This window comes from Aptenodytes patagonicus, chromosome 1, assembly GCF_965638725.1.
Source record: "Aptenodytes patagonicus chromosome 1, bAptPat1.pri.cur, whole genome shotgun sequence".
Classification (NCBI taxonomy): domain Eukaryota; kingdom Metazoa; phylum Chordata; class Aves; order Sphenisciformes; family Spheniscidae; genus Aptenodytes; species Aptenodytes patagonicus.
In genome coordinates, this window is record NC_134949.1 from 197470830 (window position 1) to 197733134 (window position 262305).

General features: G+C 42.7%; 6 protein-coding genes and 1 long non-coding RNA gene across 15 annotated transcripts; 4 read left to right on the forward strand and 3 right to left on the reverse strand.

The window, feature by feature from the left end:
• Positions 1–289: 289 nt before the first annotated feature.
• Positions 290–21509, forward strand: SERPINE3 (serpin family E member 3). The gene is made up of 8 exons (XM_076350603.1): positions 290–548; positions 4906–5139; positions 6440–6637; positions 11843–12041; positions 13113–13213; positions 16393–16479; positions 18918–19001; positions 21469–21509. Exons 1-8 carry the CDS (start codon positions 290–292, stop codon positions 21507–21509), a joined length of 1203 nt encoding a protein of 400 aa, XP_076206718.1.
• Positions 21510–22918: 1409 nt separating this feature from the next.
• INTS6 (integrator complex subunit 6) lies at positions 22919–69340 on the reverse strand. 2 transcript variants are annotated; one of them, XM_076364116.1, is made up of 19 exons: positions 69300–69340; positions 68823–68983; positions 68492–68569; positions 67560–67709; positions 48767–48856; positions 40463–40646; positions 39326–39451; positions 38300–38454; positions 35261–35413; positions 34989–35121; positions 34375–34469; positions 33842–33952; positions 32008–32223; positions 31773–31899; positions 30346–30488; positions 29431–29665; positions 28303–28674; positions 27730–27823; positions 22919–23504 (listed from the first exon to the last, which is right to left on the reverse strand). In XM_076364116.1, exons 2-19 carry the CDS (start codon positions 68931–68933, stop codon positions 23411–23413), a joined length of 2667 nt encoding a protein of 888 aa, XP_076220231.1. In that variant the 5' UTR covers positions 68934–68983; positions 69300–69340; the 3' UTR covers positions 22919–23410. The 2 variants fall into 2 exon arrangements, with proteins under 2 accessions (XP_076220231.1, XP_076220239.1); XM_076364124.1 differs by lacking the exon at positions 32008–32223.
• Positions 69341–89760: 20420 nt separating this feature from the next.
• On the forward strand, positions 89761–164204 carry WDFY2 (WD repeat and FYVE domain containing 2). Of its 3 annotated transcripts, XR_012997891.1 has the most exons (15): positions 89761–89955; positions 127617–127684; positions 132827–132900; positions 138861–138915; positions 146341–146491; positions 148137–148249; positions 149190–149316; positions 151351–151456; positions 154761–154862; positions 156359–156489; positions 156834–156942; positions 157582–157820; positions 159610–159923; positions 163207–163357; positions 163505–164204. XR_012997891.1 is itself a non-coding variant. In XM_076364129.1 (12 exons), exons 1-12 carry the CDS (start codon positions 89819–89821, stop codon positions 157609–157611), a joined length of 1203 nt encoding a protein of 400 aa, XP_076220244.1. In that variant the 5' UTR covers positions 89761–89818; the 3' UTR covers positions 157612–158762. The 3 variants fall into 3 exon arrangements, 2 of the variants coding, with proteins under 2 accessions (XP_076220244.1, XP_076220246.1); XM_076364129.1 differs by lacking the exons at positions 159610–159923; positions 163207–163357; positions 163505–164204 and having other exon boundaries at positions 157582–158762; XM_076364131.1 differs by lacking the exons at positions 156359–156489; positions 156834–156942; positions 157582–157820; ... (1 more) ...; positions 163207–163357; positions 163505–164204 and adding an exon at positions 156256–156346.
• A 1188-nt stretch (positions 164205–165392) lies between these two features.
• On the reverse strand, positions 165393–199374 carry DHRS12 (dehydrogenase/reductase 12). 4 transcript variants are annotated; one of them, XM_076364145.1, is made up of 10 exons: positions 199293–199374; positions 198642–198775; positions 194790–194872; positions 187327–187419; positions 185843–185924; positions 175137–175198; positions 174278–174382; positions 173642–173732; positions 170977–171114; positions 165393–167901 (listed from the first exon to the last, which is right to left on the reverse strand). In XM_076364145.1, the coding sequence occupies exons 1-10, from the start codon at positions 199346–199348 to the stop codon at positions 167774–167776; spliced, it is 972 nt and encodes a 323-aa protein (XP_076220260.1). In that variant the 5' UTR covers positions 199349–199374; the 3' UTR covers positions 165393–167773. The 4 variants fall into 4 exon arrangements, with proteins under 4 accessions (XP_076220260.1, XP_076220255.1, XP_076220266.1 ...); XM_076364140.1 differs by lacking the exon at positions 165393–167901 and adding an exon at positions 168189–168453; XM_076364151.1 differs by lacking the exons at positions 165393–167901; positions 170977–171114 and adding an exon at positions 168189–168453.
• LOC143174075 (uncharacterized) lies at positions 199347–206293 on the forward strand. Its single transcript, XR_012997907.1, has 4 exons — positions 199347–199432; positions 200754–200922; positions 201635–201791; positions 205516–206293. It is a non-coding gene; the product is annotated as an uncharacterized LOC143174075 (long non-coding RNA).
• Positions 206294–206362: 69 nt separating this feature from the next.
• Positions 206363–235193, reverse strand: TMEM272 (transmembrane protein 272). Of its 3 annotated transcripts, XM_076364160.1 has the most exons (5): positions 234926–235193; positions 230663–230742; positions 223218–223277; positions 214553–214635; positions 206363–210503 (listed from the first exon to the last, which is right to left on the reverse strand). In XM_076364160.1, the coding sequence occupies exons 2-5, from the start codon at positions 230718–230720 to the stop codon at positions 210141–210143; spliced, it is 564 nt and encodes a 187-aa protein (XP_076220275.1). In that variant the 5' UTR covers positions 230721–230742; positions 234926–235193; the 3' UTR covers positions 206363–210140. The 3 variants fall into 3 exon arrangements, with proteins under 3 accessions (XP_076220275.1, XP_076220276.1, XP_076220278.1); XM_076364161.1 differs by lacking the exons at positions 230663–230742; positions 234926–235193 and adding an exon at positions 225178–225232; XM_076364163.1 differs by lacking the exons at positions 223218–223277; positions 234926–235193 and having other exon boundaries at positions 230663–230667.
• A 16458-nt stretch (positions 235194–251651) lies between these two features.
• CCDC70 (coiled-coil domain containing 70) lies at positions 251652–252236 on the forward strand. Its single transcript, XM_076351901.1, is given in 4 exon segments — positions 251652–252049; positions 252051–252129; positions 252131–252202; positions 252204–252236. Coding segments are annotated over 4 exon segments (582 nt in total).
• Positions 252237–262305: the final 10069 nt, after the last annotated feature.

Consider the following 262305-nt stretch of genomic DNA (forward strand, 5'->3'; position numbering starts at 1 on the left):
CTGTAATGGCCAATCATCCTACATGGGTACAGCATTAGGGAAAACTCGGTTCTTGTTAGTCAACAGAGTCATCAACATGTCCCTACATCTTTTTTTTTTGTATGACAATAGTTACTGGGTAGACCTGGACAAGTATTTTAACAGTGATCATTACTATTGCAAGTGATACCTTAACACTGATGGAAAGAGAAAGTTCCTCTGTCAGCTCAGCCTATTGCTTTTCTGAATTTATCTGTATTATTAATTGCAGGTATGATTATCTGGTGGAGAGTGTTCCCAGCTCACCTTCATGTTGCCCATTTTCTTCTCTGCATTTATCCTGTCTGCTTGCTGCTTAACCAAAGCAAACTGCATCTCCTATGATGAGCTGAAAGAGCTGAAGACTGAATTTGCCATCAATCTCTACCGGCATGTATCGGAAGCAGAGAACAGAACCAATCTGGTAGTCTCTCCAGCAAGCGTGGCTGTTTCTTTGGAGCTGCTGCAGTTTGGAGCTCAAGGAAATACCTTTACGGAGCTGCAGGATGCCCTAGGATACAACATTCATGGTAATGTACTGCTTAAAAAAAATACTTCTTGTCTTACATTTTGCAATAAATTCACAGCTTTACTAAGGAGACGGCAATTGCACATATCATACTGAACTTCTGTCTTTTGTCTCACTGCAAGACGTAGCTTAAGAGTGTTTTCTCCATCTTTGATAGCCAGGTATCAGCTGGACAAAGGAAACTCAAGGGAGCATTTCATACACATGTTATTATTCCTCTTTTTTCTTGATCAGTGCTTACTCTTTTACTGCACCGAAATACAACTACATCTAGAAAAGCTACTTCCATGAATGGCAGAATTGCTCCTGGTTTCCCAGAGGTTCATCGTGTCCGTTGTGTCCTGGCCTCCCCTGCGTCCTCTGCGAGGAGGTGCCAGGCAGAGGACAGTCGTTTTCTCTCCTATCCCATTAACAAATTTTATGAAACCCACAGAAATTGAATTATCTTTAAGACTTTGCACCTTTTTCTAATGTTATTACAACTGGCCAAAAAGATGAAAAGTTATTAGAAGGAGACTGGCAGAGAGAGGTATACATTGACAGATGGATGGTGCAATTGCATCTTTCCCTGAAAGCAGGCTAAAATAAAACTCACCGGGAATCTGGAAGGGATATGGAAAAGGCAGATGTCTTAAAATTCAGCATTAAGTCAGCTGAATTTAAGGATGCTGTTTTCATTTTAGCTCTGGATTATCCTACCATCTCACATCACACATCAAAAACTATTTTACATTATGGGCACAATGTTTATGAAAAGCAGATGACTGCCTCAAGCTTCAAAATTTGCAGCTTACATACAAGACTTATGTATAGACATGACACCGCTATTTCTCAGCATAAAATTTACTTTCAGTGTATGAATACTAAAGATAAAACCTACAGCAATTTCACCATCCTGTGCCGTAGCTTGCCTTAGTCACCATTATCATTCTGTATAGCATTGATATTCAAAACCAACACAGCAGTAAGAGCTAACTCTGGCTGATATATACAGATACAGCTGCGTGTACTGACACAAGGACAGTGCATCTATGTTATGAGCAGCTGATATAACGAAGTCTTGCCTATAAGACTCCTGTTTCTGAAAATTCAGTAGGGTAATTTTAAACAACATGAATTCATACACGGATTATACCTTGCTTGACACTTCTCGTCATTAGGGGCTCACTTATTAAGAAAAAAACTTAAGAATAATATTGCGCAGTGAAATTCAGGCACAGATCTCCACACAAAATGTAACAAAGTGCAGAGGTTGTTAATGACCTGCTGGCTCTTTTGCGCTGCCTTACTTCTTCTCATGTGGCGCATCATAACAAGCAGACATTTTATCTCCATTTCAGTTGTCTGTGGCACAAGCCACATGAGCTTGAATACCACATGAGCTATGCATGCATGTGAAAATAAAGTAGGATGGGATCTATTGCTATTGGTTATAATAGCACATTTCCAGTGACAGAGAAGGAAACCACTTCCTCAAATGGTTTAAATCAAATAAATCAATCAAATACTTAGATCAAATTTCCTATCAGATGAGTAAAAGCAAATCACGTATATATGCATATCTGATAAAATTCCTTTCTTCCATTAGATGTTTGCATTAATGTTTCTGTTGGCCTGTCTTAAACAATAACGAAGGATGTGGTTAAAACCTTAGCAGGCTGAAAACAATGAAAACATTGATGGTTCATTCACTATTCATGGAGAATCCGCTCTTACATGCACTTGTAATCTTCTTTTAATGTTTGGAAGATTTGTTCACCTTCATTCTAGTACTAAGAAAAACAATGTATAAAGGGATGCCTCTCTAGACAGCACAGACAAAATGACATGCTTTAAAATGCTTTCTCCTTTCTGTTTTATTTTATTCATGGTAGAGTATTTTAAAGCAATTTTGAACTGTTTTCTGAGTAAGAATTCAGGACTTTGGTTAGCTAAGTGCTTTGATATGACTGAAGTTATGAGCTCAGGATACCACACCTCACGTTAACATCTGCTTCCAATTTACCATCTTTGATTTCTCACATCCTCCAGAGAGCTTGCCAAATGCTCCCACACTAATGCAAAACACACAAGAAAAGCACTTTACACCTCAGACCGTGTGAGTTTCCTTGACATCTGTTCAAGGAGTTCAATATTTTATCCTTTAAAGACTACTAGATCTAAATTTTAATGCCAAACTTCCTGTAGGTGATTAGTCTTCCTGCAGGTTATTAAAGGAACACTATTAGGTCAGAAAACATGCACTGGACTTTCAGGTGGTAGAAATCGGTAGATGTGAAACTCTCCCTTTACCCCATCAAGAATCTGAACCAGTGCAGTAAAAGTCTCCTGATGATCTGGCTGGCAGCTGGAGGTTCATGGAGATCCTGCCCTTGACCTGACGCTCAGCCTGGGACAGGTCGGTCCAGGCAGGATGGACTTCCCCAGTTAGCCACCCCAAACCACCCATGTCCCAGGTGGCAGCCCAGCCTGACTTCCCTCCAGCACTGCCTACACCTGCAGGCATCTGGAGAAACCGGATGATTCCTCCCTTTGCCTAAGGTCTCCCTTGAGTCAAAACAAAGATTTCCAGCCAGCCCATAACGGCGAGCCCAGCCATGCCCATGGGGAGCCAGACACCTGGAGTTGCCCAGGGCACCCCGGCGTTTCAGACCAAGGCAGAGGAGCACCTGAGCCAAGTACAGCAACCTGGAGAAGCAAGGGGCACAATACTGACCCCGCCTTGGAGACAGTGGCCAGCAATTTGTATACAACAGTGAGCTGCTGAAATTTCACACAGGAATTGGGACACTTGGTGGGGAAATCAGAAAGGTCCTGGTGGTCCCTCAGAGCCAAGAGGCACTGACGTCTTGCTGAATAAGAGCAGTGCTCCAGACATTTCCCAGTCCTCATGGAATATTTATTTATAGAAGGAAGAACCTGCTGAAAATGTCTTAAAGGCAAGTAGCAATCTCAATGAGACTTTTATTGGCTGGGCGTAGGCAATCTTCTCCAAAGCACGACAAGGGATATGGGAAAGGGGATGAACCGCGAACACGGGAAGTTTGAGGAGAGTTGACACAGAGCCCAAGAACATCATTCAGGCTGGGTGCAAGTCCAGGCCTCAGGAGGTCACCTCAGCATAAACCATCCCATCACAAACCATTAGAGCAAGCAAAACAAAGACAGCCAGAAAATCACTAAAGATTGCTAAATCACTAAGACTGCTAAATCACCCTCCAGGGGAGCCTGCTAGAAACTTTGTAATTTTAAAAACACAAGATCCTCTAAGTTTGCAGGACTCATGTTCCTGTTGGGCCCACACCTCGACCCTGTATCCATCACAGAAGCCACCACTGTTGAACTACCATGAGCTCCCCAGGAACAGGAGACCAGGGCACTATTCAACTATTTTCATTAGTAGACAACAAACTAGAGAATACATTACTGAATTTTTGAATGACACTGAGCTCATAATTGCTACAAGCGTTTTGGAAGATCAGAATAGAATTTAAAAGGATCCTGGAAAATCGGAGAAATGTGTGAAGTGAATAGGACACAATTCAATAAGGACAAGTGCAAAACTCAACATTTAGAAGGAATAATCGGCCGTTCAAATTGGGGAACAATGAGCCAAAGAGTAGTGTTTTTAAGAAAGGATCTGAGGGTTCTTAGGAATTAAAAAATGAATATTGAATGGGAAATAAAATTGTACTTCAAAAAAAAGCAGACACTGTTGTGGATTGTATAAAAAGAAGAGTGTCTTGTAACACACATGAAGCAACCTATCAGCCCTATTTAGCTTTGCCAGGGCTCATCTGCAATACTGGGCCAGTTCGGGGCACCATCCTTCAAGAAAGAAGACAACACATAAGGGCCAAGGGTAGCAGAGACAGACCTGGGGCAGTCAGGGAGATGCCTTTCCTGGGATGGGTGGCATCGATAATGGCAGGAGAAGGAGACGGAGGTACTGCAGCATCGGCAGCTCAGCCAGTCACAGCCAGAGGTGCTAGATCTCACTAATGGGAACTTGGAGAGCGCCCAAGAAAAAATAATGTACCTTATGAACTGTAAGAGCTGTGTTTGCACAGAGGTGTGAGCCTGATGTGAAATCAGCTGCTTGACGTATCTGCGCTAGAGTGATTTCTACAGCAACACGAAGAGTGCTTTCCTGTGCCCAGTGTGTCACCGTCCTTGACAGTAGTGCTTGACAGTAATACCCCGTAAAGTCAAGGGTGCTTCAGTTGTTATAGTGCTTTAACTTTCAGAGGACACCACTGTCAGCACTGGAGTTAAGAGCTGCAGAGCCCTGGTGCAATCTCTGCTACCCTTAGCCTCAACACAATAATTGCGGTTTTTCCCTTTCTCTTGCCTGGCAGATCAAAGTGCGCAGGACTTCTTGCACATGGTGTATGAAGGAGCAACAGACTCCAGCCAAGGCACTCTGTTTCAGCTGGCATGTTCCTTCTTCGTGGACGCTGGCGTGCAGCTGTCGCCCCACTTCACTGCACGTGCTGCACGCTGGGCAAACAGCAGCCTGCAGCAAACCAACTTCACTGACCCCAACAAAACCGCAGCCCAAATACAGGAATGGATCACCAGTAACCTTGGAGGTAACGTAACAACCCATGAGAATGACTGCACATGAATAAAATGTAAAATAAGAGTAATGAGTGAAACTGCATTTAACCAAGTATGAAGCTTCTTGCTACACTCCGTGTTGTCCAAACCAAGGCTGAGAGCTAGGGAATCTAATTCTTGTGCTGATAGTCATTTTTAATGTGAGGAAAGAGCTGGAATAGGTCTGAATCTGTGAGTATAAGTTTGCAGCATCAAGCTGGCAACCACTTGGCCTTGTTCCTCTAATTTTTAAAATGGCAACCCTTTGCAGTGTTTCCAGTTTTAATGAGGAGCAGCCAAATTCCCCAGGGACCGAGTTCACTGCATTGAATGCTTTCATGCTGCTGTGGGGAACACACAGGGCCGTAAGCTCAGCAGTCAGACTCTCAGTTTAAAAAGTCAAAAGGGGATATAAAAAGAAGTTACCTTCCACACAAGCAAGAAAAATAATGAAATTAAGTTCTGTGTTAATGAAAAAATAATTGAAAAAGCAAGTCCTTAGAAGCAGCAGAGCAAATCAATCTCTGATTCGTCCCATCAACTTAAGTTACTTGAGTGTTAATTTGGCCGTCAACATGTAAGGTGATGTTAAACACACACATTAAAGCTGCTATTGAAAAAAAATTCTATCCTTCTCAAATGAAGTGTAATAAGTGATCCAGCTTCATGATAGAAAAGTATTGCTCTAGAAGCAGGTACTAAAATGGGAGTTCATATTGTGGTGCTCACATGCATATCGATGAATTAAAAGTGGATCACACTTTCAAAAATCTGAGATACCCAAAGCAGGATCAGTTGAACTGCCAAGTAAATAGGAGAGGGGGAGAATTAGAATATAAGCTTCAGTTGACTTAGTTACTTCATAAAACAGTCTGTAATCATGAATCCATTTCATGAGGGATTTCTGGTGCTAATGATGAACCACTACAAGATACTTGTGGGCACATTTAAGGTAGAAAACCAGTTAGGGCCAGGGCATGGTGCTGAGCACTGGGCTGCTGTCATCCATGCTGTTCAGTGAGTAGCATAGTCCTGGCACAACTTTGGCCCTCAACATTGATCAACTCGAGCTCAGTTCTGGGGAGAGCATGGATCAACAGGCAACCCCGATGCGGTCCATGTACAAGTGGGGAGGGGAAGGTAGAGGGTTTAACAGTGCCTTGTGAGTTGTGCCTCTTGCTCTTAGGGCCGGAGAGCAGTCCCGACTTGCTTTATTTACTCACACAGACCTGGCCTTTAGGCCTGGGCAAGTAGGATGGCACATGTCCCCCTCCCCGCCTCTTTTTCTTGCAGATGGGGATGTGCGTGGCATGCCATTAGAGAGCGCTGGGTCACCACTCAGCCAGGTCTCCCTGGTGAGCACCATGTACTTCAAAAGCACGTGGCAAAAGAAGTTTTCCATTATGGATACCCAGATGTTGCCTTTTACCACGGCGGAGGGCTCAACCATGAAAGTGCCCACAATGCATCACACAGCCGAAGTTAACTACGGTAACTGTCCTTGATCCAGATGTGCTCTATTGTACAACATGGAACAGTTTTATTTATTTAATTTCCGCAGCTACTGCACTAAGATGTGTTATTTTCCCAGCTTGGAGAAGTCTCAGAAGAAATCCCATCAAATGAAGAGACCACCTGGGTGACCAAATTGACTCCTTATAATCCCAGGCAATCACGAAACAGATCCTGGGTTCAAAATGGTTCCTAAAATATCTACTGTCCATGCCCATCCCTCACAGACCAACATCTCCCAGGACTCCATAACAAACTTGCCAGCTGTAGCAAACAACTGAAAGGCACCAAGATAACGTGCCAGGAGAAGGGAACAGGAGAGACTGAGGGTAGCGCAGTATACAAAGTCCTTTGCAATGGCATGGAGCTTGTCAAATAAAGCTGCCTAGGAAGGGAGGACCGTAGGAAACACATCTGACCCCATGACAGAGGGGCAGTTGAGACTAAAACAATATCAAGCTCCTACCAATTTGATTTGTGGGGTGGCTAAGAAATTTCCTGGCCCCTCAGCCTAATCACTGTTGGTCCCTTGAGTATGTGAGCACCAGAGAGAGGATAGTATCACCGGGAGCACCAGCACTGCACACCCATCCCTCCTGTCTCTGGCCACAGCCTTTCTCCAAGGCTTTAGGGTAAAACTGCAAATCTTCAGGGCCCAATTCTGGAACAAAGAGGAGAGAAATTTTCATGGCCCTTATACCCAATCAGTGGATGATCTCAGCACGGGCTTAAAACAGTATAAATATAGGTCAAACTTTTATTTGTATAATATATGAATACACTGTATGCTCCTTTCAAAGGCTTGGAATATGTGGGTTGCTGACAGAAGGGCTCACACTGTAGGCTTAATTTTCTACCACCAGGAATTCTGCCATTTAGCTCTACAATCTCTTTCAAAATATAAAAAGCTCCTTTCCCTTCTACCCTAAATGTCAAAACTGCACTCGGGTAAAAACCTTCCTAATTCCAAGTCTAAATTTTTTCAAGACCAATTTATATCTCTTAGCATCATGCCAGCTTTATCCTTTAAGTTAAATAGTTTCTCTTCAGCTTTGATATTTACTCCCAAATATATTTGTGAGTCACCAAGCTGCTTCTCAATTTCCTGTTAGCTAAGCTGAAGATGCCAGGCTCTTCTAAACTATTCAAAAAACAGATACTCCAATTCTCTGCTAGTCCTTTTCTGCACTTTTCCAATTTAAATTAATCTTTCTTGAAAATAAATGACGAGGAATGTACATAATACTTTTAATGAGGCCACGTACATGCTCAATAAAATGTTCTAAGTATTTCTACGACTTGCTAAAAATACCTTGCCTAGTGCACCGCAGAATCAGCTCAGGGTGGTTACTCAAGGTTGACCCCACCTGGGCGTTTTTTCTTTCTCCATTTTTTTCCAGCTGATGAGTCCTAGGTAAATCAAGGGGAGGGAAATCTCCACAGGTACATACCTTTTTTTGTGTTTTTGAACCATCATTTGATTTCCACCACTCCAGTCATCATGGTAACCTCACTGTTTGTCTTTGATGAAAGTCTTGAGTGTTGGCAATACTTTGGAAAGCTGCTGGTAACCTCTTTTCAACCGGGGACCCCCTCTTTTAACTTAGCTCGCTGTAGTTTCCCCTTCAAGTGGCTGCTTGTTGCCTTTCATTTCTTGCTCTAATTGCCATCACTTCTACCTGTAAATAGGGCCACAGTGAAACTATGTTTAACGTTTTACTTAAAACTAGATGGCTGGATCTATGCCTTTTTATCAAATTACTTATCAAGTCAAAAACGCTTATAGTTTTGTTTGCTAGGGTCTACCTGATACTGCAATTTATCTCACTTTCTATTTCCCCTCTGTGATTTGATTATTCTTTTCTCCAGAGTATGTTCTAAAACTTTTCAAAGACCTAAAATTTCCCAGACTACTTTCTTTTTCTTTATAAATGTACTCCTGTTTTCCAGTCACGGGAAACAACTGAATCTACAGTCTATTAAAAATCTTTGCTGACCCATTTACAATTCCACATCCAAGCTCTTTTCATATTCTGGGGTGGTGATCATCCAGGCCCCAGATTATTATTTGTCTCTCTCAAGTAGTGTAAACTTTGTTTCTGTCTCTGGTGTTGTAATACCTCCTGTTCTTTCCTCATTTCCATCAGGAACCTCACCATTATCCTTTGCTATATCATCAGATTATTTCTTTCCCATCAGTTCCAGCTAATAATTGGGATGAATCTAAAAAAAAAATTAATTCACAGTGTTCAGCAGCACCATTCTTTCTTCCTTTTTCTCTTGTTTTTATGGCTGTAACATTTTCCTTTTCTGTGCAACAGTCACATCAAGCAGGCAGTTGGCAGCTCGTTATTTCTATGCCTTTTTATCTCTGAACCGTAATTCAGCTGGCTAAGGAATCACATTTTCTGCTCTTTGCAAGTTTGTCCTTACTGTTACGTCTTTCTTTGCGGTGTTTCTTCTTCCAGGACATACGTGGTGCGTCCACCACACTTCTTCCTCCTGCTGGGACTGCCAGCTCCTGAGTGCACTCACACCTCTGACTCGGAGCACTCCCATCTTCTTTACATTTGAATCTTGTATAAGTTAATTGATTTTACTGAGGAGTGCAGAGTTTTCCTTTCCAAAACCCTACACCTTATCATCCTCATTGTTGAGTGACATAAACTACTCCATGAATTCGTGATCTTTCAGCCCTAGGTGATTTTGTATCACCAGCTCACTGCAGGGACTTTGCTACTCATGATGTCTGGAATAGCCTCATCCTCCGTTGCTTTGCAAGCTATTCAGGTAAACAAACAGGTTTCTTGGGACTAACACACATCTATTAGCTCAGGAACAGACCTTTTCTCTGAACTTCCTTTTTTAGTAGAGTGAGATAAAGAAATGAGGGGTCTAAAATGACGGAAGGCAGGGGGCTGCCAGTGCTTATACAAGTGGAGATCTTGGGTAAAGACCAGCGATCAGAAATTCAGCAGCTGAGCTGCATTGACTGACCATATATTTGCTCCTGAGCCCTTGCAAACTTAATGTGAAAACGTTAGTCATGCTTGTCTGACCATTTGCCTAAACACAAGAACACCATCCTATCGTCCTTAAGTAGGTAGCTGGGGTGTTAAATATTTGCCCAGAAAAGGAAAGTTAACCAAAATACCGGGATTACCTTTTCATCCAGTCTGAAATGTGTGAGGTCTCTGCAGCTGGAAGAAAGTCGAAATGGTAGGGATCATTTAAAATTTGCTGATTGTCAGATTTGATAGGGACAATTCAGTCTTTGTCACTAGAAATGATAGAAACATTTCTAACAAATCAGTTTGAAATTAATGCAAAAGGCAGGTTTACTACAGAAAAACAGAGGCAGGAGATAACTTTCCTTCATTATTAAATGATAGCAGCTGTCTACCTTCAGGATACAAAACACAGAGCAAGAAAGATTAGCTGTGGCCTGCTATCGATCTCAGCATTTACAACACTGTTTATCCTTTTAACATGGCCATGCAGAACAAATCAACCTGCGGACAGTTAACACTGCTCTAAGAAAATGTCAACATTACTGTTTACACGTGCCTTTTAAACACTGCAGCTATTCTACATATATTCATTTTTCCATGCAATTTGTTAACTATATTTGAATACTGATTTAGCATATATAATGTTTATGGGATGCTCAAAATCAGTTCAAGTTAGGAACGCTAAATGTTCTGACTCAATAATCTCAAGTCTTTGATTTTCTTTCTAATTAACAAATAAGGACTGTATAACCTTTGTGCACAACGTGTTGACTTCAACATATCAGCATGCCCACAAATTAAACCACTCATGACCAGCGCACCACAAACGTAAATCTTCCCTTCTTGCATGTTACAAACCAGAAGGTCTTTTCTTGGCAAAGCGATCCATGTGCTGGGAGGTGGTTTTAACAGCGCAATTCCCTCTCTGCATTGCATGGCAGGAGGGCTAATCCAAGAGCCTAAAATGTAATCTAGCAGAATAATCAACACTTAATGAATCCTATCTAATCCAGATCTGCAAAACTAACAAATGTTGTATACTAAACATTTGGGACATCCCATAGCTACTTATTTATTGGCAAATATTTAGGTATTATGAACATGAGTTACCTACATTCTGTTATTTACAACCCCTGACTCAATAAGCGTATCTACCCCTGAAGATACAACTACTACAGCTGGGTGAAGAGGGAGTATTTTGGATGGCCTGCGGCAATGGCAACGATAAGTCATTTGCTTGCAACTTGTATTTAACTCCTGGCCTGCTGACTATTGCTGAGTGATTCTGAAATGCTACTTATTGGATTAACAGATGAAAAAATAAGAAAGTAAAATTGTGATAACCGAATCTCTTCTACTGTATAACAGAGTCCGTTGGACTAATTGTTCATTGAAATATGGAATTAAAATGCAACTTTTAAATGGCTGTTACAAATTCTTGTATAACTAATCACAAGTTCAGAAGCCCACCAGCTTTTACTTTTGAGACTAGTTTTTATAACCTTCATCTGATTTTGATATGTTTTAGGCCTAGATTTTCAAAAATAAGAAATTTGGTGCTTAAATAAGCGTAAGCCTAACTACTTTATTGTTTAACGTAACTATTTGTTTCTTGAAATAAGCTTAAAACTGATTTTTAAATGTAGTAAAGATGGAAACAGGAGGCAAAGTAGATTTCAGTTAATTTAATAGGACACTTCATTTTGTTTTTGTAATTTCTATCAGTAGTGAATTTTTAGTGAAAGATATTAGAAAATTGTAAGTTTATTCAAAGAACAAGCATTGCAGGGACAGTCACCATAAAGTTACTGTCCTTGCCTCGGTAATGTTTTTTAAACTCTGAGCAAGGAGGACAGCTACTATATGAGAAAGTAATAAAATATCCATGCTCTGTTGAGACGGTGCTTCAGGTACTATTACCGTCATTGGCATTTTTCTGCAAAGATATATATACACACACATATCACATAATCGGCTCTGTTCAGATGAGCCACTGTTGTGAGTTAAGAGCAACCTGAGCTGGCTGCCAGAGCCCATGCGCTAGAGACAACCCCTTACATCCCATCGCTGCTGTTCTGAACAGTCTGCTGACCCAGGCTTGGGTTGTGGATTTTGGGTTTTTTTTTTTCCCCACTTGAATGATGAAATAAGATCTATGTTTCCCCACCTGCAGGACAATTCCAGACTGCAGCTCTGGAGGCTTTCAGCGTGGTCGAGTTACCCTACCTGGGGGAGAAACTCAGCATGTTCCTAGTGCTTCCCAGCCACAAAAGAACACCTTTGTCCCAGATTGAGTCTCACCTTTCTGCCAAAACCATAACCCTCTGGGCCAACAGCTTAAAGAGAACGAAGATGGACATTTTTCTACCTAGGTAAGCAATATTAATACTGCAAAACCGCTTCACTACTTCAGTTGTTAGAATTTTGTGTGATAGTGCTGATCACAAGCAATGTGTGAGACAAAATCAAATGAGGTACTTTCAGTTTTGTTATTCGTCACATGATCAGAAAAGCTCTGACCCTTTCTTAAGCCATGAAGAGGTGAGCTGGGAATGCCAAAACTTTCTGGTATGCTCTATACTGTTTTAAAAACTAAGTATTTCAGTTGATCCTACAGCTTTTACTTAAAATTTGTTTGGGATATAACAATCCTTTAAAGATCTAAAAAGAGATAAATGTTCCTGGCCCTTTCCCACACTCCGTTTTTCTCTTTGCTTAAGGAAGAGTAAATATATAACCTTTAAAAAAAATGCAATAGCTTATTTTTACAACTTGCTAGTATACTACGGAAGTACTCTACAAAGAACTTGGGGCCCCCCACCAGTCATACCCATCTTTCTGTGCACAAAGCAACTTTCAGGCATCCGTTTTCCACATCAGTCATTCGCTGTTGCTAGCAAATGCACACATCCTGGAGGTAGTTTCTGTCATCTATTCAAATGAAATTGCATAGCAGGAGGAATCGATTAGGTGCAGGAGGGCCTTTTGTGGCTGCACCTATTGTATGGATCAGCATGGAAGGGCTTCATTACACATCTCTTACAATACATTCCCCACCTTAACGAAGCGCTGGAAAACAATTTGTACGTTAATATTCTTTTTCTCCAAGCTAATCTTTTGCAAATGTTTCAAAGGGCCCTTTGCTACAGCCAAAAAGATTGTTAAAAGAGGACACTTGGGGAAATACAGAGTTCATGTGTCAAGAAGACTGAGAGGCGGTATGATTGCAATAGGTGGAGGTGAGGGATTCCTTCCGTTAACGTCTTCAGGTGAAAATGAGTCGCTTTTCTGCAAAGTACACTTAATCAGACGGAAGGCATGGGCTCATACAGAAATAGATGGATGAAATGCAAAGGCTTGAAATAAATTGCATCTGTTCCACCTTTTAGCTCTATGAAACTATGAATGCCACATTTAAATAAAATCTATCATATCAATTTCAGGTTCAGTATTCAAAGCCTTTTTGACCTAAAGACAGTTTTTTCTGCCTTGGGAATTAGAGATGCATTTGATCCCATCACTGCTAATTTTAAAGGTATTTCAGGTAAGAGGCTTGACTGAAAAAAAATGACCACTGACCCAATAGTTGTAGACTCTTAACATTTGAATGATTCCATAGACCCGGGCCTTCTGAATTGATTGTACTTCTTCCTCTGTGAAACTCTAAAATACAATTCACACTCAACTGTTCTACTTTATTATTGGCAATTGTATTTTGAGCTGTTGTTTTTTGTCTGTCTTGATTATTTTTTCTCCCCCCCCCCCCCCCCCTTTTCTTTAAGATTAAAACTGTGAAGACAGCGTAGGCCTGGAAAATGGTTATTTATTCAGAAATTTAGGATACTTTAGTAAAACTTGCATTCCTATTTGTGTTTTTAAATAGTCATTTAACAGTTAGGGATGCTGGTCCAACAAGTCGGTATTCCAACTCCTGACACTGCAAAAAATATTGGTGCAAACAATATTGGCATATGCCCGTGTTATGTTGTCTTGCTAATCCTGTCACCAGTGGACTATATTATACTTTCCCTTTGCTAAAATACTAGTGTTGTGATTGTAAACTGTCTTGGTTTTGGAAGTCTGAAATTATCCCGCTCCTTGGAAAATTTTTATCCCTATTTAATATTAAGTGCTAAAATAATCCAAATTACCTTTTTTTTTTTTTTTACTACTTTCAGCAATAAAAATTATTTCAACTTAGTAATTTCTCCTCATAGCAAAGACTCAGAGTGGTAGCTGCTCCTAGAGATGCAGAGAGTTCATGCAATTCTTGTGCGTGTCAGTAAATAAATGGAGGTATGACAACAAGAAATTCCTCCAATTTAGACAAACCTGCTTTTACAGAAAAGTTGCTTTTCTGGGATGAACCTCAGAAGGCACATTACTTATGAGGTTTTTTTATACCCCTTTTAAAATGGAACATAGCATTTTTTTATTGCAGTACATCTCTCAGACTGCAGAGATGCACGTTAAAAATAATTTGTTACTGTCCACTTATTTCTTAAAACCTGCTGCTTTGTTTATTGCAAACAAATGTTAATATAGTGATAAAGTGCACAAGGATGCATTTTATAAAGTTAACATCTATTTAAATAACATAAATACTTTGAGGAAATTAACTCCATCATAAACGATCTCATTTAGCAGCTTCTTTCCTATGCAACTTGGTGGCTTTCTGCTTCACATCATAAGGCTTGTAGAAGTGTTGGATCCTGCCTGTGGTGGGGTTATGGATTAAAGGATATGTTGAGGCCCTTTGCAGTTCTACTCTTACGCTACTCAGCTATGTATCGTAATAGTAGGGTTATAGCTATGATGGTCTAAGAGTTACATGAGGCAGAGTTTATAAGGAAGGTTTATCTTTTATTTAACCAATAGATACAGTTGGAAAATGAACAGGTAAGTTTTCAGTTCCACTTCCATATGAAGCAGAAGCCGTAATCTTCAGAATATTTACTCTCAGATCACATTTAGCAAACAAATGTGTTACTTCATTTCAGACCTCAAATAGCTTTTTTTATGCCTGAAAGCTTCTATTTTTTTTTTCCTCCAAAATATGTTAGATTTATCTAATTAAAAAAATTCTGCCTCTCCCCAGTTTTGTCTTGCTTGTTTCCATCCCAGACTTTTGACTGGACAAAATTCAGATAGAAACAGATAAAATGCTCTTTTAGTATTTCCCTGTTTTCACCCATATGTCAGACTCGATCCTTATATTCAGACAAGAAGAAAAACTTCACAACCTTTCCCGCTTTCTGCCCTCCGCAGTCAGCTGGGGAGAAGCAGACTTGTAACACTCTCCCTGGTATCCTTCTGAAATTAATTTTTTTCCAAGCTCCATTTTATGTCACAGTCCCATCGCTTCTTCCTGAAGAGCGGTTTTTCTGCAGTTTCCCTTCCACCAGTTCCTCGATCCAGCATTCTTTCACTGTTCGAATTAGTTTCTACTCTTACCATGTAACGTTGCTTTCCACCACAACCTGGGAGACCTCTCAAACTGGTAATTCGCATTCAGCAGTCTACTGTCGTTCATATAGCGGGAAAACAGTCATAAAGATGAAAGAAGAGGTAAACATGGGTAGAAATGAGGGAGAAGAGGGTATTCACAATGGTGACTTAAGGCTCCCTGAAAAGTCCCTCTGTAGTCAAGGCAGTCAAATGTGTGCATTCCTACCCACGCTGGCAAGGGAACTGCCTCCCTCTGTCAGCAGTACAGAGATCCGAGACATGCTGTCTTCCCTAGACTGAAGTAACCTAATGTCGCCTTCCTGATGTGTTATCTCACTTTAAAGATGTTCCTATGTTGTGTCAAAGCAATGCTCTTCTGTAGCCTGAGCCCAACTCCCACCACTGGACATCAGTGGAAATGGGCCAGATTGCATCTGGCTCCATCAGCAGAAATGCGAGGACACCTCACAGCTCTTCCAGGTTTACACCGATACAAACACAGTCAAAATCTTGTCATTCCCCCTCCCCCAGATTAGAAAGCAAATCTGAATTATGAGAAGTCAATAGCAGAAATGCCTTTAAGCAGAAAAATATTCCAACTTTGCGTTCACAGTAGTGATTCTTTCCTAAGAACTTCACTGCTTGTCTGAAAGCAGGATCCACGTTTCACGTAGAAGTCAGAGGCACCTGGGCCATCAAGCAGGCTGCACTCTGACAAAGGACATGTTCAGGCAGATAGATTCAAGATGCACATGAACGTTTTAGCTTATTCTCCAAGTTGCCTGCATATAAGGTCACGCTGGCCCAAAAGCCAGTATGTAGTTGTACTATCTCAGCTACGTGCTGAGCTAAAAAGTCCTTAATATTAAGCTAGCTTAGATGTTCAGACTGTCTATGCTCATCCATATTAGGCACACGCATGAAAAATCAGGAGCTGAGTCAAAATTAGAACTGAGGATCTTCTAACGTGGAAGCCAGATACAGAAAAAGCAATTGAAAGGCAGGTTTATACTGTGCTGTCTTTCTGAACATGATGTGGTGAAGGAACCAACGGAAGGAACTTGCAACAGAAGAAGAGCTAATAAGGTGACATGTATTGTATTCAGTATGCTGTCATTTAATTAGTTGCCCAGGTGAAATACCTAACCATTATTGTCATCCTTAGATGCTGCAGAAAAAAGGTAAAAGCATTCTGAATTAAGAAAAAAAAAAAATTGTGTTTGCAATGGAATTCAGAAAATAACTATTAATATTAGTTTCTGGGGTTTTTTGCAGAGCAAGGTAGTCTTTATATTTCAGAAGCTATTCACAAAGCAGAGATTGAAGTAACAGAAGATGGTACAAAGGCATCAGGAGCTACAGGTAAATCAAATATACAAACTTTACTTTTCAATTCTTAAGATTATCACTACAGAAACAACTAGTAGTCTTTTATTTAAAAAAAAAAAAGCATGGTAGCATTTAAATGTATGCCTAACCTAAATTTAAACTTCTACATTTAACACACTTCCATTTTACCTTTGTAATTGTTCATAAGAACTCTCAAAACTCTTCCCTTTCCATGTTTGGTCTTAGACTAACATATAAAGACTCAAGTGAAAACCAGCTTTACCAGCCCAGGGAAAGTCCAGTTTAAGAAAATAAACTGCTGCTTTTTCTGTTGGTCAAATCTGTTTGCTCAGATCATAAAAGCAAAGAACAAAAAAAGGTTACTAATGTTTTGTCCATAGCTCCTGAACCATTATGGGGTTTGTTTTTTGAAGATGATCTCTTTGGTAGCGTTAAAGGTCATGATGGGAAAGTTTTGTCTTCATGAAGATGAAGACAGGCTTGTTTCTTACATACTTTGAGGTGTGACCTTCATCTGCAATAGTTTCTGCTAACAGATCATTTCCAAGTAAGAAGCTGGGGCTGGCTGAGTGGGGAGATTCAGAGTAAAATCTCAGCTATGGACTAGAGAGTCAACAAATGACCTTCATAAGCTGAATGACATCTCAATAGAAATCCTGCATCACAGCTTACGTAAAACAAGGGAACTAAAATTAACCGAGCTGTGCAATCCCCATTTTTCTTTTTATTTTTGCCACATAAGCTTTATCAAAGGCAGCCTGTGCTTTTTTGTTTCGCTTTCGGAAGCCTCAGATGCTCCAGAGATGCTACAAGTCAGTGTGAAAGGCAGCGGCAGCCCTCGACCCCTGCGTGGATTACGTAGGCATTACTGCCACTTGCTTCTCTTCAGAAGCTGAACATGTCCTCAAGCTGTTCAAACATCAGCACAGCAGAAGGGTGATGGGTAACCACATCTCGCCTTGCCGCTTCCCTGGCCTGTGCTGACTGTAGATGTGCTCCACGCACACACTGCAAACGCCGGTGGTCCTTGACTGCAGGTCAGGGCAAGATCTGGGTCTCTCCCATTTCTCCTGCCTGCCCTCCTTTCTTTCAGAAAGAAACCTGAGAGGCATGTAGGGCGAGCACCGCAGTGCGTCTCACTGCGGCGCCCAGGATGTTGGGCTGCCCTGTGAAGTGCACTGCAGACATCCCAGGGTCACGATGCTAAAAGGAACCTGAGCACTCCTGGTTTGGTGTAGTATTCCGCTAGCAACAACTCGGAATGAGACACATGCTGTACATATGTGGATGTACAGTGAAAATTTGACATGACTAAGTTAACGCTTCTGCAGAGCTGTACAATTTTAAATTTTATGACAATTTTCATCTCTACTGGGGCATTAATATTCTTAGTAATTTTTCTGGTAATTCCCATACAAAATAAAAGCTTTTAGGTGGCTTCAATTACATACCAAAGACTAAGGGTAATAGCAATCAGACATCAGACCTTTATCCCACCGAAACCAATGCCAAGAATTCCCTTAACTCCAGTCAGACCAAGCCAAGAAGCTGATTTAAAAAGGTATAGTTATGTTTATTGTTTACTTTTAAAGCTCTGGATCTAGTCACACGGTGGCTTGAAAGCTAAAGTAGGCACTTTCTTTAGGAGCACTGAAATAGTGCCGCTCAAACTAGTTTTACTGAATCTTACTTGAATTTTCAATTTAATTCCATTTAGTTGCTTATTAAAAAATAATCCAAATCTGGGGTTTTTAGTTGTTTGTTGGTTTGTTTTTTTTGACAATGTATTCTTAATACTATATAGCTACAAGGAAGAATTTATTTAAACAAGATTGTATTTTAAGAATAGCTGAGCCATCATAATTCTTAAGGACTCTTTAATCTAATAGATTATTAGATTAAATAATAATTTAATTATTATTTAATAATTCCCCTCCTCACAACCAGAGAGGGGAAGGACAGTCAAAAATTGAGATTGAGGATACTTAGGTTTTGTTGAGAGCTCTGACAGAGAAATTCCAAGATGACGTAGATATTTCTCTGCTGTTTGTCTCCCATTTAGAAAAGGGACTACATTTGTGCCTTGCTTAGCTTTTTTACCAGAACAGCATAGCTAGGAATTGGCTAACGGGTTAGGCAATAGCACGGTATGACTTCAGCAGAGTTAGGGCTGTGATAACAACAAAAATCATATTACCTTTGAAATCCAAAGCCAGACAGACTCACTTCAGCAACGAAATACACACGGATCACCTGCACGTAGTCTCTCAACACTTGACTTTTTCATTCACCCAGACCGGTTTCACTGTTGGATAAAATTGTTGTTTTATTCTTAAAGCAGAGGAGCAACTCAAAACTCAAGGTACTAAACACCAGAGCTTGAGGGCACTGTACAGAAGATGGAATGAAAATGGACACATTTTACTAATGTTTTCTTCGTTGCATTACAGCAATGGTATTACTAAAAAGATCTCGAACGCCTATTTTCAAAGCAGACAGGCCTTTCACATTTTTCCTGAGACAAGCTAACACAGGTACGCATGCTCTCCGTTTCAGTAGCAGAATCCTTCACAAGTAGCACTGAAATCAGTAACAAGTTCTTTGTAAATAACGTGCCGTTCTTCAGTCCAGGAAATTCCAACAACCATGGAAACAGCGGGTTTAGGGTTTTTAAAGCATAAAGAATACAGTTTAATTTCTTTAAAAAGAATGCATGATAGTCACAGAAGTCAGGGAAGCCAGATTAGCCTCTTCTATATATACGAAGAATGTGCTCAAAAAGATTTCTACCATAATTATAGGCACTACAAAGATCTTATAGATCTTAAGTGCCCCAGGATTAGGGACCGACCTCCACAAGGCAATTCAAGTTAAAAATGGGCTGGATCAGCTGGATTAACATCTGAAGAAGTTAAAATATAAGTCTTTCCCTATAAATGAAACTTATTCATGCCTACGCAGGTGGCACACAGCAGACTTCTCCCTGTAGGCACCAGGACTCCAGGGCCTGAAATTCCCTGTATTACTCCCACCTCAGCAGTTTCTAGGGGGATATCTCAGAAATTCTGAAGACCAACAAGCTTTTGCCCAGCTACAGCTCAGAATATGCGGAAGCAAGTTTCTCTTCCCTCGTGTCTTGAATAGCAAGCAACACCTTCGAGGAGATAGTTTTACACATCTGGACCCTTCACTACTTAGTATCCTGATAAGACATTCAGGTTATCAAAAGCTGTGGATATTCCCTGTATGTAATCAGGTAACTTAGCTCTGCAAAAAGCCTAACTTGTATCTTCACTTTTGCAAGGAACTGCCAAAAAATGCATGTTTCTTTTGCAACTGATAACTCTTTTTCTTGCAAATGAACTCCCCCAGCCCCCCAAACAAACAAACAAAACTGCAGAGCAGGTCTGAAAGAGTGAAGCATCCCAGTGCTCAGTTTGGCTTTGGTATTAGACTATATGTCTCATTTCAGATGTCCAATCACGTAAGTTACTCCAGAATCTCTGCCAAAGGAAAACACCATATAGCTCGTTGGCAATAATAAAGAAGAATTGCATTATGCACCATTTAGCAGGTGTTTGCTCCTCCGAAGCATCAGGCCATCTCCAACAACTCTTACCATTCTTAGCAATGTGGTAAATTTGCACATTAAGTATTTTCCTAAAAATCCTTCAAACCACCAAGTTTCTCTCATAACTGGGGTCACGTGCATTTAGATTTCAAGGGAACATATAGCCATTTATAGGGTTCAGTAAAACACTGGGGCCTGGCAACAAGACCGAAGAGAATCATTTTCCTTACCTGCTTCCAAGCAACACACTCCGTTCTCTTAGTCGGTGAATACCTGTGTATGTAACACTCCGCTTGAAAAACCTGTATCTCATGTTTTGACCAAAATGCAGACATATCTTTTTAAAGAAAAAAGCACTACCTTGGTGGGGGTTTTGTTTTAAATACGCTTTGGCAATCATTACCATTCAGTGAATAAAAGTATGTTTACTTGGCAAATGCAGAACTAAAAAAAAAAAAGGCACTAAAAGATGATCTATGAAACCCAAGCCACAGACTCTTCAGTATTAAGAACAAATGGGTTTCGGTGAATAAAATTGCTCAGTTTACAGTATATGATAAGTTATATAAATAGGAAGGAAATCAGATTGTAAAACAGGATTTTTATACGAGGCATAACAAAATACATACCTTCCAATCAACTCAAAATCAGAAGTACATTTCTGTAATTTAAGCTTTTTAATGCAAAAAGTGAAAACCGTGAAAACATTCAGTCATTTTATTTGTTCAAACTTAGTGATTGAAGTTGTTCAGGTATGAAAAGGGGAAAGGGTAAACAAGATCTGCTTTTAATACATTTTGTTAACCTAACTAGAGGTACTTAAAACTTGCTATCCCCATCAAGTCACAATGAATCTTTATGTAGACCAAAAGTCTTTGCATCAGTCTTCTAGTAATAACAGAAATGTATTTTCCAAGACTTAAAATGGCATAGTTCTGCCTGAAATAATGGAAAAAGTTTGGGTTTTTTTAATCTGAATTTCAGGTTTGAACTCATTCCCTTTGAAGGACAGGCAAGCTAACAGCAATACAAACAACTGAACCACAAATTCAATGTATCTGAGGCAGTGATTTCATTCAAGGGGTTGTAATAATCTCTTCTGTTACTACAATATCAACACAAAGGAATGAATTTAGGCTCTGTTTTGCTCTGTTCAAAAGTGATTCTTTAGCCAATGGTTTGGCTAAGGTTCAGGTTTTGGCAAATTTCTGGTTTGGGTTACCAACTATCTGGAAAGGCCTTTTTGCTTCTAATACAAAAATATTCGAATTATTCTAAGGCAAGCATGCAATTGCAGTCAATTTTTCCATACAAGCAATGAATGATCACAAACCTGCTAGTTCCGTGCTTAATTGATGTATTTAAACTGTACTACACTTTGAAAATGTGGTCCCAAACTGAAATAATGTTAATACTGTTTTCATTTACAGGTTCAGTACTCTTTATAGGAAGAGTTACAAATCCTTCCTAATAAACACTAGACAAATATACTGTCTTCTGTTCCTCCTGTGATGAACTTTCCTTCAATGAAATTAAAGGCTACATTATATGTATTTATTGAAACACTGTTTTAAACAATATCACTTTTGCAAAAGTAAGAGTGAGCAAGTCATCCACTACCTTATTACTTTGTACACACTATTGGAAACTTACAGCTATCTAGGAATCATCAGCACCACAACTACAGCCAAGATAGTAAGCATATAACCATTTGAGGAAAAACTGAACAGATTTTGCCACCAAAATGTTTAAGAATATGAGCCAACAGCTTCTGCTTAACTTTATCATGGCTAAAGTCAGCTTGACTGTTGCCAAGTATGTGGGTCATCTGAAAGAAAGCATCCCGCAAGAAAACTTTGTGATATATGTTATTTTTCAAGCACAACTTTATTTCCCCGTCCTGAAGTCAAAAACTTAAGAACAAAATTGAAGTTCAGTCTGGTCCTAGACTTAGATATAATTCAGCCGAGATAGTAAGGTAACAAGCAAGCAGCAAAACGCTGTGAAAAGGAAATCAAGTTGAGAGACTGTTTCAAAACTCACAGAACAGGTAGGAAGCAGAAATACCCACTCAATCAGTGACCAAACAAATATTATTGCCAAAAAAGGCAGCAGTACTACCTTTACTACCTTTTACTTTTTTTTTTTAAATGAACACAGCATAGAATGGACATTCCTGAAGAAGACTGAATGAGAGGCTAAAAGCATTTAGAAAAATGCTTTTTTCAGCATCCTGACAAAAGTTGGGATACAGTGAGTGTTTTAGTACAAGATTTAGCAACTAACGGCACAAGCATCAGAAACCCAGGCCCATAAAGATTTTGGGTGAAGACTGTGAACCACTGACACCTAGGAAAAGCATCAGAGGGGAGCTGCTCCCACCAAATCAAACAAAGCTTTCCAGAAGTTAGGAGCATCTAGCACAGATGAAAGACATGGCCAATAAAGCATTCAGTGATATTTTGTGTCCAAGCAGAAGCACCTTCTGGCTGTTCCTGCATTTGTAAACATGTAAAAGCTTCCGACACAGAAAAACCCTGTGCAGCATTCCTCAAAGGCTACTGACCCCTGCTTTACTACATTGTATCCTCATAAAACTGTGGGTTTTGTCATTGCTGTGGATGTGCATACAGTACACCAGTTTGTTAAGCTAGTCGCCAGATAGTGAAGCGCAAAGTACACAAGGCCACAGGGTATCATCCTACCGTAGCTGCAATTCAGCATGAGCTTCCTTCACTCGTTCGCTGATTAAGAGCAGAATATCCAGTGATACAAAACTGCTCCTCAGTCTTTAACACTGATACTAGAACATGGAAGCTCTGGAAAGGAAAGGCAAAATGAACCATTCCAATAAAAACTGTACTCAATCCTACACAATGATTAAAATAGAGTTTTTATTGATGGAATAACAAAAGTGCTTTTCTTAAATATTTTTCAAAATACATTTATACAACTTACAATAATATATCCAAAATAACTGTATATACAAAACATTACCTTGTTTAATGTATGTGCTTTTTTCTTTTGAAAATTACAAAGCAACTTTTTGGCAAAGTTCAACCTTTAGAGGTGATAGGTTTGAAGATTGGATTAAGAAAAATAGAACCTGAGGGAAAGTGACACTTAAGTCCATGACAAGCAAGAAGTTCTCCATTTAGTTAAATAAAAATGTTTTTGTGATATTTTTCACATTACAAAAATAACAGAAGTGAAAGGAAAAAAAAAAGATGATGGATACTTTTCTCATCATTTTATAGAGCAGCTTCTCATTCTTTCAGGTATAGGAACTTGAGATAAGAGTGCATGTCAAAAATGAATGCAAGTAAGGACAGCAGTGCCCTGCTGTGGCTTTCTCTTGTGTGCAGTGTTATCTTAGCTGCTGTTGATATGGTTGACCTGATTGGATCTGCGATGGATTTCTTCTAGAAAACTCTCAAGTTGTTCTATCAGCATTCGTTTTTTAAACCTGTGTTTAAAAGAAAGCATAATAATGGATGCACACAGTAACATACGAAACATTGTTCACAAAAATTTTACTGAACCCTGGAAACTTCAGTTATGATTTTAGGTCCAGTGGATGATGAGGTTATAGATACCTCATTATGTATATACGCTGTCTCCTAAAATTCTGGTAAAACTACTAACTTGCTTTTGCATTTAATGAGAGAATACAAAACTATGCTTACTACAGTCTATTCTAGCACATTCCTGAACATCACTCAGCCCTCAGAAAGCCAGGAAAAAGAGTTGAGTGTTTGCTCTTTCCAGAAGTTTCTGAAGTACAGAAATAAAATGTATGCCAAAAGAACTATAATCCTAAAGCTGGCAACAGCTTTTAGGGATTATTTGCATGCCTTCATGGTGCATTCACAAAAGTTAAGTCAAGTTGGTAGTGGTGAAGGAATAGCATTACACAGTGCAGAGCAGATTTGCTGACAAGAAAATACAAATTAAAAGTTTGAGAAAGAAATTAAAGAAAATACAGATGTAATCCATACCTGGAGTGTCTGCAGTTCTATTCCATATTAATTACATAAATTTGAACAGCAGACCATTTTGTCACCTTTGCTTACAGCCCTGCCTCGGCGCACACACAGCTCCTTGCTGTTTCCAGCTAGCCCTCCCCTTGAGACATTTCTGCATCTGAGAAGCCACTTCTGACCAATGCTTTGACAGCCGTATGCATGCTCAAAGATAAGCAGCAATGAAAACATCACCCACTTTCTCCAGTCAGTACTATTCTGAACTATACACTCAGTTCAGTCCCATGACATTATAAAACCCTGGCAAAAGCCTTTAGTCCCGGCCAGGCCTCCCAGTCCATGTTCTTGGCTCACAGAAACATAGCACCTGCCCTAATTCCCAAACTACAGACTTCCCCACGACCCCAGCTTGACTATGGGGAAACAAGCTCCCATTCCCAACCACTTACTATCTCATTGAATACCCATGGCTCTGGGCCCTTACCCATCCTCCTCATCACAGTTCTCCTCAGTAACCCCACAGAAACCCCACACTTCAAGTACTGCTTCCCCTCCATTCTTCCTCACTGCTTTCACAACTGCTCCCTGCTTGTTGAAAAATATTAACCTGGGAAATAGATGATTATTCCTTCTCCTTCCCTCTAGTAAAAGTCAAATCGTTTAAGCTAATAGCAAAGTACTTTACTATAATATATCCTAGTGAAAATTTAACATGCTCATATTCTGTGCAAGTGACTGGGCAATGTTACTTTCCAGAATACCTTCAAGCCCCTCTGAAGCAGCTGTACAAGTTAACAGCAGACGTTTCCTAGAAACTTAAAACCTGGTGGAAGGTGGGGAAAAAACCACATTGCTAACTATTCTCACATTACTGTTGGCACAAGAATTCAGGTTTACAGTGCACTATGTCCAGTCCCTCAGTATATCTCACTGAAAGCTCTTTTCCAAACACTGAACCCTACAGCAAGCAATTTTTTTTCAAGGCAACAGAAAATTTACCATGTTGACCAATATTGTAATTAACAGAATTAAGCATTGACTCTAATTCAACTGTTCACTCTGCTAGGAAAGTTAGTACCCTTAAGAATAAAACTTCCTTGAGTAGCTCTAGCTATTGAGCATAAAGCTTTGTTATTATTTTGAAACTGGCTGTATTAATTCTTGCCAGCACTTTTATCACAAGTGGGTACTGCTCAGCATTTTGTCTAGGTACACACTTTGGGCTTTACTATGTGTATTAGTAGCTTAGTTAGTATTAGTAGCTCTTAGTTTGGAGAATAAATAAAAGGGAATTTAATTTCGCATACTGAGAAGTTGGTTGATTTGGAGAATTTGATCCATGTTTTGTCAGCTTTTGCTTGAGACTATTTAGCAGAGAATAAAAAAATCCCACTTATCCTTAGTGCTAGGACCATAAATGGATTGCTATGCCCATTCCAGAAATACTGAAGACCTCTCCACTACATCGGCTAATTTCTTTTAGCTCTTTCCTAAATAACTCCTCATTTTGTGCATCCAAAGTTATAGCCATCTATCAGGAAGTCACGTCTCGTGTTCAATAAGGACTCCTTGTAAGCACCAATGCTACATGCCCAGGCTGAGCCAAATGTGTATCACTAAGCATAAGAAAAGTCTTTGTCAGAATAGAAATAGCCAAGAATTTGAAATGGAGACGTGGTATCTCCTCATCCTTAATATTTCTACGATCAACTGGAAGAAAAAAAAAATCCATTGTCTACCCCACCTTGATTTCTGCCTCTCAAAAGTGATAGCTTTTCTGCTATCAGAAGAGGAACTGTAAGGCAGTCGGTTTCCAAAGGAAGCTGAAAACTGTGGATTGTTTTAGAAATCTTCTTCCCTCACAACTCTCTAGTGGATTAACCTCCAGAATTGAATGGGGACTGTTTTTAAACACACACTTTGTTGCTGAAATGCTCAAGAACTTTCTGAAGTCTGTGTTCAGAGTCAGAGCTCCTTGGAGCAGGGAAAGAGAGCAGGCATCCCAAATTTGAATTGCATTCTGTGGCACTGCAAAGACCAGCTATCAGTTAACAAAACAAGACTATCTTGACAACTCTGGAGAGCCTAGAGATGTTTCCTGCAGGGAGCAGGGAACCTTGATTAAATGTCATAGCTTGCCTGGATAAGGAAAGAAGCAGAGAACTGCATAGGGATTGTAGGCAGTGTTATCCAGGTGGATAGAATGACCACACTATAAAAATCTAACCTAGAAGAGAAGAGGAAGAAGAGAGATTAAGTTGTTCCTACACTCAAACCAATAAAAATTAAAGTTTAACAACAGTCGAGAAAAACAGAATTGCCAACTTTTTCCACCAGTAGATGCAGAAAACTGTTGGCTATGGTGAGAGACAGGATTTAATTCTGATGCATCCAACAGTAACACTCAACCACTGCCAAATTTCATAGGGAAAGAGTCAATTCAATATAACTGGAATAGAGAGGCTGCGCAACAGAACAGAGAATTACAGATGACCTAAAGAGCAATATTTTAGATGCACAAATATTCCAACCCCGCTAAGGGCTGCCACAGACTCCAGGAGCAACAGTATTGTTTTGGTGTACTGAGACAGTGAGGAAGCAAGTATAATCTACAGGCTACGGAACAGCTCTGACAGGTGATATAATAATAAAGACAAATCAAGCAAAAGCATGATGAAGTAATTGTTGCTATAGGAAGAGCATGATCTATATAAACCTATATGCCCCACTGTATTAGCAGTAGGAGGTTAGAGGAGCTGTATGAATGTCCAACGTTCAGCGTACCTTAAACTTTCAGCATGGTTTTATCCAAAAATTACTTTGATTTTTATTTAATCATAAAATTTGTTCAATAATGCCACAGGGAAAAAAGCTGACTACTACAAAAGCAGATTAGAGCAAAAAAATCAACTATTCTTTGAGGCTTCTGAAATAAACCTCAAAGTTAGATATATTTATGATCCAAGCAAGATGCTGGAATTATTAGTTCACTTCAAACACTATTGGTTCCAATCGTAATTACATGTTTCTGCTTTCTTTCCTCTTAGTAAACATGTAGAAGGCTAAGCAAGTACGGTCAGTCTAAGGATGCTGTAAGGAACAGTTTCTACCTGGATTAACAACACTGGGTTTAAATCCTCAGCACGTCTCTCTACTCCAGTGACAAACTACCTCCCATCTCCACAGCCTCAGACAGGACTACAATATCTCTGAAGGAAATAAATCTGAAGAGCAGAGACATATCTTTATGGAGCATACCTGGATCTCAAAACTATTTTTAGGACAAGATTTTGAGTTGATGCAGAACAATGAATTTCAACTGTTTCCGAAAGCCTCATCCACAGTAATATGCAGTTCCGTCAGTTTTTCAAATTAGCATGCTGTACGCTCACACTTGACCTTTGGAACTTGAGTGATTTTTCTAAAGTTACCTTCTCTTTCTATATCATTGTCCATCTACATTTATGGTGATCTGGCAGTTATAGCTGCTAACATTTTTAAGACAAAATCTGAGGCAAAAAGGTAAGCTTGTGCAAACAACACACATCAGGAAGTTTATGTGTTTCTATTTTTTTCTAGGGAATTATCTCCTTGCAGTGCAAAGCATTATGTAGCAAGTTTCAAACAAAGAACTGCATGGTTGTCAAGCAGTTACGTATGGCAGTACATGGTGCAGTTTTATAAGATTAATACAATTCAGTTACCTACCTTGAAGCTTCTTTAATAACATTTTGTAAAAATATCAGTCGGGTTTGTAAGCTTCCTTGTACATGCTTCAGTAAAAAGAAGATTCTTTCATACTCTTAAAGATAAAGAGAAGAGCAAAATCACAGTCACTTAAGAAATGCCTACACAGAGATCTGTTGTAATAGATCTGAGTGAAACCTGAGTGAAATGCAACAGATTTCATTAAGCTTTTGTAAGCTTTTAGGATATATCACCTATCAACCAGGCTTGTAGAAATGACATGCTGTTTAATGGAACACTAACATTAAAAAACACAGGATACTGCAGTTTAGGATATTACTGGAACACCTAACAAGCTAATTCTAATACTGATAATATAAAAAACATTATTTTCATGGACATTGATAGGTATAGCAATGTTTTAATCACTTATCTGGGAAATTTTTAGCAGAGGTTTTAAAACAAATCTTTCCAGCTTTAAATTTATTTTGCTTCAGTCTCATGGTTCAGTATTTTTCTAAAATAGTGATCTAATATGAATTCTTTGTCTAGCTCTTATGCCAATCATCTGAAAGAGAGATTTGGTATACTTACTCCTTCCTGGTTTTCGGATCTCTTTCATAATTTGTGCTCTTAGCTCTATATTAATTTCTCTGGAACTTCTGCAATGCACTGTTTTTTTCCCTTTGCTTGGTGAAGACATTGGCAAGTTCTCTTCGGTACTTTGTTCTTTACTACCTGATTCCTCATGATTCTCCAAAAACCCATCAACATTCAAGTTATTCCCTAAATGTTCATGGCCTACATCCTCTGTATGAGCTGCCGGTCGATCCAATGAATTGAATGGAGAAGAGGACATTGAAAACTCTGAATCTGCAGTATTCGGGAAAACATCTGACGAAAGTGGGTCTGTAACATGATTCTCAACCACATCATCCATTGTAACCTCATTATTTGTTTCTGATGCTGAGGAAAAAAAAAAAAAAAAAAAGACTGCACTTGCCACTTTCACATTCTTTATCATCTGATAGAAGTCAATGAGTCAGTTCAGTATTAAGCTCTTGTAAAGCTATGCTCCAGCCTGTATAGTCTGCTGTACAGGCTAGGCATTAGAAAACACGTTTGTGGGTTGCAACACTGAGCACATTACCGTATCTCCTGGCAATTAATGGCTTAAAAAAACCACAGGTATATTCTTTATATGGAAAGGGAAATTGCTATATGGACTACCATCAAAAGAAAAAGCACCTCTAAAATGTGCTTTTATGACATGCTTGTCTTTCCCCATTAAATTGATCTGACAAAGTTTACTTTAGTGCTGAACAATGAGCAAGACTTACACAGCACCTCAGCTCCAAGCTAAGGGAAGTGAATTCACTGCACTACAGCAAAATTCAAATTAACTTCACATTGTGATACTTTTGGAGCATCTGAATTCCCAGGCAAAGGAAGAACATCCTTCTGACTGTTTACGTTGTCTCCTCATTTAATACAGGAAATACATTGTTTATACTGGGAAGTTCATATGAAAGACTTCTGTCTGCAGGACTATATTAACTGTTTCTGTAATTAACCCCAGATGCACACTTAAATACTTCATTTTCAAAAAATGAGGGATAAAATTGCCATACTTGGGAAATCAGCCAATGGTATTTCTACATAAACAAGTTTTTTGCATAAATTAAAAAACAAACACTCTGAGGAAGATGAAGATTCACTTACTTTTGTGAATAGGAATAGGTTTAACAAGGTCAGGCTGTGCTTGTGTGATTGGTGTTGGTGGCCCTTTTCCTCCAATGTGGTTATTCACAACCGGAGGAGTTTGCGGTCGACCTCTGAGCAGGGGGGACATACAACGACGTCTTTTCGGAATCCCTTGCATATTTGGTTCTCCAGGTCTTTTATGTTTATTTTGAGGTCCTGATACAAATTCATCTGCTTCATCTATCATCATTCCCTGTAATTAATTTAACGGGGAAAATTCTTAAACTTTAAGCCAAAAACACAAAATACAAAATATAACGAATGCTTTGATGCTCTGATGATGTTTACCGCATATACAGCAACTATGTACTACATGCCATCATGCACTGAATTCTCAACCGTCAACCAAAGTAATACAGGAAAACCATACCAAATCCTTCCTAGACTAAACCAATATGCTTAAGGCCCTTACCCAACAGTCTGCCAAGTGAGGCAACTGAGTGGGCTGTCAAACTTCCTTTTCAGTAATTGCAAAATGACTCAAACATTTAAAAGAATAACTCTAAATGATATTGGTAACTTGGTCAAGTCCAAGACCGATTTGGACAAAAGGGAGAGTCCATGCTCTCAATGTTACCGGAAGCTTTTTATGGGGGAAGTTTGGTAAAGGAAGCATGATTAGGTATTAGCTACACTACAGTGACAAACGTATTTCATTTATAATACAATTCAGAGGCATAACACTGGTTTCCAATAAAGACTGCCCTCCATAGGATACTATTGATGGAAAAACATCCGAGGGACTTTCTTGTAAGCAGTGCTTTTCCAAATAATTCAAAGTGTTTCTCCGATACATTGCTCTTTGAATGGTCTAATCAGCAGCGCACACACTCACAACAGCACATTTTAAAAAAAGTGTTACAGAAAAGTCACCTTTTTGTCCAATTTGAATGGATTGCCAAATGTATGGAGCCTTCGTGGCTGATCAGGATCAAGCTCTCGGAGCGGAGAAGGTATTTGTTTCAGATACTCCTGGTAGTTTCCCATTTGTGCTATAGGTACACTGTGAACTTGATCTATCATAACAGAAGGGTTTATAAATATACGATACTGCTCACCTTATGAGAATTTAGTCTATATCCACCTCACACCTCCAGTTTTCAGTCTCTTATCAAATGCATTAACAAAATAGATGTGCAAAACTCACCATTATTCTTGCCTAACTAGTATTTATAATATCGTGTTTTGAGTGCAGAAGACTTGCTTAAATGAATCAGTATGTCTTGTGTATTTATCATTATGACACGGAAATAAGCAATAGTTGTCATGCATGGATGTTAGTTTTCCAGTGTGTCCCATAACTTTTCAACAGGGTAGATGGGTGAAAAAAATTGAGACTGGGAACAAATAACTAAAACATTACTACAAACAAAAGCTACATTAATGCAAAGTAGTAATGCCCTGCTGCATACAGCTTTGACGTAACTCTACCCAATTTTAGCTACCCAAAATTTAATTGTTGAGACTAGCATTTCCCCAAAGCAACGGTGATTTTTGACCATGGGAATCAAATAATTCTTAAAATCCATAGGACCCGATTCTAAACTTCTTATGGATTTAGTTAAAGTTGCCAAGCCTTTGATCAAGCAAAACATACAGTAGCAGAAATAGCAGGGAAAAAACCTAACATTAGTTTTCATGTGGTTTAACCCCCTCCCCAAAGAGCAACTTCTCTGCATTTCACATTACGTTATCACTTGATCACAGATGTTAATCTGACCTAAGTAGTGGCAGGACTAACGTAACATACACGTTCGCTTGCATTGCCCTTCTCATTTTCTCCACTTATTTCATCATCTTCTGTTTGTTAAGATGCCATAAAGCAGTGCCAGAAGACACAGTAGAAAGGTAAAGGAATAAATTAGCAGACTACTAAACTATTTGCTGTTGGCCTAAAGGGCAAAAGAATCACACTGGCAGCACCCAGTGAGCAAGCTTACTTTTCCACTTCTCACAATCCACTTATATGGAGAGAGATCACAATGTTCAGAACTGCCCTGTGATTTTTTTCTCAGATATATCATGAAAGTTGGGAAAAAACAGTGAACAAAAATCTTATGTAAAAGCCCAAGTCTCCTCATACGGACTAAAGGACAGAGCAGTGAATCTGCATCTTCTCTATCCTCACCATTTTTTCTTCCAGTAAGTTATTTAAGGAAAAACAAATCTAAAAGAACATGCAGTTTAATGGCAGCATCAGACATCCACTAAGTTTTAAAGAACTCCGCTATTTGTTACAGTCTTCATTTTTTTAGTACCAATCATACCATGGTTAGGCACAAAATAAACTGTAATCTAACCTTCATCTTGTCCTTTGAGGAACTTGCGAGTACTCTTCAGTAAATTAGATCTCATTCGCGTTAATTGATCCAAAAGATTTCTTCTGGGTATGTCATAAGCATTTCTAAAAGTCTGAGGTTTCAAATCCTATGGTTCCAGTAAATATAGTTCCAATTAATACCATGTATGAAACAATATCTAGCATTTCAATGGAAGTATATTGAAAATAACAACATTACACACAGTGGTGCTTACCTTATTCAGCAAAGCTATTTGGAACCCAGCATACTCCTTCATATTGAGGTCTAGAGGTCTATGAGGAATTTCCCCAGTAATCCCCTGTAGCAGATGTTGAAAATCGTTCCTATGTGCCATAGACAGGTTGTGTGATCTGCTTCTGACCTTAATTCCAGTCTCTTGCGCTACCTTTTTGCCTACAGAGCCAATGACTCTATCGGACTCTATTTTGGCCTTAATTTGAAATAAATAAATAAATAAAATTGACAATATGCTCTTAAAAGGATTAGTCAGACTTATTCATTTTAAATTCCTACCTAGAAGATTCAACAATGTGCTAATACACTATGACGACCATAACCAGGATGAGTGCTTAAGGAGTGCTTAATACATAACCACTTAATGCTTACTACAATTTTAAATATAGTGAACAGTTTGTGCCTAGGTCTTCTGCATATTTCTCCTCTGCTGCCCATTATGGTATCTAAGCACCAATATGCATGCAATGCTTTTATTTTCATAAAATGCCATAATTTAACTAGCAATTCTCTGCAAATCTATCTGTACTCACACAGACTGTTTTCTACAATAACAGCTAAACACTGTAACTCTCAAAAGACCGATTCTCTCACAACTATAGTTGCGATCAGTCACACAATGGTATCAACTTTTTAGAAGCTCAATACGAATAGTCATAACATCATGTATTTTATATTTATTAATAATACCGAATTCTGTTTGACTAGACAGACCTAACCCCCAATATTATGTTAGATTTGTACCAAAATTAAACATGCTCATAAACACCAGCTTTTTGGCAGAATACAGTTGAACAAAGAGCCAAAAGTAATTCAGTAATACACCTGACAATGTTGGTTTTGCAGTTTCACGTAAATTTGTAGGCTACTCAGAATTTGAATATGTACTTATTAAGAATACCAAGTCTCTACTGGCAGAGCCTTTCAGAAGTTAGAAAAGCTTTAAGTACAATTTGCATTTTAGGAGTCTAAGATGTCTAGGTTGAGAGATTAGTTCACTTCACAGAATACTCAGCAATATGACTGATTTAACAGGATATACTGTAAACTTCAAGAGGTTTGCTTCTTCAAACAATCATTTATATTAATTTTAAGAAAAAGCTGGTCCATAAGAACTCATTAGCTAAGTTACAAGTACTTGCACTACTGTTTCTTGAAGTTTCAAGCCTACTGCATTATTTAATATCTCGAACAAGAAAGCTTAACATGCACAGTTCAACAAAATAAGAGTGGAGGTAGCAGGGCAGAAATGCTTTAGGCTGGTGCAGGAGACTAGTCAAAGTTACGGGCACTATTCTGAACACAGACAACAATTTCAAAAGGTCACTTGCCACTTCTGTCTGTATCCTTATTTGAGATTCTGAATTATGTCAGTTTACTTTATATTTACTGAACACCTTCCATTTCATTTCACAAGCCAAAGAAAGGACACTTTCTGATTCAGATGTACAAAGTACAAATCTCTCTTTCCTGAAAAAATGCTAGAACATCTTTAATATCTAAGGTAAGACAACATGTTTTCTTTTGGACAAAAGTATGTTACTGTGCGTACAAGTAAAAATGCTCCTTAAATACAAAAAAATCTCAATTTGTACCTCCATATCTATCTTTATAGTCCAGTCTATAAAGTCTATATTTAAATGCCAAGTTTTCCTTCAATTAAGAAAACCAAAATGCTTTTTTGCTAATTGCTTATGGAAAGGTATTAACTTGATCTTTCTGCTCTTTTTTCCTTCAAAGCCATTGAACTTGAGTATTTTAAGATTATCCTGATATTAGAATAAGTTTTTACTGCTCTTTTGCTTCAACATTACCTGCTGACTCAACTTTTTGAGATATGAAATGACACTGTAACTAAGTCCATATTCCACATTGTCAGCTATAAGGTTTGGTGCTCCCATCATTCTCACAGCTTTCTTCAAAGGCTGAAACATGGAATATATTGTATAGTCATATTTAACTTTATAAGTGTTGTATACATACTTCAACTAACTGTATCCATTTCAAATAGACCCTGAGGTCCTCAAAGTTAGAAAAGAAAAACAAAGACTTTCAGGGCAGCATTTTTTTGTTGTTGTTTTAAAGCATTGTTCCATTCATACAGAATCAATTATTAACAGAAATATCATTTATATACGAGTCACAGCTGATGAAATTTTCATAACACTCAGGTCTCAAGCCTTCCCCAGGACTCCAGTGAAAACAGTAAGTATCATTATGCATGAAGTTTAGCTATTCTCTCTTAAATTAATACATATTCTACTTGAAATAGGGAATACACGCATAGTAGAAAGATAACTATAGTTACATAATAAAATAGAAATTTTAACACAGTAAGTCATCTTACCCCAAGATAATAAGGAGGCATTGTCTTCAAATAGCTTTCAAATGACTGTCGCCATTTCAACGTAGGTTTTGCCTTGTGTACTTTAAACAAGTCATCTGATGGTTATAAAAAGAAAAGACACAAAATGAAAGGCGTGTTTAGACAGCATTGCATCTTTTTTTCTAATAAAAGAAACTCTCAAAGAAATGCCAATTCCTCAATGCTTAAATTAATACATGTATTTTAAAATATATATAACTAAACTAAATATACACACACACAAGATTAATGCTGCAGCCAAAAGATGGAACCTGATAAATAATGTATCAAATTGAATTGGTAATTGAGACAACAGATTGGGAAAAATGGCTCCTAAAATAATGAAAGAAGTGAGACCAAAACATATCTGAAAGAATGATGATTAAGTAAATCATCTTACAGATTGAGTCTGAGTCATGAAGGTCAGCCAATTGGTGACAAGTGAAACAAGTTACTGATGACAAATACATTGCTCAACATGCTACCTTTCTACAGGTGTGTAATTAATAGCAGCACTAATTGCAGTAATCTATTTAGATGAGATCAATTTTTCAATTGCCTACCACCTAAGAAAATTTTTATGAAGTGGTATTTACCTAGCAGTGGAAGAAGGACTGGATAATTGTAAGGCATCACAAATAAATTCACACAATTCAGCGCTGTACTAGCTTTCAAGTAACCAAAAGGATGACCAAGTTCACTGTATTTTGCACTATTGCTCACATATACCTGCAATAAAACACATTATATTGTATGTAAATCCAAAATATTGTGTGCTAAAATTTTACATCCTATTTTGATTATAAAATAAAGTCTATGAAAAACAGCATTCTATAAATAACTTCAATTCAGCATGCACTCTACTTGCCTGCCAGCAGGTCTGGGGGGATTTTCTTTCCAGGATAAACTGGGTCAGTGGTGAAGGTTCTAACTCGTACTTATCAAAAGGCAGTTTGTCAATGACCATCGGTTCACAGTCAGTACAGGAAAATTTCACCACAGGATGAGATGTGCGAGGTGGCTAGACATAAGCATTCCACCGTTAATAAGTCTGCACAACGATTCAAATGCAATTGTGCTATGACAACTAAAGCAATACAGGTTCTTTGAAAACAGACATAATTAAGGAGCCTATTCAATACAGGATATTTATCATTAATGAGTCCTAAGCAATTACTTTATGATGTTAGCACTGTCTTAAAATCTGAAGGAATCTTATTTTCTAAATAAATGCCAATTATTTTACCTAGTAAGTCTAGAACAGTATGCAAGTAAAACTTCTTGCACATACACAAAAACTTTGCAAATGGAAGTAAATCCCAGTGGGGACAAAAAGAATCTTCAATGCTACTCTGGGGCACGCCCATTTTTATTCCCCACAGAAGCAGGCGCTGTACTTTTGCATTTGCTGACTTCCTCCAGCACTTTTCCTTCTTGGCAAATTTAACAGTTACAAAACTCAAACTGAATTATAATGACCAAGAGCAGCATGAATTCAGAAAAAAAACAAGCTTTAGAAGAACTCGCATGTTAACTAGGCCTGTGAAAAACTATTTCAATTCAAGCAATTTAAGTGTTTGGATTTTAATCTTTTTATTAATCACAGGGAAAAGGCCTTTGTGCCTCGAGTTTCAAGTATAAGTTAAGAACATATTTGAAATTTCTTTTGCTGAAAGGGAAAGCTGATTTTTTGTGTGTGATGAAAATAGGAGCTGTACACCTTCCACTGAAAGGTTTTCAGGAGAAGAATGTAAGCTCTTATACTTACCCTGAGCCTCCTCCAAGGCCACTAGAATCTGGGGAAGAGCTCAATTGGGAAGCCTCCTTCCATTTACTCTCTTTACAAGAAGGTAACTAATAAATACACAAGATGAACTAGGGAAACACAGGGTTTCTTGAACCTTCCTACCACCTCACCTTGAAAGTAATTTTTCTATGTCTATAAGCTCTAGCCTCTTCCTTTTAGGATGAGCCACCCAAATGTTATCTGCCCACAGAGCTGGTCTTGCCTTGAGCGTCTCCACTCTGAGGAAGGTCTACTGCCCAAGTGCACACAAAACAGGAGGCCCAATCAACTGAAGGAACTGCAATTCTCTTCAAAGATGATGCCTCCAATAAATAGTTGTGGTGGAGTTTTTGACCAAGCCATGAAGCAGTTATACTAGGAATAAAAAGGCTGCAAAAGAAGTTGAATGCTAAGACTTGAGAAGTCCAATAACTCTTGGCTGGACAGCAGAACTATTTTTACCTCAAAGCAGTGGGAAGGAGCAGCAATTTACATGTTGATCTGCCAATATAATTATCAGCAGACTTTCATATACATTTAAGAAAGCCTTGATAGTATCATTACCTACAGTACACGAAACAGTTGTTGGGGTAGGACTGCTTGAGACAACTCCATTGTGGATCAGGTAACAGGGAGGAAAAGAAAAATATCTAACTATGGACTCTTAAGTAGACAAGAGTTACAACATATGCTAAGTTTTAACACTGTATTTTCAGAACAGTAAGGAAACACAAGTCTTCAAACACTATCAGCAAACTCAGCTCCCCAACATTGCATAAAGAAGATTCAATGTGGAATTCCAATTGATGTCAACAGGAATTTAGCTGCAGATGCAATAATCCAGTGCTTTATGCAGTTATGAGAGCTATACATGCTACAACTGAGAGAAGAATTTTTTCTCATCTTCTCGCCATATCGGTAAGTCAACCTCATGTTTTTAGCAGATTTAGTTCAACAACTCTTCACTTGGCAAGATCTATTTTAGCAATCTCAATCAAGATGTGCAGTAGCAGACAAACTGTACTGACTCTATACAGTGAATGGAGGCAGATATGCTATTGATAGTGATTTTACAAGGAGTACACAGAACAGTTTTCCTACAGAGCAGCTTTTTAATATCCAGTACACAATGATATTTTGTTTTTTAAATGACTATAGAAGATTTACTTTTATTCATATATGCTAGCTTGCTTTGTAGTTCAGAAGGGCATCCACGTCCTTCAATGAGTGTGGCCACAGACGCCAGCAATATCAAACCTGTAAATATGACTAAAATTTCATACTTGTATCACTCCTCAGCAACCTGTATTTCAAAGGACTTTACATATTTTTCAAAGGAGATATAAATTTATGAAAAGTTAAATGAGTTTGCTAGTCAGTACACTAGTTTCAGATGAAAAAACCCCACAAAAATCATCATGAAATGTAGGGAACAATTACACAACTGCATTATTTCTACTTTAATGATTTTCAAGGATTAGCAGAAATACAAAAATACATTATGCTATACTAGTGATTAGTTCTCAGACCAAACAAAAGGCAGTGGCATACATTCTTTTATGAAAAAGAACAAATAAAATTAATTCTGTGGGTAGTATTTAAAAAAAACGAAGTGAGTTTCCCTACTTGGGATAAATTGAAGGTATGGCTACACTGAGCAACAGCAGATGAAATTACATTCACCTGCTAGAATGAAGACAGAACTATCACAAAGATTCAAAATTGGGAAGATCATACTATCTTCTATTAATACCATCTGCGAGGCAACAGAATTTCATAGTCTATTATCAAAGTGCTACCTTATTTCTGGTTTGATATTTTAACATTGTTCAAACAGAAACACTACATGCATGTACTAGGTCAACAAATAAATCTGTTACAGGCAGTTTCTTAAAGCTTCAAAGTTACTAAAAAGCAAACCCCATAGTATTATTTGCTCATCAGTAATTTATCTGAGATAACTGCAACACAGGCTTACATGTGTCATTCCTTCTTGGGTCACACTGCTTTACGGTTGCTACAATGAAGTACATATCTCAAGATTTAAAAAATCAGTGAATAGGAAATCCTGGAAATTCCCCCATGCACAAACCCTTTGCTTTATCTAACTTCAGTACGTACCAGCGTTGGAGAATTTTGATCTGGCCAAAAGGATTCAGGAACAGGCCAATGACCTATAGGAACCCCAGTTTTAGGGTTCGGTCTGACATAAATAAGTTTGTGACAGCTGTGCCAAGGTTGGGGTCCAAAGGGTCTAGATATATCCACCTGCCCATCTACAGAAGAAAAAGGCTTTATCAGTCAAAACACTGTTGAAACTCAAAAACAGTATTACACAACTTCTGTGAAGAGTTTAAGAACTATACCCGCAGGGAAGCTCTTCCTGCAGTTAATATTATTTCTAAGAATAGCAGATAATTGTCAGTAAGCATTTCTGCAAAAACCCAGAAACTATGAGAAACCAAATAAGCATTGAATGTTTACAGGATCAGAGCTGAGAAAGCCAATTATCTGGAGCCCTTCACAATAATCAGTTTCTTTCTCCTCCCATTGTTATTACCAGATAACCCTCAAATCTCCATGCACAAAAAAAAAAAGAGATATACACGACTAGCACTGCTGGACTAACTTTTTATTGCAGCAAAGCAGGATTAAAAAAATCCCACAAACGCTTCCCAGTAACATCCTAAGAGGGACCTAGCTAAGCCATTTAGAACAAGAAGTTAAGGCTGCACAGTCATATTTGCTATTTTAACTCTTAATGCAGCCACTTTACTACAGTAAACAAAAAAGAATAAGCGTATAAACCCACAGTATTTCCATATCAAGCTATTTACATTTCTAGCTGGTTGAAAACTACTGCTTAAAACTCATGAACCCATTTAACTATGCTTGACGTGAATAACTGCATTTAAGATTACCTGAGTAATATGACCAAATGTAAAGGTTTTACATACTGTCTAGCAGCTATAGCCAGTATTTTTAAAAAGTACAACAGAATTTCAGATGTAGCAGGTCCTTTTTGTAGTAATGACTTAAATTGCAACAGTTTTCCTTTTGTTTTGGCAACTATTACATTAAGTTCACTAAATTACATTGATAGTCATCCCTGCCATTTGATATCACAGTGTAAAAAATTTCAAGTACCATCAATTGGTGAGGGATCCGGTCCAGCTTTTTCAAAATTTATTACCACTCCACTTTGCACTTTTTGCACCAATGACTCAAGACACTGATTCAGCATTCTTGGAGAGCAGACACAATATGATCGACCTAGAACAAAACAGTCAAGATTGAGGTTTTTCAGTGTTTCTGCCCTTATTTCGACTTGGATCATTCAAAACTGTTCACCCACCACACACATTGATTTATGTATGGATCACTGACTTGAAGCTTCTCCCGAACACTCCTTCTTTGTTTAAGCAGCAAGGCAGCCTAGTGAAGCAGTGACAGTATTACATGCACCTCATTGGAAATGTTTGGGTTTTAGCCCCTTAATGACTTTAACTCAAATTCTTGGTTGCTTTCATGGAAAATGGGCTCCCCCTTGTGACAGACATCAACACTTAACTGTCCGAGAATTTCAGTCAAAGCGCTGTTAGTATAGCCTACATCACAGTCAGAAAGCAGTGGAATCAAATCCTTTTGGAATGCTTTTTAAATCCCTTTGTTTGCTTTCTATCACATCCTCTCTGATGCGTCAGAAGAATCATTATGTTTTTAATATGTAATAAAAAAACTTTTACAAACAAATTATAAAATTAATGCCTGAGTGATCTGCAATATAATTTCTAAGAGATTAAGAATATGAGTAATGATGGAGAGAAAAGTATCAGTTTTGCAGAATTATTATGCATTCTGCATTGCAGAAGTTCTGCATGCTCTGGAGGGAAAAAAACCAAACCAACCCATTTCCTTCACTTTTGGCTTCTTTAGATCAGAGCATGACAGGAATTTAGCAAAACTGTACTGCAGAACAGACTCAGTTCTTACAATTTCTAATTGCGATACCAAGATGCATTAGAAAAAAGTAAGTTTTCTCTTCTAAAAAAACTGCTAAAGAAAGTAGATTCACGCTCTTCCAAGATAGGTTACATTAAACTGTCTGTAGCTTTAATGCAATAAGTGTCTTTAGTTTTATTGTATCGGAGTTCTGAGTTTTTACAAGCAATATAAGACCTTAGAAATACTTATTCCACGACATGTACATGATTAATAGAGCTAAATTGAATTCATTTACATTTTCAAAAGTATTGACTTGTCAAAGGAAACCAGGGCACTCACCTCCCGTGACTTCACACATAGGTGTGATTGCAGAGTCATCCACCGGTACCCCTGTCATCTGCTCTGATTCTGGTGCTGTAATACCAGGCAAACGGAGAACCAAAGCAAATAACCTCTGATCCCATCGAAAGGGTTCCTTAGTCAATTCACTTCCAGGTAGAGGGGAATTGAGAGGTAAATGGAGCTGAAAATGAATTTAAATCTGTGAATATACTGCTTTAAAAAAAAAATATTCAGGTTACATAGTGATGGCAATTCACTCTATATAAACACACTTATAACCTCTCCACAGATATTTATAATTTGATTCAGGTACTGTACATTACAAGCAAAATACCCATCATTTAATCAACACTTCAAACATTTCAAGGCAACATGATGCATGAAGTTGAGAGTTACAAACCAAGTGGGAACAACCACTTTCTAAAACTGATCTAAACTTCAGAATCAATAGAATATTTTCTTTAGAATTTCAGCACTAAGAACTGCTTCACTGCAGCGTTCTTTTGTTCAAACAATTTTCTGCAGAGCAGGCCCATTCACAGCTCAGTCTTTTCCTCAATTCTTCAAGATAAAAAGCACAACTGAATGAAAAGGTAATGTTAATATAAGACTCCTGCAGAAGAAATATAGCTTGGGTATAGTTGTTCAAAAGTATCTAGCCGCCAGGACCACCTACTCCAAATAACTCAGCTTCAACAAGCGAACTAATGCGGTAGTTATGTTATAGAATCAGAAGGCAGAGATTTTACATAACTTGGCTATATCCCACAACTAAACTCATGCCTGTGCTTTAAGTGAAAAGAAGAGATTAAGATTAAAATCAACACTGAAATGCAAAGTGAGTTGTCACTTTTATCTAACAGATAACAATAGCCACAGCTCCACATACAAGGAAGAACTGCTTGCCATGTGCCATTGTGTTGCCTCTGTCTGGGAAGAACTAAACAGAAGTTTTAGTTCAAAATATTGAAGACACCATCCAGGGACATACAATACATGGGAGCATTTATTTTTGCTTTAATTCCCAGAAGAGACAGTAAAGAGATTCAAGTTTTAGGCTTCAAGCATGCTGCACTAAAGATACAGCAATGCTCAGGATATTATTTATTAACCACTACAGCAACAGCCAGAGAGACTAACAGAGTATCTAAAATTCCCAGGGTTCGCGGTAGTTTTATAACTAGTTAACTGAAACAAGAAGGGGGAAAAAAAAAAAAAAATCAATGCTTTAGCTTCTAAGGGACAGCACAAGGCATTCAGAACACTCTATCCTCTCTTTTTGCACCCAGATACCTCACACAGAGATTAGTGGGAAAAAGAAAGCTTATCAAAACTTTCAACTACAGAAGCCCTGAACAGATAGACTAGACTTTAACAAGTAATTACAAGTTTCAGAAAAATTTGATAGATCCCTGGCTGATGATACCACTGTCAGTACAAGCAAAATTCTCATTTCATCTGCAGCATTGCAGCCATAACACAGAAAAAAAAAAAAAATCCCCAAAGCAATGACTCAAGTGGCTAAACAGTTCCATTACCTAGCCAAATACAAGGTTTAAGCCCAAAAGCTGAAGCAAACTCAACAGTTTCTCAAACACTTCCCTTCTCATGCAGCATTCAAAAAAATCCCAATTCTCAAACTCAACTCTATGTCAGCAAAGGAAAATACTAGTCTGTTCCAAAACTTGATGCAAGTCCACAAAAGCACCCACGACAAATTGGCTTCATTTTTAGTTCATAGTGGTTAGTTAAGGAGTTTGCAACAAGCCGTTGAAAAAGTTTTTTTGTTTGCTTGTTTTTAAGAGATGATCTTCAAAGCATTAAACCTAACTTCCAAACCAGAAACCTCAGCTATTTCTATTTACATAATTGCAAGCATCTCATATTGGGAAAAATACCTGTCTTCGTGTTTGAAAAATAATCAATTTATGGATACAATCTCAAAGCCAGGAACAAACACGACAAACCCACTCTCATAACATGTGAGCAAGAATCAGAACACTTTGGACTTTTCAGCACACCTGATGCTTCCTCCTGAATTTCTGCTTTTGCTGATGCAAGCAGAGAGCACATGTGAGAAGAGCACTGTTTTCCCCAAACATTTCACGTGAAATTGGTCAGAGGGCACTCAGCTATGTACCTGGTTTATTACTGATTCACATGCATGTCTTTCCCCTTTTCACACAAAAAGCCAGCAATGCCTGCCTGGCAAAGGAAACTCAGTTAAAAGAACAGCCACATCCTTAGTAAACAGCCTAGAATCTTGACTGTAAGAGGACTCAATTGCAAGCACTACACCGTGCTCACTTGAGGCTATTATTAAGGAATGCCATTCACCAAACCTTCCTACTTAGATCTGACTGAATAGAAGATTTACTAGCTCTGAAGGGTAAATTTCATCTGCAAAATACACCTATGTAACAGCACTGTTTTTCTTCAGGCAGTGTATATATATAAAAATATATGTATCAAAAAAAAGTGTAAGTATCCCATTCGACCCTGCACCAACACTATCCTGAGTTCAGTTTATCTCAAACTACAACCTTTCTTTGGCTCAGCTAGTTATATTGAGAGAACCCCAAAACCTAACAGCACTCTGGAGCAGGCCATTGCATTATGTACATATTACTCTCAGAAATATATTCAAACTGTAAGATGACATGCAAAGCCATCAGCAGCAAGTCACATGTCCTCACTTTCTTCTTCACAGTTTAATTCCAGTTAAATTTAACATCCATGTTACTGGAGAAGTTATAGATTCAAACGAGGCCTCATTCACCACAGATATTAGTAACTTGGTCTTCTCACCTCCAGTTACTTTTTTTTTAAACTGGTATTGTATTACCATAGCAACTGCATACCTAGCAGAAAATAAGATGGGCCTAGAAATGTACATCCTGCATTTCATTTCTCTTTCCCCACGCATATTTCATTACGAAGGCATGCACATCTTTTTCTCTTTGTCCTTCATATTGGTTGTTGAGAAGAAGATAGACTGAACAATTTAAAGGGAGATTATTTACCAGCAATGGTCTTCAACATGCTGTCTATATATAATCACACACAAGTGTCCTCCCAGCTTAGTACTAAAAAACAGCTGTTTTGTCTCAACACTAGTTTGTAGGAGCACACACAAACCCTGCCACTCCCAAGTGCCATAATGCTACAATAAGATTGCAGTGTGTGCCTTATGCCCCTCTTCCCTGCTTTTAAATCCACTAAAATGTTCAAGAACTGAGAGGGGGTGGAGGACAACCTGTTACTGAAGAGATCTTAAAGAACCCTGTTATTGGTGAGTAGGTCTTTTGTTAATTCTGAGTATTTGTTTCTACATACATTTATGCAATCGTAAGAAGCAGCACAGTCTGAAATCCTTAAAAAACATCAGAGGATCCTAGAGACGCTGGGCTGAATACAAGCTAGATCAGCATTAGAGAATTCTGCAGTGGCATGGTAGTTGGTGAAAGAGTGCAATGCTCTTCTGGCAATGACTGCACATACAGGCTCATACATTACAATGGGCAGCACTAGCACTGCTTAAGCTTTAGTACCCAGGTAATTACAGGCAGCTCCATGTTGGGAAATCTCATAAAAGGTTGTTACACGATTAGGTACTCAATAAAAATACTCATACAGAGACAGTCAACTTCTTTGTCTTTTTGTATCTAAAAAAAATCTTAGGGAAAAAAAAAGATTCTATCTGCAAGTAACCTTCCTTGCAGGCTTTTCTGGTACCCATAAAAAGACCAGACACATCTAACACTCCAAGCAAATGCAGCATTTCATCCTTAGAGGACTGAAGGACTAAGGATGGGCAAGAAGATTCAAGCCCACCTGAGCAAACAAGCCCCTGATAGACTGAGAAAGTCAACTTAGAGTTAACAACAGGTTTACGTTTTCCTATCTTTTTCCATCCAATCGTATGCAGTTATAACACAGAGATAGAAAGCCACTAATTGTTCTTCCACAGGAAATAACTTAAGATCACAGAGAGACAGCAGGTCAACTGACACACCATCTCAACGACATGATATACTTGGCCACTCTGACGTTAGCATTAACCATGAGCAAGTGCACTCTGAGCTGATAGTTACACAGAATTCACACATCAAGAGCTTCTGGGGCTCAGTGCCAAATACTGTGATCCTGGCAACTGCTGCTAACAGGAATAACATGGATAAGGGAGGATGGGAACATCTATCTAATGAGATCTGCCCCATATTTCTTACAGAATTTTTTCAGAAATCAAGATTTTTAGCTGGAGGAACTACGATTAAAAATATTATGGAGCATTTACAGTTCCTGATTACTCTTGAAAGTAAGCAGGACCTTGCCACTTGTTACAGTTATTACAGCAGGGATGCAAGATGATCAACCCTGGGAAAGATCAATGTGACAATGTCAAACAGTTCTGGGATGAGGAGTGGAAAAAAAAAAAATAAAAATCATTGATTCCTCCTGTAAGAGTCTCTTATAACTGGAAGATCAGAAGAATGACAACATACAGAAGCCAAGCAGCATTGCTCATGCTTTTTGTTTGCATAATCATTCATCAGAACATATCAATTGGTCAATAACCCAGTTTCAGTCTTGCGAACAGGAGTTTAATGCTTCCTCTTAAAACAGAGGGTATGTAGAAGGCAGACAAGGGAAGGTAGCCCAGCAGCTGCAAAACTGGAGGGCTATGACATTTTATTTCATAATATAAAGAGGAATAAGAAATCCCCTCAAGCAATTAAACACTTGTTAAAGGAAAGATCAGGAAAGGGCTAAGACCAAATTTGAGGGATCAGGCCAGAAGTGAAAGCCACCCCAAGAGGAATCCATAGCATGAGACCAATAATTAATGATGGTATTCCAGCAGTATGAGCCCATCCCCTCCTCAAATTATGACTGGGACAAGTGAATCCAGGGAAGAATCTGGTCAACAAGCCATGCTGGACTTAGAACTGACGCTGGCACTCTTCAGTACATCGGCACTGGTGCATTACAAGTCAGTGCCAGAAGGGACAGCACTGAAAATCCTATTAACTTGTGCTGGTGGAGATTATAATTGCATAGACTGCATCATTTCTGTCTTCAGTCTGAGGAACCACATCCGTCAGAGACGAGGTAGTGCTGAATGGGTAAGGCTCTTTATCTGCAAAACCCATATTAAATTCCACAAAGGAACAGGACATCTGAAGAATTCAGCAAGAGCTCTGAAACAGGGTTTAAGCTTGACTGCTTCACACTAGGGCAAATGACAGTGTTCCCATAGTGATAAAGCTGATTTCATTGGCAAGAATGCAAATGTTCATCTGAATGACAAAGCTTTGAGAAAACTTGCCTTCAGGTTCCATGCTGGCTTCACAGGCTTTCCAAAACCAACGTTCTGTCGGTTCTCTTGTACCCTTGGTTTTAAAAGAACCAAAAATATACTGCCTTAGTCCATGATAAGGACTTTACACAGGAAGTAAAACACTGTTGTCATAGCCAGTGGGATATGATCACTTCCAACACCAACTCTGAAAAGCCTCTCCAAAGTCAAACCCAAAGAACAGAAAAGACATTTGAAAGTGACCAAAAAGCTTTGTTATTGAACAGAAGAGCAACAACAGACTTCCATATCTCCAGGGTGCTGTTGCTGTATTAATTCTGCTTCATTTCTGCATGTCCAACTTGAGACGTAACTGTAAAGGATGCTGCTCAAGCTACACTAAGAAAAATTCTGATCAATAGGACACATGTTGACAAAAGCAAAAGATCATCCCTGAAAGACAGAAGCACCCTTGGAGGCTTTGTTCCCCTGCTCTTTGATAGTGTTAAGGATGTTCCTACTGGTACAGCTATGGCAAAAGAGAGGAAAAAAAAAATCACATCCATTGCTAGGTATGAAATATATACCCTGTAAATACATATGGAAGAGCACTCAAAGAAACTTGCATTTTGTCTTGAAGGAAGTAAGAGCAGTGGTCACTTTCAGTTCCTCCAGAAGGCAATGACTTTAAATTTGCTCATTTACCAAGAAATCATTAGTTCACTATCATTAGTAGAGCAGATTCTGCATCTCTATAATGTAGTTTAACAATCATCAAATCATGTGTCAAATTTGGCCCAACGTCACAATCATGACACTAAAACTCTGGACTTACTGCACACTTATCAGTCGGCACCGCCCATGAGCCAAGCCTAAATTTAGTTGATTAAAGCAGCCACCAGAAAACCCATTTCCTCAACATAAGTTACAACAGTTTAAAGATGTGAATGTGTGACCAAATGGTTGCCTGACCGTAAGATGATGTCTTCTTGTGAAGACTAAGGTGAAAAAGTTGTACACACATTTGAAGGAAAAGGAACACAAAAAACTTGCTGGCTATAAAAAATCCTGGCTCCTGCCATAAGAAAAAGATCTCATGACAGCCAATAGAGCTTTCTTATCTAAATCATTTTGGATAAATGGACAAGATGAAAGGAAATGTCATGTAGAATCACAGAACTGCATACATTAGAAAGGACATGTAAAGGTTATACAGTCCAGAGCCTTCCGATTGCTCAGGGCCTTGTCCAACTCAGTTTTGAGCATCTCAGATAATGGAGATCTCAACCACTGAACAACCTATGCCAGTGTTCAATCACCCACACAGTTAAAATTTTTCTTGATATCCGATCAGAATTTTCCAAGGTACAATTTGCAGCTGTTGCCTCTCACCTCATCCCTGTGCACCTCTAAGAAAAGCCAGGTTCCCTCGTCCATTAAGTTGTTGCAGATGGTGGTAAGACACCCCCCCACCCTCACAGGTTTCTCTTCTAAAGGCTGAACAAACCCAGTTCTCAGCCGCTACCCATATGTCATTTGCTTCACCCCCTGAGCAACTTGGTGTCCCTCACTCCAGAATGTCAATGTCACACTTTACAAGTTAGTCATCTGTCAGCAGAGAAGTTGCTTCTCCTCAAGATAAGACTTACACAGCTAAGTGATTACGCAATTAGCTCTTAAAAAGCCCCCAACAAAACAGTATTCTGCCAACAGCACTAAATGTTGTAGAAGGCTCTAAAAGTGTCACACTATCCTCTGTTTAATTAACACTTGCTCACTGACAATCACTGTAAATATGAGGCTGGTATTCTATTCAGTATTTTGGACCACACCCAATCAATCACTAGATTAAGCTGAAAAATAGCTTATTGGGTAAAAAAATATGATGAAAGTGAGGTTTTATAGAGACAACCTACTTGGTATCACGGATCCAGGCATTCCCTTTCAGTTACTGGCTATGGCTATTTGTTAGTAGTCCACATAGAATTATGAGGTCATTCAACTTTCTTCCTCTAAGTCAGATACATTACAAAAACACTCAAATACCACTTTCCATACAAAAAACTTCTGTAAGTGCTGTAAGAATGTGATATAATAGAGTATTAGGAGAAATTGGAGTAACTAATGAACAGCGATGTATGACAAGTTAATCTGCATAGTCAAATGTGGTGTACCACATGGAAAAGTCTGAATCCTTCCCTTAAGCTTTAGAATAGACCTTTGGATATTAACCTTTTCCCTGAAAAGGGAATGAACTTAGGGATTTCTTTTTGTTATTGTTTGGGTTTTTTTACTACTGCATGGAATGGGCATTGAGCTGGTCAGACCAACCCTATCCCTAGTGACCTCTTCCATCTTTTTGAGGAAAGAATTCAAAATGGCCAGTAAGTTAAAACAGTTCAGTGCCTCAGCATTTGCTATAGCTCTGAGTCTGCCAGATGTCTGAGCAGGTACTCCAGTATATTAAGATCTGGTGTTTTAAACTGCTCTACAGATTTAATTTGAAATACATTTCTTCAGCCCTTATCTTGGATTATAAGGACACTACTGATTTGATTATAATCACTGTAAGAGCCCAGTGTGAAAGAAGTACGTATTTCACATACTCCCTAGTGGCCACATCCCTTGGGAAATCACTACGTTAATTTGGGTCTATGCATAAAGAATTTATATCTAGACCAGTTAAACACATACACGCTTTACAGAAACCAATTTCTTCTGCTGACATATTTGAAAAGCCATGAACTCCCTGGATAGAAATAGCGAACTAAGTCTACTAAACAGACCAACAGTTGTACTATATGCTTCTGTCATGTGTGACAAGGAAGGAGAGCTATTCAGATTTTTGTAGTACTATTACATAAAATTACCTCAAATTAAAACACATGCAAGTTTAAGCTATTAATGAGCATACTTTAGAGGAGTCATTTATGCTCCTACTGTAAACAGTATTCTAACACAACATTTAGTACACATCATTGTAAACAGAGGTCAGATCTTACCTCCTCCTGTATCCCACTGGTAGTTGTCAATTTACTTCCATCAGTAACTGTTATAATTATTGCTGGCTCCAGAAAAAAGGGGTTTCGTCCCTAAGGGGAAAAAAGCAATTTCATTTAAAATGCTGTAACAAATTCGCAGGCTTCTGTTCAGTCATTAAACGGCCACTGATAACCTACCGACAAAACAATGATGCCTGAGGTATTTATTCTCATGTACTATATAGTACAGTGCTATGGGTTTTTGAGTCTTTTTGCAGTTAGGCCATGTAAAGCTACACACTTAATATATCTGTATTCAATAAATGCATACAAAAATATGGCAAAAATGGTTAACATAGGACTTCAAGAACAATGTGTACTGCAGTATTCTGACAAACTAGCAGCTGTTTAGAGGAGCAACTGCCTCTTCAAACCAGACAATTCCAATTCCCCCTATTCCAGGGTTGATTTTATGTGTGATTTAATTACTGTGTGACCAACTAAAGCATTTGCATAATACCTCGTGATCATGATCCCCAGGTTAAGAACTAATACTCTATGTATTAAGGAAAACTCTGACATGAATAGTACCAGTTATGTTTTGACCAAGGTGGTTCAACCATGCATGCAAGACTTACTTCAGAAACAAATACTTGAAAAAAAGATAAACTTTCTATATGAATCATTTAAGATAGAAACATATACAAGGTAAGAAATTCTGTGATGGCACCAAGACATTCAACTAGTTCAGCTGTAACAAAAAACTTGGTTTGCTATTGGCACTTCCTTTTCCTACTGCCAGTATGCTAGGAGCCTTCTGTCCCTCCTGAAAAAGAGGATCCCAAAGTAATCCATGCACATGGCAACTCCAAGCCCAGGTAGCACATTCCACTCTAGCTGGGGTTAAAGACGGACTGGATAAAAGCCACCACAAGCTTTGGTTTAGTGGGTCCCACTCTCCTTCTATAGCCAAGCGTAAGGCCTCATTTTTCTTCTTCAGAAAACAATAAAGAAAAATACAACTAGACCCACAGCCTAGTTCTGCTTATAAAGACAAACTATCTCATGAAGGCTGATAATTTACTCTTAAAAATATGGACAGAGAACTAATAGGTTTTAAGACGACCACCTTTTAAGTCCATTTTTTAGAACGCATTTAATATAAAGGATCATCTACTGATTGTGTGCTTAGAACAGAAATACCACCTAACAATTTGAAATATATTTGGTGAGGGGTGTCAAGTTTGAAGTGGCAACACCACATTTACAGTGATCAATTTGCTATATGCCAACAGAAAAATTAAAAAGTTATTTGCTCAGTATTTTCTCAAACCTTAGTGAAAATCCTAAAGTTTTCTTTTAAAACAGCATACCACTACTACAGACAAAAAATATGCAAAAATAAAATTAAACAGTGAAGATCAATCTCTCTCACGAAAGCTAAGCTAGTTCATAATCCAATTTAAAGAATTAGTCAAAAGAATTTAAGGACTCTCAAATTACAATCAATTTTAATTAAAATAATTTCCTAAGAATATTTAGCCTTATTTAACTCTGGAGAACAGTTATGGTATGTTATTCTGCCAACTAGTAGTTCACCACAACTGCAAAACATCAGCTGGAAGCTAATTATGTTGCACTGAAATAATATTGAAAGCAGGTTTCTAACTAGAGGAAAAGGATATTGTTCTCATGAATACTGAACACAAAAATATTTTAATCCTATTGCTAATAAATGATTGTAAAAATAAATTGACAATTGATAAAAATAACAAGATTTTAGATTTAGAATGTCATAACCAATACACTTTAGGTCAATATTATGGTCCAATTTGAAATGTAAGTATTAAAAATTTAGTCTCTGACAACCCCATTATCCAGATATCCTCATTATCTTACACACTTTTGTGTACCTCAACTATAAATTTTACCCATCTAAAATTTAAGCCTTAAATTTAAACACTGTGGGCTCAGAATGATTACGAAATTATAAGGAAGGAAACAAGAGATTCTAAGCTTGAGCCCCCTAGGAAAAACGCCTGAGGGAGAAATGACTTCTCAGTCTATCTTTTATAATTTCACAAGCATTTCACCTGTACAATGCATGATCACTGACATGCTAAGTCAAGAATCAACTCATATAGCAACATATTTACAAAAGCAAGAATCTCTTTTTACCAGAACATTCATTTGTAGCCAGAGTAACAACTCATTTGAGAATCTCTGACCCCAAAGACAAAGTAACTCTTATTTCCACATGTATCATCTACAGGATAACAGGAAACACTAGCAGTGCACTGTTGCAGAATACTTCACACCTGTAAGTAATAAGGGAAAGTTTCTCCTTGAAATCTCTTCTTCACTAACTAGATGTGAAAATACAGTAATCTTGAGTTCATCAGCTCATCAATACAGCTATAAATATTATTCTTTCTAGAAAGAATTTATGAAATCAAGTCACAGAGTACACAATTCACCACTGAATTATTTAAAGACAAGTGAACAGAGCTGAGTTCACTTAGCTGCACTTAGGTTCACAGCTCCATGCAATTTAGAAACATGAAATGAGTATCTACATTCCACCTAAAGGAGCAGAAACATAATTAGAATATATCAAGGAAGAATTTCAGATAAAGTGTCTGTTATTGAGGTTTACTATTTTTGACTAAAAATTTCCATGTCATTAATTCTTGAAGAACACCACTGACTCTTCTGACCCTACTCCTCGCCTTAGCTATATGAAGGCATACAAAACCAGTATTAAGTCAGGTATTCCTAACAAAAAAAAAAAAAAAAAAAAAACACCACCTCTTATATAAATAAGCTCTCAAAACTCAGAAATGTTTTAGTAAATTTGGCAAAATGAAATTCCAGAAGACTTACACTTACCAATTTTCTAAAATAAATTGCAGCAGCTTTGTCAATTACCATTTCAGAACTTTATTTCAATCTAATCAATTATTTTCTATTGCTCTTCCTTTAGAAATATACTATTAAAATAAAACACTATGAGTTTATACATATTAGAAATATCATATTCTTCAGAATACATAGCAACACCATTGACTGTGAATGCACATGAAATCAATTCGGCACAGCTCAATTATTTTAGTTATGCAGTCAAACAGTGAGTGACAGAGCATACATTACCAGCTCTTTGGCAGCTTACAGGTATGCTGAAATGCACTGGAAATCAGCTCAGCATACCAAGGTGTAAATAATAAGCCTGTTTACAACTTACTCTGACAACTAACTAATCACCATGAGGTTTTGTTCATTTCAAAAGGAAAATAATCCAGCAGCTAATTTTAGTATCATCTTACATTCCCACACAGGAAAGTCAAAGACAGAAAGCGTGAAACCCTGAATTCTTAAAGTAAGTAGGGTAAAGATCAACTCTGCCTCAGTACCAATACCTTGGGAAACATAAGGGCATCTCTCACAATTTAAGCTAGCATTATATAGGCCTATTCTAACAAGCATACAAGCAAAGATACTTCTGTACTTGTGTTATCTGTTTTCAGGCAGATTATAACCACAGATAGTGGATAAACATTTTAGAGTCTAGAAACTCAACTGCTATATTTAAACTGTGGCAGTCTGAATCCCTATTACTACTCAGGCTACCGTAAATTGAAAAGTATTTTCAAGTTTTATTTTAAACTCTTATTTTTAAATAGATTTGCTTATTAAAAAGTATTTTGGAAAAACTAAATATTACTTATTTTTCTAGCTGAAAATTCAGTGGCAACTAGCTCCTACAGGGACTTCAGCTAATTGCATCATGTAGGCAAATTGGCTCATTTGGTATCCTTTTCAGTCCAAATAGCTGCTAGAGTCATCTGACTGCAAATTCTTTTCCATAATACACTTTTCCTTCTGAAGGTCCCTAGCAGTGGAAAAAAAAAGTACCAAGGAAGAAGCACCTAAGGTTTTAATGGCTGATCATCCTTTTCAACTACAAAGTATTGCAACGTGGTACAAGAGGGTTTTTTCATTCACCTACAAACTGCATTTTCAAGGGCAGATATGCACCAAGGAGACAAAAAAACCCACACACCTCTTTTTGGAAGAAAGTTATTTAAAAATCAGCATCAATGCCAGGGCAATCTTGCAAGCTTGCTAGGCTAAAATGGAATAAGCAAGAGATTCAAAGCCTTAAAACTAACTTATCTGTTACACAACACACATTCTTTTGAACAATTTGACAGCTTCACGACTAGTTGTTCCAAATCACAAAGCAACTCGTTACATTGGTTGCCATTTCTTCAGTCTCCAGCTGAAGTAATTCTGTGCTCAGATAATACAGAACAAATACAGAGCTGTGAGCACCACTGAGCTCCGCACCACTCACACAGGGTCACAAGTAAGAGGCACAGCCAGCCCACCCCAGCTTGCGTGATGTTCTCAGAGGGAGCCTCAGATCGAGCCAGAAGTGTATCAAATTATCAAGACACATTATTGTCTGGTTAAGACTCTCAAAACTAAGAATTCACTTTCATAGGCAAGTAAGCTTAGCAACCAGTTTCAGCATGACTGATTAATACATTCATGGATTTTTTTTTTCTTCTTCAAAGTGTACAAGTAAAGCAATTCAAGAGCTATTGTGACCTTTAGATGTGCAAGTATACAATATTACACATGCAGTAAGAGAAAATTGATTTAAGACTACTGTTATCTCAATGCACACATTTAAATATTAATTTCAGTCTCAGAAGTGTTGAGAAACTTAAATAGCTGAGGTAGAAACATGACCAAAAAAAGGCCAAGTCAGAGACTAAAAAAGACATGTTCAACAAGCAACTACTATAAAAAGAAGTAAGTATTTAGTAGCATGAAAGCTTCATGCCCAAGAAAGGCTGGAAGTTGAAAATAAATGTAAACTGAAATAAAGTGCATATTTTTAACAGAACACATTACTAATCACTGGACGAAAACTCATTTTCAGATCACAATCAAATGTCGAAAAGGTACGCTTTCATTTCAGTAAATCACAAAATTTAACAGAAGTTGTACCACACAGCCATCATACATTATGTTATCTCAGCAGAGCCTTTTTATTTTCAGAAGTATCAGCCCTAACTGCCAGTAAATTTAGTCATCTGACCAGGAAATACAAAAGTGCACTATCAGTTTTTTCGATTCAATCAGTTTTTTTAGAATTTAAAAGGTCAAGATTCTCATAAATGCTCATAAGAATCTGTGAACAACCATTGTTCAAAAACAATAGTTTAAAATTAAATCTAGAAGTCAGAATGATGGCAAAATTATTAGCTTTAAAGCTGCTTTTTTTAAACTGATAACAGATTAAAAAATACCAAAACACTGAGCTTGAATTTCAATAAACTAAAACAGATGGTCCAAATCCATCATAGTTTTCACTTTTTATATCTTAGGAGCTTCAGTTACGCTTTAGCAAAATCATGAAATGTCTAAAACATTAATTTAACATTAATTAGAGACTTTCCCCTTCATTGCTCAAGGCAGAACACTATCAGTCAAGTACACAGAGGTATTCAACAGCTGCTTTACGCTCTGATAGTCAGCTACATAGGAACTGTAGCATCTTGTGCAACTTCTTACTTGTCCCACTCACGTTTTCAGCAACTTTGACTATTTTCTATTATCCCTGCAGAACCAATCAATATAGTTGTGAAGACCTATAGAATCAACTGTGTTTTATGCATTCACACAATTGTTTCCCAAGTCACAAACATAGTTGAATACACTGACATCATAGTAGTATTTTAGTGAATTCATAACTGGCAATATAACTCTCCACAAAAACTACTTTGCCCTTAAGATTTTTTCAAATGTATGTAGACATGCACCATAACCATGCATATATACGTACACACTATAGTACTCAGGAATGAATAAGCTTTCTGCTTCAGTAGATTAGTAAATTCTTTCCTACTACTTGATAAGAAGCAAAATGGCTTTAAATGGAAGCTTTTCCAGATGAAGCTATACTGCATATCACCTAACTAATACTTAGCACAAACACATTATGAAAGTCCATGATCTATCAGAACGCAAGGAATAATATGCTGGGGGGAAAAATGAGCAAGAAGGGCAGTCGGGTTCTACCATAACATTAGCTTTGATAAATCTGACTTCTCACAGGATATGCCACAAGAGCTCCAAGATTCTGTGGCCAGACTGAAAAGCACAGCACCTCTGAACTGCATCATGGTGTTACCTAAGTGACTGAGCCTGCATGATAAAAACAGCTTTGAAACCATATTTAAGTTTGTTATGGCTGTTTTAGAATAGAAACTGACCCCACAAACAGGAACCACTTAAGTGTCAGAGAGACTTCTGTGATTTCAGGCTGAATGAGGAAGAGCTGAAGAACATACTGGAATTCTGTACGGGATTAAGATCTCTGACAAGCCAGGCTTCGTGCACAAAGAAAGTTGCTAACTCGTCTCTGTTTTGCTGTCTAAGATTTTGATATATTCCCTTGGTGCTGTTGATTATTCAATAGATAATGCAGTTTTGCAGCGGTAGCAATTCTGTCTTACTAGTAGATGATCTGATATTTGTACAGCGGATGTATTTCAAGATCACTTTCAGAAGCCTCAGAAGAAAGTTCAATGAAAGCTACACTAACCACTGAGTTTTACACAGGATATAAGTGTTTTGAAGTCTGTTATGAAGTTTTACAAGTGATAAAAGAAATTTTAATATAAAACAGAAATCTCCCTTGATGCTTGGTTAATGGCAAAGACAGACGCCAGATCGGTATATCATGAAACAACCTTATGAAACACTATTCCAGGAATTACATGACCACCAAGAAAAAATGCCCAGTGTTTTTCTGAAAGGGCTGCAGGACAGCAGGAGGATTCTTACCATTAGCTCTAGTCCACAAACATCTGCAGCACGGACATACATTCTCTGTCATAACACTGAAACCTTTTAGCTCTCCCTGCAGTATCCAAGATGGGAGGACTTATGCTCTACCTCCCCTTCACGCTAGGCAGCTGGGAATACTACCTCACCCTCAAAGACAGGTTTTAGGAAGAACACAAGTAAATTAATCACCCGCTAAAGGTAATTTGAGAGAGCCCCTTACTACACCCAAAAGAAGAGAGCTCCATATCTTGAAGGGAAAGTGACTACTATCAGAAATGCAGATGATAGTAGCAGGTTTTAGAAGCTTAAAGTGTAGTCCTCCATAGTCCCAAGAACCATAAAGATCTAGTTACTCTGTATATGAAACAATATACACACACGGGATAGGTAAAAACACCAAATCTCTTTGACTGAGGGATGAGGGAAAGAAACAGGTTTGACAAATGCTGAAGGAGTCTTGACTGAGCCCATGACAATAACTATGCACTATGAAAACACCAACTCTCAACACCACCACTGACTCTCATAAATCAGGACTCACATGGTTTTCATTGTCGTTTTACCCCCATAAAAGGGACTTTTATAAATTGACGTTTGGCCAAAATAGCGTATCAGAGAGTACCTCACCTACATAAACTTGTATTTTCACTTTGTAATTGGAAAACTAGCCAGCAGAGGGGGCACAAGTTAATAACATCTATCCTTGTATGAGGTGGAGTAACAAGATAAACATGAGGCACACTCTGTTTGAATACTATCTCAGAATACATACAAATAGGTAAACACTTCTTTTCTAAAACTGTGTACACCTAAAAAACCCTAAATGATTGTATAAGTACAAATAAGAAGTAATCAGTCACTGAGCCTTAATCTCTTGATCTAACTCCATATTTAATCCAACAGTTAGTTCATGGTTTCTGACATCAGGGACAGCACATACTATCATCCCACTTCTCCCCTTTTTTGCTGCTGATTGCCCATCTTTTGGAAGGCTCAGCCACAAACATTCAACTGTATTCCACACACACTCACTCCCTTTCCTTTTGAAGCTAAAAGATAGAATACTATCTCAAATGATTTTACCTTTTGGAAAAGACCTTAAAAACAGTTTTAAGAAAGTCTACTAGAATTTATCAAGGTCTGAACTCATGCTTCCATTACCTCACCCCAAGGAAATGGAAAATGCTGTTCAAGCAGTCATGATTTCTCCTGCACTCATTCACACTCTGAAAGTCAGGATATCAATGGCAACGATTTTGCAGTAAGGATGGCTACCACAAAAGACCTTTCCTCCATGAGGTGACGAGCTTCCAAAACCTAAATTCAGCCATGTACAGCTGTCCTTCGCTATAGGCTACAGCAAGGTTATTATAGGCAAAGCAATTTTTCATGTCCTAGACAATTCTTTAGTTAACTACATTACAAATACTTAAGAGTTACTCCGATGCCCAAGACATGCACTAATCACAGTTTCTTATTTGGAATGTCTATGGAGAATTACAAGGCAGTTACATGGCTTTTGCTTCATCCCTTACTGGCGCTACAGATTAGCAGTAGATAAAATGATTTTTGCACACACAGTTACGACATTGATTCGGTGGTACGACTGAAGCTTTCTGTATTTCGGGTGACTGGAACAAATAAGTTGCAGGTTCAAAAAAAAAAAAAAAAAAAGAAACAGTTAGCAAAAGGTTTTCAAAGCAGAACACAAATGCAAAAGCAGACTTTTCCTAAAGTCAGGCCAGAAATTAAACTCCTCAGCACACCAGTTACAGAATATATGAACGAAGGGAGCATTCTTGAAACAACTGCTATGTCCATAACATAGGCTACAAAAGTTCCACTTAAGAAAAGGAAATTTAAGGTATCTAGGAAAATAAATGGGATGAAAAAGTCATTTGTTCTTTGGTATTTGCTCCTAAGCATTTTTTAAAAAAATCTTTTTAAAAAATAACCATTTATGGCTTCAATTAACTACTGAAGCTCCAAACATATGTCTTCTCATACTTTTCCTTCCCAGCCTGGAGTCCCTACAACAAAAATCAAAGATCCAGTCAGATATCACTTACTATAATTAAAAATACTAGAGACAAAACAGCTACTGAATTGCTGAAGAAAAGAGACACCAAACCCTTTGTCCAAAAAAAAAACCAAACCAAAACCACAGAAATATATTTAAGCATATCAGCTGCTTGCTTTGCCTGAGCTTGCAAGTTTGAGTTCTATAGGCAATGATTTCATTGCATATCCATCTTCAAACGTGCAACAAAAAAATTCTCTGTGCTTAATATCATTTTTATAGATGTTCATAACTTTACACGTTCTGAGTTCCCATGTCTGGCACTAAATGTACTGCTTAAAGACTATTTAATTGTGCAACTTCAGTCATTTTGGAATTCTACTCAAAAAGTTTGTGTTAAGAACAAAACCAAAACTGACAGCAAGAAAACCAAAAAAGCAACCCAAAGCATCCTGAAAAGGAGATTCAATGCAAGAGATGATCATTTTGGAATATAAAATCTCCATATTGATTAGTGCACATGTGAAAACAGAAGGGATGTTTGTCAAGGAAGCATTTTTAGACTATGTTCATATTGAACAATAAAGGAATGATGAATACATGGTAGGATTTACTAAGACATCAAACTTAAAATCCCAAGATACACTGATGTCTTCATGTGCCTAAATCACAGAATTCCCAACATTACTAAGTTACAGAGTTTCAAAAATGCCAGTTTAGTATAAAGGTTTGTCCTGTTTCTTTCATGTAAGACCAAATTTAATTGAGTTCTAAATAACATATTATATAAGTGATAACTTCTTGATTAACTTCTAAGTGCTCCAATTTAGATGAGGTCCTTGGTAAGTTTCAAAAACAATTCAGTCCTTGAATGTTTCACAATTTATGACAATTACTTATTATGTGACATTCTCAAAAAAAAACCCAACCCATAGAATGGACTTCATATATTGTGAATTCCAGCAACTGAACAGTGAAGAACAGCATTGAAATGAAGAAGAACAAAAAGCCACTAACATTTGAAACATGTAAGCACTGATGTGACAGATATATGATAATCCCAAAAAAGGAAGAATTTTCACTTTTCTTTACATTAAATTAATTGAAATATATAAGCAGCAAAGCAACTGTGATCACAACTTGTACCTTATTTTTAAGGTAATGGAAACTGTCCCTTAAAAAAAGATGCATCTTATCAGTTAGTTACAGATTAGTAAATGAATCACTACTGGAATCATCTGAAATTGGATAAATCAACCAACAAATCCCAGTAGTTTCCAAAGTTATTTGACTGAATATAGTAAATGCAAGCTGCTAAAAATAGGTTATATTTGAGCTTTTATAAACTTAAAAAAAAAGCTAAAATAATGATCCATACCAAACATAACTTTAAAGTCAGCCCCAAAGAATCCAGGTTTAAAGATGATTTTGGTCATATTTCCTAAAAATATTTCTGAATGTTTTATTCCAAAAATAATTGACCTTGTCAAGCCCTGGATCAAGTCCCTAATTACTGCAGCCTTTCTGCTTCACAGTAATGACTTTACATAGCTGGCCCTGGCTCAGTCAGTGCAACTCACAGTGCTAAGCCAGGCCTCTGTCCTCCATATACTGGAGAAGGGTAATGAATTTCACAGTTGCCAGCACACTGAGTAGGGAAAACACCAAAAAAAAACCACCAAAACCACAAGGGGAAAAAGCCAAAGAGAGAGTTGTATACAAATTCTCCCTACCTTTTTGGGGGTTATCAATCCAGAGTACTGACAAGCTGACTGAAAGTAGCTTATTGATTTATGAACATAAGGCAATTCTTCTGAATAACTGCCCCAAGACTCCCCCACAACTCTCTCCCAGAGTTTATCACCACTACAGCAGGAGCAACTTAGCTGTTTTAAAACAGATTCTGGACCACTATAGTTCACGGTCCAGCTTATTAAGGATCTGAATCAATCACTGATTTATTTTACTACACGAAGTCACACTCACAACTTGCTTCAAGTTTGGCACAACTATGAGCACGAGAGGCCATAAATCCAGGAGTAGAGCAGGCAGCTAGGCTGGATATGTCTTACATATAGTGATGCATACAATCAAGTCAGCATTCTGGGATTCAAAGCCCCAGGGCGGGGCATGCTGATGGAAGAAAGAGATGACCACTTGTCGCTCATATTCTGTATGCTAAGCATTAAAAAAGAATGTCAGTGCCCTAAATTGATTCCAACGACAAATATTCTGGATTTGTTCAATGTAACTTTGTGGTTCAAGGAGACATTGACAAAATGCACAGTGTATTCAGGTAATTTATCCTCAAACGTGATTATTGGATGAAATCAGGTTAATACCCTGCTCTCCACAAGCAGCAGCAGTTACATGTAGATAGAAAAAAACCCCTATAAATTAAAGGAAAAGGGAGTGGCCACACTGAGCAGACACCAAATGTCATTATTCACATTAAAGTTTCCTGGCCAAGTCAATAACAGGACATTAAGCATTATTTTCAATACGTACATCCCTGAATCACTGTCAAAACCCCATACGAGAGACCTCATCTGCACTGCAGTTCCTGCTACATCAGTCTTCTAAAAGACCTCCGATGTTAAAGCCATGGAACCATGTTAGATACAATCAACACTTATTTATCTGCTATTCTAGTTATCTACCACTGCAGTGCTGCAAGATCCACACTTACCACCCATATTAGAATAACTAGAGTAGGATCAGATTTTGATAACTCCTCTTGTCCTCTCATAAAACCGTAAGTCTTATCTATTCAGTGTCCCAATCAATCATAGTCATTCAAGGTTCCTGACTAAGGTTATCATATCTTGCAGCCAGCAACTTCTTACCTGTCTATTTTAATTCAGCTGTAGGCACTAACCTAGTTTCCCCACTGGAAAAATTTAGGCTTAAATCTATAGTGGAGTGTAGATTTATGTATGCTAGGGCAAATCAATTAACTAAGGTAGAGACACTATCTCTAGAATGAAAACAACAGGTGCTTAGATAACAGATACTTGATTTCTCATTAATGTAAGACTGAAATTGCCTATACAATACATTTTTTTTAAATCTAGTCCATTAGGGGCCAAGGATCTTTTAATACATATAAAAGTTTTCTCCTAAATACACATATAACCATTATCTCCTATCTGCAGTATTAGTTTCTCTTTAAATGAGACTGGTCTACACTTTGGACAAGTAAAATTAGCACCATAATCACGCAATGCAAACTGTATGTTTGATAAGAGTTCTGTATTAGCTAGATACTAACACTCACAAATTATATGAAATTCCAATCCGCTGTATAAACAACAGGTGAAAACAACTTGAAAAAAGGGCCAGACAATATGATGCTAAAAATCACAACATGAAGTGGAAACATTAATATGTTCAAGTGCGAGATGCAGATACGGCAATATTCTATGAACTAAAAGACTCACTATGTTGTTAAAAGATACAGAATGTACTACAAGAAAAAAGCAACAGCAAGCAAGACTCAAACAACACAAGCCTCAGTTAAATTAAAATTCAGACACACACACAAATAACAGCTCTTCCCTTCAAGCTTCAGAGATATGGACTGTCTACAACAGAAATCCAAGACTGAATGTAACTAGTCAATAAGAAAAGTGAAAACAAGCTTAAAGAGAATAAACATAACGATGGAGACACTGGGGAAAAAAATAAATACCTGTGCTTCACAAGATAACCAAACTCCTGGCTCTATATCTACATGTATTTGCTTTGCCTCCTGACAACTGGCTGTGATGAAGTGCAAATACATTTCAAAAAGACAAGAATACTTCCAACTAAGGGACATGTACCTTTAAGCACCCAAATAAGAAAGCTAGTATATCCAAGGAGTCTATAATGACTTGTTCAAATAAACTGTTCCAGATAGAAAGTTAGGCCAAGAGATAAAATTTTGGTACTCCTAACTGTTCTCAGACTTTGATGACTTTTTAGTGAATCCAAAAATATCAGCCAGAGACAGACATCTGTATCATCTGCTCAAGCTTTGGCAGCACGACTGTGCTCACCTGACTTCTAAAAATCAAAGCCACAACGAACATGTTATGGCACTGCCCACTGCCCCTTCCAAATCAAATTTCTTGAAATACTGAGCACTTAAAGATTCAAAGTGGTCAAAGCATATTTGATATTCAGAACACAAGGAAGTATCTCGCATCTTTCTGCTAGTGAAACAGATTGATGAGATCATTTTCATCAGAAAAAATACTTTGTGTAAGCTTGTTTTAACTTTTAAATTCTTCTTTAAAAATATACTGGATTAGAACTTGACAAGTGATTTTAAGAATACTTAAGTCTGATGTGATTATTATTATTATTGAGACTTGCAGTGAACTTTGTTGCTCTGGGAAGGCTGAAAGGCATGCAGTTCCACCTCACAATGTGAAAAAACACCTGCAACAATGCCTGCCGTAGCTCTCATTAAAGGATACTATAAAACAAAACTAACTAAAAACTACAAACGTTTCCAGAGCGGACAAGATGGCATGCTTAAAGGTTACAGCCTAAAAACTATAAATTGGAAGCAATATGCTTAATTTCATCATGTAGGAGGTGAGAAAGATTGACTTTCACCAGCGCTTCACATACAGATCTCTGACATTAACAGGCATATAGGTTTACGTTAAAACCATTTCTATTCCACAGAAAACAGGAGACTACAAGAAATCCTCTCTTACATGTATTTCTGCCATTACCATGCTTAAGCTTGCTATGCTGTTTTCTACTTTCTGAAATTCTCTTGTTTGGTTTTGTCGGGGAAGGGGGGAAAAAAGAGAATGGGAGAGCCGCTCTAGAAGTGCAAACCTCTGCCTCTACCAACATGAGAAGCAAACTGCCTGTGCAACCGTGCCAGCAGGACAAAGCAGGAAATGCTAACCTAAACTTTGGTTCCAAATTTGGATGCACGCTCAACACAGGCCATTCCAGTGCAGTGTTTATGACCCCAGAATGCCAAGACAAAAGTCATGCTTGAACGATTTTGACTTCTGAAAGCAAGGAAACGCAGTAACAATCCTCAAAAAACAATTGGAAAATAAAACTGCTCAACAATTTAAAGAAAACAGAACGTATCACTGCAAAAGCATAATGTATGCCATGTTAGGGGACAATATTTCATATGTGTGATTGTTGCGGGTTTTTTTAAGCTCAGCAGATCTTAGGCACAGATAAGCACATAAGTAAAGAGTCAGTCTACAATGTGTGACTTAAAAACAAAGCCGACTTGTACCTACAAGCACAATTAGACTTGATCTCCTAGGTAAGCTATTTACATGTATTTGGAATACTATAGTATTTAAGCCATTATGGCAAAACATGTTGATCTCTAGAGACCAACAATAAGTTTTACTGTGTGAACACATCAGCAATACCGCTACTGTAGCTACAAATGGGTCTAACCATACATTTAGAAAGAACTATAAAGTAGCAGTTAACCTAAGATTGGATTGTTTGATGGTCATAGATGGTATGAATAAAACCCTTGGAAAAAAAACTGTGGTGTTTAAAAACAATGCCATTCCATGCAGGACACCTTCTAACTTCCAGAGCAGAAATAGGTCTTTCCAGCCCCTAGCACATTTTTAAGTTCCCAAAATTTTCTTAATCAGTTGAATTCCATTTGGATTTTAGTTTGATTTAAAATTTCTTAGTTATGCTTTTCTACACAAGTGAAATGCACTGCAGAAAAAAGGCTTTCACCAAGACTGCGCACAGCCTGGTAAGTCATCAAAATAGTGTTTCTTGTATCAGTCTAAATCCAGACAGCACCTTATTCATCACTGTGAATGAAAAATACCTATCCCAAGTCCACTTGGATTATAGAAGCATTATAGTTGGCTTTTCTGTTTCAAAACAACTAAGTTAGCATGTGCTTTTGTTATATCGAATTTGTTTAAAAGTCAAACTCATCTCTAAGCCAGTTTCACCACATCAGTAATAATTATGATGCTGAAGAATACGTGTGAGATACTCTAGTGAGATAAAAAGATCATAAAAAGCTTATGTTATTAAAAAGCACTATTTCTAGCCGCAATATTAAAATGAAATTTCACCCTGAAAAATTTGGAAAAATACCTTGTGATACATCAACTCAACCACTTAGAAATCCACTCAGATAAGTACATTTTATCCTCTCAAACCTCATTCTGTGCAATACTGCTGAAGAAAATACTAAGAGACCTTCATTACACAAATAACAATAGGCAAGGTGAAACACATCGGGTATCAGAGAATCAGAGCTCTGGCAATTTCAGACATCCATCAGATTCAAATTTTGGTAGTGCTGTTGTTGGTCTTTTGCATGTGAGTATCAAAACACCATTGGTACACATTTTACCTACCTTAGATTCAGAAATCAGTCTTAGAAACTTCACTACAAACTGCAAATAATTTAAGCACATAAATGGTTCAATTCAACCATTTGTTTACATTTTTGCTGTATTATAATAGCTACATTTTTCATATTTTCTGTTTCCACATTTTTCTTATCTTCTGTTTCCACAGAAAGAGAAACACATCTATTAGTATTTAACCCTTCCATCAACTGTAAACAAGCTGCATGTTTGCCTCACTCATAACTATCCCATTAAATTGTGACTACACATGTACTGCTGAACAAGCCACGGCTGTAAGATTTAGGAGCGTATTCCAAGAGGACAGAAAAACTGCTAGTAAAAGGCTTGGTATTTCAGACTATCTGAAACAATGGAGAAGCCCAACTGGGGAAAATACGACAAAGAGAAGTCAATTAGCTAAGTGCAAACTGGGCTAATGAAGTACAATGTTTCCCATGATATGACAGTGAGCCCTTACTGAACTTAATGTGTTTAAATTGCTTTCTACCTGAAGACATCCAAATCCTGTATTTTTTCCTAAGCATTCTATAAAAATGCAGAACGTGAAGAGGACCACTATTTTTAGTGAACACTAAAAGCTGACACCCTATTTGAAGGTTCATCCTTGTGCTATCATAATCAGCACAAAGCATACTAGGGAGGGAAAAACTGTAACTATTATTGGACTCAAGCAACGTAACACAGAATTTATCAATCTGAAAGTGCTTTAAAAATTAAAGAAACAGTAAACTTAACTGTGTACTTTCCAAAACCTTTTGTTGTTGACAAAAACCTTCACAAAAATGTGGATCTAACAACCCTAGGTAAGACAAAGGGTTTATAAAGCCATACTATAGCATTAATATCAGAAACAGCTTATGAAAAATTCTTCCAGGTTCTTGATAAACTGTGTTGTCAGTGTCCCTTTAAGATCTGAATGTGAGATACTGTGATCAGCTAATACAGCTGTACACTTGGTAACTCAATCTTCACGAGCAACTGAGTCAGTAGTTATTTACTGAAAAAGTAATATGATAAATACTCATTAAAAATCCGAACATTAACGTTGCAAGAAAATATGAAGCAGGAGATTTTCCTCAATTTCAGAATGACCGTTCAGCCATCACTCTTGTTCAGGAAGTCAGCTGATGGAGAACTCTGGTCTACTTTGAAAGAAATCAAGTATAGTGAGTCACACTGCCGTTTAAACAATCAGTTCATACTCAGCCAGGGGACAAGATATTACGCCGTTGGATGACACAACCAGACAGTCCCATCAAGCTTGTATCATGTCTTGTCATTTGTACGTATAGTAAAAATCTGTTTTGCAATTCATACATGTGAAACAAGTGGATCTTCGCAAATATCTTAGAAGCTTGTCAATACACCAAAAAAACGAAGTGTGATAGTCAAAAGATATTAAGCCAGAGAAATTTTCCAGAGAAAAGCTTAATAAGTTTAGATTTATTACTTCACGTAATACCACACCTAAGGTCATCTAAATGCTGCATTTTCATAAAATTATCTTCTCCTCCCACTCTAAGATAATCACTCTTCATACATCTGTCTGCTATATATAAGTAAACTACTCAAATATTTTATGGTCTTAATATTTGTAACTGCTTTGAAAAAAAGTGAATCAGCACTTTATATTCTGAGTGAAAACTATTTCAAATGCAACTGAGCATTCTGATCACTTTTATTATCCTGAATTTGTAAGTTTCTCATACCGTGTACATTTAAATACCCATTTATCTTGAGCAAATTTTAGGTAGTAGACATGAATAGGAAGTTGACAGGCTAACATGACGTAGTGCTCAAAGGCCAATGTGAAGTTGAGGAAAGTAACTGCCCTGGATCTCATCCTGTGAGCGCTGAAGGACCAGGTAAGCGCTCCAGAATTTGATCTATGAAAAAACGCTACTTTGATTAGTAGAGCCAAAATGGGAACTCGTGACTTCAGCAGCAGATGACCCAGCACTTGCAATATATTCATCTATTTTTGCAGACACTAAAAAGAGTTAGAATTTCTATTTAGTCACCAGACTGTACATGTGAACACCTCTTCAACAGCCAGCTCCACGTGTGGAACAGAGAAAAAAACATGCATAAGCAAGGATGGGTTCAAGCCCAGATAGACACTTGTAATCAAAACAGATCAAAGAAAAAGTCATTGCTCCACAGACAAAGAGCAGCTATTTGCAGTAATGAACGCAACTAGTGAGTCAAAACAGTCATAACTCAACTGCCCACTTCATTGAGTAGTTGAGCACAGCTGGTTCACTTACAGCAAATTATTTGACATGGGTTTAATTAGAGTGTTATAATTATCAGTAGCAATGGGAAAGAGCAAGTATTTTATGTGTGTGCCTACAGTGGTAAGTGTTCAACAAAGCTTCGTATAGCTCATGTAACTAAACAAAAACATCAGAAAATGGGAACAATTAGCCCACAGATGTATAAGAGGACAGCAGATGGTAATAGACAAAAAAATAACCACGTGTGGAACTAGCACTTTTTGTTTGTTTGTTTGATCACTAAACTGGTATTTTAAAAACGTTTAGGCTCACTTGATCACCTAGTGGTAAAGCCATACAATGCAACATGAGAGAGAAATTTCCTTCCCAGACAAACATGGCATGTTATCACATAGACTCTGCTTAGACTGGAAAGGGGAGGGAGAGAAAGGAGACTTACTTTCACAACCACATTCCCATGTTAAATACCAAGAGCAGTAACTAATCCTCAGATAGTAGAGGGAGCATTACATGAGAACAACAAACGAAAAGGGGAGAATCAATTTAGTACATCCCAAGTGAAAAATACACGATATACTTTGCCCAATACTAGAAATGTCCTTTATGCGAAACAAATCCAGGATTTGATCCAGTGCCAGAAAGAACTGGGTACGCTTCCTAAAGCACGTTTAACCTAGAGTTACTGTCTTTCAGCAACTCATACTACTGAGCAAGAGAATGCTGGCCCATCCCAAAAAGACCTGCTTTAAAGGGACAGCTGCAATACAGACATTAGAAAAGCACAGCTTCTCAAGGCTCTGATACAACAGACAGGTTTATAAAAATACAGGTATGCAGAGAAAAGTTGTAGTAAACTCATTGGAAAGAAGGGGATTTGGAGAAGTTGTGCTCCATTCAGTACTTTTGGACATGCAGTGTTGTTAGAAAAATGGCTCATCTCCCAAACTGTACTTAATTGATTATACAGCACTGTATAGAGAAAGCAAAGTTTTCATGACCCCACCAGGCTCCCCAGCTAAGGTTCTGAAACATAGACGATACAAAAAAAAGACAAAGTTTAACTGAGAAGGTCAGCTTGGAGGCTACATCAGAGTTTAAAAACTGAGGAATAACTGAAGTTAAAAAAAAAAAGTTGGGTACCAAACTATAGTCAGCAACTGCATTTCTTCAAACTACCTGAGCTCTGCTTACTTTTGAAGAAGGCCCCATATTGAGTATTTCATGAAGATGCCACTTTGGACAACTAGCTAATTGTTATCTCTGGGAAGTTTGTGTTTTACAATTTTTCCGCCTATTAATAGTCAACCTACCTGCCCATAGTTGTCTATGCCAGTTACTAATCTATTTAAGTTTAATAAATCAAAAGCTGTCCTTAGGGACTGGCCAAGAGTCGTAAGTCCTTCAGCTTGAAGGTTTTTCAGTTCATTCATAAACGTTGCATGGTTTTCCTTCCAGCCAGCCTGAAAAGAGAAACGTGAGAAGACTTATTCTCCGGATACGAGCTTTGCTTTCCTGTTAAGCTACAGAGTGTCTTCCTTGCTGCATGCAGCTCACTACAAATGCTAACAAAACACCTTGGAAGTTACTAATATCTAGTGTCGTTCCATAAAGCCCAAAAATATGTACTCCTCTTAAACCTCAGAGCTCCCCATCTATTAAATGAAGATTTTTGATTTGTTCCACAGGACGAATTTCTGTGAAGTCACCGATGCACAAGCCTCACAGCTATTGACACTGCTCTCCCACAGCCCTTTCCAGATGGAAGCCGACTGCACTCTGAAGCAACCTCCAACAGGTTCACCGTCCTGTGTCATGTGGACCCACCGCCCCCTTGCCCCGCGGTACGCCTCCCCCCGCGCCGGCGGGGGTGAGGGAAGTCCCGTCCCTTTCCGAGTCCGGACTCTCCGGGCTGAAGTCGGTCCTTCCCCCGCTCGCCCCTTCCAAGCTGAACTCTCCTTGGAGTTGCTGTCACTTCTCCCAACTTGAATAAATATCCCCCACAGTTCATTGCTGCTCACACACACCACACAGGGAAAAAATGTCGGCCATGTTGATGTCAGCGCTGCTGCCGCCGCCGCCGCCGCCGGAGCCCGTGTGTGCCGAGCTCCCCCGGACCGCCGGCAGCCCGGGCGAGGCGGGCGGGGGGGCGGCCGCCGGCAGCGGCCCGCGGCGGCGCGGTGGGGCCGGAAGGAGGCCGGGGGGGGGAGCGGCGGGAGGGGGGGGGGTGGTGAGCGGGGGTTACCTTGATAGCGTAGGGAGGCTCCTCGAAAGTGACCAGCATGTACCTGTCTCCCCTGCTGGCCGGGTCCCGGGCTCGGAGCTGCGGCGCGGGGGACAAAGCAGAGGGTGAGCCGAGAGGCGGCGGCGCCGCCGGAGCCCCCCGGCTCGGCTCGGCACGGCCCGGCGCGGCCCTCCCCTCCCCTCCCTGCCCGCACACACACACGCACTCCCTGCCGCCCGCCCTCGCCCCGCGCCCCCGGCCCAGGCAGCCCCCCGCGCCCTGCCTCCCCCTCCCCTCCCCGCGCAGTCACTCTCGCTCTCTCTCGCCTCCTCTCGCAAGGCAGAGCCGGTACCTTCATGAAAGTCTCTACAGCGCCTTTGGCTATGTCCAGATAGGTGGTGCCCAGATGGGTGCGCTGGTTCATGGAGGCGGACGTGTCTATCAGGAAGAGTAAGATGGGCATAGTGCGGAGGGGCCGGCGGCCGGGCGGCTACATGGACAGCGGGCGGGGGGCTGAGGGGAGAACCGCGGGGCGGGGTGGGAAGGGGTGGGGGGGGTAGAAGAGAAGAAGACGGGGGACAGGAGAGGAGTAAGTGGCTGTGAGTGCTCTGCACGGGGAAGGGCGCCTCCCCGCTGCCCCTCTGCCGAGGCGGGGGGGAAGGGGGGGCAGCCCTGCCTGCCCTGCCCTCCTTTGTGTGAGGGGCCTGCTCAGCCCAACACAGGCTGGTTTATGAGGGAGAGGCGGATAGGGCTGCGCTGCTGCTAACCTTCCCCCCACCACCACCTTCCTCCACCGCCGCCCGCCCTCCCCTCCCCCTGTTGATGTTACTCAGAAGTTTCAGGCGGAGCAGCCGCAGCTCCGCCACCCCGGCACTTTCTCTCTCTGACTGAGGCGCTTCCTCGCTCGCCGCCCGCTTTTAAGGCAGCCTGGGCAGGTCGGGGCCCGCCTCTGAAGGACACGTCCCCGCCCCACGTGACCGCCTCCCGGCCCCTCCATAGGGCTCCCGGTAACCGCTTCATTAGCATATTCAAATCGCCGGGGGAGGGCGGAGGGGGGCGGCTGGAGCCGCTGAGGGAGAGGGCGGCGGGGGAGCGGGTGGTGGAGCGGTGCCGCCGCGCACGCGCAGTGGGGCGGGGGGTGGCAGGGGGACACGGGCCGGGCCGGGCCGGGCCGGGCCGGGGGGCGCCGTTCTTCGGATGAACGTTCTCGGGGCAGGAGCGATGGGGAGGGGTCGAGGGGGAGTGGGGCGGTGCGGGCGGGGAGAGACCTGCCGCCGCCCCCGCTGGGCTATTTCGAGCGCTCTGGGGTGACGCCTCCCGCGGGGGCAGCGCCCTGCCCGACCCGCCCGCTTTGGGGCGCGGCGGCGGGCGGGAGCTGGCCGCTCGGGGTGGGGGGGTGGGGTGTGCGGTGAGGGTGGCGGGGGAGGCCCCGGGGGAGCGCGGGCCGCCGCAGGCTCCGCCGGGGCGGTGACTCCGGCGCTGGCCGTTTGTCCCCGCCGGGAGCGGGTGGGTGAGTCACGGGGGGGAGGGGGCGGGCGCCGCGGCTCTCCTTGAGGCTGCGGGAAGGTCCCCGGGCCGCGGCGCGGCTGGGGCGGGCCGGGCCGCGGGGAGTCCCCACCTGCCCCGGCGGGTCCTTCCCCCTCACCCGGAGGAAGGGAACCCTTTTGGGGGGCGGCCTGTACGGCGTTCAGATGCCAACGCAGCCCCTTAGGCTAGGGGGGCAGCCGGGGAGCCCGAGGTCAGCCTGAAACCCGCCGGCCCTGGTGCCGGGGGAGCGGGGGGGCTCGCTGGTCAAGGGAACTTCGGCTCCTGGCGGGCAGTACTTGCGTCGTCTGTCATATCCACTGGGTTTAGGATGTGGAAAAGAGTGTTCAGTACCATTCTGATGGTGAATTCCCAGCGACATGGTCGGGCCTTTCACTCGATGCTTAGGGGAAAAAAAAAAAAAAAAAAAAAAAATTGGCTAGCCCTAGCTGTGACCTTTTCCCCTACATACAGGCAGAGATTAACACTAATGTTTCTTTGATCCACGCTAAGGCACTCCAAATTTACTTCCTATAAATCATATAATTGTGGAGTGTTTCCAACCAATTAATGACAAAGATCTCTGTTCTCAGTTGTTGTTTGTTTGGTGGTTTGTTTTTTTTTCCCCAGCAGTTGAGTCTGCTGTTTCTGCTGTCATAGCCTTGGAGCAGTAACTCCGGAGCCATTTCTTAGCATAATCTGTTCAGGAGATTGCTCTGCTTCCTATCTGACTGATATTTTTTTCCCCGATCCAGCTGATGTGCTCCCACAGCCACTGCTCTAGAAGGTATGAAGCCGCTGTGCTCCTTCCTTCTCTCAAGATAAAATTGGCAGTGTCCTGGTTTGATTCATCTTGCTCTTCCGGGCAAGATTTCTGTCTTGTTAGGCAAGAGCTGGTTTGGGCTTTTTTTTTTGGTGTGTTTTTTTTTTTTTTTTTTAAGACTAATGAAAGATTAGCATTTAGTTTCTAGGAAGAGAGAGGGATAGAATCATATTTCCATTACAGATAGGTATGCATTCTTAGGCCTGCGAGCAGCTTATTTTGGCTTTCCTGTTGGGGCTTCATCTGTGACCTGTGCCATCCCTTCTCAGGCATTGGGGTGAAGTCAGGGATGCTTCCTTGCAGCCTAGTTCACCATTCAAGGCTATTAAGGAATCTCCAATCTCAAGGACCCTGTGAGAACTGGGAAGGAATCTTTGGAGTCGGTGCAGACCAAAATACGGTGACTGGGTTTCTTTGGAAGCAACATCTTTTACTATGAGTATTTCTCCGTGTGGATCCTGCTGGTGGTGATAAGAGCGGCCAAGCTCGTGTGTACCCGGTGGCTCTTGAGCTGCTTGTATCTTCCCAGCAATCCAGTGTTAGAGCTCCAGCAGTGGTGCTGTGTCTCGTGACCGGCAGCAAGGCTGTTGTGGTCCAGGTTCTACTGGTTAATCTGAATCCCTGCTGTCAGAGGAAGCAAACCAGCAGGTGCCGCAGAGGCTGCATTGCCGGGTTGCCCTGGAATCCAGCTGCATGCCAGCCCCTGTTACACAGTAAAACATTTGGACTATTGGAGAGACTTGGTTCACAGCCATTTTCTCCCTACAGAGGTGTTTTGGGACACCTTTCTTCCCCTCAGCTCCCCACAGAAAGCTGCAGGTATCTTCTGCAGCTCCTAAGGTCAGCAAGACTGGCTGCTGCTAGAGTAGTACTTGTCTCCCTAAGGTGGTGGGATCCAAGTTGTTAAGTAAAGGCTGCAGTGCTGCTTTAACAAATCGTGCCTTGGGATTAGTAAGTTCATTTGGGAGTAATGTTGAGCGAGTCTGTGGTGTCGGCCTCTAATTGGCTTCCTTTTAAATCTGTGAGATAGGCACATTCTTCAGACATGCCATCTTCTCTCCTATTTGTATGTTGCTGATGTTTCATTGACCGCCCTAATAAAAACAGCGTCACTTTTATGTGTCAAGCATCATGTATCTTTTTGGAGAGCATCCTAAAAATGGGAAACTTCTGGAATGGTTCCTTCTCCAAAGTGCAGGGAAAAAAGGCATTTTGGAGTCCTTGCCATACCAGGAAAATGTCATGGTGAAAGACAGCCTGGGCCATGGAGACTCAGCATAAATCCTGGAGGGTCATTTGGAATTTTTAAGTTTTGTTGCCAGTAAGTGAAGAGAGAGAGGAAAAAAGCCATGTTAGCTCTTAGTGGTAGAATTGGTCATAAACCAGCATGAATTCTGAATCAACTTTGAAAATTGCAAGCTGTAGGCACGCTGTAATTTTTTTACCAACACAAGAGGAAGGTGGGACTGAGGCAGCTGGGCCCACTCTACCCTTAGTCCCCTCAGCCCTGGTGATTATTACCAATAGAAGAATCCCACGGGCAAAACTTATATGCAGTTCCAATGGGATTTACACAAGCAAAACCACTTTACCGTACTTCTCTGTACATACTTGCTTTTTGCTGTTATCTTTGAAGCCATTTGGAACATTCAGTTCTTCCCGCTCCTGTGCATCTTACATTAGATACGTATTAGATCCCCTATAGGGCAGAATCAAGGCTGGGTGTGTGTTGTCTGTGGTAGGCATTAGTACTTTTCTGCTGGGAGTGGGCCAATTTGATTAATATTGAGAAAGATTCTTTCAAAGATAATCAACCCGAGCCTTAAGTGTGTATCAGCCTCTTGATGTGAGAGTTGTAATGGCTAGTACTGCCATCAAAGTCACATTTATAAATCTGTACGAGAGATTTGCTGCAAAGGAACAAACCCCAGTGATATTAGTGCTTATGCTTATTACTGGTAGAGCTGACACGGCTGAGCAGGGAGAGAGCTTGAGACTCTTGTCACCGAAAACAGATGCATCTTTCTTTAGTTTCAACTTTTTTACATGGTGGGCAAAGTCATACCCCATGCGTAGTCTAAATGAGACAGTTCTACCTTTTCTCCTAAATCTAGATGAATGATTTCAGCACGGTTCTGTCTGGAGGAATACTCTTGCTGTCCTGATAATGCAAAAGATTCCAGCTACTTTCATACAGTTTTTGTTTGTTATTTGTCATGCATCCACGAGGAAGCATGAACATATATGTATGTCTAAGAATACTCATTTTCTGATCTTCAGAATGGGCGTTGTCCATTTGGGGACAAATAAGACAGTATTAAAAATGCAAATTTCACTTGAAATTTAAATGCTAAGTTAATAAATCAAAACTTGTATTTGAGTATGAAAATATAACTGAAAAAAATAATTTGAAAAAATTGATACTAAAAATGCTTTGGTATCATTTGCTGTCATTGTGTTTTTTCCTTAAACAGCTGCTTCTCCCAGTTGATATTTGTCAGTTTTGTTGTACTATCACATAACCTTAGCCTTATTTTGTCCTAAACTGCAGGCTTGAATGGGAGATGTTATGCTAAAGACCTTCAGGCAGGTCTGAGAACTAAAATTGACAGTATAACTTTTTTTTTTTTTTAATTGGCTTTCTCTTCTTCAATAGAGACTTGTTTCACAAAGAATGTTTCAAGATCTTGGTCAGTCCAGATCTTAATGACACAGGTGAATTTTTCAGAGCTTCCTATAGAATACCATTCCATAGCCTTGTAGATTGTCACCATTAAACTTTTTCTTCCTGTTTAAAAGTCTTATATTTTCCATTGCCTAATTTTATGTTACTGCTTATCATTAAAATATATATCTTTACTCAGCATTCTGAGTTTCAATGTATTATCTTTTAATACTTATGTGCTATTCCTTTTAGTCTCCCTTTAGCCAAGTCCTGTGCATTCAACTTACTTGCTTGTTTTTATAAATAAAATTTTATTTTTCACTTGTCTTGCAAATATGGCAGCTTATATTGTTGGTTTTTTGGTTGTTTTCACTAGTTTCAATTCAGTGGGGTTTGACCCTACTTTTTTTTCTCTTCCTGAAATTGTTACCAAAGAGAAACTGATTTAATCTTATAATTCAGGTAGCTTAGGTAAACATATAAAACTCACCCTAGACTGAGTAATTACTGAGAAGGCTGGGATCAGATAAGATGTAACCCCAAAAATTTTTCAGAAAAGTGACATTCAGACAACTGGATCTCAGGTTTTTTATGTATATTCTAGGGCTTGGACTGAGGATGCCTATTTTTCTAAAATTTGCAGAGGCAGCTGCCTTCCTTTGAAACTGTCTAGCACCTTTTAGAAGTCTGTACTTTGGCTTCCCCAGCACCAGAACACAGTGAAACTACATCCCTTTGCAGAATGATGACCTCTAAAAGAAGTTGCATTCTGGCTTCTCTTGGCCCATCTTCAAACACAGCCTCATTTTCATTGTCCGCCCATCGGGAAACCCAGAGGATAGCCTTTGAAGCTTCCCAGGGATTTTTGTATTCCCCACCACCCCTTCAGTCATCCAAATCCCTTGCTGTTTCCTGGCTCAGGAGTTGGAACCACAGTGAACAGCAGCGTACCATCCAGGGGAAGAATAGTTAATGTGGAATTGCAAGGAAATGGGTATTATAGTAGTTTGATATTGTTTGTTTTCTAACTGTACAGACTGAATGTGGGTACTGGGAGACTAAGTTCATGAATATTTGTGAAGTACTTAGGTTCTTCCAAAGAAAGTTGCCATAGAAGTGCACAGTAAGATTATTTTCAGAGGAAAAACTGGTCTCTTCGAGGACCATCTGTGCTGTGACAGCAGAAGTGAGTCAATTAATGATGGAGAGGTTGCAAGACACCTGAATAGAAGATAAGGAGGCTTTTGTCATTAAAATCAAATTAAACTGTATATTTGATACACGCTTTTCCTTTAGTATTACTGGCCTTAGATTGAAAGGTCTTCTAGGCAATGAGTTGCCTTCATATGTATTTAACAGTGTTTAACAGAGCAGGACCTCTCCTATTTGGTACCATGGGGGAATATTAAATCTAACATGGAGAAAGCAGCTTAAAACAAAAGTTTCAAATTTACAGTTGTAATAAGGTAGTACATATGAGAATTCGAACAGATTTACGGTTCTTATATATCCTTCCTGATGTGCTACGTTGCTCCTTTCACTTAAGGTAGGATTCTGGTCAAAACCAAAAACTTGTCTCAGCTCCAGGCCTTTAAATTTATTCCGTCTCTTGGGTATCTCAGCTGGCATGTCAAGACCCAAAGAGCACAGAAAACACCCTCTAGCATACAAAAGCTAAGGTATTTTACCTTTTTTTTTTCTTTCTTTCTTTCTTCTTGAACTTATTTTCCATCCTTGAGATGCTGGTAGCAGCAGGCAGCAGCAGACCGCTTGATTCCTGATAACACCAGAGTGCCCAGGGAAATTCTAGTACAGACTTCTCAGCTTCTCTCCAGCCCCCCAGGCCGTGAAGACAGGAGGAGTCTTCTGCATTCGCTAAAACAACAGGTCTGAGGAGGCCTTTGCTTATTATGCCAGGGGAAAAAAATAATCCTCTCTTGTCAGGATGGCCAGAGATAATGGTTATATCTATCAGATAGTTTGAGAGAGATCGTTTGTAGCAGTCCACCCTGGTTTTGTTTAGCTTTCTGTTCTTGTAGCCCTGGTTAAAAGATCCTGCCTGTGTGGTAAGGGGTTAATGCAGTCCTCAACACAAATACCTGTAACACACAATGTTGCCATGCAGGCTGTCCTCAGGATGACAGGAACAGAACTAGGATGTTCTTCCCCCACACTACCACTTTTAAACAAGCTTTCAGATGGTTGTTACATCCCTCCCAGGGAAGCTTTCCTGGGGTGGCGGTGCCCTGCCCATATCCGCTGACCTGAGCGATCCCCCGTCACCGTTCCAGCAACTGCTTTTGTTTGTTCCTCCAAGCATTCCTTCTTGCCTACACTACCAAGTTCCAGTAGCCCCGGAAATCATATCCTTCCCAAAGCGCTGGACCCTCCCGCACATTTCATAGCATAGCAACGTAACTCCATTACCATGGATCCCAGACACAGGCGTGCAGAATTTATCTAACTAATCGAGCGGCTAAGGGACACCGATTCCAGCTATAGTCAGCTTGGAGTATAAAGCAGTTACAGCTAAAAGATACTCTACAAGCACTTCCCAGGGAGGCAAAACAACGAGGTGTATTTTTTTTTTTTCCTTTTTTAATGGCCAATGTAATGGGTATAGTCTTGGTAAACAAGAGGACAGAATTATTCATTCATCCCTAAATTGCTTCCCACTGAGGTATCACACCTGCATGTGGTATTTGAGAGCTGGGAGCTCTTTCTTTAAAATATTGCCACGCTGTAGAAGTTTATTACCCAGCTTTTACTCTAAATGCGGTTATTATGCATTGCCATTTTTTGCTCAAAATCAAAATACACTCTAAAAGAAAGATGCACTTGGTTGCTCTCTGCAAAGCAGCTGGCATGACTGGTGTCAAATGGAATACAGAGCAGCTGGTCTGTCTTTTGCCACTTAGCAGTTAATGAAAACTTACCAAATCTCAACTAGTAGCTAACTGGAAATTTCTACAAAAGCCATCTATAAAGCACACACGTAGGTCTTCTAGAGTAAAACAAACCTGATAAAACCTGTTCTTATCCAGGGAAGAAATCTGTTCATCTGTATTCCCTGACTTCACGCACCTTTGGCAAGGTGTTTGGGACTGTTTGCTGAGTGTGTTATTTAAAAGATACAGTTAAAATGAAGTGAGAGGGGTTTTTTCTCATTTTAGGCACACATTGAAGCCCTGATATAAGGCCTATTTGTTACAGAAAAATTGAATGGATGCCACAGTGGGCAAATCTGTCTTGCACCAACTTGCAGAAAAATAGTGTCTTGTTTTAGAAATATTTCAAACGGGGAGGAAGGACACTTAAAACATGGCTTTGAAAAGCACAGAAGGATAATTCTTGCCGAGTTGTGATTACAAAAGCATTTCCCATTAGGAAGATTTTAGAACTGACTTGAGACGAGCTTATAACGAACCTTGAATTACAAGTGTAGCCTTTTTTCAAAAGAACAGTCTTCACCAAGCAGTGCTGTTTGGGTCAGCGATGAGTTCTTTTGTTGTTGGAGATGGCTTTCGATTTCATGATGTTGCAATCGGAAAGCCTCGAACATTTCAGGATCAGTTCTAATATTTTCCTGTTGGTAAGCCATTTTTAAGGCAATATAAGGTTTATGGTTATTTTCCAAACATGGGTCCAAAATAAAAAGTCCAAGAAAGCCCATCCCATAATTCGGGCTGACACTAAGTGTACACTTCTCCAGGTTTGGCAGAGTGTGTTGTGTACAGTGGTTGTGTGATGAATGTAACATTTTCTGTGAGATTCTCCTGCTCCTTCCCTCCTTTGAGGTATTTCTATTTTCCGTTATTTCTCTTTTCCTAGGGCCTTGACACTGTTATATGCATTCGTGTTGGCCGGTTTATGTGAGTTGTGAATACACAGCTAACAGTGATTTATATAACTGGGGTCTTGAAGGAAGATGAAACTTAACAAAGGAGAGAAAAATCAGGCTTTTAACTATTACATCCATTCCATTTACTTTCAAGGTATTGAAGGGGGTTTTTTGTATTTTATTTTCCTTGATCAATTCTTATTTTTCTTCATGTCTTCCATTTCAGGTCCTCTTTATCTTGTCTTTTCCTTCAGACAAAGTTACAATATGTTTTTCTTGACATTTCTACTTAGATATTCAGTATGGGTCTCCTCAGCTGGCTGAGGGAAAAAAGCCAAAACTATTCATTTGCCCTGACAAGTGTTTTCACTCTCCATGTTTTCGATGATTGGTTGTGCTGTGTGCTTGACTTTTGCAGCAGCTAATAAGTAACTCCTGATCCAGCAAAAGCTTCCAAAGGTTGACAGATATCACTTGAGTTCGCCTTTCGGAGGTAAGTGACAGCCCTTTAACCCAATTACAGTCTAGTGCAGCAGAATTGGACTCACATGTGAACCTCTACTAAGTGGCTACTACAGTTAACTTATGGGGAATGGGACAGTATTCCTTTTTCAAGGGGAATTAAGGTCTGTTGTGCTTTAATTTATATATTGTTTGGAATGCTCCAGCCTGTTTCCACCATAGCACCAATTTTTCCATTGCTGCATCTGCTCATTGTTTCCTAACTCTGTTTTTTAATACTGAAATCTATTACTCGTGTGTTAACATATTTTACGGTAGTTTTCACTGAGACATTTGGAGTTTTACTTTTGTCTAGTTAGCTGGACACTTTTGTCACAGTGTCCCTCTAATTAATATGGCCAATTTTGCCATGTCAGTTACTTTGTGGAGTATGTAACTGTAATTGTGACCATCATATAAATCTGTTCTTTATTGCACTGGTAGCAATCCAGCAGACCACTGCCACTAGCACCAAACTTCCCTGTAATTCTGACATCGTAGCGAATTCCTCCCCAACTGGCAATAAGAAGGTCTTACATGGCTTTTTCTCTGCTTGAATTCTCTGTTTTCTGGATTGTGAAATTATCCTCTGCATAATTCAAGAACCGTTTCATGATCTATGTTTAGCAGAATTTGTTACCCAACAGATGTCTGCACAGTTAATGACCTCTGTAAGTACAGCCCTGTGATTTCTTGCTACTGATGGTCGAAGAATTTTTAATCTATTCTGCTACAAGACAGCACTCGGGCAGCATGTCACCTTTTATTAAAAAACAAAAGCATAAAATGTGTATAAATTTTCCCTTCAGAACTGTTATGCCTAGTCAGAAGTGGTATTTCTCCCTCATTCTCTTTTGAATCTTTATGTTCATGAATGTGTGCATACATAAATGCGCATAGTTCCATATTTTTCTGGCCAAAACCAAAGGACATGAATAAAACCCCCTGAAATTAATCAAAATATAATTTCAAAGAAAAAGTACTTCCATAAATACAAGTCAGAACTGACACTGCCAGCTTTCAAGTTGGGGAAAGAGTAAATGCCTAGAAAAGTCCATGGTAGGAAAGTGTCTTTGACTGTCACTTTTACGCTAATGGCAAATGTAGGCTTACCAGAGGATTTGGAGGCACTGGAGCCAGATTATTAGCCCCAGCTAGTGATGTGTTCACAGTATAAAATCATGCTGCAGCTGCACAACCATTCCCTTTTTCCTCCTCCCCATTCAGATCAGGATTGAGCCCATCCCTGCATAGGAAAGTTGCCCTAGTTTCTCTTCTGTTTTTTTCTCTCTTTTCAGTTATTGGCACTTGGGAGAAGAAAAGTATCAGGCAGGATTGTATCAAAGAGAAGTTAAGAGAGTCACTAACATCTGGCACTCCTCTCGCAGGAGCGGGAGTCGAGGAACTGAATGCTGATTGATACAGGTCCAGTCAGACATTCCTATGGAGGGGTTCTGCAAGCCAGATGCCGAAGTCCCTAATACATAAATCTGCACAGTGAAGTGCTTGAGAGGATGGCTCATAATTTGCCACTGTGAAGGAGAGAAACTGGACTGCCTGCACACAAGTGCTCCTGTAGCAGTCGGGCTCTTGGCAGCTGCCTGGGACCCCCACCACCTAGCTCCTGAATGCCAAGAAGTTTGCTAGATATCTTGTTGGTACCTGCTCCTACAGTGGAAGGGTCATTGTGGCCAAACTGCTGGATTGGAAGGTACCAAAACCCTGGAGAAGATTCATCAGCTGGACCTACCCTGATAAGGTTCGGAGGCCAATGCTCAGGCATTGCTATGCAGAGCTCTTACAATTGAATTGTAAGCACGTTGCCTGGCAATTTTGGCACGCAACTTTTAGTAACCTCTCACATGGTACCTGGACATGACTTGGAGGACAGCATGGAGCAGGGACCATTTCCCCAAAGGCAGTTTTACATCATCACTCTTTCTTGGGGGAAGAAGAAAATGTAGTTCTGTGATGCAAGCTGGGACACGCTGTTTGGCCTCAGAACCCAAAGAATAATCTCTGGTCTGTTTTATGAGCTAATAGAGCTGGACCCATCCTGGAGCAGGTACCAGAATTTCTTGCTACAGTTTTGACCTCGGGCTCTCTAGCTTTAGGGAAAGGTCTCTTTTTTAGTTTGGTTTTGTGGTTTTTTGGTTGTTTCTTTTTTGATGTGTTTAAGTATGTGCATACATGCATACCTACACATGTGACTTTTCAGATGGAGAAACCTATTTCCAACACTCATTCATTTAATTTGAGGGTCTTCACATGTCCTTAATTACTACCTGTCCCTTCTCCAATGTCTTCTCACTTGAACACTTTGGGAGCACTGACATGGCCAATTCTTACAGTGTTTCTTGTCGTGGTTCAGTGAAAAATAACTGTTGCCCTAGTTCCCTCCTATTACTGGGAACTGATCTAACACACCAGACAAGTTCTTTTGACTTCAAGAGCATCACTTGGCCTCATATGGAGCCTTTTTGAGCACCTTTATTTTTGACACTGATACCTGATTTAGAGCCTCTGTGTGAAAATTGTCCTGTGCTGATATTAAGCATACAATACAGAGGCTATTCTGGGGCCAGTTAGCCTGAACATCAGGGGCTAATCAAAACTACTGAGAATGTCAGTTTTGTTTTGTTTTGTTTTTTATCAGTCAGTCCCAGATGGGCTGAGTTGGGGGTTTTCCTTGTTTTCCCATTTGGAGTTCCCTCATCCACTTTCAGAGGTACAAGATGTACATTCACCAGTTCCTCAGCCTTCACAGAGGTATTTCTACTATCTTGTCAGATGATATTTTTACACAAGGAGGTCACCAAGTTACAGATGAGGACATGACTGAGTATTTGGTTTTCCCCTCCAAACACGTGTGGCCTCTTGTCTCTAGAGCATTTACTATTTCACAAATAAAGGGTATTTCTCCCACTTTCATGAATTTTCTCATTTGGTGGCTGTCCTGGAATGGGCCAGTGCTTCCACACCCACTCTTGTCCCAAAGGATGTCTCCCCAAAGCAGCTAAACCTGACTCAGATATGGTTCCCTCTTCAAAATCAAAGGGCACTCTGTAGATTCTGACTATAGACATATGGGCCTACTGCGGTGCAAGATGTTCAAAGCAATCAGACATTCTGGCTGTAATCTATCTAAAATAAAAATGATACTTATCAGGAACGGCCATGAGGTAATCAGGGAACCAAATGCTCCACAACACCATCTGCGATAGTGCCCATCTAAATGTGGCATCACTGGGACGTATATGTGTGCTCACAGGCTGAGGAACCCCTTCCTGCAGTGATGGCCAGAAATCCTGACTTACCTGCTAAAGTGAAGGTGACTCATAACATTTGCACAGAATAAGACATGAAAAAGTTTGATTAGACAATCTGGGATTCTTTTTTAAATTCCTCGAACAGCCCTATGGTACTGAGTCATAAGTCCCTGTATACGCTGAAACTTCTGCAATTTTGCTCTCAAGCTGCTTCTCGGGACTTCTTTGCAGGAATCATTTTCCACAGAGAGGATGAGTTCAGCCATCTACTTGGAACTACAGGAACTACATGCTTTTAAATCAATCTTTTGTCACTGGTTTGAGCCAACAAAAATTGGCAGCTTTAGTGAGAGTCTACCTATTTTTTTAAAAACTCAGATGCTTGTTTTGTACAATATGAAGCTGTCCATGTAATTGCAATAAGGGGTGATCTACAAAATGGCTTGACTTCAAGAAAACTGCCCAGCTCCAAAAACTTTCTATCAAAAAAATGTATATTGAAATGATGCTAGAGCTTTGTTAGCAGTAGCAGTTAGGATCTTTTTGGCCGTAAGTCATATCAGACTTCTTTCTATCTTTTTTGTAAAACATTCCTTCATTCCTACTTCTAAAGTACTTTCAATATTAGCAAGCAAAAAACAGTGTTTAATAGTTTAATAACAGTTTTCTTGTTTGATTTTTCTCAAAACAGAATGCTCAAATCGTAGAATCACAGAATGGTTTAGGTTGGAAGGGACCTTTAAAGGTCATCTAATCCAACACCCCTGCAATGAGCAGGAACATCTTTCATTAGATCAGGTTGCTCAAAGCCCTGTCCAGTCTGACCTTGAAGACTTCCAATGATGAGGTATCCACAACTTCTCTGGGCAGCTTGTTCCAGTGTCTCACCACCCTCATCGTAAAAAAATTTCTTCTAATGTCCAACCCAAACCTACCCTCCTTCAGTTTAAAACCATTGCCACTTGTCCTGTCACTAAAGGCCTTGGTAAAAAGTCTCTCTCCGTCTTTCTTATAAGCCCCCTTTAAGTACTGATAGGCTGCAAGAAGGTCTCCCCGGAGCCTTCTCTTCCCCAGGCTGAACAACCCCAACTCTCTCAGCCTTTCTTCACAGCAGAGGTGTTCCAGTCCTCTGACCATTTTCGTGGCCCTCCTCTGGACCTGCTCCAACAGGTCCGTGTCTTTCTTGTGCTGGGGACCCCAGAGCTGGACACAATACTCCAGGTGGGGTCTCACCAGAGCGTAGTAGAGGGGGAGGCTCACCTCCCTCGACCTGCTGGCCACACTTCTTTTGATGCAGCCCAGGATACGGTTGGCTTTCTGGGCTGTAAGCACACGTTGCCAGCTCATGTCCAATTTTTGGTCCACCAGTATCCCCAAGTCCTCCTCTGCAGGGCTGCTGTCAATCCATTTATCCCCCAGTCTCTATTGATATTGGAGACTGCCCTGACCCAGGTACGGGACCTTGCACTTGGCCTTGTTGAACCTCATGAGGTTTCAGATGGTTGAAAGCATTTTGTCAATCTAACATCCACTGTAGGCCCATGCATAGTAAAGGTGAGAAAATTAAAAAAAAAATACCTAAAAGACAAAAGTTGTTCTAAGAAAACATTCCTTGATATTCCCTGGACATGTTCTTAATGGTACACTTTAGATGAAAGAAAAGGAAATACTTAAAAGCTTTCATATAGTTCATGCTTTATGTAAGAGAAATTTATTTACCTTTCAAGCAGGTTACATAGGTGCTTTTAATGCATTTTCCAAATAGAAAATGTATTTATTGATGATACTCCATGATTCTTCAATATCACAGAGGGAAGGAAGATCTAGGGGAAAAAAAAAGTTCTGAAGTCCTGAGGCCTAGAAAAATACAAGAATAATGAGCTTAGAAGAATTAGGGGTCAGAAAGTTCCACCAAAAAGACAGTGAATTAAATTACAGAGTTTTTTTTACAGCAAGTCGGGAGCCCAAAATGTGAGTAATACTATAGCAGGATCAATGAGGACAAAGGAAACAGCAATAAGACTGCATACAATGCCAGAACTGCTTATGGGGCAAAATGTATGAGCCAGGAGTTCTCATTTGCAGCCCACACACTGACACAGCATCACTTTTTTTTGTTCTCACATGTTCACAGTTAGTTACAAAGCCAACAGCACTTGCATGGCAGCTAAAAATGAGTCTATTTCTTCTCGATAAGGTGCTACACAGTGATACTGCCATGCATATTTTTTAAAGCTAATCTTTTTCTCCATGACTTTGACCTACAGCAGATTCAAGCTGTGTTTCTGATAGGTCCTCATTTTCTGAATGCCCGCATAAAACAAAACTAATGAAACATAGAAGAAAACTGTCATAATGAGCATGTAGGGATTATTAATAGAAATGTGATAGACAGTACTATTCATTGTGTGACTGATAAATACCTGGAGCAAAATAAGGAGCAATGTCTAAATTTGAGGGTGCATTTTTATAACAAGTTTTGTGTTTTTAAGCAAGATGGACAGGCGAGTTTTCCACAGAACACTTTGGTGTTCTGTGAAGTTTGCCTTTCTATATAAAGAGCTCATCTATATTTGTTTCCCACATGCTTCCAAGAATGATGTAGCATCTGAAATTAAAAATATTTTTCAGTAACTATCTTATGAAGGCTATCACTGCTGACAAAACAGGAGGAGAGAATTTTAAGCATGCATTTTTGCAGTTGCATAGAAGTGCAAGTTTTGAAGAAATTGTAAATCCCATATACCATAAAGTTGGAAAACATTTAGTTTACAAACAGGCAGAGAAGGAAAGCATGGGAGAGAATAAATTCTGCCACATTCGACGGCTATTGAGAGGCAGCTCTACTTGTTGCCAAGTGGTTTTACCTTTTTTATGTGGTTATCTTTTGTGTATATAAGTTCTTTGGTTTTGCATGGGTGATTGAGTAAGAGGCCTCAGAAGCTGAAGTCTGGCTCGCTGTCAACAGAGCAGTTTTAAATTTAAGCACTGAATCAGTCAAAGTGCAGTTTCGCTCCCACACTAGTTCCCCTCTTGCAGAGTGAGAGCAACTGGAATCAGATTACTTAATGGCTCAAAGGGGCACATGTTGAATAGTTTGAGCCTAACATTTAATCGCCATAAAATAGTTTTTCTTTATTAAAGGCCTGTTCTTGGGATTATTACTATTACTCTTATTATTGTTGAGCACTTTATAAAAGGACTGTTTTTCCTAGTATCCGCAAAGAGGCCAACCTGTTTATTAAATTGTCCTACTCCTACTCAGTGGCCCCAGAGCTTGCCAGTTTTAGCTGAAAGGTATGCGAGATGTCACTATGTTGCCAGATCATGTAATGATAATTTTTCAGAAAAGTTGCAATTACGCCAAAACAGAACATACTGCTGTGCTTTTTGGACAAGGGATTTCTCCTCCTCTTGTAACAGAAGTAACAACTTTGCAGACGGGAGTATCTAAACAGAGGGCTGACAGCAGAGCTGGAGACCCTCCGGCTCCCTCCTCTCCGGGCCACCCTTCTGACCAGCAGGTCGGGATTCTCTCCTGCTTGTCTGAGCTGTCACACAAGACGTGATTACCTACTTTTTAAAACAAATGTAGTTTGTAAAACTCAGAAGAATCTCACCCTGATAAACCTAAATAAATAAATAAATAAATCAACCCCAAACCAACCAGCAAACAAAACAGAAGATGGAGCCAGAGAGCAGCTTTTAAAGCTAATTGCCAGAGAAGATGGGGAATTCAATTTGCTCCAACTCCCAAGCTTCAAACAAGACTGCAGATGAGGAATTGGAGGAAGTCCTCCAAGGCTCTGGTGCGGTACGAGGGCATGGAAAGTGGCTCCGCTGTGTGTGAACGCATCCGTTCAAACCAGCACTGCTTCTTCCCAGAGGTCTTCTGTCGTCATCCTGTCCATGAATACATGAGCCAGTATTATTGCTCATAGGCAGGCAGCCTAATTCTGCTCTATCCAAATCAAAGGAGTGAAAGTCAACCCGTATCAAGAAAATAAAGGCCAAAACTAACAGAGGGAAGGATGTTTCATTTACCACGGTGGCATGCCAAAACACAGAGTAGGAGAAATGACGCTAAGAAACAAAGATGAGGTAATATTAATTCTATATAAAGTAAGCCGCATTTTTCAGCTTGTTTTTCACTCCGTGTTACTGATGGATATACTATTCCAAGAAAGTTCAAATAATCCAAGCATACCATACTAGTAACCACACTTTCTACCGATTCAGAATTTATGTTAACAACAAAAAGGACCTTTAAATGAAGTAGTCATATAAATTTCCTTCCGTGTAATTTTTACGATTACCTGCAAAAAGCACATACCAGAGGAGCATCATATAATTCTTAACCCTACAATTTTTTTGAATGTAGAAAAAGAACTAAATAAGCTTGCTTTTCTTGGCTTCAAATTCAGTTACTAAGTCGTCTTGCAATATTTTTAATCCATGCAATTTGACCTGAAAGCTATGACAGAAAATGAAAAAAAAAAAACCTGCTAAGAAGTATTTATAAGGTTTATTTTCTTGATTTTTTTTCAGTTATATGGGGGAACACTTTTCTAAACTACCCTAATTTTGCTTCTGTAGGTACTCATTAAACTCAATGTCTACAGCGATTCTAACTTGAAGTCTTTTTATCCATTAGTTTTTGTCATTATGGGAAAATTGTTTTTTAAAAGTTTTTGACTGAATTGTGTGTGACAACGGTAGATCTGGGAGAACACTCAGGTCTTGTTGGTAATTTCAATGCCTTTTCCACCATTACAACAATATTCTTTTAGCCTGTCGGGTGGAATGCAGGAGGAAGCTCCAGGTTCCCGTCTCACTTCAAAATCTTTCTAATTCTTCTCTGCTTCCCTTCCTCCTCCCCCAGTTTTCCATGCATTACTTTTTCTTCCCTCAGTCATAGCAAAACTGCTTTTGTGTGCAATAATTTCCCAACCATATTTTCCCATCTTATAAGGGAGAGTAGTGCATTGACCTCAAGACTGGACACCTGGTAAAGTGATGTACTAGACTGCAGGACACCTTTCTATTATTCAAGTGTCTTCCTGGTCTTGCAGAGGAAGTCACCATTACAGATAAGCTTTAAAACATGCCCTTACGATTTTTATCTTGACTGGCCGCTGCAGCCTCTCTTGCATTGTGGGTTTTGTTGGGTTTTTTTTTCCAAAGGGTAACATTTCCAAAGATCAAACCTTTATATAAAGCATATATTTTATTTCAGCATATTATTATTTGGCTTTGGTCCAAAATGCATGCCCCCCTTTCAGTGTTTTCCTGCAAACAGTGTCTTAAACCTTGAAGGAATAGTGTTGGACCTGAAACTGTTTAAGGATATAGGAGAGACAAGGTTAATAGGGAAATGTAGTATGTCTCAATAGGCAATTGAAGAAAATCCAGCTAATTTGGGGGATATGTAGGACCAGTCCTGTGAATTCCTATCAAGACATTCATGTTCTCCATTACTTGCTTCCTTAAAGGCCTGTTTGGCAAAAAGTATTCTGGGTCTCCCAAGAGCTGGCAGTGTGTTGTCTCCAGCATACTCCCAGCCCCTAATTATCTGTCAGCAATGCACAGTGCCCAATCTTGAATGCAAACAACTGCAAAAACAGCAGACCTTGCCAGACTTCAGTTTTAAAAGACATTTTTAGATACACATCCATTCTGAAAACTGTCAAGTATATAGTATATATGATGGAGTGACTACATCAGTGGACACGGGAAGGGCTACAGATGTCGTCTGTCTGGACCTCTGTAAGGCCTTTGACACGGTCCCCCACAACATCCTTCTCTCTAAACTGGAGAGGTATGGATTTGATGGGTGGACTGTCCGGTGGGTGAGGAATTGGTTAGATGGTCGCATCCAGAGGGTAGTGGTCAATGGCTCAATGTCCAGATGGAGGTTGTTGACGAGTGGCGTCCCACAGGGGTCCGTATTGGGACCGGTACTGTTTAGTGTCTTCATCAATGACATAGACAGTGGGATCGAGTGCGCCCTGAGCAAGTTTGCAGATGACACCAAGCTGAGTATGCTGCAGTCGGCATGCCAGAGGGATGGGTTGCCATCCAGAGGGACCTGGACAAGCTGGAGAAGTGGGCCTGTGTGAACCTCATGAGGTTCAACAAGGCCAAGTGCAAGGTCCTGCACCTGGGTTGGGGCAACCCCTAGTGTCAATACAGGCTGGGGGATGAAGGGATTGAGAGCAGCCCTGCCGAGAAGGACTTGGGGGTACTGCTGGATGGAAAGCTGGACATGAGCCAGCAATGTGCGCTTGCAGCCCAGAAGGCAAACCGTATCCTGGGCTGCATCAAAAGCAGTGTGGCCAGCAGGTCAGGGGAGATGATTCTGCCCCTCTCCTCTGCTCTGGTGAGACCCCACCTGGAGTACTGCCTCCAGCTCTGGAGCCCTCAGCATAAGAAAGACAGGGACCTGTTGGAGCAGGTCCAGAGGAGGGCCACAAAAATGATCAGGGGGATGGAACACCTCTCCTGTGAAGAAAGGCTGAGAGAGTTGGGGTTGTTCAGCCTGGAGAAGAGAAGGCTTCGGGGAGACCTTCTTGCAGCCTATCAGTACTTAAAGGGGGCTTATAAGAAAGATGGGGACAAACTTTTTAGCAGGGCCTGTTGCGACAGGACAAGGGGGAATGGCTTTAAACTAAAGGGGGGTAGACGTAGACTAGATAAAAGGCAGAAATTTTTTACGCTGAGGGTGGTGAAACACTGGCACAGGTTGCCCAGAGAGGTGGTGGATGCCCCATCCCTGGAAACCTTCAAGGTCAGGTTGGACGGGGCTCTGAGCAACCTGCTCTAGTTGAAGATGTCCCTGCCCACGGCCTGGGGGTTGGACTAGATGACCTTTAGAGGTCCCTTCCAACCCAAACTATTCTATGATTCTATATCAACATCTTCAAAGAATATCTCACACGTCTCATCAAGTAGCGAGACAAGCATTTCTAGCTGTAGGTCTAGCCTAGGACCTCAGGATCATCCACAGCGGTAAGAGGATTGGTCTTTGCCTCTTTAGTAGTAGTTCTCTTCTAAGAATTGTGAGAAAGAGATGTTATCTAATGTGATCTCACATCCTCTGGGAAATAGCTGAGACTGCAGATTCATTTCCTGTAAGCCATTATACAGCCATCGGCTGTTCCTGAGTGGACCTTTCCCTCCACAGTAAGCTTGTGAACCTCAAATAGTTTAGTCGAGTAAAGCTTAAATGTCTTGCTGTGATCCTGCAGATATTGCTTGTGTGTCTGGCATAACACAGATCACTAAACATCATGAAAATTTAGTTTCCGCCCCAAAGAATTTACTATATCTTTACTCTGTTGCCTGTATCTACTACATAGGCAACGTAAGTGCCGAGTGGGCAATCAGGATTTGTTCTGTTGCTGATGCTGCTGTATGTTACTCCCAGAGAAAAAGTAAACTCCTGATCTTTGAGTTTTTCATACCCGAAATCTTAGAAGTCTCCTCAGTTTTTCTGCTAATGGGCAGGAACACGGAATCTTTTCAGAGAACTGCTGCTCATTGGCTTAGTGTGGGTAAATTTAAAGTTACAGCTGAAATAACGCTTTCCAATCTGCCAACGACTTCTGCGATGTAGGACAACGGTTCAGACATTGAGCATGATTTACCAGAATCTTTTGAGACAGATTATTAAAGTTTGGCATATACCTCAGGAAGAAGTGCTTTTTCACTGGCTTTAGCACAGAGCTTTGGGTAAGTTATCTGACCTTCTTGGACCTCAATGAATCCATCAGGAAAAGTGAGTGAAAAGTGGCATCTTGCCAAAAATGAGCTGCTGGAAGGTGCGTTTCCCTTAGGAATAAGCTCTCCGATGGTGAATTTCTACTGCCATTGTGCAACCAGCCCTGCCACGCTGCAAACCTGCTACCAACCCCTGCCTGCCGCAAGGCTTTGCGCCGACCGTTACCTCTGTCCAGGCTGGCCCCGCGTTTCATTTCACCCGTTTTCATCACCGAATACTGAAATTCACGTAGAAATTGTTCAACTCTGTAAGCGTTGTGTGATGCAGAAACTACTACAGAAAGCTTAATACAACAAGGTCCTACTGTCTAATGTAGCAGCAGAAGTCCTGTCTTTACCTCACGTGCTGACCTTCAGTCCCAAGATAAACTCAGATAGGAAAAAGTAATGTAAACAGAGGGAAGCAATCGTCCCGTTCAATCTTTACTCCCCTTTTTTTCGCAAAAGGGTTCGAAGCAATGTGACCACGGGACGGACAGCAAAGCAGCCTAACCGTGTCAACGGAGGAGCGCTAGGCACTTGTCAGAAGCGGGACACGTTTACCTGGCTGCCCCCTGAGGCGTACGCGCGCTCGGCCCGGACAGCCCGCGCCCCCCGGAGGGCGGCCATTGAAGGAGACGTGTGTTTAAACCACCGTCTGTCCAAAGGTTTTCCTTCGCAAAGGCGCGGCGCAGCAGCCCAACATTGCGAGATGGCGGCGGGCTGCCGCCATTTCCCTCCCCCCCCCCCCCCCCTCAAGACCACCGCGCCCCGCCCCGCCCGGCCCAGCCCGGCCCAGCCCGGCTCGGGGGCGGTGCCGCCGCCGCGTTGGTTCCTGCTTCCCAGGGAGCCCGTGGCGGCGACCGGCTTCGGCAAGTCCCTCCTCCGCCTCGGCAGTGCGGGCCGCCTCCCCCGGCCGCAGCCTCCTCCGGCCGCAGCGGCGGTGCCCGCCGGCCCCGCGGCTCCCATGGCGGCGGAGCCTCAGCCCAAGGCGCTGACTCGCAAGCCCCTCCTGCTCAACAAAGTGGAGGGCTCGCAGGAGGTGGTGAACATGGCAGCGATAGTGCCCAAGGAGGATGGGGTCATCAGCGTCTCCGAGGACAGGTACCGGGAGCGGGCGTCCGCAGGTCCTGTGGGGCTGCGGCGATGGTCTGTCACGTCCACCATCACTCATCGATGATGGTGGTGGTGGCAGACCTGCAGTGGGTCCTGCAGTGGTGGTCCACCACCATCACCGATGAGTGATGGTGGAGGTGACGGGTCCTGTGGCAGTGGTCCACCACTATCACCGGTGAGTGATGCTCATGATGGACCACCACCACCATCACTGGTGTGACTGTAGACTCCACTACGGGAGTCCAGGAAAGCCTCAGCGGGTTGCTGTGGTTCAGCATGGGGACATTGCTTTAGGCAGCCGCATCTGGTCCTGGAGGGGAAGGAGCTTGGGGCAGGGGTCTTGAGCTTGGTGTTCGTCTTCTCCTCCACTGCCATGTGGGTCAGGGCAGTGAGTGGGCTGGGGCGCTGCTGAAACTTGCAGGACTTGAGTGACTTTTCTTCACATAGCTAAAATGGAATTTGAGATCGCCTTCATCACAAGGATTGCCGGAGAGGCTGTGGAGATCTTTGACCTTGCCTAAAGATTGCAGTGGCATTGGCTAAAACAGTAGTTTTGGTTCCCGTTTCCCCTCTCCAAACGTTTCTTGGTAATTGTTTAAAAATACCATGTATCAGTGATAAGATCTTGGAGTTAATCCTGTGTTGTAAAGCTGCCAAAGCGGAGAATGTGTTCAGGCCGTTTAGCTGGGCTGTGCAGGGTCTGAGGCTGCCCAGAGGCAGCTCTGCCTCTTCTGAAAGAGCTCAAACTTAATTCAGCCCTGCAGCTGGAGCTTCAAAACTACATCTTGAAGGTGCCTGCCATAAAAATAGGAGCTTATTTTTCTTGTGGAGTCCATAAATATTTCAAGCAGAGTTTCTTTGCAACTTGGGTGCATGGTGTAACCTGTGTCCCCAGCTTGAAAGACAAATGTTGACCAGTGTGTGAATATGTTTTGATTCTCAAGGGGTTTTTTGGTGGGCTGTTTCTCTTGGATGCCTGTTATCCTATTGAACATCTGCTTTTATGTCTCTGCTAGCTTTCTGAAAAACTGTCAGTATTTCTTTTATCTTGTCCTTGTCCTCACTGTAAGTTAGTTTTCAGCTAGTTGTCAAATATGTGCAAATTTAAGATCATTTAAGTTCATCTAAGCTGTGGTCTCCAAGTGAACTCTCATGCCTCATAGCAAGAGAAACTGAGCTACATCAAACAAGTACGCTATCAAAGGGTCTTTACGCAGAGTTTTACATTGCTACGTGCTCATGATTTTATTGTCTTTACATTTTTTATGTTTTTGTTGTGAAGCTGAATAAAGCTTGAGTATGTTTTGGCTCACTGTAGCTTGTTAGGCTTACTCGGCCAATTCTTTTTTATCTGTAAGAAAGTATTCCTGAAATTCATTTGCTCTCGATAGGTGTCTCTCTCAATCTCTGCCTCTCCCCCCACCTTAGAAAAAATAAGTAGCTTCTGCTGTTTTAGCATGTATGAGTTGTTGAGAATAGGTTGATGCTCCAAGTTGATTTTTCTATGTAGAGAAAGGGATTGATCGGAGATCTTTGCTTCTCTAATAACTGAGATGTCAGGTTCAAGAAACAAGTGGTGAAGCAGAAACCAGGGGTTTCCCACTAAGAAACTCGCTAGTTCGTGAGCACCATCCCTCTTCCTTCCCATCCCAGAGCAAACACCTGGTGTAGGTCAGTTAGGTCCTGCTTGCTGATGAAACTGGGCAAAGAAATCTGCTGCTAGATGTGCTGATAGATGTCTAAAGTTTTGCTGACAATACAGGATAGATCTACGGACATTAAAATACTGTAGTAAGTCTGGAGGTTCCCAGGCTATTTTTTGTTTAAAGGCACTAACCAGCTAATTTGCCTGGTTGTGGGGATGGTTTGCAGTGTCTTTGAGATGCTATAAGCTATGATCGTGCCTTTTATTTCTTTAGGCATGAAGACATTGAAGGCTTTTTCTTTCATTTTCCACCTGCGTTAGCATTTTGATTGTAATTAAAAGGTTCAGAGTCTAAAACTTATTTGGAAAGAATAGCAGGTTGGGAGTCAAACTTGGAGGTTTCGGGATACCTGGGGTGGAAGCGTAGTTTACCGGACTTTCAATACCTGTGGCTTATGATTAGGCTTGTGCAGATCCTTAAGGTACCTTATCCTGTTTGGACCTGCCTTGTAGTGTTAGTGTTGACATGGTTGTTTAATGGCCTTGGAATGTGGAGGGCTTTTAGAGATTCCTGGAAACTGTAAAGGACGGTTATGGAGATGTTATCTGTCTCTTTACTTGTTAGCCAAATCAGTGAGTTTTGGCCGTGTTTCCCAGCCTGTGCTATGTACTGCTCATATGAGAGAAATGCCCTGAAACTTTTGCAGAGAGCTTCAGCTGGAACGACTTGCCATCTCCAGCACTTGCTTCAGGCTGGGGAGGATGGGTCTTCTGGAGACAAAGAGGAGGGAGTTCTCTGTTGGCTCGCTGGTTAATGGCTGAACATATCATTGTTGAAGTTGCTAGTAGTCTTAACATACACAACAACTAGGTACCCTTTTAAAGGTTTTCTTTAGTGCATGATATGTCTCTATATCTGTAAACCATTCAAAGCAGGAGCTTGGTCTCTAGTCTCTATTTTCTATGGCACCAGTGGTTTTATCTGGTTTTAAAAGACACGGAAGTGGTTTCAGCTATAGCTTGCAGACATAGTCATGCATTATATAGCCCTGAATCATTGTATTTGTAGCACATACATGCACGTTTTTTAAGAAATAAAATAAAAGCTAAGTAATAATGGAGAGTGTGGCCATTCCTCATAAAGAATGGCATAGAGGGGGAAAGAAGGAAGGAGGAGTAAAACTCAGGGGGAGTTTACGTATTTAACTAGATTATCTAAACTTTACATAACCTTTACATAAGGTTGGAGCTTCTTTTCAGTGTGCATCACCTCTATGCTCTACGTATTTTCTCTTCTGAATCCTAGTCAGTCATGTTAGTTGAACGATGTGGATTGTGTCCAAATCTTAGTTAATTTGGCTGATTCCTTACTAGGGCAAAATAGACTGAGCCTGTATCTCTTTACAGTACAACTGGTGTGTATTGGGAGGGATAAGATGTAATTTTATTTTGTGTTTTTCTTCGAAGGAAAAGGGATGCAGCTGTATAGGCAGGTGAGAGTTAAAGGAGTGGCAGCATTTGTTATGCAATAATGTATAAATCTGATGCAGGAGGGCTATAAGAAAGAAATTATTAGCTTTCATCCATGCTCTTTTGCCTGCCAGCAAACGGGTGGAATTGACAGACACATATACCCAAAGGTGTAGAGTCTTGAGTGATCCATAGCATTGAATGCCCTAGGTGCTACACATGAAGCTAAAGTGGGATTTTCCTAATGTGCACAGATGGCCCTAAGTTGTCATCAGCTTCCTGTGTGTTAAAAGCATGTGCTACCGTTTCAAAATTGCTAGGCATCCTTGTCTTTTGTTGCCTTCAGAGGGAGATGTGGGTGTTGGGCACGTCTGAAAAGTAGGTCACTGGCATGTCAAGTTCAGACTTATCTAAGTCCATGCTCCAAAGAAGATTTAGTGTCATTAATTTTACCTGAGCATGGGTATGCGGTGGGAGAGGTGCACTGACTCACCCAGCTTTCAGTGCAAGCAGTTCTGCTTGGTGTTGGCACACTTCAGTGTTTCTCAAGAGCCTGCCAGTGACATGAGTGCTAATTCAGCTGGGTGTCCGATGTGCTGATCGTGTGTCACCATGCAAGACTGGCAGGAGGGGGCTAGGTGTCATCATGGTAAACCTGCGGTTTGCCACTAGCCATCTTTTTTTCCACTAGTTTATTGTAGGTGAGGAAATCTTAGACATGTGCTGGTGTAGGCAACTTTCCTGATAATTATGAACTCTAATCTGTGCCTTCTTTTGGGTGGGAGTTCTGTGCTCTCTTCCGTGCTACAGACCTTGGAAATGTAGGTATTGCAGTCAAGAACTGTTCTCCTTAAAGTATTCACAGGAAGTAAAAGCTTTCATAGTCAACTGCAAATTGTCAAAATCCTTTCTTTTTAAAAAACAGGCATTCTAGTTTCCTAGACAGTGACAAAACCTAGGAGGAAAATATTTATGCCATAGGATTATTTTAATTTTTTTTAAGTACAGAGACCTTTGTCTTCTCCACTGCCTTGTATCATCTTAAGTTCCTTTTGAACTGAGATGTCTCAGCTTCTTTGTATGGATTGCTGTATAAACAGTGAGCCCAGACTGTTTGTCATGTACGTTCATATTAGTGTCTTCATCTCACATAGAGAAAACTGTGCAGAGCTTGTATTGTTAGGTTTGGTTTACAGTTTGAGGTTTTTAAATGCAGATGTGTACTTAAGAGGTTTTTAAATGCAGATGTGCACTTAAGCTGTTGTCCAAGGCTTGTCTTCTGGGTATGCTAACTAGCAGGTTTTTTAGGGGGTACAAAAAATGAATGACCGTCTTGTCTTGTGTAGATGAAATCTTGACTTTGCTAAACTAATGGTGAACTAGGAATGGGAATGTGCATATGTGACAAGAAATGTGGGGGTTGTCTTTGGCATCCTGCTGACATGCCTTCTAGCATGGAGAAGTGTGATCTTTCCACCCTTAAATATGTCAAAAGCAATCTTTTGCTCCTTGTGGTTTTCTTGTCCACATCCAGGGCATAAAGCATATAGCATTATAGTTCATGCCTGTGAAATACCTCTAATGGAAAGGTTGGACTCTTCACTTGGTGCTGCATCCAGGCAGGACGCAAGGAACTGCAGACCCTGGGTAAACTCTCTGGGTTTCCTTTCTCCTGTGGTGGAGTGGTAGAGAGCAATTGCTTTGCAGAGCTATGGTCGCAATACAGGTTTGTAATTCTCATCTAAACACGGGGTTATGTCACTGACGGCCACTCTGTTTTGTGTGTGGCTGTTGGTGCATAGCAGAAGTGCAGGTGGTGTGAGAACTGATTTTGATGCTGGCTGCTTGTGTATGTTTATCAGTCCAAGCCTGTAGGTTTCGCACCCAGGTTATTGCAGCATGAGTAGTAGTTTAAGCAGTGCAGAAGGTGTGGATGTTCTTCACAGGTGTAAAAAGACTTGTCCCTGCCTTGGAGGTTCTTTAAATTTTGATAAAAACATCAGTCACCGATAAAATTGTTGAGAGGAAATACAGGAACTCTACATTAACAGTGCAAAGGTTCGTAAGAGACCTATTGCTGTAGATGCAACTTCTTTGCTCTGATTTTTTTTTAAACTAATTGGATGTTGCAACTTGATGACTGTGTTTGGAATAAAGCTCAGGGTGGAGGTTAGTGCTGGCTGTGTGAGTGAAAGAAGTGGATGCTGGCAAGAGGTTTAAGAGAAGACAGGAGGTCCAAAAGCTCTTGGAATCAGAAATTGTTGCAGATGTTGAAAAGTAACTGTTCCTAATTTGACTAACATGTATCCTGTTGAGACGCCAAAATCCTGGGACTAGCACATAAAATGTTTTGCTAAGTACTTGTTGGGAATGACAACCTCTACTTACTAACTTGTGGGAGACCTTGCAATGTATTTTTTTTGTGGCACTTTGTGCCACCAGGAGATGACTTGTTGAAGTTTGCCAAAGTTTGTATATCCCTTGCCTTACGATGCTCTCCTCTGAGTACTTGGTGTCAGTTAAAGATTTAAAGCACTAGCATTTAGTCTTGTCTTTCTGATTTGAGCTATCCTGCAACTGCTAGCTCATGTAGGTCAATGCACAAATTGGTGCAACTCCTGCAGTTGTATTAAGTTCATGTCTTAACTGCAAGGTGGCAGGTGCAAAAATGTGATATGACATGGCTTGGACCATGACTTGTATGGACCCAGTTTCAGCAGTGCAATTAGGCATCAAAATAGAGCAGAATGTTAGGTGCTTGAGCATTTAGAGTCAGAGATGAGTGTTTTTTACTCGCCTCTCTGTTTTAGAGATTATTTTTTATATAAAAGGTGTAGATGCATGTATCTTATCTTGCAAGCTTTATTTGGAATAAGAAGAGCTACTTAATACACCTTCCATTTGCCTTATGGTAGCCTCTTTTTCCGCCAGTTGCTAAACAACGCTCTTGAGTTGCAGCAAGTTTCAGGATGGTGCATCCACCTCCCATATTAACCAGATCTCGTTTTTCTTCTTGTCTTCCCTGACCCTGTCTTAATTTCACTGGCATCTGCTTACATAGAGACTGGATCTCTCATCAGTGTGTCTCGTATCTGTCAGGCTTGGTGACCTTCCCCTGCAGTCTCTCCAGTTCTGCAGCTAAACAACGCTCCTCGCTGAGAGGGGACTGCACAATGCCCCCTCTGTGTGTGCCCTGCGGCCCCTGGAAGAAAAACAAATGCTGGTTATGGAGTATGTGCAGTACAGAGTCGGCATATAGCTAAAAATGTACTGTTGCAGGAAACTTCTTGTTTTTTCTCCTTAAAGCTAAAAATGGCTAGAGGAGGCAGTGATGCTACAGTGTTAGGTAAAGGAATTGCAACAGTTTTGAAGCTACCAGGCTAGTTGAGTAAGACTGGCCTTTTATTGAGGGTCACTTAGCGGACTGAAGGTCTCAAATAGCATGTGAAGTTGCAGCACAATAGAAATATGTCAGTAGCTTGTTTGACCTACCTTATAGGATTTTGGTTATTGAGGCAGACTCTGTTTTTTCTTTCCCTCTATCCAGCTGCACTGGTTCCTGCATGGTATCTGCAGACAGTGATCTGTGGACAGGTTTCCCAGCAACATCTTTCAGCTATGTGATAATACATGCAAGAGAACTGCTTGAAAGTGGCACAAGTTTTGTAGAATGTTGTTTGTAACAGTCTTAAGAGAAGTCAGAATATACTTGGTGGCTCAGGGAACAAATGGGAAAGAGAAAATGGGAGGGCGTAATGCAGGCACACGCTGCTTCTGTGCTCGGGAGCTCTAAAAACTTCATAAATGATGCGCAATGCCATAAGGAGAGCAACTGGCATTTGCACAAGTATCTTCTGTATATCACTCTGTTCTGTGCCCCGTAACCTCTCAGACATTGGAAGGCCATTCGCGTAAAAGCACCCCAGAAGCCATGTTTAATTGCCTTGCCTATGGTGCTTCCATCACACACCTGTCAAATACAAGTGGTTTTATATAAAACTCTGCCAGTATCCGCATGTATTTGCCCAGGATTCGATGAGAATTGCGGTAGTCCCTAGCGTAGTCTGTTGCAAAGATAGGAGCAAGAAAAACCACAGCTGTTTCCCTTCTGCATATGGTGGGAGGGAGTGATAGATGCAGCCGTGGTGCCGCAGGATGCGGCAGGCTGGGATGGGGCACCGTCGGAGGGGATGGGAGCGGCAGCCGTGGGGTGCTGAGAATAGCCACACGCAGCGGGGTGCATCCTGTTCAGCAGAGCCTTGTCCTGCATGGGTCGTTTTAGGAAAGAGGAAATAAAACTTCCTTCTTCATACTTTTGTGAGGTGAAGTATGAAATGCAGTAACTGGGAAAACTATAAAACAAACATCCACACAGTAATGGCAAGTACCCCAGCAAACAGGTTGGGCGAGTGGCTGGAGTAAGCCTGGAGAACAAAAAGGACAGTTTTGTGAAAGGAAAAGCAGGAGAGGGCAAGTTTACCAGGCAGGCCTCCAGGGAGGGAGCTTTACATAATCATGAAACCATATGCATCTCAGAGTTCTTCATATGTCACAGTCTGTGTGCCTGATGGCTTGAAACTGGGCATAAATAACAGCCAAAATGGATATTTGGCTGTCAGAAAGCAGGTAATAAATTTTGCAAATTAGACTGTGCTGAATTTTTAGATAGATAAAATATAGCCTTCATCCTCATAAGAGGGAGAACAGTTGTGGAGGCTGGGTTAAAAAAAGTGGTGTTTTAATTTTTCTGTTAGTCAGGCTGCAGGAAATAGTGTTGTGTAACTAACCTTGGCCAGACTTTGAACATATGGGCTTTGCTTGTCATACCAAGTGTATTCACCACTTAATTTAAGTTTTTCAGGGAACTCTTAAGGTTTTGAGCATTGAATCGAAGGCAATGCCAAAGCACAGTTCTGGGTAGAAGAGCACTGCTGTTCTGCTGCCAAGTTTACTGAGAAGTTTGATCTAACGTTGTCTTTTATTCTCCAAATCCTGTACCATTCCCTCTTACTGTGAGGTAGAAGATCAGTGTTCTTAGCAGATTTTTGAAATAATGGTAGTGATCGATCAGCCCCAGAAGGCAATGCTTTTGACCTTTACAAGTCTGTAATAGCAGTTTCCTTAGGAGTTGAGTCCCGCAGAGAGAAATCTGAGAAAAGGCTGTCCTAATGTGAATTGGCCTATTTTGCCACCACCAGTTGAATTATCTGGATTCAGGTGATAGAGCAAATACAGTGCCCTGTCTTGAAGGGATACGGAAAGAAGATCCTTGCCTGTGTTTAGAATGTGACAGATATTGCTGGAGGTGCAAAATCTCATTGAGTGCAAATTTGGTAAATTTACCTTTGGCTTTGAATTCACTTATAACAGCAAATAAAGGCTTAATTGTATTCTTAAGCAGGTGGTGCATCTGCCCTTTGGAGTACTTCAGAGTCTTAAAGTAAACAGCTTTTTTTTTTTTTAAAGCTCTAGTAAGGTCTAATCATGAGTTGGTGCTAAAGCTTTTACTTTAGCTTAAAAGGTAGTAAGGTATAGCGAAAATATAACCACATTTATGCAAGCTAATGCATGCTAGAGGATGGGAGATAAGAGAGGGTTGTGGTGTTGGTTCAGAGGAGTGGTACATATCCTCCTGGTACAATGGTTTCAAGATTTAGATATATAGGTACCAACGGTCTCTGACTTCCACACTATTTAGCTTATCTGTGGCTTGGAATAAAAAACATATAGGCAGTGACTAAAAGAGGAAATCCAGCAGGTTTATTGTGATGCAAGATAAGATGAAGCAGGAGAGCACTGAAAATTAGTCTGTTGTGATGCTTTCCTTCTTGTTGCTGTTTAGCCTTTCTGAAGCAGTACAGCAAAGCTTATCTTATAGATGTCTCCTCTGACTTGGATGCGAGAACATCTACACTGAGGTTTCTTTCCTTGCAGATGTCAGCTGGCACTGCAAGGTCAAGTGTTGAACTCAATATTCTGTAAGGTATTTGCCTATATGCATGTTTCTAGGCCGGTTTATTACACAAAGATCCATAAGGGATTGCCTCTTCATTTAATACAATTGCCCCTTATCTCAGAAAACCATGTAATGTAATCCCTTTTAAGAGACAGGTCCTCATTAAGTATTTTGCCCCTTTTATGTATGTTGGAAACTTTAGGAATCTGTGCTGTGAAACTGTAAATGATGGCTTACATTTTATTTGTAACTAGTTTGCACTCATTTTGCTTATGTGCTGAGTTATCCTTACTTTACATATTTTCTTCTTGATCGTTAGTGTTATTAAGCTGTATCTTCTTATTTCCCAACTCCATGCCTGTTTTCCCATTTGATACAGGGAAATTCTGTCCCGCCTCTTAGCTCTGTTTTGCTAGAGCAAACGTGGGCTATGGAGTCGTCCAATGAGTGGTTCAAATTGACATTGTGAAGGCCTCATGTTTTGCAGCACTGTGTGCATGGGATAGAATGAGAGTAGAATTTCCGAAGAGATGCTTTCTGCTTTGATGGTAAGGACATAGCCTGTGGTCCAGCCTAGCTTCTGCTGCATGCAGGGTTGACTAAAGACAGCTGCAGCATTCTGGTGGCAGGGGAGATCCTCTACGTGTTGTCTTGGCTGGATTTACAAATCATCCCTTTGCTTCAATGTCTGTTTCAGCAGCTCTGCCAGCTATAAGCTGTTGTCAAAGGCTTATTGCACTTGTGCAAGTACTGGAAGTCCAGTAGGAAAGCTCATACCTGTGCTGTTCTCCAACGTCAGGCATACAGCCCTTGTGCCTGCTCCTGTCCTGTTGGCCCCATTGCTTCAAACTCCTGTGGCACAGGAGTCCTTGGTTAGGCAGCAGCCTCAGTGTAGCCTGCTTTCTGCCAGCCAGGAGCTCAAGGGGAGGTGGAAGGACCTTTGCTGAAGAGCCCTGCGTTTGGCTTCTAGAGATGAACGGTCTCTATGCTTTTAATATGGCATGGTAATGGTTTACTTTATCAGTATCTGCTTCTGCCTGTGCTAAAAACTAGAGGTTGAAGTAGGGCAGTGCGGTAGTACTAACATGGGGAAGAGAGGACTAAAGCTGGTTCAGTACTAATTGTGCTGAGGGAGGAGGGTGAGAAGATAATGTATCTGTCAAGTCAAAATTGACATGTTTGGCTTTATCGTACCCTAGGCCCAGACTAAAGTTATTTAATGACTGGAATTAAGAAGTTGACACTTTTTGTTGCAGTGAAATGATGCATTTTATTCTGTTCCACTGAGCCCTATTTTATGTCCCATTCAGTCAGAATAACTATAATTAAGCTCCAAAAGTGCATGTGGGGTCTACTAAAACCTTGCCTGGGCCAGTCTGTGTGCTGCCTTAGCAGCTGAGGCTTTTAGCACTGTCTGACGAGTGAAAGCCTGTCTGATATTACCTCATGTTTTCTAGGTTGTGTTGCATCTGAAGTCAGGAGTAATAGGAGTTTTTGAGACTGCATTAGTTGCCATTGACAGCTAAGAGTGGACATATGCTGGATTTCTTCAGGCAGGAGAAAGCAGGGGAAGGAGTTAGTTTAAGCATATCAACTCTGATGGGTGGTAGACCACTGTACTTGGCATAGAGTGTTACATAGCAGGGGTTGGTTACACGATATATAGGCACTAATCTATTTCTGAAGAGCGCTCTCTCTTCCCTTCAGAAAATGAATCAGACTGCATAAACAAATCTCTTCTTGCTAACTTCTGCAACTGCCAGTAAATCAGTGGGAAAAGATGAATCCATCTTCATGCTCTCAAAATATCAACTAGTAAATGATCCTGCTGGACTTCACCATGGACATCAGTTCAGTCTCATACAAACACTTACTGAAGCTTCAGGTTCACACTCTGATTCCTGTTGTCGCTAGGTTTATTTGTAGCCAAAAAGCAAAAGCACATAAAATTTTGGAGAGCTTGCTGTGGTGCTTGAAGATCTGCAGCAGCCTGAGCTGCGACGCAGCGACAGATCATAGAATCATTAAGGTTGGAAAAGACCTCTAAGATCATCGAGTCCAACCGTCAACCCAACATCACCATGCCCACTAAACCATGTCCCTAAGCGCCTCATCTACACATCTTTTAAATACCTTCAGGGATGGGAACTCAACCACTTCCCTGGGCAGCCTGGTCCAATGTTTCACCACTCTTCCAGTAAAGAAATTTTTCCTCACGTCCAATCTAAACCTCCCCCGGTGCAACTTGAGGTCATTTCCTCTTGTCCTATCACTAGTTACTTGGGAGAAGAGACCAACACCCACCTCGCTACAACCTCCTTTCAGGTAGTTGTAGAGAGCGATGAGGTCTCCCCTCAGCCTCCTTTTCTCCAGGCTAAACAACCCCAGTTCCCTCAGCCGCTCCTCATAAGACTTGTTCTCCAGACCCCTCACCAGCCTCGTTGCCCTTCTCTGGACATGCTCCAGCACCTCGACATCCTTCTTGTAGTGAGGGGCCCAAAACTGAACACAGTATTCGAGGTGCGGCCTCACCAGTGCCGAGTACAGGGGCACGATCACTTCCCTGCTGCTGCTGGCCACACTATTTCTGATACAGGCCAGGATGCCATTGGCCTTCTTGGCCGCCTGGGCACACTGCTGGCTCACGTTCAGCTGGCTGTCAACGAGCACCCCCAGGTCCTTTTCCACTGGGCAGCTTTCCAGCCACTCTTCCCCAAGCCTGTAGTGCTGCATGGGGTTGTTGTGGCCGAAGTGCAGGACCTGGCACTTGGCCTTGTTGAACCTCATAGACTTGGCCTCGGCCCATTGATCCAGCCTGTCCAGGTCCCTCTGCAGAGCCTTCCTACCCTCGAGCAGATCAACGCTGCCACCCAACTTGGTGTCATCTGCAAACTTACTGAGGGAGCACTCGATCCCCTCATCCAGATCATTGATAAAGATACTGAACAAGACCGGCCCCAAAACTGAGCCCTGGGGAACACCGCTCGTGACCGGCCGCCAGCTGGATTTAACTCCATTCACCACAACTCTCTGGGCCCGGCCGTCCAGCCAGTTTTTGACCCAGCGCAGAGTACACCTGTCTAAGCCGTGAGCCGCCAGCTTCTCCAGGAGAATGCTGTGGGAGACGGTGTCAAAGGCCTTACTGAAGTCCAGGTAGACCACATCCACAGCCTTTCCCTCATCCACTAGGCGGGTCACCTGGTCATAGAAGGAGATCAGGTTGGTCAAGCAGGACCTGCCTCTCATGAATCCGTGCTGGCTAGGCCTGATCCCCTGGTTGTCCCGCTCATGCCTTGTGAGCGCCCTCAAGATGAACCGCTCCATAATCTTCCCCGGCACCGAGGTCAGGCTGACAGGCCTGTAGTTCCCCGGATCCTCCTTCCGGCCCTTCTTGTAGATGGGCGTCACATTGGCAAGCCTCCAGTCATCCGGGACCTCCCCCGTTAACCAGGACTGCTGATAAATGATGATGGAGAGTGTCTTGGCGAGCTCCTCCGCCAGCTCCCTCAGCACTCTCGGGTGGATCTCATCTGGCCCCATAGACTTGTGAGCATCCAGGTGACGTAGCAGGTCATTAACTGCTTCCTCTTGGATTATGGGGGGTTCGTCCTGCTCACCGTCCCTCTATTCCAGCTCAGGGGGCTGAATACCCTGAGGATAACTGGTCTGCCTGTTAAAGACTGAAGCAAAGAAGGCATTGAGTACCTCAGCCTTTTCCTCATCCTTGGTGACAATGTTCCCCCCCACATCTGATAAAGGATGGAGATTCTCCTTGGCTCTCTTTTTGTCATTAATATATTTGTAAAAACATTTTTTGTTGTCTCTAACGACAGCGGCCAGATTGCGTTCTAGCTGGGCTTTTGCCTTTCTCATTTCTTCTCTGCACGACCTAACGAGATCCCTGTACTCTTCTTGAGTCGCCTGCCCCTTCTTCCACAAGCGGTAAACTCTCCTTTTTTTCCTGAGTCCCAGCAAGAGTTCCCCGTTCAGCCAGGCCGGTCGTCTTCCCCACCCATTCTTCTTATGGCGTACAGGGACAGCCTGCTCCTGCGCCTTTAAGACTTCCTTCTTGAAGATCGTCCAGCCTTCCTGGACCCCTTTGCCCTTCAGGACCGTCTCCCAAGGGACTCTCTCAACCAGCGTCCTGAACAGGCCAAAGTCCGCCCTCCGGAAGTCCATGGTTGCGCTTTTGCTGGCCCCTCTCCTTACTTCACCGAGAATCGAGAATTCTATCATTTCATGGTCGCTAAGCCATGATGAGGAGCCCCGTTGAGTGTGGTGAGCTGTAGCAGGGACGTGCTCTCAGCCCCACTGGAGGCAGGATTTCTGCAGGCTGCACAGCTGTGGACGTTGCTCTGGGGGACGTTTGGTACCTCTGTTGTTTGGCATCTCATCTTCCCCTTTGTACGCTCTTTATGGTCACTTGTATGGTGGGGGGAGCACATGACCAGTGGGAAGGCAGGAAATCCCACAGCAGCTTGTACCACTAATTCAGTTCCAAAGTGTTGGTTTTGGAGTGGAAGATTAAAAGCAAAGGTAGGATTTTTTTGTTAAACAACAAATGCTATAAATGCTGATGGTCGTGGTCCTTAGGCTTCCGGCTGTTAACTTTTCCTCAAATACTGTCACTAAGCCATATCAGAACCAGAGAAAGCAGTAGGGAAAGGGAGTTATGAATGTACTGATTGTTTAAAAAAAAATTTACATGCTGTAGTGCCTGAAAATGCATGAACTTTATCTGAATTCTGAAAGCTCCTCTGTGATTTAGAATGCTTTTACTCCTTCTTTCCCTCCTCCCCAGTAGGTTCTTTGGCAGATAAGATATAAGTTTGGTGAGGATTTCCTTAACAAGTTTTCATTAACAAGAAACCAAGCCAAGAAGTCTCCATCCCGGACTAGTTTCATCCACAGCATCCTTTTGGTCACAGCTTATATTCATCCTTCTAAAAACCTGATGACTTAAAAACTCTTTTTTGAGGAATCAGGAATGAACATCGTTGTCTGCTTTTTACGACGTGTGAACACATCTAAATGAATGGCCCAAGGACTGCAAATGTTGAGGTCACCAGCAGGAAGCTTGGTTAAACCTAACAAATGTCTTGGTCTGCTTTGGTCAGTGTCTCCCGTGGTCTTTTGCTTGCTCTAAAACCAAGCTTGTGTTCGTGTGCAGTTCTTGACATGAAGAGATATTTTTATATGTTTAAAGAGACAGATTTTTTTCTAGAAACAAGTGTAATTGTTATTCAGCTCTTAATCACAAAACCAGGACTGTTAACTATGTAGGCAAGTGTTTTGTATACAAAGTGATGTGGGAGAAGTAGATAAATAACCATTTTGACAAAAATTCTGGATGTGGGAAAAGGAAATGACATGGGTAATTGCTTAGTGATCTGTGTTTGAGTGTTTTGCATGTGGATTAAAAAGTGCACAGTGTTTTCAAAAAGTGGTGTGTGTGCATGTATTGACACCTCTGACTCAACGGTATTCTTCCAGAAATAAATGATACTGCCTGTGTTTGTAGGCAGGCTCCTAATTTGCAAGCTAGCCGTTGTGTTTCTCTGAAGCATTATCCTAGCAATGGTTTTCTTTTTCTTTTTAGTTTGATTTCCCTTTATGGCTGTGTGTGATGACTCTATTTAAGCCAGAAATTGCTGTTTAGTCAGTTGCTGGCCAATGCCTTTACACTGACCTCAGGCTAAAAAAAATGAAGGAGGGAAAGTGGGGAAAATATGGACCCCCTTGAGATATTCTTGTGGTGTACAAGGTAACAAGAAAGAAGGGCTCTTGTGAGCAAAGACAGCAAACCCCTTCTTGTTCCGACTTTCCAATTCTTCTAAACAAGCCCAGTATTGCACAGGGTGGTGTATGTAGGGCAGAATTCAGTGGGATCAGTATTGTTTCCTCTTTTCAATGACTGCATGAACCAGCTGGGAGAAACAGGCAGCTGAACCCAGGGCCAGTTCTGTAATGACTGTATTTCTAATAAATTAAATAGTGCCAAGGTATGTTTTCAGGCACAGGGATCTGGCCGGCTGTGTCATATGGTTGTTGGTACCAGGCACTGTTCTTGCCATGAGCCAATTCGCACAGTGTCAAACAGTCCCCAGACAGGGTTTGGGAGTCAGCTTGGACCAGGGACCGTTCCCAGTACACATCTTGGATGCAGCTGCTGGTTTCTACGCCAGGTGGCTTTGCTGCCAGAGACTGGTCCCAGGTGTTAATCTAGGTGTGTTTAGATTATTAATCTAATTATATTAATCTATTTATTAATCTAGGTGTGTTTCACATCTCTGGGGCACCCAGATCTTGTGGCCATCCCTGCTGGTGGGGAGTCAGATTGCCTGTGGGAAATTGGTTCTGTGATTTAAAAAAAAAACCCAACCAAAACCAGCAAACTAAGCCACTGGTTTAAACAAGACATAGCCCTTAAAACTGGTCTGCCTGTAAACATTTCTGCTGGTTTGAGATCTGTAACAATAAGTTTAAAAAGCCTGAATTTGAGACCAAAAATAGTTTGAGATTCTTAAGAATAATTTCAACCAGATGTCTGGGGGAGGGTAAGTCTCCTGGGGCTGCGACGCTGAGCAGAAGTGCACGCGCTGCCAAATTCCTGCGTGCGACATTGGCCAGTGACCCACAGCCAGGGTTGGAACCCAGCTGGAGCACTGAGGTGGCACTCATGGCCTCTGTGGCCAAGTCCTCTGGTCAGACTCGTTCTCGTGTTTGCTTGCTGCACCACCAGAGGCCCAAGCATTGGACCGGTAACCTGTGTGAGTACATCTCCCCGCATTCCTCAATAGCCGTCAAGATAATTTGTCTCCACGAGCCTTTGCTTCTGACACCCAGGGAAGTATCTTTGACCGGTTTGGGCAGAGCATTGCTTCATCGTATCCTGTAGGTCTGGGAGATGGGACATGAATGCTTCTTTACACGCCAGCTCATTCCCTGCTTATATCGTCCTAGGGTGGCATCCTTCCAGTGGGCTTGGTGTCACTGCATTGTATCATTGCAGCCCCATTGCACTGGGGCTGCTCCACATGCTGCCAGTAGAAGAGCCCAGGCTTCACTTCTGATAAGTGTTACAGTCCCTCCACTGTTTCAGGCCAAGTGAAAGCTTTGGTCCTATATTTCTGAAGTCATAGAACAGCGCTAAGCTGTAGTAATGCCCAATTTTGAAATACAAGCCACTAATCATCTACCCCTTTGAAACACATATACAGTTGGGTGTTACATGCTGAAGAGACAATTCTTCATCGGGGTGATCCAAATGTAGAGCAAAGCTTGGAGAAGATCAAGGAAGTCCAGAGACCCTCTGCGGGGAGGCTTTACCTAAGCTTTTCATCTTTGGAAAGACCTTCAGTCATAAAAATGACATTTCTGCTCCTTTCAATCCCTAAAATACTTGAAATAAGTTGGGCATACAGTCGCCACACGCCTTACTCCAAGCATTGTTTGCCATCCATACATCTTTTCATGTAAACAAAGCTTCAATAAGATCCTTGGTGTTGCTGCCAAATGACTATAGAAAACTCTAATAGGATACGTAGGTTGTATTAAAACTTCAAGGTGGACAGAAGATAAGAAACTTTAATTTCCTAGTAAAACTGGTGATGCCACAAAGGAACCAAGAAGAGGAAGTGTGCTACTTCAATAGCTTGTGAGCTTCTCCACCTGCGAAAAGCATAGGAAACTTCAGGGACAATAATTAAATTAAATCTTCAAAGCACGTTTGCAATAGAAAGCACTGTACAGCTAGAGACGGTTGTTCTGTAACTATTGCATAGGTCTTTCTGCCTTGTCCAGTTTACCTGCCACTGATAATATGACAGAAGTTACATACGTTGTTGGGGCAAAGGCTTGTGAAGAGTAAGTCTCTCTTCCATAGTCTTACATAGCTTATTTTTGTACAAGCTGTTTCTGTTTGGGTCTCTGGTTCAGGATTCACATGATATTTATTTCAGTCTTTTTTTTTTTTTTTCCTTTACCCACTGATGTGGGGACACTGATGTGTCTCCTATTAGGAAGTAGTAGTAATTTGCTTTTGCTTCAACCTATAAACAAACACTAAAATTATCACGGTTGGTGTGATTTGTGTAATTTGAGAGTTTTGCTGCTGACCTCATTGTGAACAGGGATCAGATGAGCACTTCAGAAATGCAGCTAATATTTGCATTACTGGAGAAGTGCATCTATAGCTGCTGTGGTAGGCAGAAGGATGATAGGAGTCCCTTAGCTGTCACTGCCACCATAATTGGGATGGGGCAGTGGTGGAGTCAGAAAATACGTGCTGGATGTAGCATTGTTGTTCTGACACTCTTTGGCACAGTGCTGCCCAGTGGCAGTTGTGTTCTCCTCCTGCTCCTGAGCTTGGCCCAAGTTGCTAAGCTGGGTTTTGTGTCTTGGAGCCAGGCTTTCCAGTGGTGAGGAGTGTTGGGCTTTCCTCCTCTTTCACGGTACATTATTGTTCCCTCCTGGATTGTGAGGGAATTTGTATATTCTTGTTTGGGTTTCTTGCATGGAGTGTCTTGTTGTAGGAGCCTTTTGTGTTTACTCCTTTTCTGTGAAAAATTTCTTGTTTAGTTTTTAGTATCACTTTAACTGTTCTCGGGATGGTTGGTCTGAAATTATCCTCTGGTATGGGTCCTCTGATACTAAGAAAATTGTGTCAGATTATTTTAGCCCAGCCCTAAATTATTACAAGATTATGATTGCCTTTTAAATGTCCAAGATCAGAGGATCAAGAAAGCAACAAGATTTCCTTAGAATCACGTGTACCTTGAATACCCAGAACATAAAGGTTTTACAACAGTCTTTATAGTATTTTTCTACAAAATCTGCTGCTTTTGCTGTACCACAAGATTGCACTTTCTCACTCCAGACCCAAACAGAAATTCTACTCGGCCTCCATTGCATCAAATCTTATGGAAACAACAATTTTAACCAGACACTAAGAGAGAGAGGACCAGATTTGGAGTCAAATAAACTTAAATTATGAATAGCTATCAATTATGCAGAAGTTACATGAAAATAAACAGAACAAGATGTCTAACTTGGCTCCCCTTCCTCCTGTGTGACTAAATTGATATTGTTTCCTGAAATCACAGATCAGAGTGACACCGGTGTTGCCATTTGGTAATATATTATGGTTATGTATTATCTGAAAAAAATTAGGTAACTGGGGGGGGGGGGGGGAATCAGTTGCTGAAGCTGAAAGTAGAAATTGGAAGTTTATTTGTAGAGGGAGGGAATGTATGATTATCCATCCTGCCTTGCAGAGAAGTTTAATTCTTGTTCAGTTGGTGTGTATCCAGTCTCAATGTTGTGTTTTTAACTGTCGTTGGAGCTAACTGCTGCATCTTTGATAAGTTTGTGCAGTGGTTAGTTGCTGTTGTTAGAACTTAGCAGGTACAGGTGACTTCTGAGCCTCTTGGGGAGAAAATGGCCAGGCTAATGTCCATCCTACCAGGTGACCTAGCATCAACTGTTTAATTATTTCCCCGCCCCAGACTCGTGTTTGAGATTTGATTCTGGGGAGGGTCCTGTCAATCCTCGCACACTCAGGAGTTCTTATAGCCTGCCTTGTCCCCCTAGTTGAGTGCTCTTACAGCTAAGCTGTTAAGGAGTAAAAATCGGTGTCATGAGGTGAGCGTTTGGGATCCAGGTGCTTACACAGTCCAAATTAGGATTGCAGGAGTGTGTCCGGGTCTGGGGAGGATGTGGGATTTCACACATCTTTTTGGCATTTTGCATTGTTTGGCTTGAACTGTCATGTTTAATGAGAGTCCCATTTTTGAGTACCTACCTCTTCAGTGGGAGCAATGCTCCCAGACCCAGGCACTTACTTTAAACCTGCTGGTATTTGGTATCCCTGTCCTTAAGTTCTCTTGTGGAGCTGGGTCACAGCGCTGCTTTCTCTACCTGTCCAGGATTGGTTTGGAAGCATCTCAAACATCTGGGTTTTAGTTTTGACTAATATTAATATTTTGTAAATATTCCATGAACAGGACCAAGTTTGATTCCATGGTGTGTGTTTATTTATTCAAAAGCCAAGCTTCTTTGAACAAAAAAAAATGTTTTATTATCGAGACTCGGTAGTAACTTGACTCAAGTTGGGGAGGGAACAAGAGGAGGAACTTGCTAAGAGCTGGTGCTGAGGCTTGAAACTTTCCACGAGCACTGCAGAAGAAGCCAACTAGAGTGAAGCTTTTTCTCTCCCTGAAAAAATGTACGGTGAAAATGTTTTATTTCAAGTATGAATTTTGCAGTATGCAGTTGGGAAAAGATCACTTGAAATTGAATTCAGATAGTCTGCATTGGTCATGACTTCCTTTTGTTTGTTTTCCTCTATGCTTATTTTACAGTGATAGATTATGAACCTTTGTTTGCCTTAAATGCCAAAAAAAAAAAATCCTGTTAACAGGAAACTGATATAGTCTAATGGATTTAGCGTCCCAAGTAGCAGAGCAAGAACGTCCTATCTGTGAGGTACCAAGGCAAGTGCGCTATCTGGAGAAGCCTTAATGTAGGAAATACTTTCCATGTTAGATATTTGGAGGTTACACGCAGGGAAATACTTGGTTATCGAGTGCAGCTGGAAAGGTTTTCATTACCATGTCTGTCACCACCTCAGTGCTTCGTAAATGCAAAGTGTGAAGCTAGACTTCTCCCTTCCTTCTGGGGTTGGGTTGGCCTCATGCACAGACTTCTTGATATCCCAGTAACTGGGATGCGGGGAGAGTCTTGGGGTTTGAAGGGTTTGTATTCAGCCTGTTGCCTCAGTTTGGATAGATTATTACCAAAATACTGTGCTGTTTCAGTTTTCTTGTCTAGGGGTTACTGAACCAGCTGCTTGCTGCTGTCCTTACTGCAGGCTTTGTATCATTTGTACTTTATAACCTGTTCCCTACTGTTTACTCTTCCCATTCATGTTTTCTCTAACCCAGCTCATCTCAACTCACTCTCTCTTTTCCTCACCTTCCTGTTTATTCATTCTTTTGGTGTCCCCGTCTTATCAATTTGAAATTCAAAAAAGGGCAGCTGCCTCCTTCCTGCATGAACTCTTGGAGCAGCCGCACATCCTTGCTAATGCTGACTGCTGTTAAATACCAATATCAGGCAGTCATCTGATATGAAAGTCAAATGGGGCAGCTTGGATCAGGAAAAACACTGGTACCAGAAATCTGATAAAAAACACCTTGTGCATTTGTGATGTGAAAGGTGTTTGGTGTGTTTAGCAGTTTTTATCTGCCAGATGTTGCCTTCTGAAAACCTGAAGTACTCACTGTATCCTTCTGTGTTCTAGCAGCTCCTTTCCCAGCAGCAGCCCATAGTAATTCCCCATTTATTAATGGATTTTTTTAACCTGTTTAAATATTACTAAAATGCATTCAATTGTTTTGAGTAATGGAGAGACAGTGAATGTGTGATGCCTCTCAGAAAATGGGGAGTGGGCTGGGATGCTACAAGCAGTAGAGAAATGGAAATCAAATGGGAAGGGATTCTTTCCTTTGCAGTGAGGTGGAGAGAATGGCAATATTTGCCTTTGCCTCATTGCTTCAAAGCCATGTTTGACTTGGTGAGGAAGGGGTCAACAGCTGCTTGAGCAGGTATGTGGGCTACCTCTGCAATTGCTTGAGGATGCACAAATGCTGAAGGCTTGCTACTACCAAGGAGAGGTGACCTTGACAGTCTGGTACCTGCTGGTTAATGGGTGTTTCTGAAAACAGGAGGACTGGGGTGCAGAGGGAGTATCTGCACCTTTCCCACACACACAAACACATCTGAAGCTTATGTTCTTGCCAATAGTGTGAGTATTTTTAAAAGGCCAAGTCTAGCAGGACTTGTAAATCACTGTTAGTACTTGCTGAACCAGAGTGCTGGAGCCAAAACTCCGGGGAGAGAAATAGCATGGTTGAAATGTGTCTGAAAATGAAGGGTGCCAGAGGAGCAGACAGTGTGGGATGACTGGGAGAACTGATGGGAGTACAGAAAAATGTCTCTAAGCTTTTAAGTGCATGATTTGGAAGTAGACTACTGGACTGTCTTCTTTGGTTCCTATGTCTTAAGTAGGGGTTACTGGTTGACCACTGGGAAAGCTAGGACGTAGATTCCCAGTGTTTGGTGGCATCTAATTAGCATGTAGCTGCCATACCATGAGCTTTTGTTTCCTTCTACAGAAATATTTTCCTTTCGAAAATTTGATCAAACAAACCTATTAAATGCTCTGGCAAAAAAAAAAAAAAAGTCAGTGGGAAAAGCAAAGACAAACCTTGGTCCTTCAGACTTAGGTGAATGAAGCGAGTATTTTACAGATGCAGTGCCGGGGGGAAATGATGCATTTGTGAAATGATCTGGTTGTTGCATTTCTAAGAGCCTTTGTTAGCTTGCATTTATTTATAATGTGCAGCACAGATGATGAAGATTTGTGTGTATTTCCAAAACAACCCATTTGTTCACTGCAGTGTTCAAGGTCATAACTGTTCTGCGTCTTTCTTGTAAACTTGCTGTTCCTGTTTATTAGTATTATTTAGAGCAAGCTGTCCAGTTAATGTGTTTTAGGGGCCAGATCCTGTCCACAGGACAGCTCTGTCTAATCTCTTCTCCATCCTCACCTCCAACTGGAATAAAAATTGATTACAAAAATTGTTAGCTGCCACTGGCCTCTGAGTAAATTATTAAAATACTGCCCTTGATGTGGGCTGCCTCTCTTCGGATGCTCAGTAGTTGGGACATCTCTGAATTAAGTAAACTGCTTAATCTGCTGGAGATTGTTAATGATTTACATTTCTTGATAACTGCTCACAAATTGCGTATATCCCTCCAAAGCTCACCGTGTGTGTTTGATAGGAAGACACAATTTACTTGTATTAGATATGACATGGGGAAGAGACTTACTGAACTGTCAGGTCATTCCACCTGGATGTTTTCAGCATGTCTCAGATACCAGAACAGGAGAGTGGGAGGAGGAACTGCTTGACACAGCAGAACACACATGGATTTTGAAACCAAAATCCTGCAGTCCTGGTTAACGGGGGAGGTCCCGGACGACTGGAGGCTTGCCAATGTGACGCCCACCTACAAGAAGGGCCGGAAGGAGGATCCGGGGAACTACAGGCCTCTCAGCCTGACCTCGGTGCTGGGGAAGATTATGGAGCGGTTCATCTTGAGGGCGCTCACAAGGCATGTGCAGGACAACCAGGGGATCAGGCCCAGCCAGCACAGGTTCATGAGAGGCAGGTCCTGCTTGACCAACCTGATCTCCTTCTATGACCAGGTGACCCGCCTAGTGGATGAGGGAAAGGCTGTGGATGTGGTCTACCTGGACTTCAGTAAGGCCTTTGACACCGTCTCCCACAGCATTCTCCTAGAGAAGCTGGCGGCTCACGGCTTAGACAGGTGTACTCTGCGCTGGGTCAAAAACTGGCTGGACGGCCGGGCCCAGAGAGTTGTGGTGAATGGAGTTCAATCCAGTTGGTGGCCGGTCACGAGCGGTGTTCCCCAGGGCTCAGTTTTGGGGCCGGTCTTGTTCAATATCTTTATCAACGATCTGGACGAGGGGATCGAGTGCACCCTCAGGAAGTTTGCAGATGACACCAAGTTGGGTGGGAGCGTTGATCTGCTGGAGGGTAGGAAGGCTCTGCAGAGGGACCTGGACAGGCTGCATCGATGGGTCCAGGCCAACTGTATGAGATTCAACAAGGCCAAGTGCCGGGTCCTGCACTTGGGCCACAACAACCCCATGCAGCGCTACAGGCTTGGGGAAGAGTGGCTGGAAAGCTGCCCAGTGGAAAAGGACCTGGGGGTGTTGGTTGACAGCCGGCTGAACATGAGCCGGCAGTGTGTCCAGGTGGCCAAGAAGGCCAATGGCATCCTGGCCTGTATCAGAACTAGTGTGGCCAGCAGGAGTAGGGATGTGATCGTGCCCCTGTACTCGGCACTGGTGAGGCCGCACCTCGAATACTGTGTTCAGTTTTGGGCCCCTCACTACAAGAAGGATGTTGAGGTGCTGGAGCATGTCCAGAGAAGGGCAACGAGGCTGGTGAGGGGTCTGGAGAACAAGTCTTATGAGGAGCGGCTGAGGGAACTGGGGTTGTTTAGCCTGGAGAAAAGGAGGCTGAGGGGAGACCTCATCGCTCTCTACAACTACCTGAAAGGAGGTTGTAGCGAGGTGGGTGTTGGTCTCTTCTCCCAAGTAACTAGTGATAGGACAAGAGGAAATGACCTCAAGTTGCACCGGGGGAGGTTTAGATTGGACGTGAGGAAAAATTTCTTTACTGGAAGAGTGGTTAAACATTGGACCAGGCTGCCCAGGGAAGTGGTTGAGTTCCCATCCCTGAAGGTATTTAAAAGATGTGTAGATGAGGCGCTTAGGGACATGGTTTAGTGGGCATGGTGATGTTGGGTTGATGGTTGGACTCGATGATCTTAGAGGTCTTTTCCAACCTTGATGATTCGATGATTCAAAAGAGTGGATTTTAGTTTTGGGAAGCATATCTCATGGCTTGAGGTGACTGGATGTGTTGTCTCAGCCTTTTTGCATAGTAGCTTAACTGTCTGCAAGGAAAGCTGTTCCTCCCTTCCCTGCCCTCTGTGTAAGCAGCAATCCTGTCTGACCTGTGAATAGCTGAGCCAGAATTACAAACCTGATTTAATTTTTCAGGCAGTGCTGAGCCTGCAAGGCAGCGGGATCATAAAGGACCCTTCCCTTATTTACTGCTTTTACCCCATCTCAGCTCATCTTTTTTCCTGGCAGATGCTGTGAGCTGATTTTATGCTTTAAGTAATAACACAAGGATTTACTTGCCCAATGGGTGGTCTCTAGCTGTCTTCTACCTTGTATTACCATTTAAAATTTGGTGTCCTCTGCCAAGGTCAGTGATAGATCTAGTCTGCTTCAGTCTGTTGCCATCTTCTGCTTTCAACAGCCCTCAAATAGCCCAAAGTCATTACTTCAGACACCTTCTTCGCACTGTCCATGCCTATGCTAACTAATAGTCTTCTGCTGGAAGGCAACACCTCTGAATGAAGGGGTGTGGAACCAGCTGTGTTCATGTGCATGCAACCCCTCTGCACGTAACTCAGGCCACTGTGAAAATACCACTTAAATCAAAGATCGGTGATGTGTAGTTGTTTTGGTTAACACCAAGTTATCCTTTCCTAAAAAGAAACCATACAAATCATGCTCTTGTTGCTAGTAGAATAGCTTAGTCTCTCCACATCTTTACTTTCCAAATCTTTACTTTAACGAGGATTGCCTGATTTGCTAATAGTAGTAACAGGCACGGCACCATCCTAACCATGATAGGGATGGGTGGTACAGTGCTTATATGCAGCATATGCTGTCTCTGACGGTGTAGCACAGTGGATGATGTGCTCTTCATACGTGCATATGCACCGTGCTGCTGTTGTAGGACAGCTCTGTGGTATGTGTTATAAAATGGTTTGCATCTGTTGTAATCTCCATATCCGTCAGTGTTCTTTTACGTGAGTTCAAGAATCCTTACCCGTCTGAATTTGGGCAGGCTGATGCAGGAGCTTCCTGAAAGGAAGGTCTCTGTCCTTATTCAGGATGGGGAAAGCTGATCAGCTTATTCCATTGAATGTGTACAGTTGCTCAGTAGCTAAATCAGCAATGACATAAAGTCCTTGCTTTGAAAGTACTCTGCCTCAAATTCCTGATTTCTGTGAATATATAAATATTAACACCTTTATTGTGATCACCATGCCTAATAGCATGACCTAGTAAGAACTTACTACTTTTGAACTTCAGGATGTTGCCTTTTGTATTAGCTTGGAATAAGATTTAAACGTGAGGAGTTGCAAAACAAAGAGGCCGATCTTTAGAACTGATTTTTTCCTCATGACCTCAAATCTGTTTTTTCCAAGATAAGACTGATACTTCCCCTATGAATGGCAGCAATAAAGATCTGGAGAATGCAAGCTGAGACAGCATCTGGACAGGAATTGCAGAGGACTCTTCTTGTAACCCTCTAGAGAAAAATAAGTCTGTGAAATAAGCTAGTACCAAGGTGCCAGCAGAGGGTTTCTAATAATGTTTGATGCTTTTGCCATGAACTGGAAGCTGTCCCTTATTGCAAAGCAGAAGTTACCTATAAGGCAATGACTAGATAAGTGAACAGGAGCTGCTACAGGCTTTATTGGTTTGGTGGATGGGTAGCAGTCACCTAAGCAGTGGCCTCCTGTCATACACAATTCCACCAGACGTCTTTACAAAGCTGCACTGTAATATATTGCACCATTTCACATATTCAAATAATGTATTTTTCCATACCTGAGGAGGGTGTTGGTCTTGTGTCCTCCCTATGCTTACGTAATAGACATGGCTTTCCTGTCCCATCTTCACAAGGAGAAAGTGTGACATATACCATCGAGGTTTGCCCTGGCCTGTGATTGCCTCTGCCTGTTACCCTCCTTTATCATTTTCTTTCCACCTCTCTTTGCCAGGAACATGAGGTTCTGGGGTTGTCCCTAGGAGCTGCAGCTGGCAAATCCTCTGTTCCCTTCCCCACCAGTGCAGTCTGGGCCAGTCGTCTGCCCCAAATTAGCAGATAAGCTGATTGGGTCTGGAGAGATGTGAAAGAACTGCAGGAGAATGTAGTAAGTGGATAGCAGTGTATCACAGGGAGAATCTAATATTGATAAATATACATTTTTCTCTCATCCATGTTTTTTAAGTTTCTAAATCATGCCAGTGTGAATAAAAAACAAGTACAGCTGCTGCCAAGTAAACAAACATTGCTAGGGTACACACGAGGAGAAGATGGATAAAGAAAAGAATGATAATGCTTTTATAATTCAGCAGGCTTGTCTGTGTCTGGATTGCTGTGTTTAATACAGAAGATGCCAGTTCAGACAGGATATTGCCTCATTAGAGGGACTGGAAGACAGGTAAGGAGAACAGGACACAAGAACAGCTTTCCCAAGAGATTGGAAAGATTGATTACCTTAAAGAGGAAGCATGTAAGAAATGATAGGAGTGTACACAACAACTAACCAGTGGAGCAAGTAGAGACAACAGAAACTTCTAATCTTGTAACACAAGAGCAAGAGGATGTTCATTGAAATTAGCAGTTAACTACCTTAAAGATGATAGAATAAAATTAGCACAGTATGAAGTTGGACGCTGAAGAATGGGAAAGCTGTAACGAGGCTATATGAAAGAAGTAGCTGGATGTGAAGAGGACTGCATGTTTGAGATGGATTTTTTTTTTAATAATAAAACCTAAAGTTTAGGATGTGATGTACAGTCTTGCGATACAGGTTTGAAGACAGTTTCTATTCACTTGTGTTGCTTTCCATCTCCCCACGCAACCCCCACGGGAATGCAGAGGTGACAAACTGTGACTGTCTTGTAAGCCCTTGAAATGCCAGATCACCTCTAAATTACAGAATCGGAGGTTTAGGCTTTGCTGGCACCTCACAAGGCACTCCTCAGTATGTGTGATAAGAAGAAGTCCGAGAACCCCTGACAAGGCACTTCAGGGCTGCAGTTCCTTTGCAGCTGAAGAACAAACTTTTCAGGACAGGGTTGTGTTTGCGTTGCTTTGCCCTGCTTTCTCCTTCTCTTTTTGCTGGCACTAAGGCCGCTGGGCTTGCTGCTTTCCTTCCCGGAGTACTGTGACTCTCCAGCCAAAGTTGTCCTGCTGGGTCAGAGCAACAGAGTGGTTTCTTGCCTCCTCTAGCCGAGCAAAGCAGGTAGGAGTTGAGTTTGTGCGAGGACAGTGAAAATATCTCTGAGTCAGGCTGCCCTGAGAGGAAAATAGCAATGAGCAGAAAAACTGAGGGAACATTTTATCACCCATGAATCATTGTTCAAGTTCAATGGTAAACTAGAGGAACTGGAAATAGGACTCCTCTGCAGAAAGTCCTTGATGCCCCAAGGAGAGCATTTCCAGAGGCATCTTGGTGTGGCGCAGAGCACGCAAATACATTCCAAGTAGATGTGTTTGCTGTCTCTGGAAAAACAGTGCCATAATTGTTCATAAATATTTGAAAAAACAAAAGCCTGTCTGTTCTTAGAGAGAGTGTTTCAATAAGCCTTCAGCATCTACAGCCACGTGTGACCAGCCTATTGTCCTGTTGTTGGCTAAGGAACTTACGTGTACTGTACAGGTATGAGGGTTGGGTTTTGGTTTGGGTTTGGGTTTTTTTGCACAAAGAACAAAATCCGAGAACCAATTAATTAAAGTGAAAGTTCATATAGCGACGGAAGTACATGTGTAAACTGAGAGGTAACAACTTTATGGGAACTGTGTGGATGTTAGGACTTAACAGCTGCTTGCTTGGAAAGGGGTTCATTTGCATCAGGATATGATTGATGGTCTTTTCAAAATCCAAGAAACACAGGTTTTCCCCTACAACTTTGTGTTGTATGAATTAAATGTTAGGTGCTTTCTGACTGAATGTAATAAGTATACTGTTAGTGGAAAATAACACTTTTACAGGTGGTGCATGCTGTTGTCTTTTTGCAGCTAGCACCCTGTTTTCCTTACACTAGAATTCTCAAATATCTGCAATGAATGGTTACATTCTGTTTAATACATCAAATATCCTCCAAGAAGCAGTGAAGTGGTTAATGATTTAATTTAGTCTTTTGCAATGGATGATGCAGATGACTTACATCCAGAAATTAAAATGCTGAGAGAGAGCATCATCCTATGGATGTGGAAATATGGGTTCCTTCCCCCACAGTAGATGCATAATTTACTAGATGCTGCACTATATAGTTAACCAAGGAAAACATTCATCTGAAAAATAAATTGAGGCCTAAGGGTATGACTGACCCAGGATATCTTGTCTTCCTCCATATGCCTTTATTACTTGCAAACTTTTTTCTTCTGTATTCATCTCTCCTCCCAAGTGCTGTGCTGTTTTCTTACTGATGCCGTGGTATCGTTTCAGAGCAGAACAGGAAAGAAGAGTAAAACTGAGGAAATTCTTTCTGCTCCAGCATACTAGCATTTATGTGTGTTGTAAATGCCAGCTAGGGACTTAATTTAGTGCTTGGGATCAGATATCTATCTTTTCCTGTAAATTAACCTATATATGAATATAATTTCTTAGAAATGTCACGCTGGTAGTATGTATATTGAAAATGGGTATGTCCAGCTTTCACTTCAAGGATTCAAAAGCATAAGCTTACTTTTTTATCTGTTGAGTAATGAATTCATTTTTATGCAGAGTGAAGCATGCATAACTTAAAAATTAATATTAACTTAGTTGATAGCCCATAGCAGCTTTGGAAAAAAAAAATGTGTTGTGTTCTTCTGGACAGATGTTCCTACCGGACAGCTGGAAGCAGGCTGGTGACCTGCTAGGTTCTCGTTCTTTGCCTTTGCTACATGGACAATTTAGGGGGGAGCTGGAGGGTTGCTTTCTTCCAAATCATGGATCTGCTAGGTATTTTTAGCATGGTTCCACTGAGTCACTTACTGCATAGCAGGCCTGTATTTTAATCTAATGAGGATCTTTCTAATAACTTCCATTACTGAAACGTTTGAATGTGGGAAGGAGGTGAAAGTAATTGGATTGCAATAATTGAATCATCCAATGCGATTACCTTCAAAAGGTTGTGTGTTTATGCTTCCCAAATGCAAACGGGAATTGATCAGTACAAGAAGCACCAAAGCTGCATCTGTTCTGGAAGGAAATCATTTGGTGGGGTGCGGGTGGGGGGGTGTCTGTGGGTAAGAGGGAGGGGTGATCATTTTGTTACCCCAAAGCTCTGTAAGGAAGACTGATGCACAGGTCTTAATGAGGGAGTTAATTTTGAAACTTTGCTTGAAAAATATCCTAGTGTGGTACAACACTCATTGTTTAATAATTCCCAAAGCTGTAGGTTGATGCTCACTGAGAACTCCAGCCCTGCATTTACCTGCGTATGCAGATAAAATTAGCTTCCCTACAGCATTTATGCTGGAATATGGTGTAGTCACTGCACTGCTTGATATAATACATGATGAGCAGTGCTTTTGTGGAGCTGCTTGAAGACCTGAGGCAGCTCGGCTCTCTGAGCCTTGTGCTAGTAACCTCAAGGTAACACAATATTTTTCTGTGATTGTGACTTCTGGTTCATTTTTTTGGTCTCTCTTTACTTGCCTAAAGTTTCTGCAGTGGAAACTGGTCAGAATCTGACTTTGGTCCAGTGCCTGAACAGCAGAGCATGCACTGCTTCCAGGCATATGTGCTCGGGTAACTGGAAAAATCACTGAAGTGCATTGCTCATTGTCCAGAAAACTGAAAAGTGGGTGGAAACTGTTTCACAGCTGAGTAGTAAAACTGTCATGTCGCTATCATTTTTTTTTTGTCATAAAAATCCATTTCTCCTGAGATTGTCTCCTATGAATCTTTGTTTTCTAGTCACTTCCCACAAAATACCCCAAAAGCCCTCTATGTAAACGAAAACTGTGTTAAATAAAGTGGTGTCTCTTTCTCTTAGGTCTAAGTACCACTGATGGTTATAACAGTTTTTCCCTGACAAACGCATGCAATTCTATAGCTGCATATAACCTACCAAAACTTTGACATTTTCCCTATTATGCAATATGCATTTGCATTTAGTTTACGGCAGCATGAATTAAATGGGGAAATATCTTACAAAGCATGGTTTGAGTTAGGATGTTGTGTAACCTTTGTGTGAAAAAATTCCTGCCTTTCGGTCTGTCTGCCTGCTTGCTTGGCGTACTGTTTTGTGCAATGTTTTTTTCTGAAGATAGGTGGTAAATGTACAGTAGTTCAAGTCTGCAGTTTCTTCCCTAGTGTTCCTTTGCACTGAGCTTCATTCCAAGACTTTTCCACCGCATTCCTCCTAAGCAGAAAAGAACTAGTAAAGTGCTCTGCAAGATCATTAACCTCTAAGCTTAGCTTATACAACACTTTACTAGCTCATTCCCTGTCTTCTCTGGAGATGTTTGCTCAAAATTAGATTATTCATGATCAAAAGTTTTATATAACATATATACTTTAATTTTTGTAGGATCCAGGGTCTTGTTGGGTCCATGGCAAGAAACTATACTAGTGACTCTGAGAACGGATGAGGCAAGAGACATTCACAGGGGAGGATTATGAAGGAGCGCAAATAAGACTCTTTAGATTTAATAAAGAGAATCATTAAAGGTAGCAAAAATCAGATTCATTGCCACCAGCAATGGTCAAAAAAGTCCATGGGTGAACCCCACTGTGCATTTCTCCCCTACTCTACTCTTTGCACCAGACTGCAGAGTTGCTCCTGAGGTCCCTGTTCAGCATCAGGTGGGTGCCTGCATTGTAAATTCTGCATCTGGCGTCATCGTTGTGTGGCAGAAGGAGAAATGAGAAGTCTGGATTTTTATCGACCCATGTCTGACAAGTGCTGTGTAGATCATTATCATGGAGATTGCTGTAGTGGTGAACCTCACCTAAAACGTTCTCTGCTAGCCTGGGCATGTATAAAATCAAAGCAGTGGCGTTTTATATCACTGGGTGGGATTGACAGTGCACTTGAACATTCAAGGACTCATCAGACTCCTTCCCCCCACACAGTTGGTGCCTGAGCTACTGCTGCCAGATCCAGCTGCCTCCTCGTGGTTCTCGGTGCACTCCCTGCGCTGTTCACGTCTAGGACCGAGTGCAGCCGTTATTTGTTTCATCTCCCTTGCAGCAATCATGTTTCTCTGGTGTTTCTGAGCTTTGTGCACGAGCGTTGCTGGACCGGTGGCAATGGCAGCAGCATTTTGGATACAACAGTAGGATGTCAAAGGTGTTGGCTGTTGGGAGCTGGCCCAGCTTCCTCTTGAAGCCAGACCTTACCACTCTTAGGCTTTGTTGCAGGGCTTGAGGCTTACAGAGTAGAGAGTGCAATTATTGCTCAAAAGGCTTTTATTGTATAGATGCTTGAGTTACAGACCGAGGTTACAACAAAGATATTGTATCTTCTAGAAATGCCCTCATGTAGTTGCTGCTAAGAGAGAACCTCTCTAGAACAGCCCTGAAATAAAGCCCATTCTTCAAAACTCTTTAATCTTTTCCCCATGCATTGTCCCCCTTTCCTGAACTAGTAGCTCTTGCACTTCATTTTAGAAACCGAACCCACCCTTTTGTAATATGAAAGAACCTAGAACAGATCTACAGTGATGTATAGCTGTACGCCATCTCATAGTCTTAGAAAGAGTCCAGTGAGTAAACCCTTGATTAGTTTGGTTTAAATCACATATTTATTCATCAAAACCAGTGAAAATGATGTAGAACCTGGAATGTGCCCAAAATCATTGGGTTTATGCAGAACCCTCCATCAGAGTTGTGTGATGGGCTTTGTGGGGACTAGCATGGGTGAGCCTGAGAAATACAGTCATGCACTTCCCTGGGTCTTCGGGGTTGGGTTGGGGTGGGGGTGGGGTGGAAGTGTTGGGGTTTTGGTTTGGTTTTGGTTTAGGTTTTTTTTCAGGAGGACACAGGATGAGGACCTGTTAGATAAAGTCCTCTTGGTGCCTGAGGTTTTGGCACTCTGCTCTTAAATTTCTTTTTGTTTTCCCCGAAACACAGGCTGGCTCAGAAATCAGTTCTGGTTTTGACTTTCGCTTTCATATATTTTCTTTCAAAATTTATCAGAGAAACAAAACTCCTTGTTGCTGGTTCCAGTACACTGGCAGTGGTTCATGAGCTGCCACTAAACGTAAAAGATCTTTTATTCTTTCAGAAAATCCCAGTAGCAGCTCATGTCATTAATTGGTGGGAGCCAGAATCTCTTCACATTTCTTGCCCACAAAAGTCCCTGGAGAAGTTGGGAGGGGGTTATAGTACTGTAGTATCTTTAATGCAGTTATTAAATATTTTTCCTTATCCCACTTCTAATGACAGTGTCTCTCTGTTAAAGGCAGTAAAACTGTCAGTGCTGTACTTGGACTTCAAATACTACTATTATCACGTTTATTTAATGACAGCAGATAAAGCTTTTGCTGTTTCTAATGCAGATATTTAGTTTGCAGTTTTGAATACTTCTGAATTGTCTATTATTGGATATTTAGGAACAGGTGGAGTTTTTAAATTTTTTTGTTACAACACTAAAGAAGACTTCAACATATTGATGGTGAGAATATGTGCTAATACTCCATTAAGTATGCCTGAAACCTCACAGACTGCACTAACCCTGGATATAGTATTTTCCTAATCTCTTTTCCTGTCTTCTGTCAATTAAACAGCTAGATGAGCATTTTAAAGAATTTTCCAGAATAGTTTAGTGTCTTCCTTTTCCTATTTGGAAACTGTTCTGTAACTGTGTTAAATCAGCTCTGTGGCTAGGACAGCTGACAGAAGGGGATGTCTTTATTTTTAACCATGTAATGTCATTTGCACTGATGACCTACCTCCCTTTCCCAAGGAGCAGTAATGCACACGGGGCAGGCGTTGATCTCTGGATGAGCCTAATACGACTTTAGAAAGTGACAGATGAAAATTTCTGTACCGGGTGCTCACTACAAATAGGAATAAAACTCATTTCACACCTTGTGCTGGGTTTGATGCTTACCCTTCTTGGTCCCTCAGCAAGACAGGAGACCAAAAAACCCCACAATATACGGTCCAAGGTATAAACAATAATGAGGAATATGTTAAAATGCCATTTAAAACAATTTCCTGAAGCCCAAGAGTACCTACAAAATATTGTAGTAAATTGTATGTGTTGAGGGTTACCTCTGCTTTGTTATACAGCTGGTATATGCCTGGGGCATGAAGGCAATAGTGCGTTACACAAGTGCATCTCGGTGAAGAGAAGTGTTTAAAAAGGCGGGAGTGAGGAAGGAAAACATTCACAAACAGGAGAGGAGGGATCTGTTATGGCTAACTGATATATCAGATTTTTTTTACTCACACTGTACAACTAGAACTGGTGGTTTTATGGATATTCTGGAGAAATGGAGTGGAATAGGGATAACTTGTTTCTCAAGATAATGGTGGTGTTGGACCTCCCTACAACAGAGTTCACAGCATTGCAACATGCAAACATCTTAGGACAGTGCTTAGACATGTCTAAGATGTTTGTACTGTATGCAACACCAGTATTTGTCTTTTCCCTTAATTTTACGCAAGGCACCAAGGAGAAAAGACAAGAGCCCTGCCTTTGAGTCAGTCCCAGAGACTCAACTCTACAGCTCCAAGTGATACCCAGTTTTCCAGCAGTGAGATAACAAGAAGCTCAGGCCAGAGTAGGGACCGAGTAGAGATTCTTGCATCCTGCCCGGCAACATTGTGCAGACTTTCATGGAGCACACTGCAACCTAAATGCACAAACTAGGATTTGTATGAGCAAAATGTCTTTATCAGAAAGAAGATACCACGGCATGTACCACTGATTGAATAAGTTTCTGTAGATGGTGAAGCGCAGAGCTGCCATGCTGAGGTGGACGTGCTACTGTTGACATAGGCACCTCCGCTGAGTAGTAGGTGCTCAGATGAAGCCTACCTCCTGCACGTGTGCACAGCCTAGCAGTGCGCTTGAGACCTGCCGGTACAACCACAGCCACCTGGACTTGAGACACATACTCTTGAGCATAACAGAGAGAAGCAATTTTTCTTTTAATATATACATATTTCACATCCCCTTAATACATGAAGATGTAGCCTGTCTTTTCCATGGCAGCATTATTTCTGTATAACCTGTCTCATTTAAAAATAAATCATGTCTGTTGTGAAAAGACCAGAAGAGTATCCATCGATTTGACAGGTTCTAAAAATCTTTCCAAGCCAATTCACTGGCAACAAAATGAAGGGAAAACTCATTTCCATGGTGATGCCGACTGAATCACTCTAGAGCGGTTGAAGAATGGATCCTGACCTGGGTGGGTGCTGTGTTTAAGTCTAGTAACCATGCAACCAGCAAGTACTCTTCATGCTATATATCCATAAAAAAGCTTATATTCATTCATGCTTGGTTTTTTTCTTTGCGTTCTTTAGAAGCTTCAAAAGCTCTGGGTTTCATGTCTAGTGGGTAGTATTGTGTTAAGAAGTACACAAAAACATGCAGAGCTGCAGATGAAAAAAAGACAGTCTCTTCCAAGAACATTTGGCTTCTCCCAAGTTCAGTTGGAGGCGGAGTGTGTTCTTTAGCCTGAACCTACTTTGAGAAAAAGTTACCCAGAAAAGTTTAATGAACTGAGGTCAGTTTTTCTTCTTTCAATAAAATGCCAGTGATCTTAAGAGAAGAAAATCACGAGTCATCATTTTCTGACATAAGGAAGAATTTTTACGCTTTTACATCAGCTTATACATAAATATTGGAATTCCATTATAATGCTTAACATAACTTTTAAATGCTTGTTTTAAAGAGATGCATAGTAATCATCCTTAATTTTAAAACAAATTGTTTACAAGATCTTTTGTTTTCCTTTATTTAAAATGATTTACTGGGGAGATAAGTATTTCTGTAATGAGTTACATGAACTGACTTGCTGGTTATGTTCCCTTTCACACAGCTTAGAATTAGATAACATCCTTTTGTACTCTTTTTATTCTTAGAATGCTTTGTTTCTCATTTTGCATGAATTAGTCATTGAATGGAAATATATTTGACTACGTAATGCAATGAGCATACTATGTGCCTATAGAAGAGGCCTACACTAGTAAAGGTAGTTTGTTTCACTCTTAACTAGGAACCCCCACCAGTTTTTTGTTTGTTTTGTTTTTTTTTTAAACTTAAGCAGAAAATTTTTTTGTTTCAATATCATTCAGGTAACAGTCTTAACATTGACATAATTGTCAAATTAATTAGTAAGTCTGTAGTGGGTACAGTTTAAAAAACAACCCAAAGCATCCAAATTATTGCCATTTTTGCAAATAAAATTGATTTTTATTTCCTTTAGCTGTTGAAAAATCTTTTCTTGTACATAGTCCTTTTTTTAACAAGCTAAATAATCTATACTATGTTGTACTGGATTTATTATTTACCAGAACCTTAAAGTGGAGAGGAGAGGCAACCTTGTCGAAGCCTGGGAGTTTTGAAACCGATAGCACTAAATGTATGGATTGGGATGGTCAAGAAAGACAAGTCTCTCACAGGATATTGGTACACCTCCTCAGGGCTGTTTCATATTGAGTTATTTCAGCTCCCTGTGATTCATCCCATTATTTTTATGTGCGCACTCATTCATTCCCATGATAATTTCACTTGTCGAGGATAAACACATTAGTAAGAGCTCGCCTGTTTGGGAAACAGAGCAGCTGATCTGCTTCCAGAATTACAGTGACCACCTTCTTAGCAAAGGTGGATCCCTTTGGGTGGACCCAAAGGTTTTGGACCTTGTCCCAAATCTGGTGTACAGCCTCGTGGCTGTGGGCATCTTCCCAGACCTGTGTGCTGATGTCTGGATGCAGAGTGCCACTTTGGCAACAGCTACAGTTAGCTACAGCGAGAAATGACAGAAGGATTTGGCCCGACAATATGATATCAACAATATGATAGCGTTATTATCAGCTGATGAATTGTCCCTGAAAAAGTACTGGTGGTTTTGCTTCAGATCTGCTGAAGAGCTGCTGATGTGTTTGTTGCAAGAAGGCCGTTAGACTTAGGAGGTAATTATACTGAATTTTGTATGTTTTGACTAATTTGTGAAAGCTTTCTAACCATGGGACTTGCTGACCCAGTGAAATACTAGTTTTTAGAGCCACGTGATATGTCAAAGTGTACGCCTGAGACATTTCTGAAATGATGCAGCTTGTGTAGTCCCCAGATACGCAGGTCTCTGAATTATTTGCTGAAAAATGAGTTTGGATGCAGGGCAGGATAAGCAGAAACCTGATTTTGGATATATGCAATCCAGGAACACATAGCGGTGCAGCCCTTAGCTTGAAGTTTGCAGGATATATAACTAGTTCTTGAATTGCTTTACTATATTGCATGGCATCTCTGTTCAGTCTCGATTTGTGTATGTAATGTCTTAGATCAATTTATATTATATTAACGTATTGCTCTAAACTTTTACTGGCTAAAAAGGGCTGAAATCTGCTTTTCCATGAAAGTGAGGTAACAGTAGGAATGACCATGTAGGCTTCTCCATAAGCTATATTTCCACGTTTCATGAACTGGAAAGAGCCATTCTTGCTTGGTTTTTTCCCTCAATACTATCAAGTGCAGGTTATAGATTTGCTACAGGAAAATAAGGCTTATGTTTAACAAAAGTTTTTTAGATCCCTCTTGTACCTTCTATTGCATACTAACCTTCATGAAAAAGACTTAAATAGAAGTGGGTGACAGGTTAAAATCTGTTGTGCTACACTATAGTGATGCTGTCTTGGATAACTAAGTTTTCTAGAGAAGGTTAACACATTTGGTGTAAATCAGTAACACATGGAATACAGTACTATATGGAGAGTTTGCTAGTTAAAATTGGAGATGATAAGGATTTGAGGAACAGTAAGGCAGGTGACAGTTGGCTGTAATTGAGATGACAGTGGGCTATGCAGGAACAAGCAGATTACTGGTTGCCCGCTGCTTTAACTGGTGACACTGTTACTAGACATGTTTTGATGAAATTAGCTGATGAACTAAAGTTAAGAGAGAGCTTCAATTACAAAGAGGCTTCGGAGATTGGACTAAAACAAGTGGATGACACTGAGGACTGAAATAATAAATATTTAATGAACTAGATGGTACATCAGTCCAGGTCCTCTGCTCAGGAAACAAGCAACAAGCGTCTCAAGTGTGTGAAGGGCATGGATTGAGTGACAGGGAGCTGCCAGTATAATATGATTATGAGAAAGCAAAAGTAATCCTGAGATACATCGGGAAGGTCTTCTAGCAGAGGGGAAACCACTGATGTGTTTGTGGAGAGGCCTGGAGCACTGTGTGGTTCTAGGTGCCTCTATTAGAGGACAGCAACTCCAAACTGATGGTGCAGAGGAAGACTGCGAGGCTGACTGTCGCCTTATCCTCTTCAGAGAAGGATAAGAGTTTGGCTTCTTTAGCCTGATGCTCAATGGGTATCTGATAGCACTCCGAGTACACTGAGGAGAGGGGAAGGTCCTGAAGCTGAAGAGCTTGTTGTTGGCACAAATGGACATAATCTTAGTAAATAGAAGCTGAAAATCTCAGAACCTCATTCCTTTGTTTAGAGGTTTTCCTGAAGCAGAACAACGAAACAACAGGCAGCAGGTGGACCAAGGCCTACCCTGAGAGCAGGGGAAAGGCTTCTGCAGGGGACTGGATGGGCTGATGCAGGTGTGCTTTCCTGGGCTACCTAGAGTGTCCCAAATCTTCATCTGAGCCGTTGAATGAACAGTGGTGTTCCAGTCCTTGGGAAAGGCCTTTGCCTTTCAAAAGCCATAGCAGTTTCCAAACACTGTTGTGATGTGTTCAGCCAAGATGTTGGGTCCTACGTGGAACCAAGGAATGGGCTACCCTCATCACCTTACAGAGGTTAATCTGAGGTTGATGTATAAGGCTGCTGTAGGAGTTTGCATGTTTATTTTCCCTCTCAGCAAAATAATTTAATTTTGAGGAAGGTCTTGTGCATTCATCGTCACCACTTTGTTTTCATTCATGGTTACTTTTTCATTCTTCCTCATGTGTGTGTTGTGTTTTTTCTTTTGTAGAACAGTTCGTGTCTGGCTGAAGAGAGACAGTGGGCAGTACTGGCCCAGCATATACCATGCAATGCCATGTAAGTATAAGGAGATGTTCGCTATCTACTGTGTATTTGCAAAATGGCTTTTCTGGTTTTGATGAAGCTTCATGTTTATGACCATTTGCAAGCTTACCACTCCATATTAAATATTATTCTTGAACAATCCTCTTGGTTTCTGTGAAGCTTTACCAAGCTGCATGCTAATGCCTCTGAGAGGCATCAGGGATTACAGCAGCAAAAGGATACAGATACGCTAGCAAGGGATAAGCATGTAATGCAAACATAGATTAAAAAATGTGGGAGCTCAAAATGTAGTCTTGCATTCTGCCACTAACGGAGTCTATAAAGCTTTGTAAGTCTCCAATATAAATCACTCTGCCCTTCCTACTGCATGTGCTCAGTCCAGTAGAGTGCAATGGTAAATGGTTTTATTTGATAAGAACTTAATATCCTGTGGTAGCTAATATGATAGAGAGGATACTAGACAGGGAAGGCAGCTCTTCCAGTGAAGAAGCAGAATCATTTTACCCCTGCAATTAAATGTTGAAAACCAAGTCTCCCTGATGGATCCCTCCAGTATGATCTGCTGTATGTCTCTTCTCCCAAAGAGAGTGTTCATGCTTTAAAAGAAACTGCAGATCGATGTCCATTTTTCCAAGAGACAGTTGAAGAAATCACAGCCCTACCTGTTTGTCATAACCCCTGTGGTTCAGTGCAGGAGTATAACTCTGCAGGTCACCAGCAGCAGGGGTATGCTGATGCTCTCAGATGTGCTGGGTTAGCCTGTTTTTGGAACGCTTATGAAGCTGACCTTAAATCCACAGATTGGTGAGCATTTATCAAGTCCCATTGAGGTGTTCTTACTGTCTGAAGAAAGAATTATTTTAAGCTAAGATAGCTAGATTTGGAAGAGTCATCTGTCTCCATGATACATAAAATATATAATAGATATAAGTTTTAGTACCACAGCAACATCATCTTGGGACCCTAGAGTGGCCATGGTGTTTGACTGCCTGCTCTAAGAAAGCGTTCATTTGGTAAAGAGGATCTCTCTTCTTCCTTTGGTAATGAACTAGCTCATAAGAATATGTCAAGCCTCAAAGGTACTTTCTGCTCAAGATTTTGCACAAAAAGGTATTGGAAACCAGCTAATGATGTGGCAATCTGTGGAGCTCTGTCATGATCACTAGTAGTGGCCTGAGTTCCCTTGACCTGTCCTTAGAGTTTTGCTTTCCCCAGTCAAACTGTTATGAAATGGCTATTTTAGCAGTTTGGCAATGATACTTCTCTTTTTCCATGTGATGTTTTTGCATACATTTGCATTTTAAAATCTTGTTAGGTCCTACTCTGGTCTTAGTAAGGCTGCATTATTGCCAGTAATAACAGCTTCACTGGAAATGATGGAGTAGATCCAGATCCACTCAAAGGGGACTATTTTAAAGCTCCTTTATAAATTTGAACACCTGACACTGCTCTTTCACTTAGAAGGCTGGTAAGCTTTTGAACCATGAGATATTAAAATTATGCTGTGTTATTCACCAATTTCAAGAATTATCAGGTATAATTAATGACTGGAACAATGCCAATTACCTTGTTATCAGCCATGGCTTTAAGCTTGGAAATTGTAGGAAGGGCTCTGAGTCAGTCTCTGCACAAGTCTGCATTTGACTGGAAATGATCGTTTTGTCTGTTTCTGTGTAAATCACCTTTTTGATGGTCCTCTGCTTTAGGTTCACATTGGTTTTTGTTGTCTAGAGAACAACGACTGCCCAGAGGTTCTCTGTGTAAAAATGTAGTAGGCATGATGGTGTCTTTGTGCTGCTTAGCGAGCTGTGAGTAGCAGTCCCACCTATAGGTACACCATTAGCATGACTTGTGACTTTGGTTACAGTGGTGCATGACCCACACCCTTTTATAATTTGATATCAGGTAGCCTTAATAACTGAGTTTGTGCCTTGGGTACTCTGGGAGATGAGGAGGATGAGGAGTTGGGCCAAGTCAGCCATGTGCTTTGATCAAGCTCTGTACCCAAATGGGGCCATCAGTGTGCTCAGAACATGAAACCCATTAAATACCTGGAAAAAAGATCAAGATTGTAGATCCCTTCCGACTAGGTACACTTGCTGCTGTTTAAAGGCGGGATTTCCCCAATTATGAAGTTTTATGCCCTGCCTATGAGTGTTTTTGTGGTTGGAAAATTCTGGACAACATGGTGGCTACATTTTTGATCATCTCCTCTAGCCCATGAGAAAGAGTGAGCTGTGGGTGTTATACACACTGTTATATAGTCAGTAAGGCAAACTAGGTAAGCTCGAAACCTGGCTAACACGTCTCCTTCACGCCAGCATTGTCCCAACAACTGTATTAACAACAGACCTCTGACGAGCAGGTTAACCCTCCTCATGGTTAGATGTGTAGCCTTGGTTACACATGTGCAACACAGATTATAGATGTGTAACCATGGTTAGATATGCGACTTTTGGGCAGTGTCTGTACAGGAGAAAAAAACCAACTTAGTAGACACAAATTTATGAAAGGGAAAGGAGTTGTAGTCAAGAGAAGTAAGCTTTGCCAAAAAAAAAAAAAGCTACCCAAAAAGACCCAAACCCAACCAAACAAAAACCTCTCTCAGATGCAGAACGGAGTAAAGGATTTATTGTAGTGAGGAACAGTGGAGTATCCAGTCTTTGAGGCAGATAATACACTGTCTGTCTTATGATGGTTTTCATAGCTAACACTTTGCTTTGAACAGGAGGGTAAAAAAACTGCAAAGCAAAACATGCTCCTTTGGTCTTAAACTATGCCACTTTTAGGCACTTGAAAGGGGGGTCCCTGAAACTGCAGGTACAAAGTTCGTATTTCTCTTCTACTTCTGTCAGCCTCTAATAGAGGTGACACACTGTGAGAGCATGAAGTATGCAGCTGGGCTTTTCCTCCATAATTCATTTTCCAAAGGCTAAAATCAGTGTGTATTTGCCCTGTATTTAAGATAAAGACTACAGCCAGACTTCTGCATCAGTAATATCCTGCCTGTCCTCTGTAGTAGTTCAGATCAATCTTTTTCCAGTCTGAAATCCAAATCATAGCTAGAAGTGGAGAGCCTTCGGAGTGCTGTTATTTTTCCTGGCTATTATTTTAAAAGGATCTTGAACATCTCGGAAGCTTAGGGTTTGGGGGTTTTTGGTTTGGTTTGGTTTTTTCATTCCCCCCCCCCCCCCCCCCCCCCCCTTTTCTTAATGAGCCTAAGTGCTTAAGTATTCGAATGTCATCTTATTTTCACTAAAGCATAAGCTGCTGCAGTCTTGTTACAACTGGCATCACTTTAACTACATTAGTGTAGCTAATGTGGACATAATTTTAGTGCTGACACAATGATTTTTCCAAGAGCACGTGTTACTGAAGCATTCCCTTAGGAAAACGATTATAGAAAAATAAGTATCTTTACAATGCTATGACTGTGTACACACGGGTCTGGAATTTAGAAGTGACATTTTTGTAATCAGCCCAAGTCAAGCAGTTGCTTGCACCTTTTGTGTCTGAAGTGTTTCAGGCTATTTGGGAAAAGCATACTTCAAATAGCTAATTTACCTGAGACTTTTTCTCTGCGAGCTGTTTATTGCCTTCAGAGTTACTAGTTGCTCTTTCAATGTACGCACAGTGTCTAGCATTTGAAAGCTGATATGTAGAATATGCCCATTCTGGCATTAAGTGCCTTTAAAAGGATTTGATGTTTATTCTGCTTAGAATTGCTTTTTTTTCTGTCTGGTTTTCCTACAGCTGTCTCATTCTGCTACAACCCTAGAAGCCTCCATATAATAGTAATGCATGATTTGAATTTGTCTTTTCTGAGGCAGAGTATAGGAAGGAGCAATTTTGTCACTGTTAGTAGCCCTAACTTAAGTGTTTCCCTTCTGGCAGTTTCCATGAACTGAAGCCTTTTCTTTGATTTAATTCAGTCAGCCCTTCCAGGAAAGAAATAAATCGAGGTGCCTGCCTGGATGTGGATCTGGTAGGCTTTCTGCTTGCAGTTTGTTGCCCTTTAGGAAATGTTTCAAGGAGGAGTCAATACTGAAGGTAGAACAATTTTTGTTAAACAGTCAACATAGACTCTCCTCTTTTTCATACAGCTTTGCTGCCAACTAAACTATTGAGGAAGATTTGCTGAGCTATGGACTGTTTAATCCTAGGTGAGACATTACACAAATTGAGAATATACCAGATATACAGTACTGCAAAAGAGAGGACTCCAAGCTTGTTAGTAACAAAAACACTCCGAGTAATCACAATGGAGAATAGAAACCAAAAGGGAGAAAAAAGCAGAACTAAAAGCACATCTGACTGTACTCTATATTTATCACAAGAATATGGTTTAAAAAACACCTTACCACTATCGAAGGAGCAAGAATGCCTGCCCCTAGCTGCAGTTGGCAATTGCTGCTGAAAAGTGATTCCTGAAGGCTTCTCTTGGGACAACAGGACTCCCAGCTGCATGCTGCTGTGTTGAGCACTACAAATGATCCCTGCCTTCTGAATGCAACTTCGGTTTCTCACTAAAATCAAGCATAGCTCTTGAACTCTTGCAAGAAAATTCTGGTTTTACCTTTGATGTGAACCCTGCCAGATCCTCGAGGGAGTGTAGTATGACTGACTTGTGTGCAATTTAAGAGTATATCCTGACGTTTATTAGAGTAATATTGACATAATAAAACAATGGCTAGTTTTCAATACAGTCTTTTATTTTGGCCGTAGTATTCTTACTGCAGGTATAGGATGCAAGCCTCTGACATAATACAGTGTTTTCTTTTATTGCCAGTAAAGTTCAGGCAAATGTAAAAAACTAAATTATTCAGCTAACTAATCTCTCAGATTTATACTGAAATGTCAGGTTCCTCTTATATCAAAACACCACCACTGCTCTTGTATGACATGCCTGTTTTCAGATAACTGGTAATGAAAAATGAAGGAGCTGGAGCAAGAAATAGCCGTTGTTCCATGTCCTAATAGGATAGGGTTGAATGAATTGCAAGAACACTTTTTTTTTAAAATGCTTGTCTATTGGAAGGGGCAAAATGCTGAACAGCATCATAAAGCATGTTAGCTAGTTTTAGGCTTTCCAGAACTTCAAGAAAATGAGAATCACAGTTTTGTTAACTTCATCAACATGTTCATTTTTTTCAGCTCCATGTTCATGCATGTCTTTTAACCCGGAAACCAGAAGGCTGTCCATAGGTCTAGACAATGGTACAATCTCAGTAAGTACATCCAAAGATTTCTAGTTGAAATGCTTCCCTTTTGAGAAGTATATGTGTGATGTTGGGTGAGGATATTTTTGCTAGTGTTTGGGAGAGAGACTTTTTACTGCTAGTGGAGCTGAAGCTGTAGTGTAGAAAATGGCAGATTATTACAAATTTCATTCCAACTGCTACAGAGAGATTGAGGGGGTTTACAGTATTTATTAGGCAACTCAACAAACTGTCTTAATTTGCATATCTCTTAAAAAATAACAATGCAGAAAAACAGCTGTTGTTTTATTAAATTTGAGTGCCTTGTTAATCATACCATACCAAAGTTTTCTGAAAGCAGCAATTAAGAGGGGAAAAATTGTCTTCTGAGAGGCAGAAGGTGGATTTCTGCTCCATATCTAGCTGCTTTTCCAAACTTCAGGGTTCAGACTTTGTTTTCCTCTCACTTCCTTCAGAGGAGTTGCTCCTAACTGGCAGTACTGTTGCTGAAAGATTTGGTTCATTAACATATAAGAGAGATCTGTGTGTGTGTGAAAAGGAAGCACGGTAGTAAAACAAGAGTCTGTCTTTTAGATCTGGGACAGAGGGTAGCAGTTGACCTTATTCATTGGATTTTTCTTGTGGGATGATGAGTAAAAAGCTATAACACTTTGTGGGAGGGTAATGGGTCAGAGAGGGATTTTTCACCTATGCCTCATCAATAGACTCCTCTTCCAGTCTAAGATCATTTTACCATTGTTTCAGATTCTTACTGCTGTTGTCTCTGCCTTATGGACTTTATAACTGAATGAGTGTTTGCAGGTTAACATAAGGGCAGCTATCTGCACTAAAGCCAAAATGGTATTTGGGAATTTTTTGTAAACTGTATGGATTTTGGTTATAAGCCTGGCACCTCAGAAATGTGTATGGTGCATTTTGAGAAGGATGGGTAGCAATGCTATTGCCAAAGAAAGATGTTCCAGCAAAGCAACCACGAGGTGAGCTTGTATGGCCACCTTTCCTTGTGAAAGAAGGTGACAATTTTTGCTTCTACAAAGATGAAGAGATTGTTTTCAACCTTTTGTAACTTCTCAACATGAAGGCTGCACAAACATTTGTGCAGCACAGGAGACCATTCTCTTGAGCGAAAGATTGTCTAGCATCTTGCTTGAGGAGCAGTGGTACCTAAAGTATTAAAAAAAAAAGTTTCTGTGATCTTTTTTTTTTTTACACTTTTCAAACCTTTTTTGAGAAGAAATGGCATTTCTGTTACTTTATGTCTTAGGGACTGCCTGAGGTCCCTTTTGGAAGCCAAAAGACCTTATCATGGTCATAAATTCCTTGCTCTGAAGTAGAGAAAAACATGTTTTAATGGGTGCAAGTCTCTCAAGATACCACAACAAGAAGAAACAGAGGAAAGGTCTATTACTTGCAATAGACAGGAGACTTCCACAGCCAAGATGAGACTCCTCACCTAATTTCATCCATCTGAAAGTTAGCTTCCTAGATGAAGTTAATCATTAGGTTCTGCAGCCAGTAGAGGAGAGGTGAATTGCCTTTGGAGATACGCATGTTACTTACCCTAGAAACTGTTTTAGAATGGCATAAATCTCTCTCCCCATTTCTGGGGAGATTTAAATGAAGGATTTAGTTTTTAGGTAGCTGAAGCTGAATTAAATTGATCTTTTTTGCTGACCATGCTTGTGTCTAGATGAAGCTGTTACACACTTTGAGCAGGGCCGCAAGGACAACAGGGCACCAGAATAACCCCTTCAGAATTCTTCCTTGGGGTGGTACTTATTAAGATAGGTTAATCTTCCACATCATTTGATCTTGCAGGTGTCTACAGGTTTGGCCATAAACAGCACTTTGAATACCTGAGGCTGAGTCAGGCTCTACCTGCTGATGTGCACCCTTCTCCTCTGCCACTGTGGGAAGTTACTATTTTTTCCTTCAAGAAAACTACATGATAGTTTCTGTCCTCTCCCAGTTTTTGGACTTTATGAAGTGAAAACACTGTAATCATTTTATAGAGTTTCCTTTGCAACAGATATAGAGGTAGTTTCTGACAGCAGATTTAAGAGTCTTCATTCTCTTCCATTTCTGAACCGGGTTTGTTGTTCTCTGGAAGACGTGGTGAGAGTGCTGTCGGTCACTTGTGTTAACAGGACAAAATCAAGCCTTTAAGGAGATCTGCAATGTGCTGTCAAAATGGCATCCTCTATCAGAGTACAAACTGCAAATTCCCTGGGGTAGGAACTAGGTTGTGAATGAGTAACACATAACTAATATCTAAAGATTATTAACTCTCAGAAATGGATTCAGTTGCCTAAGCAGAGGTCTCTAGTGCTATTTTGGGATACATCAGTTGGCATCCACATGCAGCTCTGGAAAGGTGTGGGTCTTCCTTAGACGTTGGGCCGTGTCAGCCAGCCCCATGGCCAAAAACTCTAAAATGTCACACACCTGAGTATGGGTTTTGTTTGCATTAGCAAGAGTAATTTGAAACAAGATGATGATAATATTTCCAGGGTGAGGATTTACAGAGGTCTTAGGCTCAAGAGAAGTTTGTGGTGGGTGTATATGTTTCAGTGTGAGGGAGGTGTGCTCCATGAAGGTATAGTTGAGTCTTTGTATAACAGTGAGCACTAGATTGGACAGTCTTTTCAGATGCTCAAGACTGCTCCGTTCTGCTTTATGAAGGCTTTCATGGTACCAAGTCACTGTTATAATAAGCTTACCTGAAACAGCCAAGACTGATCACTAACATTTTCAGTATGGCAAAAAAGGTAGTAAAGTAGCTCCAAAAAAACCTCTGAAGAGCAAAGAGCAATCTTGCCAGAAAAAATGTTTTTAATCCCTGCAAGAAGGGGTTTTGGTTTTGCCATCTTGAGCGCTCTGATGTATCCCAGCCCCTCCTGTGCAAAAGGGCTCGCACAGGACTTGGAAATCTTTCTCTGTTCTGTTAACAAGCACCGACTGAGCTGTGTGGGTGACCCCAGCCTTTCTAGCTCATTAAGAAGAGCCAAAAAGCTGCCTAATGAGAACTGAGAGTCAGCAGCTCCAAGAGGAGCAAAACATCTACGTATGGAAAGATAAAAAAAGTTTCTGCTGGTACAATGTTAAAGAGATGTAGTCGGTGTTTTTGTAGTGCAGATGACACAATGTATGTGCAATAGGGCATGAATTTCTTGAGCAAGGTGCCCTGTGCTAAAATACCTGTCTATTGACGCAACTAACACATTTGGCCTTGAGAGGGAGAGGGGAATGAGTGCAATGGAAGAACATGTGATAGTATAAAGGGGAGCAGGGAGTAAAAGACCTGGAGAAAGATTAAAAAATGCAAAACAAGAAAATGCATCGCAAATTATCATATGCTTTCAAAGGAGAAAGTGAGAAGCAGGAAGTCTTCAGGGGGGAGAAAAAAAAGGAAGAAAAAATTATATCCAGTATTCAGGTTAATGGAGCTGTGTTTATTTTGTACTGGTTTTGTTTATCTCATTGGATGGAGCGGTATATTAATAGTACATAGCTGTGGTTTGTCTTGAAGCATACAGAGCTAATCAATACTTGGGTAAACCTTACAAACTGCAGTTGTGTTTGATTCGCTGTATTATCATGGAGAGACTCAAAAGCCTTTTCAGTCTTCCACTGAAACTGTGGGACTGTTCGGGTCACGGACAGAATGGCCACGTCAAAGTTGTCAAGGGAAAAATGCAAAGAAAAATGAGAATGCAAACCACGCTCTTGATCCTGCCTGAAGTCACAGCATCTGAGTGCCACCACAGTGAAAGTTGGGGACAGCACCAGGACAGCCAAATTGGTGGGGAAGGCAAATGTATTCTCCCACCATGTGTTGCAGCAATTGAAGCCATTTCCCTTTAGGTAACGACAGCAGAAAGTTAGCTTTCCTAGCAAAGGATCTTGCTTCAAGTAGGCTTTGTAGTAAAGCATTTCATGTGGTGGTTTAGCATTCTGCAGGCAGTGGTTAATGAAAGCCACTTCCCCTGTAAGTAGCTAGGGAGGTATAGCAGATTTTTAACGTTCTGTGGTTTGTAGAGTTAAGGTGACCCTGGTATAGAAATCCAGCTGACTTAATTGATTTGTTACTGCTGTTTAAATAATACTCCTCACTGTAGACCTCAGCTGACAGGGGAAAGATAATGGGAGGTGGAGCAGATTAAGGAAAGGAAGATGAAGTAGAGCAATTCAAGAGAACATAGTTATAACTAATTTATGAGCAGAAACCTAGAAACAGCAAAATACATAGCTGCCTCAACTCACTCACAGTTGTTTTCCTGGAAGCTGGGATCTGTAGATGTTCCACAGATGAGTATTGTAGCCTCTCCACCTTGGTGCCAAGCCGTAGATATGATGTGTTAGGGTAATCCTGGTGCTGGAAAGCTGTGAAGATTACGCACAGCGACCCCACAGAAAATGCAGAGTGACTTTTTTTTTTTTTCATTCTGGTTTGGAAACTGTGGGTAAATACCGGCTTTTCGGTGGTTAGAATGTCTTCTCATGCTCTTTTGCACTAAACATTTGGTTTGCCTTAAATATAGTCTGTAGGCTCCTGAAATCGTCTTCTCCACCTGCATGTTGCACAGTGCTTTTGGCAGTGCTTCTACATTAATATTTCACAACTGTATGCTTTAAAATTTAGCTTATATTGTGTTTGTAATGGTCCTCTTATTTTCACCCTATTTCCAGATTAAATGAGTTAGGTTTTACTTCTTCTGTCCCCAGAGTAGATTAGCTCAGGGAGTTTCTGTGTAGTTTGCTATAAATTATTAATATGATGTGTTTTTACACTCCTTGTTTTTTTTCTTTGTGTTTCTCTGAGTACATGGTGTACGTATGTAGGTACCTGACAGCAGTTTGAAAGCTAATTCATGCGGTGGGGCCACAGAGCCTACCCTCTGCCTGGGTGTTTCCTCCAGAGAGATGTTGCAGGAGTTTTGTTGTGGCCGCTCCTGCCCTGCTTTGAGCAACCTCTCCTCTTCAAAACGAGCGGCAGGGACACCCAGGTGTTCAGTCAGTTTAACCACATGAGGTTTTTCCAGGAGCCGAGGCTGCCATGCAGACTCTTAGCTGCTGTTTTCATCATTTCCTCGTGCAAAAGCCGTATTGGCGGTTAAACAGCAGCACCAAGGCAGCAGGATTGCAAAGCAGTCCCCATAGGTGTGCTCTTCCCTGGCCGCAGGAGCGAGCCTGGCTGGGTCACACCACGCATCTCTCCCCAGGCAGCCACAGCCTGTGCTAAGCCACCCTCCATCCCACGCACAACTGCTTGTTAGCCACAATGAAGCAGTAGCAAAGCAAGAAAGTCTGCTTCTGAGATACCAGAATAAATATTAACCAATAGTGGGATAAAATCAAGGGGGGAAAATAGTCTGGGTTTCTATTTCCCTGAAGCACTGAGAGACTTTTGAACAGAAAACTGAAATGTATTCCCATCGTGGATTATTGGTACCTAGTTTGGAATGAGCAATTTCAAGGGGCTCTTACATACTTATACTGAGTTTCCTGGGTGTTCAGGTTGGGGTGTAGTGTATTCACACGTGTAGATACATGTGTATACACACGTGCATGCGTGTGCACGCATAGCTGTGTACACATGCAGGTTTCTGCCCAGGCAGCCCTGAGCAATACGTGTTTGCTACATGCCAGATCTCAGGTCTCTCATTTTGTGGTACCTCAGCTCATAGCCAGCCATTTCTGTCAGCTTTTTTACTTCTTTTTTAATAGTTCCTCTTTTATCTCCACCACTCTGTTCAGAAGCACTCGTGATGTCGTTTCTTAGGCAGCTTTAAAAAGTGAAATAATTTGGTTTTTTAGATGGAGGTACTCAAAATTAGCAAAAGTGTAGACAGGGCTGTGGTTGCAAAGAAGGGAGAGCTTACCTTGGTAACAAATTCAAATGAAAACACTCTCAAACACTTTACATCTCTAAGCACTGTTTCTTTTGTTTTTTCTTTCCCCTCCCTCAGGAATTCATTTTATCAGAAGATTACAACAAGATGACACTAGTGAAAAGTTACCAGGGTAAGAACCGTGATCCGTGTTAATTGGTTTGTATTGTCATTAATTTTTGTTAATGTTCTCTTAAGGAGTGTGAATGGAGAGAAGTCTCCTTTACAGTGATTGATTTTTTTTTTTTTTTTTTTTTTAAGCTAATGTAAATGCTGGTTTTATCAATAGATCAATAATGTGCTTTGTTCTGAGATTACAAGACTTTTAAAAAGCTGTTTCATGTTCTGTTTTTCCTTTTAAATGTTCCTTTGGAGTATCATTCTAGACAGCAAACTGACCAAAATCCAGACCATGTTTGGGGAAGAGGAGTATTAATTTTTAATCTTTAGTAATCCAGTGTATCTAATGAAACAATTTAGGAAACTAACCATCTTTTAGGGCTGAGGCATTTAGGACTGTAGCTTTTGGGGTTAGTCTGGTTATATTTCAATAACTGTTGGCTTCAGTAATCTCAAGATTATCAGTGAATACCTGTCATAGTAAAAGGTCAAGAAATGCTAATCCATACCTTTTCTAATTATATTCTGGTATTCACTAATGTGATGTTTTAAGAAGCCTAGCTATTTATCTTTGTCAAACCTCTAAAGGACACTGTGCTTGGGACAGGTATTCTTACAAAAGTAACAAATATATGCGACAATTTATTCTTATCTGTTTTGCTGTTAGACTAAGCGGTGTAATATATGAGATAGTATATGGTATCATACCATATTATATGCTAAGCATTATGTTTCTGTTTAGGAGCCTCTGATATGTTGGCTTGAGATTTCTCACGTACATTTAAAAATATATATTTACTCATATATTTTAAGTTTTATACCCTGAAAGTTGAGATGATAATTTAAATCTCTAAATGGAGTCTCTGGGGATCACTTTGTAACATTCCGATTTTAAGGTGTGAAGAAAATCTTCATTTTTGCAGAGCACGGCTAACATGCATCAGTTTTTGAGCGTTTTACTTCAGCTCTTTCATGAATGTCTGGTGTGTCGTAAAATTAAGCTAGAATGCCTGCATTTTTTCTTAGCTTGTAAAAACTGAGGAAACATATCCAATGATGATAAAATATATATGTGAATCTTAATAATAAGATAAATAATAAGGTATTAATAATAAGATAAATTTAATAAACTTAAAATGAGATTGCTGCAGTCTGACTGTACAAGTCTTTAGTATCCGAATTTGTGATTGCGCCACGATCACCAAAGTTTGACACACTTAGGTTTCATATTTAAGGGTTGTTGCACTGAAGACTCCTGCTGACTGTTCTGTAGCCCCCTTTGTTATTAGCTCATCCATTTGCATGCTTGGATTCAATCTTGCAGGCTAATCACAGCCTAGGAAGGGTGAGCTGAAGTCTTTTCTTCTGCATATGCAGAACAACACATGCATGAGACCACCTTTCGTGCTGACCTCTTCAGGGAAAAGGCTGAAAATTTTGGAAGGGGGGAACATATATTTTGGCAGTATGGCAGAATAACCAGTTGACTGTGGCAGTCCACCCAAGGCCTGGGGAGCACCCCTCATAAAATTAAAAAAAAAGAAGGCTGTTCTCATGGTCTTCTGCTGCAGTGTGCCAGATGTGCTGCTGCTGCAGTGTTGGAGGAGGCCTTTGGATAGGAAGATGCCATGGAGAACCTCCATGGGTTGTCCTGTGGGAGAACCCCAAGAGTTCAGATGGCATCCCTCAAATGTTGGACAACAGAGGACTCTAATGAGGGTCCATTAACATCAGTAGAGAGGCGGTACAACTGACCACAGTCCCCACTGGAGTCGCCTCCTTCCTAGACTGCCTGTCTCAGCATGGGAAGGTTTTTGATCAGTTCTGGTCATTTTGTGCCAGGACTTTCAGACGATGTGTTAAAAGGTTTTATCTGAAAAATGTGGACTTATTTTAGGGCAAGAGAAGCAATACTTGAGCCCAGAATATGCATCATTTCAGTTCTAGCCCAAACCACGGTGATCGCTGACAGCGGACATTGTCTGCCTTCAATTCAGGTGCTTAAGCCAGTGCGTGCAATGCTCACTGCCTGCTGTGTCCCTCAGGGGCACAGAGCCTCTGCCCCATTTTCCTCCCTCACTTCCAGAGTTTGATGTTTGGTCTTTTCTGTGTTTAAGCTGATGAAAACTGTATTCCCCTAATTTAAAAGATAGTGGTAGTGTGCAGGTGACCTAGTTTTGGGAATGGAAAGAAAGTGTGGTGATCCCAGGCTGCTGGGATGCCCCAAATTCATGTGTGTGGGGGTGTCTGTATAGTAATCCCATCTGTGTGAGAGTTAAAGAAGCATTGGGGCTGGTGATCTGCTTTCTGCCCATTGCCAACCACGTGGGCAAAAGTTTGGTTTTGGAAAAATACGTCCCCAGGTACTGTTGGAGATGCTTTTTTTCCTTCTCTTTTTTCTCCCTCCACTGCTGGCTTAGGAAAGCCAGACCGCTGTTAGTGCTGCAAATGGAGATGGTGACCAGAGAGGGGGAAAGACAGGTCCCAATTCATTGCTACAGGAGGGACAAGACTCAGTGAAGGGCCATTCAGATTCAGTAGGAAACTCTCCCTAGAACAGCGGTCGACAGCTGCCATAACACAGCCAGGCAGGACATGGGGATGGAGGAGAGCTTCTGCATGAAGACGCACTCTGCCCAGCTTACCAGTAATGCTAGCAGCCCATGCTGAGCTGCACAAAACCCTCTGGGCTGCTCCTCTGTCCAGACCAGCAATGACATGGCACAGAGTAAGTTACAGCAACCCAGGGACAATCTCAGGTTGCCTCAGCTCCACTGGAAAGTGTCACCCAAAGTTCCAAGGGGCAATTTTAGTGGGCAGGCTTTTGACCGTGCAAGAGAGAAAAACAAAGCAGAGATTCTCCACTGTTTGCAGTGCATTGATGACCTGAGGCTGCCCACTGCTCCGCAGCACAGTGCCTCCCACCACCCCCATACATAGAGACATGCTCCCTGATTCTCCACTCCTCACCCCATGTGTTGGTAGGGGAGTGCAGCACCCATTCCACCACTTCCCTGGGCTCAGCTGGACCCATACTGGAGGTCTGGGGTGCTGGGGAAGCATCACAAAAGTGAGATGCTCTAGGAGCTGCTGTCAGTCACAGGCTCCTACAGCTCTATTGGACCATGCACCAGGAGGTACTTCTGTGCTCCTCACAGTTGCCTCCATCCAGGACATTGGATCTGGGCTTACTGGGGGCATCGCTGGGACCAGAGTCCAACAGCACTACTGGGACACAGCAAGGTGGGAAGGGCCCCGTGTTCACCATGCTCTCTGGGAGACAGCAAGGAAGGGACACTTAGTCCTTTGGGTAGGCACGTCATGATCCAACAGAGGTGAACCTTCCTCACTTGGTCCAGGGTGACTCCCCTCCACAATCCCATCCCTGTAGTACATCTTCCTGACATGGCTGTGCCAAGGTATAGGGGTTGGCATATGCATCTTGGCAAAGCCTTCGGGCAAGGAAAAACATAATTCAAAAAGACTATGTAGTTTTGTTGGGTATGGTGGCCTTACTTTAAAAAGTGTTGGGTGTTTGGTTTTGTTTAAAGTTTTCAAGTAAGGCCTTTATATTCTTTAAAGATATTTTAGGGGGAGTAAATAATTTTATTTAGTTTACCAAGGAGCTTTAGCTTAGCCATGCTGGCTGGTTTTGCCTGTGTTAGCTTTGTTTGTAAATGTTCAGCAGTGCTCTTAAAAGTAGCACCTTGCCCAGCGACTGGCTGGCTGTTGATCATGTCCCACAACAAGGTATTATTATAAGTAGCTGAAGCTGCTGTAGTAATTAAAGGACACTAATTTCATCTTGAAAAGCCATGAATATGCCTGCCAAATGGTCTGCTAGTGACAGAGGATGACAGCACGTGCATAGGCTGCGCTTTGGTCTTGGCAGGGGTCTGCAGCCAGGTCTGGTGTCATACGGTGGCTGGGCACCGGCAGCAGATGTGGTTAGCCGTGCTCTGTGGAGGTTTTGCTGTGACGCTGTGTCTGGAGTTGTGAAATCTTCCCTTTCTCGAAAGTGATTAAAATGCAGAGATTGGGGATGTGACACACTGTTAATCAGGACTTTGGGGTTGGTCACGGGGCATTGGCCTCCTACAGGCACTAACTCCTTCCCTTGCATGAGGAGGGGTGGTGGAAGCATTTGAAAGGTGCCATTTGGGATGCTCTGCGAGTGTTGAAGAAACCCTTCCCTCCCCATGGCAGCCCCAGCTTCCAGCCCCTGCCAGCCCCCTCCAGCCCCTCACAGGCTGGTCCTGCTGCCTGGCTGTTGCTGCTTCCCACTCTGCATAGCCTTCTCCAAGAAGCCAGGGGCCACATTTCCAGTCTGTACCCCCTCTGGATGATATAACAGCTCCTGCTTTTTTTTTTTTTTTTTTTAAATTTATTTAACACGCGCTTGTTCTGCTGAGCAGGATTTGTAGACCTGCTTCTGCCCCATGCTCTCTGTAGCCTGCCCATTTCAGGGGTGTCCCCCTGCCTCCTTGCTTTCAAGCCGGCTCACGCCATGTCCTTACTTCTGCTTTCCCCTATGCACAGCCTCTTCTCCTGTGCTTTTCTTGCACATGCTAAGCTTTTCTTTCTTACTACTAACTTCCACCTCTCTTTTGGTGTTTGCTGCTGCTTTTCACTGTTGTAACTCTCCCTTTCGCCCAGCACAACCTCTTGCCCTGCACTGTGCATGGCCATGTGCTGGCTGTGCTTCTCGGACCTTTGCCTTTACACACAGCGCAGACCTTCCTTTCCCCTGCGCTCTGGCTGCTGACGTCTCGGTGTGCACCTCCTGGCTGCAGCTGCTTTTGTCTAGGCATAGCCCTTCCATCCTCTCTCCAACCTGCTCTTTGCACAGTGCTCACTGCTGCTTTCTTATAGCAGGAGTGCAGCTCCCCTGCTCCCTCCCACCTTCCTGCTGCAGGTGGACCTGCTCCCTTGTCCTGTCTGCTGCTTCTCTACCTTCTGTACAGCATAATCTTCCCCCATACATGGGCTCTCTTCTTATGCTGGCTTACACAGATCTGCTCTTGCCTGGTGCTTGCTGTGGCTTTTTCTGTACTGTGACCACATTCACCCTCCGTCCCCACTTCTCCATCCTCCTGCTGTTGCAGTGAGCACCTTTGGAAGTGTTTGCTCCACTTTTTTTCTGCATATAAATGGTGATCAAACCTTCCGTGGGTGAAGGAGCAGCTTTTTGTTTGCTGCTTCATGACCCTGAATGTGTGTTAATCCTAGGGCCCAGACCTCTTCATTGCTCTACTATCAACTTCCAACCTTCTGACATTTTGCTTCTTTAAGCCTTACATGGGTCACATTCCCTTTAAATGACACATGACTTTCTACTTGCATTTGTTCTCTCTTTCCTCCTTTACTTAGATGACCTCCACTGCGCTCTTTCACTTGGTTCAGATATTTCTGCCATCAGCATGTGTGTGGTGGCACCAGCTAATACGTGCAGCACTTGCACGTGGGCAACAGAGTGCTGAATGAAAGCTCTTTTTGGGGAGGGAGGATAAGCAAAGCTATCATGTACACCCCTTCCACCTCTTGGCATGTACTTGTTTCTTTAATGTCTACTCCTTACTTGCCAGAGAGAGCTGCCTCGCCATCCACAGGCAGTACTTCTAGCAAAAGGTACAAGCCCTGCCTTTTAGAATAAGTTTTAGGAGGAGACAGGAGGAGATTTAGGAGAGTTGGGTGGTGCCAGCTATCCCCATGGCCAGTTCAAACCATGGGAAGCCAACACTAGCAGTAGCAGTTGCCACGTGCTGAGAAAACATCCCTGGACAGACCTTGAACAGCCTGATCTCAGCCAGCTTTGCACGTCCTGTGGAAGTGCATGGGTCTGTCTACAGCACTGCTGGTGCACACAAGCCCCTGGGACATGTATATGAGCCCATCAGGTGCTTGTAGCAGCATGCATCCCATCGTGCCCCTTTCTGCAGTGCATCACTCCACCAGCTAGTGCGGATGCGCCTGAGGAGGCCAACAGACAGGTAAAGACAAGCATTAGTCACCCATAGGGTCACTGAATTTCTTCTCAGAGAAGAAATCTGGAAGGTGGAGAGGAGAGAGGATCTGTTTAAAAGAGCTCAGGTGACTCTTGGGCGGTCCTCATCCCTCTATCTTGCTTACAGACCTGGCGTTTAAAAGTGGGTGGAAACGAGAGCCAAAATTTGAGCTCTTCTATGGGCAAGGGTGAAAGCCTCTGGGCACAGTTCATGTCTGACACTGTGGTTTGCAGCTGGACCAGTTTACCATTAGGGCAACTTGTGTCAATGCATCTATTGACTTTTCTCCTGAGGGAATCTGGGTCTAAAAAGCAGTGTGGAACATGGGCAGATGCTGGCTTGTGCAAGCCTCCTACGAGGGGGAACTAGGTGCAAAGAATAGGATTTGAACACAGCTCTCATCTGTGCTGTATGTTTGTATAGGGCAGGCAGCAATCTTCCCATACTGTTCTGAGGAATTTCTCTGCATTTTAAATGGAGGTTTCGGGGTAGTTTTTAAGCTTCCAAAGATATTAAATCTTTCCAGTGTGTCAGCTTTTACACAAACAAATACAAGCAGCCCGCTTTGTGCGACACGTGTTGCCGGGTCTCAGAACAGTAATAAACCAGTAGGGCTGTGGATTGAGAAGTATGGCATTCACTGCTAAGTTACAGCTGGGAATAATTCTGCATGTCTTTCCAGCCACTTGTTTTATTAAAAAGTCGGCTCAATCAGCACTTCACAACTAAGCCCACTGGTCATTCATACAAAAAACCGTCTATACAAGCCTGGGTTCCTTGCTTTAATGAAAAGCTTTTGATGGCTTTATTTAGGTAGCAGTAGAAATTTATTTCTTCAGCTGTTTTATTCATCTTGCCCAGCTGTGATCTTTTTAGGTTTTTTTTTAATTTTATTTTATTCCAATTTCCTTTTTAGCTGGTTTACATGCAATGCTAAAACTTCCCTTTGGTGCGGGGTTGTGCCTGTGCTGTAATTCATCATTCTGCTGGGGTACCACAATCCACAGCCCAGATCCACCAGACTTCACAGCGGGAGGAGCGGCAGCGTAGGCATCTGCACTGCTGTCATAAAACCAGCTCAAAAGAGGTTTAAGTAGAGCCCAGAGTGCTTTCCACAGTGGCAGCTTTGTTGGTGATGATACAATGATGGAAGGAAGACTTGTGCTACTGTAGAAGATAAATGGCTGCAATAGGCATGGAAGGAATTAAGTCTTGCTTCTGCTCTTTCTCATGCAAACGCTGAACATGCAGAGCAGGGACCTTACAAGCTTGCATGGTAGCTTGTGTCAACGGGATTATTAAAGACCAGTTTCTTCTGTAGGGAAGGGTGAGTGGGGAGCGGAGGAGTTGGGTGCAGTTGGTATTTGCAGTGGTCTTCTGCCCCCACGTTCTTCTCTGCAATGCGATTATATGTCTGTCTGCTTAATTTTCAGCTCATCAAAGCAGGGTCATGATGATTCTGTTTGTCCTGGAGATGGAGTGGGTGTTAAGCACTGGACAAGACAAACACTTCACGTGGCACTGTTCAGAGAGCGGCCAGCGGCTGGGAGGGTACCGCACCAGCGCAGGCGCCTGTGGCCTGCAGTATCCTTTGCTGAGCTCTGTTTTATTTCCACTCTTTGGCACTTAAACAGCCTCTTTGGTTTATTTTTCTAGTTGTCTTCCAAACTTTGTGCCCTGTATAGGTTCAGTGCTTTGTGAGAGAAATCGTTATTTAAAGCCAATTTTAAAAACTGTCTGTTCTCCTTGCGTTGTCTCCTTAATGCGTGGTGGCATATTTAGGTCTAAGCATTTTTGAGCAAAACAATGGGTGATCTGCAACCTATTGTGGTCTGCTATTGTAATAAATATGGACAGAGCCTTCATTTAAACATACAGCTCATGCTTTCTTCTAAGAATTAACGGTAGCAAAGTAGGTCAGTGATCAGGTCAGTGTGCCTGTGTGTATGCATGGTAAAAATTAAATGACTTTAATTTAAAATAATGAGTACTTGTCCTTCACTCTAGAACAGCCCACTATATATTGGGAATTTGGGTTAACTAAAGAGTAAATGGCTCCAGAAATGGCACTCAAGTGGCTTATTCACCTAGAGCTGCCCCAGCTGCCTGACAATAAAAGAAATATTAATTCAGCTTTATTGCAAATGAAAAGGGAAGTGGAAAAGTATGAGCTCTTAGGCTGAAACCAGGGGTTAGCATAAACAGACTTTTAGTGCCCCATGGTGTATGTGGTACAGATGATGCGTGTTTTGCTAGTTCATGGGAAGTGAGACTGACTCAAATTACTGTTTGAACATGGACTTGCTTTATATCATCTGGTCATTCAGCCAGTCTAAATGACATAAAGACTGAACTTAATTTTTAATTAAATGATAAATACTTTTGAAATCGTAATGCAGGAATTTGTCCTGTATTTCCTAAATCTCTCTAGAGAACAGACCATTTCGAGTGATTCAAAATTTTGGAGGACATTTTAATTTGGGTCATCAGATCATGCTGGTGGAGGGCAGAGGAAGGGAGAATCATTGATAAATATTGCAAAAAGCTTGGCAAAACAAGGAATGTGGTTTTTTCCCCCGTTGTCCTGTGTGCATAAAATCAGTGCTAAGCAGTTGCTCCTTAAATATCCAGTATGGACTCTGAATGCGGAATTAAATTGGATGAAGAGGTCAGAATCTGTCCAGATAGGTGGTTCCAGTAGGTGGTTGAACGGATCCAGGTTTTGTTCAGTTTAGAATATGATGTGTGATGCACCTGATGTAGCTGACACTTCCCCAAATACGACATAAAACAATACCCTTTCATTGTATTTGTAAACTTAACTATAATGAAGAAGCAGCAAACTAGTAATAGTTATTTTATATAATTTTGGGATGGGAAAGAGAGAGTGGACACCATCCAACTCTAGCACCTAAGTTAAAGAGCCTGGGGAGATGACTCCTCTGTTCATGGTGAAGGGCTACTTCAAAGATGTTTCATAATAAAAACACAAATTGCATCCTCTGGAGTAGTCTCTTTTTTTTCTCACTCTTTGGTTTACTCAGGGAGACTGCACTATTAATATGAACAGGTATGAGCTTGATGCCTAAAAGTACACTCTGAACACCTCCTTGAGACTGGAGCACTATTCATGAGGTTGCAGTATACTCGTGTTAAAAGAATTAGCAAGTCATGAAAGGAATGCAAAGCTTGTGTAAGCAATGTATTTTCCTCAGCATTTATCCATCAGATTTGATGTGGAAACCCGGCACGTGTTTGTTGGTGATCATTCTGGGCAAGTGACCATACTCAAACTAGAGCAAGAGTCCTGCAGCCTTGTTACGACATTTAAGGGACACACAGGTAAGGCCTCAGGAGGAGACCCAATTTAGTTCTTCGTCTGTGCTCAGCGTCATGGTGGTTTGACTCTCCTGTGAAACACTAGGATGGCTTGTGTCAGTGCATAGCATGGAAGGGACATAGACCTTAAACTGTCGCTATAGCCCGGGGAAATTTATTCTTTATTGGTAAAAACAAGAGCGATCAGACTTCTGATCAGAAAACTTCTACGGCAGAAAACACCACAATCAGTAGTTTCTAATTAAAGCAGAGTGAGAGTAGCACGAGTTGTGGTAACTCTGGGGGGAAAAGGATGCTCCTCAAGGAAAGACTCATATTGGTAGATACTTTTGCCCAAGTGGAATAGGCACATCTTAGAGGCACTAACTGCTTGTTTCACTGCTGGGACTTGTGCCCAATCACACTTTAAAAACAGCAATGCTGGGATGTGATCGTGCTGTCTTAACAGAAGAAATGGTGGCCATTCCTCAGCATTTTCTCTCCATATCCCTCCTCTCTGATTGAATGCTAATAGCTCAATCACAAGGTAGCACAAGGTAGTTCAATCCTTGTGCTGGGATACTGTGAAGATGCCCGTAATATTCCATACTTGTTTCTCTTTTGTAATAAAAGCTATCTCCTGGAATGATGGAGATGAAAAGCTGTGTAGTCACACTGTGACCATCCTTCTACCATGCTTTTCTGCTCAGTGGATTCATCCGTGCGAGTGGCAGCGGAGCCCTCTGCACGCAGAAGAGCAGGGTAGGACTTCAGTAGGTTTTCTAGGCTGTTAGTTTTCAACTGGCAAGCACAGTGGCTGCATGGCCTTTGCTAAAGAGGCTTGCATTTTAATCACTATCTCTCTATATTTTTTGTTGTATCTTTATATATATATGTATTTAGCTACATTCCTCTCTTCCATTTTCTGTAATGAAATGACTGTTGTGTTCATCTACTGTTTCAGGTGGTGTCACTGCTCTCTGTTGGGACCCAGTACAGCGAGTTTTATTCTCGGGCAGTTCTGATCATTCCATTATAATGTGGGATATTGGAGGAAGAAAAGGAACAGCCATCGAGCTGCAAGGACATAAGTACGTTCAAAGCCCTTCCTCCTGCTTTTATGGGAGAAAAGCTAAAGGCAGAAGCCACATCTGGAAACAAACAGCCCAAAGGTTACAGTCTTCACATGCCTCAAGCTTTTATGTGTTACTCCCTGTGGTCCATATACAACTGGAATAAGTTGCTTATAGTAAGTTTTTCAGCATTGGGCCCGCAGGCTGGTTTGAGAGTCTGCAAAGGGTGGTGAAGGAAATCACAGCATCTATTGTCCTGAATGTGTTATGCCAGAGCTTGCACCTTTGTTGGAAAGAGGAGGGTCCTCAAATGAGAACAGCTGCAGAGAAATTCTCGCTTTTTAGGTGTCAAGGTCTTTCCTTCCCCTAGAGGGAGCATCAGGCTTGGACAATTAGTCCCTTTTTCCTCCACGCTAACTTTTTCCATGCCACTTTACCTACAGCCTGAATTCTAAGTAATGTGCTTTACCCACAGGGGCCTTGACCATCTCCTCAATGCAAAGAAGCTTCATCTTTGCACATACAGACCTCACATTTGCATAGCATAGAGGAAGTCTTTGAAGAAGAGTAAGCCTGTACTGGGCATGGAGTAGAGATCAGAATGGCTCTAGTTGCAATGACCTCCTAGCCTTTTAACACTGGCAATGCAAGAAGTTTGTTTCAGTGTATTGGGATTGCATATATGTGGGACTTGTGTGCTAGGCTTAGGTCTGGAGAGGCAAAATCCCATGGTGGTTTTGGTCTAATAGTTTCTTACATATTCATATGTTTCTTTTGAGTGATGCTGCACTCTGCTGAGCAATTTAGATGCTGCTGGGATTTCAGAGCACTACAGAGCTCTTGCTGAAATTCCCAGATCACCCTCGTACCCTACCAGTGGTGCTTGCTAATGCACCACTGCTAGATTTATTGCTGTGGAAATTAGTTCTCCTGATATGAAGTTAGCCTCTGGATCTTAATCATAGAATCATGGAATAGTTTGGGTTGGAAGGGACCTCTAAAGGTCATCTAGTCCAACTCCCCTGCAATAAGCAGGGACATCTTCAACTAGATTGGCACGGCTGTTGACTGGCACTGTACAGTATAGAGACCTGGCCCTAAGGACAACAGGGACAAAGAAACATTTCACCTGATGGTGCCACTGGCGTCGGCAGGCAGGTGCTGTGAAGGCAGGCTGTGTTGTAACAAACTGTCCTGTAAATGCTCCTCCCTTTGGAGGAGCAGCCATATGCACAAGCAAATGCATTAGCATGAAAGTCCTTTGGGTAAATGAGACCAGTGGTGGTAGCAAAGAAAACCAAATGTTATGGGATAGTTCCAGTTGCTGTATGCTCAGTTACTGATTATTCTTAATCTTGTTTTTTTCATAACAGTGTTGTATGGTCTTTGTTTCCCAGGTTGTAAATAGCTTGAAATGAGGCCTGGTTTTCTTTCTTTTATGAAGGAATAAGCACAGCTTTGGGCGTTTAAACTGCATTATTTCTCTCATGTTGCTTTTTCCTTAAAAGAAGAAGCAAAAGCACCTAAATCTTCCACTGTACCTTGGGAAGGCCTTAGGAACAATTTAGTGATCCCTATATTATTTTTGAAACACTCTGTGCTTGTCAGTGCTAAAAGAAAATCTTCAGTAGTTCCTCACTGCTTCATTCCTGATGTTGCAGAGATTTACAAAAACAAAGTTGCTACTGACTTTGTGACAAGAAGGTACGTTACCGAGGCTCCGTTTATGCATCCAGATGTGCCTTCAGAGAGGCCCAGAGCTGCAGCTCTGTTCAGGCTTCCCAGTGCACCTGGGACCTCCCATCTCAGGAGCAGCAAAAGCAGTTATCAGAACAGGTCTTTGCTTTTGTAGATGCTGCCCAGATGAGCAACACTGTGGTTCTGGTCCCAGGTGGACAACAAAGACTGCTTTGCATCATGGATGCCATGAACAGTGAGGGGGGGAGTGAAACATGGGCAAACAAGTGGTTATACTGCTTTATTGTATATTCTACACTTACTTGTGTGCTAGCAATAGATGGTTGATTAGTAACTGTCTTGTTTCTTTTTCAGCGATAAAGTTCAGTCTCTCTCCTATGCTCACCACACTCGGCAGCTCATCTCCTGTGGTGCAGATGGGGGAATCGTCGTCTGGAACATGGATGTTGAGAGGCAGGAGGTAGATACTCGGTTCTTGTTGATTTGGTCTGAAACAGTCTTGGGAAGAAGGGGCCTTTCTAAAATGTGCAACTTTCAGCCTGAACAAGATCATTCCAGGCTTTAAAAATGTTTTTGGACATGCTCCAGTTGTTATACAGCAATTATACCGTTCCTTTGATAATATGGTACAGGGGAAATTGTCTGGCAGAAAATTCGTATTAAGTAGGCTGCTAAATGGCTCTTACCCTTTACATTACTGCTCTGAAAGACATCCTCTGAGGAGGGTATTGTGAGATGTTCTGCTTTGTTTTTCAAGACTTCATGAGAAATATTATCAGTTCAGAGGTAAATGGATGGATTGATAATCATTAGGCGTTTTTAAGAAAACAAAACAAGAAAGCTCTTTGTCATCTCTGGAAACCTGCAACCCAATTTTTTTTTCCTGTTCTTGCTAAAAAGACATTTAACTAGGGCTTCAATCTCACCAGCTACTCGGTGTTGCTTCCCTCTGGTGTAACCACGTATAAGCGGGGTAAACGATGACTTTGCCGATCCAGACAGTAAGATTTCACCCACGCGCTCCTAATTGCTTTTGTGCTGCGCGGCCAACGAATGTAAGCGGGTGCAAAAACGCACCCTGGGTCTTTGGCGCTGTGGGAGCAGCCTCCGCTCGCTGATTTCCGAGACCTGACTCAGAGAGGGGGGAACGAGCGCTGTGCTGAGTGAGTCAGGCGTCAGCCCTGCTCGGCAGCGTGGCAAATCCTGGTAACATGAGTCACGGCAAACCTCTGCCCTGTTCCTGCAGGGGGTAGGAAGGCACCCCGAGTCCCTGCAGTGGGTAGGTCTGAGCAAGGCTTTTGGCAGCATGGGCTTTCAACAGCTTTGCTGGTTCTCAAGGGTTTTGGCCTCCCCGGGTCGTGTGTGTCTCCCTGGAGCAAGGAGGAAAATTGGATTTAAAAAAACTACTGAAACAGGCCTAGGCAGGAACTGAGCTCCCATTTTTATGTGAATTAGCATTCCAGTTGGCTCTCTTTAATTGCTAATCTAATGGCCAATTATGTCATCAGTTCCAAAAGTGAAACGAAAGCAGAGCAGCTTCTTCCTTGCCAACAGATGTTTCCTTTTTGCTGCAACTCGAACATCCAGAAATGAAAACCTTTATTTATTAGCTGCCTTCGAAAGGCTACAGTAAGGGTTAAGACTGGCTTGTTGCAAAACAGGCAGCAATGCTGTGAGAAGGCTGGTTTAAAAAGTGGAGGAGAAACATAATTAGCTAAATGAGGGCTTAGCAGCAGGTGCTAATGGGTGCGCTGTTTTCTCTGACTATGGCTATGTGGGCTTGTTCATGTTATCAGTAGCGCAACAGGGTGTTCATGGAGCTAAACCACCCCTGAAAAATGAAACTTTGAGATTTTAATACCAAACCTTGGTTTGGGGTCCTAGAGCATTTTCTTCTGGATTTTGGCTTTGGTATTTTTGCCCTTATTTAAAGGTTTTCTCCATGTGAAGCGTGCTCAGTACTCACTTTGATGCTATCAGATTTTCCCACATCTCTGAGATTGCATTAAAGCGAATTAAGCCATTTTAGCCCTTGATTCTTTATTTTAATCTCTGTTTTTAAAAAGCTGTAATAAAACAGCATCTGAAAGATGCTAGAAGCTGTGTTTCTATTTGACTACAAAGCAATTATTTGTCACAGGTAAAATGTCTCCTTCATCTATAGTGTTCAGATGCTTAAGAGATGAAAACTTATACGCACAGATGTAAATCTGTAGGCATCAAACAGAAAGACTGTTGTGGGTAGAAAAAACAAGGATTTGCCCCAACAGAATGAACTGTCTTCAGAGTAACTGGCAGAAGAAGCTGAAGCAGGGGGTTGCTTTATTGCTGGGGGGTCAAAGCTATCCTGGCAGCTGAAGGTCTCCATCAGCCTTACCTTATCTTTGCCTGGCTTTTGTATTATTTTTAATCCTCGGTCTCAGCTGTGTTTCTTGCCGTTTTAAATTGCAGCATGTGAGAAGCCAGTGGCTCTGTTAAGACAACTGCAGTTTGCTAATAGCACTTCCTCACAAAGTATTAAATGTTATTTTGTGTTTATTTAATCTCATGGGGTTGGTGGGAGCGTGTTGCAGTGGTGCCGAGACAGCGCTGGCAAGGCTGTCTTGGTCTGGCTGGGGCTGCCCTACTGGGGGGACAGGACAGACCCGCTTGCCTGCACCAGCTTTGGGCTGAGCTCTTGTCCTGGTGGGGTGGAGAAAGGAGCAAAAGTCATCTGCTGGGAAGGAGCGTCGCTCTTGCTAGGCCAGGTTAGGACAGACAGACTGACAGCCAGCTGGAGAGGGGTCAAGAATCAAGACTCTTCCCGAGTCTCACATCCCAAGGAGGGTTTCCTAAGCATTGTGGGGAGATGCACTGTGTGTACCCCAGCAGCTCAATGCAAGGCAAGTGTCAGGGGACCCAAATGCAGGGGAGGAGATTGACTGCCCTCTCCACGTGCCCCCCTGCCACTTCAGGCATTTCCTGAGCTCTTTCAGGATCTGGCAAGATTTGCTTCCCTAGAGGGCATCTGGTCCATGCTACTCTACACAGCAAAACCTGGCTGCAGGAGAGAGAAGTGCCTTTAATATTTTCTTTCTTTTCTTTACATCTTCTTAACCACTTCATCCACAGCGTGAGTGCAAAGCTACGCGCTGTGTCAGGAAATGGAAGACCTTCCTTCCATCGTCTTTCTGTAAAAGCGGGGAAAAGAGCTGGTTTGGGTTTTAGGCTTGTTCAGGTGAATCTCATCTTTCTTTCCCCTATGTGTGATTTGTAGCACAAATACCTCTTATAGTATTAAAAGAAAAAAGAAATAATAATTTAAAAAATCCAGCATTTCCTTTACCTCTCCCTTCACTCCAGATGAGTAGCTTGGCTATTGGAAATACTAATTGCCCCCTGTTCCCACCAGAGAGAATAGCAGATGGTAAATGCTGTCCGGACAGGACAGGGCAGAATATTTTTATATGCTTAATTCCAAACTTGGAGAGGTGGGGGAGACTTGTTTGTTCCTGGGTTATTTTTATGGTCTTATAATCAAACTCTGCTTCATGATTTGGGTGAGACATGTCCCTCCCGTGGCCTTCAAGGCTCAGAGCTGAGCCAAAAAAGACATCCCATGGAACAGTCAAAATGGCTTCTTGTGAAAATGGGGATTTTTAATCAAGTTTAGTTGACCACGTTACTGCACCCTAATACGTCTGTCTTGTCCTGTCTCTGGGCTCAATTGGAAGCTTTTTTCGTTGCTCATTCCCACTTTGTGTCTACATGTGTGTGTGTTGCAGACCCCTGAGTGGCTGGACAGTGACTCCTGTCAAAAATGTGACCAGCCTTTCTTCTGGAACTTCAAGCAAATGTGGGACAGTAAGAAAATAGGCCTCAGGCAGGTTTGTATGGGTCCTTTGGTGTGTTAACATGGTGCAAATAGGCTTCTCTCTCATAATAGATCACAGTAACCTTTTTTCCCCTAAAGCCTTGAGAACTTGCACTTTGTTCTTACACTGAGTGCTCAATAGTGGGAAGGTGAGCTCCCCTTTGATCAGGCTTGATTTTTGTGGTCCAGAGGAACACACTTCTTTTCTTCTTTTTTTTTTCTTCCCCCCCCCCTTTTGCAGCCAGTCCCCATAGCAAATGCATATAATAGACCTTGGGCTGAGTAAATTGGTTTTGGGCCGTCCATGGCTTTAGCCATGTGGGATTTTGCTTATTGTTAGTTGAATGTGTTGTAGAAAGAAATTTGCAGCTGATTTCTGGAGACTGTGCTGGAACCAAAGCTGTTTTCAATGGGCTTGGGTAAACATCTGTAACTGCTCAGGCTGTGTTGGAAAAGGCTTATTGGTCTGCTTGGAACACATTGCTGTGTTTTCCTGCCCAGCAGAAGAGGGCTGCGGATTGCAGACTTTTGGGAGAGGGATGTAACAATGCTGAAAGGGATGTTTTCATGGAGCTTGGAGAAGCCAGGTGTCTGGGAGAGAGCTGAGCTGCATCTTCTCTTTATGTAATGCTCATCACCACAGACCCTGGCTCTCCTGCAGCCGGCGAGGCAGCCTTGCAGTCCTACACAGCCAGTGCATGAGAAAACATGAGGCTGGTAGCATCAAAATGCAGAAACACTAGTGCTTCTGGGGCTGAAAATGTCCAAAGGAGTTGACCGAGATGATTAGGTGGTAGATGTTTATACTTAGAGGCTGGGATGGGACTCCAGAATGACACTGTGCTAATGTAGCCCTGTCCTGCCTCGACCTGGAGATGTTTTAATGTGTTGTGTGCTGCTGTTATCCCCTACGCCCCAAAGTGAGACTCCCAGGGACAGGGGAGTCCAGCTCCCAGCCCTGCAGCAGATGCCCGGCTGGCTGGGACACATCTTCTGGGTGTGTAGGGGGGCTCTTTGTCCTGTCCTCTCGTCCCTAGCTGTGCTAATGAAAAGAGGACAGCTTGGACTTTCGTCTTCCACCTTCTACCCTGTTGAAAACCCCCTGTAACACTGGTCATGCTCAGTGTAGAAGCCCTGACCCACAGCTACATCCACAGATGTCAAGTGGTGGTGGTGTATGTTGTCACTCTGGAGCTTGGGAGAGACGTAGAGTCCACCTAGCCTGGGTAGTGCTTTATCTGCCATTTCCCAGTGTCCATGCTAATGATCAGCTGCTGCTTGCCCCAGGTAGTTGGGGGTAGGAGGGGAAAAAAGTAAGATTGCCCCCTCCCCCCCCTATTTATTCTGAAGTCCTTGCCTGTTTTCCTTCATCTTCCCTGGAAGAGTCACTTTCCTGTTTGCTGCAGCCTCGGCTGGATCTTGCTGGAGTGAGATGGTAGAGCCAGTGGGACCTGAGCAGTGATCTGGGTGTGTGGCTGAAGATGTCTTTCCGCATGTTGTCTCCTACAGCATCACTGCCGGAAGTGTGGGAAAGCCGTGTGCGGCAAATGCAGCTCCAAGCGCTCCTCCATCCCGCTGATGGGGTTCGAGTTCGAAGTGAGGGTCTGCGATAGCTGTCATGAGTCCATAACGGATGAAGAGTAAGTGCGGACGCTGAGCCGGCTTGCACCGGAGTGGGGCAAAGCTCCTGCATCTGGGAGGGCCTGGGTGGATGTGAGGCTCCGGGAGGGAGCAGCCCGGCAGGGTGGTCCCTGGGCTCTTTCAGCAAGATAAGCCTCTGCAGTGCCTACCAAATCGGGAGGGATAGAGAGCCCTCCACCCCTGATCCTCTCGTGCTGGAAAGGTCTCAAAGTGGAGTTTACAGAGAGGTTGCTGAATTAATGACTTACAGCAGCATTCAAATACTTATTTCCTCAATAGAGAACATTTTGGGGGAAAATCCTGCAGTCATAGTCTTTTCTGACTTTTGGATTTCTTTCTTCAGGCGGGCGCCCACAGCTACTTTCCACGACAGTAAGCACAACATCGTTCATGTACACTTTGATGCCACCAGGGGATGGCTGCTGACCTCGGGGACAGACAAGGTTATTAAGGTAGGAGCGAGGAGGTTGCTCTAGCTCCTGTATTTCATTTCGCCTTCCTCTCCCATGTGGTTGCAGGTATGTCCTACCTGCTTTCTTCCACCCAGAGACCTCTCACTGATGGACTTCTGCCCAATAAGGACCAGGGAGGTCTTGGTCTATGAAGTTATTGCCTGAAGGGGCTGGGGCAAGTGCTCACTGTAGGTTTTCCTCTGGGAAGACAAACAGTATTTCAACATGGCAAATCTTTGTGTGGCTAGGTAAAGAAATAGCTAAAATAATGAATAAGTTTATAACAAAGCTTGAATAATTTAAAAAAACCCCTCACAATATGTTACAACTATGCTAATCATTCAAGTTAACAATATCGTGTGGGTTTTTTGGTTTCTCTTAAGGCCAGCTATGAACCTGGCTCGTAAGGGTAAAGCATAGTGACATACAGAATGTCATTTGGTCAACCTCCACCAGTCTGACATGAGTGCTGGAAAATGAAATCAAACTTCTTCAGACTTGCTGCAGCCACCTCTAACCATGTAGCCTCTCTTAAGCAAAAAAAAAAAGGTGCAAATTATTTAGAGATGACATTAAATACTGTATTTTATTATCTTTTACCATTATTCACTATGTTGTTACATTTTATTGTATTAACAGTTGTGGGATATGACACCAGTAGTGTCTTGATGGTACATCAGTGGAACTTGAAAGGTGATATTTACAGAAGAAACAGATTTCCTAACCCTAATCATACTGCAGAAGATAGATAACGCTGGGCGCATACGGCAGATAAGAAAGGAACTAATGCGTTTACAACGATTTTACATCCTCTGCTTGATCAAGGCTGAACATTTGCACGAAGACTCTTTCCACTTATTCTCAAAATATACAAGAAGGTATTTTTTTAACTAATGGTTTGTACGATCTGACTTCGGTTGTCTTGAGTTTGTTTGGAAAATCCGTGTGTGGTGCAATTTTTGGTTTTTATATTTCACTATGTCAAGATACTTGCTGCTTTGTACAGAGGGTTCTTGGGTTGTGTCTTACCATGTGAGTTTTCGGTATCACCATACTGTGATTGTATAAGGCAATCGGCTCTCCCCACAGCGAGTACCTATTGATTTGGGCTGTTTCTGCTGACCATGTTCTCTTCAGTGGAGGAACGCCAGGCGCGGCGTTGCGTGTTCTCTGCGTGCATCACCGAGGAGCTGATTGGACTATTGCAATTCCTAAAAGGGCTCTACCATCTACTTGTCCTAGTGGACATCATCCGGAGAGCATTTTATTGGTTTGTAGTAGATAAAATCCAGCTTCCTGCCCCTTTCCTTGCTGCACAAGTCGCAAAACCAGGGGGCAGGTTGCTTAGCAACTAATTTCTACAAAAACTGAAACAGTTTTCCATCTCGGAGCATTACAAGGAGCACACAGACCCATTTGAGTTTGATGAGGCTGACAGGCTGATTCAAATTAAATTATTGGCAACAGGAACTTTTGGGAGTGTGTGCATGGGGGGGGCAGATCTAAAACTGGTCTGGGTCTGAAAAGTCTGGTTTACCTCTACCTCTACCTTGCGCAGCAACATTTCAGCATTTATACCTGTCTGTGTTGTTGAAGATGAAATTGATTTGCCTGTTTTCCATATGCTTAGTCATATTTATTTTTTAAAATGCTGATGGTTTTTATTAATTTCCTCTATAGACCAGAAACTGATATTGCTGAATGACGCCCATTGTCCTGTTGTCATATTTTACGGTTTCTTTTAAAAATAAAAAGTATTTAAAAGCCTGGATTGACCTTTTTAGAAGGATGTTGTCAAGATGAATAAACAAAAAAAGCTCTTTTTTCCAAAGGGATCTTACCTGAAGAGTCAACTCTCTGTTCCTTTAATCCATTTCACTTTTTAGCATGCTATTGCTGATGCGCTTCGAAGAAACTAGTGTAGAGAATAGAACTGCAGACCAGACCTAGGGCTTTCCTGTATCTCCTATTTGAGCAGACCTCGTGGTCTGTAGCTGCTGTGACGCAGCGCGCCAGTGGTGCTCAGTCTTGCCCCATTTCGGACTTTACTTTTCCCCTCTAAAGTGGGGTGGCCATGAAGTTTACTGCTACAGAGCACATTGCTACCTAGAGAACCCTTGTGTTTTCCCTTGAGTGATAACGCCAAAAGAAAATAGAGTTTCTCCTTTGTTTGCCCGGCAGTTATTTGCTTTTGAGGAAACAAAAAGGTTAACACAATCCATGGCATTAATTCTAGACTGGTGAGCTGCCACAGTAAAGGGTGAGCGGACTTCTGTGTGCATGTTGCAGGACATGTCACAGGACGTATTTTCAGGGAAAATTCTCTTTTTAAACATCCTATAAACTGTGCTTCAGCATTTCGCAGTCATGTTCTCTGAAATGATGCCACCTTGGCTTTCCTGGCAGCCTGTTGTTGGTTCCCCTCTAGGCAGCATATTTTAAAGCATATTTTCAAACATAATTCACACAGCACTAAAAAGATTCTCTTTCCAGCTTGAATGTTAATTATTTTCTAAGTCCTCCCACTTTCTCTCCTGGAAGCTAGGTGCTTGTTTCTTCTTGGAAGGCTTTTCATTACACCTTTTGCATGTTTTCTCGTGACTGAAGTGTTCTTGGCTGACAAAGCTATGCAAGGTGAGCAAGTCACCTGCCAATATTTCATTCCAGCTAGAGAAGATGTATGAAACTTTGCTGGACTACGCTGTTCCATGTTACCTTGGGCTCAGGGCCTTTTGGCCAAAGACCTGACTTACTCTCTGCACAGCAAAGCATCTCTCACGGTGGCAGAAACATGGGAGCACCAAAGTGAGCTTAAATCACCGTTCAGCGCTCTGTTCCCGAGGAGACGTAGCAGTTGCAGCAAGCCTGGGACTCCAGCGTGAATTGTGCTTACACTGATGGAGCGGTGGAGTCAGCAAGCTGAGGATCTGCCCCTGAGACAACGCCTAGTCCTTTTGAATATATGTAACATTCAAACAAAGGTGAGGAATCGACTCCAAAGGAGACTAAATTTGGGAGCGAGGTGTGTTTGGACTGCTCTGCAGTAAACTCTTGGCCACCCTCACTTCTCTTCCAAGCAGTTGTGGGTTCAGTGTTGCTGATGGATGGATGTTGGGTATACAAATCCATTTTGCAAAATTTTCCTTGCTGTTCTTTCTGACTAAACTACCTGCATGGTTATCCGAATTTAACCTGAACATTCCCTTGTCTTGCAGTCTCAAGACAGACTGGCCGTGGCTTAGAAAGTGATTTAAGCTAAAAGTGAAGCTGGCAGAGAAGGGGAAATGTGTCCCTTTGCTATGACCTTAAGAGCTGTAATGTAGAGATATGAAGGGAAAATAGGTGTCCCTAATTCAAACAATAATTCCTTTACCTCCCAAATGAAACAAGAAGGATTTGGCGTTGGGTGAGTTAAAAATGCCTGCCTTTCAGTTCTGCCATGTTAGGGTAACAGTCTCAATTTCTTCTGTCTTCTAGATCCACACAAAAAGGGATCCCTGTTGCCGGGTCCTTTTATTTCCATTTTAGTTGCTGAATAACAAATCTGAGCTATTTTTACGAATTGCATTACTGGGGGGGGGGGGGGTAGAGTGTCTTTTGGTACAGATGTAAACTATGCGGCACCCCACACACACACCCACACACACTCAAATGAAGCAAAGTCCCTTTTTCCCCAGGGTTGCTGAAGTGCAGCAGCAGGCTTTTAGTGATATCTCCTGCTGTGCCAAGGGGCGTACAAACAATGCTGGCCTTCCTCTGCTCTTCGCTTTAGAAAAATTGATTTTCATTTCTCTCTTAGCTGGTGTTTCCTTGGGGGAAGAAGCAGTGCTCTTCAGAGCATCTACCCGCCGTTCTTGGTTTTAAAATGAACAGTATCTGTAGCGCTTAGGCAGGTGATGGGGCGGGCACTGGTCACATACACAGTGCCCGAGCAGCTGACTTGAGCCACTTGTGTTCCAGGTGGCTGAAGGAAGATCAACCTGAGCCCCAAAATTCAGTCTTTTTAAGCTGAAAATACTTAAGTAAGGGGAAAAGTATGTGGGCAACTGCTTGCAATGATAGCACTGATGGTCCTTCTGTCTACAGGAGACTAATGTCATGGATAGACATGGTTGAAACAGAGTAGTGCATAGGACTAAAAGTCAGCCGGTGTAACAGAGAATAATCCTGAATGGTGACATTAGTGTGCTCAGCTGTTAGCACTCTTGTCTACAGCTGCTTTTCATAGTGAAGCCCAAGTGGCCTCCCCACCTCGCCATTTTGAACTGGAGGCCATCACCCGAATGTCAGCATGTTGACTCTTAGCACATCAAAAGTGGCAACTGCGCTTTGCCCGAGAGGGTGGCATGAGTATCTCCAGTACTGGGAGAAGGAGGGATGTGTTCCTTCTGTGTGAGGCTGGTTGCTGATAAGAAGGTGGATGGCTGGATGAACAAAAAGGATTGTGAGTGATCCAAAAAAGGTGTAGGGGGAAAAAAAGGTCTGCTTTATGCCTGCTGAGGAAATCACTGTTAGAGAGGAATATGCAGCTTTTTTCCCAACTGTGTCCAGGTCTGGGCTCCCCAGTACAAGAGAGAGATGAAGCTACTGGATAGAGTCCAGGGCAAAGGGCCACTAAGGTGATGAAGGTACTGGAGCATCTGTCCTATGAGGAAAGGCTGAGAGAGCTGGGACTGTTCAGCCTGGAGAAGAGAAGGCTCAGGGGGATGTCATCAATGTGTATAAATACCTGAAGGGAGGGTGCAAATAGGACGGAGCCAGGCTCTATCAGTGGTGCCCAGTGACAGGCCCAGAGGCAATGGGCACAAACTGAAACACAGGAGGTTCCCTCTGAACATCAGGAAACACTTTTTCACTGTGAGGGTGACCGAGCACTGGCACAGGTGGCCCAGAGAAGTTGTGGATTCTCCATCCTTGGAGGTATTCAAAAACCGTCTGGACACGGTCCTGGGTAACTGGCTCTAGGTGGCCCTGCTTGAGCAGGGTGGTTGGACCAGATGACCTCCCTCCAGAGGTCCCTTCCCACCTCAGCTATTCAGTAATTCGAAATCTACTTCATGTCTGCATCTACTGCATGGGTTAGAAAAAAGATGTCTCTCTTTAAATCTAAATCTAAAATACTAGGGCTACTAACAGTAGCTACATATGCCTGTCCTTGCGGCTTGCAATAGGGTTTGAGTAAGAACAACCAAAATTCTGTTTTGTCGCGCATAGGAAATAGGTCTACAATGTGTGGGAAGGCCATGTCCTTTCCAGGAGACCACATTGAGCACATGGGATGTTTTCAATTAGGATTTAGAAGACTTTGGCTCTATATGTGACAATAGGATGCAACGGTAACAACAATCTTGATCCTTTTCTCAGGATGGATTAATGTGCTAAGTCCCTTCAGCGTTGACCTATTGTGTAATATTGAGGAAGAAACAGATTTTTCTCTTCAAAATCGCATGTGAAATTTGGCAGGAAATCTTTGCTCCTCAGAAGAAAAAAGTGGTCCCTAGTTTAACAATAACCTGAAGTTCTGGAATTTAAGTTTGAAATTAACTCTGTGTGGTCACATGTGACTTTTCATTGCATTTTCCCAGTTTGGGGGATTTTCCCTTGTGACTAGTCTTTGGCCATCTCTGACATGTTGTTTGCTGCAGGACAACATTGTGCTGCTAAGAACAGAAAGAGGTTGAGTTCAAAGGCATTGAAATTGGTGCCATGTGGGGACATCGAACTCAAAACAAAACGAAACCAAGAGAGCACAGTGTACTGGCGAAGTCTTTGCAAAGAAGAGATGCCAAGAGAGAATGTTAATCAGCATACAAAAAAAGCCAGTAGTGTAGAAATGAATATTCATCAGAACTGTACAAAGCCGAACCATCCCCTGCCCCCCAGCAGCCCTGGTCAGGATCCAGAAGCCACGAGGAGTATAGAGTTGTTCTAGTGATAGGGTGGTACATTGAGTCTATGAAGATCTGACTTCAATTTCTTGTTCTTTGGTTTAATTGCCCAATAGTATTTATCTACCTCAAGTAGTGCTGTGAGAAATGCGTTACATGCGGAAGCACTTCGATATTTAAATGATGGGGAAGAGACGCATCACTACTGAGATGGTGCCAAGAGGCGTCAGGCCTTATGAAGATACAGGTTTTGCCTCTCTCCAGTTACTTGTTCTCCCTATACATTAAATAATCTGAATTTATTAAAGGTTTTATCACCTTTGTACTTCCCAGGCTTCTCCATACAATTTTTTTCATCCCTGTTCACCAAATTCAGCACCTTTGCATGTACCAACCAAATACAAACAGCTCAGGGCTTCCCTCAGATGTGAAAGACCCATCATTAACACCTCTACTTTGTCCTGTCCCAAGAAAATTCTGTGGGGTTGCCACCACCAAGTAATCAAGAAAGTTTCAGAAAAAAATGGGTACGTGAACTTGATTCATCTCTGTCATTACCACTAGTTTCAGAGGTGGTTTAGTTTTCCAAAGGCTGAGCATTGCTGCTGACTCTCTACTTGGTAAGTTAAGTTCACCATACTGACCAATATCTTGTGGGCTTTGTTGTCTTTCAGAATAGAGGGATTTTACATGAAAAAAAATCTTACTGGCTTTTGTTCAGGTCGGTGTTTTCTAGGAATACTGCTCAGCAATTTGACCATCTTTTCCGCTAATTATATTGTAACACTTTCCAGTTCTGTGCCATTATGTAAATAAGTGTCTCCAACGTAACTGAATAAATTGTGCTGGTTCAACCCCACTGAATTAATTTCTATCAGCTTCTGGCTATTGCTTTTCCATCTCTAGGCGTGTGCCGATTCGTAATGAGGAATTTGGGTTTTTCACTGGACCCGTTCATCTGCCCGTTCTGTGAGTTGGCATAAAACTGACAACTACTGGTACGGGCAAGCGGGGTCGTTCCTTTGCCACGGCGAATCCTCACTCCGACGGCCCGGCAGCGGGTGAGCAGCCAAGGGAAGCAGGGTGTTTGGGCAGTGAACGAATTGCGCAATTTTCTGAATCGCCCCAAGGCTCCCTGCGGATCGCGGATTCTCAGCTGGAAAGTAAAGGGAAGGTGCTCAAGAAGATGATTTTTAACCATCAAGGAAAACGCCACTTCCTGGCAGCTGCCTGAAGTTTGCACAGGTGCAGGTTTTACCCCTTTTCTTCTGTTCTAGCAACATGTTTATCTGTGAAATACCACTGTCACTGCTGGCACAGCAAAGGTTTGAGTTGTTTCTCGTGACAGTAGGCTGAAAACCTGGCCTGCTGAAGACCTTTGGCCAGGCTGGCACTGTGTCTCTTTGTAAGGCTGTGCGTTAGATTCTACTCTGAGAGAGAACAAGTTTCCTTCACAGGAATCTATCATTTTTCCTAACTTTTATCTGATGGCTCCCTCTAGAGAGAGGAACATAAATACTGATCAGCTTCACATATTGAAGTTCTTGGGTTTGGTCACTTTTAGCCTCAGAAGTGTTTTTGTTACACTCACTCCCCATTAGACTCCTTGCCTTTTCAGTACCTTCTTTCTTTCATTGTCTAGATCAGTGCTGTTAGGATAACTGCAGAAACACAGAGTTTTCAAGTCGTCTTACTGGCATTTCAAAATTATCTCCTGTAATCAGTCACTGGGTCTGCCCAAATGCACTCAGAACTACCTCTCCCAACAAAACAAGAGATGTAAGCCTGGTGGACAAACAGGGAAATAAGCTGAGCTGAGCCAGGAGAGATCTGAAGCTTCCTGCTGGCATTCAGAGCGATAACAGCTCGTTTAAAAAGACAGAGGGTGGATGTTGACCAGCACTGATTTTTAGATAAGTAGGATCTGGTGTTATGAGAAGGGGAGCTTTATTTTTGCGCAGGGAGTGTGAGAGAGCAGCATACACAGGGAATGGAAGAAGGGCACAGGCAAAAGGAACTTGCGGATTAAACTGGTTTATAGCTGCCCTTCTCCACTGGAGTCAATGACCACCAGGTTGTTCTCTGAAAGAGTAACTCCATGTTCAGTCTCCACTCACTGAGTTAAACATTGATTAATGAAAACTAGTACTGCTCCTACTGCTATGGCTTTAAAAAATCCTCTGTTATTCAAAAAAATACAATTAGTGATTGAATTTAAAATTGAAATGTCTGGCCCAGGGCTGTGTCCTAGCAAATAAATTGTTTACGCTGAGTTTTTCAGCACTGACTTAAGCCTGTTTGCATCCAAGTCTATAGTAACACTCCCCTCTTTGAGCCCAGGCAGGGCATGTTCAACACCCCACCCGAGCCTTGTTTAACGGGAAGGGTTGTCCCTGCTTGCGACTTGTTCCCAGTGAGTGGAACAGTGAGTGTGGAGAGTTAGGACAGCACAAAAGCTGGCGGGTGCGTTGCTGCAAATGCGAACAGTTGGTATTTGCAGTTTACTCCAGAATAGCGAGGTATACATGGGAACGCCCTGCTATTCAAAGGCAGACAGCAAACAATTGTTTATACATTTAATCAACCGCAGGTGGTTTTGGTTTTTTTACAAAGAATAAACATGGCCCAGAAATGAAACTTGGGAAAAGAGGAAATGCAGTTTACAAAATTGTCTGTTATCTGTTACATTGACCTCCTACAATTTTCACCCAAGACAGAGAAACGTTTCAGTAGCCCCTGCATCCCTGCAGTCGGTCCCGCTGCACTGTTGACGGGCTGTGCCTTTCCATTAGGCCATGGGGAAATGACTCTACGCGTGGTCTGTGGCGCTGCATTCCTCTTGGTGCAAAATCCCCAAGAGCAAAAACCTTCACAAAACGAAGAAAAACGCGAAAGCTTTCAGAATGTGAAAAACAACTGAGGCCAGAGTCATACAAGCCTGCAAGCGGATAGAAGAAGCCTTGGGCTGAGTGTGGAAAGGGAAGGGCAGTAAGAACAGCTGCGGCGCTTGTCGTTCGGCTCCTTATAAACCAGGTGTGTACTGAAGCCCCCAGTGCGCACTGCTTAGCAAGAACTTGCGCCACCTTGTGTTTCTGGTAATCTGTCACTGGATGCCGTTTTTTTTCTCTTGCCCCTAAAAATTTTATAGGTGGCACTAAATGCATTTGCTTACATGCAGGTACGAGCCATTCTGGATTGCATTAACACAAAGCATCTCGCTGGCTTTACAGCCACACACCGTGTTTGCTCTTGTGGAAAAGGGCTGAAATAAAGCATCATCGGGAGACTTCGGATTTTGTTTCTAATTGCTGTCCTGTGTTTTAACTCTCTTTCAATCACAAGTGCTCTTAAACCATAGTATCTGGCTCCTTTACACTGTGACCAAACTTTGATTAAAGCAGTTTTCATACCTTTGGTTTCATTTTTAAGCTGTGACTAAAAAGAAAAATACAGGCTATTCAAATACATCAGTACAGAATGTGGACTAAAATATGGTTTTTACATATATATATATATATAGTGCACTTTTGGTTATTAACTATATTTAAATACCTGTCATTAAACTTTTCTTCTAAAGAGCCGAGAAGCAACTTGACTTAAATACTCAAGTATGCCAGTGTCTTTCTTAGCTTTGCAGCTACTGGATAGAGAAATGCAGTTACTATATACGTGTTCAGCCACGCTCTTATTTTCAGTAACTGTATTTAAGAGTTTGAACCGTGCAAAATGTTACTACCGGACTTCTAGGAAATAAACGTCTGTACAAGCCTTGCTGTTGTTTTCTTTCACTGTAGTGCAAGAAAGAGTTAAGTTTCTAAAATGAAGCAATAGTTTGAATGCCTGATCCAGCCTCCTCAGGAAAAGCTGCGACAGTCCGACGACAGCCTGACATATCCAACCCCCGCTTATCATGGGAAAACTTATTCCAGGGCCTCTCTCGCAGTAAAGCCTTTATTTCCAAGGAGAGAGACTGACAATAGGCTGAAAACTTTTTCCAAATTGATACTTAATAGGATGTCTCTGAATAATGAGTAAATGCCATCAGCCAGTAGGATATCTTTTGGGAAACTGAATTATGTAAAGCGGACATAACGAGTTCTCCTCTGCCCATCAGCATGGCCTTTAGCTACGAGTCACTGTACGGAGCTCAAGAACACCCGTGTTATATTTGTGTCTAGGTCTTTTGTCCTACCACACTGGTCTACAGCCATGTGTAAAACAGTAGTGCGACTTTGTTGGGTTCTGTATGCAGTTTGCTATCAAACACACTCAGTTCAGGAGAAAGTGTGTTACCACTATCATTATTAATAGTCTTGGCTTTGCAGTAAATCTGAAACACGCAAGACAAAATTAACCCCATCTGAATGTCTTAGTCTGAGCTGGTTGTCTTCATCGCCAGTAGAAAGATGTAGGAATGTAGGGGTTGTTTCTTAAACTAGATCCAGTAAATCACTGTGAAAAAGCCTGTTTTCTCTCTACTGATTTACAGTGAGAATCCCAATGAGTAATTCAAACGTCCACAGGTCAGGGAAGACAAATCCCATCCTCTGTGTCTGGAAATAAACAGTTCCAGGCAAAACACAACCCTCTCATCAGGAGGTGGACTTCTCTGAAACCTGTGCCCCCCAGTGTTCCCTTCCCCCTCTTAATCCATTCATAACGATAAAGCAATTCCCTTTGATCTTTCACAGAAATGGCAAGCACGTACAGCTTAGCACGTTACTTCTTTTCATGCCTAGAGTCATGCAGCCATTTCTCTGCTGGATCCAACCATGTCTGGGTGTGGTATGTGTTGAAACCTCCTACTTTATGGTGTCTTGACATAAACGGGATAATATTCAGCCCTGGCTCCATAGAGTAATGTGGAAGGCATTTGGCAGCGTTCCTAAATTCTTGCTGTTTAAACATGAGGAAGCAGATCACTTCTGCATACCAGCATTGATTTATAGAGACTGAAGGCCATGAGGAATCCTTCCGTTTAAACAAAGCAGGCGATACAAGAGAGAGTTTCTGCATTCCCAGTTATAGGTTCGAGCCCAGTCACCCTCACGCAGTAAAGGAAGCCACCAACCTGTCAAATACAGTAATTGTTAAATATTGTTTAAAACATTTACTACTTCTTTCCTGAAGTCTTTCAGTGGCCCTCATGAAGGTACGCTCCTCTGCATTTCTCCGTGCTGAGTGTTTTAAAAGATTTTGGGTAACTTCACAAAGCCTTGGGTTTTGTTTTAATGCCTCCCAATTTCTCTTCCAATTCAAAGAACACAACCTTACTGTGTCATGAGACAGCAGGTGCATATTCACAATGGGAGAGACTCTCGGCAGCAGAAAAAGAAAAAAGTCACAGGCAGCACTCTCCCCCGTGATGAGAACACCTGAACACAATTTATTTTTAAGAGGCCTACGGCATCCTACTTCCCCTCAACAGCAGGCGCACTACAGTACTGTTACTGTGTAATTAGAAGCTCTGTGGTTACGCTGTGTCAGCAGTGACACTAAGTTCCTGGAGAAGTGGATTTAAACTTCTGGGAGAACTCTTCCAGCACCTCCATTAGCTTCTCCTCATCCTCCGGTGGACTGTGGGTGCTTGCCAGGGGTAAGTGTGTAGGGACTGGTTGCCTGTCTGGAAGACGAAAAATGAAAAAATCCTTATGGGTATATTTAACTACCTCTTCTAGCACAAAGGAGATTTTTCTGCTAGGCTCTATACTGCCCAAATGTACCTCACGGTCTTGAAGCCAGGAAACTTACCTTCTAGGTATCTGTAAACAATGTCAGTTAAGCATATCTTCCAAACCAGAAATTAAACTAATTTCATTTGTATTCTGGAACTAGAGCGATTGTGCTTTAGCGCAGTATGACTTAGACTGGGGAGCAAGACCTCACTTGCAGCTTGCTTTTTCAGCATGAGACAGGGTTTTTTCTTGCCTCCTGGATAATGTTTCTAGTGCTACACAAATTCCCCAGCTGGGACTTTGTAGTTTGGATTATACCTTAAAATGCTTACTTTCATCCTTAAAAATAAATGGTTAAATTCTAACTGCTAAAGAACTTATGCTAATCGCTCAATCACCGTAAGTAACATGTATCCAACATAAAGATGTCTGACCAAATTTGCTGATTTTGATGCTTTGGTTGGTTTTACAAATCTCGTACTCCTCGCTCACTCTGTGTAAATATAGCTATATCACCATCCATTCTAAGGGATTTTTCTCTCCAAAAACACGGTATCTAGAGCCTGGGAACCTTATGGCAGTGCTCTCAGATGTCTATGAAGCAACCGTCAGAGCGCTGGTGCAGCACTGTTAGTCTGTTTTAGTAAGTCCAACTTTCACAGTAGCCAGCTGAGACTAAAAGAACAAGCTGTTGCAACACTGGGCAGCAGATTTCTCTGAAAACCTATCAGGCTGCCACCAGGCTGCCCAGGGGAGCAGAGATGTTTGCTCTCTTAAGAGCAAATGTTGTAACTGGCTGCACACACCACATAACCTCTCCTTACGGGAAACTGTGGAGAGAGAAACGTGCAGAGGCACGTTCCCTTCTCCATCACTGAATATGAACTGCTTCCTACCTAATTGTAGTGCTTCTAGTAGCCTGTGCTAAAGTTTGGGAACTATGTGTGAAGCCAAGTTCAGCATCACGGAGAAGATGCTTCTAGTCTTTGGAAAGCAGGACTCTGTCAAACATTTTTTACTTGTTTTGGCAGATGCAGAGAATTCTGGTTGTACAAGTCATGTTCTCACTTCCCATTTTTTTTTCCTAAGGAAAAAAAAAAGATTGCTGGCTTTGGTTTGCACTTAAAGGGAACAGAATAAAAGAGAACGGAAGAAATGGAGGGAAGGTGCGACCGATTCAGGAAATGGCCGTCTAGGACCAGAAGAGCAGGGTTTGTGGTAAAGTATTCCTGCACACAAAGCCCCGTTACTGAAAGGGCCTGAAAAGGGCCCATACTAAGCTGTGGCTTCCAAAGGGCAGTAGGAGAGAGAAATAACTGACTTCATCGCTATTTGATAAGCATGGGACATGGACACAGGACTTCTCTTGCAGCCTTAAGAGCAGTCATGCCGAGACCAAAGCTCTCAAAAGTAATTATCTATAGCTAAAAAGCCAAGGTGTGTTCCCTGTTTACTAAAGCTGGGGGTAGACAAAGGCCAAAGACAAGAGCCTGGGTGGAATTATGATCTAGAGCAAGGACAACTGAGCAGAAGCATTAGGACCAGAAGAAGGTGATAGGAATACGAAAAAGACAAAGCCTGGTTCTACAAAGACGACTGACCAGCTGGGATGTAGGTGCATGCATGCATGCACCACATGATGACATGAAAAAGGTCTGGTTAAGTATCTGTCAACCAACCCTGTGTGACTGTCTGGGAGGCGACAGAAGGGACAAAGTCAACCCAACTCCAGAAAAGTCTGAACTTCCTGCATGCTGTGCCAGAAATTCAGTGGATCAGGATTTGAGTGCCACATCCAAGAAAAGTACTGGGCTCCTGTAAACAATTACTGTGAGCTTTTCCTTTCTCCTACTGGACTGACCAGCATCACCATTAAGACATCTATGCTTCCAGCTGCTCCTACTAAGATGCCTGTCATTTGCCTGGGAGAAAAGAAAGGCTCTGCCCTATTTTTCCATTCCCTGTGCTTACAGTGCCAAAAACGCCACTGTGCTCAAGTCTCTGCCCAGCGTCAGAGAAAGGGGGAGTTGGCAGTTTTAACTAGCATGGAACGGTAGGAAAAGCCTGTCAAAGCAAAGCCAACCCCCAGTGCTCTGTGAGAAGGATGCTAGTTTCCCAGCATCATAAAAGATGCTGTTTGACTGCTGTGATTCACCTTCCCTTGGCACAGTCCTGCATACAGCCATTTTCATTAAAAAAAAACAACCACCAAACCCTCCCTAAAGAAATGCTTTGAAGTCTCTATCAGCTACTTTAGAGGACAAAAGCAGGAACATGACAACTTAACACGGTCGTTCCCTGGTTGCACGATGCTCACTTGAGCCTTTAGTCTTGGAAGGATTTTGAGAAATACTTTATCCTTTGAACAAGGGTTGCCTGGTCGAGCCTTCATCCCCTTCCAGGCCAGATCCTACAGTCCAGGCAGCTTAGGGATCTCCACTGCTATGCAACGTAAGACACTGCCGCCTTACCTTGGAAGAACAAGCCGCTCGGTAACTTTGTCGCTTCAGATGATACTGCCAACCATACAACAGTATCAGCTCCCTGGGCCTCTGTGCGCAGAGTATTCTTCATCTTCTGATAGAAATCTGGCATTGACGATCTCACAGCTAGAGAGAATAACAATGGAATGGTGGTCTGCCATGCAAGGCTTTTTTGATAAAAATAGAAGAGCAGCTTAAAATTGCCATTATGAGTGTAGGAAGAAGACAAGGCATCTCAGAGTTTATGAAAGAATAAGTATTTCCCCATAGCTAGGAGTACGATGACTTGTGGTATAATAGTGCTAAACTGCCAGATGATCCACCAGTTGTTTGTTTGGGTCAAATTACAGGGACAAAACTAGTAGGAGCTGAGAACAGGATCAGTGAGAGGTTCCTGAGCCAATTCCATTCTAAACTGCAAAGAAGTAAGACATGGGGGAAACAGAAATACCAAAACTTAGGTATTCTAACAGGATTTTTAGCTCTTATCTTCTCACCAGTTCTAGGAAACCAATTGCAGCATTGTATTTAGCAGACATGGGAAGGGCTACAGATGTCGTCTGTCTGGACCTCTGTAAGGCCTTTGACACGGTCCCCCACAACATCCTTCTCTCTCAACTGGAGAGGTATGGATTTGATGGGTGGACTGTCCGGTGGGTGAGGAATTGGTTAGATGGTCGCATCCAGAGGGTAGTGGTCAATGGCTCAATGTCCAGATGGAGATTGGTGACAAGTGGCGTCCCACAGGGGTCTGTATTGGGACCGGTGCTGTTTAATGTCTTCATCAATGACATAGTGGGATCGAGTGCACCCTCAGCAAGTTTGCAGATGACACCAAGCTGAGTGGTGCGGTCGACACGCCAGAGGGACGGGATGCCATCCAGAGGGACCTGGACAAGCTCGAGAAGTGGGCCCGTGTGAACCTCATGAGGTTCAACAAGGCCAAGTGCAAGGTCCTGCACCTGGGTTGGGGCAACCCCTAGTGTCAATACAGGCTGGGGGATGAAGGGATTGAGAGCAGCCCTGCCGAGAAGGACTTGGGGGTACTGCTGGATGGAAAGCTGGACGTGAGCCGGCAATGTGCGCTCGCAGCCCAGAAGGCCAACCGTATCCTGGGCTGCATCAAAAGCAGCATGGCCAGCAGGTCGGGGGAGGTGATTCTGCCCCTCTACTCTGCTCTGGTGAGACCACACCTGGAGTACTGCGTCCAGCTCTGGAGCCCTCAGCACAGGAAAGACACGGACCTGTTGGAGCAGGTCCAGAGGAGGGCCACGAAAATGATCAGGGGGACGGAACACCTCTCCTATGAAGAAAGGCTGAGAGAGTTGGGGTTGTTGAGCCTGGAGAAGAGAAGGCTTCAGGGAGACCTTCTTGCAGCCTATCAGTACTTAAAGGGGGCTTATAAAAAAGATGGCAGCAAACTTTTTAGCAGGGCTTGTTGCGATAGGACAAGGGGGAATGGCTTTAAACTAAAGGGGGGTAGACGTAGACTAGATAAAAGGCAGAAATTTTTTATGCTGAGGGTGGTAAAGCACTGGCACAGGTTGCCCAGAGCAGTGGTGGATGCCCCATCCCTGGAAACATTCCAGGTGAGGTTGGACGGGGCTCTGAGCAACCTGCTCTAGTTGAAGATGTCCCTGCCCACGGCCTGGGGGTTGGACTAGATGACCTTTAGAGGTCCCTTCCAACCCAAACTATTTTATGATTTAAAAACTGTATGGTGAATAGTACCTAAGCCAACAACATAATACATGTTTAAACTCTGGATTCTTTTTATTTTGTCCAACAGGTGATGATTGAAGGCCCATCCCCTGCAGCTGTTTATTTTGGGGGGTTGGAGAGTCCTTGAACTTTAAGGTGGGATAACTTTATGCTCCATTAGGTTTGAAATCCACAAAGGATGTGCAAAAATAAACGTATTTTAAAGAAAAAGAAATACTAGGATATTTAGTTGGAAAGGGCAGTTTTCAAGCATAATGTAGACAGGGTAAATGCTTCTGTCATCAGAAGCAAATTTGGGAAACTGCATCCCTAGAAAAGACCTAGAGATCGGATTGCTAGTCTGCATCCCAAGCTTGGGCGTTAGGGGCTGGTAACATATTGCGGAACGCAACATGCATACTGGATAACCGATGCTGGCCCGCCTGCTGAGACACAATCACTGAAGAACAGCTGCAGCTCAGACAAAGGGCTGTCTGGCCAAACACGCTGCTTCTCGACAGCAGTAAATGTTTAGAGGACGAGCAGAGGAACAGGGCTTGCACAATGGTGCATGCTCCATTTTCCTATATGCCCTTGCAAATTCCCAACGTCTGCACATTGGTACCCACAGAGGCAAAAGCTCTTCTCTGTGTGTTTAACAGTCCCACTAAAAATGTAACTTAAAGGTTAGCTTAATGCACTATGGCTCTGCTGTGCATTTGTGTGGGGCTGGAACCATTCATCGCCCATTATTATTCTCTGACTATACACAGATAGCAGACACTGTGCAGAACTGAGTTACCAAGGGGGTACAAAACTACTTCAAGTACCAGTTTGGAGCCAAGAAATCACTGCACCTGTTGGAGAAATCTACCAGAACCTCTCATTTCTCTTTGCTTTTAGACTAAACCTGGAAAGAAAAAAAATATAGTCAGTGTCATGCAGGTATTACCTGGAGTGTCTGCCCAGCCGGGGTGCATAACAGAGAAATGGATGTTTCTGTGAGCTTTTGCCCATTGTTCTGTCAAGACAACTTGCTGTCTCTAGGATAGAGCAAAACCAGCCAGACTAGCATCAAGTTCAATAGCCTGTCCACCAAGTTAGTTCCCAGGGAGATAAACTACACCAAATATGCTGTAAATACCAGGGCATTTATGTATAGCCGAAATATACCCTTTCTCATCCTGATTGGGATTTATTGGATAATTTTGTCAGAGACCACCATGGTCATTGCAATCCATATCCTGACCACAAGCTTACTTTTAAAGTGGTTAACACTGCTTTTATTGACCACGTCTACTTGCTGCAGACTGTAGGTAAGAACTAAGCAGGCAGAAAGGGTTTGTCAGCTAAAGACAGTTTTCCCCCTCGAGACTTAAATCAAATCAAATGGAAGTCTAGCCATACTCTCCACACAAAATGGTATGCACTCATAAGTGCATGCCATCATACTCCTGAAGATTATAGCTCTGTACGGGTTGGATGCAGTGGGAAAGCAACAGTGAACAACAGGCTTTCTGCAAAGCAGATGGTATAAACGACCTAGCAAACAAGTGCTGGGCTTTGTTCTCAAAACCATGGACTGTACCTTGTTTTGTGCATACACCATAGTTCCATCAAATGTCCCATTTCCCGACTGCAAGTCAGATATGTTTAATTTTTGAACTAGCATGCCCCCCGAAGAGACAGTTATCTGTAATCAAATGAATGAAAAACAAATGAATGAAAAGCAAATGGATGAAAAACAAAACCAGGAATCCCCCACAATCGCACTCATGCATGTAATGTGGTCTTCAGGCCGTATTTTGAAGTCCCTAGGAGGAGGATTCCTCTGCATACTCTTCACGCTATGCTTGTGCTCATGTGTGGAGCATACCTGGAGATGAGGTGGAAGACATAGAATTTTTTTTAGAAAGTGATTTTCATTCAAAGTGGTGTTGACTCCATCAGGGAACTTTGTGCTTCTTCCTTTTGAAATGTAATTGGGAGAAAGAAAATAGCAGAATAGCACTATTTGTAGTTTATGTTTAGTATTTATAGAAGCTAATTAGAAAACAAGAGACACCATATAAAACTTGGGAAATCTCATTTAAAAAAATGTACCTGCTGTCCAGTTTTATACCAAGACCTACAAGGTTCTTTTAAGCCTATGCTCCTGTTACAGGTATTTTGCACTATGCTGCAAGAGATAACTTGCCCCAGGGAAAGTAAAAAGGGAAGTTTCCAAAGGAAGCGTTTTACTCTGCTTTCCAATGAAGGGTTGAGAGTAGCAGGCAGGAGCTTTGCCTTGGAGAAGGAGATTGCTGTTAGCAAAATCCAAGAGGATTCTACAGATGCTTACAGCATTATAACTAATCCTGCATTGCTAGCACAGTCAAAGAAATGCTGTCACAAACCAGAAGGTAAGAACAGTAAAACACCACTTTTCAACCGCATCACAAACTCACCACTCTGGCATCAGCTTCTTTTTCCAGGAGGGGCAGCAGGGCAGTTGTCAGAATGTATGTACCTACAAGACAGATAGACAACAACGTTAACTTTTCTTTTTAAAAAAGCTTTCTTCTCTCTCCATCCCCTATCACAAAATCTCTCTATTTCTGAAACTTCATCTGAATTTAATAATTTTCTTGCCGCTTTACCTGCAATACGCCTATTCAACTCGTAGTGGTCTGCACTGCTGCATACTTCTCAAAAGGCACATCAGTTATTTTATAGACTTTTATGTTTATTGTACCTGTAGAGCAAACTGATCGCTACATTCCAGCCATGACTGTGAAAGCAAAATGGCTCAGGTATGGATTTCCTCGTGGGTGAGGTGATGCCAGTGAAGAAATAGGGAATGCATTTCCACTCCATGTGTGACACATATATACATATATGCCAGGTCACGAACAAGGGAAGAAAACTGTGCTTCACACTTGTGTTTCTTAGGCCCCTGCATATGCACTTAAGACTCATCCATTTTTACCTTCTCACTGTGAAATCACTCAGAGTACCCTGACACTTCTGATTTGTGTTGCACACAAAAACTGCCTCTTAAATCCCCAGTATGACTATTACAGAAGATAAGGAACCCTTGGGCGGGGGGGGGGGGGGAATATTAATGTTGCGTGCCCAAGGCTGAGCTAAGATTACGTGGGGAAACTGAACTGTGTCCTTCCCCACTTTAATCATGTTCATTTACCATAGATTTGTACACACCACACAAATATATTCCATTACAGCTGTTACCATGACCAGCAAAGTTTGTTATTCAAAACATTGTTCAACTGCTAGTGTGTTTGATTCAGACACACCTAGTGATGATTCACCCACTCAAGTGCAACACAGGGATTTTTGTTTGGTTTTATCTCTTCAGAGATTTTTTTTTTTAATTTTTTCCCCCTTTAAACTGTATTTTTAAAAAATATTTAATTCAAAATCAATCTAGCCCCATTTAGTCTAGTGTTTCTTCATCGAGTGTAATACTTCCCTCTTGTCTCTTCACAAATGGCTCTAGTTCAACAATTCTATGTCAGCGACAAACGTATTTTTTTCCATGAGCTACCGAGGCAGTGTTTTTCACTAGACATGAAGACTTCAGCATGTGTCTTTATAACCTCTCTTCCACAGAGGCAATGAGATCACCCAGTTAAAATACAGCACGTTTATAAATATGCTACCAAAATCAAACAAGTTACATGCTTGGTGAACAAACTGTTCATTTCCCCCGTCAGTCACAGCAGTCTTCATTTTCTCTATATAATCAGAGGGACATCCATATGCACACAACGTATTTAAAACCCTGGCAAATCAAACAAAGCGAATGCATAGCAGATGAGTAAATGCAGCCTGTCTTCAGCAGAAAATGCAAGCAAAGGCAGTTGCCAGTGAATAACGAGAGCCTGTACGTCTCCCCTGGTAGTGGCGGGGAGACTGAACGATGACATCATTAGAACAAGAACTACCGCTGATTGTTATGGGAGACTGCCACGATGTAAAAAAAATAAAAATAACTTCAGTACAAGCTGAGCGCCTGGATTAAATTTTGATTTGCTATGGATTCTTCAAATGCAAAGTAACATCATGTCTTGGTTAAATAAGCTGCATTTCCTAAAGGCAGAGCTGCAATGCACCAGCTATGAGGATGCTTGATTTTACTGTCCTGCAGATTAATGTAAACTTTTAAGGGGCTTCATATTGGCTTGTTAATTCTAAAGGGATGCAAAGATGAATGCACTAACATTGCCTCATTAACAACTGGGGTTTGTTTTGTTTTCCAGCTGGATGAGAGAAGTGTTCGATGCCAAAAATCCTGCTTATAGCAACTGCAGCTTGTCAGAAGTTTATGTGCTTATTTAAAACCACAAACTAATTGCAAAGCCAGCGTCTCCTCTCTTCCTCAAGTTTATTAAGAATTCAGTAAATCTCACAGAGCCAAAGCATTCAGTCGTCTTGTCCCGCAAAACCACTTGCTCATTTGCTTTGAAACAGAGCACAAAAAGACCAGTTTTGACCCCAGCCTCCTATGGTAAGCACTAGTATCTCAAAACACACACACAGATGTGACACATCAGCCATTGAGACTGAAGCATTTCATTTCTCCCACTACTAAATATTTCACCAACTGTTGTCCCCCTTTTAAGTATCCAAACACAAACTCCTTAGTACTTTAACATATATACTTGGATATTATATGTTTTTATTTGCATAGGCTGGTCTGTCAGGCAAAACAGCCTGGACAAGAAATTTACTACAATAATAGTAGAATAGATATACCTTATTAATAAGGTGTATTGTTGTTTGGAATACACCATCATCAATTGAAACCCCACATTTTTATTCATGTAAGAGCTGGCACATAGTTTGATAGTACGTTCAAACAAATAGGAACAATGCTAAGTACAGCCAGTCTAGAGGCCTGGCACAGCTATGTGCCTCATGGCATGTGTTTTGCCAAGCACAGCTGTATTGCAGCATGCAGTAATACAGAAATGAATTTCTAAGTAAAAGGGGAAGCTGCAAATGAATGTATTGCCTGCCACAGTCCTTATAAAAACATGAATTGCATTAACAGTATAAAAACAAAAAAGGAAAATATTCTTATTTTTAGTTAAAAAAAAAACAAACAACAAAACACTGCAAGGAAAACCAAGACTGATTTTGGTAGAAGAAACTACATTCCCCTCTCCCCCCACTTATGGAAATCAAGACAATATCCAAATTGTATATCTTCTTGCTAATAATTGTTTATTAATATCAATGTACTGGACATCTGCCTTTCCAAAATGAACACTGCAGCATTCTAGTACATTTCCTTGACACAAAAATCATTTTTGTCTGTTAAAGGAGAAACCTCCTCCCACAGAGCTTAGTTAAAAATGTTAAAGCATATCAAATGTGATTAATGCTTAATTATCACTGTGTTCAAAGCGTACAGATTTTTCTAAGGGTTTTTTTTTTTTTTTTTTTTTTTTTTTTAATTGTTTAAAAGACCTAGAGAGAACACAAAGGTGTGTGGAGGGAAAGGCGATGATCAACAGTGATGTGCCTTACACCGAAAGCATTAAAGCATTGGGTAACTTGGTGATCCTGTCCCTCCTCTGAGAGGACCTTCGGGATTCTGCCAGAAACAAAAGGAAGACCTTTTTTCCCCAGAGAACAAGAACTGCCACTACTCCTGGGTGATTCTGGAGAAAACATGTCCTTGTCTCAAGCAGATACTCTGTAAATGGAGATGCTCAGCCTTGAGGCCACCATGTTTCCTAATGCCTGTTCCCCAGCAGTTGTATCTACGGCAGAGGAGGAATAGAGAGCCCTCGGGGACACATAGAATAGTTTGGGTTGGAAGGGACCTCTAAAGGTCATCTAGTCCAACCCCCCTGCCGTGGGCAGGGGCATCTTCAACTAGATCAGGTTGCTCAGAGCCCCATCCAACCTGACCTTGAAGGTTTCCAGGGATGGGGCATCCACCACCTCTCTGAGCAACCTGTGCCAGTGCTTCACCACCCTCAGTGTAAAAAATTTCTGCCTTATATCTAGTCTACGTCTACCCCCCTTTAGTTTAAAGCCATTCCCCCTTGTCCTATCGCAACAGGCCCTGCTAAAAAGTTTGTCCCCATCTTTTTTATAAGCCCCCTTTAAGTACTGATAGGCTGCAAGAAGGTCTCCCCGGAGCCTTCTCTTCTCCAGGCTGAACAACCCCAACTCTCTCAGCCTTTCTTCATAGGAGAGGTGTTCCATCCCCCTGATCATTTTTGTGGCCCTCCTCTGGACCTGCTCCAACAGGTCCATGTCTTTGTAATGCTGAGGGCTCCAGAGCTGGACGCAGTACTCCAGGTGTGGTCTCACCAGAGCAGAGGAGAGGGGCAGAATCACCTCCCCCGACCTGCTGGCCACGCTGCTTTTGATGCAGCCCAGGATACGGTTGGCCTTCTGGGCTGCGAGTGCACATTGCTGGCTCACTGGCGCACGTTGCACCTTTTCCTGCCATTGGAAGGTATATTGTTTACATGGCCTGAAACCTTGGCTTCCACTGGCGTAAAGGTGGGGAAAAAAAATAATAATAATTTTTTGTAGCGAAACGGTATACACTTCCCTTTGAAAAGGAGTATTTGCTGTGACACAAAGAAGGCCAGAAGGATGAATTTGGGAGCTTGTTCAGAAGCAGCAGGAATGCAGAAGGGGGCGAGAAAGCATCCAGTCCATCACCCACACATACGGGATTTCATCTCGCCCTCACTGAACTCTGCTGAGGTGAAGAGTTGACTAGAGAAACATACTGGACAAGCTACAACCCTGTTCCATGTAATGGGTTTGACACAGTACTTGCTGACCATGTTTTATCCAGTTAAAGAGGCTCCTGGGACTGATGCACAATTTCTTTTAAAGATAAACATCCTCTCAACATTTCCTTTTCTTTGGAAAAATTCCTGTAAGTTTTATGTCTTGAAGCTGAGCTCACATAATAGGAAATCATATATAATATAGTGTAATTAAAACCTTCCTATAAGGACACAGCAACTCCACCATTACACACTATTCAACAAACTCTATCATGTGGTAGATTAGACAGTGTGGGTTGTCAGCCTGTGCATTACACATGGTAATCCCAGTAAAAGCAACGAGCATGGCACTTAATGAGAACACGCTTTGTTCATACATACTCCCTCCCAAGTGCTGATCACAATAATGTTTAAGTTTCATGTTTACTTGCTCAAAAAAAAAAATTATTGAATCAGCATGCATTCCCTTGTGGCCCATTTTGTAATTGCTCCACTTGCTCTGAGATCATCTCAATTTAGTTGAGTAATCTGATATTGTGTTCTAATTAACAACTCCTGTTTTTAACTCCATACAGTGAACTCCTCTGTCAACCTGTATGAGCAGTAATTCAGTGGTTTCACAATCACAGAGTGAAACTTTAATGATGCAAATGTAGAAAATGAGGAGCTGTTATGGAGAAAAACATTCAATTCATACACTAAATTGTTTAAAAAAAAAAAAACCAATCCAAAAACCTACAAAAATCAGCCTGTCTGCTTCATAAACTCCTAAATAAAATTAGGCTACCTTTCACATGACCTGAAGTAGAAGCTGAGGCGACTCTATGGAAAACACTATTGTTAGGTCTTGCAGGAAGGTAGCTCTGCACTTTCTTGCAACAGTTAGTTCACCGTGGATCTCACCATCTCTACCACAGCATAACCAGAGTGAAAGCTATCCTCGTGCAAGGGACAGAAGTCTACAGTGTATTAGACACTGGTCTTTCCCACAGAAGACTACAAATCTTTCTGTACTAGAACATCAAACTAAGCAAAATATAGAATAGCCCTAACAGAAAATATAAACAAACACTGCAAAGGCAGATTTCCAAAATGCTGGCGTTGTAACTCAGCTTTAGCCTGCTAAAACCTGGAAGACTCCTTAGGATTCATATATATTTCAGACTTGGAAATCAACAGGATATCACGTATAATAATAGTACATGCACACATACTCCTATCTGCTTTACAGATTTAAAGTCACCCCAAAAACCTGTACTTTAAAACTGATTTATAAAGAAAATTATGGTTTCAGCAGAAGTAATATTGTAAAGCCACTACCTGTTTATAACATCAAATTAATTGATGATGCAATTATTGCAGACCCAAGTGTCTTGGTGGATTCTAGATTAGTTTTTGCTTGATGTTCTATCTGGCAATTAGTGGTAAACTGTTGGTGAGGTTTTTAATCTGCTAACATTCAGATAAGGGCAGGCAGCCAGCACCACACTCAGTGAAGTTTTCCATCTGCCTGAGCTTTGCAGTATTATTAGGAACAGTGTTATTTCAACTGTGAAAAAAGTGGGAACAAAAAAACCAAACACTTTTATTGTACAGATTTCAATGGCTCATTCATCTGGTAAAAATCAGTTAAATTGGCTTACTTTTCTTATGTCCAAGTCTTAAAAAAAAAAAAAAAAAAAAAAAAAAAAAAAAGAACAAACTGACATTCTTCCTTGCCCTGGTTATCTTTTCAAGCCTTCAATTTATGCAGTTCCAAGTAAGAGAGATGCCTGAATCTGTTTACTGAGTACAAGATCAGGAATGAAGATTTTAGTGTGCTATCTCTGAGGGCCAATTCCACCACACTAGCAATAACTGAGTGTATGGGAAGAGCTAATGAACATGAAAGACAAAACAAAGGTTTACATTTCCCTTGAATTACAAAGCTCAGCTCAATAAGGGTTCCTCTTTGTCCTGGGAACCTAGGCTTCAGTATAGCTAGTTGATTTGCAATTATAGTCAACCTTATCCTTTCACACAGCACTTCTCATCCATACGTCTCAAAGCTCTTTAGAAAGAGAATCGGTATCGTAGTCTCCTTTTCACAGGTAAGGTTGTCTTGCCAAAGATCAGGCACTGATCTTATGGCAGACTGACAGCTGGTATCCAAGTTGCCTGACTTCCAAGTAGTTCAGAACACAGTCCACCAGGCAACACTGGCTTTTGTGAAACACCAGTTAGATATGGTTTATGCGTAGGGAAGAGACTGACAAATATCCATACAGGTTAGGCAATTTGCCACAGATGGGCTGTACTGCTACTGTGGTAGAAAAGCATCTTATTTCCTCTGGCCCCACCCCTTCTTGCACAGAGAGTAAATGTATATGGCTATATTATTAAAACATGAGAGCACATTAGACTGAAGAAAAGATGCATACTGGGAGTATCACTTATTTATCTCTGAGTGTGTTTTAGCATCCCCTTGGCTGGTAAGTAGCAATAAAAATGTAACATATATGCCATTTTTCCATGTCAAGCAAGAAGATATGTCGAGTAAAAGTAAAGTAAGGCAGGCTATAAAATAGAGGGACAAGGATTGTTTCAGCTAAATGTCTAGTGCTTCAATAAGAACACGCTTCTGTTGCCTTCACTTGCCTACCAATGCTGACAGGTTTTTTTCCAAACTGGCTGAATACTGTCAGTTTGAATAGTCTTTGTTGGGAGTTTTACTAAAACAAGTAAAATAAAATAAAAAAGACAAGAAGTGTTGACTCAGAAGTCTGCAAGTCTCATCAGAAGAAATGATTGCTTGTTGCTGCCCAGCTCCTGGATACAACCCTGAGTAGAAGGCCAGCCCACAGGAGGAAACGTTAAGGGCAACAACACACAAACTAAAGGATACACAAATAAAATCTGCCCATCAGGATCGGCAGCTCCCCAGGAAATCAGCCCACATTACCACAAGCCAGTCGCTCAATTTCATACCGAAGGTGTGATTCAATCAGCAATGTGCCATTTCAGACTCATGTCTGGCTAGCGCTCCCACATTACAGTCTAAGTGCTCCACAGCTATTCTGCTCTCTACACCTTCACTGAGCTCCAGAAATCAGAGCAAAATAATCCTTGGGGATCTAGCCGGGAAAAAAGGTAAGGTACTTCATGTGACAGCAACAACAGAACCACAACAAGCCATGTGGCATTTGTGCCTGAGCCCCATTTTAAAGATGCCAGGCACCAGCACAGATACAGCTGCCACTGCCTGCCCAAAGCAGTTTACAGTTTGAACTTGAATACTAAACAAACCATACAAAGCCTGAACTATCAACCTGCATTTTGCATTTTCATGACCTTCACCCACCTGTATATTCTAACACCACCAGAGAGGACTCTACACCTCCTATTTCAGTGAGCTGTCCTCAATTAGCCAGTCAGTGGTGCTTCACATGAAGGGAAGTTTACTTTCTATCCTAACCAGTATTATTTTTGTACATATTCACATCTACCAGAGGACTTATGCATTCATTTTTGCCCCATATATGTCCAAGAAGAGATCATAGAATAGAATCATAGAATCATTTAGGTTGGAAAAGACCCTTAAGATAGAGTCCAACCATTAACCAGGATATAAAGTATGTTCCACAAGTCAGATGATCAATTAGAACTGAACTCTAACATCCATTACACAAAATATCTGAAAACAGACTAACAAGTCAGTGAAGAGGAAAATATTCCTAGCCTGGATTTAAAAGCTCCACAGCATTTTAGACACCTAAATGAGCAATTCTACAGCTTATGTAAATGTTAATCAGATCTCAGATACCGAATTCAAAAACTCTGCTCTGCATTTAAAGCATGTTACAGTTTAGAGTCTTGCGTTCTTAGACAGTTACAACCTACACACTCCTTTACTAGACCAAAGCTAAGATCCAGGGTAGAAACAGTCAAAGAAAGATGGGAGGAACATCCTGCATGTCAAGATCTGAAAAAAATATTAATATTATTCCACCTTATTTCTACAGAAGTCAGGCAGTCATGAGTTATTGTTTCCATGCTGCTGACGAGGGGGACAACTGCAGATTTTCAAAAGAGGGGCCTTGAGCCCGTGTCAGCATTCAGGCTTTAGCTTTTCTGGGGAAAGAGGCAGAGAAGGGAATTTAGCTTGTTCTCTCAGACCACATTCTAGTTTACAGCCAACCTATATACCAGCCATATGTAATTTAGCCAAGTTTTTCTCTGGGAACCTATAACCACAGGTAGTTACTGATAAAGAAATAACTTCTCCAAAGTAAAGCACACCCAAAGGTACCTAGTGCTTAGGGAAATGACTTAACACAGCATCTACTCTGACATGCATTTCTCCATACAGCCTTCTCCTGCTATGACTCCAGCAGATACAATTTATTACCCCATCTCTGATTTTGAAGAAAAAAAGCCTGCACTGTTGATAGCTTCTGTGCTTGCAAGTCAGACACACGCGAAGAACCAATGCTTTCTCTTGCACAGACAGCCTCTTCCAGCTCAACCAAGTCCCACTCTGTTCTAAAAGCTTCGAAATTTAATCCTTATTGTTGCCTAGAAAGAACCAGTCTAAGCAAACAACCCAGTCTTGTTTGAACTCTGCAGAAGTTGGTCAACAGAGGACAACTTACCTGTTTTATGTTATCTGCTCAAATGTGCAATCACCTCCTTGACCTTCTTATACAGTCATGCAGCAAGTGATACACAGATAAATAAACAAGATCTATATGTAACATTCATAAAAGATAATATGGGTATTTTCCTAATTTGCTACAATTGTAATTCAGCTTCCTCTGTGCAGCTGTATATCTCTAATGAGGCTGATTTACAGCTGGGAGAGCGGAACTTGCTGCTTCTACTTGTGTGATAAAAATCTAACTCAAGTAATGCGCTAGTCCAGTTCCTCAGCAATTAATTTCCTCAATGTTTAAAACTAAACCAAAACATGCTTTCATGTTCAGACTGTTGTATTTGTTTCACTCTGCTTCTCTCTGGAAGAACTGCACCTTTGCGCATTGCTGGATTTTTGTTTGAAAGACCACAAGAGGTTTAAACTAATTTAAGGTGAATAAATTTCTCAAGATAGAAGTTCTTGTACTTCTGCAGCCAGGGGAAATTTGATGGCAAAATAAAATTCATTTTGAATTTTGACCACGAGAAACAGAAGAATGCTAGCAGAAGATTAATAATCTGTGCCTTTATACTTGAATTAATTGTCAGTTTAATGCAGTCAGACTTGCAGAAAAAACAAGCTGTATGCACCACATCAGCTAAGCACAAGACATTTATACCTAAAGTGTTAGTTTTCAGAAGTAAATAGGAATTAAGGAAGCAACACAGGAAAAAGGTTAAGAATAAAACTCAACAATGGTTTCCAGCCTATATTAGTTCTAAAAATGCCTGATCTTTATAGCCTAAGCTTCCCCTTTCCTCATCCCAGATACTGATAAACAGGAGGAAAACACAGAAACAAAGCACCACAGCTCCTCCCTAATGTATCACTTCTGAATATATTAAAGACAGTCCCTTGGGAAAGCCACCTACCCTGCAGGGAGGCAGAGGGAAAAGAGAGTGTCAGGTCTGTTTGTTGATGCAAGCACCACATCTCCCATTGCAAGAGGTGCAGCTTTCAGCCCTACAGATATCAGTGGCGGCAGACAGCTCTTCTCTCTGCTGACTGGCTGGCTGTTTGCTCACATCTTTTCCATGGCTGTTACATGGGAACCTTCCACTTTGCTCACTGTCTTCCCTGCTCATCCACATCTCCCCTTTCCCTCTTTATTTGCTTCCCTTAATTTGTCCTTCTTATACCTCCACGACACGGTTCATGGGATGCACCCCTTATATGCGGAGTGACTGAGACTTAGCCAGTACCGCTCAATCACTTGACTAGATGTTGCATCTGTTAGAGAGTGTCCAGGGCACTACATAAGGCACAGTCTTCCTACACAGTGCCTCTGTTACATCAAACAACGCTGTTCAAGCCTACTGGAACATTTGAATGTCTTTTTAAATATCTGAACGTGCTCCAACCTCTATCCAAGCCACAGGAGCACACTTATTACAAAGAGAGTATCATTAGCAGCACTGCTTGGAACAAAGTTTCCTAGCAAATTTCAGAATCAATTTAATTAAATCTTATCTGCATTTGTCCACTGCTGCTATGATAAAGGCGCTGATATGAGAACAACTGGAAAATGGAGAAATTAAAAAAATTACACTCCAAACAAGCTGTAATACTTCTTCTTTTCCTTTCCTGCTCCTTCCCTGGCATAGCAATGGTATGATCCCTCTTTGAGCAGGAATACATACCTCATGAACCCAGCTGTAAAAAACACACTTCTGTAACCAAAATAAGTATATTTCAGAACTAAGCCTTCAATACTCACCCAAAGTGTTTGTTGCAAAGTTTTTTTCAAGTCCATCTTCAGTTAATTCTCTGTTATTCACCATACATCCTGCATTGTTGACCTGTAAGACAACTCCTGTAAACAAAAATAATCTACACAAATGTCTACAAACAAAACCACACATACAAGCAGTCCATGTTAGTTTGCTGTTTTCTGACACTGCAACACAAAGCTACAAACTGTTTCAATAAACCACGCGATTCCAAGTCACACTACTCTGCCGCTGATCATAAAGGTTTTTCACAAAAGAAAGGATCTTCAGAGAAATGTCTCACCACATATATATGTGTAATACACACTAAGAGCCGACAGTCCTTTTAGTACCTCACTCCATGTTTTTAAACTCTTTTCTCACAGAAAGTAATATGCAAGTTGTAGAGCAGATATTAGAACATAAATACGCAGCGTAGTTTGTTAGTCTCATCTGAGAGACCACACTGACCCCACATCATCCACGCTATGTGGTGATGTATTCTCCATTAGGGAAAAATTCACTATGGGAAGCTGTGCAACATGTGGTAGAATGGCCCGCAGGAAGTACCACCCTCAGCAAATTAAAAGAATTAGCTCCAAACTAGCCAGGTCAGCAGATTGCTGCATCCTAGTTAGCCCTGAGAAGAGCAGAAGTAACCAGCAGAGGTGCTTCATACTGACTTTGTTCCCTGGTTGTAGGGACCCCAGCTTTTCTCTCTGCCTGGCAATCCTGCACAGATACCCCACCCGACTCACACATTGCTAAAACAGCGCTGCACCACACAGCATGGATGCACTGTAAGGTAAAACCTCATGAACAGTCAGAAGCTTGCAAGCCGGGTGCAGCTAGCATATTCTCAGGCACGCTTCCTTCTCTGCCTTACCCTCCAGAGGAAGCTCGAGCTTTTCTTTCCCACCTCGAAAAGAGATCTGCCCCTGCATACCTTCCTGCTCGTTCACTGCTACTCCCCAAAAGCTATTTCCCCATTTCTATCAGAATTTCCTCATCTAGTAAGCACCAAAACAACTGCTCCAGGTGCCTCAGTTTTAGTACAGCCCCCAGAGCAAATTTTCACTGCTAAATAAGGTACTGAGCCCCTTACCAGCCATGCTGCTTAACTGTTTGCTCTTTCCCTGACTCTGTTTTAGACTGCTCTAACTAGACGTTCTATAAAAGTTTAATCTTTAAGAAGGACTAGCTTTAAGAGGGACAAAGTTATTAGTAATGAAAGTCAAACAGAAAATGTGTAGTAAGAACCTCAAAAGATGCAGCTAAAAATTACTGCTTTTCTCTCTTTTTTGTATCATATCTGTGTATGTGAAGTGAGAATGGACAAGAGCAAACAGACGATGGAGACTACTGCAAAAACATTTAGAGAAAATTAAGCAGAGAATTGTGGGCCAAACTGTGAAATCTAGACTACCTGTTGGACAAATTCATAGGTTATGCACTCCAAAGACAGACACATGATTTACGTATGCAAACTTACCAACACATTTAATTTATGTTCATTTTTGAATTTTTCAGCAAACTTCCAGATTTCCTTGGGATTAGATATATCCACAATATGCAAGAAGATATTCTAAAGGAAAAAAAAAGTAAGTTACAATCAACAGGGACAGTGAAGAGTCCCTGTTCACTGCTAAGGCCTGTCTAGGTGAAAAGGTATTTAAGCAGTATAAAAAAAAGTTCTCTCCAGAACACAACTAAAACACTTAGGTTAACACGCACAACTGGGAAATCTAATTCTAGTCCTTAAAACATGCTTAGTCACTTGATTCAGTTGTGTCCTGGTTTCGGCTGGGATAGAGTTAATTTTCTTCCTAGTAGCTGGTATAGGGCTGTGTTTTGGATTCAGTATGAGAACAATGTTGATAACACACCAATGTTTTAGTTGTTGCTAAGTAGTGCTTACACTAGCCAAGGACTTTTCAGCTTCCCATGCTCTACCGACTGAGAAGGCTGGAGGTGCACAAGAAGCTGGGAGGGGGCACAGCCAGGACAGCTGACCCAAACTGGCCAGAGGGACATTCCATACCATGCAACATCATGCTCAGTACATAAACTGGGGAAAAGCTGGCTGGGGAGGCCGCTGCTCAGGGACTGGCTGGGCATCGGTCAGTGGGTGGTGAGCAATCATATCGTGCATCACTTGCGTTGTATATTCATTATTGTTATTATTACTATTTTATTTCATTTCAATTATTAAACTGTTCTTATCTCAACACACGAGTTTTCTCACTTTTAGTCTTCCAATTCTCTCCCCCATCCCACTGGGGTTGGGGCAGGGGGGAGTGAGTGAGCGGCTGTGTGGTGCTCAGTTGCTGGCTGAGGTTAAACCATGACAAGTTGCTTCTGAGCCATAGCTTTTTAATGCCGAATTTATTAAAAGAGAGCCCTACTTAGATAAATAATCGTGACAGACAGTCAGGCATAGCAGAGAACTAGAAAAATATTGCAAGGCTTGCAAAACTTCTGTTTAAACAATTCATATAGCAGCTTCCTCTTTAGCTGAAAGCAACTTTCCAAAGCAATGCTCAAGGTCACAGTGTTAGAGAATAATGTAGGTTGGAAGGGACCTCTGGAGTCCACCTGGTCTCATCCCCATCTCAATGCAGGTAACTGAGATCAGGTTGTCCAGGGAAGTTTTCTCTCCAAAGATGGAGGTTCCCCAGCCTCTCTGAGCACCCTGTTCCAGTGTTTGATCACCCTCATGGTGAAAAAAAAAAACAAACCCAAAAACATTCCTATCATGTAGTCAGAATTTTTCCCTGTTGCAATCTGTCTGCTGCGCCTCATCCTTTCACTGCAGGCCTCCAAGAGGTGCATTGCACTGCCTTCCCTGCACCCTCCCATCACATGGCTGTAGACTACAGTAAGACCCGTCTCAGCCTTCTTTTCTTAACACTGAGCAAAACCAGCCCTCTCAACCTCTCCTTGCACATCGTGTGTCCCATCTCCCTAGTCACCTTGGCAGCCCTCTGCTGGACTTGCTCCAGGACATCGATGACTTCCTCGTCCTGGGGAGCCCAAAACTGGGTACAGAGCTCCTGCTGTGGTCTCACAAAGGCTTAATAGAGAGGAAGATGCACCTCCCTCAGCCTGCTGGCTACACTCATACAGCCTGGGGTGTGGTTGGCCTTCCTTGCCCCAGGGCACACTGCTCACTCAGGGACAACTTGTCACCCCCAGGTCCTTTTCTGCAAAGCTGCTTTCCAGCCAGCTAGTCCCAGCTTGTACTGCTCCATGGAGTTCCTCCAACCCAGGGCAGGATTGTGCATCCGCTCCTGGTGAACTTCATGAGGTTCATGTCAGCTCATTTCCTCACCTGTTAAATCCCCCTGAATAGCAGCGCTGCTCTCCAGCTACCCACCCCACCCCCATTTGAGATCATCTGCAATCTGACAAAGATTGCACTTCACTCCGTTGTCCAAGTTGTTAAAAGAGACATTAAACAGTTTTTGCCCCTGTATTGAGTCATGAGGGATGCCACTAAAAGATGGTTAACAGATCAGCTTTGTACTGTTGATTGATACTTTCTGAGCCAAATGTTCCAGACAGTCTTCCACCCAGCTTGTCATCCACCAGTTCAAACCACATCTCTCCAAACTGGCTACAAGGATATTATGGCAGACCATGTAAAAAGCCCTGGCAAAGTTAAAGAAAGTGGCATGCACTGCTCTCCTCTTGTCCGTTGGCAGAGTCATCTCACTAAAGGCAGCGACCAGGATGGTCAGGCCAGGTTTGTCCTTGATAAACCCACAATGTTTTTTCTCCCCAATCACCTTACTGTCTTTCACGGCTTCTGTGAGGATTTGCTCCATAGTTTTCCTCAGGCTAACCGGCCTGTAGTTCCCTAAATCATGCTTGCCTTTTTTTGAAGATGAGTGGTTTGCCTTTTTCCAGTTAACAGGAAGCACCCCCCACATTAAGGTTTTCTTTGAAGATCAACCAGCTTTCCCAAGGCCTTTTGCTCTCCATGGCTGTCTCCCATGGGATCCTGTCAACCAGGTCCATAAAAAAGAAAATCTGCTTTCCTAAAACCAAAGATTGTAATTCTACTACTCTTCCTTCTCACCTGTCTCGATCTTAATTCCACAATCTCATGGCCACTTCCACCAAAGCAGATATTCAAGGCTGCTATTCACAGCAGGTCCAGCAGAAATCACCTCTAGCTAGCTTGTCCAACACTCATATCAAAAAAAACTGTCCTTGACACTCTCCAGAAGTCTCCTGGATTGTTTATGCCCTGCCATGTTGCCAGCAGGTATCAGGGTGGTTCAAGTGCTCCACCAATACCAGGACCTGTGATCATGGGGCTTCTCTAGCCCTCTAAAAAAGGCTCCACCTACTTCCTCTACTTCATCAGGCAGTCTGTAGCAGACACCCACCATGACATCATCCACATTGATCTGACCTCTGTGCCTTACCCATGAGCTCTCAACTGGCTCGTGACCCATTTCAGAGCAAAGCTCCATACATTCAAGCCACTCCTTTGCATAGAGCACAACTCCTCCTTGTCTTCCCAGCTTGCCCTTCTAAAAGGGACCTGTATACATCCATTCCAGCACTCTAGTCATGCCAACCACATCTCCATAATACCAGAGAGATCACAGCTTTGCAACCATGCATGGATTCCTGTTTGTGTATTCATGTACAGGAGTCTGAGATGGGCTCCCACTCATTTTGCTTTCACATGAAAACTGTGAGTGCCTCCTCTATTTTGCTGTCCCCTAGACACATACTCACCATCCCCATGACTCCACTCCTCTTCTGGGTTTGGTCGCTATCCCCCAATGAAACCAGTTTAAAGCCCTCCTCACTAGCTTAGCAAACCTGTTGGCAAGGATATTCTTGCTCCACTTTGTCTTTGGCCTTTATGACCTCTTTGACCTTCTCTGAGAAATGAATGTTGCTGAGCAGGAATGACAAAGGCCAAAGTGACACCAGCTGCACATTCAGGTGTTGACCTGCAGGGTGCGTATGCTCCTACCCAAACCCTTCCCTTTCACTGGAAGGATTCAGGAGAGCACTACTTGAGCCCCCATGCCCCTCACCCTCTGTAAGCACTCTTGATGAACTCAAGGTCACCCCTCACAATGTCATGGGTGCCCATGTGGTTGGGCAACAAGAGGTACTAGTCTGAGGTCCAGACGAGACTCAGCAGACTCTCCACAATACCCTACATCTGAGTTCCCAGCAAGTGACAAACCTCTCAAGACATCAGCCAAGACTGCAGATGGGTGCCTCCATCCCCCATAGGGGGAAGCCTCCAGCCATTATCACCCACCACTTCCTCCCAGAGCCAACAACGGTTCAGGCTCATCTGTCTCCAACACCTCCCCTGACAGACCTTGTTCTTCCTCATCTGTTACCATGGCAGTATACCTATCCTATAAATGCACATCTGCAGGCAGAGAACAAGCCTGCCTTCTGTTGCCAGCAGTCACAAGCTTCCATTCCTCCCCAACTTAGGCATCTATCCACCACTTATTCAAGCATAGCTTCTAGCTGTCCCTCCTTCCATGCAATGTGGGGTTTGTGCTCTTCTACTCTGCAAAGACCCTGTCAATCTCCTGTTTCTGTTCCCTAGCATTATGCAGCCTGCTCATCTCCTGCTGTCGCTTCACCTGGCAGCCCACCACCTTGACCACAGCAGAACCCAACAGATGAGGACCATCATGCTCTGCACCAGGCTCAGGGAATAGTACCAGTCACTCCTTGCAGCCCGACATCTGCCACATCATTCCTCTGGAGCTCTGTCTGGGCCAGCCTCCCACATGCCAGGTGCAGTCACTCCAACCAGGGCAGGAGAGCATGCTTTCAGGTGCATCATTGCGCCCACTCCAGCTGTCTCTGAGTGTCAGGTGCCTTCTGCACCCCCTTCCATGCTAACGGCTAAGCCCTTGTTAGCCACCCCATGTCACAACAGTCTTGCCATGTTTCGAAATACTATGGCCAGGAACGTGGATGCAATGGAATAAAAAAGGAAAAGCTTGACATAGAGCAAAGTTATAATTTTCTAAATCACTAAAGCTAGAAATATTTCCTCTCTCCAAAACACCAAAAGCCATTTACTGTTTGTTATGGGCAATTCTCTTGCTTTTTGCAGATTTGTGTTCTACCTAGTACAAGCACAGTGGCATTTATCAGCATACAAAAGGCATGTCAACTCCTATTCTTCTCCTAGATAGCACTTAGTCTCAAAGACACACCACAGATGTGTCTTATGATGTATCCCAGGAAAAGGCAGTTCTAAAATAATTATGCAGAGGATGCGTTCTCATGCAAAACAACAAATAATCATTAAAGGACCTCCCCTCTTTCCAAGTTGTTTCTTTAAATACTCATTATACAAGCAAATGAGGTAAGTGAAGAAGCTGAGAAAGTTACAAGGCATTATTCCCTGCCTGTAATTCTGCTTTCCTGCAGATAAAAAAGACACATGACTTTTCCTCTCTAGCCATTGGATTTCAGCTCCTTAGTTGAGTTAGGTCAGAATTTTCTCATTGTAATGTCCATTTCTGACCAAAGACTTGACACTGCTCTACTGTTTCTAACTGGATCTCTCTCTAAAAGCTTTCTACTTTTAAAGCTACTAGCATTATCTACTGGAACAGAAGAGCTGAAGTTTTTTGGGCAGATGTTCAATATTACAAGTGATTTCAGAGACTGAAAAAGATCTAAATCAACACTTATCTGCTGAAGACTGTCACATTGGCTCAGAAAAAGGACCCACAGGCCTGTTCCCTATAAAAGTCCTCGATGGTAGCAAAGTCACTTCCAAAATGAGACCTAATCTCCGTGACTACATCTACTTTAACAGATTAGGAGAACTTCCCAGTTCCCAGGTCTAGGTGCAGATGCCTGCCAAATAATAACTCCATTTCAGCACTGAACTCCAGCATGTGTTGCTGTGGAAGATGGAAAAAAAAAAATCTTTGACGTATACTACAACAGGATCTCTGTCCAGATGATCAGGAAGAGCAAGTTAAGTCTGGATACAGCTTGTCAAGTTGCAGATAAAGCATTTTATTATCTCCCTGGATTGCTTCTGAATGAGTAGTTATAAAGAAGGATGTTCTTGTGGACACTTTATTAAAATGACTCTTCCCAGTGCAGTCACGTGACCCACAGGGCTTCTTGTACAGCTCGTCTAACACTTCACTGAATGTTGCTTTCTATACAAGTGTGTGACCCTGGGGACAGGACACATGTTCTGCAGTGCCCTCATACTCTTTCATGACTAGAGAAAATACAGGTTTGCAGCCTACCAAAAAGTGGGAATGCACCAAAAAGTGCTGCTTTTAGAGGAAGAACATTATTTGCCTCAAGTTTTGTTTCACCAAATGACAGAAAACAGAACACGAAGGAACCTTCAGAGGTCATCAAACTCACCCCTCTTCCCAGGCTGTCTGACTGCAGTTAGAAAAGGAGGTAACACAGATAATCACCAGTCTTACTATAGCCATGGGATTACACAGTTCTAGACAGCTGGAAAGTTTTTATTTCTACATAAGGACTGATCTAATTCACCTCCATTAAAGAACTGAAGTGTAATGCTGGTTGTATCACACGAGGGAGCTGAAACCAAAGAGCAGAAGTTTAGCCAATATGGTATCTCTAACCATAAAAAGTCTTCAGAATTTTTGATCCACATTAAAAACGATTACTAGAATCAAAATACTGCGTTCAAGAGCCAAGTCACTATTTAAAATGAAGATAGCTCTCCATCTAAGTGTTGTGGGTTAACCCCAGTAGGCAGTTAAGCCCCGCACAACCACTCGCTCACTCCCTCCCCTCCCAGTGGGATGGGGAAGAGCATCAGAAGGGTAAAACAGACAAAACTTGTGGGTTGAGATAAAAACAGTTTAATAAGCGAAGCAGAGCTCTGTATGCAAACAAAGCAAAATAAGGAATTCATTCACTACTTCCCATTGTCAGGCAGGTGTTTAGCAATCCCCAGGAAAGCAGGGCTCCATCACGTGCAATGGTGATTTGGAAAGCCAAACACCATAATTGTGAATATCCCCCCTTTCCCCTTCTTCCCCCAGCTTTATATGCTGAGCACGACATCATATGGTATCGGATATGCCTTTGGTCAGCTGGGGTCAGCTGTCCCAGTGTGTCCCCTCCCAACTTCTTGCGCACCCTCAGCCTGCTCGCTGGCGGGGCAGCGTGAGAACCAGAAAAGGCCTTGATGCTGTGTAAGCACTGTTCAGCAATAACTAAAACATATGTTGTCAACACTGTTTTGGTCACATATGCAAAACATAGCACCATAGGAGCTGCTATGAAGAAAAGTAACTCTATCCCAGCCAAAACCAGTACACCAAGATAGAAAGACAACGACTGTACTTCTTCACAAGCACACCCTCCTGAATAATTAGCAAAAGCAACAGTGCAGCTACAGGGGTATACTGTAGAGTGATATATGCAGAAGCAAAAAGAATCTGTAACAGAAGGGAGGAGGTAAGGAAGAGATATTATAAGAAAAGGAGATGGAAAAGTCTGTGGAGCATGGAACTAGGACCACACACAGGACTTCACAGAGCAGCCAACCTTAGCAAATTAAGAGCATGTTATTCAGACACATAAAACCTTCAACTCCAATGCTGTAAACTCATAAACTTGTTGCAAGTGTTGCAATGCGTTAACTTTTAAAAGCCTCAGCCACATAGTTAGGAATAGTTAAGTAGGACATCACAAAACATATCGACAACAAACATTAAATAAAACAGGATGCTGTTGGTGATGTTACTAGTCACAGAAAACATCACCTAGTGAAATTAAATCACTTCAAACCACGTGGATGATAAACTACTAGATGTTTCCATGTCCGTATGAAAAAACGGAACAGCAAAATGACAAAACAGAATATCTCAAGGCCTCTGAGGGTTTTAGTATTAACAATCTTTCTAAGAGTAAACAAAAGACTAAAATACAACTCACCTGATTGCCCGTTTCTGTCACTATTTCTCCTTTGGCGACCTCAGCCCGTTCCTTATTTCGGCAAACCAGATGAACCGTGCCACCTGGTGGATTTCGACAAGAAACACACTTGATAATTACCGTGTTTGGGGGAGGCATCAGCAAAGAGGGAGGGCCAGGAAGTGATGTGCAGTTTGCAGTTCTTGTTTGGGGTTAGTTTTTGATACAATCCAAATGAAACAAAAAACCTTTTGTGATTGCATTCCAGTTTGTGGGAAATCTATAGCCTGCTAGTAGCAGTGGCAATACTGGTCAGATGATCACTGAAATATCACGGGAGCTTCCCAGCAGGCAGAATGTTCCTGAGCTGTGCACAGCCAACAGTCCCACTTCTTTGCTGCCAAGAGCTGAGCGGTGGCTTTTCATCAATGCTGCTGAAGCTCAGGTCTGTGGAGCTCTCAGGCTTCCATGTCACTTGCTGATGAGCTGGGAGCAGGGGGCTGGTTAGGGCCATGGCACACCATAGCAGTCCCAGGTCTGCCAGCCCCGGGCCATTCTCAGGGACAAATTCCCCCCAAAAGGCACCAACCCAGCAGTACCATCAGACAAACCAAACACACCAAGAATCCCGACAGGGTCTGTCAAAAGACTGAGGTAAAGGTCCTTCAAACAAAAGGTTTAGGGGACACAGAGTGTGTGGAAGATTTCTGCTTGGCTCTGGTCTCTATGAAGGCAGGCAGGAAGGAGAAAGTATCATGCTGTAACAGGGTCCTCACATAAGGCTGCATGTATGGAAAAGGGCACTGCACTCTAGGTACTGTCTGCTCAAACCATTTTCTGTCAAGTCTGCGCATCATGTTTAGTGTTGATACAATACCAGAGCTACACTGGAAATTGAAGCTAAGGCATCTGTATTGTAAATGCTTTTTTTGGCACATGCCTTAGAAAGTTCAGTAAAGGACTTGAACAACACAAGTGACTGGAATTGCTCTGTGAAAAGGAAATAAAAATGCCAGATATCAGAATTCTTCTCAGCAGTGGGAGATACGACAAGGACCACGGCCACAAATTGCAGCTTAGGAGGCTCAGGACAGACATTAAGAAAAAAAGTTTTCTTCTAAATAGATCAGGCTGTCCCAAGAGGATGCATAATTTCCATCCTTGCGGGTTTCAAGATCCAGCAAGACAAAGCAATGGCTGGTTTGATCTAGTGTTGGCAACTGTCTTCCTTCAAGTGGGATGCTGGACAAGATGACCTCTAGAGGTCCCTTCCAACCAACTTTTCTACAAAAGGAATACACAGGGCAAGGCTCCTCTCAAAGGCCTGGATACTTATGACCTCATAGCTTAGCCACGTTAAAGAGAGCCTTCAAAAAGAGGACTAAAGTACAGGTAGGCATAATTAGTTTTTATTTTTATGCTTTGTATTCTCTGATCATTAAAAGTAATGTGTTAATCTCAGTCAAAGGAGTACCTGCACTCTTTACTTTTACCTATTGTTAAAGGTATTTTAGGGATTGCTAGCAGTCTACCACTAGAAGGCTCAAGCAATGTAATCCCAAAGGATTGATAATAGAAACAATGGTGCCAGGTCACTCTTCCAGTGCCCAGAACCCAAATGCAAGACACCAAGTCTACCCTAGGGATAGAGCAGTCACACACTGCACAGCCCAGTGTGGGGTCTGATAATGAAGTTTTCTGTCTCCGAGAGAGGTTTTTCCACTGAGCACCACTATAGCAAGTATATTTGGCATGCAGCTGATACAGGCAACAAGCCTCAAGGTTCTTCTGAAATTTTCTAACAGGGTCCGATTCCTCCACTGCACTGCCAGAGTTGGCTGGGTTACTTTTACCAAGTGCACAACTGCAGGCAGCAGTGGGAAACTCCCAAATCTTGGATAATCATACAAATGACACTAACCAATGTTTAATACAGTTTCACCTTCAGTTTGTGTTACACATATACCATGCATGGAAGGGACCGTGCACAGACAGGCACTGAATATATACAGATCAGAATGAAAGACAGCCTTTGCCCCAGGGAGAGCAGATTCCATGAGTGAAAGAAGAGGCAATCAGAAGGGGCAGCGTCCAACGCTCGCCTCTGGCCATTCTCACAGTGACTGCAGGCTTCACTGCAAAGGAGGGCTTTCATTACAGATCTTAAGGCAGTTAAGGATGTGCATTTGCAGATGTTTAAGGAGCTTTTCCCAAAACACTGGGGACAGCACAAGTAATGTGTGCAGGTACAAATTAAACACATGGAAGAAGTAGCTGGCCTTCAAGCTGATCAGACACATTCTCATAGTCTACGGTGGAAAACATTCAATGAAAACAGAGATGGGTTTTAAGGGCTTTCAATATGAACCTTTTTCTTGCTGTTAAGGAGAGAGGGAAGTTTTGGTGTGACCTATAGGCTAGGAAAGGGGTTTAAATATATTTTCCATGGTAAAGATTGAAATTATTTGAACTTAAACAACACATGGGAATTGTCAGAGTGGTTGGGAGAAGACTGCATCAAACTGGAAGTGCAGTTCACAAGACATACAGGAAAGCTCAAATCTGCAATACCCGTAAGACACCAATTCAGAGAAAAGCTGAACTCAGACTAAAGAAATTGTCATCAAGACCGTCATCATTTACAAAGATCTGAAATGCTTGAAGGTAAAGCCAATGTAGCTTGGTTATTCTTTTGCTGAGTCTGAATTCCTTATTTTCTTGTCATGGTGTACTTGAAGAGATTCAACTAGAAGCCAGAGCCCCAACAGCTGACGCTGAGATTCAGAGCGACATGTGCAAGGATAGGATCAGGAAGACACTGTCAAGTCACTTTAACTTCATACGCACAGCAACGCCTACACACAGTATCAGACAAGCAGTCTGAGCCCAAGGTTGTTCTTTGGGCTCCAAATACTAGACATGATGACCAAATCCTATGCAGATCCAGTCAGCTTGACAGCTTGCAAAACCTGGCAGGCATATCCATTTGTGAGCAAAACAGTCACCAGACAAAGCAATACTTACATAAGGCTATTATACAAAATGGCAGTAGTGGAAACCTGAAATCAATCACATACTGCCGCTGATGGGGATCTTTAACCCAAAGGCTCTTTGATGCTAATAATTTTGAATCAGTTTAATTTAACCGAGTTGCCACTTTCCTTCATAAGATAGTTATGAAACCTAAGCAGGCAAAGAGAGAGCAAAGAGCCACAAGCTCCTCCCCTTTATTCTACATGCCAAAACTCCTATCACTCTTGCACAACAGGAATTATTTTGTCAACTCTGAAAGGGATTAGGTTTATCCTTCAACAGTAGCTAGTTCCAGTTCATACCATCTCCTTGCTTACAGAGAGCAACAGAAAAAAAAAAAAAATGGTTGCATGTAATCAGTTACAGGGCAGAAACTCCAGGTTATTATCATTAAGACCAAGCACAACTGCATTGCTTCTTTTATACTCTCCCATCTCAGCTTAGCAAAGTCAATTGTTTTCTTTCATCATATGATATATTTGTAAGTTCTTCAAAACAGTTCAAATTCAGACAGACTGCTACTTGTACCAAATCAGCCTGAAACAGACCTTGACCCGTCACCAACATACTTAGACACCACTCTTAACACAGATAGTTTCAGTAAACATGCACTTGAGAAGTGCTTTGCAGATCCTCTCCACTAATTTTGTTTCATTATTCCACTTTTCACAGCACGGATCATGCTTAAACCTCTAACCCACACTAGCAGCCCTGTAAAATAACACACCTGACCCCTCATCCCAGGGAGTTATGTCTATGTTTGCGCTGGAAGGCCAAACCTGCTTCCTTCCATCTTCTCTGTAACGACCCCTCAGAGCTCCTCATTACAGCCCGGCTCACCTCTCCTCGCTATCTCTTTGGCTGTAGCCTTGCCAATGCCACTGTTTGCACCGGTGACCAGAAAGGATCTTCCAGCCACGTTCACCTCCACATCAGCTGGATTGAAGTGCTTGGAAGCAGACTCATAGCCACTCCTGAATAAATCAGAGACACCTGTGAGAAACTAGAAGAGAGTACTTCCAAAAAACAGAGGGGAGGGTTGAAAAGCACTCTCCCCTCACAGCTCAGCATACGCAAAACGCCCCCCCTCTTCCCATCACTCTCCGTACTCGCGGGACAGGCCACGTATAGTGCCAGTGACACTGCAACAAGTTATGTAGCAACAACTCAGGGCGTTTGCCCGCCACAAGACACACGGCCCAAACTTTGACACTCGGGAGGTGGCCCGGCTGCAGCCCCAGGGCGCGCCTAGGCAGCGCCGCCGGGCAGCTATCACAGATAAGGCATTGAAATTTGTCTGCTCTGGCGGGGGTCGGGAGGCTTCGATTAAAAATATAAAAACACCACCACCTCGAAATGGTTAAACGCCCGCCGACGCACAGAAACGCCCCCAGCCTGGCCGCAGCGCCCGCCCCGCCGCGGAGACCGCTGCCGCCCCACGCCGCGCTCCCCGGAGGCGGCGGCAGCCGCCGCCGCCGCCCCCGCCCGTACCTCGTGTACTCCCGCAGCCCCTTGACGAACCACACGGCGTTGCGGTACCAGGACATGGTGCTGCCGCCGCCACAGCGGTACTGGCCCCGCCTCTGCCCTTACATAAGGCGCCCGGTCCAGCGCTGCCCGCCCGCCGTTAGGTAAGGGCCGAGGGGCGGCCCCGCCCTGCCTCGCCTGCGGCTGCCGCCGCCATTACTGTTTAGCCGCACGAGGGGGAGAGGGGTGCGAGGGAGCGTAGTGTGTGTCTGTGAGGGGGAGTTGTGCCCCCTTCCTTCCCCCACTGCGGTTTGTGGGTTGTTTTTTCTTATCCTTTCCATTTTCCCCCCTTCTTCGTTAGCCAGCAAGGAAAGGGGGCTGCTTTTAGCCAACTGGCCTGGGTGCCTCCAGCCAGCCTGGCATTTTGGCAAGTGCCGCAGTTAGCCCCTACCGTGCTGGAGACTGCTGTGCCTTGGTGAAGGCGGTGGCAGAGGAAGGAAGGAGAGTTTCCCAGGGCACCTGCTGTCAACCAAGCCAGGGCTTGCAATGGGGTGTCATGTTTTGGGAATGTGGAGCAGTGCTACAGCACCTGGGCCTGCCTCCTCTGCTCTGGAAAGCTGTCAAAGGGATGCTCTTGCAGAAACATAAACAGCCGTGTTGTGCCACACCAAGTAGCATTTTATGTAACAAATAAACCCATGAAATTCCTGGCTCCTACTAATAGGCTAAAGTATACCTGTAGGAAAGGGTACACAAGCGGCCCTTGCAGTAGGGGGAGTGAAATTCAAAATGTGTTTTCAGTTCCTCTGGTATGTGCATTGGAGCTATGAAGCCCAAGAGAATCACTTGGAGTTGCACATCTGGACAGCCCATGTTAGCCATAAGGAAATTGTCGTTATAGGTTTAATTATGTTTTAAGTACATTAAAGGACTATGAACTTACAAAGTTCAGTGTGCAAGTTAGATAAATTCATGTATTTTATGTGGTATGCAGAGCCCCATGCAGAGAAGCTACTTTGGGAACCCTATCTAAGTTTTCAAGAGCTTAAGTTACCTGGTTTCAATAGCAGAGATAGGGGAGGAATGAGAATATTCTGTCTTTTTTGACCCTGTATGATAGCCTGATACTTCTTTTTCTAAATCTTTTCACTCTGGCAAAGGCCTCGTACTAAAGTCTTCCACTTTCTCAGCACGTTGTGTGAGTATTAGGCTCACACAAAAGGTACTTCCCACCATGAAGTTAAAACTTTTGAACTCAGCACTGTCTGCTTGTACTAGGTATTGTGTGTGAAATAAGAGTTTTCAGAGGGCAAAAAGACACATTTTCACAGTGCTATTTTGTTCCGTTCAGAGACCATCCAGCTAAATGTCATACCTTTGCATGAAATCTGAAAATGCTTGTTCTTATTAAAACAGCTGAAAGAATTTATTTAAAACCAGCAGCCTGAGTCAGTTTTAACTGATTTTGTTCTTGGAAATGGCTAGGCGTTTTTGATTGAAGTGTTCCTAAACAATTCATCCTGATTCTGATGCCTGAAATGGAAACTTCTGGCCCAGAAAGGAACAGCTTGGCAATAGTGTGACTGGCAGAACATTATTTCCTATAATGGAAAACGAATGGCAGCCTGAACTACAGATACATACTATGATGTCTGTAAGTATATAATTGTGAGCTATATGGAAATAGTTTTGTGATCATCACCTACAACGTGTAATTAGCAACCAAAACTGTACAGCCTAGACTGCTATAATGACGTTAGATAATCACACTCGCTGTGAACAGAGCAGATGTTAGGCTTGTGCAAGTCCTGTGTACAGGCTGAGATAACGTCCCCTCTTCCTACTTTCAATCCCTTGCCCTGCTAGCCCTTCAGCTCTTCCCTTTCCCTCACAGCCTGTACAAGCCTGCCTGGTTACTTTCCTTGAACCCTGGCTCAGGGAAAATACACAGCAGGGGAAAACCAGAGAATTATGTGGGCATGCCTGCTGTTATGAATATCCAGGCAGAAAACTGCAGTGCTGCCCCACATTTTTGTGCTAGTTAGAGAATGTCTCACCTTGGGCTTTGTAACCTTCAGTGCATCTCAGTGTGCTGTTAGGAGAACAATAATGTTCCACGGTTGCTTACGCCACAGAATTAGCTGCGTTCTTTACAGGAAATAGGCTTCAGTTTGAAAAACATTAGCAAACCCCAACCAAAATAAAAACCCTGTGGAAGTTCCTGTGAGTAAATGCAATAAGCCACGTTGTGTTGTATTTCCTTGTCATTTCTTTGTTTACCCTGTTTATTTCTTAAGCACTGAGACTATGGCTTAGTACAAGAAAAACTGGATGATGGCTCTGATGTGTTTTGTTTGTAATTTCAGTCTATGTTCTCATAAATTGGGGAGTACATCCCTGCAGCCTGCCGACCTCTGAAAGTAAATGGGATGTATGCAGATACACAGAATTCCTTACAGGCTAAACCATTTGGACTGTAATCAGCAAGATGCTGGATGGTGCAGCCCTGAGGTACTAACCAATGTGAGTATGCATGGCAGAAGCTGTCCATTAGTGAAACATAAAAATATATTACGGCAGCCAGACAATGGGAGCAGCTCATAATATTTTGGGGTTTAAGCAGTAATGGGCAATTACAGCATATTACTCTTATTAACATTAGAGAAGATAAGATTGTTAGGAAGACATTTGAATGTAGGGTTGGGAACCAGTGTCACCCTAGTACACACACAGAATTCTCTGAGGATATTACATAAATACTCTAGCACCCCTACTGTGATGTTAGCCATACCCTTCTAAGAAATGCCATTTTCAGGAGATTTTGTAAAGGCTGAGAAATGATGCCTCTGCCAGAGTGCAACAATCCCTGAGCACACTCAGCTGAGAGATTTCTGCTTGGAAACACTCGCTTTTTCCATAGTGAGGGCCTAAGCTTGCACCCAGAAAGGAATCGTCACAGCACGGTGTTTACACATCTGTGCATAAATATTTCAGCCATGAAATATCTCTCTCTCTGAACAGCTTCATATCAGAAGCGAGCTGTTGCACAGTGTCCTAACACCTAGATGTTTCTGCTACTCATTTCACCCCCTGTGATGTTTTGCTTTTATGTTGTTGTTCCAGAGGCAGGAGGCTGTAGAGGTTGTATGAGTGTTCTCTGCTAACCCAGCCATCACAGTGATGAGGCAGTATGGGTTGTGTGCAGGAGAATGGTAAGACATAGTTTTGCCAAGAATTGGCTGGTGCTAATGAAGGGACTGCCTCACAGTACTCTCAGAGGCAAAATTTCTGCCCCCATCAAGAGTTTTGGCTGCATGTTGTCTTTTGTACTGAATTCTAGGTTGATATACCTTGTTAGCTGAATTAGAATCCATTCTGGAGCTTTGGAAATTTGGAAGGTTTTGGTTTCTTTCATGATTGCTACTAGCTTAGCGTTAAACTCCAATAGGACACTGCTCTGAATGCGAAGGATTTTTTAGACAAGGAATTCTCCTCATGGATTGGCAGCCAACATCTCAGATAGTTATCACAGCCAGCAACTGATAATGTATAGCCTGGCTCCCCCACTGGAAGGGCGGGATCAAGAGAGCCACAAGTCTTTTGAGCTCCAGACATGTCCCTCATTTGAGCATAGAACAAAATGGCTTTACCCTGGCTAAACACGAGCCGGTGTTTAGCCCTGATAAAACATATCCAAGTTAACTGTCCCCCTTGAGGAGTATCTACACTATCAAATAACTCGTAGCATATTCCGAGGTCCTGATCTTCTTATTGCCCATACTAGGCAAATGATTGCTGATGCCCAGGCTCTCTTTAAGTATTAAATAGATACTTCTGTCCAAAACAAGCTCAAACATTGTCAGGGGGGATAGTTTGCTCAAGGGGTAATTTGTTCCCAAGCACTATGGACGAGACTGCACCAGGGTTAACACTGCACAGCTTGGCTTGGTGGTCCTGCATTCAGATAGATGCATTTACCAGTGTAGTAGTAGCCCCCAAGTCTGTTATGCAGGCCCTCCGTGAATGCAGATAATCCTCAAAGCAAATAAAATCTGGAGCAAATAAAATCCTAATAACCTCCAGATATTAGGATTTTTCATACAGTAATGAATTGAGAATCTCAGTATTTTCTTAAAACACAAGAGCTGGTGAAAAATACCTTTCTGGCTCCCAGCTGGACTAATATGAAAAACCCACCTTAGACTTGATCCATCTTTGTACCTGTACCTGCAAGGAGTTTTAAGCAAACTTTTAATTGCCTCCCAACACAAGAGAAAAATGGAAAATACCGATTGCTGTGTGTTTCAGCATGTTTCATATTTTCTTTCCAGAAACAGGGAACAGATCTAAAAGGTAAATAGAGTACTCAAGAGCTGAAAAGCAATTATATATATTATACAGGATGTTTAAAAGCAGCTTCAAGGCCATCTTGCCAATCTCTTATTATCCTTCTTTTTTTCTTTTTGAGAGGCTAAAATCTCTGTCTTAAGGACAACTGGCTCCTTTGCTTGCTTCATACCGGAGATCTGGCAGGCTGTTGTGCATTCTCTCCTTTCCTTGCAGTTACCAATTTTCTAATTAAGTCTCTGTGCCTGCTCCCATTAAATCAATCAGAACATTGCCACTGATTGCAATGGGAACAGGAGCAGGCTTTAAGGGCCAGATTTACAGAAAAGCTTGGCATCTATAATTGTGGACAGGTTTTCAAAGGAAGTGGCAACCATGTGCAAGCCACTGTTGCTGTGGCAGCCACTCCCAACCCTGCATTTGCCATGCTGGCCTCAGCTCTAGGTGCAGAACATTTGAAAACTCCAGCTTTAGAAACTAGCGCTGCCCCAGTGAGTGTAATAGCAATTAAGAGCTGTCAGCAGCCTGGGGAGAGGCAGTCGGCACTCTTCCTTTTGCCTGGCTGAAGCAGAAGGTTTGGTGAGTGGTCGAAGAGGGAAGCAAAAGCTGCTCATCCTGAATGCAGGGAGGGGTCAAAGTTCTGGCATGTGTGGTGTTTTTATGAACAGTAGTGTATTTTCCTTGTTGTGTGCTCTTATACCCAAGTCATTGCTAAGTTTGCCAGTCGCTGTTATCAGCAGTGTTGTTTCCAATGAACAGTCAGGCTTTCCTCAGACCAAATAGCCTTTTGTTCTCGAGAAACAAATGTAGCAGTATGTCATCAGCTCAGCTCAATCACTCCTTTTTATTCAGGGGCCGGTGAAAGGAATCTTTTAATTTGCCTTATCAGAAGTATGAGTTTGCTCCATCAACTGCTGAGGGCCCTGGTCTCTGAGAGCCTGCGGGGCCTCCCAGGGACAGGCATGTCCTGGCAAGGAGAGGGACCGCTGAGTGTCCTCCCTGCCGAAACCAGGACACCTCCCCTGCAAATAACCACCAGACCTGTTTATTAAAATTCTTATTTCACCTGTTGTTGGACAAATTTTTTTTAAAAGTCCATTAAAAATAATGAAGCAACTCTTTTTCTGATATATTCTGAAAATAAATAGAATTTCTGAACTAGTAATGTGAAATCCATGCAGAAGTAGAATAGCAATATAAAAAACAAAAATAAGCAATGATAATAAAAAAGTGTTGTCTGTAGCAAGTTGTGAATGAGTGTGCATAGTGGATTTTTTTCCTCCACTGTTTGCACCCTGTGTACTCATTTCATATTGATACTGAAAGGCTAAATATTTTTTTCCAGAGGACTGAGGTTGGCCTACAGGCCCTCAGTTTGCATCTCAAAGCATCTCTCACATTTGAGCTGCTATACTGCAGCACGGGGAAAGGTATCACAGATTCCCCCTTTGTTTGAGTATTAATGATCGTACAGAAGACTCAGCATGGCTTAGATTCAAATCTGTGGGTGAAATCAGTCTCTGATGTAACTATTCATCTCAGTGAAATTGCAGCAGGGTTGATTATAATTAGCATGACTGGTAAATGTAAAGTACCTTAATTTTTAAACTCCAATCACATGGCCTCATGCACTTACACTGGTCAATATCTTCCTCCCTGCATTTTTATTCAAATGAGACATTTGGTAGAAATTCACTGTTACAGACATCTATATGTGATTCCTCAGAACTTCATACAATTTTCTCAGAAACCTGTGCTTGCAATATAACATTGTTCTTTTTAGCAGTTTTCTTGTACTTTGTTTTCTTGTACTATGCAGTATCAGATGGCGCTTGTCAGCCTTTTTTATTTTCCCTCAAATATTGTACTTTCTAAAAATGTTTTCTTTTTCCTCTTACAGCTAGCACCTGTGGGACTTTCATGTACTCCAGTAGCAAACAGGAACCTCAAGAAACATAAGCCAAGAAGCAACAATTTCAAATTGCAGTCCTGATACAACAATCCTTTCTATATTATCTGTAGAACATACATGGGTCTTCATCGTGATGCAAACTCCCTTTCAACTAGAATCTGGGGAAGATGAATAATCAGAGATAAGATTCAAGATAACTTACAGAAACTGATCTGGTTTAGAATGTTGTACAATGTGTACAAGTTACCACCAGTTTAATCTGCGTAGCCTTTTGCCTGTAAAGTCAAAGCATTTAGGCTCATTTACACCAACTGTTCACATTTCAGGATCTGAGACATTCAAAACAGCTCTTGACATAACCTAGAATAGCTTCTATTTCTTTATCTTTTTCTGCACAGTCACCTTTTTAAAGTTTTAAAGTCTGATGTCTTGGGACCTCATAAAGCTCAGAGCGAGTGCTCTGTGAGAGAGATCCACTTCTCTTCTCCAACAGCACAACGTTCCTGTTTCTACTCCTGAGGAGGTGAGGTCTGTGATATGTCTGCTGCTCATCTTTCCTCTCTTCTTTGGGTCAGCAGGTAGGAGCTGTCTGTGTTCAACATTTGGAATGAAGGAACAAAACATTTGCCTGTCTGGCTGCAGCTTTTAAAACAGCTGTGGGAAGCTGCTCCCTAGAGCTTTGGAATATCATACCCATTGCTAAAAAAGGTGGAGTAGTGGGAGGAGAAATATACTGTGGGCAATAAACTGTAATAAGTGTGATTTATTTCATGGCTGCTACCATTGCATTTATGATATGTATATGTTTAGAGTCTGTGTGTGCATGCAGAAATGTCTTTGTGTCTTTATGTTATTAGATTTCTGTAGTACCCACAACTAGCAGTGAGCAGGCTATCTATCCATTGAAATCATGTATATTTTTTGCTTTAAAAGCTAGAAATAGACCTTTGTTTCTCAAGAAGGGGAGATGATTTAACTGGAACAGTTACAGCTGGTTTCCTGCATCGTAGTCAACACATTTCTGAGTTCATAATAATTAGCTTAAGGGTGTATTTTATTCAATCTCCAGAAGACATTTATATTACTGTGAAAAAAAATGAACATTTTAAATTTGTAATTTTAGTCTAGTGGCAAAATATTAAACATTTTCATACCAAGATGTAGATTGTATTTTCAGCCATTTGACCCTTGGGCTGTAATGGCTTAATTCCCCCACAGCTGTTTGCTGAGGAAATCTGCCTACTTCTCCAGGGACTGAGCATATGTCTGGGACACCATCAGTTTGTGGCAATTTAAAAAGTTGCTGCTTGCAAGTTAAGGTGCTGTGGACCACGCACACGTTCCTTGCTTACCCCAAAGTGAGATGAAGTGCCTTCAGTTAAACTACTTTCATTTGGGTTTAAACTGAGTGCTTTATTTAGCCAGTGGAGCAACCCAAGAGAAACTATGCTGCTGATGGTGGGTCAGGAGAAGAGTAGTAACTTAGTAAGTCAGTGTAACTCAGTTGTATTTAATCATATTCCCAAACCCAGGTGTCCCTGCTCCACACCTGCATGATTGCAGCCTGCTGAAGGAGGCAGTAGCAGTGGAAGTGCAGAAGGCATGCTCAGTTCTCTCTGGATACAGAATTGATGGCTCCAACAATTTTGGAGGTGTTGATGTTCACACTTGCATGTGCCATAGCTTAATGATGTACACAAGTGACGTTAAATAGTATCAATTCAGAATTTTCCTCTCCCAGTCCTAACAAAGCTTTTTGTTTACTCTGTATAACTTCAAGGTATTTCACAACTGCCTTTTGCTTCATTGATACCTCCTCTATCATTTTGCGTTTGTGCCAGCCAGGTACTGAGCACTAGCACTGTGATTTGGCAGCACTTTCCCAAGACGTCAATGAATGCACCGCGTTCTCATACCTAAAGAATTAAGCCTCCATGGTAGACTGTAGAGAATCAGTCAGTCTTAGCCCCCCGTGAATGAGACATAGGCCTCAGGCTTACCGTTGTGTGGCTGAAGTTTGATAAATCATTGCACATCTGCTGAGCTGCTGTAACTATGCCCACACAGGCACACAGAAAACACAAGGCAATGTGACTTAGCTTACATCTCTTCTCCTCCGGGCAGAACTAAGATCACCTCATATTTGCTCAGATAGGAGCACACACATCATCACTTGCTGCAATGTCACTGGATGTGCAGTGACGTGGGAATCAGTTCAGACTTAATCAAGAGTATGAGCCCTTAATTCCTTGTGATCAAGAATGATTCTAGCAGCATTTTGCAAGAACAGGGAAGTTTGTACCGGAGTCTTATGGGTGGAGTGTGTGTAGCTACTTTCTTGTTAAATTTCTTTTGCATTATCAACTGAGTATAATTTTCTTTTTTATGCCTGTTCCAAGCATTTGGGTAAAGTTCATGTGTAATGATAAACAGCTGCTTTGTTGCATTCGAGTGATGGATGGAGTTATGCCTGCTGATAGGCAATTTCTTGAACACTTCAGCATCTTAATGAATGAAAGATGCTCTCCGCTGAAGGTAAAATCACTTCGATCAGTTCAGAACTGAACGCTGAAATCCAGGAGCCCAAGTGCTGAGCCAGTGAAGTATTTGGGGTGGGAAGGAGGAATTCTAGCATTCCACCATTGGCAGCAGTTAAGTTTCAGAAATGTGTAGTACCTTTAGAGAGGCAGTGGAGAGCGTGGAGTGGAGCAGCTCTTGGGAAAACACAGCCTGTGATTTCTCCCAGACACAATCTGAGGCCCACGAATAAAAGGAAAGATTTCCATTGGTCATATCTCCCTACATACAACCGTGCATGGCCTAAGTCAGCCAGCAGTGTTAGTAATTCCCATTCCATGGATTTCTGAGCAGGGACAGCCTGACCGTGACTGCTCCTGAGTGGCTGCTGCAGAGCAGGGGAATGCTACACAGATGCTGCCCTCTTGTCAGATTATTTCACTCTTTATCCTACCTTCTTTCTAGGATTAGTTTTCTGGAAATAAACAATTCTTAAAGCCAGGGCCTGAATTAAAATCGTTATGGACCAAATGCACCCTTAGTTAGCTATACAATAGCCCCAAAGATAAATGTTCGTGGTTGAAGACAGGTAGTTCCCACAGATGTTACGCTGTGTTCAGCCTCAGTCCCAGGAAGGATGGTTGAGTGGAGCGTGTTCAGCTGTGGCATATTGTTGAGGTTCTTTTACAGATCTCACCCTTCCACAGGCACCGTGTAACTCTTAGGTTTCTCTAAAACATAGGTTTCAGCTGCGTGGGTTTTAACAAAAAATACCCAAACCACACATCCTTTTCCTGTGCCTGGGGCCACCCTCATGCTTGTTTAGAGGGGAGCCCCTCCATTTTGACCATATTAACAGAAGTGCATAAAAGCAAAAGCAGAAAGAGCACTTTTACACTGCATTCATCGACACATGAAAAAACGATCTACCAGTACCAGTTATGGGCTTGTTCCATTACATGTCACAAAACAATTGTCTCTGTGCATGCTGGTGCTTTTAAAGCTGACACTGCTGTTGACTTAAAAGCTGTTTGCATTACATCTGTCCATTAAGTATACATTTCCATATGTACAGCACCAAGGTGAACAAATCAAACATACACTCACACCACAACCAGAGAACTGCTGTAGCGAACACATCCACCTGAAATTCTCACATCCCTGCCCATGTCTTATTATCGTGTTTTATATTTAAAATACCAACATAATATCATCAGTTTTTCTATGAACTTGATCACTATGGTTTGACAACCATCTTTGTCTTGGTGTGGTACTGACAAATTACTGCTATACAAAAAGTGGAGAAGAGGAGTCTCCCCAGGTTGGGGAATCCTGAGCCCTGGTGTCGTGGTGTGTTCCTTGTTCTGCTGAAGACTTGCAAAGTGGCCTTGGCTCAGTTTGGATGTATTGGATATATATGGATATAGTCAGACTATCTGTTTTAGCACCAAAGTTAGATATAGATGCTTTCTGATCCAAGTTCAGAAGAGACCTGGGGGCCATATTCAGGCTGCCTCTTATACATGCTCGTATTGCTATCATAGCTACTTAACTGGCTGGTGTAACAGTGGCCTGAAATAGCTCTCTAGTGAGCATCTAAGATACTGTCAAAGTCCATGCGCCATGCAAGGTGGTCTGAATACAGCCCTTTATCTCTTTGTCTCAGCTCCCTCATCTGTAATGCGGGGACAGTAACATATCTCAGCAAGGCTACGGAGGTGTTCAGATCCCAGTGAAGAGGACAACATGGCTACTTTTATATGCAAAGATGTACTATGCTGAGACAACGTAAGGGGACCTGGTTTTAGAGGAGTTTGCCGTCTGCAGGAGCTATAGATAGAATATCCAGAAGTTAAAAAAGGGATATAGAAGTTAGCAAGAGTGCACTCTGGCATCTGTAGCAGCAATCTTACATTGACTATGCTGTATTCCAGCTTAGCTATTTCCAGATGGCACTGTATTTTACAATTTCCTCTTGCAGTTGACTGTTATCATACATAGATACAGTACAACAAAGATGTACACAAGGGTGAATTATTGCCTGGTCTTCGTTTTACACTCTTTCCCAAACATCTGGGGCTTTATTTATGTGGCATTTAGTCTTCCTCAGAAGAGTATCTTTGCCTGGAAAAACAATATATGCAGCAGCTACAAAAGATAAGGAGAAAGAGAACAGTATGGCTAATAATGAGAACACCAACAGCAAAAATGTACAGGGTTTTGTCACAGTAATCCTGAGGCTGATGGAAAGGGGGGATGAAATTTGGCAGGTACACAGAAAAAACCCAGTAGTTCCCAAGGATGAACCAGAGAAAGAGGAAAAGGCTGAGAGTTAGATGGATGTAGTACTTGTGAGCATTCTGCCTCCAGGGATATTCGTCGTCATCATCATCATCAATCACAACAGACTTGGAAAGCAGCTGCCTCATCCTGGTTGAGTTGTACAGCAGGAGAGTCACCTGGAGGCATTGGGGGAGAAAAGGGAATAAGTGAATTGGCTGCAGAAAGTCTGAACACCTTCTGGCCACTGCCAGCCTTTGGGCCAAATTAAAATTGGGTGTGGGAAAATCACGTAAGAGAAAGCTGAGGAGCCACGAATGAGGCAGATCCTACTGGAAAATAATGCATTTTTTCCCTACAGTTTATTCACCGGTGAGATTTAGGCCAGACATTGGAAAAAACTTGCCAGTGGTACGGATGGAAAGGCATGAGAACAGATTGTGTAGGAAGATGGCAGCAGCTCCCACGCTGGAGACTTTTAAGAACAGATTAGAGCAACTGCTAAATGACTTAAGTAGAGTAGTTCCTGCCTTGTAGTGGGTGGATTTGTCTCTCCTAACTCTATTTTCCATGGCTATGTAGGTGAATCAGCTTAAATAAAATTATGAAGGCTCTTCGACCTAAACCCCAAATAAATTGCTTCAGATACTTGGAGTGGTTCTGTCAAGTTTTCTTCAATTAAGGGTCGTTTTCTCAGATTGCTCCATTCCTGCCTTCAGTCAGAACCAGCAGAGAAATAGGTGGAATACCATGATACCGTGAGGTTAGGAAAGTCTGGTCTACAGGGAAATGCAGTAGGACTCATCAGCAATGCTTAGAAGATTTCTAGTTTAGTCTTGGCAATACAAAGTGTGTAGGTAGGTTGACAGCAGTGTAGAGAAGCTTTCAAATTTCTGTCCCTTAAATGACTTTCTTAATTATGGTAGTTTTATAGGAGAGGTATATACAGGGCCCAACAAGGATTTGGGCCAAACATTGTGAAACCTGTGTTATCTTGCTACACGTGAAACACTTGGCCCAGTCCTCAAGGCACTAGCTGTTGTAATCGCAACTCCCCTTTTTAGGTACTCGGGTTCCTGTGCAAGCCTCCCCGCAGCGAGCTGTGTCTTTGGGAAAGGGAGTCTAAGAAACCAACTGAGCAGCAAGCTGCCTCGGCCAACCAGGAACGAAACTCAGAGGGAAAGGTAAAAGATGTGGATTTATAAGTGGCTATAGGGAGGGACGTACTGTCCAAGCAGGGGTTCTCAGCCGTGTTCTCTTTCCCAGAGTTATATTCTGTGCTCATTTTTCTGCCTGAAATGAGAGAGAAGAGCACCCCTCGTTTTACACTCTCCCTTCTCCACTAGTCAGTGATTAATGGTGAGAACACTGGCTAAGGAAAACCCATTTGGGTATATGTTCTGCCTGGTTCAGATTTTAGTCCATGTACCCCATTTTCTAGCAGCAAGGCTCAGCAAGAGGATCCAGGACATCCTAGGAAGAGGATTCTCTTGCTCTTCCCTGTAAAATTGTTCAATTCCATATAAATTATTAAATACTTGTTCACAAAACCAGCTGTTTTTCTAGCCCAGATGTTGGTACCAGTTTGTGAGAAACAGAGATTAAAATCCCAGCACCAACAGAGGCAAAAAAATGGTGTTTCTACTGGATGTCTCACATCCAGCTGAGCACTCAAACTGGTAGGCTTGCTCAAACCAGCAGAGCGTCTTCTTCTCGGGTGGACATTTATTTTAGGCAGGCTCATGACACACAGGAGGTATAAACCTACCTGGCCAGTGGGTCTGAGGTTTCCGCATGGGGACCTGTGGCTTGACCTGAAGCTCTGTGCAGCTCATTAGCTTTGAGGTGAGCTCAGCACATAGGCAGCTGCCTGTACTCAAGCTTCACCAAGCTCAGCAAGGGGAATGGGGTTAAATGGCAGATGGGCATTGGTTTTGAGGAAGTCAGAAAAACCTCCCAGGTGGATTTATGGATCTCAACTGCATCTAACCAGTTCATGGAAAGTGCATTTAATTCTTATGGATATTACCTTGCCAAACTGTGATTTAAGCAAATTCTAGCAGTTGCTCACATTGTTAATAACTGCTGAATATACATTTATGGAGCAGCATGACATGAATTCAGCAGGCCTCTCCAGATGCTGTAGAGTGGTTCAGTTGCCTTGGTGAACATCTGTAGGTTACCATTGCCTTTTAAAAGACTGGAGGTGGTAAAGAAACAGATGAGGAGCCTACAGATCTGTACAGATCTGGGCCAGAATGACTTGCCATTAAATCGTGTCCATCACAGGACAGTGTTCAATCAGACTTCATCCTATACCCATTCTCTGATCTTTTAACTCTCAGAGGTCAAGCAAATGTACTGCTCAGTGAAGTCGGTGCAGTCTGATGAACGTAACAGAGGGCGGAGTTGAGACAGGTGGAATGTGGCTACAGATCAAGCACTATGAGATGACACACGTGTTAGGCCAATCAAATTCTGACCAAATGTATTGCCAGACTGCAAAATAGGCAGTCCTGCTGTCAACGGAAGCCAAATTCAAGCCATTGTTTGATGTCAGCAGGAATATTAACTGACCCACTTACCATCTTATTTAGGGTGAGAAAAACTGAGTTTAAACCAGAAATAGCTAAGAAACAGTCAATGTTTTTGATGAAGGCTTCAATTCATTAGCATGAAAATTTCCTTTCAATTCTGCTCTAATCTTTTCTAAACTATTATTAAATGAACCTTTGATTATACAGATAAGTCCACTGGTGTGATCAAATGACTAAGCATTTGCCAGTAGAACTCATAGCATAGCAAATTCCTTATAACGAGATTAAGCACTTTCTTTTTTTCTCCATTTACTTATTTACCAACCAAAGGTCCTCGGGGGGATGATCATATCCCAGTGATGTACTGTGGTTTTGTTACCACTGTGAAAGAGTGCAGGGAATGCAGAGACCTGCAGAGGAATATTCTTTCCCCCTTTTTTCGATCCTGGCAAAGAAAAGGGGCTAGAAACATTATCAAAGGGGAACGTAGCTAGTTCCTGTCTGCAGCATCTGCTGGCTCCAATATGCAGTGCTGTCAAGTTGGAGTCTAGCAGGTCACTTCAAAGGGACAGGCTGCCTGTAGTGAAGCATTAGGCCACAGCCCATCAGGTCTACCCTGGCTGCTCTGCCAGTGCCAGGCACCGCGGAAGGTAGGCTGGGTGCCGGCTTGCTGCTGCCCCCGTTAGCTATGCAGGACAGCCAATGCTACCAGCATAGATGTTCCCTCCAGCAGCAGCACTTGCTGTTCTTAGCCCTTCATGCCCCAGCAGTGCAGTTCCAAAGCTTTTCCTTCAGCTCTGCCTCGTTTCCTTCCTTTGGCAGGAATATCACTGGGACAGCAAAAACCAGTTTTGCTTAATCCTGCTGAGAAGCCTTAAAGTAGCTCTGCAGTCTGTTGTGACAAGCCTCTTCATGCCTGCTAGCAGCCAGTTAACGCGGTCTGCAAAGGGACTGTCAGAACAGGACGATTCTTTACCCTAGAGTCAACGCAGAGTTATAGCTTTATAGTGACCAGGGTGTAACATGGATATGGGGGTGTCTCTACTTGTCAAGCAGCCAGGTTCTGGTGCAGTGAAGATACAAGTAAGCACAGTCCACTAGAAGACAGGTAGATGTGGTTAGAAAATGCTGTGCCTAGATTAATAAGCCCTGCTGTGAGGCAAGGATATATTTACTCTGGAAGGAAGCCATGCTGCTGTGTAGTCATTGCTTCTGGCCAGGTCAGAGTGGGAGTAAATTGAACTTGTGAAGGACTATGTACAAACATCCGTAGTTTTATAGTATTACCAAAGCTAGGAGAGTAACTTCACTTTTTGCCAGCCTGTGTGTCTGAAAATGAAGGAGAAAGGGCTGGCAGGCTTGGAGGACTGCTTGTGGAAATAGGACCCCATTTACCACAGGCATCCATGTTATATAGTCATTTCCCTCAGTAGGGATAGTAGCACAGATGCTGTGATGTGGGAGAAAGTCACACCACAATGTGTGGGACAATGCTGAATGCTGAACTTACTAGCGTCTCACTTGATTGACGGGTACTTTAGGTGCTGGAACAAGCACAGTTCAATCCAGATAGCTCTCTCCTGTACTACAGTACTGCATGCACATAGCTGTCTGGAGCCATCATTATGTCTTAACTAGCAAGTCAGAGTCTAGTCACACAAAATATTTTTCACACATAGAAGGCACATTACCTTTAAGCTGCCAATCACGCCACCCACCAACAGATATAATGGAATTAGTGGCTGAACTGGGCAATCTTCCAAAAACTTCATTCCTGAACAGCAAAAATTAATAATGTTTGTTATCTCAAGTGATCAAATAGTTCAACAAGCTGTACAGTGAAAACTAAAGAAGCTGTAAGTGAAATGTAACACTTAGACCCAAGACTTGTATCCAGTGTCTATTGAAATGGGGGCCAAATTAAAGGGGGTTTGCATCTCCCACTACAGGAGTGAGGGCCATGAACAAGCAAAAGGCAGAAGGAAGAGAGAGAGCAAAGGTAACAGCAGCATTACTGTTGTTCTGGCGTTACTGATCTGAGCCGCATACACAGGTCATTAGCTTCAACCACTGCATCTTTGTTAAATGAACGACTGACTGAGCTGGACAGATTTTCATCAGCAGTACAAAATTAATTGAAAATCAAAACCATTTGTGAAAAGAAGGAATTCTGATAAGCTTCTCTCAGGCCTTTCCTGCTCATTGGCACCTGTGTGTGGCATGCTCCCGAGTCAGTTGCCTCGAAGCTTGGGAGCCAGCGACCGTGGGAGCACCTGGAACCCTTTTAGCTTCCCAGGCAGCTGACAGGGAACCACAGAAGCTCAAGTTTCCAGGCTGTTTGGGTTGCTGGAGGCTAAAAGCATTGGTTGTTATGGAGCTGGGGATCCTGGCAACCTTCAAATCTACTGCTAGAAAGAGAAAGCTGGGTAAGTTTTAGGGAAGGGAGTGTATGGCAGTATGAGGATGTTGCTGGCAGTAGACACTGAAGCTTGTGATACAGGTCTGTGGCAGTGAGACTCATCTGTCCAAATATAGATGTCTGCAATGCAGGCATCCATATCTGAACTAGTTTCCTAGACTCTCTTTATAGTCAATAGGGAGAAATAGACACTGGTAAAATTCAATTCATCTCATCCTAAGATAGGCATTTAAAATAGGTCAGATGAGTTGAGCCCTGAAAGTGCCTCTTTCTCTCCATGGCTATACGAGGAATCTAGACAGCCAGCTGTAGATATCTAAAGTTAGCTGAGATGAATCCCCTGCCCAAGTTTCCTACCCAGTGGCATCTTTAGTCAATTCTAAACTGTTCATTACACTATAATTTTATTGTTATTGATCTCATGTTTCAGGGCTTCTAATGATCAGTTGCAGAGGCCAGAAAGGATTTTCTGTTTTGTTCTTTGTGTATAAGTCATTTTCAAGGAGAAATTTTGATTTTTCTCTGAACAATGGGGGTTATCTAGATGCAGGATACTGAAAACAATGTGCTGGTCTTAGTGCTAAACATCTCAGGTGGAACATCTTGCCTCCATGTTCAGAGCTACACTGTACAGGGGGCTTGGGGTCAGGAAAGAAGTACCAGTGGGGTGTTTTTGCCGCCTTCTGCAGCTGTAATCCTCTTCAGCTTGTCAATTTGCCCACCAAATCCACTGTTATTGCTGGTCCAGAACGTTGCTGATATCCAGAATCTCTCTTGCACTCTTTGCATAGCATAATACAGGTGTTCTTGCTATAGATCTTATGTTAGTCATAGGATGCTGGGCAGTGTTTTATAATCTGCTGTGTGTAAGGGCTATGGAGTCCAGTGGGATCTTCTACACTAAGTATTTATTACCAGCCTTCTCATAATTGAAAAGGGCTGGACATAGATGGGTTTGGACTCTCCCTTTTTGTCCCATATTGCAAGGCTGTAATTTTTTGTCCATTTTGCCACTATGTAACACTGAGACCTGCTCAGACTCCTAACTTTACAGGGGTGGGCAGCAGGGAAATCATCACAAATTATATCATTTTCAGAAAGCAGCTTCCAGGGTTTCCAGAGTCCTTGGCCCTGTAATAGCCTGCCACAAAAGCAGCTGGCCAGGGATCTCAGGGAATATATTTCAGTTTAGGAACCCAGGCAATTGCTATTTCCAGTGTGTTACTGAGATTTTGATTTGAGGCAAAAAAAAAATAATCAGGAAAACATGCCAATTTTTTTTTCATGGAGCTATGATTCTGTTTCCCTGACAAATCTATTATGGAGTCCTTTCATATGTGTAACATGACAGCAGTCAGTCTTGGGAAGGATTTGAATGACAGGCAGAGGTACTCTGTAGTTTTGGGGAGAATATTCCAGGGAAATATGACAGTAAAAGAGGAGGTGAAAGGGGGTAATACAGTGGTAACTTAGAAAATACAGCACTGTGGATGAATAGGAAATGTGGACCTACTGTTGACAGATGGGCATTGACACTTGTTACAGTGAAATCTAGGCACGCACATCATGTGCCAATCAATTCACACACAGCACATGCCTGATTTATTTGGGAACACCAAAACTAGTAGAACAGCATCAGTGCTAGCACTTCTTTCCCATGAGCACCAGCCATGTTCTCCTTTGACTGTTAATGGTGGGATATATGGACCGTAAGAGATCAAAGCCCTGCTTCTAGTGCAATGCTCCCTGCAAGCCAGAGCAATCTGCGGTTTAGCGTGAAGAGCAATTGAACCTGACCACAACACAGACCAGCGTGTGAGTCCAAATGAATAAACCAGCAACCTTTGCAAGATCAGACACAGCAAGAATGTCCAACAGCTTGCACAGTGTCCAAAGGAGAAAAAGAGATGGGAGGCTTAGGGAAGCAGAGGTACTTGCACATTTTACCTCTTGGCTACCACAGAACAACGCTGCATTGGGATCCAGGACACAAAGTCCAGTCAAGTGGAAACAGCACTCATGAGCAATCAAGATACGAGCAATGCCTGCTTCTCTGAGGACACCGGTTTGGGCAGTGTTGTGGGATGGCCCACAGTAGGTCACTACTAACAAACTGTACCGGTGACTCACGATTATCCATGAGATGAGGGGTCAGGATGAATGAAAGCTAACACAGTGGTGGCCTTATTTTAGCTGCTTTGCTTTCCTCAGGCAGCTGAATGGCTGAAGTGCATCCCATAGTAAAGGAGGGCTAACTGTATAGCAAGGCTAGTCTGGTGTCTGGTGCCCGCCGCTCCCCACCTTCTCTTCTAATAGGAGACAGAGGACACAACATGCCAGGCCATTTTCAGTTGTTCCTAGTGGACAACTGCAGCTGCCATCACTTGGCGCAGACCTCAGTCAGGCCCCGGACTGTGAGCTTTACACTAGGATCTAGGTGCTGCAGAGGATTTATCTCAAAGTAATTGCTTCTGGGCACCATTTTATCAGAAAGCCTATCAGCAAATCAGAGGAAACTCACAGAAACTGTGAGTGGCTGAAGGACTGAAATGCAAGGAAAGATTATGTTAACAACAACCGTTAAAGAACAAGACTGGCTCCCACGTAAAGGTACAGAGTATGAGAATAAGCTTCAGACAGCTATTGGGGGCACTTGAGAGCTGAGGAATTATTTGGTGTGGATATGAGCATGAGGAGTAGTACTGGGTTAAATTTGAACAGGGGAAAATTTAGACTGCCTGTTGAGAAAACAATGTCATCAGCTTTCAAATGTGATTTAGCTACCCCTGGGGAACACTGTATAAAGGTAGTCCGGACAACATACAAGAATGTGTTATTGGGAGCAATCCTTCATTGTCCCAGAAACTAAAAAAAATTCTCAAAAAAAGTCTATGAGGTCCTTCCATAGCTCGCTCTATTTTTGGAGTGTTTAGTGAAAAAAAAGTATCATCGCTACCAGTAAAAGTTAGAAAGCTGCTAAACTATCCATGGCTTAAATGATGTCACAAGTCTGGAGCTTGGAAAATTTGCTGAGTCCTTTTCATGTATCTTGACTTATACTGTGATTGACAGTACTACCAAATTTTAAAAGTCTATAATGTTAGTGTGTAATTATTACCAGGGCTACCAGTTATTCATCTCTGAGTTTTAACAAGTATTATAATAATTTATTTGTTAACATTTGAAAATATCTCACAGTTTTCCTCTGCAGAAAGCAAGAGCCAAAATGACTGGGGGCACATCAGCAAGTTATTCTCCAAGATCGTGGTAACAGAATGTTATCAGAAAATCAGAGGCTTTTGCTTGGATAATAAATATCTGCATTTTCCTTGACATTTCATTTTCCTAAAAATGCTTTTGCAGATATGTAGCTGCAGGAAACCAATATCCTCTGACAACACTATATTACAGTGACATTATCTCTTAATTTCAGTAAGTTGTGAAAAAAAAGGACTCTATATCTCATGCAGGAGATACCCAGAGCTCCAGGCTAATATCTTACCATACACTTTCCACTTCTCACTGATCTTAAAGATATTATGAAATATTCCTAGGAAATGATACTTACAAGTGGTCAGATTCCAGCCCTGGATTCATTTCCAGAAGGCTGGCTGTTGATATACATGCAAGCTGTACCACACTTTGAGTTATACCTTCCCACCCCTATTCCACCGCTCAGGCGTATTCAGCCTGGGGAAAAACTAAAGCTAAAATCCTCTTATGGGATAAATAGCAATTTTAAGTCGTGGATAAACATAAGAGCGTAAGTGTTGAGATATAACAGTTCAGTCCATCTCCCTACTTCCTAATTGCTCCTTAATCCCTCATTAGAACTCCCTAATTCCTAATTAGGACGTCCTAATCAGAATCCTACCACAGTCATCATTGGTACTCGGAAGACCCCAGATCAAGGAAGCAGCACCAACCTTGAGCTGAACAGGGTTTTGTGGGTTTGGCCAACTATAGATGTCAGCAGGCTCGGTGTCCTGACTCCTTTAAAAGTCGTCTCATCTTAATGCAGACACCTAAAAGAGGGCATGGGACTTTCACTGTCAGAAACGCCCATTTCTCTTAACTGGCTCCCAGAGCAACACACAGCACTTAGCTTGGTTACAGATGCGTACAGTCCAAATCTAGGTGGGATGCATCTTGCCCACAGCATCTGCATGTAGAGTTCATTTGCACCATCTTTCATGAATAATGAGGCAGAAGGTGAACAACTTCTCAAGGACACCCATCTGGAATGACTGTAAGGGCTCTTGAAGACAAGACTTAAAATTCAAAGTGATCTGAATACACTGGAAAAAGACATTCAAAATCAACGAGATGACAACCGATAAAGCTGAACACTGCATATAGGAGAGAAAACTTCAATGTAAATAAAAAATGAGAAAAGTCTGATAGGGATCAGCACTGCCAAAAACCATCTGGGCTTACAATGCACCATAAACTAAATTGGAGCCAATGAGTTGGTGCAGAGAGAGCATCTTTCATTCTGAGGTGTGTTTACAGGAATCCTGCATGTTAAACAGAGGAGCTAATTATTCTGCACTGCTCATTCCTCAGGTCTCAGCTGGAGTCCTGTGTTCTGTATTCTTTTTTTTTTTTTGAGGGGAAAAAAATAGTTACATTGGCCAGAGGCCAAAGGAGGGAAGCAAAAATGCAAAAAAAAAAAAGCTACAGAAACAGTGACCTGTGAGGTCAGGTTGAAAGAAGTAGGTTTTTGAGATCTCTGGAAAAAAAGAAGATGGAGTGGAGTTATAATAGCAGCCTTCAAACAGTTCAAAGGTTCTCTTGAGTAGGATGGTGACCAATCTATCTTTGTGACCGTGGTGTGTAGGACAGGCTGTAATCTGTTTAATTTGCCACAGGGAAGATTTAGGTTGGATACGGGGGAAAATATTTTGTCTGTGAGAGCAATAAAATGCTGAAATAGGCTCCTTGGGAAGCCGTGGAATTTCCTTGAGCAAGGGCAAGTCAAACATCTGTCAGGGATGCCGTGAGCATGCGAGCCTGTCTGAAAGCAGAGGTGGGCTGGTGTCTCTACCAATGTTTCTCAAGTGGGGGTCGCAGCCCCTGTGGAGGATGTGAAAGGGCCAGAGGGAGCAATGAAGTGTTAGCAAATGCTCATTTTTTTAAAACAAAAAAAAAAATCTATGTTAATGGTAAGGAAAAAGTAATGCTTAAGAAAGAAAAGAAGAGCCTTATGCAGTTTAAAAATGTAAAAAAATCTGCAGCTCAAAGGATTTTCCTTTTCTTTCTTAAATATTTGATCTGAAATGCTACTCGCAAATCCAGCCTTTGGGGGGTTATACAGAGACAGATCAGCCAAAAACCAGGTCTTGCTTTCAAAAAGGTGGAGAAATAGCAGCCTAGATGATCTCTACTTCCCTTCCAGCCCTACGCTTCTAAGATTTTTGCAGTGCGGTTAATACAGAGGGATCCTGATTAATGAAATCTTCTCATGTGTCGGATTCTGAGCTTCCTCCCACAGACAGAGCCGAAACACCCACAGCCCTTTGCCAGGTGCTGGTAGCCTAAGCAGCAATTGAGCTGAAGTAAATACACCAGTAAAAAAGTGAGTTAAAATCATTCTGAGGCTCAGAACATGCCAGCAGCTTCATGGTAAAAAAAAATAATGGGAAGTGCACCCAAAATAAGCAATGCACAACCGGAAAATCCAGAGTTATGGTTAAATTTAAAGAAACCCAAACCATGTGAGGTACGAAATTGTGAGGTAACATGTGAGGTACAAAAACACATTGGGGTCTGGAGAACAAGTCTTATGAGGAGCGGCTGAGGGAACTGGGGTTGTTTAGCCTGGAGAAAAGGAGGCTGAGGGGAGACCTCATCGCTCTCTACAACTACCTGAAAGGAGGTAATCATCCAACCAAAGTAAAATCATTCAACCTCAATGATTCTATGATTCTATGATTCTATGATTCTATGATTAAGGTTGGAAAAGACCTCTAAGATCATCGAGTCCAACCATCAACCCAACACCACCATGCCCACTAAACCATGTCCCTAAGCGCCTCATCTACACATCTTTTAAATACCTCCAGGGATGGGGACTCAACCACTTCCCTGGGCAGCCTCTTCCAATGTTTAACCACTCTTTCAGTAAAGAAATTTTTCCTCATGTCCAATCTAAACCTCCCCTGGCGCAACTTGAGGCCATTTCCTCTTGTCCTATCGCTAGTTACTTGGGAGAAGAGACCAACACCCACCTCGCTACAACCTCCTCTCAGGTAGTTGTAGAGAGCGATGAGGTCTCCCCTCAGCCTCCTTTTCTCCAGGCTAAACAACCCCAGTTCCCTCACCAGCTCCTCATAAGACTTGTTCTCCAGACCCCTCACCAGCCTCGTTGCCCTTCTCTGGACACGCTCCAGCACCTCGACGTCCTTCTTGTAGTGAGGGGCCCAAAACTGAACACAGTATTTGAGGTGCGGCCTCACCAGTGCCGAGTACAGGGGCACGATCACTTCCCTGCTGCTGCTGGCCACACTATTTCTGATACAGGCCAGGATGCCATTGGCCTTCTTGGCCGCCTGGGCACACTGCCGGCTCATGTTCAGCCGGCTGTCGACCAACACCCCCAGGTCCTTTTCCACTGGGCAGCTTTCCAGCCACTCTTCCCCAAGCCTGTAGCGCTGCATGGGGTTGTTGTGAACCAAGCGCAGGACCCGGCACTTGGCCTTGTTGAATCTCATACAGTTGGCCTCGGCCCATCGATGCAGCCTGTCCAGGTCCCTCTGCAGAGCCTTCCTACCCTCCAGCAGATCAACACTCCCACCCAACTTGGTGTCGTCTGCAAACTTACTGAGGGTGCACTTGATCCCCTCATCCAGATTATTGATAAAGATATTGAACAAGACCGGCCCCAAAACTGAGCCCTGGGGAACACCGCTCATGACTGGCCGCCAACTGGATGTAACTCCATTCACCACAACTCTCTGGGCCCGGCCGTCCGGCCAGTTTTTGACCCAGCGCAGAGTACACCTGTCTAAGCCGTGAGCCGCCAGCTTCTCTAGGAGAATGCTGTGGGAGACAGTGTCAAAGGCCTTGCTGAAGTCCAGGTAGACCACATCCACAGCCTTTCCCTCATCCACTGGGCGGGTCACCTGGTCATAGAAGGAGATCAGGTTGGTCAAGCAGGACCTGCCTTTCATGAACCCGTGCTGGCTGGGCCTGATCCCCTGGTTGTCCCGCTCATGCCTTGTGAGCACCCTCAAGATGAGCCGCTCCATAATCTTCCCCGGCACCGAGGTCAGGCTGACAGGCCTGTAGTTCCCTGGATCCTCCTTCCGGCCCTTCTTGTAGATGGGCGTCACATTGGCAAGCCTCCAGTCGTCCGGGACCTCCCCCGTTAACCAGGACTGCTGATAAATGATGGAGAGTGTCTTGGCGAGCTCCTCCGCCAACTCCCTCAGCACTCTCGGGTGGATCCCATCCGGCCCCATAGACTTGTGAGCATCCAGGTGGCGTAGCAGGTCGTTGACTGCTTCCTCTTGGATTATGGGGGGTTAATCCTGCTCGCCGTCCCCGTCTTCCAGCTCGGGGGGCCAAGTACCCTGAGGATAACTGGTCTGACTGTTATGACTGAATGATTCTATGATTCTGACTGAATGATTCTATGATCCTATGATTCTATGAAAATTGTATCCGTAAGGTCTCCAAGTACCCTGACTCCTGCCCTGCATTGAGGTGAGACACACTGGAGGGGTATTTAAGACAAATAAGGTCAGAATTCAAGAACTGCTTCCTCCCCACCATGCAGTGTGGGCTGGGATTCTGTCTGAAGCTAAAATACCAACACATGGGTTTAACAGTTGGAAACTTTAAGGTTTCCAACTCCTTTCTCCCACAAGATGCGTTAACCTGCCGCACAGTGCCAGGAAGTTCGTATTTTTAAATTGCTTTAGTAGCCAGCTTACCTGTAAAAGTCATGGACAGTGGTAAGGCAAGGAAAGCGAGGAGCCCAAATATAAAGTATGCTGTGAATGAGAAAAGAAAGACAGCGTTATTGGGGCTGGTTGAAGTTTAGAGACCTGCAGTTCCATCCAATGTTTTACAGATGCTCTTTATCCATAAAGTTGTGTAGAAAGAAATGCAATGCACTCGATGGGGTGGGAATAGCATGTTTGTGGTGCAGCATATGAGGTGATGAGACCAGTGAGTGGTTTAGCACTCTCTCAGAGCTCAAGCTTCCATTTTTTTAACTCATACATTGCTAGTCCTTGTATCAGTAGTAAAGCAATGAGAGATGGCTGCTTTTCTTGCTACTACTTGTAGCTGTCTTACTGCAAGGGCAGGGACTCAGCCACTGCTGCCATAGCCTGCATCAGCTTCAGAGGCATCGCTAGGTGACTGCACAGTAACAAACTTTGCATCAGCTAATCCCTGGCAACTGATGAGCCGTATCAGTTTGCTAAGCAAATAGCAGCTTTAATGCCATTCCACTCAGTTTTCACTGATAGCTAAATAAACTGTCTTCATTGCAGATGTGAATAGTTTCTGGCTGGTGTAACTCCCTGACCCAGCTCAGCTCATGAAGACAAAGGCAGCAGCCCTGCTGCAAGGAGTGGGAGTTGTCATTGGGATAGATCAGCTTAAGATGCATGGAAGGTGCTCTTAGGTGTGCACATAGACTGTTCCCGCAGATGAGTGGATCTGAGGTGCTTGCTTAGTCCCCAGAGAGCTGCTGGTGTATCTGAGCCCTGGTATTTTCCCAGCACAGCTTGATGCTGCAGAGGATGAATGCTTACTTTTGCAGAAAGTGAGAAACAATAGCGTCAAGAGCAGTGTGAGCAGCCTGTCTTACAAGAGCTGTCACCTCTGTGCCTAATCATGAACACTTGGCAATATTAAAGTGAAACGCTGCCCTGCAAAATGAGAGTAAAACATAATGAGGACATTCTGTGCGAGCGTCCCTGCAGAGCGCTTCCGCAAATGGCTCAATCTGCAAGTAGATGCCTAAGGAGGCAAAAGGGCGGTAAGCGGAGGTGGGCATAGTTTGCAGAGGGGCTGAGAAGGGCATGAATAAGAAAAGGAGTAGGATGTCTCCTTGGAGGCTTATGAAAAAAATCTTGGAGCAAGCATTCGGGGTTGGTTTGGGACCAGCCCTTCCCCAAGCAAACCGTGTCACATGGTTCCCCATGCCAGAGAACTGCAACCTCTGCAAGGCAAATCGTGTTCTCCTCGCTGTGCAGGAGCGGGGACACTGCCAGCACCCTACGTACAGTGCTACTCTGGGAAACTCTGCAGCACTGCCAAAACATCACCCTCAAGGGTGCCTTAGAGAAAAAGGGAAGCACCGTTGCTGCCATTTTACAGAAGGAGAAACTGAGACAGAGAACATAGGAGCAGCATCAAAATTCAGGGCAGATCCACCAGGCTTTCTGACTCACAGACACTTTTCATGGGAACACACCATCTCCCACACGCTGCTCAGGTTTTCTCAGCAGAGAACGAGGATCTTACACTTCAGCGCTTGAGAGACATCTTTCTTTCTCAGAAGTAGCATGTTTATTATCTCTATGAATTGGTAGAGACTGAAGATATTTTGAGCTGAAGAAAGCACTTCAGTTCCTTTGTGCCACCCCCTCCTCCTCTCCCTGTTGGCCAGTCTCTCTCTCATACACACACATTTTTGCTCAGGCTCTCCTCTCGAACGCTGCACGGTACAGAAATTCTTCCTCTGCTTGAATAGTGTCCTACACTTGACTAAGCTCTTTCAAACACTGACAGCCTCTCATTAGAACAACTCAGCCTAGAGCCTCCTTTTTCACCACATGTCACATTTCATGCTAGGTCCTCTTGCTGTTACATTATCTAAACTATTACTTTCATATTCAGAAAAGATGTTATTGTAGCTGAGTTGGGCTTCCAACACACCTGTGAACATCACCTGCAAATAGTGCCCACAGCCTAGGCAACTCATTTATCTGGTATCCAAATGAACGTAGTCCAGGTGTGCAGGAGCTGCATCGACTGCCTGGTGTTGCCAGAAGTCCTGTCATCACGGCACAGCTCTCAGAGCAGTGTCACCCCTCTGCCTGTGGTTTCATAGCCACCTCTTGTTTCTGCCCTTGCTGCACGGGCAAGTACTCAGGAGCCTGGTAGGAGGAGGCATCATGTAATTTCTTAATCGTGCGGCACATGGTCTGTCTGACCCCCGGGGAGGGACGCTGCAGTAAGCTCTGTAAAAGGCTGAGGGGGACCCATGTGTATGTGGGGCTGCGCATCTGGCACACAGGTGCCCGTGTTTGCTTGTGTCTAGCATCTACCCGATAGCTTGATTTTGGAGGAGAGAAATGGGAGGTAGGGACCACTCGCAGCTCAAGAGAAAAAGATAATGGTTCATTAATTCCCCTCCCAAAGCAGTCACTGGGAATGTATTTACTCATTATCTCCCCATTCAGCTACAGCCTCTTAGGTCTCGAATTGGAGGGGCAGATGCATAGTCTGGGAAGGCTTCCAGATCCGTGTTTAACAAAGTGAGACTCTCAACAATTGACTACACAACTGGCAGGGCTCCGCAGCCGCTCTCGATGCTGCTAGCAGCACTAAAGACCATTTTCCCCAAAACGTGTGGGGTTTTCACAGAAATGCTGTTCAGTCGGGACACACTCTCTGCCTGGATTTGTCTGGGTTGTGCTGCCCCGTTCTGGTCCGAAGAGAAATTGCTCAAGAAAATGGTATTTGCCGCATGGTAGCACAGCTCTGCAGAGAGGACGCTGCTATCTGTGCAGTTTCACACATGGGGCTTGTGATATTTTTAAGCCAGTGATATCACCTCACGGGCTGGTCAGAGAAGTCCCTGGACCCATTCCTAGAAAAAGTAGCAAGAAAAGGGCTGGTAGTCTCTAAAAACACAGCGGGGAGAGGGAAGTGTTTCCAGGCATGGCTCAGAAGGACATCTGCTCCATGAAGCTGGTGTCAGGGTATCAGGCAGGAGAGCCCCCTCCTCTGTACTGCCAGGGCAGCGCGTGGTGGGGCACCGGTGAAGTCCTGCTTTGGGAGGCATTAGCAAGCAAATCCTAATGTGCTGGGAAATGGGTGAAGGGCAGAGCTCGTGTCTGGCATCACAACAGAGGAAGAGGAGAGCAAGTGGCTGTATATCTTGCACATTCCTTGAAATCTGTGGGCACAAAAGTCAGATCGGTGGGTGCAGATTTTGTGTCTCCTGCCCAGCAGGACAGTTGGCTGATATAAATCTGCTATTTAGCTGAGTTACTCCTGCCAGGGTCTCCCCACACTCTTCCATGGCACAGAAGTAAACAAACTTGAAATCACCGTTAGCATTATGACTGTACATCATGGTTTCTCTTTCTTTCTGTCTGACACCTGAGTTGCTACATCTTCTGTAGCAATGCCCCTGCACTGCAGCTCTCCTCCCCTCCCTCTGCTACCCCCTTGTTCTCCATCCCCTGTTACGTGCCTGGCCTCAGGGCATGCAGCAGATGAGTTGTCCTCTGGCATGTGGGACAGATCTGGAGGCAGTATTGGACATGACCTGTGGGCTCCTCAGACTTTATATTGCTGCCATGATTTTTCCAAGCACTTGGAAGTTTCAAATCAGCTCAGGCTGTCCCTGTTTATTTTGAAGACAGAGAAAAGTTTCTTTCTTTTCAGGTAAGAAGAGTCCTCATGGGATTTTCAGAAGTGATTTATGAGTATAAATCTCAACCTACCCACTCTTCTCAGGTAGTATGCTAATACGGCTGTAGTGCAACCTACTCAGTAGAGTGTGTGACAAGCTCTTTATAATAAATACAGTAATAAATGAGTTGTTGTGTACATTAGCCATCACTCCCAAATGCTGTTTGTTCTGTAGCCTGTCAGGTTTTTGCCATGAATCTATGTCCTGATAAAAAAAGGAAAAGTTGGGTTTTTTTCTAATGAGATGCTACCAGCTTCCAAGCAAATTCTGCAGCTACCCCTGGATTTATCTGCACAAACAGGTTGAGGAGCAAAAGTCTGGGTGTAAACTCACAGTAATCCCTTCAGACATCCCATGGGAGCACTGCTCTGAAGGGGGCTGACTCTCAGCAGTCTGGATGTGAGCAAATTTGGGTCGGTTCGCCAGCTCCAAGACTGATCATGCCCTGAGGCAGATGCAGATGGTAGTGCACTAGCTTAACAAGCAGTGTCACCGTGTGCTGTACAGCAGCATGGACACTGGCAGTGTAACAGGCAGAGGTGCAGATGGGTAGCGGATATTTTCATCCATGTTTTATTCCTTCACAGTATCCGCAGGCATCCCATACTGATAGAGACTTGGAGAAAAGAAAGGATGCAGTGTGTGGGGGTGCTGTGGTGGCAGAGCAAGTCTCAATGAATTTCTTCAGGGAACAAGCCCCAGAAAGGTCATACGTTTTACAGACTGGGGATGAGTCTGCCCATGGCTTTGGTAGCTGTGGATACTGCGTGTCTTTCTGGGCTTTTGAGTGACAGGAAAATGTCACTACATCAGATGAGATATGCAGAAAAGACTTGAATGAACTAACTTTGAAGGAAAAGAATTACATCTGTTCAGCTTGGCTAGCCAATGGCTAAATGAGAGAAAATAACAACAAGGTTTGAGCACTCAGAAAAGGACCTGTGAGTGATCCAAAGAGCTATGAAGGTAGAGACATGAGGTGAACTTGAGCAGAAACAAAGATTGCTCTGTCCATGAGGCTAAGTGCCATAGCAAGGAGATACACTGATGGAACAGTCTCTTGGGACAAATGGCAGGAATCCCACCCCTGGGGTGATTTAATCCCTTGACCAAACTAGACACTCCACAGCTGGAGGATTCGGTGTAAGGAACAGCCATTCCCATGTAGGTCTCCAGTCCCAGTGCAAAGCTACCACCGGAGGCAGGAGAAGTGTGATAAAACTGACTTGCAGACCAAATCCAAGCTCAGGGCCACCAGCTGTTTGCTGCATGCCATCACCGTTTGCTTAGACAAGGTTGTGTTACAGTGAAATAGCGCTTTGGTACTCAGATAAGCGATGCCAGCATCAGACCGCCTAAAATTTAAGTTCCAGGTTCCAGTGCTGACACCAGCAATGCTGCTCTCATCAGAAATGGTGTAGAACAAAGAGGTGCCAGTAATCTGGGTACCTTCAAGATGTAGATGATGTAGATGTAGATTGGGGGTTAGGCAATATTGCAGAGTGGCTTGTCTGAATGTTATGCCGTGCCTCTAGCTACTGAACTACAATTATGCCATGGTTTAGGTTCTAGATTTGGCCCCTTGTGATTAATTTCCAGACGTACTTCTTAAACAAGATTTAGGCATTACATAAAGAGCAACCAGTTTGCTTTGCAATAGACCCAAGGTAATGGATTAGCCTTCTTTTTTTTTTGGTCAGTTAATTAAAGACTGTCCTAATGTTCTGAACTTAAATTGCTGTACCAAGAATGAAAAGAATTTAAATTATGCTGTACAGGTAGGTTGACTCTTTGGAGTCATTTAAATATCAGGAGACCATAGGTACAAATGTGGGGCTGTGCTGAAACGCTCTTTGAAAAATATACACAGGACAATGAGAAAAAGTGAAATTAAGTGTCACCGCACTTCAGGAGGGTTTGCATTTTAATGAGCAGAAAATCAATTTTGGATGCACTAGCTGATCCATAGCTAAAGCTGAGCTGATTTTGAACTTAAATGAAAACCTAAAGATAATGGTTTTCCTGGAACGGTATTTCTGAGTTGCCTTATTCATGGGTAACTGTGGGTACCCGAGAGGATGCTCCCGGTGTAAGAGAGTATAGATGAGATCAGAACTAATCCCATTCTTTCAAAAAAATTTCAGAACGATCATTTATTTTCTCTGTTGTCATTAAAGTCCCAGTGGCAATTTAATACCAACAGGGAACAGTGACATTTTGCTTGTAACTGGTAGGAACAAAAATCAGAGAAAATTCTGCTTTTGCCTTTTTTTATTGTGATATTCACCAACGGGCCCAGATCCCCCTGCACGTGCTTTCTGCGGGGTGCGAGGGAGCCCACACCAGCCTGGTCCCGCTGCCGGGGGCTTGTTGGGGCGTAATGAAAGCACCACATGCTCCATGCCCCTCACTGTTCGTCGCTCCCCAGCCCTCCTTTCCTCTGGGGCAATGATGAGCATGAAGAAGCAGGCCAGAAAATGTCCTCTCCGTCCCTGCTTGTGCCGGGTTCCTGTGGGTGTGGGCACTTTGAACCCAGGCCAGCGCTGTCTGTCCCCCTGGCTTGGTTGTGTCTGAAGGGTTGTAAGGCAGCAAGGATTTAAGGGGCTTAATCATTAATAAAAGTTAATTCTGAACTTTGAGAGCCTTTCAAGTGAAGCCAAAAGCACAAATATGAAAGACCCCAAGGTAGCAGTCCTAGACTGGCAAATGCAGCAAGTAGTGTGGGTGAAGTATCAATTATAGTGAGTGGTCAAGAGGTTTCCTTCTCATTTGAGTGGAATTAGAAATTGCTACTGCCTAAAAGTGGAAGCAAAAGGCACTTGCAACTCAGAGTGAAAAGGAGATCAGTCAGCGTGAGTAAGCTGCTTTAAAACTCTTGGATTTTAACCTCCTGCCAATGACACTGCTTCCCTGGTCTCACAAAAACCCGCCCCTGAAGCATATTTCTCCTGTGCCTCTCCGTGCCTTGCACGCTCCCAGCCCAGCTCAGCTTTCTGCAGCGTTGCTCCTCCGAGAGCAGGAACCAGCCTGTTCACCCAGCCCAGGAGCTGTCGGCTCTGCGTCCTCCACCCTGGGTGGGACAAACCAGTTGCTTTAAAGCCTGAGTGAGCCCAGGCTGTTGTGCAAAAGACCTCTGTTGAGATAACTGATGCTTCCTACCCACAACACGTGGCCGCTTATGAGGGCTACAGGCGCCTGCGGTGGCCGTTGTGCCAGGGGCCGGGCAAGTGGAGGGAAGAAGACTCTGCTCCAAATGGCTCTGGGTGAAAGGGCGGCTATTCCTGACCATACTCTGTCCCCGACCTCATGTCCCCGTGTCAGCATACAGGCTGGCAGCAGTTTTGCTTTGCAGGAATTGCTCCTGGGGGAGTTGGTTCCCAGGCTGGCTGCGCTGCTCTTTACCAGGTGGTTTTCCCTGCAGTATTTCTGCTGGACTACATGTAAGGTACCACTTGCAACAGGAGACAAACACATTATATTGCTTAGGTTGTCTGCTGCAGCCCATATTTAGGTACTTGGTGGTGTTTGTACTTGTTTGAAATTTTATACTAGTCTGCTATAATCCAAATACTGCAGCAGGCAGGTGCTGCCAGGATACAGTTACTATTGTGTGCTCCATCAGCTTCCAAAATCGTCTAGGAAAGAATTCTTTATATACCTGGCTTAGCTATGGGGCTGCTTAAGTACAGAAGGTGATTACTACCAGAACTGCCTTACCATTGCTGGCAATTTTAGATATGCACCGGTGGCAGGCTTTCTCCAGGCCAGCAGTCATTGTGAAGCGCCTTTTGAAGTGTCTGTAGGGATACAGCAATGAATATGGTTAGGAAAAGTGCTTTTAACTAACTAAATATCTTGGCTCAGAGTCACTCACACACTTCAGCAGGCTTTCACTACCCCCCAAAACCCCCAAAGCATCCACAAATCCAGACAGCAGCCATCAGTGTGGCATATCCAGAGTCAGGTATGCCTTCCAGCAGCTTTGGGCTTGCCTGCTGGTGATGTTAAAGCTTCGGGGTCACGGGAAGGCTGGGGGAGAAGTATTAATGCTGTGTCCCTGAAAACTATAAAAGGATCTATCTTGGTTTTGATTGAGGTTGGAGCAGGATAAGTGTATTTAACTGTTATGAGAAAACCCAGTGAAACTGGTAGGGTTCACTACACAAACCTCTGCAAAAATTATTTAGGGAGCAAAAGTGAATTAAATAAAGAAAAGGGGAGGAGAGAGGATGAAAATAGTTTTTAAGATTGAGAAAGATTCTGAAGAGGAATATAGAATAAAAACTGCAAACCACAGGGAACCCAGAACAAGATGCCTTTGATAAAAAAGCAGCTGGATTAAAAAGTTAGCTCTTTGTATAGAAGAATTTTTACGAGGTGGGGTGAGAGATGAGCAAGCAGCTAGGCATCCAAGGCCTGGGCGTCAGGCAGCACCAGACAGTTAAGTAGCATCCAGCATCAATGGGAGCATGTAAAGCTCACATACACACACACAGACACACATGCTCCAAGCTTCAGCCTCTGACCAGGGTCACCACAGGTCTACCACCAATACCAACTGTGTGATAGATGAAGGTGTGTGTGGTGGAGGCCGGTATGGGGGGGAGCTGCATTTCTGCACATGCCTCAAATTAGCTTCTTTAAATTTTGTAATGATTAAAGAGCAATAATTTAAGCTTAGCTCATTCTGTTCTAAGCTGACATGAAACCCACCTCAGTGGGATTTCTCATCATGCAATGCAGATCCCAACCTGGCCCAGACTCTACCAGGGACCACAGGGCCCCAGACACGTGTTGAAGATACCACTGAGCCGATATGTGGCCATACCCCCTCCATAGCATGTCCAAGCCCTACCAGACATGGCTGAGCAGAGCTGGCCATCTCCTGGGAGCCTGCTTTCTCCTGTAAGCCCAGAGACCCATGAGCTGCATCAGCACAGGACCCTCTGCTGCTGTGGGGAACGGCATGGGTTTTGCTCCTTGCACATTGGCATTGCAGTTTCTATTTCCTGGCAGTGACAGTAGTAATAGAGGCAGGTCTGGCGTTACCTGTTGGTGAGCAGCTGTGGTTTAACCTGGCAGGCAGCTAAACACCACACAGCCGTTCACTCACTCCCCCCCAGTGGGATGGGGGAGAGAATCGAAAAAAAAGGTAAAACTCAATGGTTGAGATAAAGACAATTTAATAGGACAGAAAAGAAAGGGAAAACAATAATAATGATAAAAGAATATACAAAACAAGTGATGCACAATGCAATTGCTCACCACCCACTGACCGATGCCTAGCCAGTTCCCGAGCAGTGGACCCCCGGCCAGACTTTCCCCTAGTTTATATGCTGAGCATAATGTCACATGGTATGGAATATCCCTTTGGTCAGTTGGGGTCAGCTGTTCCAGCCGTGTCCCCTCCCAACTTCTTGGGCACCCCCAGCCTGCTCGCTGGTGGGGTGGTGTGAGAAGCAGAAAAGGCCTTGACTCTGTGTAAGCACTGCTCAGCAGTAACGAAAACATCCCTGTGTTATCAACACTGTTTTCAGCACAAATCCAAAACATGGCCCCATACTAGCTACTATGAAGAAAATTAATTCTATCCCAGCTGAAACCAGGACAGCAGCCAAGCAAGTAGCAGGGACTGAGGCTTTCCTGGACATCCCACCGGGTCAGTAACCCATGCTGAGACACCTGTGTGTAGCAGCCAGCCACCAACGTACGCACCCAGGTTTCTAGTGTGCATCATCACATCAGGTGTCTCATGAATTTTAGCTCTCCTTCTCCAGCCCTCATCTTCATACTATGCCACAAGCCTCATTTGATGGGTGTTACTGCTGTAATAAGCCTTGCAAATCCCAGTGGACATCTCCATCAATACTGAACGATGGACTGGAATGGAGGTTACATATGAGTGCCTGACCTCTGGGGAATGCATACTCCTCGTCCTGGCCACCAAACCTTCTTCAGAAGAGCAAATACTGTGCCTTTGGGTTGCAACTATTGACAAATATTTTAAGGAAGGAAATGAGCACTGTTGCATGCTCAGGGAAAACAGGAAGGAGGAAGGGAAACGTAGTTTCCACAACAAAATGACACATTAATTTTAAACTTTAAAACTTCTGGTGCAGATTTGTTCCTAGAAAGTGCACAAACAGGCATTCATTTTGAGTATGCTGTTGGCTGCTGACAAATATGTTCTAAATTATGCAGAGATCAGTAATATTAGTCTTTATGTAAATGTTCATGACTAGAATTACTTTTATAGCAGTAATTCTTACAGAAACCACATTAACAAAACCAATGCCATATTAAAAATTGGTTGAATACCAAATTATCTTGAGCAGAATTGTATGTGGCTGGGAATGCTGTATTTCTGTAAGCAGAGGGTAAAACATATGTTTTGTCTAAATTTACTGTTATTTTACACTGAAGGAAAAAAAAGCAGCCTAACTGAAGGAGGACTTGGTGTCTGGGAGCATGTCACCATCTAGTGATGGAGCCCAGAAATGACTGTGAATCAGAGCTCTGTGCCTGCAGTTTTAGCAGGTGAGCTAAAGAAAGCAAATTCATGATGGCTGCACACAAAACGTGTTCACACAAGGACACAACACACATAACCACCAGATGATGGTTTCATTCCTTCCTCAGACATTGACTTTGACTCCTACAGGACTGACAGATCCCTCAGAGAAGTCATTGTGTTTGCTGGATAAATAGGTGTTGCCCCTTTCCCCTAGCCCTTTGGTGATTCTGCAGAGCTGCTGTGGGTTTTAAGGACGAATATTTTCCTGTGTACCAATGCATGAGGGTACTAAAGTGCAATTCGGCAGCCAGGCAGCTGGGGAGTAGTTTTGTTCCCGTTTTTGAACGATCACTGAAACTCGCAGGAAACTGCAAGTGGTGCAGCGTGAAAACTGGTGGCATGCAAAGGCAGGGCAGATGTCCTGCTGCACAGTGCCCACTCCCGGTTTGCTGGTGAGTTGGGAAAGTCACATGTAAACCGGAAAACTCAGCCACAACTAGAAAAAAAAGTTAAAGGCCAAAGTCAGCTTCTGGACCTCTTCCCCTTCCCTGGGGTCATTTCCTCGAGGTGAAGGGACCTGCTTTTGTGTTCCCAAGGGCCAGCAAGGTGGGGATGAGTTTCTGAGCCGCTTGCAGGTGGCTGGGACTTCTCCACACAGCCTTTTTTTTGGGGTGACAGGTTGCAACCCAGCCACAGCAGAGCCACAGCATCCCTGTGCCTTCCACAGCCTGTCCAGCACTTCCCCATTCAGTGCCCGCTCTGCTGGTGGCCGGTGGCCAGGTTTGCCCCCGAACGCTGGCTGCTGCCCTCCTGGCGCTCACACTGTGTCCCACATTGCTCCCTTCTGTTGTAACTCAGTTCCTTGTCCCTGACAAGCAGTGGTGACAAGTCTCTGTTGCACGGACCTTCCATCCCAGTCCTTTTGTTATTTCAGCCAATTTTATCTTTGAACTATTTTTCTGGTCATTATTCTTACCCTGAATGTTTAGCTTACACGGGTCAAAAGAAGACGAGCACTGACCGACTCGCACATCCCTGACCCACAGCAAAGCCTAAAGGCAGCTTCATGCTGGCCCCACCATATGTCAGCCCAAACAAGAGCCACCTCCACGCTTGTTCTACGATGTTCGGTGTTCTCAAACTGAGCTCTGCTCTCTCCCGACTTCAGGTGCCCCACACTGCACTCATGAACACAGCAGGCAGAGTCACTGGAGCTTCTTAAGACCCTAATTCCCACTCAACAAGGGGTCCTGCTGGGACATGGTAGATGCACGTGGGCCAGCAAGCCCCTCCAGAGCAAGGTCCCTTCTCTAAAGACTGCTAGAGGGGATGGTTTCTTTTTTTTTTTTTCTAAAATATTCAGAGCAAAGTCCTCTTCTGGAGCCGATTTCTTCCTGACAAACCACAAAGCCCCACACTGGCTTTTATCCCGGCACATCATCTGCTTCCCAGCAAATCCCTCTTACCTGAGAGTGCTGTGGGTGCCAAATCCGTTCACTTGCGCATGGGAGACCAGGCAGAGGAACCGCAAAATCCAGCCTTCAGTGAAAGCTGGCTGGGAGAGTCCTCTCCAGTGGGACCCCAGAGCCGCGCTCGGCTCCCCGGGATGCTGCCCGTGGGCGGTGAGGCGCAGGGGGGGGCTCAGTTGCTGTTATTCCTTCTGGCCACCCACTTGCACACCTCTCGGCAGCAGCACTGTGGGAGCTGTGGGATGCGGGAGTGCTTGCCGGCAGAGCCCATCCTCATTAGTTTCCCCACTCCCACGGCTGGCTGGAGCCACAGCCCACCCTGCGCCGTTTCAGGGTGTCAGCAGGGGGAAGCAAAGGACCCCACACATCTGTGACTGTACTGGAGGAAAAAAAAGACATTTCCCTCACAAAGTCTTTTATTTTAGAAAAAAAAATCATTTATTCAGAAATCAGTAGTGAATGGTAAGTACTTAGTTAATTTCTTTGTGTAATTTCCCCCCCTTCCTATCGATGCAGTTGATAGAGCTCTTTGCAAACTGCCACGTATATAACCTTAACCGTTGGCTAGTTTATATGTCTTGTGCCACCCTGGCAAAGGTCTGTTTGTTAGGTGGTTACTTGCTAGGTCACCTTTCCATCGGCAGCTGCCAATTTGGTATCTCAGGTCTAATTATAGGTGTGGCATCATTTTCTGGAAAGCCCTTGTTTCTGTACAAGAGAAAGTGATTTGAGGGAGAGCACCTCTGCGGGAGGAGTGACAGCTTTAATAAAGATTGACATGTGTTTTGAATCCTCTCAGAAAGGCCCCGCAAAGAAAGAAAAGGTTACCTGCTGCATTAGTCACTGGCGGGGAGCTGTCAAAGTGCCTGCTCCGGCTCAGGAGGAACAATTCTGCCTTCAGCTGTCAGGTTTGCACAGTTCATCGCCAATATCATTCCCAGTGCTAAAGGTCTTGCATTAAGAAAAGGGCATCCACACTGGGGTCAGCCAAGGGAAGGAAAAGGATGGTGTTTGATGGCTAACTTTGCATGCTGCTGGGTCAGCAAAATATACGTGCGTGTGCACAAACACAAGCACGTGCCGGTTTTTATACTCTCCATGCTTTTCCCTCCTGCATGGCCACGTGCGCTGGAAAAAGCACTGACCGCATGCTTACGTGACCGCCTGTTTTCCATATCCTAGCGGAGTGGCAGAGGTGAAATACTGAGCTCTTCCCCGCTGCTTCATCCCCTGGATGCTCCTATTCTGAGCACAGGTAACACCAGGCAGCAGGGAAGGTTGTACTGCGCCTGCTCAGTCTAAACTAAGGTTTTAACATATGAAACGTCGTGCGATCAAAGCCTTTGCTCTTCTGCTTTGGCTCTTTAGGTCACATCTTTCACACGCAACATGGGGCCTCAGAGGGGACTGTGTGGCTCAAGGAGACCCGCTGCAGGGCATGACACTGTGGGAAGACCACCAAATATTATTAGATCTTTTTGATAAAATGGTGAGAAATATCAGCACTGAAAGCAGTGGATCAAAAAAGAGGTCCAGCCTCCCACACCAACGGCTTGGCACTTCCATGAGCCATCAGCTCCATGTGAAGAGGTAGTAGCAGCTCCTAGGGAAGGAGTTAGACACAGAACGTGGGGTGGCAGCAAACACAGGACGGGGTAAAATCCCAACTAGAGCTGATTCTGCAGCTATAAAGCAAAACAGTTTCAGAGAGAAAAAGAGGAATTTTGCTAGTGTGTCTTCAGGTCCAAGGCTGGAAGCCTGGAAAGTTTTGGTTGAAGAAGTTCTGCAGCAAAGCAAAGGGTGAGACTAAGGCTTTTATTCTTTGCACCTAAGCAGGGGTTTATTTGAGCACTTAGAGAACCTGGCTCCTCTGTCTAGTCAATGAAGAGAACGGGGAGACACTTCTGGAAGACTCTGATGCTATCCACTGGTACTGGAAGAGACACAGCAGGAAGAGACTGAGACACGCCAGCCGAGTGGCCAAACCTGACAGCTTGGCTTTATGTGGTCCTAGGTCTTCTTTGCTACAATCTAATAAAGCTCCTTCTTCCAGTGGAGAAAGCTGCTTTTCCCACGGTTGTTCCCAGGCCAGTGCCTGGCATCGATATCAACAAGGATTTCAGTTATTTCCAATGTCACTGCCTTCTTTGGGGTGCTTTTTCTCGCCCTCTGCAAAGCTCTGAGGCAAGTTTTGGGTTGCCTGTGACTGCTGAGGTCATGCCACAGTGGTCACACGTTCTACCCTACAGCTTTCTAGCTTGTGTGCTGATCTCCTTGCGCTGCTGGAGTCACTGGGCTGAGCTGAGCAAAGGGATGCTGTGACGCTGCCATCAAAAGCACAAGCCAGAGCACAGTTGCCTAAAACATGGGCCTCCTCTCAGACCAGGAGGGACTTTTACATCCCCTCCATAACGCGCATTTGGGATTCCTTCACCAGGTGCCTTTTTGGAAGAAGTTGCACCTCGACATGGATTTTTCTGGCTACTTAATGATGAGTGTGGAGAGGGAAAGGGCCCTGTAGAGATGTTGTCTTTCATTTTCAGTTTGTGTTTATTTTCAGTTTATTTTCACCCTCCATATAGGGTGAGTACTTTTGCCACAGGGCTTTCTCCTAACTTGATGACTCAGAATTCAAAATCAACATAAAAATAGTCCCCCACCTCCTATGTTATTTTGTTCTTTTCAAATTGGAAGTCTGACTGTTTTCTTAAATGCTGCACGTAATCAGGAATGTTACATTTTCTTGTATAAATTATCCTTGTATATTGAAATATAAACAGCCCATGGGAAACAAATTCAGTGTACATTTCATTTCTTCCATTGTTTAAGGCAAAAAAAGTATACTTATCTGCTGAGAAATACTCTGCTTACGCAGGGGAAACCAATCATCAATATCGACTTGCCAGAATTTTAATGACCGCCTGTAGGGATCCCAGAAATTATAACATTCAATCATCACAAGAAGATCATGGCAAAAAATAATGGGGACCGAGAGCCCCTGTGGCAAGTGCAGCCAGTTTTGACAGTGACACTTTGGGGTACCATTAAACTGCTTGATTCTGGTGATTCTAAAGGAAAATTTTAGGCATCCTTAGGAAGATACTGAGACTAGAAGTGCTGTCCATGCAGCGAGTCACTGCATGCCCAGTCAAAAGTCCCCTGGGCCGTAAGAGCCAGGAGGTGACCATCTCCATCTCCTGGATGGTCTGGAAGCTGCAGAGCTCAGTGCAGGGCAGACGGGAGACACTTTAGCCTGCCGACACACACAAGAGCAGACCAGGTGCTTTCTTCTCACCTGCATCACCAAGGAGATGTTTTTGTGTGGCTGTCACAATAAATTACAGAGCCACGTGAAGCCTGCCGCTGTGGATGTTTCAGTTCCTCGGCTTCTTCCTACAAGACTGCCTTGGGGAAGTGAGGTTTATGTCCCGGTCGCTGCAGCAGTTTACTTGGCCAATGCCCAAGAGGCAAGGCAGAAAATGAGAAAATAGCAGACTGTCTGCTTCGCACTTCTCCTTACTTAGGACAATTTATGATAATGTAATCTAGGCCTAAGAAACAGAGAGGTAAAGGACAAAATGTGCTGGATAACCTATGGGGAGAGTAACTTTATTGAAGTCTAGTAAGGGATAACTGCTTGTGCTGCAGCTTTCCCTCAGTCAGGTTACTTAGAGGGTCTCTTTTTTCTACTTTAAATATGCAACACACAAGCAGAGCAGGACGAGATTTGCCTTGTTTCCGTAGGAAAGGAGATGATGAGATACGAAGGTACTAGCTGTGGCTGAGGACGTCTGCGAGCCTCCAGCCCTGGATGCTGAGGTATAATCCTGGGAAAGTAGCAGGAGATGTTCCCTGGGTCGGTAGCCACTGTCCAAGGCAGGGTAACGGGCTAGGTGTCCTCACCTCATTTGCTTGTATCTCTGAGTCTTCAATTACTCTATCAAATTCAATGGAAATCAGCAAATAGATTCACAAATTATTAGAGGGAACAACCAGACGGCAAGACCCAAGGCTACAAATGCACACAGCATGTTTCCATAGGAAGCCAGGCTAAAATAAAATGCCTGTGTTTGGAAAATTACTAATGGAATTACTTCCTTAGGAATATTTGCTGGTTTCCTACAGGGAAAAAAAGCTTTCTTTCATTTTTATTGAATGGCATTCAACAGAGATTGTGTCCCACTGGTAATTCAGGAGGTGAACCTGTGCATTGTTCTGTGTAAAGAAATTTTTCCTTGAAATAATAAATCCCTTGATTTAAAGACCCCAGACCTCCGTTCCCCTGCTTACCCGCCAAAGTAATGAGTTGCCCAAATTAATGTGAGCAAAATTTACCCATAAGCCCAGAATATTAACCAGGAAATTCCAGTGCTCCGGAAACTTGCAATAAGAGAAAGTGGAATTACTAAAAGTATAAAAGCCAAAGCCCCTGTTGAGGTCCATGTATTCTTTGTTTATGCCACTACAGAGTGTGGTCGACAAATGTGTAGAGTTTGTAAAATCCTTTGGGAATCCCTGAAAAATGAAGTGGGGAAAAAAAGATCAGCTCCTCACACAAGGGCATCATTAAACTACTGAACATTTCTGTCTTAATTGTGCTTCGTGCTGGAGTATAAGGGAAAATTATCACAACTCAATAAAATGCTAAACTCTCCTAGCAGCAGAATGCCTCCTTTAATGTAATAGCAGGAATAAACCTCTCACTTCTAAAATATAGTTGACAAAAAAAGGCTAATAACTCATAAAGGTTTTACATACAATGAAAAAAAAAAGTCAAAGCCTGTAAAGTTACTATGCATGAAATATGATAATCTAAATCAGCAGCTTAATTTGCACTTCTGCAGATCAGAGCTAATGTTCCCATTGCATACAGTCATAATAAAACGTACTGTTCCACTGACAACAGAAGAAAACATTGTGCATTTTCATTTGTTTTATTTCATTTTCTCACTCATAAAATATGCCTTTTGCCACCTGTCTGCATTTATCCTCCTCAGTTGGAGGATACAAACCATACTTGACACGGTATCTGTTCAACAGAACTGAAAATACTAATCTTCCAAAAGCAAGGTCCAAAATCCCTATATGTAGCCTTAACTCGTGGGCAACAGAACCATACATTTAGTGTAGAGTTATTATGGTGAACGATAATGAGAAAAGTTGCTGAGGGGATTTCAAAGCAGAAATACCGCAGAATGGTTAAGTGACTGCAAATGAGTTAGGAAGGAGTTCAGTGCAGTCGTGAGATATGTGGAGTTAGGAGTCTCTGGTGGAGTTGTCTACCCATGAACTTCCATTAGGGTCTGGGGAGAGTGATGGCTTGATTTAGTTCCCTAAATGCAGGCATTTAGTCCCACCTGGGATGCTCTAGGTATCCTGCCTGGCCCACAGCCACCAGACCAGAAGGGTGTGGGTCTCCTGTAGGTCCCATCTCATATCTGCCAGCCCTGGATAGATGTCCTAGGTAATCGAGGGCACTTCAAACAGCTCTAGAAGCCTATATTTGTCTGAACAGCTCTTGCATTGGCTAGGTCTGCACTGCGATGTGGGTACCTACAGTGTGTATAGATGCCCATATTGCTGACAGCCTCATTTAGGTTTCTGCAGTCTGGATCCCAATGCCAGCCCTCCACTCTGCCCAGGTAGGAAAGGCAGGAGTTGGTTGTGTTTCTTTCTTCTGTAGGGCCATGTTGGGGACGGGGTGCTAGGGCCCTCGAAGCAACGAGAGGGCCTCCCCTCTATGCATCTGTATATATGTATATTTAGGTGATGCATTCAAATCTCTGCTTTGGGAGATGAAATCTTGCCTTATGCAGCCCCTCCAAGTCCCATAAACTGGGACTCACGCCACCCGCTCCTGATCCCCATCACCCACCCACAGGGCTTGGTCCCAGGCTGCAGCTGAGAGGTTCAAGGTGGGAGCCTGGGCTCATGGGATGCTTGTGAGAAAGGTGTTTCAGTGGCAGCCAGCCCCATGGCCTCTCGCAGCCACAGGTTTCCATGCACAGAGCATCGTCTCATCGCTGGAGAAGAAGGCATCTAGAGCAGGGCCTAAGCCCTTCATAAAGAAAACGCCTTCTTCAACAGCGACATTTCCTTCCAGGCCAGTTTCTGTTTGAGCAAGAGCCCAAGGGGATTCCCTGGGGACCCCAAGATCTTCCTCCGCAAAGAGGAGGTGATAGCAGCTCTCCAGGCATCTGATGCAGTATTGGCATGGCATAACAAACCCAATGTTTTGGGCTCCCTTTGGGCCTGTTCAAGAGCTTTCTGTATCCTGGGCTTCAGGTGCCAAAAGATACAATTTTAGACCTAGTTGCAGTGGATGGGTTACAAGCCAACTCAGCTTGGAGCTATAGTAAATTTGGCCTCTGGCTGATACCTGAGCAAGCAGACTCACTCGTGCAAACGATCCATTTTTTATGAAACACTAGGCCTAGCGTTCCTTCTCTTGCTGAAAATCTGTTTCAGAGGTGTGCTAGCATTTAGGCCCAGTTCTAAATTTTACTGTCCCAAGGGGTTTGTGAGTGAGATGTGACATTATTTGTTTGGGCTGCACGAGTATCTCAAGTCTCACCAGATGGCACTATGCTCAAAGGTTACCTCTGGATGGCACAGGAGAGGACAAGGTGTCCAAGCAGGAGGTGTAGAGGTGTTCATATGGAGTGTAGATACACAAGCAAGTTCCCAGTACCCGGCTGGCAAGCTGCAGCTTCTGGTGCACAACCTTAGCATGCTCCAAATGAGACCTCACTCAAAAGTGGGGGAAGATGTTGAAACTAAGTCATGTTCCCTTGCACACGGGGTGGGCTCCAAGTGCCTCCAGCACAGCCCTTGGGGAAGCACCATGTCCCGTGCATTGAACACACCAGATGGCAACCCCACTCACAAGGTGTCTTGTGTTTTTCATACTATCTCATTGGGACAGGAGTTCCAGAAGTCCTCCTCGGCTGAAATGAGCAGTAAGACTCACACAGGTTGGCATGTGAGGAGCTGTGGCTTAGTGCTCTGCTCATGGCCCTGCCCCATGGGGTTAACAGGTGTGGAAAGGCCTGGACAGAGGTCTCTGCGTCAGGGACAGTTCTTGCCCCTCTGTCGTAGGCACCATCAGGAGATCATCTGTCCTTCACCACAGTGACCAGCTCTCCAGCACATGGCAAGCTGGCTACCACTGTGCTGTTGCTGCCTGGCCACGAAGCTGTATCTGGCGGGGCCATGGTTGTAACTAGCCATGTCTAGATGCTCTTTAAGAGAATTAGGAAATGAGGGGAAGGCTGAGCAGGCTGGGATGGGACTGAGCAAATACTGTGCTGAGGAGCCACAGTGATGCTGAAACACCAGTGCTTGCCTGATGTCAGATGGCTGAGCACTTACCCATCCCCGTGCTGCCCCAGCCCTCTGCGACAAGGGTGTGCTCACAGGCTTCATTCACGTCCCCCCATGGCACAAACTGAACAGCTATCTCAAGAGTGGCAATTTTCAGAAAGAAGAAATCAATCATTTTAAAATTCAGCAAGTTCCTTAATTTGTATGGAGAAATAAAGAGTGGGAAGAAAGAAAGGGAGAAGGAGCAGAAGAGATGGGGACATGAAGCAGAGGTGTTGGATATGTCACTGTTTACACTGTGCTTTTCCGCTCCGTATCTGCTTTTGGTTTGCTTTTTGTTTTTGTTTGAGAGTAAGTAGAAGACTGAAACAACTAAGGTGGTCGTACATCTTGATCCATTCTTATTCACAGGTGGAAAAGAGAAGAGCAGCGAAGAAGAAGAAATTTGACATACATGCTAGTGACTGAAGAAGCACAGTCAAAGCTACTTTTAAGGGATACCAGATTTGATATAGGCTTCGAGTAAGGTCCCCAACAGAAACCAAGCACAGAAAGATGATTTCAGTGTGCTTTTGCTCTGAGGCAGAATAGAACCAGATTATTCAATATTTTCCGCTAGCCTTGAAAATGGGTGTGCATATGAGGCCTGAAGTGTTGATATGCAGTAAATTTTATGCTCCATGCCATTTCTTTGAATTACAGTTGGGGTCACAGGATCCTCAGATCTATAAGACCAGGACTTAGCGAACAGTGAGAATTACCTAAGAATAATTTAGGACTAGAGTTTCCATCACCTGTAGCCAAATTAGCTAAGAAAGCATGTCACAAGATGTGCTTAATATCTCTTGGGCGTAGGAAAGGTGCACCGAAGACAGAGCGTGACACTTTTGTTTGCCATACTTAGCTCTCTGTATTAGGGAGATGTGAGCAGTAATTGAAATAAAAGGTCTTTGTCCTTTTTGGAGTCTGCTCAGCTCAAACCCTGCCTGTGTGTAACAGGTACCTGCCTGACTTTGACCTAAAACATAGAAAAATGATGTGGGGGTTTTTTTTAAACTTACTGTTCTGTGTCTTCACCTTTGAGATGTTACAGTAGAGCAACTGCTTTGGAAGATGTTCACAAGGACAGTCCCTTCTGGTAGGTCACTGTCTGCAGCCTGAGGTCATTTTAGCGATCTCCTCCCTCAGTTCACTGACTAACCCAGGTTACTTAAAGCCTAACATTTAATATTTTATTTCCAGGAAAGTTCACCCATACTTTATCTGACCTTTTGGCCATTAATTTCTTCCACAGGGAATATTGATTGCTGTTCTTTCACGTGTGCCTGGTTCATTAAGCCATTCAAGGTGCCACTTGCTGCCAGCTACAGAAGAGCCCGAGATAGAGGTCACAGCAGTCCTGCGCTAAGCAGGACAAGACAGCTCTCTCCACTTGGCATCTCTTCTTCCACACATATTTAACACCTGCTGGTGGAAGATAGCATGATGATAACGTTTGAAAACACTCATCACTTTTACAGAGTATTTGGAACAAATCAAGGGCTTTACGCTAGCAGGGAAGAATGCAAAGAGCCTTCTTCCTTTGCTCCACTGGACACATGATCAGGCCCCAATTCTTCCATCATGAATGGGGCAAATTGACTATTCAAGAACATCAGATCCACATGAATCGTAATATGCACTGAGCTTTTCCTTAACGCACGTAAGGCTTTGCTGGTCAGTCTTGCACGGGGACATATTGGTCATTTAGTAGCTGTGAAGGCACTTCTTCTCTGATCTTTGTTTCTGAGCTGTGAAATAGAGGTGATGATGCACCTTATTCCCTCCATTGAATGTCTGTTTAGCTTATTTTGGCCAAATTCTCCAGGGCGGTCACTGTCCTGTTTTGTACAAGCAACATGCAGTCTGAGTGCCAAGGCTGGTGGGACCCCTGTGGGTTACTGTCATGAATAATAATAATAAAAACATGTGGTGACTTTTTTTGATAAACACTGCTGACTTGTATTTATTCAGTACCAGGAAAATAGTAATACTGGTATTTGCTAAAAATTGTAACAGATTTTGCTAAAAATTATAGCAACAGTAGAGAAGAAGAAATTAAAAAAAAAGAGAAAAGCCATTAGAAAAGACAGAGGTGTGGGGAATCTGGTTTTCTAGATGAATCTACAGGGTTCAGCTAGCTTAGCCTACTAAAACAAAGGCTAAGGGCACATACTTAATCTCTGTAAATATACCAGGGATAAAGAAAAGAATTGCTTATACAAAATAATAAAAAAAATTATTTAAAATAAATGGGTATAAATGGGACATGAAATAGAAGCTGATTTCTAACCATCAGAGCAGCAAGGGTCAGAAACAGCTTCTTGCTGCCTATGGAAAATGTCTTCTATTAGGCTGAGGGCTATCAGATGCACAAGCTCTTCATCTGGTCTGAAACAAACTGGTCTGAAACTTCAGACCATCTATAGTTGCTTTGAGTTTAAATTAATTAAATTAACCAACTGAAGGTCTTGTTTTGGGGGTTTTGGTTGGGGTTTTTTTTGCTGGCATTGATGTGTTTGGGATAGGTTTGTTAAGATGTTTTCTCATTATTTCTGGAGATGCACGGCCGTACAGTGTATGCAGGGTTGTGTGCGGTGGTCAGAAGGCTGCCGTGGAAAGGCCTCTCTGCATCTTATTACTGCTTTTGTAAGGTGATGGTGTGATGGAGCATCTGTGAGAGAACACTGAACCTGAGAACTCCAGAGGGCTTTTTTTTTTGCTAAAGCCGAGACTTACAGAATGGGGTTGTAACCAAAACTTGGCTTGATTCACCACTAGAAGGTGCCTGAAGTTCTTTCCACAAAACATATGGCATGTATGGCATATACAGGGCTTTGCTTAAAGTTGATTAAGATATTTTGTGATTCTGTAACTCCTGCCATCTCATTTTCCCTCTAAAAATACCTACTTCTCAAGTCCAAAGATACCTGAGCACTTGCAGCAACAACAGATGGTCCCTCCTGTGCATGGTAACATTTCCAGGAAGACAGATTCTCCCTTGAGTGATTTAGCTTCCCATGGGCAGAAATTAAAGCCTTTGGGCAGGTGAGGAAATCTGGCCAGGCACCTACAAACGTTGGTCAGAAAGTGATTTCAGCTATTTTAGTGATGGATGAAGGACCACTGAGGCAGAGCAGTCACCCACCCACCTTGAAGACCCTGCCCATTGGTACGTAGGAGAAATGGCAGCGTCACCAAAAAGCAAAGCCTGTCCTCACTGCACAGAGCCCTCGCTGGGACAGCCACAAATGATTGGACACACACACACGTGTGCACACACAAGTTTGTCTGTTACCATCTAATGGGTGGCACCTAATAACCAAGGAAGGGCAGGGACTCAAGTCCCACCTCTACTGGACCCCTTGGCTGGGAATCAGGTCCAAATTGCAGGCACCAAAATGTTGCTGTCAAGATGCCCCAGCTCTCATTAAGGCCAACGGAGAGCTGCTCAGTACAGCCAGTGGGGTCTGTGGTGGGATTCAAGTTACTGTGAGGCAGCACTTGCCTTTGGCCAGCTGAATCACTCCCCGGACACCACTGGCATGTAGACACCAGCACTTGGACACCTACGTGCAGTCTGGATCTGAACTGTACTTCCCATCTCATGGCTTTGGATGGGTGTCATGCCAACACACAGTAACACATCCCCTGTGGGCTCCTGTTTGCAAAGTGTGGGTGAGCCTTGGAGCGGAGGCTTCCTCTCTCCACGCACCGCCTGCCCACCAGCAACACTGGGGCCATAATCTGAACTGGGACCTGGACATGCTTCTGCAGTACAACCCAGGAGAGCAGGGCGTGCCAGGACTGCGTGGGGCTTCGGGCAAAGTTGCTGGGTGGCTCTTTGTCTCCCGGAACCTCTTTGTTTTCCAGGTGTTGCTGCTATGGCAGTGGCTGGCTGTCAACCCCACACAAGGTGATTCCAAGGTGAAAAGGGTCCTGGAAATCCTCATGCATACACAGAATCCATCCAAATGTCTAAGTCCCAAGAATGGCTCATGCTTTCCTCCCAAGAAAGGGCATTGAAAGCTTCCCACTCCTCGTCCTTGAAAGGAAAAGCATGAGGTGTTTTTACTGATGTGCCAGAAAGCAAAGTTATATCCATCTAGTCCTTCCCAGGAGGGTTGTTACTGGTAGCAGTGATGTTGAAAGCACTTTTGAGTGAAATCCATCTCCACATTTTACCAGGAAATTTGTGTTGAAATGGCAAAGGACAAGGAGTTGAAAGCTGAAAGACCCTCTTTGTCCTTTTTGGCAACAGAATTTACTTCATGAGGAGGAAAGAGGCTATTGAAGAAAATTAGAAGAGAAAGAAATAATATATCCTGCTGCTGCAACTCCATGGATTAATGGCAAGAGCTGGAATGTCAAAAATTTATACCCAAACGTTTCACCACGTCACCGCCGCACACAGCGTTTATTGTGCCGTTTGCTGCACTTGTGTCACCAAAACCTCTTGTCTAGAAAAACAATGTTTTCCTTAAAGTTCAGGAAGTATTTGACTAAAAAGTATTCTTTCCATCATCGGTGTTTTCCAGCTATAGTGTCAAATGGGGAGCTATAGTGGGAACATACAGCGCATTAAAACATTCTAGAAAGAAGAAACAGCCCCTGGAGGAAGGGATGAAGCAAACTGAGAGAAGAAGAAAAAACCTTTCCACAACCCAAAGCAACTCATTTACAAAGAGGGCAATATCTCATCTGCGAAGAAGAATAACAAGAGGCTTGCCAGGACAGCAAGACTTTCTTAATGACCAGGATTGTATCTGAACTATTCTCATATAAAAAAAAAAAAATTCTGAACTTCAGACAAGGAACATCAAAGCCATCCGACAAGAAAAAATTATTTTGGTAGAAGCTGCTTCTAGCTGAAGTACCATGACCTCTGAAGGTCTGAAAAAGCCTTGAAACAGAAAAAGCTGGAATGGATTTCTAAGGGTTATCTCCTAGCAATCATGACACTTTTTAATCTTGGTTTCTCCTACAGTCTTCTCGAAGCATCTCATTCTTTCTGCCTGTCTTCAGTTGCTAGCTGGATAGTTGTGTTTATCATCAAACAAGCTGGATTACTGAGATGAATTTGGCTCAAGGTCTCATGAACAGAGAGATCACTGTGACTCAGTGAAGCACTCTACAACCAAACAGAAACTAAACAGCCTTCTCTAAATTTTAATACAATTTCAACAGAAAAATAGACACCTTCTTCTGTCAGTAAAGTGCCTCTTTCACATTCTGCAGTATCAGGGTCTGAGTTGCACTAAATGCATTTGCAGTGTATACAATTAAAACATTGCACACTTTCACAGAGAAGAAGTTCAACTGACCAAAATTTCAAAGACTAGGAATGTAAATCCAGGTTAAAATACCTACTACAAAACCAGGCCTGATTTTCAAATCCACTCATCCACCACTTCTTCCCAATGACTTTAGTAGGAGCAACCCATTTAAAAGTCAGGCTACTCTTCTAAAGCAAGCTTTCAGGTAGATTTAGGATCACAGATTTACTTTTGAAAACCATCCGGTGTTGGCTCTATCTGTGCTCGGCTTTAGTTCCATCACTTGTTTTTGCTCAAATAACACAAGATACAGTAGCACTTACATTGGGTGCCAAATTTAGACATACAACCATAACGACATATCTAAGCATGTGTCTAACATTTAGCGTAAGTGCTGTTCGTGTCTTCCAGCCAGTTTCCCTAAACCAGGAGGGGAGCCAGCGAGGGTAATATAACCCATGGATGGGTGTTCTTCAGAAACAACCAGCATGAAAATGTAGCAAAGCACCCGTTGTGGCTCAGACTCTGCCAGGAGCCCAGTGACTCCTTCCAGCTCCACCCAGCATCACTTGACTTTCAATCAATGGTTTCAAACTTTGTGAAATTACGTCACCGTAGGTGACCAATGGATCGCAGTCACCAGTGGGCATCAGAGACCCAGCTGCCGTAAGGACTGCACTGTAAGTATGGCATGTCTCTGTTACAGAGTTTTACAAATGCTAAGTTTTCTAGTAGCATGACCACAATTACTAGATATCTTTGGGGCTTTATTTTTTGGTGGTAAGAGATGGTAAGAGCGAGAAGAATAACAAGAGTCATACCAAGTAAAGATGTAATTTTTTCAATTTCATTTTATATCTATCCATAAGACCTCACTCTAGTAAGAGAACAGATCTAAACTAGCATCAGACTTGTTAGCCATTAGTTCTGCACTCTTAGAGATGTCTGCAGAAACCCAATGACTATTATTTTGATGACAATTGAAAGAGTGTTTGCAGACTTGTGGAACAAAATTATATAATTTAGTCATTTTCTGTGAGATAATAATGATGCTCTAATTGAAAAATGTAGTCTGATATAATTATCCTACACCTTTATAAGCCTGCCTCAGGAGTGCAGTAAAAGAACAAATGGGAATATTTTTACTGTACCATGTGATAAAAGGCTCTCAAAGTTTTATTTGTATCACTTGATGCATGTTCAGGAGACAGAAGCCTCACAAAAGCAAAATGATTTCCTGATTTGGTCTGGTAACCCCTTGGGGCAGGATCCAAAGGAAGCTTTAGCCACATAAACCAGAGACAGACTTCAAGGCGGGACTGAGGCGTACACATGGGTGCCCCATGCCCTGGTATGCATTGGGATATCTCCCCCAGCTTCCACCTGCAGCTCCCAAAGGACATAGGTCTCCTATGTGTTATCTTCTGCCAGACCATCTGCAGATAGGTTATACATTTCTGAGTGTCTAAAATGACACTGGATGCTTCTGTTTAGGCACCTGGGTTGCTTCCTCCATGTCAGTCAAATTTGTTTTTCTAAGGAGTTTTCCAGCTGAACCCTGGCAGGGCAGGAGGGAAGAAGAAATGACTCCTTGTTTCTCCCTGCCCTGGGTTGCTGCTCCTCCTCTGCCATGTTTTCAAGTGCAAGTCTTCTTTTGCAAAGAAACCAGTCTGAAATTGCTGTGCAGGGCAGTCTGCCTCCAGGACAGGCTCAGGCTCTGGATCCACGGGGCAGGACAGGACATGATCATCTGTGGTTTCCCTGTGGGTTAGCTATAGGAGATCCATTTTTGCACATAGGTTTCTGGGACTGTCCTTCTGTCAAACAGTCATCCCTGTGCCTGCTACAACAGCACATTAGCTCTGGCTCTTCGATTCCACTGCAACACCAACACTGACTTGTAAGCATCTATGTCCTCCACATGGCCCTCTGGCTGGTTTTGGGAAGATATCGTAGCATACAATCTGAAAGCTGCCTCATCCTCATGTCGCTAACAGTAACACTGGGCAGAGTGAAAGCCCATATGGCTTCCTACCACCTGCAGCAGTGCAAGTGTTGGGTCGAGCAGGGCTACGTCAGAGCCCATGCAGTGCAGTGGGACACTGGATACGTGCACAACTTACCTAGGCTGCAGAGGACCTCACCTAAAATATCATTAATATGTTCCAGGCTAATGAGCATGGCAAAATTTGCTAAGTAGAAGCAACAATACCTTCATTTCAAAGAAGAGACAGTGTATTTGAGGTTGTTAATGGGCTGGCAGCCGTTGCTGCAGCTTACAGGGATGGCTGGAACTGAACTGCCGTTGCCCTAATTGCTTCCAACTGCAATCCCAGGGAGCAGAAATTCAGCACGTCCTATTTACTGACATTTCTGCTGTGAATGAAGAGGAACTGCCAACCTGGGAGCCCCACAGAAAGTGCAGGGAGAGCGGAGCCCATGTCAGGAACCCCTTTGGTGGAGAAGAAATGGCTGCTGCTTCAGCAGCTGCTCTGAAACTCAGGTAATAACAGGCTCCTGGCAATTAGTTTTTGGCACATTTACTCACCTAATTTTTCTGGCCTTCTAGGCACGTGGTGTGGTACCACTAACCCCCCCAGATGAGACAGTCCAGCTGGGCGTGCACACCACTTGTTTTGGGGATCCTTCTCACACTGAGCAGGGACAAACTGGTGGGCCCAGAAGCTCCATGAGAGTGAAGCTGTAGATTGCTGCCTTCCTCTTTTGCCCCCTCCGACCTCCCAGGGAAGCCCCAGCTGTGGGAGGAAGGTTCAGGAGTCAGGAAGCAGCATGAGGAGGAAACAGCAGAACCAAAATTCTCCTGTATTCACCCAAAGTCCCCCAGCAGGTCCCCCCTGCAGCTTGCCATCCATGAGAGCTCATCCAAGTTGTTGTGAAGGAGCCATCCACCCTCTGGCCTGTTCAGTGACTGCAGAGGTGGGGAGAGGCAGGAGTTGGCCAGATGTCACTAGAAGACTCCTTGGCCATACCCAAAACACTGGGGAAGAGGATAGGGCCCTGCCAGCACCCAGCTCAGCTTTTGAGGAGGGAGGAAGCCTGGGACAAGGAGGATCTATGCCTCCAGCACAGCAAAGGTGTGATGGCGGTGTCACACGCTGGTGGGTGCAGGGGCTTGAGGGGCGGCATGCTTGCCAGGGTGCATGGGAGGTCTTGCAGCTTGGGCTGTCTGTCCATCCTGTCAGCATGCCCTGGAGCTGTCGTGCAGGCATGGTGCACTCCCCGCCTTCTCATTCCTCATGCAGAGCAGATGCATATTGCCATTAGCTTCATTGCATCCGCAAAGGCCCCTGGGGCCTTTCCTGACTACAGCAAGGGATAGGCAGGCTCATAATATATTAATAATCAAGAGGGTTTTATTTATAAGGCAACCTGCTCCCTGCTATGGAGCTGGAGGCACTGTGCAATAAGTCACAATAAATCTAATGAAATGGTATAAGTAAGTAACCAGCTTTAATCCTAGCTGTAGAATTATTAGGTAGATTAGTGAACAGAAAATTAGATTTTTGTTTTCTCTTCATTTTTCAAGTTTCATGTGATTCTGGAAGCTGTAATTTTTTGGGGGGAGTCTGAGAAGGGGCAGGAGACATAGCCAAGGGTCAGAGAGATGAGAGTGCCTCGAGCACCGGAGGGAAAAGGGCAGAGGTGTCTGTCCTTCAGATTGGGACCCGCTGATCGGGGCCAGGGGGAGCAGCGCAGTGCCAAAGGCTGGTCCTGGCACAGCCCCTCACCCCTCTCCAAGCCAGTGGCACCTGGAGTCACGGTGGGAAATGACTTAGAGAAATCCCAGCCTTCGCCCTGCACGGCACAGGCTGACTTTCAGGTGCCACTGCAGTTCATGCTATCTGAGTCCTGGCCAGGGATTTCTTTTTCACTCATGGTAAACGTCTTCCCTTGTGGTATAACATTGTTTTAAGCCAGCTATGACATAGGTTTGGGTGATGTCATCACTGACACCCATTGCTCCCCTCTCTGTTGGGTCACAGGGTGAGAGGTGGGGGGCCGGGCTGGGTCTCTGCCCAATCCATCAGTGACGAGCAGTGAACCGGAGCTGCCGTTGCCAGCTGATGTCCTGCTCTCCCTACTGCAACTCCCACCAGCAGAAGCTCGTCAAAAAGCTGCAGGCTGAGAAAGCCTTTCAGGAGGAGATTTAGAGTTTTCAGGAGACAATGAAGAGCTTTCGGGAGAAGATCAAGGGCTTTCAGGAAAAAATCAGAGATTTCAAGATGGCCATCCATGCTTTCTGTGAAGAGGAAAAGCCCATCTGGGAGGAGGAAGCTGCCTTTTGGGAGGAAGAAAAGGCTATTCAGGAGGAAGCAGAAGCCTTCTGGAGGGTGTATTGTGACTTCTGGAAGGACTATAATGCTTTCTGGAAGAAGGATAAGGATTTCTGGAAAGGAGATGAGCTCCTCTGGGAGAAAGACAGGGTCCTTCTGGATGAGGACAGAGTCCTATGGGTAGATGAAGAAGCTCTGGGCAGATGAAACAGCTCTCCTTGAAGAGGAGAGAGCTCTCTGGGAAGATGAGGAGGCCCTCCAGGAAGGTGAAAAAAAACCTCAAGGAGTATGAAAGGTTGACCTGGGAAGAGGCCTTTGGTCCTGAGAGAGAGGCTATCTCTCAGGGATGCCACTGTCCACAGGGGAAAAGCATGAATTGTTCTGCTAGGCTCAGAAACATGTGGAAAGCCACGTACACTGATGTGGATACTTTATTTAAGCAGTGCTGCGCTTCAGCCAGTTCTCTGAAATAACAGCTCTAGTTCTTGGAGTAAATCAGAGTAGGGTTTTTTAATGCGATTTGCTTTAAAGCCATTGCACTTAGGTTTTCAGGACATTATTTATTCTTTTGAGGTCCTGTAGCCTGAGGAATGGGGTAAACCTCTGATTTCCTGGCCTGTCACCAGGAGGCATGTGGGTGGGTAAAGCCACAAGAAGGTGAGGGCTTAATGGCTGAGATCATCTTCTGGAGCTCAGAACAACTCACCTAACTCAGTGCAGTTTATATCAACTGAGTCAGTGCCAAAATAAGGCAATGATAAATTATAACCTTCGGATCCCCCATATTTAAGAGTCATAGTTAACACTCCCGAGTCTTAATGAGACAACTCATGCTGTTCCACCAGGTTTGGGCTTTGACTTCCCATTTAACTTCCCGCTGCTCTCAGGAGCGTGACGGGAACATTTACCCGCTCGGGTGAGCCCCCTGCATCCACTGTCTGGCTGCGAGCAGCTTTGGCATCAGCCTTGCTGACATGGGCAGAGGACGGGGAGGGGAGTGGGAGGGATTACAGAAGTCAGCAGCATGTGGGAAAAGATGCAAGCTGGAGGGAAAGTTGGCAGCAAGTCCCTCAGCAAGGGGGAAATACATTTAGCAGTGTGAGTATATATGTGTGTGTGTAAGAGCAGGAGAGGGTGCACCCGGGGACTGGGAATATTATTCACCCGCTGAGCTCCTATTGCCTCTAATAGAAAATCCTCGATAACTGCAGTGCAACACGTGGTCAATATTTAGCAATATTTTATGTGGCGTGAGTACAGAGCCAGTGCCTTCTGCTGAGCTGTGGCACAGGAATTGCAGTTTTTCTTTCCTCTTGTGGAACTGAACACAGATGCTTCACGTTTTCGAAGGCTGAGCTGTAAAGGCTGGTCTATAGGCAAATCTACATTTGACCCTCTGTACATCCAGGACCGTGGGGGACAAGAGCAACAGTGAAAAGTACTGATCTGAGTCAAACCAGCTATTGAATTTTTCTCTGGTATGGTAGCATTAGTAACTCATTCTCCTTCGATACGGGATTTTAACACTGCTCAAGAACACAATGTAAGAAGCCTTTACAATTGCTGTTGAAGAATCTGATGACTTCTGCAACTGTCAGGCATACTTAGGCTGTCACTCAAGCCTGTCACTCAAGTTCAGTCCTTTGTGATCTGCTGTAGGATAAGGCTGCCTGTCCTGTTTAATTTTGCTCAAGACAAATTATGCACTATGTCTTTCCTGAAAAATGCATGAATATTTATTGATCAATGAATAACCAGCCCATAAAAAAAGCCAGCTGATTCAGCCAGGGTAGGAATGTTTTGCAACCTTTCTTCTTATTATTCTATTATTACCATGTAAGCCAGAGATGAAAATGACCTATTAGACCATTCAGTGCAACTTCCCGCAAATTCAGGACTCTTATGCATTAGAGCTTTATCATTAGATGCTATAGAGAAAAAGAACCTTTCAGAAAATAACAGGATGCAAAAAGCACTTGTCACTTAATATATTTTAATGTCAAAAAGCCAAGAATTTATCTCAGTTATTCAAATCCACACGTCAAATTAACATCCATTTAAACTAAAATTAGGTATGCTTTCTCTTGTAAAGAACTTGAAGCACATGAAATGCTCTTAGGAGAGCTCCTAGTCACTTCTTCTTTCACAGGAGAGCAGAACAGTGTTTCTCTGGTGAGAGTGCTATCAGCATAATACAACAGTTGTGAAATTTAAGGCATTATACAATGCAGCAGAGAGGAGCCAGAAGTTTAGCCAGAGAAAAGCATGTACCAATATGGTTTTAGACTGCTGGTAGCTCCCCTGAAAATACTGCATCCACCTGGTAGCTTCAGAGCGGCCCTTGCTCGGGTGGCATTGCTGGAGAGAGACCACATGCAAAAGGCTTACTGGGGCTGGGTATTTGAAGTGGGAATTTAGAGGGTACCTGCTCTGCATCCAGCAGCTCCGGACTGAGGATGAATTTCAGTCACGAAGCCGGTCTCTGCTAACTCTCTGGAGTGGTAAAGTAATGAGGGGAACAAATAAAATAACTACTATAAGGAAAAGCTCGGTTACATTTATCACCTCTGCAACATGCATGTGGAGGCTTTCGAGACGGGAAATTCAGAGTGAAAAAATACATAAATACACCTCTCTTGGAAGAGCAAGTCTGCTGATCTGGCATAGGTTGGCTGTAGGGACCAGGAAAGAATTGGGCGTGTCTGAAGAACTGCAGATGTTTGAAGCATGGACTCACCTGAAGTAGAGTGGAAGGACCTAAAGAAGCTGCCAAGCCCACCTGTGCCTCAAAAGCAGCCATACCTGTAACGCTCTGTGCAAACACTTCTCTAAGCTGTTTTGCTTGTTTAATTCCCAGCACTAGCTGTTGCAGAACCATCACTTTCTCTCTAGGGCTTTACTTATATTAATTTTTTCGTGGTGTCTGAGGTGAATCTCCCTAATTGCAGTTTTGACTTATCTGTAGTCCTATCCACAGTGGACATGGGGAACAGCCCTTCCATTTGCCTTATATTTATCTGTCTGAAGCCCGGTATTGTCTTCTCTACCCAAGTCTTCCTAGACTAACCCACCCCATCTCCTTCTGGCCTCCTTCACTGACCAAGTGCTTTAAGTATCTGGAAGGCTTCTGTCCTCCCTTCTGGCCCTCCCTCCAAAAGACTGAAAAATCGAGATAATTTGCAGCATCCAGATACAAGCCCTGAAGATGCTGGAAGTTCATGTCGCAGTGCTTGTTTTGCAGAAGAGATTCAGCCAGGAGTGACGCAGCTGAGCCCTTCGGACACCAAACATCAGTGCCGAGCTGCACTGGTGCCGGTGGGTCATTCTGCAGAGCGATGCCACCGCAACAAGCCCTGTCCTGCGCCCCGGGGTATCTCAGCCCCGTGTGAACGGAGAGCAAACCTGGGACTTACTCAGTGGCACAGAGTCAGGCAGAACAGGCGCCGATGTGACTTTAGACCATAATCAAACTTCCTGTGGTTGCTGTTCAAGCAAAGAGACATTAAAGATAAAAGTGGAACAATTAGTGTAATTTCAGAGTAAACACAGGGATAAAACCCAAATACAAGGACACATAGTGAACCCGAAAGAGCATTATATGTTGGTGGTACAATTAATTTAAAGTCAATGAGCTGTGTGCACTCAGGAAAGTTTTGAAGGCTTAGCAAGTCCTGCACGGAGCGATCTGACAACGGGACGCAGAAATTTGACAGACTGGCTGGGCCGCATGCCCGGAGCTCACCTGCTTTCTGGTGCAAGCAATGCACTTCTTGCTCTCCTTCCCTGGACAAAAATATGGAAATACTATGGAAAATATTACAGAAAATATGTGTCGGGGCAGAAGGGTCCCACTCTAACCACACTGAAAGGCAGCCCTGGCCTCAGTCACAAGCCAGTGAAGATGCTGATAAATCTGATTTTCATATTTCTAGGTGATACTCAGGAGTCTTTTCTTTCAGTTTCTGCTCAAGCGATTCACAGCAGGCTATTTTCTGCTCAAGACCACAACAAAGCTGGAAATTACAGACTGCAGCTTTGTACCTCTAAAAACACAGAACATCCCAAAGCCCAAAGTTGGAAATTACAGCTATATATACACACACACATATACACATCCCTCTTATAGAGGGATGACAAGAATTCCTGCACAGAGCAATAAAGAGATTGAGTCATTAGTGCCAAATCAGCATAAATATTTGAATGGGAGAAAGAAATAGCTCCTGAGCTCACCTGCACATTTTTAAAATGCAGCATTGTCATCAGAAAGCATTCCTGACGCAGCTGTGGAGCTAACTCATGGGAGAGGCAGAACATGGAAAATGGTAGTCATTTAAGTCAACTGACATGTCTACATGTGTCATACACCGGAACGGTGAGAGTGACAGAAGCAAATTAAATTTATTCAGTGTATGTATATGTGTGTGTGTGTATATAGCTATAATTTCCAACTCTGAGTGTCAGTCATTGCATAGGAGGAATGCAAAAAAGCTGGGAGGCAGGCCTGTGACTCATGGGAAACTGGAGGTATGGAGAGCATCCAGCCACAAATATAAATCCTGCTGCTGTTCTGCCAGGAAGTCTGGCTGAATTGTTAAAAAGTCAGTGCAGAGGGTGCCACAGAAATTGAAGGAGAAGATAGAATACTGTGGCTGAAAATATCAGATGGGGAAAAAATAACCACACTTTCGTCCTTTAGAAATTAACATCTAACGTGGGTTAAATAAGAGAGGAACCATGAAGAAACCGTATTTTTAAAACAATTCTATAATGCTGAAAATTTCTCTGTTTCTCCCTTTTTCTCTCTGTCTCTCCCCTCTTTTCTTCTTTTTTTTATTGATTGAACGAGGAGCATGATCTGCAGAGAGGGAGAGAATTCCAGATTCTTGACATTTGGGGATTTTTAGGAAGGTTTTGGTCCTGATCCAGCAATTCACTCAGTCTATGCGGTCCCTCAGAGTTCCTGAAATGTTCCAAAGTCCCACGTAAATACGTATGTAGAATTAAAACTGGGATTCTGCTGTTGCTGGTTCACAGGCGATATGAGAAGCGGGCAAGGGGAGGACTCAGAGGTGGTGGTGAATTTGAGCACAAGCATACATGCTTGGTGATGTGGGCTTTTATCAAAATAAAAGACAATTCAGGTTTGTACCTGGGATCCTCAGAAACCACGGTGGCAGCCCTGGAGCTGTAAAGATAAACACAGCTTGTATCTTGGATCTTCAGTTTGCAATACATGAGGCAGAACCACCGAGCAAGCAACCAGCTTCCCTTGGCTGCAAATTGTCCTCTTCTTATTTGTGATTTTTGTCTGTGCGCTGGTGTGTGTGTGTGTGTACACATAGACACACACCGAGAGAGAAAAAGTGGCGGGGAACCAGTCAGTGTGTGCGGTGCAGGCAAAACACTATGCCCCTGCCTCAGTCATCCCCCTGCACTGCCCCTGCTATTAGAAGTGTCACTTCAATTACTAACAGCAGGAGCTGTGCAGCTACTGACTTACCAAATCTCAGCGTTACTGCTGTGGAAGCAGGTGACCTCAGCGCAGGGCTGTGACAACATACCTTTCATGCCATCACCCTCATTAGCATCCCGTGCCTCGCCATGCTGCTCAAGAACAGTATGTAAAAATTAATTAAGGATCGTATTTCTTTGGTCCGAATGGAAACACAACTGTCCACCCTCCACATTTTTAACGTGAGTTATAGCGTCATGATTTTGTTATCCCGCAGCGCAGCTTTCTGAGCATTTTGGCGTGGGAGCTTTTCAAGCAGAATTACTATTATTATTATTATTATTATTCATGTGAATGCCACGTTTCCAGAGCTCTGCATAGCTAGCCTGAGAACACTGACATAGAAATTGGGTTGAAAAGCTGTTATTTGGCTGCTCACCCTGCCAGTAAATTTCCAATTCATGTACAGGTTTCCTTCCCTGTTCTTCAAGATTGCCCTGCGCATTTGTGGCTTGACTGCCATACTGCAGGCGGGAGGAAAGAAGTGTGAACCAAAGTAAAGTCTCGCTGGGAGCACAGCAGGTGCCTCTTTTGTGAACATGCTCTCTCTCTGCTGACTCACAATAAAAGCAGCTTTCCCTGCAGACTCCATCGCAATTCAAGCTGCAGCCCAAACACACGAAGTCCCGCTGAAGAGAAAGCTATACATCTCTCCGTTGCTTCATACCTGTCATATATGCACTTAATTTTTCAAGTGACCTACATTGGCTTTACATCGTACCAAGATTCACAGCATTTTCTTCTTCTCAGTGGCACTCAGATTTGCATCTATGCAATTAGCAGCAATGTTTAATTTAGAAAAGCAGCCCAAGCAGCAGCCTGATGGAAAGTCATTAATATTGTGAAATAATTGAGAGGTGAAGAAACAAATCCATGACCTGACCTTTCGTGCTGATCAACTGAGGAGCGGCACTTCCCCGAGAGCAGATGCAATCAAGGGCTGATAGAGGGGGAACTGATTAAGAGGGTGGATATCGCTTGAAGCACCCATCCTTCCCAAGGATGGGGACAGGGAATTTGTGTAAACTGATCTTCTTTCTAATGAAGGCATAAGTAACAAAGCCTTGCAAGGATCCCTCCGCAGGGGACCATCAGCCCTGCACCAGCCTGCTGAACAGCAGCAGCAGCAGTGTACTTTGCACTTACATGGTACTTATAGGGTATACTTATATGGTATACGGTACTTCCCGTTCAGAGGTCTCAGAGCGTGCCACGCTGTTAGTGCATTTACCCCGCAGCGCTCTTGAGAGCTGTGCAGAGGATGTTATTGCCATTTGAAAGACGAGGACAAGAAGAGGGGCTGAGAGGTTAAGGCTGAAAAAGGATTTTGTGGCAAATCCAGGAAATATAACTCCCTCCTTCCCGATCTCCACCGCATCCATGACACCATCCTGCCAGTGGGACTTAAAACACTCATATCTTTCAAAAAGTTTGGTGACAACTGGGCATCCTAATCCATACCACTGTCTCATATGGCTCCCAGCATACATATCTCTGTGATAGATAAAAATCCGGTGCTTTTTACTTTTGACCCACCCTGTTAGCAGACATTTATCAATTGGGAGCTTACAGTATATCACAGGTGAATATGTTCCACCTCTTTAGTCCCATGTTTAGACCATTACTTACAGCATACCCTTATTTTCCATTTAAACAGACCTGTTTCTAGCCACTGATTCAAGATACAGCTTGACGAGACTGAATCAGTTCTTCAACACCTGGAGTTTTCTCTTGCCAGTCCAAGGGTGACAGCTGACTGCAGCCCACACCAGAGTCACACTCTGTGGCTTTCCCTGAAGAGTCCTCCGGAGAGCCCTGCTTCCCAGGGCACGGCTTTCTTGATCCTGAGTGAGTGAAGGCACGCTCTTCCTGCAGCCCCAGCTCTGGAGAGGACCATGGGGTTTTGTGTGCATCCTTGGCTGGGTGGGTTTGGGGCTGGCGGGGAGCAGCTCCTGGTGCTTTGTCTCAGGTCTCCACACCTAACTAGCCCCACAGAACATACAAGGAATTTACTAGCCACTTTTGGGGTTCTTTTCCAGGTGATCTTAATTGTCATTTCAAGACCTCAGCCCTTGCATTGAATTTGCCCCCAACTATGTACTGGCTGGAAATCTCCTCCATTGAAAGAGTGGTTAAACTTTGGACCAGGCTGCCCAGGGAAGTGGTTGAGTCCCCATCCCTGGAGGTATTTAAAAGACGAGTAGATGAGGCACTTAGGGACATGGTTTAGTGGGTGGTGGTGTTGGGTCGACGGTTGGACTTGATGATCTTAGAGGTCTTTTCCAACCTCAATGATTCTATGATTCTATGATTCTATGATTCCATTTGCCCATGAGTTGCTGAGTACAGTCAACTCAGGATCATAAGTCTCTACGCAACCACCAGCTTCCAATCCCATGATTAAGGAAGCTTTAACGCCCCTGCGTGAAGCCCAGTGTTGGGTGCAATTATGTGTCACCACGCATGGGAAGTCAGCACCTCCGGCAAGCACAGGTCCACAGCCCTTGCGCACTCATTGGGGATGGTGGAGGACCCCATCCACGGGCAGCACCACGCTGCCACTGGTGCAGGGCCTGTGTGGGCAGACACAAGCTGAGCCAGCCTTATCCAGGAGTCAGGGCACGGCCATAGAATCATAGAATCATTAAGGTTGGAAAAGACCTCTAAGATCATCGAGTCCAACCAATATGGAGCCATGGCTCCATATAAACAGATGGGATGGACCGATCCCAGATTTTTATGCCAGAAATGGGTCTTTATGATCACCTGCTATTTTTAACATCCAACTTAAGAATCTCACAGAACAGCATTTATAGTCTACTCCAAACACAAGCTACCTTGTAGAAGGGCAAACAGATTTGGCTGTGAGACTGCAGGCGAGCAGGTACCTACACCACCTCTGCACGCATATTCCCATAGGCTGCTCTGTTTGCATTGCCTCTCTAAAAAACATTTGTGATTCACCTCCCATCACAAGCACTTTCTACTAGTGAACATCTGACATCCTCCAGTGGTTTTATCCCACACCTCTTCTGTGTGCTCAGGACACATACTATGGTATTTATACACGTTACTGTCAGTGTAACAGGCTGGAAACGCAGGCACAGGGTCTGTGCTACCAATGTGCATGGCCTGGGTGCATCCTAATGCCACACTGGAAGCCCGGGGCACACCAGTGTCTTTGCCCAGTGCCCTGGTTTTTACATGGGAAGGAAACAGAGGCAGACGTGAGAGATACAGATGGGTCTGGATGTCGGGGTAGGATTGCAATCATACTATAAACCCAAGGACTGGATTAAGGTCCAGGGCTTTAAAGGTTAATATTCAGGCACCAAATGCGATTAATATCACTGTGCATGGAAGTCCTGCACACCTCCAAGGGTCTGGGCTGAGGTGGCCTGTCTGACAGCAGAAAGATGGCTCTCAGAGGGCTGACCCTGTGGTTTTGGGGGGCATTTCACAGTGTACAGACCACGGCCATCTTCTCCGCTCCTTGGCTGCAGCCATAGTGGAGACCCCAGAAACAGCAGTAAGAACAAGACAGTGCTGTACAAAACTCCTAAATGCGACATGGTGATTTCCAGGCTCCCTTTTGACCAAGCGATAAGATAACCCTAACTTCAGATGCTTACGTACCATTTAACCATACACTTAACACCTCTGCAGCTTGTTCACACGTTACGTGCTTACAGTCTAACTGCCAGCAATGGGGCCAACGTCTCTCGTGACAACTGTAAGGAGAGGAATGCTATTTTTAACCCAATTACTGTTGATATCACGCTGCAGATGTTATGGGAAACCTGTGGGCTAGATTTCCTAAAGAACAGCTCAGTCATCAGACAGAAAGCCATGCTCCCGGCAGCGGGCGATGCCACCCTCACCCCTCCGAGACCCACCTTGGCAGCAGGAGCCACCAACTTCACCCTCCCGCACCCCTTGCTACATTTTGTCTCCTGTCTCTGCCCCATCTCCTCCCCTCACTGGAGCAGCCCAGACCGGCTCAACCCCAACCCTTCCTCCTCCACACGGGATTTCTCGATGCATGGCAGCCTGCCTGGAGGCAAGCAGCAGGTTATCATATAACCTATAGCTAGATGCTTTGAGAAATAGAGACAAAAAAACCCAACAAAATAAAGCAGGCAGAAGCACTGGCTGGAAAGAGAGGACACGGCCAGGAAAACCCAAATGGGTTGCAGCTACGGCCAGCACGACCCTCCTCATGATGTGCCTATTTCCCACTGAACCGCAAACAATGGTGGCAAATATGTGTAATGTTTCATTGCTAAAATGATTTGTATTATAGGTAGAGATACCAGACTCCTCAATTTAATGCTGGCATGTGAAATTATCAGTTCACAGCCTTAAGCACAGAGACAATAACTGGTGCGGCACACATTGTCAGTGCTGCGTATTTTTAGACTGCTGTAGGCGTTTGCAGTCGTTTTGAATTGCCTTGATGATTTTTCACATGTTTTTCCAGCAGGAGTGAAGATTGCTTCCTGAGCTGGGATATAATGGATAGTGTGTAAAAAAATGACCAAGTGACTGTGTTTTGCCCTCAGGTCAGGGCAGATTTTGGGGGACAAGAGCAATTCTGAGGCTGCACAGCCTTTCCTTCTGCTTTCTCTCTTAAGTGCTTTGCAATGTTGGCCAGGAACATTTTTTATGACTCTGCCCATTTTACCATGCTTTTGGGCAGGGACGTGCTCCTCAGGGGATGCAGGAAGATTTCACTTACAGATGTTTAGGCAGGGGCTGGTTTTCTCCCTTGCGCTCCCTGAAGGCATGCTGTCCTTGGGACAACGCAAATTAAACCCAGATGCTTTAATTTCATTATAAAAGAAAACTTGTGAAAATTTTATTTTAGTGGGTAGCAGGCTCACAGTTCCTACGAGATCAGTGTCGAGTGGTTCAGGAAATAATGTTTTTCCA

Excerpts from the sequence above, each read along its gene's own strand:
- DHRS12 (XM_076364145.1), bottom strand. The coding sequence starts at position 199,348 with ATGTCCTGGTACCGCAACGCCGTGTGGTTCGTCAAGGGGCTGCGGGAG. Across the intron at positions 194,873-198,641 it reads CAAAGAGATAGCGAGGAGAG|GTGGCACGGTTCATCTGGTT; the intron begins GTGAGCCGGGCT and ends GAAATCCACCAG. Across the intron at positions 173,733-174,277 it reads TGGTGTATGCACAAAACAAG|AGACAGCAAGTTGTCTTGAC; the intron begins GTACAGTCCATG and ends GCTCTATCCTAG.
- WDFY2 (XM_076364129.1), top strand. The coding sequence starts at position 89,819 with ATGGCGGCGGAGCCTCAGCCCAAGGCGCTGACTCGCAAGCCCCTCCTG. Across the intron at positions 89,956-127,616 it reads ATCAGCGTCTCCGAGGACAG|AACAGTTCGTGTCTGGCTGA; the intron begins GTACCGGGAGCG and ends TTTCTTTTGTAG. Across the intron at positions 138,916-146,340 it reads ACTAGTGAAAAGTTACCAGG|CTCATCAAAGCAGGGTCATG; the intron begins GTAAGAACCGTG and ends CTTAATTTTCAG.
- TMEM272 (XM_076364160.1), bottom strand. The coding sequence starts at position 230,720 with ATGACTGCTGGCCTGGAGAAAGCCTGCCACCGGTGCATATCTAAAATT. Across the intron at positions 223,278-230,662 it reads ATCTAAAATTGCCAGCAATG|CATACTTTATATTTGGGCTC; the intron begins GTAAGGCAGTTC and ends TCTCATTCACAG. Across the intron at positions 210,504-214,552 it reads GCGTGATTGGCAGCTTAAAG|GTGACTCTCCTGCTGTACAA; the intron begins GTAATGTGCCTT and ends CAATGCCTCCAG.
- INTS6 (XM_076364116.1), bottom strand. The coding sequence starts at position 68,933 with ATGCCCATCTTACTCTTCCTGATAGACACGTCCGCCTCCATGAACCAG. Across the intron at positions 40,647-48,766 it reads CCAGTGGGATACAGGAGGAG|CTCCATTTACCTCTCAATTC; the intron begins GTAAGATCTGAC and ends ATTCATTTTCAG. Across the intron at positions 34,470-34,988 it reads AGTCCTTCTTCCACTGCTAG|ATGACTTGTTTAAAGTACAC; the intron begins GTAAATACCACT and ends TATAACCATCAG.
- SERPINE3 (XM_076350603.1), top strand. The coding sequence starts at position 290 with ATGTTGCCCATTTTCTTCTCTGCATTTATCCTGTCTGCTTGCTGCTTA. Across the intron at positions 12,042-13,112 it reads ATGGACATTTTTCTACCTAG|GTTCAGTATTCAAAGCCTTT; the intron begins GTAAGCAATATT and ends TATCAATTTCAG. Across the intron at positions 19,002-21,468 it reads CCTGAGACAAGCTAACACAG|GTTCAGTACTCTTTATAGGA; the intron begins GTACGCATGCTC and ends TTTCATTTACAG.